Source organism: Thermobia domestica, chromosome 3 (assembly GCF_964235325.1).
Source record: "Thermobia domestica chromosome 3, izTheDome1.hap1.1, whole genome shotgun sequence".
NCBI lineage: Eukaryota > Metazoa > Arthropoda > Insecta > Zygentoma > Lepismatidae > Thermobia > Thermobia domestica.
In genome coordinates this window covers 71,468,833-71,732,504 of record NC_137456.1, presented here as the reverse complement: position 1 = coordinate 71,732,504, position 263,672 = coordinate 71,468,833, and the positions used below count along the sequence as shown (strand labels likewise).

Below are 263,672 nucleotides of genomic sequence, written 5' to 3'. Positions count from 1 at the left end.
TACACTTAAAAGAAATAAAAATTTCCACATTACTGTAATTTCCAATGTACTAACATTACTAGATTTTAACTTATTAAGCTTTTTTGTTGCGGGAAAAAGTCTGTTCGAAAAGTTACGTTATCTCATTTTAACACAAATATCTTCTATTGAGTACACTAGGCATATGAGTAAATGTATTATAAATGACTCTGTAACCTTTGTTACGGGCAGGTTTATATTTTCCTACACACAAATGTTTATGTCCAAGGACAAACTTTTGTGATCTTTAGTTCTGTAGCATCTTCGCATTACAAAACTGTTATACTCACTTTACACGGCAAAGCAGTAGAACAGAAGTATTATTTTTTCTGCATTTCGTTCTGAAGAATTCTTACTTGTGCGAGTAACGTTTCCAACTTTGATATATCAATGAAAAGTGAAGGCAGAATGTGACAATTTTTCAGTTTTAAACTTTAAACTATCCCTTATTATCATCCAGTCCTAAAAGTTATCCTGTTTCAAATAATTGTAAAAATACATTTAAAAGCTTCAAAATTGTATGCGTCGATGTAACATTTGTTAGGATGGAATGGCATATTCAAACTTATAATATTCTACGTTGAATATTCGGGAAGTATTTTTTAGAAAATTCAAGTGAATCGCTACGTTGCTTACTTTCAACCAATAATTACATGCTTGTGATTATTTCTATCTATGTTTCTTACTGTAATTAAATAATTATTGTTTTAGTAATGGAAGATGTAAATACGTAACAATAACAAAAGAGAACAAGCCTTTCTGTTTTAGTTAAAGACTTCCTACAAGTAAGAACTGAAAACAAAATAATACTGTTACTGATATTTAATCAACAACCCTGAGATTTTTTTTTTCATTTTCTTGTTCATTAAATGCATTTTATTATCACAGTAATTGTTTTCTTAGAACATGAAAATAAATTAAACAATGAATACAATACGATCTTGAAGTATCAGCACATAGTAGTATACCTAAAGATTTAGATGAACACATTGATGAAACTGAATTATACCTCACTATATATTTATGCATTGTATATGTCTTGGTAGGTTTATTCAATATCATTACGTCTCTGTAGTTGATTGGTTGATTATAGTAAAATGTCCTTTTCGCCAGTGATGCCATATGAGACGTAGCCCTACAGCTTAACGTGAGACCCGAACTACATGAGCTACTACTGGGTCTGTAATTGGTCTTAGTTCAGTGAACTAAAACACACTACTGCGCAATCAATACATTAAGCAATTAATTTCAATTATTATGATAATTTAACTGAAGTGACGGGTCAATATCTAAGGATATTTTGTCCCTTAAAGCCGCTCCTGCAAGATTATACCTCTGATTAGTTACGTTTTTTCTTGTAAGATTAGTTACGTTTTCTCTTTCTTCGGTTCACGACTGAGGGGGCAGGAAGAATCTAAAGCATCTATCGCCACTATCGGTTGCAATCAATCTTTTAAAATAATATTCTAATATTAATTTATAAATGGTTGTATCAAAACAAGCTACTTGAGAGCAGAAGGCTTTCAAAACAGAAATGAGAGCTCAATATCATTCTATATCAATAATTTATATAACATGCATTAAATATGAACAATACAAGACGGAATATATGATATTAATACTGCACGAATACGACAAATTAGTTGTCAGGAAAAAAAATAAAAATAAACATAGTCACAGAAAAAGGCATTCTCCTAATAAACGTTGTATAAAACGAAATTTCTCTATCCAATATATATGCGCGTTACAGTCCTAGCCGTTCTTCGAGTTTTATAGTTACAAATACCATGCCTTTGGGTTTTCGCTGAATGCTTCTGCGTTTATCATAATTTTTATCTTAAACATTGAATTTGAACTTCAATTCGACAAATTAAAAAAAAAAAAAAAAAAAATCTTTTTTCATTCGCTTTTCATAGAACTCTTAATACATTGTTCTCAACGAATTTGCAATTCTTACGGAGATTTGCACACAGAATGTTTATTTTTCTAGATAAATATATTAATTTTTTTTTCCTTTCACACAGTGGTACACAAAAAAATTCACTCAAGAAATAGTAAATGACAGGTTAGTAAATTTCATTCAAAATATTTAAAATTTGGAATTTAAAGTAATTAAAATGTCCTTAATCGCAGATCAATTAAGCTTCAAATAATATTACTTTTTTATACTTCCACATTAAAATTTCGTTGTTCTGTTTCATTTTATTAATAAACACTTACAATACTACCAATAACTACTATATAAAATTGTTGCGCTTTTTTGAAACAGCTCCTTAAATGTTTATTACTAATACGTTGAATATTTGGACATTTTTCACGGTACGCTTTTATAATAAACTAATGCATTCTGGTAATATTTCCTATCTCTACAAATATATATACTTTCTTTTCAAGCTCATACTAGCACCCACGTATATTCTTAACCACAATTTTAGACTATATACGAAGAATTTTATGACACACACATATACACCTATAGATATAGATATATAATATATATATAACATACATATATAGGTTTATATATATAAAATATTTGGCAAGTATAATACTTTCAAATGTAGATTCATTGGTACATTATATGAACACACAACTCCCGACAGTACCACAATTATGGATGGAGTAGTTTTGAGTATTCTATTGGAGGGAATTTTATAACAGCAGTCTTTCAACATTTCCAAACGCATATCGCCGTAGTACCGGCAAAAAACATGTATAATAGATTTTTGCATTCGTAAGAAATTTCAAACCCGAAGCCCTCGCCAACCACAACGTGCCATGCAGGTCCAAATTTCTTGTCCATCGTTTCTTTGATCATTCGCGCTGCATTCTGTACAGAAAACATTTTTAAATTATCAAAAAAGAACATAGTTCAAAATTACGAACAAAGAAGAAGAAATGCTAAATTCATATAAAATAATACAACTTAGACGTAAAATAATACACATTTAGTGTTAGAGGATACTTTCGAGCACAGCATATGAAGAAAGATCTCACTGAAGAGTTTCTGATTGGTCAGCTTTTACATTATATGCATTATTTTGGATCAGAAAGAAAATTACGTATGTGCTTTTTTTCTTTCTTTAATATCGGACACATTCTATACATTTGAGGTGCAACGGACACTATTATTATTATTATTGGTTGAAATTATATTTCATTTGCTTCTACATCATTAATAAGTTCGTACAGAAAAGTTAAGCTTAAACTACGAACTCATTTTCTTAACAGCACTTAATAAATAAATAAATAAAAAAGGTTGCATGTTTTACGCTGGTAGTACAATTTTCATATGCACAGTGATTAACAATTGCATTAAAGTAACAATTTACGTAATTTATAATGTGAAGTGGTTAAAGTGAGATAGTATGTGTCTGTATGCATATCGGCTCAGGCTTCGTAAGCGTGAAAGCATACTAAAATGAAATAAGATACATGTGTGTAAGAGTGAGGATAAAGGGAATATTCTGCTTCTAGTATGATACACAAAATCACAGAAAATATGTCGTTTCTGTTTAATTTGGTCAATATAACATCGCAAAAAGCTAATTAACTGGATGTAAGACGATGTTTCTTTCTTTAAAAATCCTAGGAAAACGCCTCCTTTTCATCTTATATATACAGATTGTAGTCGAAATAATGGAAACACCTCAAGAAAATACAACTTACCTCATTAATATAGTCTTTATAAAAGAATTACGGGATTTTAAACGCTTGTCATTTGTCTTGTGAGTTTAAGCAATGCATTTTTGTTTTTGCAGGCCGTGAAGAAACTCATAAAATTTGATCTCTGGACGTGAGATTTTTGCGCCATCAAGTTTCATCCCTACTTTGTTTAACTAAAACTTTTGGTGTCACGGGGTCGGCCGGGCATTGCGATGGCCAATCCAGTCGAGAAAGCACAATGCATTATTTGATTAGTAGAAACTAAATCAGTGATCACAATACAACGTAACTTTCGTCCCATGTATGAAAGATCTCCATCAACAGATTGAGCGAATACGTGGACCACTATTGGAACATGACGGATCACCGTCCCATTTCATTTGCCAGGTTTTGTGCAGATACGGACAAACAGCTTTTCGGCAGATGGATCGGCAGAGAAGAACTGATTGCTGGGCCTCCTCGTAGCCTTGATCTGACCCTTTTTTACTTTTTCCTACACATAAAAGATCTGGTATATGCTACAAAAGTTCAAGATTTCAATCACCACAAAAAATCGAATAATTAACAGAATCGCAGCAATCCTACCAGACATGCTGGCACCAACAAGACAGTGAATAGAATATCGGTTGGGTATATGAATGGGCACTAAATGTGCCACATATCGAAATCTACTAGATAATAATAAAAAATCAGGCATATCTTTCATCGCATTAGCTCCATAATCGAGCATTTCTCATGTGTGATGCATGCATCAAACTTCGGATATTTATGTGTAGACTATATAGCGTGGACATACCGCTAGCCCACAGACCAGACCAGCTGTGAAGCATGTGTCGTTGAACGGAGGCATATAAGTCACGGATAATTCCAGAGGAATATTGTACATTCCTCATGCAGTGCAGACCTTCAGTTTCGTCAGCATAGAGGATATCTGCTCCGAAGTATGAATTCCAGAACTGATCAGAGGTGTTCAATATTGTTGAACAATGGGAATTGGGCGGTCTAGGAAAAGTGTTATAGTTTATCCCGATGTTCACGAACTACGTCTCAACAGCTCCAGCAGTGGCAACTAACACATTGTAATCACAGAAAATTGTTTCACAGGACAGAAATATCTGGACCATATGATGCATGTGGTCTTCGAAAGTATCCAAATAATTATTGGTAGTAATGAGTCCTGTAAGCGTAATTACAGGATCACCGGAATACCAGGAAATTGCGGCCTACAACATCACAAAACCGCCACTGTGTTTTATGGCAGAGATGTGACAGAACAGAGCATAAACTTCTTCAAGGTGTCTACTGAGTTTCATTTTCAAAATTTCAGTATATTCAGTATAACTATCAGCAAAATTCCTGTACCTAATATAACGTTTTGTTTTTTATTGTTGTTGTTAAGTTCTTTATGAATAATCACTCTTGATGATTTCAGGCTTGTAATTGTTTACCATCAAAAGAATATTTTACTTTTAATAAATTTATTTGAACTTGATTTTTTTGAAATACAATGATTTTTTAACATTTTTAAAGGGCCCCCTAACTCCCCTCACAGCCCTCCACTCCTTCTATTGCTTTAAATACAACTCTTGCTTTGGAAACATTTACAATCTCAATGGATACAAAATTGTTTCTAAGACTATTAAAACAATTACAAAAAAGTATTGTTGACAAATTACCAGTTTCATGATTTTTGCAGTATGTGGATCAAAATTCCAATATATATCCAGTACTTTCAGCATCAAAATTAAATTTCAGTATAATTCAAGTATTTCCGGTATCAGTAGACACCCTGTTCTTTAGCCAACTGCCATACATAAAAGGTGCAAGATGATTCATAGAATCATATTATATGTTTTCCTTTTGCTGCCATATTATTTACGCTACAGATTATCAGGGGTCGGGAAATTGGAGCCAGACAGTGGACGTTCAGATTAAATAACTCACGTCGGACTGTGATCGCAGCGATGGGATGTTTCAGGTGCTGACTGAATTCGCAGTCATTATATCGCACTCGCTCTATGGCTCTTGATGGCAAATGTCCTCAATTCATGTCACTGAGACTTCTTTTCTGTCCACTTTTATTCTTTGTCGCTGTTGTTTAGATCAGTTCTGTAGACTGTTATAATTTTAGGTACTGTTTCTCGGGAAATTAAAGATGCAAAAAAATCTGATTTTTTTTCGCACAAAGCTTGTTAAAAAAATCGGAAATTTTCGCTTTATTTTGTTTTTGTTATTTCCTTGTTTGAGTGTCACTTTTGAAGAGCGTTCACCTCTGGTAGGTGGGGTCTCTGGTACGATCCCAGCTCATGTCAAGTGAGCTATATGGTGGACAAATATCGTGTGCGTGGGTTTTCTCGGAGTCCTTTCGTTTCCTCACATTTCATTCATTCCACTATCAGCGTCTCCCTTAGCTGCAGTGCATAACTGCAGGACGATAATCTACTTTTGTTTATCTGCAGTGCATTTTACAATTAAGAAAGAGCGTTTACAACATTTAAATACTTGAGAGTCCTATGTTCAGGTAAGGGTTGGCTATCTTGCTTGGTTCTCAAACTGGCATTATATTGTTGCTAGCAAGTGCGTGTTATACAACTCAACATATCACAAGTGTCGTGTTAGTTGCCTAAAATTGTTATCCAGTGTCTGGAAGTTATACAACTTGTCACATGTGTTGTACTGGTTGCCTAAATTCAAACTTGCAGGCAAGAAAAAGTACAATAAGCCAAGAAACAGATACAAAATCATGTTTGTTTCGGTATAAAATTTCATTTACACCTCATCTCATTCTTCGTTCGGGAAACACTTTATTCTGAGCTTCATACATTCTTTAAGAACCTAATTTGAGTTCAGATGACAAAATTAAAGCCGTAGACGGCTGTATTGGGTATGATGTTAGTTTAACACAGAAGTAAAACTTTATCATTCACAGAATTCCTTCTTCCTTTACTGCTATATCTTGTCAAAGTGTTTGAAATTAGAAATTTGTGGGTAGCGCCTTGAACTTTTTCTTACCTTCAAATTTTAACGCCCTCAATAAATATTAATTTTTAAGTTTATTTACGAATAATAATGAAGTTTAGTTCAGTTCATCTATAAATTTTAAATAATTTTGTTTCACGAAATTTATTACCTTTTCAGAACAGTTATTTCTAACACATTATTATACGGTTTAACATCCCACGTTTATGCACTGAGATTACAGAATTCTTTCATGACTTTTCTTCAGAAAAATACAGCAATTAAATATCTTTCTCGCGTCATAATGGAAAAAGAAAGATGGGGCGTACTGTTTTCTTCATTAAAACTGAAATATTAAAAAGGGCCAAAATTTTCATGCAGAAAAGCTGCGGAAAATACCTTTTTAGAAAAAAAAAAAAAAAAAAAAACTCTTTCCTTTTCGAGGCATTGCATCTCTTTTAGTGATACACCTACACACTTACACTTTAGATACACCTGCACCAACTCTCAGCACATACATAATTTGACCTCTTTGGAACTCAGAACGGTCTTCCATTTTGCATCATAATCGTCTGCCAACTTCAATACATTTCTCCGTTCTCCTCGCCTTATATAGTATACATCCTCAGTGACATCACCTCACATACGAGGTGTGATCAAAAAATACGGTGAATAATTTTATTAGAAACAAAGTAATAAGCTTACATATAATTTGATTTAACCTCCTTCAAAGTACTGTCCTTAGCTAGCAATGCACTTATCCCAACGTTGAATCCATGACTGGAAACATTTCTGAAAGGCTTCTTTTAGAAAAGCTGCTCTGATCTGTCGTGGCCCTCTCAACGTCAGAAATAGTGTCAAAACGCTTTCTTTTAGCACACTTTTAATTTTGGAAAGAGCCAGAAGTAGCATGGTGCTATATCTGGAAAGCACAGTGAATGTGGACAGACAGGAATATATATTTTTTTCGGTCAAAAACTACCGGATCAAAAGCAAGGTTTGGCACAGCGCGCTTTCGTGATGAAGAAAGAAGCCATTTACCCATTTAATTGGCGGCTAAAATACTTTTCAAGAACCCATACGACATGTTTAGTTTTTCGAAAAGCTTCGTTTTCAACCGACTCCTTGCAGCTTTTGAATCGTTCATAACACTTGTTAACAGTCTTCAATGCCACCGCTTCATCGCCAAATATTGATTTTGACAATTCGTGAGCTTCTTTGGCTTTATTTTATTTTATTTTATTCTTTTTTTTTATTTTTAGCTTAGAACAAAACTTAATGTTGGGGCGCGACAGACACACTTAACACGTCCTCACTCTTCTGCCTCTAGAAGTGAACTAACATGTCACAACTCGTTCAAACTCGACACTGACTGTACCAAAGGTTTAGGCTAGAGGGTTTACTAGTTGAAATGAATACAACATCGATAAATGGCACTATGCAACTACATTCACCGCACTTCTTGATCACACTTGTATCTTACAGTTTCAAATTATTGGTGTTCCCATTATTTTCATAATTATCTATGTACATATATAATGGATACTCATTCCTGCAATAGTAATCAGTTTCTATCCTATCTTTCAAGTGAAAGTCAGCACGTGTATCATAATGTCGTCTTATGCCCAAGCCAACACAATATTAAACAGACATTATGTCTTCGTCTGACACTTTTTTCTTTTCTTTCTTTTTTTTTTTTTTTTTTTTTAACTGGTCTAAACTTAGCAACTATACTATTCTACAAACCTCGTTATTCGCGGTGTGCTTTTCACAAGCCGTTACACACAGCTCCATACATTCTGTTTTCATGTCATCACTCATGTCACTGTGCTAAATTAAAAAGAAAAGTTAAAATTTAAGTTAATGTCAAATATTAAGGCATAACCACTACAATCAACTACTAATCAACTGATATTTGTAGCGAATCATTCTTACAAAATTACATTGACATTTCTATTGATATTTGTAGCGAATCATTCTTACAAAATTACATTGACATTTCTATAAAGTCATTAAAACCTCAAAAGAAAAGGTTCATCCTCGTCCTCCTTTGATTTGAAGAAATAACACTGTTATGTTTTTTTTTTATTATTTTTATTTATTTATTTATTTTTACAGTACGACAGGGTCTACGGAGTTTTCCGTTTTCGTCTCCAGGGTTGTTTAACAATAGTACCGCTGAAGCTCCTCTTAAATCTTGATTGGCTCAAAACACCAAGGTATTTTTTTCTTAAATACAAGTGTTTCTGCCGCATGTAGTGACTTATTTTTCAGATGATCCAATAAGTATGTTGTTGTGACATAATAATACATTTATTCTTTTATTTGTCTTATCAATCAATTGATTAAAATTAACATAAGCGTGGTTTTCAGTAGCATTTTTTTTTTTTTTTTTATGTGTGTTTAACTTTGTAAAATGGAATATGAAAATTGTCGTATCCCTAACAACGAAATGAAAAGTGTGGAAAGTACAAAAATGCGAACACTAAAATTGTGAAAGAAAGTAGAAAAGTAATTGAAAACCATGACACAAATATACATCTTTCACAGGTATGACAGCATCGAGTCTTTTGTTTGAATAATTACTTACAATCAAAACACACGTTTTTTGATGTGCATTATTTAGACACAGATATTTTGCTTTCACAACACTTATTTATTATTTGTTTTGTTCTGGATGCATTCTCCTTTTACCTGATACCGCTTATGCCTCTCATATCTTCTATCTTCTCCTGACAAAATAATAATTACATTAGCGTGTGCATTTGCAGCCCTGATCTCAACCTACTTTTCGGTAATTTCTTCACAGAGTTCTAACACAATATCCCGATGTGTAATATAGCTAATTATCGCAAGTTAATAGATTTATGCAAAACCAAAGAAACCATGTTGACAGAATCGAGTACATTACAGAACGTATTTGCAGGCCAACATCTGGAGGATGCATTCACGGTGTAGCCAAAGGGAGACTGACCCACCTCAAGCTCCCCGCTCTAAGTGCAATGATATTGAAAATGGGTTCTACTTACATGACATTCCACCCTTTGTTCACGAAAGGATCAATAAGCTTTCTTTACGATGATCAGCAAGGCATATATTTCTATATATAATTCGTCTTTCTTGGAGTATAAAAATGGATTTATGATATATTTGATGACTTTATCTACTGACATCCAATATTTTTGTCCATACATGTCAATGAAGTTTATTTATTTCATTAACTGTCAGACGAATAGCAATGAAATGTGCTGTCATTCGCAAGAGCTAGAAATGCTTAATTATGCATTCTTGGAAATTTCTCTACATACTCTAGTTTTCGAGATTTGTGGAAAATGTTTCACAACTATTTTCTCATAAACCCAATCGAGATGAGTTATTCTCTTACAATATATTCCACAAAGAAAGGTTAAAGTACAAGGAACATATTTATCCTGGCATGCTACAATTAAGTAAAAAGGAAATGAAATCTTTCAGTCTAACGTCCCACGATTATGCCCGTTAGGCTAAGAGAGACGGACGATTAAGGTAAGTAAATGATGATGGAAGAATTGGTGGAATGATAATGTGGGAGGAAATGGGGGTACCCCGAGAAAACCTACGGACACGACGTTTCTTATTACAGACTTACTTGGCCGGGGAACGAATCAGGGACTCCACGTACCAGAAGGAAGTTTTCTACAACTGAGTCATCGTGCCCCCCTACAATTAAGTCAAAAAGTAAAAATAACATAAATAATGTATGCCTCATTATCGCGTAATTTTAAACACGACAAATTTATTCTTACCTATAAGTTACAGCAACCACACCACGTCTTCACAGCCAATTATTTCGGTTTTGCTTACTGCCGCTCTCTTGGCTTCAACAGCATTTTCTGCTAGTCTAGTGGCTAGCGCTTGTGCCTTTCGAGCACGTGGTTCCGGGTTCGATTCCCAGCACATTTAATTTCACAATAATTCACTTTCGCTAATCATTTGTTTCCTTTAGCCTAACGGACAAAGCCGTCGGAGGTGAAACTAAAATTTTATTTCATTTTCATTTCATCTTCAATAGTTGGTCACGCAAGCTATTCTTTAGTGTAAGCATATCTAGTAGAAATGCCATTTTGCTAATAAAGGAATTAGGATTGAATTTTCTATTTCTAGTCATAATATTTGTGCAGATTGAATGTATACAATCATATTGTAAATTTACACACATAATGCACATAAAATCAACCGTTATGAAACTACTGAAAGAACTGACAGCGATTTACAATGTGGAGACAGTTACTTATAAAATATACAGAAGAAATATATAATATTACTTTGATACACCAGTGTGTGAGTAATATAGTAAGCATGCGAGGTGAGTAGTTATGGAGAAGGAGAGGATATAAAATGGAAGGTTTCAGTCATGGAATCATCTATAAGGAAACTATTACGTACGATGTGTCAAAGTGAAGGCAATGTGTTAACTCATGACGTGCAACCATTGAAGTGCACGAGAGGTAAGTGTGCGTGAATTATTGAAGATTGTATTGTATAAATGGTAAAAGTATGAGTAATAGCGAAATTAACAGACTAGTGTACACTGTGGTACTATTTTATTTTTTTAACAACCGGCTCTCTCTCTCTCGCTATATATATATATATATATATATATATATATATATATATATATATATATATATATATATTATATATATATACAGGATGTTTCAAAACAACACAGACAACGTTTGGGAGGCGATACCTGACACCAAGATAAGACAAAAAGTATAGACCAAGCTGGGTGCACAAATGTCTCCTTTCGAGTTATAGGCTGCCGAAAACATGAAAAAATGAATTTAAAAGCCCATAGCTTCAAAACTATGGGACCTACCATAGTCAGGTCAAGACTTCACTTACGAACTAGTAAGATTATGTGCCCTATCTAAACATCTAAGTTTCAGAATCCAGCGGTACTTCCGCTACAATTTTTATAGAGTTGATGGTGAGTACTTCACTCTATTTGCCGGTAGCCAAACTCCCTCTATTAAAATAGTTCCCTGAAATTTAGGACAGAATGATAGGAGGACAAAATGGCAGGGGACATAATGGCAAGAAATAAAGACAGGAGGACGAAATGGCAGGAAGTTAATTTGGCATAAATTATAACTCCTAGGGCTCGTATTTTTAGGGTTCACCTATTGTGTTTGTTAGTAGGTAACGGTTCTCGATTTAATCATTTCTGTCGCGAATGTCCAAAGCACATAAATACAGCTAAATTGAACCAAGAGCGTAAAAGAGGGTAAATATCATTTATCCAAACTTAAAATCTTAACTTTTTTCTTAAAATTTATTTCTTTGTAACCATCTTCCAATTGATATCTTGGTCTTATAACAATTCTAACTACAAGAAAATACAGATTGAAAGCAAACAAGTTAAGTACAAAACTGAAAGAATGGTTACTATTTATTCTTCAATACTAATACATATCATAGTACAGATCTACAAAATTCCTTTACAGTTACAGGAATTACAAAGTTTTTTTTTTTTTTTTCTAATTTCCTATAACCTATCCTTTAAATTATAAAAACAGCTTGTAGTCGTAAGAATGACTAATTACAAACATTTTTCTTAATTCTTAATAATAACGAATATCGTAGAACAGACTATAAGGAACACTGCAGTCGTCAGAATGACCAATTACTTACATCGTCATTAATTTCCATATAACAAAACTAGCCTTTGGCTAGCTAGGGGCCCCGCCTCCAGCCCCCCAGGTCTGCTCGGCCTACGGCCTCGCATTTCTTATCTATTGACCTTTGCATCAACAATGAATTTCGTGAACTTGCTCTTGGTATTTCCTGAATCTGCCTATCCGGGGGCTTCGCTCCCACACACTATCTGCACCGACTGCAGGAGCGAGAGAGTGTTTGGCTGTTCTGGGAAGCGGAGTGGGTGGCGTAGTGGCTAACGCATCGGCACGGTATGCCGGAGATCCCGGGTTCGAATCTCAGCCCAGTCAACCACTTTTTCACTCTTTGTAAGTAATATATGAGTATGTTCCATAGACTAAAGAAAGAATAATAAGCGCGAAAATATTATGGTAAAATAATATTGTTAGTTTAAAGTAGTTCGGTAAGTTGCACTGGTGAATTCTCACTGTCAGAATGCTCATAGACATGATTATCATCTTAAGTTTGTACATCCTTGTGTTGAATTCAGGAAAGAATTTAGGTTATTTTTACTTGGGAGAATGTTTTATTATGTGTTAATTTCCTCGGGCTTCCCCTTGAACGCATAACTATCAAATCCACTACGAACTTGCATATAAGAAATTAGCATTCTCCTACCAAATCACTGTTGTTTAATATTGTTGATTTTTTTCTTAAGAATCGCTTCATAAGTTCGGTCGGTGATCCAAACATGACAACATTAATTAGTTTATTACTTTGTCCTAAGCTATTCAGGTATATTATAATAATTGTTAATAAACAAAGACCAATAGCTTTCTTTTTAAAGAAGTCTTATATTATGTTGCTTCTCTTATTTTTGTTATTAGCAACGTCGTACATATTTAAAAGACATGCATTGTATTTTTCGCTAAGCCATTTCCCTAGTGAGCGGCGCAGACATTTTTTTCCTGTACCGACATATGACGTAAAAAACACGGTGGTCATTGTTTTAAGTGCACGAGCAGCAGACCGGAATTCAATTAAAAATTTCGACTAGTTAGAATCATCGCATGAGCAAAAGCAAGTGTTCTCCGTAATCAACTAGCTCTGAAGTTTTTTTCAGAGGAATAAAAAAAAAATCAGTGGAAATGTCCATGCCGTTGATTTTATGCTATATATATATATTTTTTTTATCGTCTGTACGGATACCATCACCTCCTCTTAAGGACGCACCTATACGCGGGCCCCTGATAAGCTTCTGCTCTGACTCGGTTAGATAGCATTCGTGGTATTTAGTAGACGCTTAGAACAGATTGGTTAGTGTTCTTTGCACAACAGATTTAATGATATTCGTCCAGATGCGTACTTATACTCGTAGGCAGTTATATTAGTTTGAACTCATATTATCAATCTGTACGCAATTACTTGAGCAAATGGGAGTGCAGAATATCATAGGGAATCCTTTAAAGCACAAAACGTAAAATATTCTGTTTGATTATGTATTGTAAATTTACACAACAATTATATTTCAATTTGAACATCACTATTTAGGTGCTAGGAAAACAAAAATTCAGAATGACTTAAAAATCCTTGAAAGCAAGAAATGTGAAAAAAATTACAATTTGACAAACTATTGTAGACCTGCCCGAACTAAAATTATACTTCGGGTTACGAGCTGTATTGCCGGACCACTTTTAGGAAATTTACTGGGTCAACTGGAGAAACCATTTAAGTTTGTGAGAAAGCATGAGTGAAAGTCAAGTAAGAGGAATACTAAAAGTTAAAAAAAGTGGTGGTTTTTCATGTTATAAGCGGTAATGCATGTGGAAGCGAATGGACTATTTCGCGGAGAGGTAAACTCTTTATGGATATATTGGCGCGAAAGACTGTGTAGAAGTGGCGCTTCTATGTCAAGGGTGTGACATATTATGTGTGCTACATAGGACTACTGAAAAATAACGAGCGAGAGTTAAGAAACTAAAACTGTCTTACGCGGTTTTCTCGTTGAAATTAAAAACATTTACAAGCCTCATTTGAAGGTAAGTGACTTGTAACTCAACGGCAATGTAGACTTATCTCTGCACAGTGTACAGAACCTGTATTTTATGGAACCATGACAAGTGCTATTGAAATTTCTATGTTTGTGAAAACCCACTTGTTTTCATACCCTCGCTTACAAGTAAACCCACCGTCGATGACGCGCCTGCTTGCTTCGGACGTACCCCACGCTTCCGCACGGGCTCACCAGCTTTGCCCTTCTGTGACACGTTTAAATAGCATTGGTGCTTTTTAGTAGCCACCTAGCGGCAAGGTTCTAGAACACAGGTCCCCCCTTCCTATTTAGCTGTGATAAAGACAGAAAATAAAGTGCTCTGCGGGGCTCTAACCCGCCTTCACTCGCTAAGGCTCGGTCGGCAATACTATATGAATTAAATATTAATGTCTGGTACAGAAAGGAACCAACCTAGCTACTAATCTATATAGGGGGACCTGTGTTCTAGAACCTTCCCCCACCGAGCAAGGTTTGTTTTTTGTACAGCACTTTTTATGACCCTAATGTAACGTAATCTAACGTAATTTAATCTAATCCAACAAAATATAACCGAATGCAGTACATTTTGGTACTTTATTCAATTTTCAAATTGGTCCGGCGATATAGCACTAATGCCTATATTTCAATAGGCCTTAAATTATATCAATGACAGAATGCGATTAGTAAAATACTGTCTGCTTACCCTAATAAGAGGTTGATTTAAATTTAAACCTTCTTCAGCCATCTTCCTAAATTTTTTCTAAATTCTTTCTACTTAATCTTGTGTCCTTCAAAGTTGTTATTTACATAGTTGTCAATTGTTCATAATAGAAGCTTCGAAAGACTGCATAAGATGTCGCAACTGTATTAATCTAGTAACAAAAGAACAACGATATCGCGCCAGTTGAAAACAAGACCGAGTAGTAATTATGTTTTAATAATTCGGGAAAAAATTGCCAATGTAGGAAAGATAAACTTATTTTGTATCATAAAAGATCATTTAGTTAAAATTTATATTATTTAATGAAGATAAGACTTTATAGATGTGATTTTTTTGTTCTTCAGCCTGATAACTTTAAAATTATTTTTATTATATAAGCAATAACAGTGATAGTGTCCAAAATGGATTTCGTTGGGGAAATGTTTGCACTTGGAATTGATGCTATTGTATTTGGTATATGTTTCAACATGTATATAAAAAACAAGAGAGCGGTGGAAGCTGTGCAGGTAAGGATTAATTAAGTTTGTTTCGTACAGGTGTGCTTTTGGTGCACCAGTCGAAGTAATTGTTGAAAAAATACAATTCACTATCTTACTTGGCATAGTAATTGTTGAAAAGTTACAATTCTATTATAATTTACGAATAAATACGGCTTCTGAATGTATGCCATAAAAACTATACTATGCAAAAGTCACAAACCCGTGCTAGGTGGCCATTAAAAAGTACCAATGCTATGCACCGGAATCGGCAGGGCGAAGCTGGCGGGCCCACGCGTCACGTGGGTTGCGTCCGAAGGGAACAGGCGCTTTATCAACGATGGGTATACGTGTGGGAGGTAGTGAAAACATGTATATTTTGTGAATCATACAAATTTCAATAGCACTTGTCATAGTTTCATACTAGTAATGCTTCACTTGTGATCATAAAATATAGCTTTTGTACAGTGTGCAGAAATACGTTGCCGTTGAGTTAGAAGTCACCTTCAGAAGTGAGGTTTGTAAACTTTGCAATTTCAGAAACAAAATCGTGTACAACAGTTTCTTAACTGTCGCTCGTTATTTTTGAAACTCACACATGATATGTCACACCCTTGACATACACGCGCCATTTCACACTGCGTTTCGCACCACTCTATCATAACAATTGTACCTTTCCGCGAAATAGTCCATCCGCCTCCACATAATGTGCCACTTACAAATCGAAAACAATCACTTTCTTAACTTTTACTACTCCTTTGATCTGACTTTCACTTATTCTTCCTTACAAATTTAATTTAATTCCCAGTAATGCTACACTTGTAAACACAAGATACAGATTTATGTTCATTGTGCAGAAATACAGTGCTGGTAAAAATATCACCTAATAGAGTCATCTTTCATAATGCACTCACTTATTTTATCGGTCGTAAAGCACTTCTAATGATTTTAGACTACTAAACCTACACTTGTAAATCTAAAAGACAGTTGTATTATTTTGTATTTAATTCTGTCGCCTGCAGAAGTTTGTACCTTATAATCATGTGTTTTCATGCAAAAATATTCAATTTTACTTGTAAGTCTTTCAAAATATGGTACGCCAAAACTACACCAGTACCATTTGTTTGTTAGGTAAAGCCTAATTTTTAATATGGTAAAGTTCCGTACTTGGTATCCAGGCATGCAGTATTCGAATAGGAGTAGGCAGTAAGAACACGATCAAAAGGGTTAAAAAAAATTAAAGAGGAAGTGAATCTGGCGCCATCCTAATGTAGGGAACCATGGATTTGTAACATTTACGTTAGTAATTCGGGATGGCATTTAGTATCTTCCCCAACTCTTTCATGGTTCCAGAACCGAGTACCTTGTTTTTTGTCTAAATTGTGATAAAGGTAGGAGTACAAGGGCCCTGGGGGCTTCTAACTCCCTTCGCTAGCAGTCCCTAGCTCAGCTATATTTGGTAAAGTTAGTAACACAGTGTAAATCTTATATGTGCAAGATTGGGGGAGATACTAAATATCAGCCGTAATTTTTAATGTTACTTTAATGGAGGAATGTAAAGTAGTCAAAATAACCTCATAGAAGTTATCACAAGATTCACTAGTGGGGTATCTTGCTTTTGATACTAGCAAGATATATCATATCAAGATATGCCATACGATATTAGAAACGTAATGCAAAGAACTAAATTCTTATGTCAATGTAGTGTGTTAAGTCATGATCCGTTATGATAAAGTACTCCGACACGTAGGTTATTTAACAGCAAGAGGAACACAGTATGCTTCCATATTCTTCACACACATCCCCACCACCTGCTTCGTACGCTCGCGTTTCCGCGTTTTCGAATGGTTCCACCAGCTTCGCCCTATTTTCAAGCAGTTGGGGTTATATACGGTTTAAGTGCCGGAGAGTAGGTGCAGAAATACGTAAAATTAGATGAAAGAAATGATGAATCCGTCATTATACGTGAAAATCATACAAACTAAACAAGTTGTATTATTTTGGAATATTAAAAATTGCTCCTTGTTGGCACTGTTTTTTTTTAGTGGAGACATCAGACAGTGGGATGTAATGGGGTAATTAGTTTCCTTTGATGAAAGATGGCAGTTGCATGTGACAGATGTGACTTTCGGATTTTTAATTTAATGGCAATGTATGTTGGTAAGGCAGAAAGATGTAAAGCAAGTTAAACGAGTTACGATGTGATACAGATAGAGCAAGAGAAGAATTTTACAAAAGAAAACGCGAAGACCTAGAAGAATTGGAAAATATGAGGAAATGTACACGGAGATGAAATTTATAGAACTTCGGAGGAAACAAGGGGGTATCACGATGACAGTAGCAAATAAAAATGGGAAAATGGGAAGGTAGTCAGCAAGAGAATTGAAGTCGTAGGTAGATGGAAAGAATATATTGAGGACTTATATGGGAGAAAGGATAGACTGTGTGGCTTAGATATTGGAGTATAAAATGAAAAAATGAAATAAAGTATTTCAGTTGTACGTTCCACGCTTATGCCGGCAAGGCTAAAGGAGACGGTGATGATGAGAAATGAATGAAATGGTGGAATATAGAAAGTGAGAGGAGACGGGAGCACCCCGATAAAAGCCACGCACACGGTGTTTGTTCACCACAAAGTTCATTTGTCTTGAGTGGGAATCGAACCAGGGACCACCACCAGAGGTGAACGCTCTGTCACTCAGCCACCGTGGCCCCTTTAGAAAATGAAGTAGGTGAGGATGACAGTTTAAAATTTTTGGGATACATTTGAGAAAGCTATATACGAGATTAGGAATGGAAAGGCAACCGGGATGAATAATATACCAATTGAATTCATTAAAAACATGGAAGACAAGGGCAAGAGAGAATTGTCCAATTCTGCTATGAAATATGTGAAACAGGAGAGTGAACGAAAGACTCCCTGAAGAGGATCATGATGCCGATGGCTAAGAAATCGAACCCAAAGAGATGTGAAGATTATAAAACTATAAGTCGCATATCTCGCACAGCAAAAATTTTGCTTCGAATTTTGAACAGAAGGTTCTATGGAAGAACAAATGAAAACAAAAAGAGGAGGAACACTTTGGATTCAGGAGAGGTAATGGCATAAGAGATGCAATTTGGTTACTAAGGGTGATCGGTGAAAGGTTGGTAGAAAAAGGGAAAGAAGTGTATGTTAGTATTTATTGATCTAGATAAGGCTTTTGACCACGTGAATTGGAAATTACTGTTGGAAGTTCTAAGAAGGTTGGGTTGGAGTAGAAATGTCTAAGACTCGTAAGGAACTTAGGTGTGGAGTTGACAGAGGAGAGCACCGTTGGAAGGGGAGTTCGAGAGAGATGCTGTCTTTCGCCAAAAACATTTAATATCTATCTAAAAGAGATAGTGAAAGAGAGCCTACATAATGGAGACGACATTTCATTAGGAGGTAGAATGATTAGGTGTATACGGTTTGCAGATTATATGGCGTTTGTTGCAGAATCTGAAAAGAAAATCAACAAGATGTTAGAAAACTTGAGGAAGGGCTGTGAAGAATATGGGATGAAAATAAATGTGAGAAAGACAAAAGCCATGGTGATTGGAACGAAGGGGTCAATGTCAAATATAGAAGTAGGAGGGGAGAAAATAAAACAAGGGTCTGGTTTTCGTTATCTGGGTGCGATTATTAGTGATGATATGAAGTGTGCAGGTGGAATAAAAGCAAGAATATGCGTGGCGAAAGAAGCCTGTAGGAGGAAGAAAATATGTTGTGGGATCTTGAATAAAGAGTTGAGGAAATTCATAAAATGCTTCGTGGGAGGTATTGTACTGCATGGGTCAGAACATGCGCATTACGCAAAAATGATTAGAAGCTTTCGATATGCGGGTATAGAAAAGAATGAAGAGTTAAGTTGGGCCGAGTGGAAAACAAATGAAAGGATTGTTAGAAATAGTGGGGGAGAAGAGAACAGTTTTAATTATTATGAAGGAGACGAAGAAAAACTGGTTGAGAGATTGGCTAAATGGAACTGTACCATGAGGGACATACTAGAGGGTATGGTGGCAGAAAACAGGGAGGGGACGAAGGAGACTACAATTAATGGACGATGTCAAAACAGAAAAATCGTACGTGAAGACGTAGAGTTTGTGGAAGAACATGGGGCATGGAAGCTTTACAGCTGCTTCAAGTGACCTGCCAATAATGGCAGAATACCTAGATGATAATGATGTATTGGTGAGGAAGGGGAATTGTTACGTTTTCTGTAGAGAGACGGATTATTGAAATTGAGCAGAAAGTGTGGCAAATGTACAACACTAAAAATAAGGAAATCGAGAAAGTTACACCTTTAAATGTAGTGATTGTAATTGGTGAACATGTTATGAACGTATTTTCAGAATCATGTGATGTGATTTTAGTTGATCCCGTTCGCACATATTCTTCAACTCACTGTTCGCTGCTGCACGGAAAACACCATCTTTTAGCGCGACTTATTTCCCAGAACTGAACAGGGTAAATAACGGCATATCTGGCGGCACACCAGCGTCAGCCACAATTACTCAGAGAACACACAATTATTTGCTCATCTCTGGTATTTCTCGGTCGGGCTACATTTATATGGACCACCTTTGTGAAATATTTAACAATACCGAAACGATAGAGAATTTGTACTTATAGATAAAAGTTAGTGTGATATAAAATCAATTATGTCATCCATTTATCATGTAACACATGTTTCACATACTTACAGAATGTTCCTCAGATGGAGATCAACTCAAAACTTAAGGATATGCTCAAGTCACAACCCGATCAACGCTTACCTTACGTTGCTGTGAGAGGATCCGTGCATGCGTTAGGTCCTCCGATCAAAAGTCAGAACTCTCCGGACGTGACAGGAGTTATTCAAAGACTGAGTCTCAAGGAACACACAATCGCCCGAAGTTCAGCTGGTTTCTGGTAAGAATAAGATTTTCTTGTCTCCGTACTTTTTAATAAGATGATTTATAGAAAAAATTGATTAATTAGTTCCTTTTCAGTACTGAGGTTATGTGAGACAGGGCTTACTACCCAAAATGGTGTCCGAACTACTATTCAGATTCGTGTTTAAGGTAATCATCCACTGTGGGAATTGAACCTGGGCTTCACTCACACAAAATCTACTTGCTGTAGGGAATGGACTCAGGGATGGTATTGGCTAAGGAAGTTTGGAGTGCTTTTTGTTCCTCATGATATCTTAAGCATGAGGCAATTTTGTTTACTAATAATGTAGGTATTCCCGCTTGAAAAGTGTTAACAAAGGGGTGACAAAATTCTTGAACTTCTCTTTCGAAAATCAACGATATTCTTGTAGCTTTGTAATTTCCCATCTGTCTGTCCTGAAGGATACAAGCCATCCCAACAGTATATTTGAGTGCACATTCCGCGTAGTATCCTCCAACTCTTTCTCTTAGACTCTTTCAATTCTTTTAAAACGACTAGAGATGGGAAGACAATTTAACATCTTATTGGCTAAACGATGTTTTGTTTCACGTTTCTACGTGAAAAAAAGAAATATACTGTGGCAAAATACGTCATAACACACTTTATTCCGAACACGAGGAACCGTGGAGCTGGCAGTCTCTAACACTTCCGACTTCTTACCAAAGTATTATTTCGTGTCCACTACTATCAAGACTTCCTTTCTGCCTACTTTGGACCTACCTTAAAATCCGAGCATATTTGAGAATTCTGTTGAGAGCACGTCTGGGAATTAAGCCGTCTACTAGTCCCTTACTCACACATTGTACATTACTAAAATATACATTCTCGGATCACAGATGTGAGACTTTATTTATGCAGACATAAACCGCCATTCCACGGTTTCTCGAATTCAAAATACCGTGTGTTGAAATGTATAAGCAATTTCGCAACGAATTTCGACGGCCCTAGCTTTGAAACTATGCACTCTTTCCCACAGATCCATATGATTTTAATATTTTGATATGGGAAATCACCTGTTTTAGTTTTCGGTATGGTTCATTAACATACTGTATATATTCGACTAGTAATTCGACCTAATCCTTGAAAGGGGTTATATAAAGGTAACCAAGAAAGTTCTGTCGCTTTTTTACCCACTATCTTAGAACATCGGTATGTCACTTAAGATGTACCTGGAATATCAAAAATAGTACCCATTATTATCGGCGACCTTCTGCCAACATTCTGGAAGGCCATGGTTTCCTTCGCGGTAGAACTTGCTGGTCCCTGAAGCGAAGAAGGTATCAAGTGCATGTTGCACCTATACTAGGGATTTGAACTGGCGTCCTCTAAGGTGATTGTCCAAGAAATGAAATAGGTGGTAATCGACGGTATAGTCTGGGGAGTATGGTGGATGCAATCAATTTCGCATCCAAGGCGTAGAATAATGTCTCGGGTCATCCTAGCTACGTGGAGCCACGTAGCGTTGTCCTCTAGCAGAAGGGCCTCTTTGCGATTCAGAAATGCTGGCTCAGCAGTTCCCGATGCACGATGCCACAAGCAGTCCACCAAACACACAGGAGGAACTTCTTCTGGTGCAGTGCTGGTTTCGGCTGTTCTGGAACCGGTTTATGGGTACTATCCAATGATGACGGCACCGATGAGCTTCGTACAGGATCCACTTCTCATCACATGTCCAACCTGTCCAGAAATGGCTTCTTTCTCAGACGAGACAGCAAAGAAACACAGGTGTGTGTTCGTGTTGTCTTCTGGTCCGGAGTCAAATCATGTGGGACCCATCGACCCAACTTGTAGTGCTTCTCAAATTGATGGAGATGCTGCCGAATGGTTTCTCCACACTAACTTGTAGTCCCAGTTCCTCACATGTCTGACCACTGTTCGCCTCAATTGCTGCCTGAAGATCTTCATTTTGCACATGTGTTGGTCTTCCGAAATGTAGTGAGTCTTCGAGTGTTTCGTAACCGTTCTTAAACTTGTTAAACCAACGCTGCACTCTCCACGTAGTTACGACACCCTCTCCAAACTCCTGGCATATCTTCTGCCCTACTGCAGCAGCGTTTGACCCCAGTTTGAACTCGTACAACATATACGCCCTTATGACGCTCTTTGGAGGTCCCATGGTCACTCTGTCCTTACGCTCGTTCACGATGTAACTGAAATGCCAGAACCAGGTAGTATGTTGGATATACCCACACCGACAACTGACCTTCGCCTTATCTCCATTCGCGTTCAACTTTCGGTGTGAGGGTCAATTGAACACAGACCTCCACAAAAAGCAAACTTCGTGGTTACCTTTATTCTACAACTAAATTGGAACAAATTTATCCCTATGAACCGGGGGTGGGAAATAAGTGGGTTCGGTGTAATTTGCAAGTTGTCATTTTTTTTTTTTTTTTTTTTAACTTGCCGACTTCAAACTGCATAATTTATACCGTTTACCAAACATTGTTAGGGTCATCAAATTTAGGAGGCTCAGGCGGGCAGGTCATGTAGCCAGAATGGAAGAAAGTATGAATGCTTTCAAAATTTTAACTGGAATCCAATCGGAAAACGCTCATTATGAAGACCTAGGCACAGATGAGAGGACTATATAAAGATGGATCTCGCAGAAATTGGAATACAAAGTAGAAACTGGATCCAGTTGGCTTAGGACAGAGGTCAATGGATAGTTTTTATGTCAATGGAGGAGAGCATTGAAGTTCCGGGTCCCATAGAGTTAGTTAGTTAGTAATTTGCCGACTTACAAGGAAAAAAAGTTCAAATTTGCAAATTACCCTGAAACCACTGATTTTTGAACCCCATTTTATAGAGACAAATATGTTCAATTTAGTTGTAGTATAACCTCTGTCAAGGAATAGTTCGAAAAGCTGCAGGAAAATAACACCACCAAACTCCAGGAGGTAACTCCTTGTATTAATATATGGAAAATCACTTTTTAAAGTTTGTAGCTTGAAAACCATGGGGCCTATGCAAGCGGATCAAGGAATTATAGAGGAGCTAGTATGCACTATATTTAAATATTCATGTTTCAGAATCCTTTGGTATTGGCGCAACGAATTGTATAGTGGAAGTTAGAGTACAGGGATACAATTGGGCATTCGTTTTGCCCGTACCAGGGGAACATTTACATTTTAAAAAGGTGATTTTTCGCATTTACGGCGATATATAACTGAAAAGAAGCATTTTTCGAAACTGTTTGTTATATATATATATTTTTTTTTTCATTTGATATAAGTAGTCATTTCCCAGAATTTGCTGCTGTTATTTTTCCGCAGAGAGAGAGAGAGACGTTATTGAGTGTGGGTGAGTTGATTAGAAAAAATTAAAAGATATTCTGAAAATAACGAAACATGATTATTTCACCCAGCATCTAACGATTCATCGAATAATGCTAATTTTACGACACTACAGAGGTTTCGAGATAGTGTAAGATTCAATTTGTTCGTGGTGACATTGCTGTCATATCAAGAAAAGAAGACTCTGTAGCTTTTGCACTGATTTGTCGATTAGTTTATGGTGCATTGCCAAACACAAAACTTTGTCTAAAAGTTACTTCTTCATTTTAAAGATGTCTTCGTCAGTTATTTCATTCAGGACATTCAATGCAGACGATAAGATCTGACAGTCTTCTATTGTACTCCTGTTTCGCAGAGAGGCGTGCAAACTGGTTTCTTACGCTCAGCGTTGCCATGTTTCGAAGAACATAACCCAATGCGTGTGGTCATGTTTCGCAGAATGTGAGATTTTATTTTTCACATAGGTTTGTGGAAAATCTGTACTGCATCGGAAGTGCACCACCGATATTTGTATTACATGTTGAGAAATTGATTTCATCAAGATACTGTAATCACGTATACAAATTGCAAGTACACAAACTGTTTCATAAATTATTGAAAAAGACAAGATGGATAGTATACCAGCACAGGTTGCATGGGAAGTATTTGGGACAATTCTTTCCACTTCCATTCTGCTTATTGCAAAGTAAAGGTCAGTTATTGTACACACGTATGCTTCAGCAAATCAAGAAGAAAGCTGAAGATTGTAGCTTCCAATTTCGTGTGCAAGAATTTATGACTGACTTTGAAAAAGTGACAATAAACGCTACAAGAGAAACATTCCAACAAGCGACAGTGCGCTTTTTTGTTTCATTTTACCCAGTTTGATATGAGAAACCTTCGAAATGTGGATGTGGAGAAGAATGGACCGAATTAGCTGAGTCGAGCGGAAAACGAATGCGAGGATGTTAGAAATGGTAGGTGAAAAAAAGAACAATTTTAGATGTTATTGAGAGACGTGCTAGAGAATATGGTGGCAGGAAAGAGAGGGAAGGGGCGAAGGAGACTACAATTAATAGCGATATCAAAACAGAAAAATCGTAGCGGAAGACCGTGGAGCATCGAAGCTTGTCAGTTGCAGAGTAATCTGCCGATAATGGCAGAATACCTGTGATGATGTTGATTACCCAATTTGTATTGAGAAATACAATATCTTGGGTTGGTTTACTTTACAAGGCCGATGGTGACGTGAGGAAATGTATTAGGAAAGCAGCTGCATTTTCCCCTATCACTGCCTTGAATACATGCGTGATACATTTCTATAGTACAAGACGTCTCAAAGGCACAGATTTCTCTAGACCACTTGGTGCACACATATATTGACGAACTGATTGCAATCCCAATGTTGAAATTGTAATCCAATAAGAACAAGGTAATATTAAGAGTTGCACATATATACTATATTTATTAAGTTTCATGACATTATTTTTCAATGCTAATGATTTTTTTATTTACGTGTGTGTATGTCTATGTTCTTTTCGCTGCAATATATTACGATTAGACTTACGCGGCAAAGCTCTATTGCCAGCCGTACCTCTTTCTTAGATTTATGTTGGTTTTTTTTTTCCTTTCGCCAATACTGAGGTGCTACCAAAACTCTTCATGGGATTCTGCGAAACAGATTAATCGAGGTGAATTACTCCCCATATTTAGCCGCTAGAACACTTCTGCGAAACAGGAATATGTAAACTTGGCAATGATGCATACTGATAACGCATTCTGCGAAACAGGAAGTAACCAGTTAGTAAATGTACAAAATCCAGGTTATTGACTATAAAAGTTCCCAATCATATAAATACTTTACTGAAGTACATGTATGCTTCACTCCGATAACATGTATCTGCGTGAAACTTAATTTAAACATGTATGTTTTCACTCAGTGTTGATTGACCCATTTCAACATACGGTATGCGAAATACGTTTTATGGCCGCTTTTAGCAGAAATTTAGGATGCTAGACATTATATTTGTACGATCACGGTGCCAGTTTGAGTGTTTGTGTTCAATTATTATTTTCGAATTAAATAAAACTAGACATTCTGAAGTTAACATATTTAGAAATTTCGAAACGTGAATCTTTGTAACAGCTAAGGCAGTTGTTTTTTCTGTAGAGTATTATTTTCAAGATAATAATCTATGACACAACTTCGGTAATTGCTATAGATGCGGAAGTATGATAGTTTTGTAATTCGTAAATTGTTCTTAGTACGGATATGAAAGGGCACATTTGTTTGCGAAAAAAAGCTAATTTCTTATATATATGTACACAGTGGCGGATCCAGGATATGATCAGGGGAGGGGCTAAACCATAGTTTGCCGTTTTATCCACTTTAAAGCAGGATTGAAGCTCATTTTATCCAGTGTATACATGAGCGTCAAGGGGTGGGGGCTATAACCCCATTGGATCCTCCGATGTATATATATATATATATGATATACTGTATATATCCGCCAAAAATAATTGAAGTGTTGAGTTACTTTAGATCTGTGATGATTTCAGAGTGTTGCATGGGGGCAATTTCTCCCCCGAGACTATATATTCTATGGTGCTCAGTGTGGATTTCCAGTAATTTTGCAATACTACTTTTCATCCCCAGTGTATTAAAATCCCCCTCCCGGTGAAAATTTCTGAAATCATCACTGGTTTGGATGGTAGTATAAGTTTTGGTTTGGAAATTGATTATATGCAGTAGATGCTGACACGATTAGATGTTATCGTTAACGAAATTCATTCTATACTATTTATTTATTATAGCTTTCCCGTGGTTATATGGTCAGCGTAGGTACTTTTGGTGCGGGAGACCCAGGTCCAATTCCTGGCTGGAACTCAGGGGACTCGAATCTCAGGTTAAAATGTAGGCTCACGTCTCATATAGCCTCGATACTAAAAGGAACGCTAAACACTAATCAATAACAATCAACAACCATTTATTCATTGTAAATGCTATATTTTAGTTTTCATACATAAGATTAGCTTTGGCTTCACTGAAAAAATGATTGCCCGAATACTGCTTTACCTTGTTTAGTGACCAGCATAGATTCCATATATAATTTCTTCAATCAACAACTTCGAGATGAATAACGTCTGTGAAGAATATGTTTCGGCAACTTAGGTTGAGCTTGGATTTTCATGAAGTTCCATAAAATTGTACACGAATGTGGATCCATTCTCATATTTTTGAGAAAAGACATTGTATTAGGGACATATCCACTTTTGCTGGTAATTACTCTAAAAGTTTATGTAAAGGATTGTATTAAGAGTTCGATTCTAAAGGAGATATTCTTATCTTCCCGCGAACAAGTTGGAATTTAGTTTGTTTTGACTCTTTATACTTAAATCATTTGTTACTTTCTGTAATTAGCAAATAACCATTGTTAAATATATAATAAAATAAATTAAAAATATCCAGCTACACTTCTAGTACCAAAGTCGTATCATAGATTATTATCATTTCAAATATTGTTTACTGAAGTAGAGATGTGTGTTTGTGTTTTAGGTCTGAACGGGAACGTACTGTCTCTGAAACAGAGAATGCGGTGCCATTTGTTTTAAAAGGATATAATTTTGAAATTGAAGTCCTGGATCCTTTATCAGCCCAGATCCTTGATCTGCCTAACACCGGCGCCCACCTGAATCTCCTTACTCCAAGTAAATTCTCGAGTATTTTGAATTTTTTGAATTTTGTCGTGAAAGAATACGCCTTCTTAGAGACGGAACAGATGCTGAAGCAAGGTTCGTGGGCTACTGCTGTTGGGGAACTTTATTTGACAGAAAGTGGAGGAAAATTGTGTGTACCTGCTAATGGATATCCGTTTTATTTGACGACAATGCATCTACCTATTCTTGCCAAGCATATTCAGAGAAAGAAAGAATTTTTTAAGATCGTGACAGGAATGTGTTTCGCCATGGGATTATTTTTGATTGGCGTGACACTTGATCGATGGTGGCAAGACAAAAGGAATGCCGATGTAATCTACTAGTGATGATGAGTATTCATGTTTTAGAGGAAACAGCACTATGCTGTTACAATGATCATATTTCACAGTTATACATTCTTAATTGTATTATCTTTTTATTTATTTGAAAACGTAAATTATGTAAATAGTATTTATTTCATGTACTTTTTTATACTTACTAAATTATTTTCAATATTAATTACCATCTGTTATCGTAAGAAATAATTGTTCTGCGTAATTTTTTTCTTCTGATTTCGTAACTCTGCTTTGATGTACAAATCATTTCCTTTGATAATATTTTTCAGTGATATTTTTAATATTTTGAGGTGCACGTGTAAATGCTTATTATACAGATTATTAAATGCGTATAACAGATTATTTTTTTTTTCTAAAAATACAGAAAATTTATTTAAATTTTGAGGAGTAATTTCTTGTAAATAGTTAATACATCTTTTTTTTTTTTTTTTTTCATTTTATTGAGTTAGTACAGTCCATGTTGAGTTTTGAATATTTTAGTTGTCTCCCAGTCAAAGAAGGAAATAGAAAATTAATTTAGCTGCAATTCGAAGAATCTTTCCCGTATCTCTCCCGTAAAATGTGAGAAATCTGGAAATAAGATCCTCTTTAAAAATAGGCGGCTTCAGGAATTGAATCTGAGGTCTCTCGTCCAGCATTATTTTCCCTCCTTGGTTTGCAGCTGTAGTTTTGTATTCAAATTGTTATTCTCATTAATCTAGAATTAGTTCGTTGGACTGGAGTTTAACACATCTTTAAGCACCAAGAATATATGTATGGAAAGTGAGCTTATAGCTTAACAAGGGATTCAAAGCACGTGAGCTCCAGTCAGGAATCGATCATGTGTCTCTTATACTAACCGTATACTCACAAAGGAGCTCATCTAATATATATATATATATATATATATATATATATATGGTGTTACAAAAATTTCTCACAATATTTTGGAAATAGATTCCTCACATCGAAACATGAAAAAAGTTCATATGAACTTGTGCTCGTAAGTGCATAGTTTCGTAGTTATAAGGTGTAAAAAAAAAAAAAAAAAAAAAAAAAAAAAAAAAAAAAAAAAAAAAAACTTTAAAGGTTCATAGTTCCACGACTATAGAACCGATCGTAGTCGGGTCAAGACATCACTGAGGAACTGTCTATCCAAATATTCATCTTTCAGAAGCTCCGGTACTTCTACATTCATTTTTAGAGAGGCTGTTTGGGAGTACTTGATCATTCTTAAACATGAATGTTTGGATAAGTCACATACCATTTGCTTAGTAGTGTCTTGACCCGACTACGATACGTCCCATAGTAGTGGAGTAATGAACTTTTAAAGTTCACTTGTTTCTCGTTTTCGGCACCATGTAACTATGTAACTCCGAAACTATCCACTTGAGCACAGGTCCGTGTGAACCATTTTTTTTCCCTTATTTTGATATGAAGAACCTGTTCTCAAAATATTGTGACACATTTTAGTAATACTCTGTATATATATATATATATATATATATATATATATATATATATATATATTTAGAGAGAGAGAGAGAGAGAGAGAGATGGACCATTTATCTTGATACCACTTGTGACTTTTAAAGAAATAGGTAAAGAACACTGAGATTTCGTATCATGGACATTTTGACAGGGGTAATCGTTTGACATACCCTGCAATACCACCAGATTAGCAGTATTGCCAACGCAACATAAACTTACATTTTTAAAATGGTACTACGTTGGGTCATTATATATTTCAAATCTACGTGTTAAAGGGAAATTCAATACCACACTTATTGAATGTTTCAAACTAAGAACACTATAGCATCACAATCATAGGAAAAAAAAAAAAAAAAAAAAAAAAACTACAAAGGCTTCTAAAGAAACCGTTATTTTGAAACTTCCTTTTGTGAATAACAATATACATTCAATAGATTTTGTATTGTTTATTGGCTTGACATTAGTATCCACAAACTAATATTTCATTCTTCTCACGTTCGCGTACAGTTAATCATACAGGGAGGGGGGGGGAAGAAAAGAACCTTAAATCCGTCTCCTTATTATCGTTCTGAGTCGGAGGAACATCTTCTAATACTATGTGAGTATATTTAAATTAAAAAAAAAAAAAAACATTGAAAGGAATAGGTATAGGGGAATTGGGTGCTTACATTTAAAATAATTATCATTAGTTGGAACTGATACATGCCGTACTATGATGATTTGTTGTGAAGGTAATCCTGGAAAATCCTGGAAATATAATGGAAAATTGTTGTTTCGTGCATGAACTCTGTTTCTCTTCGTTTTTCCCTTTTCATAGCTTGTATGTTATACACTGTATGGTCAAAAATATCCGGACACCACTCGTTCGATGTTACGGACAGTAACGTCATCTGCCGCGTTGAACACGCTGGTAGCGTTCGTTCTCAGTCGTAATGAGACAGAGCAGAATTTGCTGTTCTGTAGACCTCACGGACTTATACTTCACGGTGCCACACATGTAACGAGTTGGTGAGGACGAGATTTCAATCTTCATAAAGAAAGCTAGATCTGGTTTCTGAATTGGATAGGACGTCCACAACCCAAAAGTGACGTAACAGACGTTACATTTTGACCTCCAGTGACAGTCGAGCATTGAAGAGGTTTATTCTGAGAAACCGGCAATTATTCATTGTAACAGTCACCGAGGAAATTACAGTGTAACTTATCTGCTCTTGCAAGGTGTGGAAACTCGATTTCCATAAACAAGCAGCTGTCCAAAAGACACACACTGTACAACAGCTAGGTACCTCGTTACGTGGTGAATGGAGCAAGTTCATGGGTGCTGGACCACGGAGCAGTAGAAGGATGGTGTTTGAGGTGATGAATCATGATACAGCATGTGATTTTACTATGGAAGATTGTGGGTTGGGAGAATGTCTGGAACATTGTAACGTGGTCCTGTTTCTCGCGGTGAGGCTTGAGTTTCTTATTGCTGTACATGGCAGTGTCATACCAGAAGGTTAGAAGGACTTCTAACTGCTTATTTGCTGCCTACTATCGAATACCAATTCAAGAATGAGCATTGCGTGTATGAACATGACGGGGCACTTGCTCATACAGCATTGCCTGTAATTGAGTGGTTTGATGACAACGTTACCGCTGATGGACTGGTCTGCTCAAAGTTCTAATTTAGACCCGATCTAATATTTATGGGAAGTTTAGGAACGCGACTTTGTGGTAGACCACATAGACTCAAATTCATATTTTCGTCGCATCTCTTCGCGAAGAATGGGCCGCCAATTCTTACGAAGGTGGTGCCTCAATGGTAGAGCGCTCACTTCTGGTAAGTGAGGTCTCTGGCTTAATGACAGCATGCACAAAGTGAACCTTGTGGTAGACAAACATCGTATGCGTAGGTTTTCCCGTGTCCTTCCACTTCAGTCTCGGTGCATAATTGTGGAACGTTAAAACTAAAATAAAAAATAGTTCTGTTGGATATTTTAAAAATATGACATATTTAGTTCAGAAATTTATATTTACCTGAGCTTTTGATGTATACTTATATCCAAAATTATTGTCGCATGTCTATAAGTATGTTGTAGAAATGTAATTTGATAACGAATTCTCCCGGTATTTCTTATAATATTAGTATGTGTGTAATCGGCAAAGACATGTATGTGGCACATTTCATGTCAAAATAGCAGTAAATAAGAATAAGAGCAGTAATAAAACAAAAATAAAAAAAAACATTCTTGTCCATTTAGCAACATTTTGTTTTATTCACTCTATTTTTCGTATTTATAATTCTTTTCCTATGAATTTTACTACTAATATACATTTCCCGATTATACACATAGTATCAGTATTAAAAGTACCCTGCAAAATCATTATCAAATTATATTCTTACAAGAAGACAGTTATAGATATGCGACAATCATTTTGTACTTGAGTGTACATATATTTCAGTGGAATATAGCAAATCAGTATTTCGGCTCGCGAAGTACCATTTTAAGCCAGCACAATTTCGTTACGAAATACACCCTCATGCAATTCATTGTGGTGATATGGCAAGCGTTTATAACAAGGCTATATAGACACTATTTGATGAATCTCCGGCTATGCTAACGCCGGGCATATGGTCGCTATTTGATAGATACAGCAGCCACATGTGCTGCCTGGGAAGTTAGCTTTAGAGCATTTACTTAGTTCAGATCTCTTTTGCACTCAGAGGAACAAAACACTGCTTCGTTGAGTGAATCCTCTTCTTAGTATTTCAAATCCATCCAATCATTCGGTTAGTGAAAGTTCTCAATAATTGAGCAGTCAGAGAATCTTTCGGACTTAAGACACTTTTTATTTATTTATTTATTTATTTATTTATTTTTAAGAAGAGAAAAGCTGATGGTGGTTGTTTATTAAAGTTTAGCATCCCTTTTCAGTACTGAAACGTGGACATACAGTTTAGGTTGGGATTCGAGTGACCGTAATGCTTTCACATTTCGTTTCCTACGGGAGATCGAGCACGAGACGACTTACACCACAGGTCGAGCGCTAGCCACTAAATCAGCTGGAAGGGCTAGTGATCTGATAAGTGTGTATTACTGAGTTTTTAGTGCCTTATATAATGCTTTTTTGGTACTTTTAACGAGTTTTTTTTTTTTTCTTGTAACTGGGTTTCTCTGAAACATCCAGTTCGTCTTCAAATTGCCTGCACGTTAACAGCATCTCTTGGCGTCAGGTAGCTGCCAAAGCAGCTAACAACATCTATTAGCCTGGCTGTGAACTATTAGAAATTGGCGTGACTTACAGATTGAATCATCTTTTGTTTATATTAAAGATTAAGAATATGTAAATATTTTCACCTAAATGTTTTGGCAGCCAGTAACTCGTAAATGTTTTGAGGTTTGCATATTAGCGTGACTGACATCTTGCTTTTATAATAAGGATATGATTCTAATCTTTATTATTAATTTCCTACCTTTCAGTCGTGATGTTCGGGTTATTAACCTGTATCGAGACGGTGATAAATAACTGATTTTGACTCTCCCACGAAACTCTTATCCACTGATCATCCTGATGTACCACTCCGTACATTACAAATTAAAATTAAAATTGTTCCCACAATGCAACGAAAGTGATATCAGCGTCTCTGCCGGCTATAGTCGTAACTAATCTCACTGTCTGCTACTAGTAGTAACTAATTATATCATTGGCTAATTATATCAAACCCACGCGCTCCGAATGATTTGATTTGTTCTTGGTTTCAGTAGTTTATGCTACTCAAACTGCTTTGAGTGGTAGCGCCACAGTTTCCACTCACATTCGATTACATTTCAGCAGGAATAGTAGCTGAAACCTTTTATACTAAATCCTTACTCTATGCTCTTATCTGTGTGTCGGTGTGACATCAATTTACAATTACTGTGTGTAGTTATTATTAACAATAATTAATCTTAACAGAGGCAGGTACATTTTCTTTAATTTGCATTTATTAATTAAAAAAAAATGTTGATTAGTCCGAGAGTCGAAACTGGCCTCATTTTCTAAGTGGATACTCTGCTAATGAGCTACCAGTAACATGGTTAGTATTCTGTATTTATTGCTTATTTATCTATCCTCGACTAATAACTGCCAAAATCTATAGTACCACTGTAACCGAAACATGGGTTTCTGAGTTTAAATTTTGAAACATAATTGTGACACCCCTGATTGCTCATGAAAGTTTATTTCTCTCATAACTTAAATGCATTTCAAAGTAAATGCAATACAAAATTGACTTATAGATCTCTGGGACCTCGTGTTTCTTATAATGTTTCTGAAACTCGTGTTTCGCTTAAAGTGTTATTTTAGTAGAGACAGTTCACTAAAGAATTCAATAGATATTTTAAATTAGTATTTTCCTGCTTTAAACATAAACTACGCAAAAATAATTTAAATTATTTCGTTTACACATAACGTTATGTTTGGAGTCATTTTTGAAGAAACGTTAAAACGTATTGATAATATAAGATTTTTATTTTATTTTTTAATTTTGTTTCAATATTACTTCACCATGTTATGAAGAGGAAATTGTATTTTAATTTCAAAGAACTCAATAATATGAATGGGTGGACGTGTAATTACAGACGATTTTAACCGAAAAGAAAAAGCACTAGATGTAATTAAAAAAACTAGGAAAGTATATTGTTTTATTGAAGGACTAATTTATTTTTCTTAATTAAATTTAAATGTATTAGAGAACGAGTATTCTGGAGAGTAGTTTATACTAATACAACTGATTGCTTATCTACTAATGATACTTTGAAAGTTATACAAAAGATTTTTGTTTAAACAATAAAACACAATTCACTTCGTTAAACCCATGTGGTATAGGTTTTTTACATATTTTGTTAATTCACCAAATTAATGAGTAGTTTGTATCGTTCAATGCTTTAGTATCGTAAAGAAAGTGTCACCGATAATTTGCAAACTTTTTTTTTCCTATTTAAGTATAACTTAGTTTTATGAGTTCCTTTTGTAGTTTTGTACCTCTTTTATATAAAAAAAATATGTAGAAGTGAATGTACTTATTTTAATTATGAAACTTCCGGTTTACTTAAGTGCCATTTGCATTCTGCTCCAGAAATAATTTGATCTTCGTAGTTTTTATTATAAATAACTCCAGTCTTTAGTTTACAGTTCATAAAAGTGTACTTTTCTACGGAAGCAATAAAAGCTTCTTTCGTTCCGAGAACATAGAATTTTCTACGGAATTGCATTTTTCAAGTATGATACACACTCTGTACTATTTTTAGTTAGGGTCGATTTAAAATTTGTCACACACGTAAAAGAGTGTAGGCTTTATTCAATAAATAACCGAATTTCCATTCTACATGCATTTTTTTTTTTATTTTATTGAAGCACTACTGAGGTTGCCTTCTGGAAAATACTTTCCATTACTTACCAATATAAAATTTTCAGAACTTGTGTAATCATGTTTTGTTTTGGAATGCTGTGAAGTTCTTTAGTTCAGAGCCAGTCGAAAGGCTCACAGCAAGTTTGTCATATTTGAAAATCTGTGATCTTTGCAGGCTCGATTTAAATGTTGAACATAAATAACAGATTTAGTGAAAAAACACTTATACCAGTGGAAAACGCTTTTTTTTTTTTTTTTTTTTTTTCTGGATAAATACCGTATCACTAAATTTTCACATGATATTCTTGTTTTCTCCCACTAAAGTGCTTTCAAAACTAGAAACAAATTGACAGCTCAAAAACACATGCAGATTTGTTTTGAAGAAGGGAATCTACGTCACATAGTTATTGCGATCACTCAGCGAGGGTCGAATCATAAACGCTATCTTAACAAGAGTGGGTGGAGGGTTTCCTTGGCAACAGACCTCAACATTCCTATGTTGCCGCTAAATAGTAAATACGTGTTTTCTGATTGAAAGAAGCGTCTTTCGTTTCTTTGTACGCGGAAATGATTTTAAGAAAGAAAGAAAAAAAAAAAAAGCATTCCCTCCTTCCTAACATGCGCAAACTGGGACGACAAACATATGCTTTCATCCATTCCAAACAAACCAATATTTAGAAATTTTATTTTTCGTTAAGACTCAAAGGACAGTTCCAGACAGGACTCATGATGCGTACGAAGTGGCAACAGCGTACCACGTGCTTCTCCAAACTTCAATTTGTTTCTAGTTTTGAAAACACTTTAGTATATTTTCAGTGAAGCTCATGAGCCTTGAGAGAGATCCGTGACGATTTCTGTTGGTTGATTTTGAGTTTAAAGTCCACTTCAGCACTTAGGCTACGTGAGACATGAAGTACAGCTGAATTTGAGATCCGAGCCACGCGAATTCCCGCAGGCAATCGAACCCGGATCTTCTACGCCGAAGGCGAGTGCTGTATCCATATAGCCACGTGGGAGCTCTCCTTAACAGTTCTGTTTAAAGCTATTAATTGATAGTATTATGAAGAATATATATTAACCTACTTGCTATTTTAGCTGTCATAGTTGGTGGCGTATACTTTCCGAAACGCATTGCCATTTAAGATATTTCCAAAAGGTGGATCGTTTGCAACGGCAAATTTAATTTACTATGTTTCATTATCGTGTTTATTTAATTCAAATAATTGATGTAAGTAGTATGTTCATTTTCATCCGTGGCTGTATGAAACAGGCTGTTGAAATTCAAGGCACTGTTTGAGTTTGTTTCCAAGGCGGATACTTCCACCGTTAACCCCTTGACCACAAAGGAGCCCGTTATGAGCTTTACACAACAATTCTATTCGTGTTTTGACGCGAGGCAAACAATTAGGATATTTATGGTAAAATTACCATAATTTAACTCAATGCAATTTACGACTTTATACAAATAAATATACATACAATTTGCACCCTATACAGGATCTGACCAAAAAATATCGGGACTACATTCACGAAAATGTATATTTCAGACATATTCGCGTGTACAAGAAGTTAAAACTCTTGAAAATAAGATCATTTTGCATCAGTACACGATTGTTGGTGTTTCTTCCACGCTTGGTATAATTCCCCGGAAGTCTGCAACCGGAATCATCTTCAGGTACTATTTTGAAGGTACTTGGATTGTATCCCGCCCTCCGATAATGGTGTCCTTTCAGACTGCGTTTCTTCCGAGGCAAGTGAATAAAAATCGGTCGGAATCAGGTAAGAACTGTACGGAGGCTGAAACAGCGTTGCCACTTTGTACTTCACTGGAATTCCCGTACGCGTGTGACTCGGTGCAGTGTCGAAGTGGAGAATCCAGGTATCGACGATCTCCCTTCTAGCGCGATGGACCCTTAACTTTCACATAAAATTCGATCTCGTACTGTCATTCAATCGTCCACTGCATCTTACTTCTTGGCGACTTCACAAAATAACTGCTCAAGTGCGATCCACATCCAATAAAGTGTCAGAGGCAACTGAGTCGGATAGAATTTCATACCTGATATCCCCACCAACGTTTGTTCGCATGGAGACCATGCACTCCCCTTTTCTTTGGATAGAAACAATCAGTCCCAGACAGAAAATGCAGGTGATTTACAGGCGCCTGCACATGCGCCTGAAAATGGAACTTTTAAACGCATGAGACAGGTACCGATTTTTTTTTCACGGTCATTGCATGTTCATTTCATGGAAACAGGTAGTTTTCATGTTGATAGGGTTGCAACCTTGCAATGTGAAAAATGCGTGTAAACAACATGCAGAGAGTGGAAAGACATGTACGTAACCGGCATATTCCATGTAGTTGACATATACGTTACCCCATGAGGATCTGACGACAGCTACTTTTCATTTGATAAAAATGTAATTGACATGTTAAATACAGCCGCCGCAAAAACTCTTCGGACCTCATATGAAAGCTGTCGTTGTAGGAGACCTTTCACTTTGTATTTTTGTATCTAGTGTTGTTTTGTTTGGAACATAGATTGTATCTGCATGAATGTATCTGACAACAGTGTATTACTGATGATAAGCAGTTTGAATTCATTTTGTATTGTTGGTTAACACATGAAGGTGACTTTCTGCTCTAGTGTGTGTTTAAATTCATTTGTTTTGTATGTGCACTTTGTGTTTGATAATTTAATCCTGTATTTATATTGAGCATCGGTGATATGCCAAGAATGTACTGTAGCAGTGCGAAGAAAGCCAGCATCCTTGCATGGCGAAGTGAAAACGCTCCCATAAAGATGATAGGCAAACGTACAGGTCGTGCAAAATCAACCATAATGAAAGTCCTGGCATCCGCCCAAGGACTGCCTCCGACTGTGGCTCCAAAGAACAAATTCGGTAGTGGGAGGCCAAGAGAAACAACTAAATCTACAGACACGCTCCTAATGAAAGAAATAAAGAAGAACCCTCGACTGACAGCGGCTGAACTTAAAGAAATGCACCCGAGTTTTTTGGAAAATGTTAGGGTTCGTATAATTCAACATCGTTTGCAAAAAACACCTGGATTCGCTATGTCGTACTGCTGCTAAGAAGCCTTAACTCACCGACAGCATAAAGAAACAACGTCTTGTTTTCGCAAAGAAATATGCACATTGGATACCAGTACGGTAGACAAAAGTCATGTTTTCCAATGAAAACACATTCCAACTTTTCCAAATGGGAGCTGTTAAGGTTCGACGTCCTTCATCTTCAGGTCGAAACGACCCAAAGTCTACGGTCCCGACCATTAGGTACTCCCAGTCTGTAATGGTTTGGGAGTGTTTTTCAGGTGAAAAGGGTAGAGGAGGTTTATATTTTTTTACCACAAAAAGTGATGATGAATGCAAATCGGTACATCAACGTCCTTCAGGACGATTTAGTGGATATGCTCCATATCCACGACTGTGATTTTTTCATGCATGATAACGCTCCTTGTTACAAAACTAAAAAGGTAGCGAATTTTCTTGAGGAGCAACATATCAAGATGTTAGAATGGCCTGGGAATAGCCCCGATCTAATTCCAATCGAAAATTGTTTGCATCATATAAAGATATTCTTGGGACAGAAGAAGCTTCAGAACCTACAGACACTCCAGTCAGAATCGAAGAAAATGTGGTGCATTGACATGGACTTAAATTATTTCCGAACTCTTATTGATTCCATGCCCAACCGTATTTAAATGGTTCTCAAAAGTAAAGGCAACATGAATCCGTACTAATGGATGCATCTTTTGTTGTATGTGATTCATTAATAATAGCTTTTCACATAAATTTTATGTATTTAATGTGCTTTTGCTAAGAGGTCCAAAGAATTTTTTTGCGGCAGGTGTACATCTGAAATGCAGGTGTTTGCGAATTAGTGGGCGTGTTAGCGGAATATACATATAAAGTACATCGCATTAAGTACTTCCATGTGTCAGGACCTTGCATATGTGCATGACAAACTGGAGACTTGGTGCCTGAATATTATATGTTTCCTACACCTGTAACATTAATGATTCACTCCAATCAACCTTGTTCATGGCATGCACCAGTTTAACCCATTTATTGGCAATCATGATCATTGCATTTTCCGTTTACCTGCACATTTCCTGTACATTGCATATAGGTGGGTTCACACTTCGCATGTACACGGAGATAGTACAGGCAATGTATTCAGTTGAAATCCCATGCATTATACATGTGTCAGAACCTTGCATAGCGAATGTCGAATTGGAGACTTGTGCCTAAATATTGCATGTCTCCTATGCCTATAACGTGAATGTTTAGCTCCAGTCCACCTTATTCACCACAGGTATCTGTTCAATCCATTTATTGGCAATCATGATCATTGCATGTTTTCGTTCACCTGTACACTGCACACTTCGCTGTACACGAAAATAAATGTAAAATAACATATTCTACATCATGCGTTTCCCATGCTATACGCTAATACATGGTATTTACATGTAATGCGAATGTCACACATGTATATTACATGTTGATAAAAAGGCACTTTTCCTTGTACTTTTCATTCTTACTGTGTTGTGAATGTTATCAACAATCCATTCAAGGTACTTAACATGTACATATTCCCTCCATTTACTTGCATGTGAATGACTACGTGTATATTGCATGTTCTCATTTTAACGTACAGGCTCTGTACAACGCGTGTTCCCGTGCAAAATTTCCAACAGAAGTTTAATACTTTTTCGACATGCATATCACCTGAAGACAATGTGCCTGTAATATTTTCTTTACATATTTTTTGCCGAAACAGGCGCCTGTATAATGCCTGTCAAAATCTGACAGGCTTTTACAGGTAGTTCCATCTACAAAACATTGCATGTTTCCTCAAAAATTTTCATAATAGGTACCAATAGTTTTTGGACAGACCTTGTACGTTTATACAGTCTCCAGCAAAAGCTCATACTCATCCTTGCATCGTTCACTGTGACTGGATAAATGTGAGTAAAGTTTTCTTGACGTAGAAGGAAAGTAATTCTCTGTGCGGTATCGGGGCAACTTAGCCAATTCATTTCAACGTTCTTGGTAACTGGAAATGTAACAAATGAAAGTGGCATAACTTTTTTACTTACCAAGATTGATCGTCCAAACCTGTTAGACACAACTACTAATTTTTTTTTTTTTTTTAATTAACAAATGAAGACTAACGAACTTGAAAGTGTGTACCGTTAGTTGCACGATAAATGTCAAAAGTGTATTGCGCCTCAATCCAAACGTTCTCAAACATCTATGGAGTGACGTTGCTTATTGCAACCACAATTCTTTCACGCAAGACATCCAGATCTTGAACCTGAGTAGAGTAAACCTGGTCCTTAACGAATCCCCATAAGAAAAAGTCACACATAATAAGATTTTGTTATTTTGTGGGTCATATCATGAACTTTGAACCTCTTCCAATCCATTCCATTGAAATGATCATCGAGAAAGTTTCTCATGACATGAGGAAAATGACTTGAAGCTTTGTCTTGTTGGAGAATGACTCTGGGTGAGATATATTACTACAGGACATATTGCTGCAACGTGTGTAGATAGTTGTTCAAATTCACTGTTGCCTCAGCGGAAAAGAAGGAACCGATAATTTTGTTCTTAATGACACTACACCACACATTCAATTTGGGAAAATCGCATTCCCTTTCGCACACTTCGTGAGGATTCTCTAGCCCCCAAATCCTACAGTTATCTGGTAACATGTCTACTCACATGGAAGGGTTCCCCGTACCGAAAACAAACACTGTTCAGAAATACATCGTCTTCAATTTTTTCAAGCATTTCTTCAGTAAATGTACCTCAGCAGCTTGTGAGCTTGTTTTGTACGCTTATGAAATTGAATCTTGTAAGTATGCAGGCGCAATCTTTTGTGCAGTAACGTATGCACAGTTGAGTTTGGGATTTAAAGTTGCCTGCTAGCTTATCGTTTGGAATTGTGGGTGCTTCTGATAATTGCAATGTGAATTATTCTGAAACCTCCCTTTTTTTGCATGTTTACCATTCATCGGTAACAACGATCCCGTTTCTCCTGACTCCTGGTCCCATTTCTTGATGGATATGTAAGTTCGTACTACTACTTTTAAACCGATTCCACAATGATACGAAAAAGTCTCTCGCCAGGGATAACACATAAGCACCTTCTGTTGAGGCGTCCACACAATGACTGGCAGACAAACAATAGTTTAACGGCTTTGTGGCACTCGATGCATTGGTAACAAAACTTACTGAGTTACTTGATACAAACGTACCGTCATTCTGATAATTTGTTTCATTGTAACGATTTTCTCTTTTACTATAGTCCTAGACACGCTGTATAAGGGTTAGAAAAAAAATTTGCTAGTTGTACTTTTGTAACGAGTATAGAAGTGCTGTGTTCTTTCGAGAAGTATTGAAATGCCAAATTCATAAATGTGATTATGTATGAGATCCTATTGCTGCAAACCATATTTCATATCATGTAAATGTAAGATTTTCCTGTAGGCTCACTATGTCGTTTTTTAATATACATATATAAAGAATAACATTTACACGTGAACATTTAATGAAATGGATTGATTGCTGTGCTAAAAGTCTTTATCACAATATTAGGCCAGTTAATAAGGGATGATTTAGGATGGAATAAGAAAAAAAAATGGTATAAAGCTGGAACCAATTTTATTTTCTTCTTAAAAGTGTTCGTAACAACATACTAATTTTGCACTCCTCTACCACCCCGTGTTTGGTCTCCATCTTGGAAAAATGGCGCCAAAAAATAGTTTTTTTTTTTTCGTAAATATCTCGTATGGAAAGCATTTTTTAGACGAAAACATATTATTACAAAAACGTAGAGCAAAATATGTAGATTATTACAAAAAAATAATGTGCATTGAATTCTCTACAAGAAATCTTCTCTTCAATTTTTGTCTATGATGCACCATTTAGATTCTGTAGGCGTCGCTAATTACGCATTTCTCTTTCAGCATCGCTTTATAGCACAACTTTAGCGAAACTTTTCTTGTATTATTTTGTTTTGGTGTTTTTTTTAAAAATAAAATATAAATTAATATGTTTTTCATTTATTGGAGGTGGCTAAGGATAAGTAATCAGGTCTATTGGATCTTCTATGTTCAAGATGTCGTCAGCTGCAAAATGTTCTGTCTGTGAGAGACTTCTCAGTGATGGTGTTACTTGTATAGTAAAAGAAAAGGGGCTGAAAACATTACTAGAGTGCAGTGTTAAAGTGAAAGATGGAAAAGAATGACTATTTAAGATACTGAAAAGATACGGATTAGGATTTAGATTTCTGGTCGTTCGGCATCTGTGGCCATGTTAGCCCGTCACATTTTGAGGGATGATGTCCCTCGGCAAGCACACTATCCGGAGAAAGGAAAGGAAGGAAGCAACCTGGAACGTAAATGTTAGGTGCTACCCTGGCATTTGCCTGGTGTGAATGAAGAAAACCAAGGAAAACCTCATTCAGGGTTGCTGGCCTAAAAAGCTTTTTACACTTTTCCACCGAGTGCCCCCACCAGGAATCGAACCCCAAATCGCTCGCACTGTGAAGTCTTACAGTTCGTGAAAACTGTAGAAAAATGTACACAAAAACAAAAAATAACAAAGCGTTGCTATCACGACGTACTTCATTATCTACACCGATAACCCTTAGGCCAGAAGTACTAAGCTTTAATTTTCATGAAGCCTGCCTGTTTTGTGGACAATGCACATCAGATGAATTCTTAAAGAAACAAAGTAAGAAAAAAAAAAAGTGAGTGAGCGTGAGAGTGTACATCGCGTCGAGACCATTCAAGTTAAAGATTCTATTATTGAAACAGTCGACAGAAGAAATGACGACTGGGGCAAAGAAGTAAGAACTGGCAATTTAGTTGCTGCTGAAGCCAGATACTATTCTACAAATTTTCTTATGGAATGAAACGTTGTCTTCCGAAAGATAATGTGGTTTCAGATGCTGTGGCTCATGCTATCAACTACCTTGAAGCTAACAAGGAAGAGTGCCAATTTTCATTCACTGAAATTTTTCAAGATTTTGATGATAGACTACCAACTGATAAAACAATAAGAACTAATCTGAAAGAAAAGTACTCAGAAGTTATTATATCAACAAACAAAAACAGAAAGCACATGATTTGCTTCTGTGATATAGAACATAAATTCTCACGGATGCATTGTATGATCACTAAATGCGTTAGAATATGAACGAAGAGAAATTGAGAATTGTAATGACAACCAGACAAATAATTGCTGAAGATATCAGATCTCAGGTTTACGAAACGGATGAGTATTCGTCAGCAGATAATTTTTTGAATGACGTTAATTCATTCATTCCTGAAACCTTAAAATGCCTTCTCGGCACTATTATCTTGAAAAACAAGAAAGGGAATACTCTGAAAATGAAACTGTGACCAATTGTAGTGAGTATGTTGACCTTTTGGCTATACTTACTGTTTTGAGTGGGTCAAGAACAAACGTATGTATGTTAAAACAAGGGAAAGGGAACGGTGAGAACAAAGTGTACATACCACATTACATGAAATACAGCTTAAATATCAAGGATAATATACTTTTCCTTCATGCGTTTAGCGGGTCTGATACCACTTCAGCGTTTTTCAAACTAGGTAAATCGAAGTTGTCAAGGTGCTAGAAAAAGTGCAGAACTACAAGAAGCTGCATCTGTTTTTAAAAGATGCTGACGCTAAACGCGACCAAATAGTCGAGACTGGAAGAACATTTGGTCTTCAACTGTACGGTGGCAGTAACAGTGTCTCTTTTCGAGACCTGAACTGTCAGTGTTTTGCGAAATCTTTACCTAAAGATAAAATCACTTTGGCTTCTTTGCCCCCACAGACGCTGTTCTTCAAAATCATTGTTTACGAACGTATCATCAAGTTCAGAAATGGATGGAAAATGACCTACCTCCGACTAAGTGGGATTGGAGAGTCTCAATAAATAAACTAGCTCCTATTGTAACAGATAAAGAACGTGCACCCAAAGAACTTCTTTACATTGCATCATGTATGCCTGAAAGGTAGCACAAAAAGCAATTTTAGTTGTAGGAAAACTGTATTAAAGTGTTCAGTGATCTGTGAACATTGCCAAGGACTATCGTGCTCAAATTCTGAGATTGTTATAGAAGAGGAAGATTATGATGATCCTGTTGATACACAACTAGAAGAAGTATTCTCTATAAGACAAAAGGTAAAACCACCAGAAAATGACTTTGAGTTTCACACGAATACAATAGTCCTGAAGAGGAAATCTCAATGTCTTATTTGTTCATTTGGTTTACGTGAAGTAAATTTCTTTCTTTGGAAAAGATTATTGTTTAATTAATATACGTACTATTTTATTATTACATGAAAATATAATTTTCAACAGCTATACGCCTTTACTAGGTTTAGAAGTTGTATTTTATAACGAAGTAAAAAACTTCAGTTGTTGTAAAGAGAGAAAAAATTATAGTTCCGCTGCTACAAAGCGATGCTGAAAGAGAAATGCGTAATTAGCCACTCCTATAACATCTAAACGGCGCATCCTAGAGAAAAAGTGAAGAGAACAATTCTTGTAGAGAATTGAATGTATATGTACTTTTTTTTTTTTTTGTAATAATATGTTTTGCTGTAAAATTCTTTTCATGCGACTTATTTACCAAAAAAAAAAAAAAAATAATAATAATAATAATAATAATTTTTGATGCCTTATTTCCAAGATGGCGGCCAAACATGGGATGGTAGAGGGGTGCAAAATTAGTATGTTGTTAAGGACACTTTTATAAAGAAAATAAAATTTGTTCCAGCTTTCCACCGTTTTTTTTTCCTTATTCGACATTTCATTGACTGACCTATATATAAATTTGTATATAATTTTATTGAACAGTGCAAAGTAGTCTATGGAACCCTTACTAGTCTTTTTCGTAATATTTTGTTAGTAATTTTCATAATTGGTTGGCTGGTTTGGAGTTTAGGGTCCAGTTCAGCACTGAGGCTATATAAGACGTAAACTACATTGTAACATGGGATCCGAACCACATGACCTCCTACTGGGAATCGAATTTTTCGAAATTGTTGTAGTTTCTTTGTACAACGTGAAGTTGAATGTAGAATTTAGTATAGTTGACCTATAAGAATTATTACTACTACTAACGTAAGAGGTCATGGTAGCTCAGTGGTTGAGCGCTCACTGCGAGTGTGAGGGTCCCGGTTCGATGCTAAGCAAATAAGTTGGTGGTGGACAAATGTTATGTCTATTGGCTTTACCGGAATTCTCCTGTTTCCATCCACATTTTCATTCTACCAATTATTTCTTGATAATTCATTTTCATTAATCATCCGTTTCCTTTAGTCCAAAAGGGCGTAATCGAGAGACAAATTAAAAAAACTATTATTATTATTATTAAAATAAAATCTTTTAACATTCCTCAGATATACTCTGTGAGGCTAAAGGAGATGGATATTTAATAAAAGTAAATTATTGTGAAAAATTGATGGAATGCAAACGCGGAAAGAAACCCATGGACAGGATATATTATATTATTATTATTATTATTATTATACTTGCAAGATCAAGACTATAGTTTAAGGTTGGTGTAAAGGGACAAGCTTTGCCGATAGATGTCACTACAGTCTTCGTATCCCTCTTATGTAGTTTTTACCTTTCACGAAAATTCACGATTTCTCTTACAAGTTTCAGCCTAGAGAATTAACTTCATAACCTATCGAAGGCAACAATCCGTGCCGATTTTTTTATTTAGAATTTTCTTCATTGTTGAAACAGTTATATTGTTAAAGGTTTGAATGTCCATTTCAACAATCAAGTCATTTCAGCAATGAAGAAAATTCTAATTAAAAAATCGGCACGGATTATTGCCTTCGAAAGGTTATGAAGTTCCTTCTCTAAAAATTTGAAGTCTCTATTTTGAAATTTGTAAGAGAAATCGTGAATTTTCGTGAAAGGTAAAAAATGCATGAGAGAGATACGAAGACTGTAGTGACATCTATCTGCAAAACTTATGTCTTTAAATCAACCTTAATGTAGTTATTTGGAATAGTATATGTACAACATTGGCAACAAAATTGAGTCAGTTCATAAATGTTTTATTAGGTTACTATGCCGTAAAATGAATAGAGATTACTACTCACGTATAGTTCATTCAAGGAACGTTCAGTACCTCATGTAAACAAATACACGTGGTGATTGTTTCATTTTATTGGTTAAAGAGCCTTGCCGCATCCATGCGGCAAAAGAAAATAGTCCATTGTCAAGTAAGCTGTTTTTCAACGTTTTCGTTGCTTATAAGACTCATTACCAGAAATACAATTTACTTACAGTAAAATAACAGAAACAACACTCTATCTAAGAACTAAATTTAATTAATGCAATAAAAGAGAATACGCATGCGTAGAAACTGGGTTTGGCCCACCTTATGCGCGAATCACAGTTTACAATATGGCTGCGTGCGGGGAATATGCAAAACGCCGACAGGGTACAAGCACGTGCTTCTCGAAAGAAGCGGTGACTGATAGCCAATCATCCGATGACTGGCGGAGTAATACCATTCTACAATGTTTACATCAGGATCGGAAGGTGCGTTGAATGAACTTTAGTTATGAATACGGGAATCAATTTTGGGGATTACAGGTATTAAGTGACAGGAGAGGACTTACTAAAAGAGATTTTATTCAGAAAGTACTAGACAACAGATATCATAGTGAATACTGCTTACGTAATATAGGTATAAGGGTACCAATGCATAATGTGAGCAATGTATCAACATTAGTTCCCTTGAATCCAAAAATCTGTAATTTTAAGAAGAACGACAAATTCTTTTAATTTAGTTTAATTTATTTTTATCAGTAGAGAAGCATAAATTTTAAAGTTTGGCAACTATTATTTTGTAGTATTTTTGACGATATGTCTGTTTTGAAACTGAAAATATTTGATATTAGCTTGTCAAGAAATTAGTATTTAATCAGGTACTAGTATTGTTTCAGTTGGTAGGTTATATTGTATGCAATATGTGTTTATTTTTATCTGATAAGGTGCTATATTTTTGCCATTAGGCTGTTCATAGCATAGAAATAAACATTATTATTATATCTTTGATTAGGCAATGGTGTCAAAACTTAAGATTCAGTGTGGTGTTAACATTGATTAAATTTTATTTGGAACGATTAAATAAATAAAGTGTTGCGACATAAAATTAAAATTTGGAAATATTTGGGAATTTGAAACATAATATCTTTCACTTATTTGTTACATTGTGTTTATTAATATAATAGAACGGCAAGCGTCCATACAATCCTTAAAAGTGAAAGTGTATCTTCTGAATAATAGCAACATGTACATTTATGTAGACGTGTTTTCTTTCCAGGTCTGAACACCAGCGTATGATCCGAGAAGTTCACAACGTGGTTCCATTCGTAATCCGAGGAAAATCAGGCAAGGTTGAAGTTTTGGACCCATTATCATCAAATTATTTGGACTTGACAACTATCTCAGATAAATTTGAACCCAGTAATCCCGGGTTTTTCTCTCATATTTGGGGTTTCTTTATGGGTATTCGACAACGAGGTCTACAGCAGACTGAGGAAATGTTAAAGGAAGGTGCTATCGTGACTGGAATTGGGGAAATATTGCTTGCGGATGATGGGATGAAACTGCAGCCACCACTAAATGGTGTTCCGTTTTTTATTACAACTTTACCACTCTCGTCACTTATTAGAAAACTACAAGAAAAGAAAAGATTGTATAAGTATTTTACTGTTATATTTGGATCTGTAGGTATATTTATGATCGGTCTAATTGTAAATCGATGGTGGAAAAGCAGAATGCGTCGTTTGGAAGCTGATAAACGACGGGAAATTATAGAAGCCAATCGTAAAGAGAGACGAAGACAAGCACGGGATGTTGGATCAGGTGCACAAAATAGTGGTGAATCACCTGAAGTACCTTTGTGTGTCGTCTGTCAAACAAATCCACGTGAAATTATAGTACTTGGGTGTGGACATGTCTGCGTGTGCGAAGATTGTGCGGAAAATATTGGTGATTTGTGCCCTGTGTGTAGAGGCTCTATAGAGAAGTTACTCCCGGCTTATATACCGTAGGAGTTTTGTAGGTGTACATAACGCGAAGTAAAGTGTAGAATATCGTCTGTGATAAATGCAATTAAAAGAAAATTAATTTTCTACAATTACAGGTAATGGTTTCAGTTTTTGAAGTTTGTTTGTGTTAATATTTAAGAGATTTTATTTGAAATGAGTTGACTGCATAATGTATGTTGCGGTTTGGAATAAAATATTTTTGAAACCTGTTCCTTTCTTTTCCTGTGTTTGATGCTTTACATAGAAGAGTTTAAAACAGCAAATCCAGATTTTAAAATAACAAAACAAATATATATCTTTTTGAAACATCATCTTTTGCTCTTATTTTAAAGAAGTATACGATTTTCTGTTAAGTCAAATATCAAATCATATAAAGTAGATGTAGTGGTATGTTCAGTGTGTTTTTATTTCATATACATTAGTTAATTTTTAGTTTGTGAATAGACAGAATGGTCTGGCTTGGCACACTATTAAGGATAACTATCACAATATTTCACCTAATCGGATTATGGTTACATCAGTTGTGTTCAGCTACTGGAAGTATACTTTGGCTACAAGCCATAAAGAGATTTCATGATTTGCAACTCCCTCTACACATTTTCTTCAGTCTTGTAATGATACCACTTAGAGTAGTTTCAACTGAACACTTTTTGTACTTATATATACAGTAAAACCTGTTAAGTTGGCCACCAGTCTATCTGGCCTCATCCTTAGAACCTGCATTTTCCTACAAGGCACGCATTCCTTATTATTCTGTAAATTGGCCACCTGTTTATCTTGCAACTTGGCTACATTGAAGCAACTTTATGTTCTTCTGCTTCTGCGTATGTTAAATTCTTATTCTGGTAATGTTAAATTTACCTCTGTAGTTTGGAAACATAAACATTCGGCAGTATACGCGATCTTTATTTCTTACGAACACAAGGAAGGAAGGACACTTGTCTATTGAAAGTAATTCCTCCAAAAATACAACAGCCGATACGACCATTTATTACCTTATAGCTGTTATCAGCGAATGTGTGAACAGAAAGGTGTCCGTAACCTTGTACTCTTCCCATCCATATTTTAATTTACACCAGACCTGACAGATTTCTTAAGCTATAGGTATCTTTTATTTTCGTCACGTGTTTGACGCTATTTGGGGACAATGCAATTTAACAAATGATGATCTAATTCATGTTGCAAGTAGGAGGGGGAGACATAACTCTTCCCGCTGCATGCAGGTCAAAATCAAATAGCATGTAAATCTGTTTATGAGTCCAGAACTAAAGGCCGGTAACGATGGGGCGATATGGATGTTCCGGTTTTCCTGAAACTAATGATCTGCATCTTTTGTCACAGGTGGAAGAGAGAAAAGAATAAAGAATGTATCGTAGCGGTTTGTTGTTAATGAGGATATTGAAATCACAACATTCAAATCATAGAATCCAAATGGGAAACTCAGATATTTTTTACATTTAACGTATTTATAGTGCAATGGTAATTTACTATGTACTATTTGGTTGCTTGGTTCGATGCTTTTATTCAGGACCAACCTATATGAAATGTAGGCAGAATTACAGGATTTCCTTCTGCGATCGAGCTCGGATCTGTAGCGCCAAAGCTGTGGACGCTAACCGTATTGCCAAGAGAAAACTCTGGTGTATATTATTATTTGTAAGATAGAAACTAATGCGTAGGTAATAAATAGCTATTCCATTAGAAATGCGTACGGTACTATCTATAATAATTATTGTTTTAAAATACATTTATTTTCTGTAAGCTAGCCACCTATCTAAGTTGGCAAATTTTCAATGAAACCGATGGTGACCAACATAGGTAGATTTCACTGTATATATATTGCTACGAAGGAGGTTCAGAAACTAAGGCTACAGGGCCGATATTTCTGGAGTTTCGTCTGTTATAGAGGAATGAGAAGTATACGGTAATTGTAATACATAGAGTTGGCAACTATGCAGGGTTTCAGTCACCCACCACCTACTTCTCTAGTTGTAGGTAAACACAAATGGCAACTCGTATAGAGAACTGGTCTCGCGAAGAAGTCTGCTTCGAATGTGAAATGACTGTGACTGGTGGCTTGCAGAGGTTCTAAATAACTGAAATCGTCGTGAATTTTATTCTACCACATGGACCGTCTCCTGGACATAGATTTCCACCTGCAAGATAGCAATACCACCATCAATGCTCACTTCTATTTCACGTGTTTTAAAGATTGTGGGTGCCTCATTTCCTATTTGTTCTATAGGAAAGCATCATTCAATATTAAAGGAAGATATTGATGCAATTGAATAGATTTTTAGTTGATCGAATTGCTAATTTCAATCCTAAGCACAGTGCACAGAAGTGATGTGCTTTGGAACTTGCACGTATATTTTGGAAGCTTTAATATCTTTGAAATCTGTGTCTGATACTTATCTTTATGCAGAATTAAAACAAGACTAGATTTTGATTTCATGAGACCAGTATGTAAGTGTGACTAACGGAAACTAGTTTAATGTATTTCAAAATTTTCAGTTGTTTACAAATTCTATTCAACTCAAAAGTGGAAGTTCCCCTTTTCAGAGCATGTAGTAGTGTATGGTACTGATCAGGTGATTACCTGTCACGAATTTAGAATTTTTTGGGATTGACATTTAAAATATGTATAGCCTATTTGATTTAAAAAAAAAAAAAAAAAAATCAGTACACAAAACTTGGACGTATATTTCCAAACGAAGGATATCATTTTAGTCAGTAAATTATAACGTTTCAAATAAAATGAAAAGCAACAAAATATCTTGAAGTGTTCCAGAGATGGTGCATTTTAATATTTTGCCGAACTTCTGCACGTAAGAAGTAGCTCCCGAGGCGATTTTTTTTTTTTTTTTTTTTTTTTTTAAAGATGAAACCAAACAATAGGGTTTCTTACTTCGTCGTGAATTTTAACATGTTAAGTTCTATAATATCTGATACATCGAGGTAAAATTTTTTTTTCTTTGTCTGCCTGAATTGATCTAGATTATGTCATACAATTTAGAACTGCACACGTTTTTTCTCAAGTGATGTTTATTGTATGTTGTGTTTCTTCTGAATTACATCTCAGTGTGATTCTCAATATTCTGAATAACTTTTTCTAAACGGACAGATCCATTTTCTACGATCTTTCTTGGGGTTCAGGCAGGTACACCGTATATATGACTTCGCGGATCTTGTTTTCGAGTTCGTGATGAGTTCGGAGTTCCTTTGTCCACTCCGTAGAAAGTGGTCACAGGAGATGAGGTCAGGGCATTGTGCAGTCTATTGTGTGAGCCCCCGACTGCCTATTATCATCCTGGAATATGCCTATTGAACCAACTCATAACAGATTAGGCGAAATGTGAGGTAGGCGCCGTCTTCCATCAGCTTGTGCACCCTTTCGCATGCAAGAATTCTTGACCGTATAAACGTTTGTAACATTTCCAAGTTCAGCTTTCATAGTATTATACAGGAGACAGAACCCAAGAATACGGGAAGTTATACTGCACTGAACTGTTACTTTTGGCGTATTTATGTGGAGGATATTCATTTGGTAAATAGTAACTGTAATGTTTAATAACGAACCTTTAATTATGAATATATCAGCATCTCTAAAGAATAAGTTATCTACAAGATCAGCATGCTTTTCTTTGATTGGGGGCGGGGTATGCGAGCGAAGAGGGTGAGGTTTGGTATGGTCGAACAGTCTAAAGCGTTAGGCTAACGATCACAAACCTGTTCGTCGCTGGTTCGAATCCTTTTAAGTCATGAATGATAGTCATTTCACCATATGTTTCATTATCGTCATTTATTTCTAATAGGGAGTTATTTCCCGCGCATCCTGTGTATTTCATACTTAGTTTTCCTTTACTTTACATCCTTAATTTTTCCCTAACTTCTGTTGAAAATTGTTTCTCCTAGAAAATTGGCAAGATGAATTTATTTACAATTAAAATATCAGTATATGTATACTGATATTACAAGCTTGAGTATACATTTTAAAAGTTGATTTGTATAGTTAACTAATTATTCCTTTTTAAAAAATGCGCTGTAGTGTGCACACATTCCATTCGGCAAATTGTTACGTAACTTTCGGCACCTAAGAAACATGGTGTTAATCGGATACCTTTCGTCCTTTAATCCACCTGATGAATCTTTAGGCGAAATATTGTTATAGTTATTTTTAATAATCTAAATAGGCTATATTAAAATTTACAATAATCATACGAGATACCTACAAGACTGGTTAATTTTAGAAGCAAAAGTTCTTGTAGCCGATGCATTATTTCAAGCTTCAAGAAAAGCTTGTGGAAATAACTTTGAAAATATAGAGATTCACATATAATATAATTAGGTCACCAACTAATTTTTAGCGGCGCTTTTTAATAAGAAAATAATATTTTGATAGGAGCACTAGAAAGTAACCTTAGACTCACTTGTAGTATTATTTCCTGGTAAATGACTATAAGGTGGTAGCTACATATTGAGTGTATTTTAACTTTCTAGGTCTGAAGATCAACGTTTGATCCGACAAATCCATAATATAGTGCCATTTGTTATAAAAGGAAATGGCATTACTGTCGAAGTAATTGATCCACTGTCTGCCGACGTTTTAGATCTGGTGACTGTGGCTGAGGCATTTGAACCAGCATCGAACGATTTCATTACTGATATATTGGGTTTTTTCTCGGGAATTCGTCAGCGTGGGCTCCAAACCACAGAAGAAATGTTGAAGGAAGGTACCATAGTTACAGGAATCGGAGAAATAATGTTCACAGATAATGTTATAAAACTACAGCCATCATTTGAAGGAACTCCATTTTATATCACAACGCTTCCAATACAGAATCTTGTGTCAAAACTTAAATCTCAGGAAGCTTTTTCTAAGTGTTTCACAGTGATTTTTGGTACATTTGGATTCATATTAACAGTTATGGTTATCGCAAAATGGTGGAGAAAGAGATTAGAAAGTATGGAAATAGAAAGGCGAAGACAAAGATTAGAAGAAAGTCGCAGAGAAAGACGTCGACAATCTAGAAGCATCAGCAGTGACCTAGCTGTTCAGCTTCCTCCTTGTGTTGTTTGTCAAATAAATCCTCGCGAGATGATCATTTTACGCTGTGGACATGTGAGTATATGTGAAGATTGTGCTGAGAATATTCGCGGTTTGTGTCCAGTGTGTAGAAACCCTGTAGAAGAAATAGTTCCAGCATATATAGCTTAAAGAAATCAGACTGTCCTCGATGTGATAAATCCATCATATAATTTTATATACATATTTTATTTTATTTAGAAAAAATACGTCATGTGTAAATAAAAAGAATTATAACTTGTTATTTGTGAATTATAATTGCTCAAATATGCAAGAAAAACTCCACTACAAGTATTGGCATTTCTTCCTCCCGCGACTTTTGACACTTACGAAGAAATATTGGAATAAAACATAATATGAATAAACAAAAGTACTCACCAATGCAAGATCTCCTTAAATTTACAATTAGTTGTCAAATTTTTGAATGCTTTCGGTTTTCTCGATCTTGCCAAAATGAAAGCGAATAAAGATAAAATAAGGGAAACGATAGACTTAAAAGTACAATATTTACAAGAACACTTGCAGGACTGGCTCTGTAATGTAGTTACAAAGTTACGTGCCTTCCAATTATCCAATGGCGTGGGAGACCCGGGTTCGATTCCGGCGGGAGCTCATGTGGTTCGGATTTCACGTTAACAGTAGGTCCCGTCTCATATAGCCTCGCTGCTGAAAGTGACTTTAAACTCAAAATCACTCCTCACTCCAATTAATCCGAAGGAAAATACTTTTAAAAAATATCGACATTTATTCCTGTATACGAACGAGGAAGACCGAACACAAATTTTAGTTATTTTAATATGAAACTTGCAACCTTGGTTGATGTTCATGAGAGATTATGCAACTGTTCACGTGATCTGGCTTGGTTCTTTCTACCTTGCTGTCTCAGAACAGCCCTTTAAATGTTTGGTTTAATGTTCAATGTAATCAAACATTTTTTGTTTTCTATGCCCTTGCGGTGACTGAAAGGTGGGGAAATTGAGTGGAGCCAGCCTGTAAACTCTGTGTTGATTATGTCTTAAATCGAAGGAAAAGAGACTCAAAGGGTGGATTTTTTTCTGCTTTCCGCTGGAGAAAGACTGATTCATTGTTTCAAGGGCCACAGAGCTGCGCAGTAGGTTTTCGATGCGACATTCACACATATAACAAATTATTATTCAGGAAAATGCAAAATACTTTCACTTTCTGAATTTAGTAATACCTGATGTAGAACTATGTGTACTTTATTTTATTTTATTTTTTATTTTTATTTTATTTTATTTCTCTCAAAGTCGAATGAATACTCTTAAACTACATTTTAAGTTGATTCACCTCTCAAATGTTGCTGTGAAGAATGTATGCACAACCACAGACAATATGTAGTTGTTACACTCTGTTGTTTCTCTTGTAATTCAAATAAATAGATATAAAATTCAATTAATCCTTAACCACCGACGTCAGAGTTTTTCACGTAAACCCCGACGTGAGTCTCACGGACTCCGAAATATAATCTATATATTTTTGTACGCAAAAATTACTGTTTTTAGAATTTTATTTCTTTTACTTATTTTGTAATACTTTATGTATATGATAATGTATTATCACATAATTGAGTTGAAAAAAAGCAAAGGGTACACACTATATCAAAAAATCAACTAGGTTAGCAATATGACCATATTACATTGGTCGCATTTTTCATAGCTACAGAGTTTATTTACTGTTTCTAACAAAATGCTGTTTCTTTCTTGTTAAATAAAAGGATATCAAAATACACTGAAACCACAGCATCTTTAACAGATACAATAGTTTATAAACCTGCAGGGCACAAACATCTCCAATGTTTTTGCACTCTACTCCTTGTCTCTTTCGTCTGTAATAAAAATCACTACTAGCACATTTAGCCTTATCAGATGAACTGTCATTGTCATTTTCTGATATCTCCGACTTGCTTTCATGGTCACTTTGACTGACGGCCCTTTCATCATCCACATCCGAGAACAATGCATAATACAAATCCCTACTCACATCGTTCATTATTCCCGTGATTTTCTCTACAAATTTTGGTTCAGAAGCCTTAAATGTGGATGCCAGAGACATTTTCAAAGTGGATTGTAACGAAACAATTCAATTTCGACAGATATCACAATTTAAATTCATCTTATCAGCTGGAAACAGTAAATCAGGTGTGGCACAGAAATGTTACGTAAACCCCGACATGGAGTCCCACGGACTCCGCGCAAACACTCGAGCAGCACAGCAAGCCGGCCGCAGAACAGCGTTCAAACTCAACTGACTAGCAGATACTGAGAAGGGCGTGGAGCTACAAAAAATATAAAAGGACATATATATAGGTATCACATTACTCGCGGAGTTCATCGGGGGTTAAGGGTTAATAGAGAACAGCAACATATCGAAAAATAAAATTTCGCGATCGGTTGACCGTCTCAGAAACACGTTACATCTCCATCATTAACTCTACTAAAACCGGAAGTGGTAAAAATCCACTACAACTTTCGGTTTCAAAATTGATCTACATAGAGCAAAAAAACAACATATAGCGAGAAGTGGCTTTTTGGAATCGATCTAGCTTACTAAGAATAGGTACCATCTTTTCTCTTAACACTATATTCAAACCAGAAGTGGCAGAAATTAAGTACTTCCGGTTTTAACGTTGATCGCCGTAGGATATAAACTATAGTAGATAGCAAGAAGCGATTTTTTGTAATCAATTAAGTGTCCTTAAATATATATCATTCCTACTGTAATCTTTCTACTGAAATTAGAACTGGAAGAAATCAACCACTTCCGGTTTGAACGTTGATCGTAATAGAGTGAAAACGGTAACATATAGCAAGAATCAGTTTCCTCCAATTGATTGAGTGTCCAAAGAATATAATCAATCTCCGCTCTAATATCAACGTTTTAACGTTGATCGCTATAGAGTAGAAACAGTAATATGTAGAGAGAGAGAGACGGGTTTCAGGTATCGATTAAGCGTCTCAAAATACATTTCATTTCTTTCTTAAGTCTCTACCAGAACAGGAAATGATAGAAGTCTAGTATTACTTCCGGTTTCAATATTGACCTGCATAGAGCAAAGGTGCTAAGAGATGGCAAGAAGTAATTTTATAGGATCCATTTAGCGTTCTAAGAATAGGTACCGTTTTCTCTCCTAACTTTCTATTCAAACCGGAAGTAGAAGAAATCTGCGGAAATGGGAGGAAAATGCGTTTTTCACTATCACTGCGATTGTGATTGTATAATACACCTTGACATTGTATAATAGAAAATTTCGTAATACTGTAAGTACCACTTATAAAAAAGAAGAAAAAGCTAGTATTACACTCTGCTGTATTAAAACTCAGGAGGGCTATATTGATGAGCTGATGAGTATTTCTCTTGAACTACAAGTGTTTTCTGTTGGTTGCTCATGGGAAGCTTTGATCAGGGCCGGATTAAGACCATTGGGAGCCCTGAAGTGGCAAGATACATAAAGCCATATTTAAAAAATTAGTTATTGTGAAACAAAACCGAATCTGCTGACTATGGCTTTAAAAAAAAAAGAATATTCTGGATTATGTAGTAATATTTAACAAAAATTAAATATTTTAAATTCACAATTATCCAGTAACTTTTAATATTTACTTTCGAAATTTAAAATAAAAACAGGACATACAAAGTAGTATCTAAAAGGCTATTTTTCAGCACTTTGCTAATGCAGTTCTTTCTTTTTTTGTTGTTGCAAATGTACTTGGCACTATATTACGATTTCATACATAGGTCTACATAATTTTATTTCGGATTTAAATAATTTTGGCGCCAGACTCGTATTTCCAATCGTATTTTTCGAGCCTGAGCAGATGCAATATTGACAGAAATCCACTGTGTATTACATGTGTTGTTACTTTGAAATGTCGACGTCTGTTTTCAATAACCTCATACGAAACAGTGTTTTAAGCATACGAATTTAAGTTTATATATCGTTGCATGAGAACCATAGGAACGTAACTCCAAAAATACTGTTTTCGGTTTCTTCATATTTGGACATAATTTTGAAAGTCCCACTTGGTGTAAATGGAACGCAACGCCATCTGTTCTCCTTGTCGATCATCTGTTGTAATGTAGCTCAAATTACCATCTTATTTAAAACATCTTTCTAATAAAATAATGTTTTTGTCCTCTCGCCTGTAAGCCTACATAAGTGGAGTTACGTTCCTCTGGTTCTCATGCGACAATATATTCTGTCTCTCGTCAGCTCTGAGGTGATTAATGTTTGGTATATTGGAGTACATTTGCAAAATATTGTATCGTAAAATATTGCGTTTTGTGTTTTCCAGGTCTGCAAGGGGATAAAAAATCATAAAAGCAGACGTTTGAAGAGTTCAGACTTTTATTAAGTTTCGTCCATGTACAGAAGGCTGTTTCACCCTTGTTAGCAATTTGCAGTCGCCACCAGAGGCGCTATTTCGCGTCAGCAACATGACACACGCAGTACGGAATAGCCAGACACTTGTGTACAAGCCGTGCAGAGGAGAGACGTGTGTGAGCAGAATGCCGCCGAAAATCGACCCTTTTTGAGAGGGCTACATCATAGCACTTTCTGATATAGGCTACAGCTATAGACAAATAAGAACACAGTGCAAGAAGAAAGGTTTCACAGTGTCTGATAACTGAATTAATGCAGCAATCCATCGCAATGCAAACCCAGAGCAAACCATTGCCATGCGTCGTCAAAAGAGGCAGAAGAAGCAACTGGCTCCACAACGCAATCAAGACGTCATTGCCAAGGTCCGCCGGTTTGTGACCCAGGAGAATCCACCCACCCAATGTGACATAGCGAGGAGTGTTGGACGGTCAGCTGCAACTGTACACCGAATCATACGCTACAATTTGGAGCTCAGAAGTGCACACAAGCGGCGGGTCCATGTTCTGAAGCCAACGCACATTGCAGAACGGCGGGTGGCATGCAAAAGGCTGTATGAAGGTTACCTGGCAGGTGACAAATGGCGTTATGTGATCACCTTAGATGAAGCATGGGTCTATTTGACAGGATCTCAGCAGATGCGTGCAATTTACTACCGCCGCAGTGATGGAACCGATCATGCAAAGTGGGTTCGGTCCTGCAAGGGGAGTTTTCCAAAGGGATTTATGGTAGTGACGGGTTTCTGACACCGGGTGTCATCAAATGTCAAGGTGAATGCAGCGTATTAAAGCGAGCATATACTGGAACCCATCTATCGCCAACATGCCCCGGCTTTGTATGGCAATGACACTGACAGAGTGTTCATCCACCAGGACAAGGCCAGCAGCCATACTGCCAAACGAATGGTGGCCTACATGACATGTATGGAACAGGAGACAGGTGTAAAGGCTATCCCATTTCGAGACATCCCCGTCAAGTCACGAGATGTATCCCCAATGGACTTCTGTGCTTCCGGCCTCCTCAAACGGAACATCAATAAGCGTCGTCCGACCACACTTGGTGGCCTTCGGAAAATGTGCAAGGAGAAGTGGGCGAAATTGGATCAGGCAGTGCTTAATAGAGATCTCCTTCAGTGGAAACTCGATGTCGTGCAATCGTTCACCAACGGGGCTCGCACATCGAACATGATTGCTGGTGGAGACGGGGTTTTACGCCCTAGGGCACGGGTCTGTACTTCACTACCATAAGGCTGAAACAGCCTTCTGTAGGTTGATTTCTCTTATATTGCTTCACTCACTGGAACAGAATATTGTTTATTACTCGTCATGACATATCACAAACATTTGTGGGGGGCACGGTGGCTCAATGGTTGAGCGCTTACCTCTGGTGCGTGGGGTCTCTGGTTTGATCCCCGGCCAAGTAAGTTTGTAGGTTTTCTCAGGGAACTCCCACTTTCTCATTCCACCAACTCTTCCATCATCATTCACTTGCTCTAATCATCGTCTTCCTTATCCTACAGGGCAAAATCATGGGAGGTTAAACTCAAAGATTTCATTTAGTTTTTGTCACAAACATTCATTATCAGAGGACACGGTGGATCAACAGCGGAGCTTTCACCTCTAGTGTAGTTCGAACTCAGGTCATATGAACTTGTGGTGGACAACATCATGTTCGTGGGTTTTCTCGCGATTCTGACTTTTCCTCCCACACTTTCATCCCATCAATTCTTTTATAATCATCCACTCTCATTAATCATTCGTCTCCCTTTGCCTGCTATAGGGCATATTCGTGGAACATAGAAGTAGAAATTTTATTTTATTTTATTCAGCAATAAGCCAATTGTAACTAGTTTATTATCTGTGTTTGTTGTCTGTGTTACTGTACCTGTATCTGTTTATTTGTTGGTTTAAATGTTAAGGGGACAGACTATTAATTATTTTTCAAAAGCTTGCAATTTTTCTTTTGCCAGTTTTTCGTAAGTGAAAAGAGATAATGAAATTTAACTTACCTCAGTAATAGATAAATGTTATTTTACACCAGAAAATACGAATGGGAAGAATTTTCAGTGTTGCCATCCGTAGAAATTACAGTGTGACCAGAATTTGAATTACTCAAAAATCTAGGTTATGACAGCTACTAGGAAAATGAATCAACGATAATTGATGACTTATGATACTGTCTATGTCCCTTGTTAACTACTTTTTAAATAATATTTGTATTTTGTAATAAAGAGTACAAAATAAATAATTTTTAATTATCAGTAGAATTAAAATACAAATATTATTTAAAAAGTAATTAACAAGGAACACAGACAGTATGATAAGTCATCAATTGCCGTTGAGATCATTTTTCTAGTCGCTGCCATAACCTAGATTTTTGAGTAATTCAAATTCTGGTCACACTGTAATTTCTACGAATGGCAACACTGAAAATTCTTCCGATTCGTATTTTCGGGTGTAGAATAACATTATCTATTACTGAGGTAAATTACATTTCATTATCTCTTTTCACTTATGAAAAACTGGCAAAAGATTAAATTGTTAGCTTTTGAAAAATATTTAGTAGTCTGTCCCCTTAACTCATGTGTTCAAAACACTTTAGTCGATCTGTAAATGTTCACATGGACTAATATAAACAATTCACGAGTATGTTCCATGGGCTGAAGAACGACAGTAAAAGCGAATATATTATGGTGAAATAATATCGTTAATCTGTAATAGAACTGGTGAATTCTCAGAAAGCTCGTGGACATGATTATCATCGTAAGTTTGTGCTTTCTTTCGTTGAACTTACAAAAGTAAAGAATTTAGGTCATTTTTACTTGGCCGAAATGTTTTTCATGTATTAATTTCCTTGAGTTTCCCCCTGAACGCATAACTATCGAATCCACGACGAACTTGCATACAAGAAATTAACACTCTACTATTAAATCACTGTTCTTTTATGTTGTTGATTTTTCTTAAGAATGAACAAAATTCACTTCATTAGGTCGGTCGGTGACCCAAACACGAGAACATTAATTAGTTTATTAACCCATTTATTCCCAAATTAATTTTTTGTTCACAAATTTCGTATTTTGTTGTTGATATTTTTCATAATTGGGGACTGTTAGTCCAATGCAATGATTAACTTTCTTGTTAACCCACATTAACCATCTTCCAATAATGGAACAGCGGGCACGACAGGGCAGGTATAAATTTAGGTAAAAACTAATACCAACTCTGAGTTTTTGTTGCTGTATTGATATTTATTATTAAAGTATTTTTAAAACCAACTAATTTCTAGTCTTTATATAGAGCATACAATATAATATTTAATGAGATATGCACAATATATTATTATTACATATAAAATGAATAATCCAAATCATATACTCACACAGAAAATTAAGCCAATGATTTTTGTCACTCTTATCTAGCCAAGATTAGAGTCCCTAAATCTGAAAAGGACAAAGAGTCTCTATAACATGTGACTTTATCACGTATGATATTCTAAGAATCATTGGGAGTGCAATGCAATATTGAACTTATGGTACATTTTTCTGGTCACATTTTGTTTGTTTTTTTGCACTAACATCAAATGATCTTCCATGTTATATCAAACTTCTTCGGTCACTCTTTTTTAACGTTTTTTGCTCTTGTTGGTGCTCTCCCCATACTCTTGCAATATGCGAATTTTCGCAGATAAACCCGGACATCTTTCGTGTGAATCCCAATATAACTTATCTAGTTTATCACCTTTACTATTACAACTCATGCGATACAGTAACTAAGCGTTGACGACAGATACATTTATAGGAACAGCAATCAACTACCAGTACCACATCTTCATTCGTATGTTGATTCTCAAATTTGAGACACACTCATCTAGACGATCAACGGCACCCATGAAGAGATTGTAATTGCTAAGCGTTTACGGAAATTGCTAATGTCCTTTAATTTCCTATTCCGACTTTTAACTTTGGCCATGGGATGTAGCCACTCCTGTTTGAGTTGATGCAGTGGTAACAATACTGTCATTGTATCGAACTAGGGTTATACCACTGTTTGCATCTGTTATCTGATCAACTGTTCCTCTTTCTTGCTTTTTCGGATCAACAAGCGGTACGTTTTCAACTCTATTTGATCTAATCGTTCCTGTTGCGCCATGTCCTTGTTTCTTTTTCTTTCTTCCAAAGGCAAATTGGGGTGAAATAATTGTGAAAGTAAAAATTGTAGCTGAATCCCCCTTCAACGCCGAGATCAAATCAAGAACAACACTTTCTCCTACATCAACGTTCAACTCCGGTCGTGTATTTCCAGTTGTTGTCCCCTGATAAGGTTCTCCTCTGATAAGATATCCCAACTGGGTGCACAAACACAAAACTTTAGTGCCAAATCTAAATGGCTTTCCTTGCATATGTTGTTTTGCACTGTGTCGTCCATAGTAGGGGAAAGTGGGGGAATACCACGCAACGAGGGAATACCACGCACCCTATTTTCTCAGTTCTAATGCTTCGAAACTGATTCAGATTAGTGCTAATATCTAGCTTAGACTATGAAAGACATATTGCATGAGCGAGGCGCCAGTTGCTGCTAGGTGTAGTTTATGGCATGGCGAAATGTTGTTTTGTTGTAATTTCTTCTAATTTACTTCGTTTGCAGATTTAGAGATATGTATTGAAATACTTAGTTGATTTTTATAATGTGTATATAATATTTTAGCGTAGTGTGTTAGTATTAAGTTCATGCTAAATCTGTTTATATGAAACGACGTGAAACTTCTGAAGGTTCAATTTTTCTTTCTCGGCTTGGAATGGGGTAATTGCACGCATGTCGTCCATTGTGCGTGGTATTGCCCCTTCACGAAGCAGTTATCAAAAAAGTTTATGCTGCGTTTCTTTTCCTTTTTTTATGTATATTGCAGATGCCATGACACTATATTAGGCATACAGAGAAGTGCAAATGGACATTAAAACAACTACCAAACGCCATAGGAGCAATAAATGGCGGAAGAAAAATTAGAGAGGTAGTAAATGATTTTGGGATACATGAGGCTACATTAAGAACAAAAGTGAAAGCTGGGACTGTCTGTTCTAAGAAAATGGGAAGAAAAGCTGTATTGAGCTCTACACAAAAAGCGGAACTTTCTGGTCACGCTTTACATTTAGCCAAGTTGTTTTACGGAATGTCTTTAATTCAACTACGCAGAAAAGCTTATGAATACGCAGAAGCTAATAATATCAAACACAATTTGAATAAAAATGGTCGACTTGCTGGGAATGATTGGTTGGAATTGCTTTTAAAGAAAAATTCCACGATAAGGTTAAGGAAATCTGAAGCAATTAGTATTAACAGGGTCGACGAATTCAATGAAGAAGAGGTGAAAGAGTATTTTAAGAACCTGACAGAGTTACCGAAAATATCATTTCTGCGAAGATTAGATCTTTAACGTTGACGAAACAGGTATATTCATAGTATAGACAAACTAGCAGTTGACCTAAACGTACAGTCAACAAACGACCTAAGTTTATGGAAAGATATTCTGATGCTTCACGTTAAGGAATTAGTGCGTGCCAATACCCGATGTAATGCGTGTCATTACCCGATGTGGTGGGGAATACCACGCGTTTCTCGTTTTCCACAACTTTATTTTTACAGAATCTATGAAAATCAAGGAGCACTACCGACGACCGAATATGAAACTAGAATGATTAAGTTACAACATACATTTTCCTCATGTTAATTTGTTTGATTTGTAGCGAGATATTGGAAAATGTACCTTAAGTGCGTGGTATTCCCCCACTTTCCACATTATAATTGCTTCATCTATTCGAAGATCTTTTGTTCAATATATCCCACAACTTTCTTACCTTTGCAAATCTATCGTTACTGTTGATGTTTGTGTTGTCACATGTGTGGATGTTCCTTAAAATTTATTCAAATCTGTTCTGTGATATGGCTTTCGCTATTGCTTTATTATGCGTATAGGGTCTACTTGCTTTATTCCCAATGCATACAGTATGATACATTGGCACTTGAACATATCCGCTTGGAAGAAGTACAGCAAGAAACACGAATTTCCTCAAAAGTAACATTATGTTTTATTTCACAATTTTGAGATGCATACAAATTAGAATACGAAACTATCATAGTCATCACACCATCATCAAAGAAATGCTCAAATAGCTCAATAGGACTGAAGTTCCTTTGAAAAAAACTCTGGTAGTGTCAATTCTCTTTCTTGTTTGATTCTGTAACTTCATTCTATCTCCATGTATTACAGATGTAATAAATAATGTAAAGGAAACTTACGATGATCTTTTCGTTTCCTAGTGTTAATAAGGCTGAAAGAAATTTATTTCGCGATAGGAGTAACACTTCAGCCGTAGACAAAAAACAAATTGTTTTATGTCCGTACTTGTTACTTTTCCCAATGAAATTTACTCCACAATTATTTTGTACGTGTGCAAAATAGGCACGTGTTTACCCTAAAATAACAAAAATACAGTGTGCTCATGTACTTAGATGACAATGTGCGCAACACATATTATAATTATTATAATTTGGTCTATGTTTTACACGTTTATTCAGAAACTGCTAATGAATTACAGCCCCCATTCTTGTCCGCTGTTCCAAAAATGGAAAATTCATTACTATTGTCGCACCTACCCATTCACTTCCGCAGTTTCAATATTGGAACATGCTAGTTTAGAACGCTGCCAGAGGGAAAATAATGAATGTTCTTAAAAACCAATTATATTACACTAAAGTTGCGAGTGTTAGGAAAATATCAGTTAAGGAAGAATTATATATAAAAAAAATCCATGTTAATCAAAAATACAGTACTTACTTTGATTTGGAAGCCATCATGCAACCTTACCTCAATAAGTACACAATACTGCGCACTCTGTTTGGAATAGAGTCATACCAGGCACCACTAGTTAAGAAGTGGTACCAGGCAAGTATTTTAAAATATACCTCATCTACGTATTTAATTTTATATTATAGAAATAAAAATTATAATGTTCCATTTTTGGAACAGCGGGAATAAATGGGTTAACGAAGGCTATGGACGCCTGAAGAAAATTTTCTAGGGGGGCTCAAATGTATGGTTGCTATATTACGTTGGATATATATATTTTGTATTAAGAAAATCTTAAGAAATTCAATACATTTTCGTGAGCCAGGGGAGCTCGGGCCCTACTCTACCCTCTACCCTACCCCCCTTCGGGCGCCCATGACGAAGGCTTCAAACAATATCAATAATGTTGCAAATTAGTACACTGCAACTTTGTCCTTAGATATTAAAGTATATTTAAATAATTGATAATAAATAAATAGACAAATAGTTTACTTTTTAAAGAAGCCTTAAATACTATTTTCTTATTCTTTGTTTCATTACCAACGTCGTCCACATTTGAAAACATGCATTGTATCTTTCGCTAAGCCGTTTCCCTATGGTAGCATGTTGTTCGCCACGACTTGATTTTCGTGTTGTTTGCCACGATTTTGCCACAGTATTAGCATTCCGATCTTATCAGATCTCATTATCGTAAAGATTTATACACACATGGAGTAAAAAAAAAAAAAAAAAAAAAAAAAAAAAAAAAAAAAAAAAAAAAAAGGTTGCCAGGAACCTCTGTTTTTGATCCCGTGGAGTAAGTGGTGAATGTTCTCGCCTTTGGGACGAGAGAGGTTTCATTAGACTCACTGCTGAAAGAGAACATTAAGCTCCAAACAAATAAACACAAAACATCATTAATATCACAATAGTTTAGCAAATTGATATAATTGCATTTTCTCTTTTAACGGACCGTGTGCGTGGGTTTTCTCGGGATTCTCCCGTTTCCTCCCACTTTCTTTATTCCACCATTTCATTCATCTCTCATCTTCACCGTCTCCTTTAGCCTAACCGGCATAACCGTGGGACGTAAAACTCAAAAATTTCATTTCATTTCATTTTTCTCTTTTAACGGACTTCTTATTATCATCTCCTGTTACATAATGTTCAGTTTTCCGTTATGCTACGCGACTAAAGAACTGGATTTTATATACTTAAGAAAAATGAAATTAAATATTTCAGTTTTACGTCCCACGATTATGCCGTGTAAGCTGAAGGATATGGTAATGATAAGATTGACTGAGAAATAGTGTAACGAAGAAAGAAAGTGAAAGGAAACAGAATAACCCCGAGAAACACACGCACACGATGTTTGTCCACCACAAAGCCTATTTCGTGCGAGCTGGAATCTAACCAGATACACAAAGCGCCAGAGGTGAATGCTTCAACACAGCTATCTTTGCCCCTATATTCTTAGGAAATATATATATATATATATATATATATATATATATATATATATATATATATATATATATATATATATATATATATATAGTAGTTCAGGCAGTCACAAGAATAGTAGAAGTTACAAAAGGTCAACTGTAACACAAGTATATGCTAACTTACAAAGTTCAAAGTTTGTATCATATAGTCCTTCTGCTATTTCTAACTCGTTTCTAATATCCCGCAGCAGGGCTTTCGATACAGATAACATACTATAGAGTAGAATTTATGCGCCCAAAAGCACGGAATAAGGTAATGAATATAATACCGGTACCATATCACATTTGGTTCATACTCCTAGGCGGCTCGATTGCCGGCGGAAACTCATGTGCTTCGGATTCCATGGTTAAGCTGTAGAAGCAGTCTTACATAGTCTGTTGCTGAACGGGACGCTTAACTCAAAACAACTTCAATTCGTGTACACTTCATTTGTTTCAGAAAGGCCATGAAGGGATTGCCCACCCGTATATTTTAATAATATTTGTAATAATCTTTGTGGGCTTGAAAATAGCCAAGTAACAATACAAAAATCGTTAAATTTTTGTATTACCAATCGACTGAATTTCCTTCCTCTCACCAAATGTGTTTGAAAGATTGCTAAATCCATATATTTAAATCTAATTTTGTTTAATTTAATCTCTAGGAAAGTTATGAAATATTAATAGGAAAAAATTATCATGTCCCCACCCGAAGGTTCGGGTCCCTATTTATCGAGATTGGGGACCCCCACTCCCCGCTTACCCCCACTTCTGGGGATCTTGATGATATACCTAGATTCAATGTTGGCTACATATTCGAACACACACAAATTGTACGTCATATCAATTTTCAAAATGTATTTGGAGAGTTTATAAGCACACAAATGTTTACCTCGAGTGCTCAAACTCACCTTGAATAGCCTAAATTTAACTGTGGCGTTAACAGCTAATAGCGCAGTGACCCAATAACGTAATGGGACTGTTTGTATTGTACATATTCTGTTTTTAAAAAATAATAGATTTGAGTGTAATATAGTCATCTGGCAACCCTCATCTTTTAAGTCAATTTTGTATAAATCTTCACAATTATACTATAAGATAAATAAGAGAGAACAATACCGTGGCAAACAACAAAAATTGAATCGTGGCAAACAACACGTAATCTTCTCTATTGAGTGGTACAATCAGTTTGCCTTGAACGGACAAATGACGTACAAACATGACGGTCATTGTTTCATGCGCACGAGTACCAGACCGGAATTCAGTCTCAAATTTCTATTAGTTAGAATCATCGTATGAGCGAAAAGAAGTGTTATCCGTAATTAACTAGCTCTGAAGTTTTCTTTCAGTGCAATAAAAATCAGTGGAAATGTCCATTCTATTATAAGAGAGAGCACTTTTTCATAAATTACTTTCTAAATCCGTTTTTCTTCGATTTTCCTGACACATTTAACAAACCTGTGATAAATATTATAATTTCATTTTTTGTTGTTGTTTCCATGACGTCATTTTAGGTGTGAAAAACATCGAATGATCGAAGAGTTTGTACAAATGGTTCCCTTCTACATCAAAGGAGACGACGATGAAGCAGTCGAAGTTATCAATCCTGATATTGAGGAATGGTTAGATTTAATCATCGTAAGTGATATTTTTGAATATGGGATTGTCTTCAGTTGTCACATTTTTAGACCACATTTAAGACGTTGGCCATATGCATTTCAAAGAACAGAACACATGCTTAGGGAGGGTACAATTGTGACTGCGATTGGCGAACTTGTATTAACAGATAAAAACAGGATGATAATTCAAGCACCATTATCTAGTTCAAATTCATATTTTATCATAACTACATGTCGAGTACCAACGGTAATAGGGAAATTGGAATTTAGAGGTGTATATTGTAAATGGTACTTATATGCTGTAGGAATAATTGGTCTATTTTTTATTATTAAGATTTTTAGGAAGTGGAATCGTCCGAGAAGATAAATGAAATAAATTGTAAATAATTATGTAAAACTAAAAATGCTCATTTAAAGTAGTAAAGATTATTATCTGTTACCAACATATTTTTTTCTTTCTTTGAACATATGAAAGAGAACTTTGATTTTAGCTATGTCTTACTTCTGGTAATCAGTGGTGGCTCTTGAGGGAAGTCTCATCAGTAAAAGTTAAACATTTCATTGGTTCAAATTAAGGGAAGAAAACTTCTAATGTATTAATGCTTGTATAGTTTTTCCCTAGTTTCTAGCGATAAAATTTTATTTTTTTACTGATGAGATTTCCCTCAAGAACTACCGTGCTGATAATACATTTTTATTGGGGGTCGCGGTGGCTCAGTGGTAGAGCGTTCACCTCTGGTGCTTGGGGTTCCTAGTTTGATCCCAGCTCGCGCCGTGTGGACTTTGTGGTGGACAAACACCGTGCTCGCGGGTTTTCTCGGCCTTCTCCCACTTTCTTCTTCCCACCATCTTATCATCACCGTCTCCTTTAGCCTAACCGGCATAACCGTGGGACGTAAACCTTAAAGATTTCATTTCACTTTTTCAATACATTTATATTATTATCTTAACCTATAAATATTAATAATTCGAAAGAAGGATGCGTAAATCAGCTTCCTTGAAATTATGACAACATATTGTTTTGAAGTGTGGTGAAAACTCAACACTTTATAACAAATTTGACATAATAAATCGACTCGTAATTGTAAAATTATTTTTTTCAGTACAATGTTCACTTTTAGTTTTCATATTCTTTTTCAATGTGGGAGCCACGGTGACTCACAAAGAACTCCTTGAGTGCGAGATCGCAAGTGCAATCTCTAGTAAGGCTCTTTTGAAGGCGTAGTGTGAACAATGATGACAGGAAAAATATTAGCTGCTAGTGACTCACCATGTACATCAGGAGGGCGACAGAAAATACGTGTCCTGGAGGTGCAGACATTAACTTTCTATGGGATGTATGTATTACATTTCACTAAATGGACATCGTCGACATTCGCGAAATGTTCAAAACAGACCATTAACTTCCACCATGAATACCGAATGACGCGCCACAATGATCACAAACGTTCCAAACACCAAGATCGAAGGCGAACTCCTTGGAAGCTACAAACCATTCAGGACTTTCAGTTAGGTATCCACCCTTCAAGAATGCGTATGGAATCATGTTGGTATAACTGGTGCCATCACATTCCATTAGTTGTCATCTCCCCGTTATCCCATAGTAGATTGATCTCTGCACCTCCCGGACACGTATTTTCTGTCGCCCTCCTCATGCACATGATGAGTCATTAGCCGCTAATATTTTTCTGTTAACATTGTTCACACTACACTTTCAAATGAGCCTTACTAGAGACTGCGCTTGCGACCTCGCACTCAAGGAGTTCCTTGTCAGTAGAGAGTGCTTACCTCTGGTGCATGAGGTTTCTGGTTCGATTCCAGGATAAGTAAGTTTGTGGTGGACAAATTGTGTCCTTGGGTTTTCTCGGGATACTCCCATTTCCTTCCACATTACCATCCCAGCACTTGCCTTCCATCATCATTCACTTGCCTTAATCATTTCCTTGTACTGAAGTTCATAATCGTAGGACGTTAAACAGAAACACATTTAATTTTTCCCCTTTTGCATATATTTTTAATTAAAGTATCTGTTTTAATTTTCGTTTTTTCGATTTAAGATTCGTTATCTTGTATATACATACAATAATTTGAACTACGAGGAAGTATAAAATGAAAACCTTAACCCTTTACGGTTCTTTTATATTTCCCGAGTTTGTCTGAACTGGTCTAAACTAATTTGCCAAATTACATCGCTTTGTATACATTGTATAATGATAGGTTTCCAAAGTGAAAACCTATTACATTAACGCCGCCTATTAAACCAAGGACGAGAATCTCAGTTAAAAATTCCCACTAGATGTGGTGAAAGGGAAATTAAGAAACTGGAACTCGATATTGTATTGGTCAAATCAACTACAAAAAGCATACCGATATCAGACTGGTATAGGGTAAAATAAACGTCAAGTCCCCTTGATAAAGGACCGCATAAAGTTACAATGTGATAAAATTTCGGAAAGTTGCACGATTGATCTGTAATGTAACAGAGGTTTTCGTTGTTGGAAGAATGACCGGAAGTTGGTAGTTCCCTTATGATCGACCCACTAGGAATATGCGCCGCGTTAGAGCAGCGATCTGTGACGCGTTTTTTTTTTTTTTTTTTTTTTTTTTTTTTTTTTGAGCAGTGAAGGTGTTAAACTAATTGAAATTCATTGAAATTCCACTTAAAGCTTTATTCTTAAGAAAATCAGTTAAATTTAAGTTTCTTTTTGTAATGGTGGATAACTTGTGACCTAACATAGATCTCACAATGCAATTTATACTATAGCTCCCTCTAGAGATATAATTCCTGATCTGTCAGACAATAATCAAGAAAATAAACGCTAATTGTTCTAAAACTTCTCTAATATTCAGAGCTGTGAACGCACTTTCTTTCCGTTTACGTGAAAACCTTTGAGGACGCTCTTAATTTCTAAAGGTTCCTTCAACATTTATCCAGAACCTGATCTAATACCTACTCGTAACACCAGGGGCGGATCGGAGCGATCGCCCCCCCAGAAGAAGAAACTTTCTTATTTTATATATATAAATAAAACCCATCCCAAAGTTTGGAGCCCTTAAAAGTAGCAGTATTACAATCCACCGCCCCCCCAGAAGTCGGTCCTGGATCCGCCCCTGCTCTAACAGAGACTGAGCTAGTAAGCAATGATACTATCTAGATAAATTTTAAAAGGATAGTTTTTTTTATTAGGTAGGAAATTTCCTCATGTAGGGAAATATGTTTCTCAATACGGAACAGGTAAACTCAAAGATATAACATAAACAAAACATATAGCCCCCCAAACTCTATTGATTACCTCCCAGATGCGTACATGTCAAAATCCTTCCCAGATGTGTAAAAGTGCCGTGGGCGATGACATGACATATTTTGATATTAATAAGTTTTCCCACTTCCGTACATGTTTAATAACTGACACTGTTTCTGTGTATTTTAAATAACGTTTGAGCAGAGGAGGATATGGAATTGCATGCTCAAGGAAATACGAAAAGATGCATATATGCTTTTCATACTGTTGTAAGGTTTTTTTTTTTTTTTCGACTCAACTCTTCACGTTGAATTCAAATTCGACCAATGTATCTCCGAAATGTGTGATATGAATTCATAAATCACATCAAATGGATTTAGAAGTCTGCTTTTATAAAGAGTCTTTGTCAAACTAATATCTGGATCTTCAATGATCTTGGTCCATGTGCAGTAGGCCGTTTACCTTTGTTACCACCACCTATAAGTAATGCTTATCAATATATATATATATATATATATATATATATATATATATATATATATATATATATATATATATATACGATTTACAGTTTATGACAACTTATGAATATATGAAAGTGCAACCAAATATCATCTAACATCTTTTGAAACATTAAAAGTACCCAAAACATTTATTTTATTTTATTTTTATTTATTTTATTTTATTTATTTATTTATTTATTTTGTCAAGCTGCATATATACTTTCTTCTTTTACCTTGCAAGTTCAGATAATTTCTGTCGTAAGTATAATCACTTGTCCTGGCTTCTAACTTAAGAAAACGGACTAATTCGATGACATGAGGATTTTGCTTATTTAGCAGAGTATTTAATCTGTTATCCCAGTCCTCTGCGGTATTATTTGTTCTATGTAGGGTGGAAAAAATCATGATTTTTTTTTAAAAAAATCATTTTTTCTATTTAAATCGATTTTTTAAATTTTATTTAAATCAAATCTTTCTCCTCGTATAATACAAGTCGCGAATTGAAGAAAATACATTAGGAATTTGTATTAAATGTTAATTATGCCATTTAATTGAAAGTATTGGGGTTGAAGTTTGAATTAATTCCCAATTATTAACCTATTTGAATCCCAAACAATGTTTCTTAAGCATTAAGGAAAACGTACAGCAACGTTTATCAACATGACACTTTTCTTTTCACGAAAGCTACTGATATTTGGCAGGGCATATTTTTAAAAAATTGCAACCAGCTAGCAGCAAAAAATACATATAAAGTACATACATTTCGCCTAAAATTAAGTAACTAATTCTATGGCCTATGAAACCCGGAGGTTCAATGCCGCTTCCACAAAAGCTCTATATTGACTTCTATCCTTAGCCAACTGGATCCAGATTCTACTTTGTATTCCTATCTCTGCGAGATTCATCTTAATATTGTCCTCCCATCTGCGCCTAGGTCTTCCTAATGGTCATTTTCCGATTGGTCTTCCAGTTAAGACTTTGAAAGTATTTCTACTTTCTTCCATTCTAGCTACATGACCTGCCCACCTAAGCCTCCTAGACTTGACGACCCTAACAATGTTGGGTGAACCGTATAAATTATGTAGTTCTTATGAAGTTTCCGCCATTTCCGTTCCTCTTGGGTCCGGATATTCGTCTCAGAATCTTGTTCTCAAATATTTTCAATCTATGCTCTTCCCTCAGAGTACCGGTAAGCGACCATGTTTTGCAACCATACAGAACAACTTGCATGATTATCATGCTATATATTTTAAGCTTCAAATTCCTCGATAGAATTCGCAACGACAAGAGATTTTGAACTGAATAGTAACACGAATTATCTGCTTTTAGTCGACATTTAATTTCTTCGTGAATATCGTTTTCGTCTGTTAATATTGATCCTAGACATTTGAAAGTATCCATTTTATCAAAAGTATTATTCGATATTTTAACGCATCCAAAATTTGCCGCATTACGATCCCAGGGAACTTCTATGTACTTAGTACATAAATTTCGCCTAAAGTCTTAAAATCTACTTTTTGTTTGTTTGTTTGTTTCGGAGAGGGGATCGGACCCCTCTAAATACGCTCATATTATCTGGAAACAAATAATTTTCGTCTTAAATGTCCATGGTGATTTCCCTGTTGGAATAGTTAACGATTAGTTAACCCTGTGTTACGAAGAGAAGAAAGCATGATTCACCCGTTACCCGTTTAAAATGGGATTTTCCCTAATCATCCCTGCATGATACTCGTTTTCATACTGTGCTTGTGCTTACATACATTTCAGTCTCATTGTATTATGATTATCATCTTCCATAATCGAAATAACAGAACAGAAACGGGATTTTATTTATTTTTTCTTTAAATTAATTTATTTCGGAATTTGATTTAAATCAACGATTTTTATTTAAAAAATCACGTGATTAAAATCGTGATTTAAATCAGACTGATTTAAATTAATCCACCCTGGTTCTAATGGCGATTTTCATGACAATTCCACATGCTTATTGGGATTGTAGAATTTTCTAACTACTGGTCAATGAAATATCCATAGAACTGCTCAAGCTTAGGGGATGTCTTCTTGAATAAACAATCAACCACTTTCGACCACTTCTAACGGAAGAAAAGCTAATGACGCCAACATTCGAACGTGAAGTCTTATATGACCATTGTTTTTGTAGTCTGTAACCAAGATCAAATCCTGTATTTTACGCCAAAGACACTGGTTAAAGTGAAAATTGCACCCACTTATGGAAGCTGAAAAGAAAATTGTCCTAAAAGAATTTATTACTGCTTCCTTGAAGCCTATCATTACAACATCAGTATTCCAATTCATGACTTCAACCTTTCATATATAGGCTATACTTTCTCTTGTTCGAGAGAAGGCTAAAAACCACTGGAATTACATTAGTTTCCTCTATTGAACTTCCAATATCTGCATGAATTACAAAAAATTGGGAGAAAAGTTTGTTATAACTCTTAAGCGTGCCTTCAATAAAAAAGAAGGTCATGCTGACCTGCTAGGCAGTCTACAAAATGAAACCTTTAGATTCCATATCCTCCTCTGCTCAAAAACTAACAAAAATTTACAGAAATAGCTATTGAACCTGTACGGAAATGGGAATTCTTATCTCGCTTTTAAATCATGACATTTCATTGCATCTGGCACTTGTACGCAATGGGAAGGATTTTGACATGTATGGAAATGGGAATGTACGCAAGTGAGAGGACACCACTCTATTAGTTAAAAGTAAGACCGATCATATTCTATCCCACAGGCCGTATATATCACATGGCTTCTGGGGGCTCGAACACAACAAACACAGGATTCGACAATCATTATCTTTACAGCTGGCCTCACTATAAACCAGACTCTAATACAGAGCTTAAATACCCTTAGGGATGCGCTCGAGTCGAGACATGTCTCGAATCTCGACTCGACTCGACTCGAATTCGAGTCGAGATTCGAGTCGAGACACACTTTGTAAAATTCGAGACGAGTCGAGACAAACGTATTTCTCGACTCGAATTTTCGAGTCGAGACACGAGTCGAGTCGAGACGGCTCTTAAAAATCTCGACTCGACTCGAATGTCTCGAAAATCTTTCTATAATTTTTAATATTATTTTGAAGAAAGTATTCACTCAGAAACAGCCTTGAAACCAATTCCAGCTTTTATTCCTTCAGAAAGATACAGAACGCATAAAATTAATAGTTAATCTTTAAAGGTCAAGATTTAATTTTCAGCTCAATTCAGTTAATTAGAACTAATAGTTAATGTCGTTGTATTTGGTTGTACTGCAAATATAATGATAATAATAATAATAGTTGATTATCTAGTTTGTATAAAACTATTATCCGTAGTCAAAATCTAGTTTGTATAAAACTATTGTGATAAAGTGAACTTCATAAATTTTCTGAATGAGCAGTTGGTAGTCTATAGTAATTTAGCATAGTTATAATTATTGTGTTTTCGTTCCCATGAACGCAATAGGGTTACGTAACTTCTGGATTATTCGCTTGCCCAACTATTCTGAGGCTTTAATATGTTGCAGCATATCACGAGCTACGGATAATATATAATGTAACATTTGTTGAACATCACATATTATGATACGAGACTATTTTACATAGTATATCTTATCTAATATAAATAAAATAAAGAGTTTGTTTGTATGTTTGTCTGTCTGTCTGTGTGCGACCTGGGGACCAGACGAGTGGACCGAGAGTTCCCAAAATTTGGTCACGGGTACCTTAGTCCAGGCCCCAGATCAAGACGAAGGGTTTTTTTTTAAATTTCGAACCAGGGGGTCTCGGGGGGGACGTTTACTGGGACCGACCTGGGGACCAGACAAGTTGACCGAAAGTTACCAAATTTTGGTCACGGATACCTTGGTCCAGGTCCCAGTCTAAGGCGAAGCGTTTTTGTCAAAATTGGAACCAGGGGGTCTCAGGGGGCGCGTTTAGCGAGACATGTAGTAAAAGTAATCCAAATTGATCGACATTAGTGTCAAATCCATAGTTTTCACGATCGCTGAGATCAATGGTGACACTTCCATCAGCGATGACTTGCAAATTCAGCTACTACTGTATGCGGGCCGGGTGTCAGCGGGTGAGGAATACCGAGACATGTATAAATAGCCCATATTGATTGATACTAGTGTCAAATCCATAGTTTTCGCGGTCACTGAAATGAATGGTGATACTTCCACAGGTGTTGACTTCCAAATACAGCCCCCATGCGAAGAATGGGTATATTAAGCTAGTATTACAATAAATGGACTGCTTGGATTCCAAGAACTAGTACAGATAAGTACCATTCACTTCTATGAATAGGTATTTTTTAAAAGGATTTTTTTAAACACTAAGTTATAAAACAATGAACTACATACAGTAGTTATGGTTTTGGTTCCCAACATAAAAGAAATATGGATTGTTCATGAGATATTGAACTTCATCTTTCATTCCTGGAAAATTTCAATTTTGGAGTTAGGCCACTTGGCATCAAAGCAGTTCACTGTAAGATAAATACATTCCGCACATTAGTAACATAGTTGTTCAGGGGCCTTCGATTTCCATCCTCTCATATGAAAGCTGAACGATTGCTTGATACATGCTGACTATATAGGAGAAATAGTGTATTAAGTTTTCGAGCTTTGGTGCGTATCCGTATTTACACTCTGATATAACTTTAAGTTCACACTCAAATCGAGCTAATTGTTTAATGCATTTCGAAAGCTTTTGTTTTTATGCAGCTCATTAAGGAAAATCTATTTCCTAATCGTAACATTTATGTACTAAGAAACTATGAACGTGAAGTGGACTCGACCTAGCCCCGTGGCCGCTGTGGCTCAGTGGCACAGCTCTCACCCTTGGTGTGTGAGGACTCTGATTGTGTGTGTGTGTGTGTGAACTCCGCGGCTAGCGTATGCGTCTTTGCCGCGGAAGACTCGGGTTCAATTCCCGGCGCGAGCTCATGTAGTTCGAATTCCACGTTAATCAGTAGGTCTACATTTCATATATCCTCGCTGCTGAAAGAGACGGTAAAGTCAAAATCGACTCAACAATATATATGTGTGTGTGCTTATGTGAATTTCCTCGTGGCTGTATGGTTAACACATACGCCTTGATCGCGGGAGAGACTGGTTCGATTTACGGTGGAAGCTCATGAAGTTGTTACCGGTATCCCACTTTAAACTGTAGATCCATGCCTCATATAACCATAGATATAATATATATGCCTTTGATACACTTATTTTCCAACTTGGAAGCCATCGAAAATTTCCGGACACAGAGTCCCGTAGACCGAAAATGAGAAACATGGGTACAGAGTAAAACAGCCATAGAAATTTAAGCTTTTTAGGCTAACTTAATCCTTACATATAATGCAACTAGCTTGGCCAAGTTATAATGGAGGAAATGCTATCATTACAACGCTCTGAGAATAGAAAATGTTCGTCAGGTATTACTATCCCCCCTCTCCTGCAGAATGAAAACCCTGACTAAAACTCAATATATATATAACTATTTTGTGTAATGTAACAAACAGTGGTGGATAGTATTCATGTTTCCTTGCAGAGGTCCTTACGAGGGTTCGCTTCCACCTTCCTCTCCCCAAGAACTAAAATAAATTTAAAAAATTGCTATTACTTGTTAATCTTGTACAAAGGACGCAATTAAAGTCCCAGTGTAACACCCCTTCACATTTAGATTTTTCCCCTGGAAGAAAACCAGTTATTATTGTTTCTTGATTTCTCAGTCTCACCTACATAAACATACGAATAGAATTACAGGATAGGACATGTTTAGAGTGCTTGCACGTGACATCTAACTATATTTCTCATCAAATGTGTCACAGATGAAAATTTCCGTTTGTACTGCCTCTATTTTCTGGTACATATGTTTCATTTATGTTATGTTGCTAAAATTCGTTAGGAAACAAGTACAGACTGCGCCTGTGTGCCTGACAAAACGTAAATGTACTGGATAATTATTTCTTCACTTTCTTACAGAAAAAAAGTAACCCATCTCATGTCGGCTAACAAAAAAAGGTAGCGGACCAGAGATAGCCGTTGTTTACCTAAGGTCGTTACACAGCAGGGGTTTCATTCAGTCAGAGGGAAAAGAGAAAATAATTTAAGGTTTCTACATTTGTTTTGAACTGCAATATACTTCTTCCTTTTATTTTAAGAACAATTTCCTTCTCATTTGTCTGCATCAGAAAAAAATGCAAAAAAATCACTAGAATGTGCCTATTTACCCAAAGTACGTACTAGATCACTAGTTCAATAGTAAAATCACTAAATCTAGTACGAAATCATAAATGTGGCATCCCTGGGTTGGAGCGAAAGTAATGGTTGGAGTAAAAACTAGTCCGTATTTCTACTGCGTTCTGTTGTTGAATTCACAGAAATGTTCAAAAATAAATTCAAGAAGTAAAACACGATCCTACAAAAGAGTGTTTACTTGCTCACTGGTTTTCGTATTGTGAACTGAAACTCAAGTGCGCAGTCATGTTGAATACTTCTGTCCCTTTCTACTTTACAACTTGAGGTGGGATGAGGGTCAGGATAGATCTAGTGATATACCGCTAAAGGAAGTGCTTCAGTACAGAGTCGGAAGCGGTATGTATTGTTTATACTACTTACAACGTTACCCCCCACATAAAATATAAATTCACCCTTTCTCCCTTCCCTTTTTCGAATACAATGAACCGACTCTTTTGCTGAAGAAAGATGCTAAAAGAAAATTGAAACATCTGTGTCTAAACTTTCTTTGAAGCGCAATCTTTTGTATTTGTAAGGTTTTGCGAGTGTTTTCGAGATAGCCAAATCTTTTACCATGGACTCCTGCTGCGAACTGACCGTGAGTAAACACCCGATCTTGCTGTGCTCAATTTCTCTCGCACACGTGAAATGGGTTTGTTGTTTCCAAAACAAATAGGAAGTTACCTTGTGCTTTTGCATTTCTGCACGCACACATGTTCCATTGTTGTTTTAATGATCAGAAGAAATTTCAAAACCATCCGATATATATGATACGAAACAGCTAACAGAGGGAGGCAAAGATAAAAGTAGGCCTATACCAAGTTTTCCGCGTGGTACCATTATGGAGAATAAATATTTGATAAAGTCACGTAGATGCGCTTAAACCTATTCTATCTGTCCTTATAACTTTTCTGGTCTCGTCAATTTCTCAGGAGAATACGTACAACATATGTCCAAATTCCATATATACTCTTTCTAAACTAATGAGTAAACTCATTAAGAACACCAACTGATATCAATAAACAGGAAAGAAAACAATACGTTATACTTCTATCATTTGGTACACATCTCTATGAAGCACAGCTTGTTTCTTTTCGAAATAGCTCCTTCGTGTCACAGCTGTGGTTAGTTTTCTTTTGTGTTAGGATGAAAGAGAGAAATGTAACATTTGCTTCGCTGTGAAGTTATATATATTATTAAGATGAGCGGTGATAAGCGAGGTTTAACAAAGAGTGCCTTTCGGATGCACAATTTAACGGGTAGTTGCAGTCCGTGTTGAGAATCGAACCAAAGCTATGTAAGACATGTTATGACAAATCCAAAAGATGTGTTGTATCGGTGCAGTACCAGTTTTTCACGTTTTTCAAAATGTTCCAAAACCCAAAGAATAATCTTTAATTTCTGATATTTTAGTCGTCACAAATTACAATTTTATAATTAGTCAATGTTTATAATTACTGGGCAGTTGGCCGTTTAAACTAATAACATCATAATAAAGTCAAAACCATAATTTTGAGTTGAATTGATTCTGAGTTTAACGTCCCGTTCAGCAGCGAGGCTATGTGAGACGTGGACCTACTGATTAACGTGGAATCCGAACCACATGAACTCCCACCGGGAATCAAGCCCAGGTTTCCCACGCCAAAGGCAAGTATGCTAACCGTTAGCCACGAAGGAGCTCCACCATAATTTTAGTGGGCGATAAGAAATATCTCGCCAGTGCTTTTACAATAAATAAAATTTTATAAGTATTAAAGAATAGTGGTAAGAGATTTTATAATAGCTCTTTTATTTATGAGATATGAGTATTTTGAAAAAAAAACAACTAAAGAATAGGTTGGCGGAACTACAAAAGACTCGTAAAATAAACTTTCTTATAAATACATACGCACCTTACTCACCTTTTATAATTGCCATGCTTACGTTCTCCATAAAAACAGAAATTCTCTTTTAGTGATACTTTACACAAGATCATGAAGTGGGTTCAAATTTAATTAAAGGCAAAATACAATACAATAATCCACAAATATTGCCTCAAGTGAGTTTGAAGATTTCTAAACACTAGTGCGAAACCGGGCTCTGCCGTTGCGATCGATTTACAGGTCTTGAGACGAAAGTAAGAAGGGACTTACGCACACAGTAAGTAAAAACAATTAATATGCCTGTAACTTTCCCCCAAATGGGTGTATCTTAAAACTAATCTCACCATTATTTTTCTAATTAAATTCTAGCCCGAAATTATGTATCATATTACCCTATTCCCATTTTGAAAATTTGTCCTTAATTCAAAATGGCGGATTTCAAGATGACTGCCATCAAGGTGATATCTACCATACGACTTCCCCCCAGGACTTATATGTATCCACATGGTTTTTCTTCACTTTTCTTCATTAACGCTCCGTTTACAAAGGGTAGTAAGGGACTTCTGTAGTAATCTCTAAAATCCACATCACAACTCTTAAAAGTTATTAAAAAAAAATAGAAAACATGCACCATGGCAAAAATTTGTCTTCACAAGTAATAATGCATACATGCCTTCTATCAGCAAAAAAAGTTTCATTGAAATTGGAGCCGGACATTTGAGTGATGTCCCTTGTGGGATGTGATTGAACGTGACGTCAGAACACATCGCCCCCCTTCCCGAAATTTACGGGAATTAGGTGACCTGAGTGAGCACATGTGGTGCCAGCTCTGTCCAGCGACCTATCAAGGATCATTGCGTGTATGCCAAGACGTGTCGCCGTTTTTATCCATGCCAAAAGTCGACATACTGACAATTAGGTAGGTAGTCATGATGGTCTGGCTGATGTGTGCGTATATTTTAACTCGTACATTTTGTCTCGACTCGAATTTCGAGACGTCTCGACTCGAATTCGAGTCGAGTCGAGACAGAAATATATTTTCGAGTCGAGACAACATTTTCTCGAGACGAGTCGAGACAGGCTTAAATCTCGACTCGACTCGACTCGAATGCATCCCTAAATACCCTCAAAAGCACAAGAAATCCAATATCCATAAAAGGAGGAGGATTTAGTAGAAAATATCAACATTTCCTAGTTAATTCTCTAATTGAAGAAGAAACCTATTAATGGATTGTCCCTACCAAAATCCTATCTTAAAAAGAAGCACAAGCCCCCATTAGAACACTTGAGTTCCACATCATTCTCTGGAAACTATTATGCCACCCTTAAGCATCTGCCAGCAAAAATGTGATAAAATCCTCGACGTGTCCTTAATCGAAGAACTTCTACATCAAATTAATGATAATATGAACGGTCTTTATTCAGATTAAGGTAAAACCAAGGTAAGACTTTCTTTGCCGAAAAGCAAGAACCCTTCTCTATCTCCTTCATGCAAATTGGCTGACTATGAAAAAAAAAGGGGGCACAGTGACTTAGTGGTAGAACGTTCGCCTCTGGTGCACGGGATCCCTGGTTCAATAGAAGCTCGCGCCAAGTGAGCTTTGTGGTGATCAAACACCGTGTTCGTGGGTTTTCCTGTTTCCTCTCATTTTCTTCATTTCACCATTTTCATTCATTTCTCATCATCACCATCTGCTTTAGCCTAGCCGGTATAAGTGTGGGACGTAACCCTTAAAGAATGTGTTTGAAAAATATTTTTGCCTAATATAGCTAGAAGAAAGAAAGAAAGATTGTTTTTATTTAACATGATACATAGAATACACAAAATTATATACACAATAATGATAGTAAGTTAGCATATTAGCAGCAAATTAACACTTCCAATTAAATTTTATCCAGACTTGGAATTTACCTTAATTAAAATTATAGTACCTAGGTAATTAATATATATATTTATATTTAATATTATTTTATTATATTACAAGCAGGTGGCACAAAGTGTCACTTGCACAACGTAGTTGAAAAGAATACCCAACATCCACTTATTTATTGTCTCATTTTAACTGGAGTCCATCCATACTGAGATGAGCTTGAAAAGAGTGCCATTTTTTTTTTTAAAAAAAAACATATGTTCTTGAATTATTTCCTACGTATACACAGCCAGCCACACGTACACACAAATATACATGCTAATTGTTAATATGATGTTACGAAATATGTTTATTATGGTTTACTTATGGAGCCTCCCTTATCTTTTCTCACTTGGGACGCACGTGGTAAAGTCAGAGAGGCATGCCCATACAAACATATAGGTAAAGATGGAAGGTGTACCCAAGAATCTTCATTACAGGAATAACGCTCTACCGAACTTAATGGACGCACCAAATCACTTGAAAAACCACCAATAACTAAGATATTTGAACCTGTAAAGAAAATATACAGTTTTCTTTAGAATAGTGCTATTCTCTAGTAGCACATAATTACAGTAGGCCCAACAGTGGGAAATAGTAGGCTGTCCAACTGCCAACGTTGGTCTACGTCGTGATTGACCACTTTACCAATCATTTGACTTAATTCAATTGTCAAAGTAATCGTTTATTAGAAAAAAGGTACAATTGTGATTGGAAGAGTTAAGAGTCTTCATCCCGGCGAAATTAAAATACCGCTAATTTTACAGTAATTATGTGATATCTTGAAATAGATAAAAGATAATCGAAATGTGGAACAAGAGCGTCCTAGACAATATTATTTTACATGAGAAACCGCTATCACGACTCACTTATCTGCTTTCGATTTCGAGCCATTTTGAAAATCGGAATTTATTTTCGCGTTTCTAAACAGCTGCAAACGGAAAGCACTAGGTGACTTGTGATAACGGTACCTCACGCAAAATAATATTGTCTAGGGCACTCTTGTTTCATATTTCAATTATTTTTTTTTTATCTATTTGAAGATATCACATAATTACTGTAAAATTAGCGGTATTTTAATTTCGCTGGGATCAAGATTCTTAACTCTTCAAAACTGTCCGATAAATGACGATAAATTGTGGTCAACCAACATACACTTTAAACTACGTTGTGCCAGCTAAGTGTTTGCTAAGGTTTAAGTCAAATTGTCAGCGTAACCATATATTTTAAAAAAAGGAAAAAAAATAGTACAACTGTGATTGGAAGAGTGAGTTATTCGAAACTGTCCAATAAATTGTAGTTAGCCAAACACTTTATTCTACGTTGATTCAGCCAAATGTGTGCTAGGGTTATTATCCTAATTTTATTATCAGATAGTCTAAACAGTAGTGAGTTTTTGCGTACGAGATGGCGTTAGTATCCCAAGTCTCAGGGTATATGAATCACAGCAGGTCAGGCATGGTAGCTGACAATTGAAGCTAGTAGATGTACAAAAAGTGCTGGAATTGATTTTTTCTGTTTCGGGGGCACAAATACAAATACAGCATACAAATATTTTTCTGTTTCGGGGCGCACAAATACATTTAATCTTCCATGTTCATTTCTATTTTCGTGTGATGCATTTGCAATTTAGCGATTTCCAGCTACCTGTTTGACCGCGTTACATTTCGATTGTGCAAAACTTGACGTCCCAGGAAGAAACGGGAGTCACTTTCGACTTAGGTGCATCCAGAAGCGTAAAAATTAGTGATGGGCAAAACCGGTTTTTATAAAACCGAAACCCGAAAAACCGACATTTCAGTTTTCTCCAAAACCGCTTCGGTTTTCACCAAAACTGGTTTCGGTGAAAACTTTTCGAAAACACACAAAACTGTTTCTATGGAAATGGATTCGGTTTCCTGAGAACAACGAAACACCATTCTGGTCAGAAATAGAACAAATTTTGGAAAAAAACTGGAATCGGTTTTGAAGAAAACTAGGGATGCGCTCGAGTCGAGACATGTCTCGAATCTCGACTCGACTCGACTCGAATTCGAGTCGAGATTCGAGTCGAGACACACTTTGTAAAATTCGAGACGAGTCGAGACAAACGTATTTCTCGACTCGAATTTTCGAGTCGAGACACGAGTCGAGTCGAGACGGCTCTTAAAAATCTCGACTCGACTCGAATGTCTCGAAAATCTTTCTATAATTTTTAATATTATTTTTAAGAAAGTATTCATTCAGAAACAGCCTTGAAACCAATTCCAGCTTTTATTCCTTCAGAAAGGTACAGAACGCATAAAATTAATAGTTAATCTTTAAAGATCAAGATTTAATTTTCAGGTCAATTCAGTTAATTAGAACTAATAGTTAATGTCGTTGTATTTGGTTGTACTGCAAATATAATGATAATAATAATAATAATTGATTATCCAGTTTGTATAAAACTATTATCCGTAGTCTAAATCTAGTTTGTATAAAACTATTGCGATAAAGTGAACTTCATAAATTCTCTGAATGAGCAGTTGGTAGTCTATAGTAATTTAGCATAGTTATAATTATTGTGTTTTCGTTCCCATGAACGCAATAGGGTTACGTAACTTCTGGATTATTCGCTTTCCCAACTATTCTGAGGCTTTAATATGTTGCAGCATATCACGAGCTACGGATAATATATAATGTAACATTTGTTGAACATCACATATTATGATACGAGACTATTTTACATAGTATATCTTATCTAATATAAATAAAATAAAGAGTTTGTTTGTGTGTTTGTCTGTCTGTCTGTGTGCGACCTGGGGACCAGACGAGTGGACCGAGAGTTCCCAAAATTTGGTCACGGGTACCTTAGTCCAGGCTCCAGATCAAGACGAAGCGGTTTTTTTTTAAATTTCGAAACAGGGGGGTCTCGGGGGGGACGTTTGCTGGGACCGACCTGGGGACTAGACAAGTTGACCGAGAGTTACCAAATTTTGGTCACGGATACCTTGGTCCAGGTCCCAGTCTAAGGCGAAGCGTTTTTGTCAAAATTGGAACCAGGGGGTCTCAGGGGGCGCGTTTAGCGAGACATGTAGTAAAAGTAATCCAAATTGATCGACATTAGTGTCAAATCCATAGTTTTCACGGTCGCTGAGATCAATGGTGACACTTCCATCAGCGATGACTTGCAAATTCAGCTACTACTGTATGCGGGCCGGGTGTCAGCGGGTGAGGAATACCGAGACATGTATAAATAGCCCATATTGATTGATACTAGTGTCAAATCCATAGTTTTCGCGGTCACTGAAATGAATGGTGATACTTCCACAGGCGTTGACTTCTAAATACAGCCCCCATGCGAAGAATGGGTATATTAAGCTAGTATTACAATAAATGGACTGCTTGGATTCCAAGAACTAGTACAGATAAGTACCATTCACTTCTATGAATAGGTATTTTTTAAAAGGATTTTTTTAAACACTAAGTTATAAAACAATGAACTACATACAGTAGTTATGGTTTTGGTTCCAAACATAAAAGAAATATGGATTGTTCATGAGATATTGAACTTCAACTTTCACTCCTGGAAAATTTCAATTTTGGAGTTAGGCCACTTGGCATCAAAGCAGTTCACTGTAAGATAAATACATTCCGCACATTAGTAACATAGTTGTTCAGGGGCCTTCGATTTCCATCCTCTCAAATGAAAGCTGAACGATTGCTTGATACATGCTGACTATATAGGAGAAATAGTGTATTAAGTTTTCGAGCTTTGGTGCGTATCCGTATTTACACTCTGATATAACTAAGTTCACACTCAAATCGAGCTAATTGTTTAATGCATTTCGAAAGCTTTTGTTTTTATGCAGCTCATTAAGGAAAATCTATTTCATAATCGTAATATTTATGTACTAAGAAACTATGAACGTAAAGTGGACTCGACCTAGCCCCGTGGCCGCTGTGGCTCAGTGGAACAGCTCTCACCCTTGGTGTGTGAGGACTCTGATTCTGTGTGTGTGTGTGAACTCCGCGGCTAGTGTACGCGTCTTTGCCGCGGAAGACTCGGGTTCAATTCCCGGCGCGAGCTCATGTAGTTCGGATTCCACGTTAATCAGTAGGTCTACATTTCATATATCCTCGCTGCTGAAAGAGACGGTAAAGTCAAAATCAACTCAACAATATATATGTGTGTGTGCTTATGTGAATTTCCTCGTGGCTCTATGGTTAACACATACGCCTTGATCGCGGGAGACTCTGGTTCGATTTACGGTGGAAGCTCATGAAGTTGTTACCGGTATCCCACTTTAAACTGTAGATCCATGCCTCATATAACCATAGATATAATATATATGCCTTTGATACACTTATTTTCCGACTTGGAAGCCATCGAAAATTTCCGGACACAGAGTCCCATAGCCAGAAAATGAAAAACATGGGTACAGAGTAAAACAGCCATAGAAATTTAAGCTTTTTTAGGCTAACTTAATCCTTACATATAATGCAATAGCTTGGCCAAGTTATAATGGAGGAAATGCTATCATTGCAACACTCTGAGAATAGAAAATGTTCGTCAGGTATTACAATCCCCCCCTCTCCTGCAGAATGAAAACCCTGACTAAAACTCTCTCTCTCTCTCTCTCTCTCTCTATATATATATATATATATATATATATATATATATATATATATATATATATATATATATATATAAACTATTTTGTGTAATGTAACAAACAGTGGCGGATAGTATTCATGTTTCCTTGCAGAGGTCCTTACGAAGGTTCGCTTCCATCTTCCTCTCCCCAAGAACTAAGATAAATTAAAAAATTGCTATTACTTGTTAATCTTGTACAAAGGACGCAATTAAAGTCCCAGTGTAACACCCCTTCAAATTTAGATTTTTCCCCTGGAAGAAAACCAGTTATTATTGTTTCTCGATTTCTCAGTCTCACCTACATAAACATACGAATAGAATTACAGGATAGGACATGTTTAGAGTGCTTGCACGTGACATCTAACTATATTTCTCATCAAATGTGTCACAGATGAAAATTTCCGTTTGTACTGCACTGCCTCTATTTTCTGGTACATATGTTTCATTTATGTTATGTTGCTAAAATTCGTTAGGAAACAAGTACAGACTGCGCCTGTGTGCCTGACAAAACGTAAATGTACTGGATAATTATTTCTTCACTTTCTTCAAAAAAAAAAAAGTAACCCACCTCATGTCGGCTAACCAAAGGAGGTAGCGGACCAAAGATAGCCGTTGTTTACCTAAGGTCGTTATACAGGAGGGGTTTCATTCAGTCAGAGGGAAAAGAAAAAATAATTTAAGGTTTCTACATTTGTTTTGAACTGCAATATATTTCTTCCTTTTATTTTAAGAACCATTTCCTTCTCATTTGTCTGCATCAGAAAAAAAATGCAAAAAAATCACTAGAATGTGCCTATTTACCCAAGTACGTACTAGATCACTAGTTCAATAGTAAAATCACTAAATCTAGTACGAAATCATAAATGTGGCATCCCTGGGTTGGAGCGAAAGTAATGGTTGGAGTAAAAACTAGTCCGTATTTCTACTGCGTTCTGTTGTTGAATTCACAGAAATGTTCAAAAATAAATTCAAGAAGTAAAACACGATCCTACAAAAGACTGTTTACTTGCTTACTGGTTTTAGTATTGTGAACTGAAACTCAAGTGCGCAGTCATGTTGAATACTTCTGTCCCTTTCTACTTTACAACTTGAGGTGGGATGAGTCGGAGTCGGAAGTGGTATGTATTGTTTATACTACTTACAACGTTACCCCCCACATAAAATATATATTCACCCTTTCTCCCTTCCCTTTTTCGAGTACAATGAACCGACTCTTTTGCTGAAGAAAGATGCTAAAAGAAAATTGAAATATCTGTGTCTAAACTTTCTTTGAAGCGCAGTCTTTTGTATTTGTAAGGTTTTGCGAGTGTTTTCGAGATAACCAAATCTTTTACCATGGACTCCTGCTGCGAACTGACCGTGAGTAAACACCCGATCTCGCTGTCCTCAATTTCTCTCGCACACGTGAAATGGGTTTGTTGTTTTCAAAACAAATAGGAAGTTACCTTGTGCTTTTGCATTTCTGCACACACACAGGTACCATTGTTGTTTTAATGATCAGAAGAAATATCAAAACCATTCGATATATATGATACGAAACAGCTAACAGAGGGAGGTAAAGATAAAAGTAGGCCTATACCAAGTTTTCCGCGTGGTACCATTATGGAGAATAAATATTTGATAAAGTCACGTAGATGCGCTTAAACCTATTCCATCTGTCCTTATAATTTTTCTGGTCTCATCAATTTCTCAGGAGAATACGTACAACATATGTCCAAATTCCATATATACTCTTTGTAAACTAATGAGTAAACTCATTAAGAACACGAACTGATATCAATAAACAGGAAAGAAAACAATACTTTATACTTCTATCATTTGGTACACATCTCTATGAAGCACAGCTTGTTTCTTTTCGAAATAGCTCCTTCGTGTCACAGCTGCGGCTAGTTTTGTTTTGTGTTAGGATGAAAGAGAGAAATGCAACATTTGCTTCGCGGTGAAGTTATATATATTATTAAGATGAGCGGTGATAAGCGAGGTTTAACAAAGAGTGCCTTTCGGATGCACAATTTAACGGGTAGTTGCAGTCCGTGTTGAGAATCGAACCAAAGCTATGTAAGACATGTTAATATTGAGCTCTTTTGTGGTAAAAGTGAACTTCAAAAACACACAAAAGACTTGAAACATCAAGCTAATGGAAAGCAATTGAAAAATAGCCTACCTATCGCTGCATCTTTTCTGTGGCTAGGAACATGCAGTGTGTAGCAACAAGAATCGTGTTAAGGACTTTTTTTTTTCGAACATAACATTCCCTTCAACACCATAAAAGACAATTTAATGTTTGTTAAAAGAAAGTGCACATAATATTTTTAAATTTTGTTTGTGATCCTATCATGCATAATTATAAATAATGCCCTTCATGCTACGAGAATGAGTTCAACTATACGTCATGGCCCCTCTAAAGCGGGGCCGCTGGGGCTCAGTGGTAGATCGTTCACCTCTGGTGCTTGGGGACCGTGGTTCGATCCCAGCTCGCACCAAGTGAACTTTGTGGTGGACAAACACCGTGTGCGTGGGTTTCCTCGGGGTTCTACCGTTCCTCCTACTTTCTTCATTCCACGATTTCACTAATTTCTCATCATCACCCCTCTCCTTTAGCCTAACCCGCATAACCGTTGGACGTAAAACTCAAAGATTTCACTTCATTTTTTCCCTCGAAAGCGATATCTTTCAAAATTATTTATTGTTAGATATTGTAAATTTACGGTATCTATTTTAGTGGACGGGAAATTTTGCATCTAATTGGATAATTTCATGGCATCTAACAGGAATTCGCAGTTACGAAATTTGCATCACTGTCTTTTGAAAGGATCCCTCGAAAAAATACTACTAGAAAATAACTGAAAACACAAAATGGATTTGATAGCCAAATTCACGTCATCTTGGTGCGTCATCATTTTTCTTTAAATATTTGTATTTAGTGTTAGATTAGAGTTTAGTGTCCCTTTCAGCATCAAGGCTATATGAGACGTGAACTTACAAATTAACGTGGGTTCAGAACCACAGGAGTTCCCATCGGAAATCGAACCTAGGTCTCCCGCACCAAAGACGCGTACGCTAATCATATGGACAAGGGTGTTCGATATTTAGTAATGTGTACATAAAGTTGTGAAATTGCGCTTGTATAATGGAATGCAATTCCTTCTACTGACATAAACCTTCACAATACTTAGCTGGACAAAGTATCTTTAAAAAGAAAATGTCACTCTTTATGTTTCAGTTCCTGGTTCGACTGAAGGATGGAACAAATTGCAATGAGCGTTTTTGGATCCTAATTTGTGTAGTTGATTCATCATAAACTTGGTATTTGATACGGATATGAACTAAAAACGTACAAATATAAATTTAAGTCATTCAAATATCTTTAAACAAAAATTGAATATATATATGAAAGAGTCATGTTATTTCTTTAATATAAGTACATGAATACAGTTAGCTCCTCTTAATGAAAATAAGTGGTGGTTGGTCTTTAAAACTAGTGTGGAAAGATTAGTAAAGAATCTGGCATAATTCAGAAAAATATATGGTAATTCAGGCCCGTGTTTGACATCATCGATTGTCTCAAGAGTGGCAACCCTGACTTAAAGGTTTCTCTTCGAGAATAATGGATTATCTGGGATATATCAGATATACAACTCGAGTTGGAGCAGTATTCTCTATAACAAACTTTCAAGCAGGCAGCATATCTGTTGAAATAAATTATTTCTGAGTATATTAGTGGAATTCAGAACTATTTTGAGTCAGTTCGACTTGTTTCTAGTTAAGGCAAGGTAAATCAATCCCCGGATAGAGAAATAGATTACTCTTATGTTATTTCTTAGTAGGGAACATCTAACATTTTCACGGGAGACAGTGTCTTTTTATGAATATTGACATTTCCACGTATATTTAAGATTGCTAGCAATACCTGGTTTCCATAGTAACGGAGCAAGTCGTAGGGATTTTAGAGTGAGAGCCTTATTTGAATTGTGAGCAAGAAGGATGCTTGTTTACGAGGTTCAAAGACTGTTTTTAAACCACAGTCTGACTGTATTCAACTGAGTGTGAACTTATAGAATACTGGACTAGTTCTCGATGCGAACCTAACCTCAAACGAAGATTCTGCTGAAGGCGCTTTACTTCTCTGGTGAGAGGAATTTTCTTATATTCAACCAACTCAATCCTATAAGTAACAGAATTAGCCTTTTTGATGGAGAGTCTGTTTATAGACCATTCCATGTTTAGGACTTTAGGCCAGACAGCTTTCTGATTATTGAAATTGTCTTTTAGATGTGAGGGAGTATGATGTAAGAAAACACATGTTCTGCTCTCTCATGATAGAAGCACAGCTTAGCTGCGTTAAAGAAAATCGATTTGAAGTTATAGTTTCATGAAGGCTTAAGTAGGCGACTTCTCCGGACTGAAAAGTTGGTCTTTTATTTCATGGCAGTTAAAGGAAATTCTTCTCAAATCAGAGCACCATTCTTAAGCACCAAAATATCCTGTATGGACTGTGGAAATGCTTTATTTATCAAAGTTTCCTTAAACATGTGGTATGTACTACTCTTGCTTGTTAATTACCCTAGACAAACTTACCGGGCAGTTCAAATTTTTACAGTTAAAGAAAAGATTACAAGACTAATAGTTATTTACTATATGTTATTTTAAATGCGACACTAGTAGCAATAGAAGCCACGAACTCATTTTCTTTTCTTTTCTTTCTTTCTTTTTTTAATCGCACACACAAGAACACATGTACACCAAAACGATAATGTTCGACAATGTTCCTGGGTTCATTGCGTGTTTCTATCTCTTGGTAGATGAATGTTTGTCCAGAATCACTATTGGAAATCGGGTTGCAGACCGCGAAATGCATGTTTAATCCTTTGAGACCTGGTAGTAACATTTGCGTACATCATATTTGCGAGAACAAAATACTACTTAGTAAATAACCAGTGGATAGTCTTTGTTACTACTTAGTTCATCATCTAAACAAATTAGATGGAGCACTATGGCTCAGTGGTAGAGCGCTTACCTCTGGTGCGTGGGGCTGTGGTTCGATTCCCGGCAAAGTAGTTTTGTAGTGGACAACATCGTGCTCGTGGGTTTTCTCGGGGTACTCCCGTTTCCTCCCACAATTTCATTCCAACAATTCTTCCATCATCATTCACTTACTTTAATCATTATCTCCCTTAGCCTAACAGACATAATCCTGGGACGTTAAACTCAAAGATTTCATTTCATTTTTTAAAAAAAACCAATTAAATCATAATTAAATTGAAGGCTTATTCTTTTAGTATGGGAAACATATTGACACCCATGGCCGTAATCAGGCTTGAAGATTAGGTCGGACAGACATCATTTAGGGTCAGGCTCTTAAGTATTCTTTTAATAAACAATGCTGAACAAACTAGACAATCGTGTTTTAGGATTGTAGAAAACGACCGTGAATTATGTTCAAACACAATTATTATTATATTTATTTCTCTGACTATTGGATCTTTATACCCTACATTACAGTGTTAAACAAAAGAGAATAATTGTTTGTATAATAGTATTCAAGAGTTTTCTCATCATGATTAGTTTTGTAAACAATTCAATTACACTTATTTGGTGTTTATTTCTAAATAATAAGTCCTAATACAATTTCATAAAATTGTAATTCTTCTTTAGTTTGTATCACTTTACACAATGATAAATCCAAAAGGTGTGTTGTATCGGTGCAGTACCAGTTTTTCACGTTTTTCAAAATGTTCCAAAACCCAAAGAATAATCTTTAATTTCTGATATTTTAGTCGTCACAAATTACAATTTTATAATTAGTCAATGTTTATAATTACTGGGCAGTTGGCCGTTTAAACTAATGACATCATAATAAAGTCAAAACCATAATTTTGAGTTGAATTGATTCTGAGTTTAACGTCCCGTTCAGCAGCGAGGCTATGTGAGACGTGGACCTACTGATTAACGTGGAATCCGAACCACATGAACTCCCACCGGGAATCAAGCCCAGGTTTCCCACGCAAAAGGTAAGTATGCTAACCGTTAGCCACGAAGGAGCTCCACCATAATTTAAGTGGGCGATAAGAAATATCTCGCCAGTGCTTTTACAATAAATAAAATTTTATAAGTATTAAAGAATAGTGGTAAGAGATTTTATAATAGCTCTTTTATTTATGAGATATGAGTATTTAAAAAAAAACAACTAAAGAATAGGTTGGCGGAACTACAAAAGACTCGTAAAATAAACTTTCTTATAAATACATACGCACTTTACTCACCTTTTATAATTGCTATGCTTACGTTCTCCATAAAAACAGAAATTCTCTTTTAGTGATACTTTACACAAGATCATGAAGTGGGTTCAAATTTAATTAAAGGCAAAATAAAATACAATAATCCACAAATATTGCCTCAAGTGAGTTTAAAGATTTCTAAACACTAGTGCGAAACCGGGATCTGCCGTTGCGATCGATTTACAGTTCTTGAGACGAAAGTAAGAAGGAACTTACGCACACAGTAAGTAAAAACAATTACTATGCCTGTAACTTTCCCCCAAATGGGTGTATCTTAAAACTAACCTCACCATTATTTTTCTAATTAAATTCTAGCCCGAAATTATGTATCATATTACCCTATTCCCATTTTGAAAACTTGACCTTAATTCAAAATGGCGAATTTCAAGATGGCTGCCATCAAGGTCATATCTACCATACGACTTCCCCCCAGGACTTATATGTATCCACATGGTTTTTCTTCACTTTTCTTCATTAACGCTCCGTTTACAAAGGGTAGTAAGGGACTTCTGTAGTAATCTCTAATAACCACATCACAACTCTTAAAAGTTAATTAAAAAAAAAAATAGAAAACATGCACCATGGCAAAAATTTGTCTTCACAAGTAATGATGCATACATGCCTTCTATCAGCAAAAAAAAAAAAGTTTCATTGAAATTGGAGCCGGACATTTGAGTGATGTCCCTTGTGGGATGTGATTGAACGTGACGTCAGAACACATCGCCCAACTTCCCGGAATTTACGGGAATTAGGTGACCTGAGTGAGCACGTGTGGTGCCAGCTCTCTCCAGCGACCTATCAAGGATCATTGCGTGTATGCCAAGACGTGTCGCCGTTTTTATCCATGCCAAAAGTCGACATACTGACAATTAGGTAGGTAGTCATGATGGTCTGGCTGATGTGTGCGTATATTTTATCTCATATATTTTGTCTCGACTCGAATTTCGAGACGTCTCGACTCGAATTCGAGTCGAGTCGAGACAGAGACTGTCGAGTCGATACACGAGTCGAGACAGAAACATATTTTCGAGTCGAGACACGAGTCGAGACAACATTTTCTCGAGACGAGTCGAGACATGCTTAAATCTCGACTCGACTCGACTCGAATGCATCTCTAAAGAAAACCGAAACCGGACCAGGTAAAAAACCGAACCGGTTTTGGAGAAAACCGATAACTGGTTTCGGTGAAAAACCGAACCGGTTTTGAAGAAAACCGAAACCGGTTTGGGTGAAAACCGAAACCGGTTTTTTGAAAATTTTCAAAAACTTGTTTCGGTTTTTCTAAAAACCGAAAAACCGGTTTTTGTGTCCACCACTAGTAAAAATCAGCTAAACTTGTGCAAACAGTTTTTTGGTTTCAGACCTGTGTAATTAAAAAAAAATAATAAAGATAGGAAGACATTTACTATTTTTAGAATAACATATACTGTAATTCGAAATTTCTTCTTCTTCATATTATAATTATTATATTAGCTGAAGTTATCCTTCTTCGCAGAGGGAAAAAGTTATATGGAAAATATTTGATAGTAAAGAAATGAGTGAAATAGATAAATAAGAAGAGTGTTTCCCTTGTCAATATGGATAAACTTTATAAATTACGAACAATAACGTCTTCGATGTTGTCATTAGGAGTGAAATAAATAGATCAATAACAAAGATAAACGCCATCGACGTTGCCTTGTCAATTCTCGGACCAACTAACACGTCCTTTCTTGCCTAAACTTGGGCTTAAACATAATCGAGAATGTCACTAATTAGTTGTGATTCCGAAAACAGAAGATCTGAGACTAATATCGATTGTTTTCGATTATTTTTACATATCTTCCCTCTCAATCTTTACTCACCCTTAAAAACAGAAATTGGGCTAAAATATCATCGAGATTATCACAAATCTATTTCGCGTCCCCGAAAAACTGAAATCGACACTAATATCGATCATTTTCTACATGTTATTCTTCACCCCTCATAACGATAGGGGCTAAAGTAGGACTTGAACAACGTCAAGACTGTCACAATTCATTTTAGAAACTCCGAAAATTAGGGAATTGACACCGTTAAAAAGTTATTTTTGGAGATATCAGGTGTTTTACATCTTTAACAGCTGTATTCCTAAAATCTAGGCGCTGCTGTTTTCGATCGTTTTTAACACAATATACATAATGTTTATATTACACTGCTGGACATTAAAAATACAACGTTAAAGAGAAGAGGTATGAGTCTCAAATATGGCAAGAGATACTGTAGGTTAAGGTGCAAGTATGAAATGATTACACTCATGAATCTGCGCGATGTGTGACCGAAAGAGTCTCACAAATTCCAGAAGTTAGTAACATCTGGATCCACCGTGGGTATCGAGAACGGCTGTGGCACGACGAAGCATGTTATAAAGGATGGTGCCTTGGATATTTCCCTGGGGTACGGCAAGCGATGCATCTGTGACATCATTGTAGCCACTGAAAGTCTCTGGTGTGCGAAGCATTGTGTAATTATGAAACAGATGTATTCAACTTGCGAGAGATCAGGTGAACGTGCTGATCAAGAAAGAGCTGAGACAATGCGTTCATCTAAGACATTATGGTAAGTTCCACATGCAGCCGCACAGTATCGTGTTGGAAAAGTAGCTGTATGCAGAACTTGCAGTAAAGGGACCATAACCGGCTCCAACACTTCATCAAGCCGCGATTGACAGCTCAAAGACTCGTCAACACATATTAGATGTGATCGGATACAGTATGCAATGAGACCCCATACCATCGCCAATGCCACTGTAGCAATGCAGAACGCAGACGTGGATCAACTAAGTTACTCCTTTTTGTAGCACTTTGAATGCTCATCGCTATAATTGAACTCTGAAAACAAGTACATCAACTTCCTTTTTCCCCTGATTTCATTCACGAGTTGTGTTAAAAAATATAAGCCGTAGATTATTGAAGTATATAGTATGGAAAGAAAAAACTCAAGAAGTTTGAGCTACAAGTGCTACAAGGTCTCAATATACCCTAATTTGGGCACGTGGCACACGTCCACACGTAAGGCCAACTCTATCTCCACACATCGCATATCCTAGTTAACTCTAACCAAAACCGCTCGAAATCGATTCTTCAGATCATTAAACTTAACTGGAAAAGGTGGTGCATGAACTCTATCTCTAATGAAACTCCAAAGAAGAAAGTTTCAAGGGAAAGATCAGGTGACCGAGCGGGCCTCCTAATCAGACACTGATCTTTACCCGAGTTTAGAATAATCAAACTTTGTGTTCTCTCTCTTTTTATTATTTTTTTTTTGGTGATTAAGGTAATCATGTACTTTAAAATGGAAATATGGTGGAGCACCGTCATGTTGGAATTAAAATGCAGGTTTATGGTCTAGTAACTGCAAGAATTAACCATATTAAGCTATGCCAGTAACTTCCGCAAAGATGATAGGCTCGTAAACTTCATCGTGTGAAACAGCACAAAACACACTGAGCTCGAGTGAATTCCGCTCGTATTCTACAAACTCATGAGACCTTTTCATTCCCCAAACTCGTGTGTTATTTCTGTTCATCTTTCCTCTCAATAAAAGTCAGCCTCGTCACTGAAATCAATTTACTGCACTTATTTCCGTCTTCCCAAATTTCCTGGATTTTAGGGGAAAACGCATGGCATAGGTAGTTGTCTCCTTGAGACGGAGTTTGATGCATTTGTAAATGGCACGGTTTCATGTGCACATGTTCCGTAGCACTTTCCACACTGTATGCTGTCTGCCCATCTTTATAGACGATTTTGTTATGCTTCGCACACAATCTTCTCTTATGAGTTCAACGGTTTCGACGGAAGCAGATGAACATCTCATACACTTCTTAAGACATATAATTGTTGTAAATTTGGAATACGGATCACATATTGTCTTTCACTTGGTGTTTCCATATGCAATTGTGTACGAAATATCTTGGACAATAACTAATGTTCTTGTACGGAACTGAAAGGTGTAATATGCAAGTTCTCTCCTGTCCCGTCATTTCTCAGTAGTATGCACCTAGTCATGTGCGCACCCAGTATTTTTGGGGGTACAGAAGTTGAGAGGGAGCCGGATCGAGTGTACCTCCTGTGAGTGCGCACCTGATGCAGGCAAAAGACGAGAATATTATTTAAAAAGAGTAAGGGACTTCAGAGATGTCCAAACCCTTCTCGTCCCCGTGGATGTGCCCCTACACCTAATTTTCAAACCGGTGTGCCAAGGTCTCTCACGACTTATGAAACGAATCTTGGTGAATTTTTCTTTTCGTGCTAGAGCTCATTCGTGGCTAAGCGGTTAGCTTACGTGCCATTGGCGTGGGGGATCCGGTTTCAATTCCCGGTGGGAGCTCATGTGGTTCGGATTCCACATTATTCAGTAGGTCCACGTCTCATATAGCCTCGCTGCTGAACGGGACGTTAAACTCAAAATCAACTCAACTCATCTCTTTTCGTGCTATATAATTCAATACTTTCCACTTACGCTTTTAACACAGTATGCAAACTAAATCATGGAGATCATTTATGCTAACACCGTATGACGTTTAGCCCTCTCTTCGTTATAATAGCTAACTTTCAAACAACTGAGTTCTTTATAGTGTTAAATTTATCACTAAACGAAGAAATGTATAGTTGGAAATAATATCTACCTAAAGTAGCAACGGAGTGATAATGACGACCAATCTGCATGTTAGTTTTTCTTATCCAGCTTTTTTCTTGACCATCCCAAATGTCTATATCTCGACGACTGCATGGGACACCTATTTCATCATCTGGCTTTCCTTTGCCTCCAATCAAATAGAGAGTATTTTCGTTTACACATAATGTAGCAAAACTTCTGGGGTATCTTAGGTTTTCATTTTCAATCCATCTACAAAAACAACAATCAATTAACGTGCTTATTATAAAAGTTTATACTTAATTTATTTAGCAAACTGTATGTTAACTAACTCCATTTCTGTATATTTTGATCCTATCTTATTAGTATTTTTGTTTAAAGAATGAGATTCTTTCGCTTTTATGAGGAATTTCTACATATAAAATGATTTCATTGATTGCAATGATTTTTAAAAATAAATAAGTATAGTGAGTGTATATATTCAATAACACTGATGATATGCTGTGTTAATATAAAATTAAATACGAAATGCTTCAAAAGCCTGATCATACACCCTTGGATTTGAATTGGCTGTAGGCATTCATATTAAGATTCACATTTCATAACTGTCTTTACGAGATTCTGCGTATAGCAACGCAACGCAAAAAAATGCAAAAAATCATTATAACTGTTAAGTCGATTATCGCTTATAAATCCCAAATTTTACGTTGATCATCAATGATAGGCCTACTTAGCGATCCTCTACGCTAGAAATTCAGTTGACTGTTCTAGAAAAAAAAATGTCACCTTATTATCTTCTTATATTAAGATCAGTGATGTGCCGTAAACTATAATTTTACGTCTACGCCATTGTCTACTGTAATCTATACGTAATCTACATTACACCTTTTCTCGTGTAGACTATGTAGACAACCACGATCAAATGTAAGGAAGAATTTCATTGCTCGTTTGTTCATATTTCCTCATTCAGTTGTTTTGCTTCGGTGCAGCGAAAGATTAGGGAAACGACTAACATATTAAAAGTAGAGGGAATTATCTAATCTGAAAGTGATACGGATGACAACGCTGAAGTTGCGCTGTCGATGCTGCTGTAGTGTTTAAGAAAGGTAGAAGAATGAATCCTATATCCTTTGTCTGTACATACCACTTCCTTAGATTTTCCACTTCGAACACTGCTTTTATAATGAAACGTACAAAACTAATTCGCACCTGTGGGCTTTCAGTCTTGAAGCTGCTGTATTTGCCAATTTTTTCTTGCATATTTTACAAAATGCATAATATTTATTTTCCTTCATCAAGACGAAACTAAGTATTCGAAAGTTACTATTCGCTGGTCCAGGTATTTTATTTTGTACGCAATTTCGCAAGGTAACGACAAAAGAAAGCTCCTTTATTGTCCACGACGCCATATTAAATTACGTGTTGTTGACATATTCTACATAGTCTACGTTGTTTACATTGTCTACGCATTGTTGACACGTAAACGTAAATTATCGTTTTTTACGCGTAGACGCACATCTCTGATTAAGATGCATTGTTGATTTCAGAAGGGTTTCTCAAAGGGGAGGCTTTCTATAGTGTGGGTGAAAGTAGTACTGCAGTACCCACGTTGAGCACAATCGAAGATATGCTCCGTTAGGAATTTCTTTTTTCCGAGGGAATTTCCTTCCAGGCAATCCATTGAAATCACCATTGTTAAGACATTGCGTTATTCCAGTCACATATTTTATTAACTATTTCATATATGTTATGTAGAATTATCCAAGTATTATTGGATTTGGCAGACTTCAGTGTGAACTTTGTTTATCAAAGAACTAGGGCATACTTGAAGGAATAACTACAATCTAGAAATACTTGTATGTATATCTATTTATTTTCCCTTACTTAATGCTACTTCTGTCGGAGCCTGAGTGTTCCGTAAAATAGTGTAAATGGCATATTAATTTGAACGGTCACTCTGAATCTTTCTCATCCATATTGAAATTTCGAGAGTTTCATCAACTTAAGTTGTTTTTTAAATAAACCAAGTTAGCGTAAATTTGTATGCCTAATTATCATAATCATAATTTTATCGACATTGGCATCAAAACCACTGACTGCAAATTCAGCAAATATCAAATCAGTTGACGCCAAATAATAAGAAACGAGCGCAGGAAATGTATCGCATATAAGTGACAGCTCAACAATAGAACTTGTCGTAGCTCAATATATGCTGGGATCAAGTTATATCATGTTGAAATACATTGGCCTATAAGGTCATCATTCAATATTTCTATACTTTTTCCTTGACTATCCTGAAAACGAAATAATTCAAATATACTAGCTACCGACTTACCTGTTCTTGGCTGGATTATAACATTCCACCTTCCAACTATAATTATTTCTCTCTTGGGCTGATTCTCCTCCTGCCACCCAAATCAAATTTTTGTACTTCGCAATAGCAACTCCCACTCGAGGGTGTCTCATTGGCGTCATTTCTGTCCAGATGTTTCTTTGTGTATTGTATCTTTCAACGCTTGACAAAACTCTACAATTTAAAAAAAAAAAATAGAGTGGGTTTAAATAGAGACATTATAGTTTGATGTTGTCTACACATCTTAAGCAAGAGTGTGAAATAACTAACATTCACTTATAATTTGCTCTGGGAATCGTAATAAATGGTTGTTGTGTTCCTAGTATGAATTCGGTATTGTTTCTTTTTTCCATTGGAGATCCGGGTTGAAACCCCAGCGCGAGCTTATGTGATTCGAATTCCACGTTAATCAGTAGGTCCCATCTCATATAGTCTCGCTGCTGAAACGGACGTTAAACTTGTAGTAATCTGAAGATTGCAACAATTAGTTAAAAAAAATTGTCCTGACTTTTGGATCCCTGTTGTGCATTGGACTTCAAGAAAGAAAAATATATATTACTTTGATAATTCTGTTAAAAATCTGGTGAAATAGTTTTATTGTTTTTGTGTCAGTTAATTAACGCTTTAGTTCTTTTTCGAAAAAGAAAATGAAAAAGAAGAGCTGTTTGTACTAACCAATTTCAAAGTTATGACGTAGGTCTTGGTTGTAGCGCGTGACATGTAAACTTTCGTTGTGGCTGCTGTTCGCTCGATTCCTCAGTCGCAAAGATATTGACTAGAATTGATTGGAATAGAACGGAATTAATTGGAAACAATACCAAATGGACTAGATATAGCTTCTATTACGTTGAAGGTCAGTGATTGCTTCTTTCGATACGAGACGTTGAATTGAGAGTGATTTGGAACACCTGTTTTGCCTCTATATTGGAGTTAGTTTCGTCATCGCCTTTTTCTGTTCATGATTTAATTCGTATCGCCGTTTTTGAGGATAACTTCTGCAGTTTACTTTTCTGATTTCTATATTAACCTGGTTGAAAGGGAGAAATAGTTGGAATTAATTTTGAGGTGGAAGGAAGGCAGAATCCATGTACGAATGTGGGCAGCATTAAGATTAGTGAGTAAAATGGTAATTTCTACATTTAATTAGGGCCTTCTCCCTTTAAGTTCTCTGATAAATGTAATACGATTAATATTCTTGCCTGTTAACAAAAATTGTAGAAAGTATTAAATTTATTCTCTTAGTGGTACTTTTGATGCTACTGGGAAGTAAGCGAAGGAGCTCAGGTAGTTTTCTGCATGCCGTTTTGCTGTTGCTAATTAATATTGATACCTCCCAACATGGAGTTATCATGTTGAAAATTTTCGAACGCCCTGTATAATAGCGTAGAATAAAATATAATATAGGATATGTAAGGATGTAATGTTGTCATTTAATTTTCTTGTAATATTAGAAGGTAGGATTAAGTTAGGACGTGCATTAAAATAGGTTTAGGATTTTATTTCGTATTTAACGTCTATGTTTTGTTCATTTCTATCTTAATTTCCTATATTTCTTTAATAATATTCTGCTTATTTCTTTTATTTTCATCTGTAGAACGCTTTTCCTATCTCCAAACATTCTGAAAATTCTCCCAAAATTTTCTTTAAAAATTTTATTCTAAAATTATTCTTCATAAAATTCTTTAGAGTTTCAGCCATCTTGATAGAAAATCGTCAAGATTCACTCGGTTTTGGTGCATCATCTTCAATCTTGTCTTGTGTGACATCAGTAGCACAGATTTACAGAATTATTTATAATTGGTCGCTTTCCTTTGAACTCTCTGATAATTAGCTCATCTTCAATCTTCAGACTGTTACGTCACATTGTTGTTGTACTGTAATGGCGTCAGCCTAAGAGGGCAATCCTCAGTTACTGCCCGTCAGATATTATCGGCATAAAGTGGTAAAGGAAGCCGCTCCAGAACGGTTTTTTTCTACTAAAAGATCTAAAAAGGTTCGATTGCAAAATTTGCGATATTTTTGTGTTATTTGTTTGAACGGAACGGAGCGAGTAGCGAGGGGAATTAGTGAAGCGAAGCAGCCCAATGTTGTAAGTTGTTTGTATGAACTATGGACGGAATCTGATTTCTACATAATTGGATCCTGATTTTTTGGAAGAACCGTGATAGTTAATAGACATTAACTGGTTCAGGTTGGACTGTATATTATAAAGAATGTGAGTGATAGTTGTTTTCTTCTGGAACCATGAAATTCATCACAAAAATTAATAAGAATGGTTAACAGGAACTGGTACTCGTAAGGACAACCATTGGATTCTTCTTGCATATAAACTCATCCGAAATGTAAGTAATGTTTACTCTATTTCTAAAGTGGTTTCAATCGAAGAAACTTGGTAGCCTGGATTTATGAATATTTTCTTTTTAACCTCGAAATTCACCAAGTTATACAGTTGGAATATGGTGTTCAGTGAAGCATAATAATATAACTATGTCTTCGTAAATTCCTTTCCCGTAGGATCTATACAATTACTGAGACAATATGTGACGGCTTAGGCTTATCTATAAAGGGGGGGAAATAAAAGGTAGAACAAAATACTGACGGAATATACACATGCGAGTGTAAAAATTTTCATTTAGAGTGACCATCTAAATTCCTGTTATTCAAAGAAAGCCTAAATCTTGTGTAAGGCTATATGCAGTATTCTTTATTATTGTTGTGATTTTTTTTTTATTTGGCTATGCATCATTTGGCTGTCCATTAGAACCAAACTAGACAAATAGGATAGGAATGACGTTCTCCGGTATAGAACATATATTCAATATATTTTATTTTTTTTAAAGTTTTTTTTTAACCTTAACGTATCCGTAAAGTATGAGAAAATAAACCGAAGCTGTACTTTGATAAAAGAAGCACGATGGGTCGTTTTGTCACAAGTTTCCGATAGGGGCAATTGGTTTTTCTACACCGTGCGAACATTCATATAAATTTTTTTTAAGTAACAAATTCCCATTAAAAGAAATGTGGCCTGGACTGCCAACCAAAGCGTTTTTACGTTATAAAACAAATTTGTTGGTGTGAGTGTGTAGTGTGAATGTGTCTTAGGTTAGTGTAGGTTAAGGATTTAGTGATTTCATGTGTATTTTTGTAACAGAATGTGTAGGCAAGAAATGAATAAATATGGAAAAAGGGTGCCTAGTAATAGTAGCTGCTGTGAACAGCTAAAACATAAGATTTATGATCATTTTTTTTTAAAATGAAAGATATGAATGCCAATGAGAGGCACTTTCCTTGATATAGTCGAGAATAAGTGACTATTAATAAAAGTATTAAATATTGGGAATATGTAAAATAAATTGAAAGCTATGAGAGTATGTGTGCATGTAATATTTTAAAATGGCTGGTCACGAATTGTGACATGCACGGTAAAATAGTTCTTTAAAGTGTAATGCGATGTATTGTTGTGCCCCTAAACTAAATGTAAACAGTTTGTATAGAGCTTCGGTGAAACAAGTAAAGCTTCTGGTTGACAATTATGTTTTATTCCATATAACAGAGATATAGTAGAGTAGAAATTTTATAGTAAAACATGATTTAGTCGAGATCAAAATAGTGCGTCTTCCTATCAATCTGATAAATGAATCATCGAAGGGAAAATGATATAAGTGAAACGTTACGGGGAACCCATCAGTGAATGTCACGAATCCTGAGATTTTTTTTTATTTACTTTTCCAAATTTTTCGAGTTTATTTATTTTTTTCCGTTGCGCAAACTTCATTTAGATAATACACTTGTAGGGCAGGTCTTCTGAGTTCGATTCTTTCTCCCATGACTATGGAGCGAGTGAGTGCATCCCCGGTTGCGAGCTATTCTTCTGTGATGGCCACATAGACTTGTAGCTGGTTAAACTGGTGATATACTCAAACGCACCTTGGTCCCGAGAAAGCGAACATCTGAGAACGACAGTAGACACGAATCCACACATAAACAAACAATAGAAAAATTATTTTCTAACAATATTAATATGTTTAATTCGTCCGAAGCTTCGTCCGAGGTGGTATTATCACAACCTCAGTAAAATTCCGCTCAATTTTTTGGGAATATGTCTATTGGTATTAGCTGTTGAGTAATAAGAAAGAAAATTGTTTGAAGATATTTCATATTACTTTTCGATTCTATTTATAATATTATTAAAATAAAAGTTAAGCTTTAAATACTTGCGTTTTCAATTTTGGAGATAAAATTGCATTTGTGTTACCTTGGTTAAATGAATCTGTATTTACTTGTGTTATAAAATTTGAATTTCTAATATATAGCTTTTGACTAGATATATAGCTATTTGGAGTTTGGCCAATTTATAACTTGTTTGACTTAATCCTTCCGGAATTAAGTTCCAAGCTGTATTGTTGGTTTAGCGACTCTTGATGCTTTATTGTAATGAACGTTTATTTGCTCAAGAAGGATGTCGAACTACTGCAGGCTCTAGGAACGTTACAAATATCGTTGCGGTAACTCCAACCCCTTTCTTCTCTTGTGTATTTATGTACTTGATATTGACCTATAAACAGAAGACTAGGGTTTGTATACATTTAAAAAGTGAAATAAGGTCAATCATTTGCATAATTTGCTTTGAAAAAAAATCTAACGAGCAGATAAACTTCATGCGGCTTACTGAGATTGAATAAAGGCCCTGGGATTATTTATATAGTATCTTGTAGCATTGTTCTATTTTGTAGTTGTTTAGCAGTGGTAGTCTATGAATAGTTTATATTTAAATTTATATATTGTTGTATTTTGCATAGTTTTTGGAATTTCTGCTATAAATATGACTGATAATGAATTATGTTAGTATTGATATAGCAGTAGGTGATTCAGGTTTTCACATGAACACGATAGATCAAACAGGATTTGTTGTCAGTGACTTCGGTGAATTTGCAATGAGCTTGACTACTCCTAATAGAGAATCTTTATCATATGTTCATTCAAGAGATAATAGAGAATTTAATGGAAATAGTCCTAGTCATAATAGGTCAGAAGGAGACCGATGTCAAAATTATTTGTTTAATTATTCTAATGGTTCGAGTCTAGAGGACCCTATTAGAAATAACTTAGCTCAACCTCCTTCAGCATCTAATAGGTCATAAGAAAGAATTAGGCTTGATTCTAGAAGATTTTTAGGGGTGATTTCAAGACATTAGTTTACCATCTTCAAGTGAGAATTTGGTTAGCCATCTACATTTACGATGTGATAGTGATTTAAATCCTTTAAGTAAGAACTGTTCTAATATTGGTGTTTTACCTAATCGTCAGGTAGAATTTATTTTCCTTCTGAAGGTTCTCAACCTGTAGGTCAGAGTAGGGGTCTCGTTAAGTATCAGCGGCATGATCAATATTATAGGAAGGTTTCAGCAGTAAAAATTCTACGTCTTTTAATTTATTCAGCAGGGGAAATTATATTCAGATTAATAATCTGAATCAAGAATCTCGTGAGGGTTGTTCAAAAAGGAAGAAGCACACAGGTGAATTTAACTCAAAGGTGGTTCCACATCTGTTTTCTGGAAATGATTGTGACTAATTTATATTTCAAAAGATGTCTGAACTGCTAGACGACAAATTTAAGAATTTCAAAAGAATGGATGGAAATAATAGTTCCATTATTTTTGATTTGTTGGTAAATTTAGAGCAAATTACAGAAAATACTAGTTTCCCTTACTCTAGTCTCTAGAAAATTACTGTCTATTAGTCTCTAGAAACACTAGAATTCTGTCAATAATTAATTGTTGTCAAAAAGTGAAGGGGAATTTTTATAAGAAATTTAGCGCGGAATTTATTTGAATACCCTTTGGCTTTATTTAAAAACCAGATTTTTGAGAAATTCGTCACTAACGCGCCAAACATATTTTAATTTCTGAAAGTTTTTCGAAAGCAAAAGTTAAATGAAACAGTAGACCATTATATTAATGATATTTATTATACATCTTTAATTTTTGGATTGTAATGATAATGAAGTTCAACTAATATGTATTATAGTTGATGGGATAAACCCTGCAGTACTAACTAAAATATTTGATCTAATTGTTCCGCGAAACTTAGAAGAACTTCGGAGAATTTCTTCTGAATTCTCGAAAATTTTTGGAGACCAAGCAAATATAATAATGGGTTGGGGATTAAAGAAAATTCATTCAATAGCTCAATTGTTTTGGTAAATAAACAAGGTAAGAATGCTCTCTTGTTAGGTATTGATTATTTTAAAAATGTTGTACTTAAACCATCAGCTTTTGATAGAAATCAATGTAATGTGCGTGAAGCATCAATGAAGTTCAATGCGCATGAGAGAAATAAGGCTCGATATTTTGTTATTCCTTAGGAATTAAACGACACAGTAGCAACATTTGTGAATGTTTTGATAACTAATCATTTAATTCGCGCTAATTAAATTATTTTGTCGTTAATAGAAATTTGTGGGTTGGTGCATCATCTCGAGGAAACAAATTAGATTTCTATCCGTGCACCATTTGTAAAGAAATAGAATTTAATATTAATCTTTCAGGGTGATTTGAAAAACAAAGTATTCTTGTAATTAATAATTTACTTGCGATTGTTTTCTCGACACTCCTTTTTGAAGAGAGCACCTTTTCAGCCGTGGACTAGGCTTGAGGAAGACTACATTTGCGTAACAACTGTAATTCTATGATTTTATATTTCAGTGGAGATACTTCATATTTAAATCTATCTAAGCGGAAGTCTCTACCTGGATTTAGATCAGTTGATCGTACAGGCCATAATATCAGAAAATTGTATCAGAGTGATGGTGAACATCATAAATCTACAGAGTTGTTTTTCCGAGATACTTCATTATGGAGTAATGGATTTAAATAAGGGGACTGGAGGCAAGTTGAGTGATTACGGGATTTTGGAAATAGTACAACCACTGAAACAGAACAACGGTTTATCTGATATTGGAATTAAATGTGAAATTCAACTATCCGTGATTGAACTACAATTATTGGAAGTACCGACGTCGGATCAAATTAATGATATTCAAAATATCTTTTAAATAAATCAGCATAATCAGCGGATGGAATTAAATAAGGAGTTAGTGAAATCAAAACACTAGCCGCGTGCTATTTCGACTTGGCCACGGAGGCGATTGAAAGCAAAGCAATTCATTTCCGTAAAATGGTTCAGAATTTAGAGACCTTGCAAAACTTGTGTTTAAATCGAGTTCCTTTAAAGAAAAATCAAGAGATATCTTCGGAAGAATTTTCCTCCGAAATGAATGATGGTTATAAGGGTATGAAGAAAAAATTCTATTCCTGTTCTTCGGGAAGAAACATAAAGGTGTTGCAGATTTCAACAATTTAAAAGGGAGTTCTGTCGAAAATCAATTACAGAGAAAAGGAGGAAGAAGAAAAATAATAAAAGGAAGCATCATGTTGTAAGACATTATGAATATTTGAATTCTGCATGGAGGAGTAAGTCTGAAGAACTATGTGTTGAAGAACAAAAGCTTGGCGACTGTGTTGCAGCGATCCAGCATTTTACCGATAGTGATTCGGCAGCATCAGAGATGGATCAAATGAAGCAATCAGTGATCGATAATGAGTTCCTAAAAATTCCTGATTTATCGAAAAATTTTACATGCCGATGGACGAGGGAAGGCCTATGGAGACTTTATCTCGCAAATGGACGAGAATAATCGTGTATTTGTCTCATTTCTCAGTAAAAAAATAATAACCAAATAGACAGGAGTATTTGTAAAATGAAGTTCGTATGCCTCGTAAAAACTATTTATCGGTTCAGACATTATCTCGTGAATGATTTCGTGTTTTTTACGGAAATAATATCTTGACTTGAATTTTAGGAAATTCTGAACGATAGTTAAAATATGGACCTTTGGTAGATACATTATGCCAGTTTTCCTTTACTATTAAGCACATTAGGTCCTATGATAACGTAGCAGCAGAGCTTTTGACAAGAATGCCTCATCGTTTTGAATTTGTACAAGTTGATGGACCAGCGGGCATCGCTAATATGAACAAAAACCTGAAGATAGCGAATTCTTGGAATTTGCCTATAATTAAAGAACCTTTGCAGAAATTACAACGAGAAGATCCTATATTGAATATTATGGAAAGGCTGGAATACGGAGAAAATATTCGTAATTATATTACTATCAATGGTATTCTTAGGAAAAAGAGTAAAGCCTTGAAATTTCCTTATAAGATTGTAATTCCGGATAATTTACTAAAGTTGATTGTTGAATTATTTCATGATCATCAACTAACGGAAGGCCATACTGGGACTTTTCGCACGTTAAAAAAGATAATACGAAGATATACATGGGATGCTGTAGTAAATAATGTAAAAGGATATTTTAGGTGTCAAACTTGTCAACTGGTAAAAGAAAATAATAAAACGATAAATCCATTAATTTCTACCTTCGCAACCAGAGTAGAACAACATCTAATGCTGGACTTATTGGTCCGTTGCCAGTCTCTAATTCCTATAAGTTTATTTTAATTGGTATGATCTTAGATTCATTTTCCTTAAAAAGAAATTAAACTCACCAATTATTTGTAACTGTCTTTTTGATGTTTTCAATCGGCTCGGAGTTCCAGAATCCGTGTCTACTGATAACGCATCGGTATTTGTTTGATCCTATTTTCTAACATCTTTATTCTGATTAGGAATTGAACATATTAATATTAGTTTTTACAATGCTCAAGCCAATATTTCTGAAAGACTTATTAAAACTTTAAAATACTCTTTAAGAGCATATTGCGCTGAAAAGCTTCAAGTATGGTGAAATTTTGTGCCAGATTTGCAGTCTACTTGAAATATATGTGAGTATTCTGGTCTCAAATATATCCCTTTCGAATTATGTTATAGACGTCCAATAAATACCACGTTAGAGCATCGATAGAAGATTTGCGAACAAGAATGATCGAAATATAAAAATACTGATATGTGGCGTAATGCTAAGTTGAATATGGAAACGGTTTGGTTAAGGAGGAAAACCCTTTTGTCAAAAACTATAGGTCCAGTGAAGATATCAGTCAATGATTAAATTTTAATAAAATCCCACATCAAATCTTCAATGTCAGAAAACTTGCGAAATAATTAAGATTTAAATGGGAAGGACCATTTGTTATAAGATTTTAACTCCTAATACTGTTTTGATCTCTGATTTCGACGATACTCAGGATTCTTATAGAGTAGTTCATGTGTCTGATGTTAAGATTTTTTCCTACTCGAGACACATAGGTATTCTGATTGAACTGTAATGTCGTGAGTTAAAGTTTACTTCTTGCTTGTTAGTAGAATTATGATCTTTAGAAGACATTTAGAGTAAAATATGGTGTTTTTCGTAATTTTTGTATATTCTTAATTGGTTTTGGAAAAAATTAACTGATTTTAGTTACAACATTAAATCTTAATTTGTTCGAAAAGTACTAATTTCCATTGCAAATCATGATCTATAGAAATTTTATTTCATCATTTGATTTGAAAGAACCTTGTAAATCATTAGAATTTGATATCTTAATGCATCCTTAGGGTTGTCAAACTCTTCACCATCACATTTCTTCAGTCTCTGAAACGGTTCCATGTTATACTTACCATTATATTTAATTTCGTGCTAATGTAGGAACTCCCCTGCAGATTATGCAATCCTAACCATTATTAGCATTTTGTTCGGTCATTACCCGAATTCCCTTTAAAAGTTTTCAATAGGTGTGGTAAATCAGGCTCTAAGGAAATTACCGGAACAAGGTGTGTATTGTCGTGTTCGTTTTAAAACATGACAAGAGCTCCAAGTCGACCGCAATAGCTAAATCATGGAATAGTAAATTCATACCCTGAGAGTCCTAATATCAATTTTTAACTGACTTCTAGCCCCATTGACAATACGCTGGGGAGCCGAGAGCGGGCCGCCAGCGACTAAGCAGTGGGCCTCGAGCTAGTATCTACAGCGACTTTACACTTTTTCCGCCGGCTGCCCACTTAGCAGTAACGTGTCTACTGCCGCCAAAATGTCGCACGTGGGTTGGTCGGCGATTTGCGGTTTTTACGACCACAAATTGATACGCAGGCTACCGGATGAATAAATACCTGGGTCTCAAGGACCAGGTTTCGAAGGAACCAAATTAAAGTAACGCTAAATATTACTGTTTTACTGTAATCAAACTGAAAAAATAATCGAAAAATTGTTTTGTAGGAACAGTAGTGTGCATGATACAGTTATGGCGATCCGGCTAACTGCTTTTGTTAATGCGAATTCCACGAATTTTGCTTAACGAAAGCAGTTAGCCGACTCGTGATAACTATCTCCTGCACCCTACTGTCCCTATAAAGCAATTTTTAGATTAGTTTTTCACTTTGATTACAGAAAAATGATAAAGTTAGCGGTACTTTAATTTGGTTTATGAGGCTCCTTAACTCACAGCAACATATGTGTTACGCTAACTATAGTCATTGGGAAGAAACCAGTAAAAGGGCACAATATAACATTTACTTTATTCGTTGTCTTCCCCACCAGGAGCCACATACACATCATGTTCTTGTCATTTTCGCTTAAGCAGCAACTTGGTGCAGTTGCCAGACTATTGTTCACTTGGAAAAGCACTACGGTAAAATGTATGCATATTTTTATCATTCACAAAACGTCTTCTCCCACTTGTACGTGTAAACTCTATTTGTAAATGTTTGAAGCAGTCCCACATTGCATCACCATGTAATACATTTAGAACGCGAACCACTCATGCAGGTAGTGTGACCAGACGACAATTTCTCCAATCAGGCTCTTTAGAGGCCAAGCTGAATCGTCGCTGGCGGGCCGCCACGCGAAATAGCTGCAAAACTGTATCGTGAGCACTTTAACGGAACAGCTGCTATCGTCGCTGGCGGGCCGCCAGCGGGAAAGATCTACAAAATGGCATAAGCGGGCAACATCTACATCCTGCCTTGACACCGCCTGTGTTGGCGGCCTAGCCGTTGAAATAGGAGGCGGTCTGCCATCGATGTATAATGTAAATAGCAATGTATGTATGCATAATGTAAATAGTAATTAGGATATATTTTTACATACAATGACTCAAATTACTATCCACTAGTCGTAATAAATCATTTTCCTGTTCAAATAAGGTTCAGTTCATGCATTTCTTCAGACTCGTGAAAACGTTCATAAGAAAGTTATCGTGCATCTCACCTCTTTCGTGCCCCACTCAGCGTTCATAATCATGTAAGAAATTCTAAAATATGATAGACTAGCAGCGTTCACCCCGCTTCGCTGCGGTCACCCCGGAACGCAATAAACTTTGTTACTTAGATAATTTTTACTTTTTCGCTTTCAAGTGATATGATAAAAACCATAGAAGATTGCAGTAAATGTTAACATTATATCGCCTGTCATTTATGTTAACCCGCCGAGTGACACGGTCATGCGGGTTGCATATAAATACGTTTATTTTTACCTATGATGAACTAACAAAGGATTTGTACGTTATGGACACTTGAATGGTCAATTATCTCAAGACACTGGTAATTGAAAATTAAAGTGATATGATAAAAACCATCTAGGGTCCAAATCCTAATAACCCCCCAAAAATGAAAGAAATTGGTTCAGCCGTATTAGCGTGATGAGGGAACAAAAGATTTGTGCGTTCTCTTTTATATATAAGATTGCTGGGATATCAAAAATATTTATTCTTACGTATTCAATAGTAGTTCTTTTGAGTCCATTGAAATATTATATTCAATTTATTTATTTATTTATATGAAAGTACACAGGCATACACCCAGAACATACCTACTTGACATACATAATTGAAGGTAACATGAACCTTGCAAAGAAAAAAAACAGTATTATATGAAAAAGGAAAAGAAAAACTTATAAGAAAGAAAAAGGAAGGAATGTACAATCCAGCCATAGGAAAAATAATATACTCATATATCGGTAGGTTTTCAAACAATGATAAATCATACATGTATTATTATTCAGTATTTCATACAGAAATTTAACAAATTTAACTTTCCTAATTGAAAACAGGTCTATCCTATCAATTAATTTGTTAGATTCTCAGCATTCGTATAATAGGTGAGTGTGCATGAGTTAAAATTTTAGACATAGGTATATAAAAGATATTTTGATTTCTGGAGCGATATCGTCTTACATAGAAAGGGATTTGTTGCAACAGTGTTGAACTATTAATTCTATTTGTCAATATATTTCTTAAAATAATAGGAGAATGTACAGTTCTTCTATCCTTTAAACTACTTAGGTTGAATAGCGAGCGTAAAAGCGACACTGACAGATAGGTTGTTAAGCCAGATTTAAATGTTTTATAATATAATTACCTCAAAAATTTATTTTGAATTATCTCAATTGATTTTATGTCTCTTAAAGTGGGGACCAAATTATCTATGCATACTTTAGTTTGTTCCTAACGAGTTTTTCATATAACTTAATAATTACTGATGGTTGCGAAAAAAGTTTTGTGTTTCTGATAACAAAACCTAAGGCTCTATTTGCTGAGTTTATAACACTAATTAAATGATTTCCAAATATTAATTTACAATCAAAAATTACACCAAGATCTCTAATCGATGTAACAGTCTCTATTTGAACATTAATTTGTTTGTCCGGTTAAAGGTTACACTTTTACACTTATTTATATTTAGTTGTAGTTTATTTGAATCACACCAATCCATGATTTTATTCAAGTCTTGTTGTAAATATTTACTGTCTTCTTCAACTGTAATTGATTTATAAATCTTTAAGTCGTCGACAAAGAGCAAACAATTAGAATTTTCTACCACTTCAGGCAAATCATGGATTAAAATTACAAACAATAGAGGACCAAGGTTGGAACCTTGCGGAACACCAGATGAAACTACAAACTGATAAGATATTTCTTGCTGAAAATCTACATATTGATTTCTATTGCGTAGATAAGATAGAAATAACATAATTAAATTTTTAGACAATCCAAATTTTATAAGTTTCTTAATTAATATTTCATGATCTATTTTGTCAAAAGCTTTAGCAAAGTCCAAATATATTGCATCTATTTGTTTCTTTCTGTCAAAATAATTGTAAATCGCCCGTGAAAATTCCAACAAGTTAATTACAGTCGATCTGTTAGGAAAAAAACATGTTGATTTGACGAAATGCAAATTTTTACATGATTAAACTTTTCATATAGTATAGAAAGTATATATATTCATACATTTTACACATTGAATTAATAATTTAGATAGATCTATAATTTGCAATAACATTTGAATTACCTGATTTCAATATAGGAGTTATTTTTGTTTCTTTCCATTTTTGGTGAAAGATGTTAGTTTTCAAGGACATATTAATAATAAATTTAATTTGTTCAGATAAGACCTCTTCACATGCTTTAATAATATAAGAAGGAATTCCATCTGGGCCACAACATTATTTGGGTTTGAGATGCTGAATAGTACTGCTAACCTCTTCTGAGGTAACATAGTTAAAATGTAAAATATCAAGTTTATGATGTATATTTGGAAAATCTGCAAGAACAACATTGATTTTATAACTGAAATTCGTTTGACTATAAACCGAAGAAAAATATTTTGCAAAACCATTTGAAATATTGCTCTGGGAAAAGTTCTAATTATTCAAAGTACACCTGATTTCTTATGTTGTGTTGCTGTTTGGTATTTACAAATGACCAAAAACCTTTAATATTATTATTAACATTCATTTGAAGTTGTTCTACGTATTCATCATAAGCTCTATGTATGAGCTATTTTAATTCCGACCTTAAGTTCCTGAACATTTCATTGTAGTATCTAGAGAATTTACGCTTTTTGGCACATTTTTTTTTAAATTTAATAGTTTGAATTATTTCTCTGGTAAACCATACCGGATACGTAGACTTCCTACCTTTCGTACATATTGATATACAATTATCAAAACATTTGTATAATGAATCATATAGAAAGTTCAAAGCTAAATCCACACTTTCAAAATCATATACGTCTTTCCAGTCGTAATCACGCAGTGTACAGTATAATTTGTAAAAATCAGCTTTCCTATAATTATATTTTCTGTTATCTTGCTTAACGGCATTTTTGACTGATGGTACTGAAATCGATAAACTAGGATGATTAACATATTCAGGCACTAAGGGAGACTCATGTTGCTCTAGTTCTAGTATAATATTCTCTAGAACCAAATCTAAGGTTCTTAGGTTGTATGCTATTATATGAAGTCATGTTAAAATATGAAATAAATTGTTGGAGTCTTTGACATGTTCTCCATCCTATTAGGAGATCATGGTTTGAATTACAAATTTCTTTGATATTAAAGTCTCCAGCTATAAAGATGTCGGAAGTAACTAAACTGTTGTTTTGTTCTAAATGATTAAAATAATCTTGATATACACTTATTGGGGAAGATGGCGTTATATAAACAACATTTATAAACAGATTTTGAGTTTCATCACGAATACATATTGTAAGCGATTCACAATTATGTGCACTATATGTTACCTTATGAACAGATTTATATAACTTCGTAACCGCACAAGTACACCACCACCTTCAAATTTACCTGATAATGCAAGGTCCCTATCATTCCTAAAAACATTATACCTGTCATCAAATAATTCAACAGTCTTAACATCAGTATTCAAAAATGTTTCTGTGAAGACTATAACATCATAGTTACTACTTAATATATTTTGCAGAAAGAGGTGAGTTTTAGTCCTGAGACCCCGAACATTTTGATAGTGCAATGTCAGCTTGTTTTTGTACATCTCCTATACTAGTAATTATAAATATAAACCAATTGATATCAATAGGATAATAAAGCCATTATATACATGTAAGAGTACAATTATAATGAAATTAATAAAGATCTAATGACCAAAGTACGAAAGATCTAACCTTGTAGTTTGTCTTAGTTCTCCTCTGAAGAGATTACATAAATGGAACTTTGGTCACCTTTCCTGATTTTAACTTTTCCACTATAATCTACCCACAGATGTTTATAGTTTTTGTCACGTTGCAGCTGCTTTGCTTTAGCAAACAATATTTTCCTGCTTGGGGCCAAGGATTGATTAATATAAATTGGATTGTCGTTATTCATACCTATATCAATTGTAGACAAGTTTGTTTTTACTTTCCTTCTTGAAAGAAATAACTCCTTATGATGCCTTCGGACAAACTTAACTATAATGACAGTAGTAGGTCGATTATTTAATTTCCTTAACCGATGACAAGCATCGATCATGGTTTCATCAATTTGAACATTTAAAGCCTTTCCAATGCTAATTACAATTTCAGGGATATTTTCTTGGGGGAATTCAGGCATTCCATATATTTTTAATGTATTACACCGAGAGTATTGTTCCATGTCAACACACTTGGTTTTTAATTCCAGGATTTGTTTTTTCAATAATTTATTCTCACTTGTCAAACTTTCTATCAACACTTGCTGTTTTTCAATTAATTATTGTTGATTAGTAAGCAAAGTTTGCTTACTGTCCAGCTTTTCGTGACAGGAATCTAGGGATTTACCTAAATCGCGCTCCATTTCACGAGAAGACTTTCTTATATTATTAATTTCTTCTTTCATGTCGAGCAGCAATTTATAAACATCCGCAATAGAGAGGACAGACTCATGTGATATTTCTGACTCCTGCGTACTACTTTGCCTTTTCTTTAAACAATTTGGACAACGCCAATGTTCGTTTTGAGAGTTAATGAACTCAACATCTGTTTCGTTCAATTTCACACAACACCGAGAATGCATCCAATTATGACAGTCCATGCATTGTAATTTATCTGATATGTCCTGCCTCGGTACTGGTTTTGTACATTCCGAACAGACAACAATCGATGTCTCGAATCACTGAACGACTCCGGTAATCAAGGCTTACTGATATGGCTACTCTGTTCAGCAAGGTAAACAAAGAATCAAAGTGACTTGTAATTATGTTATATACTGTCGTACCATATACTTACTGATATATTAACCAACAACACCACTGTATATTCATAGTCACTTGTAATCACTACACATCACTGCAATTAACACTTTACATACAATTTAAGCCAAAATTCCGGAGCATAGAAAGGTATGTCATCCAGCACCCATGCCAATTTACGAAAAGCTATCACTCAAGTAAAAGGACGAGAGACAATGTAGCCTAGGTGTGGTTGTTCGACGTTCATCTTGTCACTGCTCGGACAAAGGTAGGTGCTCTGTTCTCCGTAAGATGAAGAGAGCCCTTGGTCAGTTGCTGAATCACAGCCAAACAGAAGAAGCTAATATGAACTCCTTTCTTTACCCATTAGACAAAAACGAATTCCCTTTATGTTACCATCTAACTCGTCAGTATAATGCAAATAATTACTGTATTTCCCATAATATTCATAGAAGGACGTCCTTTGTCTTTCGAAATAACATTATAGTCTTTTACCCTTTGATAGATCAATGTTGTTTCGAACAGAAAGGGGTAGTTGCAAAATCACTAACACTAAAAAAAAAAAAAAGAGTTGAGTTCATTTTGAGTTTGTAACGTTCCTAGAGCCTGCTGTAGTTCAACATCCTTCTTGAGCAAATAAACGTTCATTACAATAAAGCACCAAGAGTCGCTAAACCAACAATACAGCTTGGAACTTAATTCCGGAACGATTAAGTCAAACAAGTTATAAATTGGCCAAACTCCAAATAGCTATATATCTAGTCAAAAGCTATATATTAGAAATTCAAATTTTATAACACAAGTAAATACAGATTCATTTAACCAAGGTAACACAAATGCAATTTTATTTCCAAAATTGAAAACGCAAGTATTCAAAGCTAAACTTTTATTTTAATAATATTATAAATAGAATCGAAAAGTAATATGAAATATCTTCAAACAGTTTTTATTTTCTATTACTCAACAACTAATACCAGTAGATATATTCACAAAAAAATTGAGTTTATAGTTCATATGTTAAGTTTTTAATGCACATTTGAGTGCATACTTTTTATTTTTCGTGCATATTTTCATGCATACCTCGGGGTTGGTTTGTGCATGAAAAATCCGGGCTCTAGTAATCAGATATAACTGTACTTTAAAGGGATTGTAACCTAGGTGATAAATAGTCTTACTGCCTTCTCTTGAGAAGTAAATAAAGAAAGCAAAGAAATAATATGTTCTACATTTCCATTGAAAAGTTTGCATTTTTCTTTAAAATATACAGTTATAAAACTAAACAGTTATACAATATAAAATGTGAACTAAATATACAGAAAAATATGCTTACGTTTCATTCTTGTCAATTCCTCCGAATACGTATATGTTATTCTTGTCAACAGCGATGCCGAATTTTCCCCTTGCTTTGATCATAGGTGCTAATATATTCCAGCTCCCGACTACAGAATCATATCTCCACATGTTGCCTACAGTTATAGCATTTTGTTTTTTGTCCTTTGATCGGGGATCAAATCCACCTGAATCAGATTCAGAATATTGTAATATATTACATAAAATGGATATTTTAGATATATATATTTTGAATACTGCATCATCATAAGAAAAATACTACCTTTAAACTAGGGATGTCCAAAATTTTCCGGAATCCGGATTCCGGAAATTTCACTTTCCGGATTTCGTAAAAATTCCGGAATTCCGAAAAATTCCAGAATTTTTCCGACATCAAAAATTTTCCGAATTCCAGATTTTTTCGAAATCCGGAATTTTTCCAAATTCAGGAATTTTTCAGATTTTACTTTCCGGATTCCGGAAAGTAAAAATAACGGAATTGGCCATCCATACTTTAGACCTTAGCAGCACAGACAGTAGGCCCAACAATGTGAAATCGGTATTGTAGCCAACTGCCAAAATGTTCCAACCTTGTAATTGGCCACTTTACCGAACATTTTCCATCCAACTCATCTCCCTCTTCCTGGCCTTACCCAGTAACGTACAGTGCAAAAAAAATGTGTCCATTTCCACATAAAACTAACAAAGAAAGAAAAAAAATGCGTTCTTCATAATTAGATATCTGCAAGTCAATCTTCTCATCATCACCGTCTCCTTTGGCCTAGCCGACATAACTGTGAGACGTAAAACTGATATATCTCATTACATTTCATTTCAAATTTAAAATTGTTTGGGGCTAGAAAAACACTATTCAGTCCGTCCATTTATTCAATATAAAGATTAAAAAATCAAAATACTAAGAATTTTTTGCAAAAAAATTTCTGTTCGTTTCCACATGAAACAAAAAGTGTACGCTAAATACCGGTAATTCCAAACAAATCACACCTAAAGCTGGGTAGGGTCAGGAAAACGCTATATACAGCCCGCTCACATGGCCAGCTTACAGATAAATAACTCAAATCTACTGAGATTTTAGTGTAAAAAAAATGTGCGTTTATTTTCACACAAATAAAAAAAATACAACAATATTTTTCGGAGATATCGAACATCAGATAATCGCCCTTTGTAGGGCAGCCCGCCCAGTCAACACATAGGAATAAAACATATATAAAAATTTAGTTCAAAAAATGAGGGTCCATTTTCACATAAAAAAACAAGAATTTTAGGAATGATAAAAAAAATGGATCAATAGATTGCGATCTTGACCAAGAATTTTAGGAATGACAGGAGGATCTTGGCCAATAATTAGCTTTTGGATCAGGGGCCACAAAATTTTTGAACGACCCCTAAATCGAGTTTTCGTATTTTCTACAGAATAAACACATCATACTGAGTTAAGTCATAGTTTGAGTTTTGCTACAGTTATGAGGCCATCAAGAATTTTTTTTTTTATTGAAATATATTGGATCTTTTGATCCAAAAAATTCTGTGTTGCAGGCCCGTAGCCAAAGCCAAAACGTAGGGAGGTCCGGTAGAAGTTGGGGGGGGGGCGATCCAACCATATTGTTGTTCATTAGCGTATTATAGTTCATTTGCAAGCCTTCCATTAAAATTTTAGGGAGTCAGTAAAAATTTAGGGGGCGGCCCCCTTAGGCCCCGTGGATACGGTCCTGTTGTGTTGACTGGGTAAACTGCCGGCAGGCAAGCTGCCTACAAAGAACGAATCTTTGAAGGTACGATATCTTTGAAAGTGTTGAGGCATTTTTTTTTATTCTACGTGAAAATGAACGCACATTTTTTGCACTAAATTATCAGTTTAGACAGGTCCAGAAATGAAAGTTTTTGGCTATTACGATCTAATTTGCACCGTTTTGCTTTTCTGGCGCATTTTAATCAGTATAATCCAAAAATCAATGTTACCACTCGAAAAATAGGAGGAGAGTGTCCGCCATCTTGAATTCAAAATGGCGAACGTTAAAAAAATGAAAAATTTCTAAATGCTCAAAGGTAGTCGATATGAGTATGAAATTAAAGGGTTTTTATTGGAAAACATAAATATGTGCATTAGAGTTCTCCAAAACCTCCTATGCGGCCGCCATTTTGAATCAAAGATGGCGAACTTTTAAAATTCAACAAAACGCAGAAAGTATTATGAAAATGGACAATATCATTGTCAAATTAAAGGAGGTTTCACAGATAAACACATATCTGTTTATTAATGCACTCTAAACCATTCAAGTATCCGCCATTTTGAATTTAAAATGACGAAAACTTAAGAATTGAGTGTAATTACAGAAATAAATGGCTTTATGAACTATTTTTACACACCTTATTATCCGACTTGATTCATTTATATGACTTAGATTTTTAATAACTTTGTAATGCTCCGGGGAAATTCGTGTATTTTGTTTTTTCGCAAACTTCTTCTGAGTACAGAATGATTACAGCAATTTCTTCAAAAATATTTTGAGACTATTTAATAGCGATATGAGTAGATGAGGACAACACGCGAACATTAATTATACTTTTTCCTGTAAATGTTATTTTTGTTATGGAGGAATGACAAGCAAACATGTTACCAAAACATCTTTGGAATACCATCCAGTTACTAAGCATAAACCTTACTATTCAGTTTGTAAATGGTATATTGATTATATTAAACGTTTGGCAAAACATCTCCACATTGATCATATTTTTGTACACAGCGACCAGGTAGTATTCTCTAAAATTTGCCAGATTATGTGGAAAGAAGGATTGAAAAAGTATCTGGAAGTAATCAATTTGCTTGGAGAGTTGCATACTTTGTTTGAAAATCAAAGGGTACTTTACAAGCGATTTTGAGCACTTGATATGAGAGAATGGTGAACCCAGTCAAGAGTTGTAGCTGAAGGATCTGTAGACCGGGCTCTGGAAGGTCCTGATTATGCTCGTTGTACTACCATGAGCAAAATAAATGACGCGTCTCTTTATTTTGAAATTTTTTGAAAATATCTCTGTTTTCTTTATATGTTCGAAATTTCGGAAGATTTCCCCAGCAGGACAGGTTAATAACAAACCCGTTTTTAATATTTGTGTTAGATATTAGCTTAAAATAAATAAATTAGAAGCAAAAAACATTAAATCGACAGAAATCTCGAGAATTACCAACTCTGCTAAAGTGGGAAATTTTCAAGAACGCGAGGGAATTCTGCAGTTCAACACGAAGCAGCGACATCTATGTCATTGAGAGAGACGTGGATTAGATCTACAAATGAAACTTTTAACGAAACATTTCTAATGTGTCTTATTACAAGCATTATCAGCGAACTCCAAATATATGAATCTATGCTAAGTATTAACGTATAGATAGAGCAAATAGTGGAAATTACCTATGGAAAAAGACGAATTCTTAGCACAATCGTAATGAAAAATCGTCTTTACCGTAGAACAGGTTCAGTTCACGTAAGAAAACAAGTAGCTCAGTTAGTTAAAGCAACTAGTCTGTATGCCGAAGGTATTGGGTTCGACCCCCATGGAAGTACCGTTGTAATTTTTATTACTGTGGTTATTTTATTTATTTTTTACGTGGGAAAAAATCAAATTATAACATATGTGTAAAACTCATGACGATACCAAAAAAGAAAAAATGCCGTTCTCGCACTTGCATTAGTGTATCTAATTTTTGTTTGCAAACAGTTTCGTAATAATTTCCCCTGTGCTCACTACTTACTACATGCTCACTGGTGCATAACGAATGTTTTCCAGTAAATGTTAATTCTAATTTGGAGAATTTTATAAAGTTTCACAATGTTTCTCGCTTGATAGTCTTCTATCTACTTTTTTGGACACTTTGATAACAGATTTCTCTATTAAATGTTTAATTTCCCATATATATATTTAATTACGGAAAAGTTTTACATGTATTTGTCTTAAATTGAAATTGTTTTGAATTCAACACATGAGGTAAGTAGCCCGAAGGAGGAGAACTGAAGTAACTGATATTCTACGTAAATGCAACCTATTGTAGAATTATTATGCTTCTTAACTTCAGCACATAATCTTTACGTTGGTCAGACAGAGAAAAACCCGGTTTTTTCCTCTCCTATGACCACTCATCTTAAAGCTCTACATGTAATGATTCGTGTCACATAATTTCGGCTCTCCAAAGACATTTATTATTATTATTATTATTATTATTATTATTATTATTATTATTATTATTCCTGAATATGCCACCCTTACATAATGTAACTTTAGATATCTTGGTTTAAAGTGCTTTCTTTAGTAATAATTTGAGCAACCATGTAACAAAATTTAAAATGTATGAGGGGGCACGAAGTTTTATTTCCCCCCTCTCTTTTCAGCACCGTCCCAACAGAAAGTATATAATTTCTGACGAGTAGACAAAATAAATAAGAAATATATTTAAAGTAACCTTTCCTCCTTCGTGAATGGAATATCACGTAACATTTTTTATTCTACTGAAGACGACCCTAGGCCGTTATGGTTAGGTAACAAAAGTTGCTGTGACCAACTGAGTTTCGATTTCTTACGCGAAAGAAGTCTGTTATATTATGAGGCATTCTTTTCATTAGCAAAACTGTTCGAAGTAATACGAACATGGCTCAAGAACAGAGACGGAACTGAATTACCACTCGATTGACCTTGAGGCCAAATCACCAAAGAGTAGCTATAAACGTAAGTTCAGCATGCATTTCTGTGGAGTTCTGTTCAGTATTCCTATCTGCGAATCACGCTTGTTTGTAAGAGTAATATTTTACAAACCTAACCTTTCGATAGAGCACAATAGCAAAAGAATAAAAGGGAAGGAATTCTTCCCTTTGTAAACGTTGGATACCACCATGTGCAATAAAATTGTCGCGTCTCCTTGAAGTGATATTTTATCGAAAATAACTCTTTTCCCTTTATATATCCGAAGTTTTTGAGGGTTTCAAAATGAGGAAACGTTACTGACAAACAAGGACGCATTTAGGGGTGGGTACAGGGGGTCCGGACCCCCTCTGAAATCCCAACTTTTCTGTAAATTCAGCCTAATTTTTGGGATTATCTTTTAAAATTTTATTATGATTTATCCTAATATTGAAGTCGGGCCCCTTCCGAAATAAATTACTGTATACGTGCCTGCTGACAATTTTCAATATATTCGTTAAATAATAAAGTAAAATAATTAAATTAGGAGCAAAAAGCTTCAACACGGGTTAACTTTTGTCCACTGCCAATATTGTTAGAAGGGAATCGGGATATTAATAGCAAAAACTGCTAGTCAATGCTGAACATCGAAACTTCACCCCGAACAGCAAGTCTATTATTGAGAACTACATATGAAACATTTTATCAAAACTTATCTAGCTTTTATCTGGCATGAAATTATTATATACACTAAAATGCACTATCCTAAAATGTGTATCTAAACATTGCTCTACGTATCTACGAAGCAATGAAATTTTTTTATCGAAATATTTGGGCAGGAAACTCTAACAGCCAGCCATTTTATTTAAATCGTAATAAACCCTGTAACCGTGCGTTAACGTGAAGACAAAGCTTGGTCCATTGGTAATGTGTTGGAAGAATGAAAACTCAATGTTCGTAGGTTCGAATTTATCCACTCACCAGAACATTTTATTCTTATGTGTAACGATGAAATAAGAAAGAAAAAATGTATAACCGTTAAGACAAAACTTCAACCAAGTCTGAAGAGAACAATACTAAAATAGTAACACAATGACGTCAACCAAGAATTATTTCATGTAGCGTTTGGACGAAATTACAACTGTCAACAATTGCAGAAGTAAAAACAGGCTGATAGGCGTAATGTAGTCTAGACTTCTAAATGCATTTACTTCCTCAAAACTTCCGTCTCGTCATTGGTGTGCCGTTAGTCATGGTAAAACCTTTCAATTGGAAGTGAAATGACAAACTAAAACAGTTTTAAATCAATAAATGTCTATGTGTAAAAGTAGGTGTCTCTTATCTGTAGTTCTGAGTTCCTTGTACTTTGAAGTGACACATGAGAGAAGAAAGTATGGTGATCGAAAAAAAATCAAATTTGAGATTTCAACGAATTTACACGTATTATAGCCCCTAATACCGAAAAAGTTATTTTTTGATACATGTCCATCTGTTCATCCGTCCGTTCGCTACACTTTTCTGTGCACTCGCCTAGAAGCCAACCGTTCAACTTATCTGCACCAAATTTTAGTTTAAGATTTTCATAGTATTTCCTATAGTTTCTTTTATTTCCCTCATACTCCCAAAACAAGGGTAGTTTCCTGTACGATGAAAATAGAAAAAATATATTTTCTAATAACAGGCTCTAACGATCTTGTTTTCTTTCTTTTTTTATAAATCAATATTTAATTAGCAACCCAATTTTGTGGTATAAGGCATTTATCTGAGAAAAATCTACAAGGAGTAGTTTATACTTAGGGGTGAGTTTTTTCTCAGTGATTTTCTCAAAATGGACTCAAGTGTTTTCGTTCATATTTCATAAATAAATATTTCATTAATAACTTAACAATATGGCATAAATAACTCGTTTGTCCTAAAAAAAATGCGAGGGGTAGTTTATTCTTGGTGGAGTGTGTTGTCTGGGTGATTTTCTCAAAAATGACTCAAAAGAGTTTATTCGTATTTCAAAAATACATATTTCGTTAATAACCGAACAATATGGCAAAACTCGTTTGTTCTGAAAAAAATATACGAGGGGTAGTTTACTCTTGGGGGTGTTTTTCCTCCACGGTTTTCTCTAAAATGAATCAAGCAATTCTGTTCGTACTCAGAAATAAATATTTCATTAAAAACCTAATAATATGGAATAACTCGCTTACCCTGAAAGAATCCTCAAGAGGTAGTTTATTCGGGGAGTTATTTTTCCCTCACGATTTTCTCAAAACTTACGTGGACAATTTTATTGATAATTCATAAATAAATATTTCATTAATAACCCTATATTTTAGTATAAGTCATTTCTATGAAAAACAATTACGACGGATAGATTATTTTGGGGGTCAAGGTTTTTCCCAACAATTTTCTCGAACGACAGGCGATTTTGTTCCAATTTCGCAAATAAATATTTCATTAATAAGCAAAAGTATATCTTAACTCATTATTCGAAACAATTCACAAGAGGTAGGTTACTTCTGACGTGTTCTTTTTGAACGACTTTCTCGAAAATGACTCATTTGATTTTTTCATATTTCATAAACAATTATTGCATTAATTGCTCTATTATATGTCTAATGAAAATGTGCTCAAAGTGTGAGTTAGTTTTGTAGTGTGGATTTTCTTCAATCGAAGTTTTTTATTCGATAATCTGACATTCGATATATTTGAATAATACGATATTTTTTTCGTATTATCCAAATACACACTTCAGTAACAACTGCGGCCTAACACAGTTAAGAAATTGAATTGAAAAAGTTTAGTGCGGTGGCCCTGTAATTGAATATTTTTTGGTAAACACCCCAGCCTTTTGTGGTAAACTCAGGCTTTTCTTTTTCGAGCGACAAAAGAGAGAAGAAAATATGGTGATTGTGAAAATAGTATATCAAAATCAGATTTCAACGGATTTACATACTTCATGGCGTCTACATACCGGAAATGTGATTTTTCGATACCCGTCCTTCCGGTCCGTTCGTTCGGTACACTTTTCTGTGCACTCGCCTAGAGGCCATACCGTTCAACGTATCTACACCAAATTTTAAACTTAGGGTTTACATAGTATTCCTACAGGAGATTTTCCCATTTTTTTCTACCGCCTAAAATAAGTGTGGTTTACTGACAGCCGAAAATCGAAAAAAGCTGTTTTCTCCAAAATGGTTTTAACAATTTTGTTTATTTTTCATTAATCAATATTTAATTAACAACCCTATATTGCAGTATCAGATATTTCTCTTAGAAAAATTTACGAGGGGTAGTTTATTCTTGGAGGTGACTTTTTCTCGACGATTTTCTCAGAAAGGACACTGGCAAATTTTGTACACACTTCACAAACAAATATTTAACCTTGCTGTATAGTATAAGTCAATTGACCTGTAGTAGCTTATTCTTGGAGTTGAATTTATTTCGAGTGAGTTTCTCAAACACGACCAGTTGGCAACCCTGTATCTCGACAACGAAGCTGAACTCGAAAACTGCTACTTGTCTCCTTTTGATGTCACGAATCATCTCCCGAAGTTTGTGGACATCTTTCAGGTTCACCCTTAATGAAGCTTCTTTTCGAAAAGTTAACTATTAACTTTAGACATTGTTTATTTTTTTTAAAAAAAATCACAAGTGCCGTTATTAATTTTAAGGCAGAGAGCTACTTTTGAGAGAATAGATCTTTAAAAATAATTTTAAAACTTATACTTTTGTTTTCGAGACATTCCAGACAAGACGAGACATTTTAAAAGCTATCTCGTGTCCAAAACATTTGTTACGTCTTCTTTTGGATGTCACAAAGCGTGTCTCGTCTCTTTCTCGAGACATGTCTTATCTCGTGCGCATTCGTTAACACTTGGGAAGGATTATCTTTCTACTCAAAGCATTGTTTTTATAATGGTTGCATATTTATGATAATTGCCGTCAACATAAATTACAGTTCTTTCAGTTGAATTAATTGTTTATTATTATTATTGAAAATAAAATTAAATGGAATATCTAGTTTAACGTTGCACGATTATGCACCTACGCTAAGGGAGAATGATGATGAATAAAATGATGAAATGAAGAAAGTGGGAGGAAAATGGAAAATTCCAAGAAAACCCATACCCATGCACACGGTATTTGTCTAGCTCAAATTTCACTTGGCGCGAAGTGGAGTCGAGCCACGGACCCCATGAATGCTCTATTATTATTATTATTATTATTATTATTATTATTATTATTATTATTATTATTATTATTATTATTAATAATAATAATAATAATAATAATAATATAATAATAATAATAATAATAATAATAATAATAATAATAATAATAATAATAATAATAATAATAATAATAATAATAGTAATTGAAGTGAGCTTAACGAGTTTCAACCGTCCTACTCAACCAATGTTTGGGTGCCTGTTCGTTCGTCTACTCCATGACAACTTTTCATAAAAGACATTTCCTTTTAATGAAACTTGAAACTAGTAAGTGCTTTTTAGCTTTGAGAAGTAACTATGCTTGGAATTTGAAATCTGCAAAATATAAGAGGTAAAATTAACCAAATGGTGCAAGTTTACACTAATGTATACAAAACAATTTTGCAATATCAATTACGTGAATCTTGTCCCATAAAGAAGCCGAGACCCCTACACCAAAGAGCCCTCCGAGATTTGATAATTGTCCACAAGGACTGAAATTGTCATTTGAAGCCAAGACTTTAATATGAAGCCAATAATTTCTTTAAAATAGACGAAAAATTCGAAAGTTATAAGCATTTTCATATTTTTGCATTTTCCCATAATGGAGCCGTAGCACACTATACTGATGAGCCCCCCCGACTCCAGGATTTGATCATTCTCCATCGGACTGAAATTGCCATTTGGAACCAACACTTTAATACGAAGCCCAACAATTCTTTAAAATAGACGAAAAATTCGAACGTTGGAAACATTTAAATATTTTTGCCTTTTCTCATAAGGGGCCCGTATTAGCCTACACTGAAGAGCCCCACGAGATTTGATCCTTGACCACTGGGACTGAAATTTTCATTTGAAACCAAAACTTTAATATGAAGCCAAAAATTAAACTTTTACATCAATTTAAACTGACTGGGTTCCAGTTCATCCCAATATTATGTTTAGTTTAGTTAAGTGGTAATTTGTGACAGCTTCACATCATCAAAAGAATCTTTCACTACCCCCCTCCCAGAAGTTTGTGCTGGATCCGCCACTGGATTCAATAGACATTTTTCCTATTCTTTTTATCACCTTGTTGGGGCTCCCTCGTACAAATAAAGAAGCGGTAATATTACAATCAAGGGGCGCTATATATTAGGTATTTATTTAGTTACCTACCCCTAACCGCACAGAGCCATCTTTGGTAGAATAAAAAAATGCTACGTGATATTCCAATCATGAAAGGGGAGAGGATGCTGTAAATATATTTCTTATTCATTTTGTCTACCCTGCTTATGAGAAATTACTTTCTGTTGGAAGGGTACTGAAATGAGAGGGGCAAAATAAAACGCCGTACCCCCTCCTACATGGTTGTTCAAATAATTACTAAAGAAAGCACTTTAGACTAAGATATCTAAGATTTAAACTAAGAAACTAAGATATCCTTACATTATGTAAGGATGGCATATTCAGGATTATTATTATTATTATTATTATTATTATTATTATTATTATTATTATTATTATTATTATTATTATTATTATTATTATTATTATTATTATTATTATATGAATGTTTTTGGAGCACCGAAATTTTGTGAGACGAATAATGGAATGTAGAGGTTTAAGATGGGTGGTCATAGGGAGGAAAAACCAGAATTTTTTTCTGTCTGACTCTCTAACGTGAAGATTATGTGCTGATGGCAAGAAGTATCATCATTCTACAATAGGTAGCTTTTACTTAGAATATCAATTACTTGAGTTTTCCTCCTTCGAGCTACTTATCTCCTGTGGTAAATTCAAAACAATTTCAATTTAATACAAATACATTGTAAAACTTTTCCGTAATTAAACATCTAGGGAAAATTAAACATTTAATAGGGAAATCTGTTATCAAAATATCCAAACAAGTAGATAGAAGACTATCTAGTGAGAAATATTGTGAAACTTTATAAAATTCTCCAAATTAGGATTAACATTTACTGGGAAACAACGCGCCAGCGAGCATTACGTATAGTGAGCAGTGAGCACAGGGGAAATAATTACTAAACTTTTTGCAAACAAAATTAGGGCTGCTAATGCAAGTGCGACAACGACATTTTTTCTTTTTTTTTGGTATCGTCATGAATTTTACACATATGTTACAATTTGTTTCTTTCCCACATAAAAAAATAAATAAAATGACCATAATAATAAAAATGACAACGTCACTTCCATCTGGATTCAAACCCGCTACCTTCGGCATACAGACTAGTTGCTTTAACTAACTGAACTATTTGTTTCCTTACGTGAACTGACCCTGTTCTACGGTAAAGACGATTTTTCATTACTGTCGCGCTACCAATTCGTCCTTTCCCATAGACAATTTCCACTTTTTGCTCTATCTTTACGTTAATACTTGTCATATATTCATATATTTGGAGTTTGCAGATAATGCACGAAATAAGACATATTAGATATATTTCGTTAAAAGTTTCGTTTGTAGATTTTATTCACATTTCTCTGTGACATAGATGTCGCTGCTTCGTGTTGAACTGCAGAATTCCCTCGCGTTCTTGAAAATTTCCCACTTTAGCAGAGTTGGTAATTCTCGAGATTTCTGTCGATTTAATGTTTTTTGCTTCTAATTTATTTATTTTAAGCTAATATCTAACACAAATATTAAAAACGGGTTTGTTATTAACCTGTCCTGCTGGGGAAACCTTCCGAAATTTCGAACATATAAAGAAAACAGAGATATTTTCAAAAAATTTAAAAATAAAGACACGCGTCATTTATTTTGCTCATGGTAGTACAAGGCTTCATAAACAAAGTTTTGAAGCCCTTGTACGTTTGAAATTGGAAGGAAAAATGCCATCATACAATAACGAGCTGTACCAAAAATTAAATGAAAATTCAAAGTTGACCAAGCCCCAGAAAACCTCCAGAACATTCTTTATGACTCGAAATTCGAAAAACTCTGATCTGCTTTACTGAAAAGGATGAAAGTAGTAAATCTGGTCAATGGGTTACAGACTACATATTGTGTGAGAGTAAGTTCCTGGCTATTTTACGAGCAGATCGCGAGCATGATATTGAAATTCATCTACAGGCTCAACTACATCTTCTTTATCGTGTATTTTCTATGATATATGCAATTATGCGAAAGATTTGACAATTTCTTATATCAGCATGGATATCCTAAAACAAGAAAACCATAAAGCATGTCAAGATATAGTGCTAGATGGCTTTTCTGCCAATCTTACAGGAGACCCACTTTCAGCTATACATGGTAATCAGCTATAGAGGTTACAATATATAGAGAAGTAAGAGTTGGACTTCACAGAGACGGTTATAGTGCAGCTGTTGAAGCTGCCAACAATTTTGTAATAAATGCACACTCATTAGCAAAATTAAGAAAATCTCTGGAAGAAAGAACTATAATGTGCACTAAAGCTGTCCATTCAGAAGAGACCTTAGCTTTGCTAAGCTAAATGAAAAAACATAGACCTATGTCCAATCTACTCCGTGAGCTAAGAAAATATAAGAATGTTTATAAAAGTCCAGTCACGAATATATGTACAGGATATGAAGTGCTACCAAAATTAGTACAAGATTTTTTGCGATCTCATAGTGAAGGAAATATACAGCTGAAAACCTTCATAAATGAAAGATTCAAGTCCAATTAAGTAGATGTTTTTGCACCCGTCAAGCGCAACAATCCTATGACTCGACTTGAAGAAGGGGCCGCGGTGGCTCAGTGGTAGAGCGTTCACCTCTGGTGCTAGGGATCCTGGGTTCGATCCCAGCCCCCGCCATGTGAACTTTGTGGTGGACAAACACCGTGTGCGTGGGTTTCCTCGGGGTTCTCCCGTTTCCTCCCACTTTCTTCATTCCACCATTTCATTCATTATTCATCATCACCGTCTCCTTTAGCCTAACCGGCATAATCGTGGGACGTAAAACTCAAAGACTTCAGACTTCGACTTGAAGAAGACAATAAAAACTGTAGAAGTAATCAAGGAAGACAAAGAAGCCTTTGGATTACTTTATTCTCAGTATCCAGACAAAGAGGAAGCATTTTCACATTGCGTGACCAGCTTATCACTATCAATTGCTGATCCAGATGGCAGTATGCGAACTGATGATAAAGCTAAACTTCGAAATTTTGTGACACAAGAAGGAAAAGCTGAGGAAAATCGTGCTCCAGAGAATGCCACATGGCTGATTGATGGTATGGTAACCAATAACACTGTCCAGTCGAAAAAGACTTGGAGTGAATATGGCCCGGTAGTACTTACATCATGTTTTCCAGCAGACTCACTCTCGGCTGTTGCTGTTCATAATGTTTTTGATGTATACCACAAGGAAAGGATAAAAAAATGCGTAAGAAGAAGAGCAGAAGCAGGAACACGAGTTCATATAGGGTCAGCTGAAACATCCATGCCTCAAGGGAGAAACTGAAGAGATTTTCTTCGAAGTATCGAAAACAAACCTAAACTTACAAAATTCTTGGTAAAATTTTGGAAAAAGAATTCAATTCGGGAAAAACTGCCATATCCAGTAGTTGTTACAGATGGTGACTCTTGGACTTTAAAGTACTTATGGAGTTACGAAAAAAATTATAAATGCAATCACGAGGAGGCAGATACTTGACTGATTTTGCATGCTTCAACACTTTCCAAAGTGACACCTGCTGTGATTTCCTCTAAAGATACTGACATGTTAGTCATTAGTATAAATGCATATAACAGACTCAAAGAAAAAGACCATGTTTATCCATTCTTTCAAATTTGATCATAACAGGTATGCTAATGTCATGAAGATCTGCTTCTTTTTAGGGCCTCATTTGTCTGAATCTATATTATCTGTCTGAATCTATATTACGGACTCTGATGTGACATAATTTCTACTTAAAGTTTCGAAAATTCTAGTAATCAAAAAGTTACTTCACAAAACAGAATTGGCCAAGGTTTAGTTAAATTTGGAGAAGAGCCTCATCTTACACCCGAAATGCAGGCAATTGGAAAGAAATCCATCCATCAAGTTTCTTACGGCGGGAAAGAGGATGAGGACTACGTTAAAACTCGAATCCGACTGTACGAAAACCAAAAGCGAAACAGAACAACACAGACTCTCCCCCCAGACCCAACGAGTGTCAAAGAGCATCTAAAGAGAGTCAACTTAATTGTGTACATCTGGAAAAGATCAATGGAACCAATAATACCGGAATTAAATCCTGAGGAAAATGGATGGAAAGAAGGGGTGGATCATGGAAACCTGTTTGGAATAATGGACCTCAGCTCCTTCGAACGTATCACACCTTCTCACCCTCGCTCCTCTCACCACCTTAGCCGATGGGGATTAAAAGACATATTAAAAGACTTCAAAGACATATGGAGTTTCACTATTCATCTCAGCGACCCCGAAAACTATTGGTTCGAGACCAAATATCAATCGTTTTCGCTTCGCTTATTTTTACTTGAAACCCCCCTTTTCCTACAACCCGTAGGGGTGCTAGTAGTGTCTTACAGTATACGTTTTCATACTATAAGACATTTGTGTATCAAGTATGGTTGTAATTGTTCAGGTTAACTCCAGCGTTAAGCTGGAACATACAAACTCTTCCTGCCGTTTTAGTACAATCAAAATAGCATTGTTTTCTCCTTCCACCCACCTCTCTGAAGGAAAGGGGTTAGGTAGTGATGACTAACCCCGATAGTATTCATTGTCTGGTAGTAAGGAATTCTCATGCAAATTTTAATCTAAATTGGTCCTGTGGTTTCAGAGGAGATGTAGAGCGTACACATTTATATTAACACTAATTTCATGTTTGCTACCCATTTATCTGAATATTTTAACTATAGTTTAGAAGGTTTCAGAATGAAATTCCAGCTTGGTAAACAAAATATTTGAATTCAGCATGGTCTAATTATGTTAAAAATCATATTTACCTGCTTTTCACCAAAAATGCCTCCTGATCGATTAATATGCATCTTTTTGAAAATTGGCACCAGTCTAAACTCAATACTAAAATTGTTGTTTTTTTTTTTTTCTACAACTTCCAGTTGCATTGGAAGAATAAAGTCGGAGATTTTTCGAAAGCTTAATCGAGGAGCTTCGAAAGCTTAAAATTGATTCTCGCTATCTCTTAACATGTTCTTTTTTTCATTCTATGGAAATTCGTAGTGAAACCGGAAGTAGTAGTAAACTTACGTCACTTCCGCTTTTAGTAGAAAGACGCAGGTGAAGTTGGTACCTTCCTTGAGATGCTGAGTTGATTGAAAAAAACACACACTTGTCTCTATCTATTACTGTTTTTGTTGTATGTCAACGTTGAATTAGGAAAATCTTAATTTTTACTACAATATTTCCGGTTTGAATAGATTACGTATGAGATGAAATCTATTCTTTAAGGTGCTGAATAGATTTCAAAAATCGGCTTCTCGCCATATCTAATCGTTTCTGCTCTATGGAGAGTAATATTGAAACCGGAAATTGTAGTAAATATATTCCTTTTCGTTTATTATAGTAGAGAGGTGCGGGAGAAGATATTGCATTTTTTTTAAGACGCTGAATCAATTGAAAAGAACCACTTATCGTTAGATAATGACGTATTTATTATATGACGATCAATGTTTGATACCTGAAATTAAGTCCGATTTGAATAAAGAGTATATGCAGGAAATGAAATTGATTTATAAAACCGCTTCCCGCTTTTACTGTTTTTTCTCTATTGTAATCAACACTAAAACCGAAAATAATAGTAACTTTTTAACAGTTTCGATTTTAGGAGACAAATGCAGGTGAAAACAGTGTATTTTCTTGAAATGCTGAAGCAATTCTAAAAATAACGCTATCTGTTACCATTTTTGTACTATGGCGATCAACGTTGAAACCGGAATTTATTAATTTTTTTTTTTTTTTTTACCACTTCAGTTTAGAATAGGGGATTGGCGCATGAGACGGCTATTCTTGGGTTGCTAAATCGATTCCAGAAACTACTTCTCGATATTTCTTACCGTTTTTGCTTCGATACTTTTGATAGACAAACGGACGGCCGTTCTATAATATTTCCGATAGGGTCTACTTATGCACAGCATAGTTCGAAAGTCAATAAACGAATAACAATACAAACATGTTATGTAAGCATTCTTTGAATTTGTTCTAGTTACAGCTATTAGATACTTTAAGATAGTGTTATAAAATAGGCAACAGTGTCTTACCAACGATGTAAATATCTCCATTTAAATAAACGGCTCCATGATAATGTCTCGGCTCAGGCATTTCACCGACATTGCTCCATTGGCCAAGCTCTGGATTATATCTATATATAGTACTTCCCTTGTTATGTCCGAAACCCAATATTGCTTGGGATTCCAAACCACCGAGAACAAGCACAGATTCAGTATCAGGCAGCAACAGAGATTCAAGCGATTTATATTCTATGTTTCTCTTCAAACGTCTAGTGCTTTTTCTTTCTGCCCTGTAATAAGTGAGGAAATTAATTATGACATATAAAATGCGTAGCAAGTTACGGGTAATTGGCAAGTACGCGCTATGCCATTCATTTACTTTTTAAGGAATTAATATTTGCGTGTATTCGAAGCAGCCACGTAGGCAGCCCAATTTCCTAGTTATTGGACTATAATAGTCTTTAAGGAACACTACAAAACTGTTTATTTATTTATTGTATGCGGAATCTGTAACTGAGCTGTACATACTTTTTACCTTACATTCTGGATTGGTTATTTTTTGAACATATATTTATCTAAAAACAAATAACAGAAAGTTTCAGAAGATTATCGTAGGGGGTACTAAGCCCCCTAGCCACTTGCTAAGCTAGCACTGATGGATGGATCAGGAACTTTGTGATCCGTGACCCAGAGGTATCAGACCCATGACTGAAGTGACCCAGATAGACCCATGAGTCGGAGTTACCAGGTGAGCCATGCAAACCCATGACCCAGATTGACCCGGATAGATCCATGATTTGAAGTGACCCGGTCTAATCTAGACAGACCCATGACCCGGACGGACTCGATGAGATCCAGAGACAAAACGTCATCACACATGGGGATTATATCTGAACTACAAATTCAATTCTAACAAACATGATTATGTTCTCTCTCATTACCTTTTCACCATATAGGATATTTTAAGGATCCTCACCCTTCAGTGCGATAACATATTATCCATGTAACACGTGCTATGGTTCACAAACATCAGTACAACAGACGATAAACATAAAACCAGGAAGACACGAAGCCAGCACGACGGGAGCCGAGGAGAAACGAGCCACCCAGAAATCACCTATAAAAATGGAACCGAAGAGGAAAGAAGTGTCAGTTGACCATTGATCGCTTAACCTATACCTACTCGTGAGATCGCCCAGGACGAAGGAGTACTATCTTGCCTAAATCCCTGGGGGCTGCCATGGGTTAAGGGGATCCGTAACTACAACCTGAACCTCTCGACGCTGCCATAAGCTAAGGAGGTTACCGAAAGTTTCGTACTCTGAAGTCGATACAAGACGTTCTGGAGGCTACTATGAGCTAAGGAGATACCGAAAGTTCCGTATCCTGAAGTCGCTACAAGACGCCTTGAAGGCTGCTATGAGCTAAGGAGGTTTACGAAAGTTCCGTATCCTCAAGTCGCTACGAGACGCCCTAAAGGCTACTATGAGCTAAAGTGATCCTGTATAGAATATTTCCTTCTTTCAACTCACTTGTTATAAGGAAGATTCTGATATATTCATAAGATACAAACACTGTTTTGTAATATTTTATAAAATAAATTAGGTGAAGGGCTAAAATCCCGGACTGTTATTGTCTCTAGCTAATAGACATTACAATATAATTTTCTTTCTCGCTTGTTGTTTGTGTCAGTATGTGTCAAATATTACACTGAAAGATAAGTACAAGGTTTATCAAAGTACAAACGTGTCAGTATCTCAAAAAAGTAAGCTACATGTTTCTCTTGTGAAGGATCGTCAAAGTTTAGTCAACTTGTAAAACTTGTTGCTTAGAATATAAAAGATACCACTGAGCCAGAACAATGTTTTGTTCTTCTATTTATTTATTTGTATAGGTTACGTTCAGAAACGACGTTTCAAGAGACGAATAAACATGAAATAATATTTGAAACATTCAAAACATGACATATTAATTAAGAAATGTTACACTGAAAATCAAACAACTGAATGTTCGAGTTCAAGCAGTGAACATGATTAATCAACTATAAAATTCTGCAGAAATTCTTCAGAGCTGATATTTCTAATACTTTTGGGTCACCGGTTCTGTTCGGTTCACCGGATCGGTTTGGGTCTCCGGGTTGTTGGGAGTCTGGTGGTGCAGTTCGTTTTTAGGTGATACCAAGGAAGATGTTGGGAGTGAAAAGTGCTAAAGGTTAGTATATAGATAGTGTAAACAAAAGAAGAACGTAATTAGGTTTAGAAAATAAAAAGGGTTACTAGGTGATTGTTTATATGTGTATTCAGTTGATGACTGAAATGTGCCAGATGTGGCTGAAGTTGTTAGTACGTTCAGAAGTGGTAATTAAGTTTGTTATAAACCATAAGTGGTAGAGATTATGAGTAGATTTGATATGAGCCAAAAGTGGCTGAGTTGATTGTATAGTTTTCGATGTTAGTTGCTCAAGTCTATTTCTGAACCTTAGTGGGTGGATTTCTATACGTTAATGTATCCAGTGATACACAGATACAGTAAATGGTTGGAGTAGTTTGAAAGTTGTTTTGACACCATTGGTGATTATTAGTAAGAGTATATAAAGTTAATACCTTTGTCTATTGAATAATTAACAACGTAACAAATGGCGCAGTCGAACGGCAAAGAATCTACGACTAAAGATATGTTACAGCAAATGAAAAGTCGAAGTCAAAAAGAGCTTTATGTATGGCTGCTGAACGAGTTCAGGAAACGGGACCTAATAATTTGTCAATTACAGTCAGAAATTAAGGAATTGAAAGCTAATCAAAATCAACTTAGCTACACATTGAGGGGCCTAGGTAAGCCAAGAGGGTTGAATCAACGAACTAAAGATTCGTCGTCATTTCGCTCTTCGAGTCAGACAAACGAAGGTCCAATTAGGTGCAAGAGATGTCGGAAATCACATATAACAGGACAGTGTCCAGCTCATGGAAAGCGTTGTTTCAGCTGCACAGGGTTACACCATTTTGCAAGAGCTTGCATATTAAGCTCTGCACGGACAGAAAGGAAATATTTGAAAGTGAAAGACTTCCTACGAAGTAACAGCAAGTCTAGAAGGGAAAATACTAAAAAAACTTATATTAGTACAGAGGTTCTAGAATCGAAAAGAGTGGATGACGCTAATCAGGTTTTAAATATAGGGACAATGTTTTTACAATCGGCTGAAGATGTTCAAGAACATAAGCAAACAATAAAAAATGGTTCACCAAACTCAAACATAGCAGCAGACTATACCGAAGGGAGGTTTATTAGGGCTGAAAATGGAGGAGTCACTAGCAGAAACTTAAATAAGGCTGACAGATCTAGAATATATAGACAAAGGGAAGGAGGACAAAAAGCTCAAAATACCAGACAGTGTAAACTAAACGAGAAGAAAGAGGTCGAAAGCTTGAACCCAAAGCTGGAAGTGTTACAGTGTATGTTTATGGAGTTTATGTCTAGGGATCAGGAAATGCAGGCGATGACTAACAAGATTTTGGAAATGGAACAACGGTTGAGAAAATTGGAGAGAAAAAGAAGAAAGAAATAGGGATAGCAACACAATGAGGGATAGTAACACAAAATCTTGATTGTGAACTTGGTTATCATCTTTTGTTATGATTAAATAAGACTTGATATTTTTCGGTAATGCACGGAAGGATGTTAGGTTAGGCTTTTACAGTCGGTGCAATTCATTTTTATGTGTACCCGGGAGGATGTTAGGAGTCTGGTGGTGCAGTTCGTTTTTAGGTGATAACAAGGAAGATGTTGGGAGTGAAAAGTGCTAAAGGTTAGTATATAGATAGTGTAAACAAAAGAAGAACGTAATCAGGTTTAGAAAATAAAAAGGGTTACTAGGTGATTATTTATATGTGTATTCAGTTGATGACTGAAATGTGCCAGATGTGGCTGAAGTTGTTTGTACGTTCAGGAGGTATTATAGCCTAGTGTGGCTATTGTTATATTTCAAGTGTATTGTATAGCCAGGTGTGGCTTACATTACTGGAATGGTTTTCAGAATACAGGAAGGTTCCTGTTTAGTGGATGTAGTGGTATAACTGAAGTAAAGATAGACCTAAAGAGAATCTGATATAGTCATTCATTTGTAAAGCGTATTAGTTTAAGAAGTTAATGAATGTAAATACCTTTGAACTAACTAATATTTTAACAACGTAACACGGGTCACCGAGTCAGACCGGGCCTGAGAAGCGAGACTCAGAACCGGATGATCCAAATGACCCGATGACTCATGATCCATTCCACCACTACTAGCTAAGAGCCATCTTTGCAATTTATATACGTTCGCAGTTAACGTTGTGTGTTTTGATGCAACTATCCCTTGGAAGTGCATCTGATTCCACGCCTTTGATGCTTGTCATTGTATAATAAATAGAGTAGTTGAGCTTAAAATTCTTACAATGGGAAAGTCCCATGGGAGATATTTGGTGCCTCTAGCAAGGAATGTATCATTTTACGAAGAAATGAGTAAAATACGCTAAAATGAAATGGTCATAACTAGTTTTGCTTCAATTTTAAAATTCTCTACAACATTCTGTTTAGAGGAGATGTAATTTAGAGTGGGCAACGCTCGTTCTATCTCTTCCTTAACTACGAATCTGATTTTAACACCCCATAATATACTGTGGAAATAATTGGAAAATACAGAACTAGCTTGGTGAAATTGAAAGGTAATGAGAATGTGTGGTAAAATAATAATAATAATAATAATAATAATAATAATAATAATAATAATAATAATAATAATAATAATAATAATAATTGTGGAGGAAGAAGAGCAATAGTGGAGATCATATAAAAACAGACACTGGCGCAAATCCCGGGGGGATGAGGGGGATATGTTCCCTCCAATCTTGGAACTGGGGGCTGTCCCCCTCAATAATCCGATTTGAAATGTGTTCTTTGGGGAGAAATGTGATGATTTATGTCCGACTGCAAACGAAAGAAAGTGAGATAAAATTGATGTCCCTTGCTGTATTATATACAACAGATTCACTTCAGAAATCAGATTCATCTACCGTAATATGAGTCTCAACCCCCCCCCACACACACACACAATAAGCCTCAAATGTGCCCGCCTCCCAATGATAAAGACAACTCTACTCCCCTGACCCTCTACAGCATTGTTTTTTAACTTCATAAATACAGTGTTTTGAACATCGCTTAAAAAATGGGAACGGTCTTACCTATCCCCCTCAATGTTGAAGACAGATTTGCGCCTATGGAAACAGAAACTGTTTGTTGTTTAATGGCACTGAGCACCTATGGCAACTTTATTTTTAACTCATTGCTTTATACATATATGGAATTATTTGTCTATTTTCTGTAAAACAATTTGGAATTTTAATGTTCTGATTTTACTGATTCATCCTTCAAATCTCGTTAAATGTTTCGTGCTTTTTTCATAATGAATTCTCATTATATACAAATACAAATCTTCGGCTACCTGGGGACTTTGCTCCAAGATCCCGGAATTGGCTCGTCCTACGACCTCACACTTCTTATATCTCAGGGAGCCATTATTCGAGATGCGTATCCTAATGGAAGAATGGGTTCAAGTACTTTTCATAAGCTTGTTTTTCTCCCGTGCGAAGAACCAGCATTTCAGCAAATGTGATGCATAACACAAAGAAACCAAGAGGAAGAAGAAGTTTGTTGTAATGGAGAGGTAATATTAAAAAAATGAAACATTTGAGAAAAAGAGATTATAACGGATGGCCATAATGTACGTTTATTGCAAGAGACTTGCCAATGATTATGATGTTTATCCTTAGACAGGACAACCATTTCAATTTGAATGCGAACCTTTACGGGATACTTTATTTAAAAGTGAACCGTGGGTAACACGATCTTGTTAAGGAAGGTAATTGCCGGTATTGGAACTATGAGATCTTGTTGAGGTCAAAACTATGAAATATTACTGGAACCTGCAAAATAGTATTTTCGTAGTTTGAAGTTAACAAGTTGTGCAAACGTAGTTTTACATTTCTCGTTAAATTGGGTTGTTAGTCGCTAAAGAAATACCGCTTGTGTTAATGATAGAAGTGCCCACGTTTGGATATATTTCTAATGCACTTTCTATATTAAGAGGATGCTGAATCCAATGATTAAAAAAAAAACAAAAAAAAAAAAAACACATATCTATCCATGAAGTCACGAAAAGAATTACCTCAAAGTTAAGATATAAATACAGTAAATATTCCAGCTTTGAGGTAACTTTTCTCATGTCTCTATGGGCGATATGTTGGAAGGCGGGGGGGGGGGGAGCGAATTGCGCCCGAGTATTTCGAGAGTTGTATAGTATCTGTGTATTACCGTAGTACCTATTTTTTTGAAATGTAGTTGCAGCAGTCTTGTATGAGTAGCCTCGTATATTTTGTTGAAGTACTGTACTAGATATTAGTACCAATGTATTTTTTTTTAATTAGAAAATTATAAGTATTATGAAATATAAATAGTAGGAAGGGGAAAAACCTTGAATACACAGATTCTTGGGTAATCTGGTGGGTCACCGCACGTCACCCCACTACTTGCAATGCATAATTATACGAGAGTGCTTTTTTCATGGAGAACAGGCGAGTCGGTTTTGCATAGGCTGTACTTAACAAAGGCAGAGAGATACAGTGGGTCATCTCTGTGCGGGAAGTTTCGATTTGGTCCCAGAAAAGAGTTTATGGTGACCAACATAGGGTCTTTGGGATCGCCCATATACTCTTACTCTTCATTTCTACGATTATTCATTATCTTCCAGTTCTTTTTAGCCCATAAGACATTTCCAATGGTGTTCAATTTAAAAATAGAAAACAAGTTTTCTTTTTAATTACTTACAATGATTTCTTTTCCTCGTAGATCCTTAACCAAGAAGACATAGTTTCTGATCTCTTGTACAGGTATTCATCATCACTTGCTTCTGGATTTCCCTGTACACTAGTCATGGAACTTAATTCTGTCGGTAGATCAGTTTCCGCATCAATTCCGGATTTTATTTTTTCTTCTGGTTCGGGTTCTTTAGTTTTATCGTCAGATTGAAAATTCTCGAGACACACCATTGATTCTTCTGGACTTACATATACTTTTCCTTTTAGCATGGAAGATATTTCAGATGTGGCTTCATTTTGTGTTTCTATACTCGCTGTAGATGTGGCTTCATTTTGTGTTTCTATGCTCGCTGTAGATGTGGCTTCATTTTGTGTTTCTATACTCGCTGTAGATGTGTCTCTAGAAAGCATTTCAGGTGTAGTTTCATTTTGCCAATCTGTTTCCGTTTGTGCGTCTAATCTGGAATCAACTTGATGCCTAGTTACATTTTGAGCATCAACACTAGTTTCAGATGGTTGTTGGAATTTTACTGTACGCCAGGCTTCACTGTGGGGTCCAGCACAAATTTCTGATCCTTGTTTGAAAGATTCTTGAGATTTAGATTGCTTTCGGTGATAGAAGCTCATATCGGTTTCGCTAGTATCTATGTCGTCAAAATTAACGTCCGTTAGAGAGGGGAAAGACATTAGAAAATGACGAAGTTCGTCTGTTTCTTGAGCATCATCCAAATCGATTTCTTCATGAGCTAATTCGTGAATAATCTTAGTGTCTTTGCTGTATTCTGGGCGTGTTGGAGACTCTGAAATCACGGACTCATCTGAGTCAACAACATCGAATGGTTTTTGTCCTTTCTTTGGAATATTCCCTTTAAGAGAATCCTGCAATTCTGAACTTGATAGTTTCTTTTCATCATTAGGTGCTAAAGAACTTGCTGTAAATTCAGAGTTTAAAAGGTTTCTATTTTTGTGAAACCTTTTTGATTTGGCTGTTTCTACAGATTGTTTAGAGGTTTTGTTCTGATCGATTTCTTCTTCGTCTCCAAAATTTACTGATGGGGTTTGCGTTGAGATTTTTGTGCGAATAATACCTTCCTGTTGGTCTGCTTTTGAGGTTCTTATGTAAACCTTATCTTGTGGTTCTTTTGATTTAACAGATGCTTGAACATTGTGCCGTTTTTCTGGTTCTACTAAGAACTCCAACACAGACTCATCTGAGTCAACAGCATTGAATGGTTCTTTTGATCTAACCTCTTCAGACGCTGTAGAATTTTGTCTACGACGCTGATATTTTTTGTGCTTGGGTAATTCCTCAATAGTTTCACGCGAAGCTGGAATTTCCATACAACTCGTTCGGTTATGCATAGGAGATAATCTTTCGTCATATTTGCGTATCACTTTAATAAGTGAGAGGTGGTCATGCTCATTATCTCGGGCGCAATTTGTTCCTCTGTCATGTTGACATCGTACGATTTTCCATTCATTTGTATGTGAGGGTCCCTTTGAAAGATGTTCGTCCTGAAAACGATCAATAAAAAGAAAAATAACTTAAGTATCACTTTTGTAACCGCCCACTTATAAACTTTTATTTCTATTGTACTTTAATTTCAAATGTAATGTTGTCCTAAAAGATAAACTAACAAGAAAGAGATTTCTACACATAATTTCAGGTTTTAAAAAATATTATAAAATGTTAAGAATTATTATCTAATTTTGTCTGCGAATTTGCTTTATGTGCTGATGACAGCTTAACTTACATAATGAACTACCTCATTCTGTAAATCTTGCATTGACAGATTTCGTCGTCTGAACCAAATTCCGCTTTGTACAAGAACCCGGGTTTCTGGGTCAGTCCTTCGATTACGTGGTTCTTTGTCATAACCACAGACACTTTGCACAAGAACCTCAGCAAAAGTAATAGTATAAAGCCTCAAAATACTCCTGGTGTGAAGTAACTATGTATTGGATATAAAGAAACATGAACTTTTGAAAATTTATGAAAGAAAACTTTGACTAGAAGTGTACATTCTCAGACACCTGTTGTAAATGCATATTTGTTAAATAAACTCGACTAGCTTCCTTCTTTCCTTTCCGCATACCTTCAAGCACAGCCTGATACTTCCCGATTAGGTCATCATTCTTGAATTGATCAAAACCACGAGGAACAGAACAACAAGGGGTATTCGACACACGATTAGGATAGGTGCAGGATCGACGAGAGAAGCGGATCCCACCGTTGGAGGACCACCGACTCCACAAGTCAAAGAGTACCATTCTGTTGGTTTATCACCGCAGACTCATCAAGCTCCAGTCTAGTAGAATGAAGTGTAGGAGGACATCATCGTAAAGACGTATTATCGACGCCCCTTGCAGATCAACAGAATAGTGATCCAGAAATCGTTGACTGTTTCCAGCTTGTCCAGGCTCTTCCAGGGGAAAACCATTCATCGTTCCAGATGACTAGGACGACGGATTTGTCAGGCTAGTGCTCATCCTTTAATCATAACCTTTTCCTCTCTCTCACCTATTCCCTACTAGTCATTTTTCAAACTAGAAGCATTTGAATTTCATTAAATTCAACCACAATTTTACAGTTAAGTACCGTGTTGTGCATCAGTTCCATCCCCATTTGGTTGCATTTATTTATTTCGTATTCTAAGCTATAATTGATGACACAGCACAGGCACATGATGGAGATGCTGTGGGGCTTACGCCTTTGTTACGATCCTAAAATTTCGATAAATTACGATTCTAAATATTCGGTAGATGCTTTAAGATCCCAAATTTTGAGTAATTTGTACTGTGTAATTTATAGTTTGTCGAGAGAAATTGAGTAAAGTTATTTTTAACCCACCCGCCCACCCTCGCTACGTTTATTTATTTGCTCTGTTAGAGTAATTTTTATTTTATTGTTTCTTAGTTGAATGATTAACTGGGTGAGAAGAGAAAATTTTGCCAAGTTATCATATTTTGTCTTTCTTTTTGTTAGTCTATAAGAAGTGTTATTTACATTTTGGTGTTGGATATATATGCATAGTAGTGTAAGATATTTATTATAAGTGTGATTTTGAAAATAGATATAATGGAGAATACTAGTGCTATATCTTCTGCCTTAGATCGTTTAGTAGAACCCCCCAAATTTTCCGGCAAATTGAACGAGTCAGTTCAGTCACTTTAGTCATTTTGAGGATTTTTCTGTTCTTCATAACCTACGTACAGAAACGTCATTTGTTGCCGTATTGTTTACAAAATGGGGCTCGTGCTTATCTGTTAGCTTTACAATCGACCGCAGAATATGATAATCTCATGTATGTACAGATTAAGAAGAAATTAATAGAGGCTTATGAAGATAATATAGTTGCGCAAGTTTTAGAGCAAGACATGAGAAATAGGGAACAGTCAGATTCTGAACCTGTACTAGATTACATTTTTCATAAGTGGAAATTAATACTCGAATACGATCCGAAGATGCCAGTGACCGAACAAATTAACTTGATATTCGATGGGTTATTGCCTTCGTTTTATTCTGTAGTTGTAAGAAAATCATATAAGACTGTTATTGAGTTAGCAAAGTCCTTAGGTTTAGAGGAAAGAATTAACTTTCTTGTCAGCATGCGTAGTCAGCAATTGAAGTCCTTGGCAATAACAAACGAATACAATATACATCCTGTTAGTAAGAATGCTATACAGCAAAAAGAAAATACTATTTAATTAATATTAATATTTTCGTTAATATTCAGAACGAAAATGAAATTGTAAGTCAGCCTGAAGGAAAAAATACATTGATAGCTCAGTTAGACGGTATCAAAGTCCAATTAGAAAGCCTTGTGCAACGAACTGCGCTCGCAAAAGTTTCTCACGCACACAAAGGAAAATCTGTGTATACAATCTTATGAGCGTTCGCGTTTCGAGCGAAGAAATCCATCCAACGCATCCTTCTCTCATTCACAACGTCTTGCTTCTGTCAATGCAGTCAATGTAAATGAGAATGTTAAATCGAATAATAGGAATAAAGTAGACAATAATATGTGTAATAATGTTAGGAATAGTAAGCGATATTATGTGCCTATTCAATATGAAGCTGATTTGCCTCATGTTAAAGCATATATAGATAATAAGCCGCATTTATTTCTATTGGATTCAGGCAACACTGTTAGCATAATTTCTGGTAATAGTTTAAGCAATAAGCATAAAATACTTAAAGGAACCACTTTTATTCGTGGCGTCACTGGAAATTCTCAAGGAAGTGATCAAATCGCTTTAGTGAAATTTAAATTAGGAGGACAGTATTTTACGCATCCTTTTCGAGTGTATAATAATTTTCCATATAATAGTATAATTGGCCAAGATTTTTTGAAAAATCATCTTGCAATGGTTGATCACAATAAGAATTCTTTTAGTTTTGTTAAATTTGGTATTCCTCCAAGAGTTGAATTACCGCCATATGTATCGTTTGATGAAATTTCCAACCATATATGGTATGTAACCAAATTTTATATCGTTCTGTTTCGATGTCACTGTAAAACTGAAATTACATCCTTAACTTCAAACTCCGAACATCTGTCAAACGGCAGACCTCTCTGTGGAGTTCTACTACATCCAGTACTTTGTGCTGAGATTGTGCTTTAAGATGCCTAATCACTGCGAAATTAAAATGCCGCTAATTTTACATTAATTATGTGATATTTTCAAATAGATAAAAAGATAATCGAAATGTGGAACAAGACCGCATCGACAATGCTGTTTTGCATGAGGTACCGTTATCACGAGTCACCTAGTAGCTTTCCGCTTCTAGCCATTTAGAAACGCAAAAATAAATGGATCGCTCTTGTTTCACGTTTCGATTATCTTTTATCAATTTAAAGATATCACATAATTACTGTAAAATTAGCGGTATTTTAATTTCGCCGTCATGGGGCCTCTTAAAGTGACCAAGTTGTGAGACAATCATTTCAAACGGAAATAAGCAGGTATGTGCTTAAATGCAATCTGACTACTTGCACTATGCATGTCACACCACATAACAATCAGAATCATTAAACTAATTACACAATAAGTCTTGTATCTTTTATTCACGCCTAGCATCAGCAAGTTTAATTAGTCACAAAACTATTATCAGGAGTATAAAATAAAGCTGGTTATGTTTAGGTTGGAAAATCTCTGGTAATGCACCCTAATTAAAATTTCATGTATAAATCTTAAACATAACCACACTTGTATTCTACCTATAGGTACAAACATTACAACGTACCTTTATTCTGAAAGTATCAACTTATATTCCTTGCATGCAAATATTAACAACTACAAAAATATTATTCATTTAAACAGTTAAAATAATCTATATATATCTAAAATTGAAAATCACTATGTTTGTGACTCTAAATCTCCTGAACCGCCCAACCGATCTCGATCAAATTTGTGACATGGATGAAGTTCGAGGCTGGGCTAGTTTTAGGCTATTCACTTTGATGGTAGAACTGAGGGATGGGGGATGGAGAGGGGGTGTAAGAAATAAATAAAACTTAATAACTCCTGAACCACTCGACCGATCTTGCTCAAATTTTCAACATAAATGAGGTTCAGGCCTGGGATTGTTTTTATGATTTAAATTTGACGGAGCAACGTAGGGGAGGAGAAGGAGGGTAGGTATATAAAGATCAATTTATATAAGACTGAAAGTTAATATTTTTGTAACTTAATAACTCTTGAACTATACGACCGATCTCAATCAAATTTTTAAAACACATGAGGTTCAGATCTGGAAACATTTTTGTAATTTCACTTTAATGGTAGATACTAGGGAAGGGGGAGGGGAGGAGGATGTAGAAATAAAAACTAATAAAACTTAACTTTTGAACCACTCAACCAATCTCGATCAAATTTTCAACATATATGAGGGTCAGGTCTTGGGTGTTTTTTTTATCGTTTCACTTTGACGAGCCAACGTAGGGGAGGGAGAGGGGGAGATATATGTAAAAAAAATTAAAATAAAATTGACTGCCTTTGTGACTTCATCACTCTTGAACCACCCGACCGATCTCAATAAAATTTTCAACATACGCAAGTTTAGGAGCAGGGATTACTTTAGGCTATTTACTTTGACGATGCATCGTAGGAGAGGGTGAGGGGAAAGAAATTTAAAAATGATCAAAAATTACCTAAGTTAATGTTGAATCCATAGTTTTCGGGGTCGATGAGAGAAACAATGACACTTCTGATGCCGTGTGTCGCAGCACTGAGGAGGGGAGCTATATATACCGTAGGGGAAGGGGAGGGAAATTTAAAAATGATCAAAAAGACCGACATTAGTGCTGAATCCATAGTTTTCGGGGTCGATGAGAGGAACAGTGGCACTTCTGATGCTATTTTAATTCAAATTAAGTCCTGATAGTTGGGAAGGGGGATAAACATTTACAATTTATCGAAAACTGACCAATATTAGTGTCGAATCCATAGTTTTAGGAGTAGCTGAGATTAATAATGACAATTCTGATGCTGTGTGCCGCAGCACGGAGGAGGGGCAGGAAGAGCTATATATAGTATAATAATAATCGAAAATGACCAATATTAGTGTCTCATCCATTCTTTTCAGGATCATTCAGATGAACAGTGACATTTCCGATCCGGTTTAAATCCAATATCAGCCCCGCCACTCGGGGGAAAGGGAGAAAGAGATATATAAACATGATCGAAAATTGCCACTATCAGTGTCGAATTTGTAGTTTCTGGGTCGCTTAGATGAACAGTGATACTTTCGATCACGTTTAAATTCAATTTCAAACCCACAACTTGGGAGAGGGGAGGAAGAGATATTTAAAAATGATCGAAAATGACGATATTAGTGCTGAATCCACATTTACTGGGGTCGCTGAGATGAACGGTGACACTTTCGATGCCATGGCCCGTAACATGGGATATATACAGGGTGCGGCACGTAAAACCGGCCCGTCGTAATATTCTGGTATATTGTGTTTTTGGCAACACTTAAATAATCTACCTTCCTACCAAGAGATGGCGTGTCGAGGTCGGGTCGATTTACGTGACCTGCAGCAGTCACGTGCAGCCGCAGCCAGTGAAACTTGTCGAAATCAGTTGAGAAAAAGGCCTCGTTGTGTTAAGCCGGGTGAGTGTCAGTGTGTGATAATGCCGTATTCGATACCCGAGCGTGTTGCCATTGTTGAAGGGTTCATTCTCACTGGATCTTTTGTGAAAACAAAGAATTTGTTTCGGGAGAAATTTCCAGGACGTTCTGTGCCAGCAAAAAGCACCATTCAGGAATTGATTGAAAAATGGCGGCGTACAGGATCGGTTCAAAATGCTCCCAGGAACAGACGACCATCTGTCTGCACACCTGAATTAAAGATGCAGGTGGAGGAAATAATGACAAGAAGTCCTCGAGTTTTATACACACTTGACCGAAGAGGAGCGTCAGTTATGTTACTTTCAGCAGGACGGTGCAACATGCCACACATCAGCTGCATCGTTGTTCCTTGTGCATGAGATGTTTACACCAGAGGACAATCAGCAAAGGCTTGTGGCCTCCTCGGTCACCAGACTTGTCCACGTGTGACTTTTACTTATGGGGACTGTTAAAGGGAAGAGTATACGAAACAAATCCACACACAATTGAAGAACTCAAGACCAGGATCCAGGATGTCACCAATAGCATTACAACACAAGAACTGACAAGGGTATATATGAATATCCTCAATCGTGCTCACATGTGTGTTGAAGTGGGCGGAGGACACTTTCAGCACCTGCTGTGAAGGCTGCTGTGAAGGTGAGTAGTCATATTCAATACATTACATTTCATTTATGTGTTGTAGTTAATCATATTCAATACATTACATTTCATTTTATGTGTTCACTTTACGGGCCGGTTTTACGTGCCGCACTCTGTATATATATATATATGTTCGAAAATGACCAATATTTGTGTCGAATCCATGGTTTTCGGGGTCGCCGAGATGATCAATGATCTTTCCGATGCTGTTTAAATCGATGCCATTACAATCGAAAACAGCATATTTCACGGGTATTAAACACATGAGATACGTAGTTGTGCATTTAAATTTTCATTTCAACCCAGCGAAGCGGGTAATAAAATATGTGCTAACTATTATATAATTGTACACTTCCCCCGTATTACTTAGCTTATTAGTAGATTGTCTTAAATGAAATAATAACCTAGAAAATAATATTCGTAGAGCTTTTTGTAATTGGTTGCTTTTGAGTCCAATGATTTCGATAGATTGTGTGAACTTGAGTTATTAATGATCATTTTAAACTCAATGCCTTGGATAAGTTTTTGGTGGCATTATCAAAAAACTCTTAGAATTTATTTTTTAATTTTTAAAAGTTATTTTTTCCTAGTAATATTTGAAAAATTCAAACATTAATTTTGTTAAACTATTAAAATAATGACTTGTAATTAAATGAAAGATATTTCTTATGCCATTCATATCGCAATATTTATACCAGGCCTGTCTAAAAAGTATCCGATATTCGGCCGGGAAAAAATATATTACTTACTTGAGGGGACTGGAACCCTATTTCCCTTCAAAGTATGCTCCTTGAGCTTCCACAAACTTAGCCCACCGATCCTTCCACTGCCGAAAACACTTCTGGAAGGATTTTTTGGAATGGTTTTCATCTTCTACTTCGTATTCTGCATTATCTCTTCTCTACTCTCAAAACGGGATTTCTTCAATGTCATCTTCAATTTCGGAATCAACCAGAAGTCACAAGGGGTCATGTCCGAAAAGTACAGTGGTTGGTGAACGACTTATATTCCATGTTTCGCCTAGAAAGTCTGGATCACGTGAGATGAATGTGCTGGATCATTGTCTTGATTCAACAGCCAGTTTTTCGCCGTCCAGAAATCTGGTCTTTTGCTCCGAACTGCATCACGGAGTCGGTGGAAAACTTGTTGATAGTATTCTCTTGTCACTGTTTGTCCTTCCGGTGCATACTCGTGATGCACAATTCCACGGATATCAATGGACACAGTTAACATCACTTTGATTTTACTTCGCAGCTGTCGCGCTTTCTTCGGCCTTGAAACCCGGAATACTTCCATTGCGACGATTTTGTTTTTATTTCCAGGTCATACCCATACACCCATGACTCATCTCCAACTCTCGCGGTGTTCAGAAACTCAATATCAGTGCTGGTAATATCCTGCAGGTCCTGTACAACCTCAAGACGGAGTTCTTTCTTTCCGGCTACAGCAGCTTGAGAAGAAATTTCTCAGTCCCTCTGCACATGTTCAGATCAGCATGTAAAATCTAATGTCCAGAATATTTACTGATCCCAACCTCTTCGTTAATCTCTCGTATGATGAAAGGACGATCTTCCTTTATCAGATTTTCCACCTTCACAACAACAACTGCATTCCAAGCGGTTTGTGGCCTTCCAGAACGCTGCTCACTCTCCACTGATATGCAGCCATTTTGAATCGGTTGATCTACTTCTTAATTTGTGTTATTCTTATAGCATAGTCTCCAAACACCTACTGGATCTTACGGATTGTTACGCTTTGAGCTTTTAACAAAATTTGATGCAGTATCTTTGCTCAATTTGTAGTTTCCGTAACAGAAATAAAAATTTCGACGAACACGTACAACAGAACTTCACTCAGCGTCGAGTAGGCAGTGATTGGAGCACTCGAAGGCGGAGAAAAAATTCAAGCATGTACACACTAAGCTCGGATAACTTTTAACAAGCCTAATATGTTTCATTATTTAAAATCATCCAATTTAATATATACAGAGGGAACTATAATCATTTGACCAAAATGGATTTGAAATTGAATTATTTATCAATTTCGAAAATATGAAATTATTATAAGTTGTATCTTAACTAGAACTAGGATTTTGGTGGGAAGAAGTACTGAAAGTAGTGGATGGGAAGGCGAAAAGGAACTTTTTTTCGTTAATAATTATACTACTCGTCCTCTAAAGGTTGAAAAACATCAGACTGTCTCGGTTTGCCAGGAGTACAGTACTATTTCATTGTATTCAACAAGCGAGAAGTAGCGTTTAACTTCTGAAGACACAAAATAAACCTACTTTCTTTACGGCAATCTCCAGGATCGTCACACTAGTTGGATCTCCAACTTCTAAGAGATCGTGGTTTTTCACCAAGCTATTTCCAAGTTTGAATTTTGCTGATCCCTGCAGATTAGCCTTTGAGCTTGAAGTATGTTCTGTTGTTCCTTGCTAAAAAATGTGCACTGCCTCCAACTTCGTTATATAGTCGACAAGCATTTTGTAATCATGAACTTCACGCAGTTCCTTAAAAATATTTGTTTTCAGCAGTAAGCCTTTTGTTTTATCAAAATTCCAACAATAGAACACTACGGCATGTATTCAACTGACCCGCCTATTGGCAACTGAGTTTGGAAGAAGCGGTAATCCCGTTGTCTCCTCATACTCTTGAATACGGTAAGGACACTTAGACTGTGGCTAGTCGAGAAAGCGTTTTCAATGCGTTACCCCCCACAGCGAACGCGACCTAGGTGGCTGTTCGATAATTTTACTTTCACCAGAGTTGTAAATCATACTATGAGCCAGTCAGTGTTTCCAAGTCTTTTCTTTTCATTTCCCGCGCCAGAAGTATAGAATGAGAATGATCTGCTTCAGTTGGTTTCTTGTGAGAAGACATGAAGGTTATCGAAGAAGTATTGTTCTTAGCTGCAGTTTCTTCTTATATAAAGAAGAAAAGACGCAGAGGCAAACGCCCAATCGAAGTGCACCCAATTAATAATTACAAAATCGCATTTTATATCGAGGTCTGGAGGGGCCACGAAAAGTTTAGGGGGGCCCTAGCCCCCCTCTGGTTGCGGGCCTGAGTGCCTAGCAACATTTAGCTGTTTCGTCAGGTATGTGCTAATCTTCACTGTAATAGGAGCTGATATATCTGCAATAAAATTATTGTGACAAACTACACCAAAATCGAGTTGTGGCAAACAACACGCCATCGTTTCAGAGTAGCTTTCGAAAATAGACTTTAATGAAAGGAAGCGTGTGTGTGTTTTCTTGGATGTTGAATTGCCACTTTTTTTCCTAGCCCATTGATTTATATGAAGAAGTATTTTTCTTTTAAATGGACAGGATTTTGATTGTATGATTTTACTAATTTCTCCTTCTGGCCTACTTAAGTGTCACTTGCTTTAAAAATGTTCTTATATAATTATAATTCTTATATTATTACTCTAACATTAATGTAATATTGCTTTAGTTTTTATTTATAAATATAAAAATTACATAATACAGTAGTTAAATTTCGCATAGAATACATTTAAAGATCTCAAAAGAATAAATCAGTACCATAAAATAAAGTTGTTAAAATTCTCCTTTATTTCAAAGAATAAATAGAATGTTTCCTCACATAAATTAAAGGGCTGAGAAACCATGATGGTGTCGATATTCAACACTCTTAAGTGCTACTGTTTTTGGGATTTATCAAACCTACAATTAAAATAATACATATTTCGCTCGACTTTCCTATGAACGCACAGTTTCATTAGTTGTTAGTATATAAATTTCCTACCTCGGAAGAACAAGAAGTTTCCTTACTCTATGATCTAAATCTTAAAAAAAGAAAAAAAAACCATGGCATTACTGAAACAAGAAAAATAAATGTCAGCCTCAAACACCACTCAAAAAGAATGAATATATATATATATATATATATATATATATATATATATATATATATATATATATATATATTCCAAAGATGTTTGAACAATGAAATCACAGCATCAAATATATCAGATATTCGTCAAGTGAATAAATATACCATTACAAATATTACAGAATGCACTTCATCTTTGTTTTGCAAAGCGGTTTGAGCTACGTTGATCCAATTTAGCACGATCATAGTGATCATTGTGCGTGTGGTTTCGAAATTAACTGGATACCAGGCCCATTGTGTATGTCAATTTGACACCGAACAATTTGCACCAAATTTACTTAAAGCGGACAATTTGCCACCTCCATTCTGGGCAATTTGCCGAACTTAGGTAATTTTGTCACGGTAATTTCGTCACTGGTAATTTTGTCACGAAAATATTAGCATGTAGGGAATTTCGTTACCGGAAATTTTTACACAGTAATTTCGTCGTTGGTAAATTTTTCACCATAGTATTAACATATAGGAAACTTTGTCATAGTTATTTTTTCCCCTTTGTTGAACTAAGTACAGACAAAGTAAACGACCGAAACAGCTTACTTTATCTTAATCAAACTTGGAAAACAATTCAGTTGGTGTTAGATTGTTGCTTTTTCAATTTATTCCTACATCCACATTAATCTGTGTATCTGTATAAAAGGGATGTGTATGTATGTTAGGAATGGTATAGAGACGAGATGAAACTCGATACACTCTCGGTCTCGTCTCGAGTCGAAAAACATCGTATCAGACTCGGTCTCGTTTCGATCAGTATATGGAGCTCCTTCGTGATTAAGCGGTAAGCGTACGTGGCGTTGGCGTGGTAGACCTGGATTCAATTCTACGCAGGAGGTTATGTGGTTCGGATTCTACGTTGAGCTGTAGTTCATGTCTGATGTAGCCTTGCTAATATAGTCGAAAGAGACGGAGCAAGAGGCATTTTGTTTAAGATATCCTCTGTATCGAAAACAAATATTAGACCTCAATCAATAAATTCCAACACTTACATTACTTTAAACTATACTAGTTATGCACGTGCCTTTGGAGCATGGGATTCTGGATTTGAATCCTGGTGGGAGATCATTGAAAAGTTTCAACGCATAAAGGTAGTTTAGATTCCACCTTAAACTGTAGGTTCACATCTTGTATAGCTTCGGTGTTGAAAGGGCCGCTAAATTCCAAGCCACCAACTACAAAATTTACATCTTGATATTTTAAACCAATTCTCTGCTTTAATCTGATAGTTTTCCTCTTCCCATGATCTTGCCTTATTCTGAAATTCCTACTCTCTTCCAATTTTAGCATCTTATTCTCAGTTTCAGAACAAAGTTGATACAACACGAGAAGTTGCAGTTAAAAAATAAATAACAGGAATATTTCTAAGTTGCATGGAAAGAAATATCTGGAAACTGAAACATTATGTGTTTGTTTTACAAAACTAAGTTTCGAAATAATTTGGCAACGTAGTCTTTCGGTCATTTCAAAGGCTGGAAAGAGAATAAGACATATTCAATCCCAATTCAAAATTATGGTCTTTGCTGTTTAAAATATTTTCGATATTCCTAAGTACCAAACTATCAGAGGTGGCATTTTCCTCCTTCCTCCTGTGCATACATCTATGACTTAGACCATCTAAGGGCAATTGTTCCACCATCTAACATATCCACCCCCATAAAATGTTGCATAGCCGGCCCTAGCCCTTACGGGCTGTTGCGCCGTAAGGTTTGGTATATATTAGGTATATTGAAAGTTGGCACAACTTTAAGAAAGTATTATTATTACTATATTATTATTATTATTATTATTATTATTATTATTATTATTATTATTATTATTATTATTATTATTACTATTATTATTATTATTATTCATAGTGAACATACAATTTGGCTCGATGTAGCTCTACTTAACAGTATTAAATGATATCATAAAATAAGAATATTCTTACTTTCTTCATTCTGAGAATTCCGTTTCATTCGCTCCCAGTCTGGAACAAATATCTCAGCCACTTCTCTCAACATTTTTATTTTTAAATCACGATTCATGTAGTTCGAATCTCTTAAATCATATAGGTATGGCCTATTTTGTATTTCGATTATAAACGCCTCTGTGTTAAACACACTAACTATGATTGGAGATATACACAGGACACGTTTTTTCAAACACAACTGAAAATTTCTCTTTGTGATTACACTTGTGGTTATCTGCTTCGGGTGGAGTTCGAGCTTGAGAGATAGGAGCTCAAATTCAAGTTATTTCTTTGTTTCATCTTTTGCCTAAAGCCAAATATTTTTCTTATAGATTACCATGGCACGTGTCAATCAAGTGTATCATGAGAAATAACTCTATTGTGTTACATAGATTTTTCTGTGATTAGCTAATTTTTCGGAATTTCCTTGTATTTTTGTGAATTTTCTTTTGTTATACACACATACTTCATGATAGCAGAGTTCCAAACTCTGCAGAAAGCGTCTTCCAAGCAGCTGTTTCTTGCTACAATCTCCTTGCCTGACAACAAGTCTTTCCTTTTTGTCCTTCCTTTTGAAATTTTTTAAACAGCAGGCGGTCTATTGTTCCGAAATGCACCAAATACGCTCGAGCTGACATTTTCTCCGCGTTTTTAGTGCTTTCGCGTTTGTGATTAGCCATCTACATTTAAATACATGGTCAGCGTATTCCAAGCGTACGCATGAGCAATAAATAATCTTTGCAATCGCCTGAAGTAGCCGGGTACTTAAGTAGAACTTTTTTTTTTCATTTTAGCAATAAAAGGATTATCTTTACAATATTTCGATCGCACAAATTTACATACACGGTGTGTGCTATACGTGTAACATGCCACTTTTTTGCTGTCGAAACATTTCAGTAATCTGAATGCAGACAACATACTGTATATGCTGCCTGGTTGGTCAGGATTGTTATACGAGTACAAGTACTTATCACCTGGGCATAAAAACGTGCAAGTATCATTGAACACATACTTTACACTCGTAGCATTAATTTCATCTAAGCAAAATATCTTCAAAACATTGGATTCACCGGATCACCAGTCAAGGGAGCAGCCAAAATACTTAGTACTACCTTTTCATAATCTGTAGTTTCGTTCAAAATAAAATATAGTGGATAATCCCCAAGAACTGACTCAACGTGTTCAATAATTACGTTGTAGACAGGACGTACATTTCTTTTAAAGTGTCTTTTTACCCTGGATTAACGGCTTAGCATACTTTCCAAGGAAAGATTTCACAGCAGGTTGATTCGCTTCATTTAATGGTGTACCAGTTTGCAGAAAGATGTAAGCTACATTTCTGGCAAATTCATGTTTTCATCTTGAATACTTTCAGGAGTGAAAGATTCTGATATGTAGACCTGTTTTCTACCTGTAGTATCACAATGTTGTTAGTAATCCTCTAAGATTGGTGGTTCTTGTCCACAGTAACACTGCGTTTCTATTCTATTCTATTAATCTCCCTTGCGGGGGATTTTATAAAAAAGTTACAGGACTATGGTCCAGTTGACTGCTTCACTATAATTGTTTTAAAACTTTTTGTTGATATTATAATAGAAGATGGCCCGTTCCAAAATGGACGAATTGGCCTGTTTCAAGTAATTTTGTTTCCACTACACTAAATTGTGTCTAAAATTGAAATTGTGTTTTAAATTTAAATTGAAATAATTAAAGAGCGTGACGCTCTATTGTGTAAAACATTTTACGCCATCTTGCCAACCCACTGCATTTCATGGTTAATATCGCATTATCACATCATCTGTAACGATTATTTCATTTTCATCTTCTTTAATAATTATAATCAATCTTAGCTTGGCAGCCGATAATTTAGTAGACATTTTAGAAAAGACAAAAACACCAACAAAACGAAAAACAACATGGTAATAATAATAGTAAATAAATACTTCGTTTAGTACTGCAGCAGAGTTGCCAGTTACAAACAAGCAAATTTCCCAATCAATAACTGAACACTCCATCCCTAAAAGTGAATTTGTATTCTGCAATAAGGGTAAATAATTTTGGTCACAACACGATGTACTCAAAGTTTCACTTGCGTGTATAAGACGTGCTTTATGAATATACACTCGGGACAGAAATGAACTTTAACAGTTCTTGCAAGGAATGTAATCTACGTTTTCTGGATCTTTCGTATCGTTTTCTATGTAATACACGATTATTTTATTATATGGGAACCCCAACTGCAAATGGAAAATGTAAGAAACAAAATAAGGGTACGTGTGTTGATAACTTTCAGATAAGAAAAAAAAGTACTAAATAAAATTTGAGTTGATAGCTTCCACCAGTTTTTCAAAAGTTGTCTGCTCCCCATGCCTACATTTGCTATAGATGACACTTCTTTCTAACATTGACTCTTTATTTATTTATTTACGAAAGATAATTTGTGATTATACTTGCTTTAGTAGGGAGTAGCAAAATTTCATAGTTTCAACGAGTTTTTATTTTGTATTTACATTTTTCGAAATCTAAGAGGGGAGCGGGTGACCCCATTTAGCAAATGGCACCAAAGAGTTGCTTGGACACTTCTAATATGACGTCCTTGATCATCCACCATGTAGACCCGACCTCACACCCAGCAACTTCCATCTGTTCCTGTAACACTTTAATGACAACAACGAGGTCAGGGAAGAAGTCACAACCTGATTCCAAGATGCAGGTGTCGGATTTTTGCTGTTCTGAGATATAAAAACTTATTCCGCGTTTGAACTAATGTTTTGGAAAATGATGGAACTTAAGTACAGAAATAGTCTCCATACCAGTGCATTCAGTATATTTTTTCTTTACCTCCATTATACAGGGTGTTCAAGAGCGACTCAAACACTACCTTTTTCTCGAGAACGGTACATGCTATCAAGTTGAAATAAAAAATTGCATCAGAAATGTGGGTCCAAAGAAGCTGTAGAAATTATTTACAGAATCCCGAAAGCCCTCTTCGTGGTGTAATGGGTGCACATGCCCCGTTCTTGCGATTTTAAAATGGGAAGGATATGTTTCGAATGCACATTCGAAAAGGTGGGGAGAAAACAAGATTGCCCTACGAAACATTTGTCCGTACTACCTACCGTTTTCCGTGTACCAATTGTTTTTTTTTTCAAAAAAAAATGAAGGGGCGCGAAATAGAGTATACGGAGTTTACTAATTAAGATAATGTAAGCATCGTCACATCAGAAGTGCAAGACACACGCTTTCCAATGATATGCCACATGGCGACTCAGGGTCTTTAAAAAGAAGAAACTGCGTGACCCAAAAACGGGGGGTCCAAAGTAAGGTCAGAACTCGAAAATTTCAAATGGAAAGGGGGAGGTCGAGTAATACCTCGTTGCAAAGGTCTTTGCAAATGTTAAAAGATTTCGAACACGATTTTGGAATCCACTAACCACTTTCAACATGGTGATCATAACAATATCGAAACCCTGAATTTCTGGTTCGTCATGAAGAAATAAAACGTACTAGTAAAGTTGCCCACTTGACCCCCCCCCCCCAAAAAAAAAGGGCGGGCACGTAATAGTACCACAAAGAAGCAAGTTCCATTTGAATCCCCGTAAGCTTTTCACACTGACCGGTTCAACGCAAGTTTTGTCGCACAGGTGAAGGTGTGCTTAGCTCTTCTGTCAGTTCTAGTGTGTGCTTCCGCTGATAATATGAATACGCCACTCCAATCTTGGTCTCATTTACCGTTGTTTGTTGTTAGACGTTGCGTCGTCGAAGGGATTGTATCTAAAATCTGGATTTGTTAACGTACATTGCTAGTGGTCGTGTGCATTTCTGTCAATTACTTCGCATTGGCAAATCTTAGCATGTAAGTTGAAATGCCTTCACAAATGAAGATGCATTTGATATGTTTATGGTGTTGGCTGAGTGCCAACGAAATAGTTCCGCTGCTGCTCGTGTGTATGCTGCTAGCTATCCCGATCGGGAACATCGTTCAAGACATGTGTTTCGCAAACTTGCCGAACGTCTACGCAGAAGAGGAAATGTTCAGCCTTCTAGCAGTCACAGGAATGAACGCATAGCTCGGCCTGTTTGAGGTAATAGGTCTGCTGATGTACTTGCAACCTTCCATATTAATCCTCACATGAGTATCTGGCAAGTTGCTCGCGATTCTGGTGTCAGCGCAACTACAGTGTCAAGGATTTTGAAGGCTAGCACATTTCATCCATACCATATGTCCTTGCATCAAGAGCTACATGGCACTGATTTTCAAAGCAGGCTCGACTTTTGCATGTGGTCTAAAGCTCAAGCGCATGCAAATGCTCGATTCTTTGACGAAATAGTGTTGTGGTCTGATGAGGCTACATTAAAAGTGACGGTCAGGTAAATCGTCACAGCATGCATTATTGGGCCGCTGTAAACCCACAATGGATGCAAGAGGTTGGTCAGCAACGTAGATGGTCTGTGAATGTGTGGTGTCGAATCATCAGCGGAAAAATAATTGGACCTCTTTTTTTTGGAGCGAGTCTTACGAGTGCTGTTTACCGTACATTTCTGCAAGAACAATTGCTTATTCTTCTCGAAGACATCTCCTTACACATCAGGACACACATTTGGCTACAACAAGATGGTTGCCCAGCACATTTTCAACTGACAGCGAGGAATCAGGTGAATGCAATGTTTCGTGGTCGCTGGGTAGGTAGGGGTGAACCTGTGCCATGGCCTCCTAGGTCACCAGACTTAACATGTTTAGATCATTAATTATGGGGACAACTTAAGGAAATCGCCCCACAGCAAGGGACATGATGGAGCGCATAGTTGCTGCATGCAGGCAGATTAGTGAGGAGGGAATTATTGCGGCACAGAATAATCTCAGTTACCGTGTGCAAAAATACATTGAGGCACAGGGCAGGCATTTCGAACATCTACTGTAAATTGGTAAATGTGCATCGAAGTCAGTGCTTTATCTATTCTTTTCGTTTTCGTTCATCATTCGTTTCTCATTGTGTTTCGTTTTTCTTTTTATTTCACTAAAGACTAATGTACTATCTTTTGTCAAGCAACGTTGTGGCAATCATTTTCTGTACAATGAAGGACCTTTTCAGTTGACGAAGCAGCCGTTAAACACGCCAACGAATTCCTTATTGTGAGTGGAAATCGTTGCTAGTCCTAAGCCTGGAAAAAATGTGAAGGGCGGTACAAGTTACATTATTTCTTCATGACGAACCAGAAATTCCGGGTTTCGATATTATGGTCACCATGTTGAAAGTGGTTATTGGATTCGAGTTCGAATTCTTTTAACATATGCAGAAAACTTTGCAACGAGGTATTACTCGACCCCCCCTTTCCATTTGAAATTTTCGAATTCTAACCTTACTTTGGACCCCCTTTTTGGGTCACCCAGTTTCTTCTTTTTTTAAGACCCTGAGTCACCATGTGGCATATTATTGGAAAGCGTGTGTCTTGCACTTCCCGAAACAATGACGGTGCTTACATTATCTTAATTAGTAAACTCCGTATACTCTATTTCGTGCCCCTTCATTAAAAAAAAAAAAAAATGGTACACGGAAAACGGTAGGTAGTACGGACAAATGTTTCGTAGGGCAATCTTATTTTCTCCCCACCTTTTTGAATGTGCATTCGAAACATATCGTTCCCATTTCAAAATCGCAAGAACAGGGCATGTGCCCCCCATTACACCACGAAGGGGGGCTTTCGAGATTTTGTAAATAATTTCTACGGATTCTTTGGGCCCACGTTTGTCATGCATTTTTTTTTTTTTTAATTTCAACTTGATAGCATGTACTGTTCTCGAGAAAAAGCTAGTGTCTGGGTCCCTCTGGAACACCCTGTATTTCTTATATAATCTTGTTTTTCGATTGTATTTTTACTTTTCTAACAAACCTCGTAATTCTCATCCTAAATGATCAGTTATAGCTCCTATTGATCTATACGTTTAGCGAATTTATGTAATAAAGTGATATTTTCGACTTTTAACTAAATTTTACTCATCGCTATTTCGAAGTATGAAAAACTAGTAATTTTACTGGATCTTTTTGCAATCTTAAAAGAAGGGATTCAAACTAAAAGTACGGTTGTATGTGAGGACTATACTTTGAAAGGAAGAAAGCGAACGAGAGAGAGATGTCCGAAGAAATTGTGAATAAGGAAATTAGGCAAAAAAGAGAAGGATTTTTATTTAATTTTTAGTAAACCTGAATTCATACCATAAATCAACATAAGTTAAAGGAAAGTTCCTTACCTCTGGACCTGGTTCAACTATTGCTGAAACGAGATACTTAATATGTCCCCATACTCTATGTAAACGTTCTGCACACTGAAAAACAAAAATACAATTTAAGATATATCTAGGTGAGAGTTACTGCTGCATATATGCGTTCATTAGTATATATTACGTCATGTATTGCTAGATGTCGCATAATATCAAATTGTATTTTATAAGAATCTGTGGATTTCGTATTGTAGTGTCTTGTAGTAGTATTTCAGAAAACAAAGACAGGCAATGCAATTCCGTTATAGTGCCCTTTAATGAAGGTTACATGTTGCAGTGATAATTAAATTTATGATAATTTCTACTGATTTTTCATTAGTGTTAAAGAATTTAAATGTGGAATTGAATTGTAGGTCTTTTGCTCAATAGAAGGGGGAAATTAATACAGCATTTAAAAAAAAACTTGAAAAGTTAGGAGAGATTAACGATCGATGAACAAACCAGTCAACAGAAATCCATTTTTTTTTATTAATTTAGATCTTTCTCGCTAGTAAACATCCAATTTTTATGCCCAAAAGTCTGTTAAAATTTGTACGCAACTATTTTTTTTAATCAATATTTGCATTTCGCATGCGTTAATAATACAAGGTCTGTCCCATGTGCTCCATTTTCTTCTGCCGCGACTATTCGTCGCACAGCGTTGCAGCTTGCACGGAAGGGTGGGTGGTGGAGTCTTGGGAACACAGCGCGACCAGCGCCAGTCGGCTCCGACCTCCTGGAGAGTGCCTATTTCAGTGAACCCTTGTGTGAGTGCTCCAATGGAGTGCTCGGTCGAAATCAAGATGGAAAAATCTCTCGAGCAGCGATACGCGATGAAGTTTTGTTTCAAACTTCAGAAAACGCCATCGGAGACTTTTGAGTTGCTTCAGAAGACTTTAGGTGCGGAGTGCATGTCATATTCACAGTGCAAAAAGGTGACACAAAATATTCCAGGAGGGTCGTGAGAAGATCGCTGATGAACGATCAGGTCCCCCCTCAATGGAGATGAAAGTTCGGTTGAAAAAGTGCGAAACAGACTAATACCGATTACTCTTTAACTTTTATGATGACCTACGACTTAAGGAAGATGAAAGTTATAGCAAGTTAGTTTCGACAAGTTTCATGATTTTTGTGTCGGTTATGTGGACAACAGTATGCAATAAAATCATATTTTACCTTATCTCTTTATGAAAAATTTGCATTTAATTTTATGAATGTTTGCTCAACCTTAATAACATCTCAAAATCTTTTGTTCACAAGTAAATACAATGTGCATTTTCATAAAAATGTCTGAAGTCTATTATCTACCCGTAGATTATCGTGTGTAATGCAAATATTACAATACTTCTATAATCCCATCCTGTACATAAAAGACGTAAAGATTTGTATGATTGTTTTGAATAAAATGGACCGCTTGGAGTGTAATGGAGTGTAATTCCAAAATCAAAATTTTCTAGAAGTGAACTTAAAACTTCAACATTTCATGTAAATCGCATCAAGACAATGTTATTCGCTACCAGCATTAGGAATTAAACTTCATAATTGTTTTTGGATATAATTGAATTTTTCAAGGGACATTTAACATCAAAGTTCTTCCCTGTAATATTTCCAATTTGAAATTACACCTCTTGGAATCCAAGCGGTCCAAATGATGCGGTAAACTTATTACTAAAAGTAAACAATATTTGTCTGTAATAATCTCTATCTTGATGCCTTGGCATAGGTGAATTGCATTTTAATACATAAGTACAGTAAATGGAAGAAACATTACTACACTGCACGCATATATACGAGGGCTATTTATTAAGTAAGGTCGATTGCCAATACAAAAAAAAAAAAAAACTAGTAAAGATAGTGCCATATATTTTTGAATATTTCCTCTGTACATATTAAGTTATCTTTCTACATAGTTAACATGTTTGTTAAAATATTTATCTATCGTTTCACAAGTTTTTGTATGCTCACATCGTAGAATTCACCTATCTGTCAGCGAAGCCAATCTTCAGCCGTTCTTTTCACTTCTTGATCGGTGTCAAACCGCTGACCCACGAGAAACTGCTTCAAGTAGGGAAAATATGATAATTGCTCAGCGAAAGGCACAGTCTGTATGGTGGGTGGCCCAGTAGCTCTCACCCAAAAGATCTGATTAACTCTTGAGTTTGAGCAGTAGAATGAGCGCATGCTTTATCATGTAGCAAGAGAACATCAGATGACAATAAGCCGTAGCGCTTGTTTTGTATAGCACATCGAAGCTTTTTCAAGTCGTAGAGTAAGCAACTGAGTTGATGGTTGTTTCTCGTGACATGAACTTGACTAACAAGGCACCATGGCGATCCCAGAATACGATAGCCATAATTTTGCGTCTTGTCTGTTTGCAGTGTTTGGCATTCATTTTGACTGCATATGTCGTGTGTCGCCATTCTATTCCTTGCCGCTTCGATCATGGAATCATTCGGGAAACATATTTCATCCCCTGTGTGACAATGTGGTGCAACAGTTGAGCTCCTTCCTCATTGTATCGGGTCAAAAACGTCAAAGGACTAGTCAGCTCGTAAGCAGATTGGGAATCTATCGCGCGTACAGTTTTTGGAACTTCAAGGTTTAAAAAATGATTGTGTACAGTACCGACCGTGAAATGTGTGGAAGTTCCAATGACAACGTGGAAATCTTTAAACGCCGGTTTTCATAGACTTTTCTGTGTCTGTGATTACAGACGGTTGGCCCGATCGAGGTTCATCATGAACATTGTCCACCCTGTTCTTCAACGATCACACCCATTTATGCACCTTGCTGTCACTCCTTGCATTCGGATCGTTCGCCTCACATATCTGGCGATGAATTTCCATTGCTGATAAATCCACTGCGTTCCTGGCTGTTAAAAATCGAATCAAAGACCTTATTTCACTCTTGGCGGGATGCTCAATTTGACGAAACATTCCAACTGTTCAAACTGAACCATACACACTGACGCTATTATTGCATCTGGTGTCGCCTCGGGAGTGTACTCTCGGAGGGGCAAATAGGGGCACGGTCCCCGAACAACTTCCTGATCCCCCCAATTGGAGTTTGACTATTACTAAAGCAAAATGAAGAATGCTTATAATAGAACAAATAGAAGTGCCCGTTCTTCACGTGGGAAGAATAAGGTTTAAATTAATATAATAGCAGAAATTTGATTATTGTAAAAGTTCTCTCTTTTTTCCTAGAAGCGGAATTGCCGAAAACACTACAATACATGTTTACTCATTTTGGTTCTTATATATCGAATTTTACACCTCCAACTTAAACAATACTCACATTAAGCAATTTTTGAATAAAGAATTGGAAATTTTTAATATTAGAAATTGTCCCTTTTAGAAGCCGAAGTTTTGAAAATTCTGAAATACGTTCCCGATTAATTGCAATTAGAAGTTTATGTATCAGACCTCTTAAACGAATACTTATATTTACTAATACGAATACTTAAGTTTTTCTATATAAAGAATCGGAAATTTGAATATTATAGAAATTGTTTCTTTTCCCCATTAGAAACAGAATTGTCGAAATATGTATTCTCGAATTTTTATTTAAGAGCTTATATACCGAATTCCACTCCTCTAGCGTGAGTGAATCCTCATATTTGACAGTTTCATATAGAAAGATTCTAAATTTGAAGATAGAAATTGCTCCCTTTTCATAAATTTAAAAGTGAACTGTTCGACAAATACTGAAATAAGTGTTCAGTTACTTTTAATGGGAGTTCATATACCAAGTTTTATCTTCCTATAATAATATGAGATACTTCATTCTTAAGAAAAAAAAGTTTGAACGTCCTTTTATCTCCTTTAATATATGTATTTTTTTTTTTTAAAAAAAATAATAATTTCTTCTGATTTGTTTTCGTGGCAAGAGAGTTTTCTGTTCAAATTTTATTTCTAGCTATAGTAGTATAACCTATGTTGATGAATGAGTCATTTATATGTAATAGTACAGATCTGAAAGGAAACAATTCTCTCAGCATCAACACATAATTAAAAACTTCCCAGCTGCAATAATTAGTGCAATACAGATCAGTGGCATACCCAGAATTATATCATGCAGAGCACTAATAATTGCTGTAACGAAGAAATGTGCTTGCACACCCATAAACAGACTCCAAGCATTATGTGGAATCAACGGCCATATAGTCGGCTGAACTACTTTGTGGGCTTTTGTGACATAGAGTGTAGTATTTTATTTCAGCACATGGAGGTGAGACAGATAAGAAAGAAGTTAAATTCTTTCCAGTTTTCGTTAGTTACACAGTATTGAAATACTGATGAAATTTATTCAGAACAAATAAATTAAACTTCCTGGCGCTGCAACCATGAAAGACTAGCTAGATAGTCTATGTTTGACTGAGTGATGAGTGGCAGCGCATCGGATCCCAAGCGCCATTATTTCTGGCTTTTTGGATCAAAGATTGCTATCATCTATCTATTAAAATGCTAGGTTTATACGTTTGTGGTCAAGGAAAGTTTATATGTTTGTGACAAATCCTTTCGACAATGAGATCTGGGAAACCACAAGCGCTAGAAATGTGCCGTTCTTTCTTGCTGGTCGATTCCAAAGTTTGTGTAGATTTGCCAGTTCTCATTCCAATTTTTTTTTAAACTTATCTTTATTTTTTTCTATTCCACATTTTAGGGGTCGTTTTGACCCTATTAGTTTAATATTGGCACTAGGACGTTAAGGTTGATACCCTAGTGAAAGGCAACGAGTAGAGAAGCTACGTACAGCGGGTTGATGGATATTTCAGGCACTTTGTTTTAATTCGAATGACAAAACCTATTGCAAGCTGACAACTTCGAAGGGTTATGGACCCACAATGAGGCGTACTCGGATATGTAATTATAAGTAAAAATTATTTGCATTTGGTATCATCTATCACTTATCCAAGTTTGCCACAAACCCACCCCAACATTCTACATATTAAGATACTACATTTACATGTTTGTCTATGGCAATTCCCTCTCTTTGAGAGTCTTCCTGACATTTACTTGTGTCCGTAAAAGGACCTGCACAGATATAGTGAGAAGTGGGAAGGTGATTACGCTCATATTAGAACTGTGCGTTGTGTAAATAGCACAGGTTGAGCTAGTACTTCTTAATTCAGGCAGCTCCTCAATTGCTACATAATGTTAGGTGAATATAAGACAATTTTAGATTTTAATTTAGAGGTGTGTGTAACGTGACATAATTTTACAATATTGTTCACGTTCAACGAAAAAAAGTCAAAAGGTGAGATCATCGATAAATCTCAATGAAGTAAACAAAATTTATATTGGTAAGTATAAATCTCCATGTATAGTTCTCGAAAAAGATCGAGTAAAACTTCTTATTATTACTTTTTTCTTGTAAATATAAAAATTGATGCTGTAGATTGACCGCCTCCTATTCAAATGAAACTGATGCTGAAGTATACTCTCATTTTTTTTTATTATAACACAGCTATACATGTAAATATAGACAAAATATCTTAAAATTATATATAACATAAGTGTGTGTGTGTGTGTGTGTGTGTGTGTGTGTGTGTGTGTGTGTGTGTGTGTAGATACATAAATAGTACAGTGCATTCAAAAATTTGCTGTGCAATTGGTTATGGCAAAGAGATAGCTACATAGAAACTCTATTGTAAATGTTAAAAACGGTAAATGGTAAAAACTGTAAATGTTAAAAATGATTTTTCTTAGCTTGAAGGCACAGGTTAAGTTTTCTACACACATTTTTGTGAACACTCGAAGTAAATATCGATGATCGATAAATTGTATATACTTTATATATGATGGTGTCTTTCGATACTTTAATACGTAGTTTTAGGTCGATTCTGATACTGTTGAGCCACTTTTTAATGAATAGTGTTTCACATCTTCTCTATATTTATGCATGTTCAATCAAAAACACTTATTGGTCCATTGTTAACATTGTAACACACACCTGTACTACTTGATACTCAACAGAACTATTATCAACATTTGAGCACAATAGCTGATTACAATGCAATGTGAACTGTCTTTGTTTATTGTGCAATATACGTCTTTATTGAGTTGAAAGTCTAGTTTTGTTCCTGTCTGTCTGATATTTGCATAGCATAACATAAGCATACCCAAGGAAAAAAGTTAATTTTTCAATTCTTTTCTCACAACTATAAGTACTTACCTACATTGCTGAGCAACTTTCTGATCACACTGTATGTATATGTAATTGTATATAATTGTAATTTGTAATAATTATATAACATATTTTTATGCTTACACAGTTCATATATTTCCTGCTACCTCCTCCATCAGGTCTTATCTTGCCAGAATGTTCTTTAGAATGGCTTGACATAGTTTGGGAAAGCCAGTGGTGGCATCGTAGAAGACTTCTACCATGACATGGTAGTCTTATAATAATTGTTTTCTGTCTAATTATTTACTGTGTATTTTTGTTTCCATGACTGCAAATAATTACATCTATTTTTCATATACAGAAATACGAACAAAATTGAATATTTTCAGTGAACCTTATCATAAAATGAAATTTCATACCTACTTGATAAGAAAGGACCCATGGATACTTTTTTGTACACTGAGTACTCACTGAATTCCGACGAGGCCTCCACAGAAGAAAGTGTGGCCAACAGCCCAGCTGATTACACGACCGCCCCAACGTGTAGTATTGCAGAGAAAGAACACACTCGAGCTACATGTTGGTAGACAGCACACTCTTATAATGGGAGGTGAGCAGGATTTATTCACATTCCAATAGGGCATGATTGTGGGTACTCGAGCAATAGATGCGTCAATAACCGAGACTTATTTGTCGGATGATCCCGTTCCTGTGTAGTGAACGTGCACAAGGAGTGGGAAGAAAATGGGGTAACGATCTCCAAGAGACGGAACTGCAGGGACGCACGGAAGTTTAAAACGTGGAGCGAGCGTTGCGTCAAATAGTTAGTGAAGCCCAAACGAACCTCAGTGTCCAGGAATTATGTGACTAATACAACGGTGGATGCACAACACCCATATCCCATACAAGTACACGGCGTACACTAGCACGCAAGTTCTACAGCAAACTCCCACTCCTTACGACTCGTCACCTCCGACTTTGTCGCGCTTGGGCATGGGAACACTAACTGGACAGTGGACGATTGGAAAAGGGTATGTTAGTCCGATAAATCACGGTTTGTGCTACTTCTCTCGGACGGGCGTGCGTATGTGTGGCGCGAACAGCACGAAGCTATAGATCCCTCGTGCATGGTACGTACTGTACAGACAGATTGTAACTACTGTATAATTCTGGGACCTTTGGTGTGCATGGACCACAGTGTGATATACGTTGTGTATCTGCAGGTGTTAGGGGATCACGTACATCCTACAACGCAAAACTTCTATCCACATGAAGACGGTATTTTTCAGGACGACAATGCACGGTACCACCAAGCCAGGACTGTACTTCCTTGGCTTAAGGAACATTCCACGGAGCTGCAGCATGTGAATTGGCCCCCCTAACTCACCGGATTTTAATCCTATAGAACATTTATGAGATGTTGTGAAACAAGATCTTCGCACCATGACTTCTGCACCGATATTTGTGGTTCATTGCAAAATGCCATTAGGAATATATGGTATCAGATCTCTGTGGAAACATATCAGCAGCTACAAGAATCCATGTCACGCTGTGTTCAGGCTGTCATTTATGCAAAAGATGAACCAACGAAGTATTAACTAGGTGGTCACAATTCAGTGAGCACTCAATGTATTTTGCTTTACAGAAGTGATTATATTTGTGCAAGGCTAAGGAAAAAATATGTTCCTGATAGTTCGATATTTCAGCTTCATAATACAAACGTTACAAGGGGATTACATTAACGGGAACACTGGATCAACTTTTGCCGGAGAGGTCATTTTGTACCTTGGAATAATGTTTAACCTATGGATAATACTAAATGTAATGATGAATCGATTCTTTTCTACGACAAATTTAATTGTTACAAAATGAACGATAAAATAGTATCCAGAAATCATAGCCTGTTTTTTTCTTTCTCGTTGGGATTGTAACTTTTGCTCCATAAAGTAATTTAATAACAAAGGTCACAATATCCTCTAGAGTTCTGGCACTAAGCGGTCCACATTTTTTGCAACTATCGCTTGAATTATGATAACTGGGGACAAAATAGTACAAATTTATCATTTTTAATAAATTTTATTAGTTATCTCGGAGTATTGCACATATGTGTACCTGCGGTTTTAACTAAGAGTTTGCAATACATGGTTTCTCACTTTGTTTGTGTAAATATTTTGTAAAATACACAGGTGTATATGACATCTTTCGGAAACTGCCTTGCATACTTTGTTTTATGTTAATGATACAATAAAAAGATTTCAAAATAATAGATATCTGTTACATTGTACAAAATCATCTTGCTTACTTTATGTGATACTGATGAAGCAGTTATTTCTCAATACATATAGATACATATTACATTTTTCGCAAATCACAGTACTTCGGGATTTACGCCTTTCATATCGACACCTGCTGGCAAATTTGTCATCCAGAAATAAAGGTAAATACCCAATATTGTCGTTACATACTTCTGGTACTGGCTAGCTGATTACTCTCCTTATCTTCGTTGCCCGGTGTGATTCTTCTCTAGCTTCTTCCGGTATTTCAGATAAACTATCGTCGGCATTTCTGCGAGTTTTCTTTGCTTCTCCAGGAAAATGAATGAGAGTATTTGCCAAATCATGCGATAGCGAAGTGTTAATTGGTTCTTCTTCGGAAGACCCTCTTCATTACACCTTCTGCGATACATTAGCCAGTAGTTCACTAGAACTAAATCAGCAAAATGGTTGAAAACGCCCACTGGCCACTTTCTAGTGCGTATTACGCCTCTGCAAAATGCCAATAACCTATTCATTAAATCAATACCACCCATTTTATGTTGTGCATTCCAACATTAGCACGCTGCGAAACATCGACTTTCTTCTTTTCCTCCTTACTCCATTTTCTACAAACGTCCGCTGGCTTACTGTGAACACAAGATGACAGGTGTGAACATCGAATGATTTCATCATCAATGAAACCTGTGTAGAGAACAATATTTAGTATTTAACTTATCTTAAAAAAAAAAAAAAAAAAAAAAAAAAAAAAAAACGTGTAAAGTAAAAACATTGCGGGGACCAATTTAGAAAATATTTCGCAAAGTGCTCCTCTCAGAATTAACGGACTTGAAGTTTATGAGTCAAGGAATTACGAACATTGCCATTGGCTTTGTTTTCTTTTGGAAATCCTACGATTACGGGGAATGCTTCAATTCAAAACTCTAAGAAGAATAAACTGGAACTCTGCCTTTTTTTACACTTAACAATTTGAAGACATTTGTTACGTATGCACATAGAAAAACGACGTTTATTGTCTGGCATTTGTAATAGAAAATCGAGTACCAAATCTAATCTAACCTAAATCCAAACATAACCTAGAGTAGGATATGCGCGCATTGTACTGAACGAAGAATATTAAGCATATAAACAAAATTTAATATATTATAGGTATTCCATTGTATTTTTCTAGTGCAAACATTTCGCTTAAATTATCCCTAATTGACTTCAAATTGACTACTGCGCCATCAAATGCACATAGCAAAAATATCGAATGCAGTTCTGTGGTACACACATGTGTAGGTTAAAGTTTAAAAACAAATACAATGCAGTTTTATCAGATTGTCTGTTGCAAGAATAACATGCAGTAAACGGAATTAGAAATGTTGGTTTCGAAACTGAGTATGTTCATATTATCATTACAGCAAATAGTGTTCATTATATCCGAAGTATTGTCCCTTGGTAGATCATCGGTTAAATGATAAACAACATCCAATTCTACAAAAGAACTGCTTAATACATTAAAACTATCTACACTAGAAACAGTAGATAGACATATTAAATATAATACAGTATTTTATTGTCACCTACGTTTATATGAAGCAAGAAAAATAGTTCTAAGTATCAAAATTTAAAAAAAATACTTGGGTACACGAAAAACATAAATAGCCCTTTCGCTAATCAACTACTTCATGGAATGCAAGTCACTCTTGGACAAATGACTTCACTGGAAAGAAGTGACTAGGTAACTCGGGAGGATTATAGATGCTATGTCCTCTGAAATGAAATGAAATTTTAAGTTTTACGTCTCACGGTTATGCCGGTTAGGCTAAAGGAGACGGTGATAATGAGAGATGAGTGAAATGGTGGAATGAAGAAAGTGCGAGGAAACGGGAGAACCCCGAGAAAAACCACTAGCACGGTATTTGTCCACCACAAAGTCCACACGGCACGAGCTGGGATCGAACCAAGGACCCCAAGCACCAAAGGTGAACACACTACACCGCGCCACCCGCTGTCCTCTGGTATAGGTACATCCTGCTCCTGGGATGAGCGTTTTCTCTTACAATGTACAGTATATGTACGTAAACGATCTTCACAGTTTTCATGGTACAGAAGCTTGACTATGAACTGCTGAACTTGATTATGGTAATATCTACATATACTTCCAAAGTTTGTCGATAACTTGTACAAATTCTTACGTTTAAATTCACAGAAGTTCCGTATCATTTTAAATTAAATTTTATTAGCTGAATGTCACTTGTAGGCCTCCATGCTCAATTCTTTTGCTAACTATTGTAACCAATACTGCAGATATTCCGAAATGCGTAATACTCACTGTCGACCTATCTGTATACATTACTTCAATATTTATGAGAAACGGTTCAATTCCAGATGCACTAGTTCGAGAAGGAGACAATTTATAAGAATAGAGATTCCTGGATGTCCCTCGTTGGGCCCATTATATAAGAAATCGAGGGCTCGATTCTTGATATTGACTAACGGTAAGTGGTCACGACCGGCACAAAAGGATGAGAATTGGTAAATGCTGGGCTTCGTCTAAACTAGACGAACCAAATTGTGAGACGAGCCGCATTGAATTTCGCTAGTTAGCAACATGTTCGGCAACAATGAAATATTGTTGTCCGTCCTTTCTTATAAAAAAAATGTAACAACGAAAGAAAAATAATTGCACTATAGAATTATTTACTTACAATATTCATTATTTTAAGTAGAAAACATTGGTAAGGCGAACGATACATTGTAAAAAATTATTTTTTTTAAAAAAAAGTTTACCTGCACGGTAAGTAAAAACATACAAATCACTAGCACAAAAAATACACAATCTAATTATTGGATTATCATCATTATATTATTATTTTTATTTATGCCCTATGTCGTAAATGAAAATATGTCACGAATAAACGATAAAAGTTACTTCACATATCCTCTGATTTCACAAATTCGGGTCCATTTAGTTGTGGTGCGACATCTTCAAATTCGAATTTTAACTACCTCGGAATTTCTATAATTTTTGTACACTTTTGTCCAATCAAGAAAAATTTTTGTATTATTAAAATTAACAAAAGAGGACCATTTCAAAAGTTGACCATTTCGATCACCTGTATAGTGCGACAATTGAATTTTAAATAGCTCAATATATAGTTGAATTTACAGGGTGTTAATGAACTATACCGACAAACTTTAAGATGTGATTCCTCACATCAAAATAAGAGAAAAAGATCATATGGACCTATGGCGAAAAGTGCATAGTTTTTGAGCTAGGGCTGTACAAAATCGTGAAAAAGCCAAATTTCGAATTCGAGAGACTGTGGATGGTGGTCCCTATCAGCGTAAAGGAAGCCAGGCACATGATATATATATATATATATATATATATATATATATATATATATATATATATATATATATATCATACTCTACACAATACGTAATTCTAATTTGTACGAAAATTCATATGAGTATAAAATTAATGGGCAAGCAAAGCAAATTTAATATCCCAAGCAGAAGAGGAAACGGGATAAATCACAATATCAAGTTACTATTTTATAATTATTAATATATTGTCAACGGTAATTTTAGAAAGTTAACTTCCCAACAAACACACACACACAAATTGAATTGATCCAGAGAAAACATTCCTGGGATACAATAATAATAATAATAATAATAATAATAATAATAATAATAATAATAATAATGACTAAATACATGGGAAAATAATACAAAAATTATCTAGATCCAAAAAGCTTTATTTTTATTACATGATGCTCATACTACCGAATTAAACTTAAAAAAACAAAAAAAGAAGCGAACATATGTGGGTGTGAAGAAGAAATCAGAACGCTGAATTATCTGATCTTTTAATGCAGTATTTTGAATAATAAATAAACGAACTCCTAAAAGAATTCATAAAAACTTGAATACTACTCCGGTTACTGTGAATTTGATCCTAACATAATAAAAAAAGAGAACCTTATATGAAGCTTACTACAATTTACGCAAGAAAATAACTTGACGTTATGAACATGCATACCCCTCCCCCAAAGAAAAGAAAGAAAAAAACAAAAATTCCCACTGTTTATCATACTAGTTAGATCAATGAGCAATAATCGAAAGTAAAGAATATAAACTATGAATAAAAACTAAATAGAGAAAAGAAAACACTGAACCAAGTATATTACAGCAAAGAAGACCCTTTGATCCTAAAGGAAAAAATAAAAATAACAGTCTTTTAGATCAATGAACAAATCGTAATTTAAGGGTAAAGGCATTTAGCATCTACGGTCCATGTCTGAGAAGAATGCTCCTTAGAAGAGGCTGAAGGCTGCAGGATCTGTACAAGGACTGTAAAACTCAACATTTGTTTCCATTTTTATACGTTTAAGCACGTTTTAATTTAAATATAGTAAGACTATCCATGGCTTTGGATTGATTATATTAACAAAAGAAACACTGATCAAAGCTTAAAACACACTTTATTTAAAATTATAATAACGGTTTTGGATATCTAAAATGTCCGAAATCGTTATTATAATTTAAAGTGTGTTTTAAGCTTTGGTCAGTGTTTCTTTTGTTAATTTAAATAATTTGTATTTCATGATGTTTATACTACATTGTGCAGTTTAAAAAATATCCTGCACTAACAATACTTAATTGCGTGCAGTTTTACTATACGGATCAATAGTATAAATAGTAGTAGGAGTAAGAGTAGTAGTAGTAGTAGTAGTAGTAGTAGTAGTAGGAAAGAGTTAGAAGCCCCGCAGGGGTTGGTTGGGTTCTGTTCTCAACATGAAATGGGAAATTAAAGATTTACCCAAATTTTTCTGTACATTTTACAATCTATGATTCCGTATAGTAAAACTGCACTCTTAATTGTAACAATTTACTAGCTTGAACATTTCATCTTAAACCAGACTATTCCGATTCGTGTTCTGGCCATTTTGGTCACAGTATATGCTTTTTTAACTTTTCAAACTATTTTCTATAATATTTCAAGCAACTATTATGTGATGTAATCGACTCAGTGATGTAATCGACTTGACTTAAATTCCTGCAACTCTGACCATTTATAACCCGAAAAGGTTGAAGAAGAAAAGAAGAAGAAATTAATAATATAGAAGTACCAAAACAATAAGGGTTGGGGGTCTTATATATTTTGCAACACCTAGCTATATTACTTTTAAAATAACTACATATTATGATTTAAAAATCCCTCTCACGTTGATATCAATACTTGGTACTGATAGTTATTGAACGGGTGAGATTAAGAAGGGAAAGATTCCACATAACCAAACTTTTGGGAAACTGAAAAAAACTTCATAGTAACCAAACAAATAATCACAGGAAGAAACGTACTATTGGAAAGTTGCTCCTTATAACCGTAAGTAACATATACGAAAAAGTGTTTTACCATTACATTCTTATTACGGTTATTATATCAGTTTAAAAACGGTGGAGTCTTTCCCTTTTTAATCTCAACAGACTTAGATGTCGAAAAAATGCGTATTTATGAGCTTAAAACTGTTTCTTACTTATTGTTAAACCAACAAAAATAATGAAAATTAAACATTTCACATATTATAAAAATAAAATACATGAGATATTGGTTTGTGCCTTTGTACACTGTTTCTATTACTACTCATTGTCCTCAGTCTCATGCTCATGAGTTTATTGCAAAACACTCTGGCTTGTTCCGGCACGTAATGAACCACTTTGGCAACATCCTCGAGTTTCTTTCTTTTTATGGGAATGATTCCATTATATGCCTTTCATCAGGAGGATCTGCTTCACCACCTTTGTACAGTTTAAAAACTTCAGTTTGTAGCCCGAGTGTGAGCTGTAACATATCCCCCTTTTGCTGCTGTGAATGTTAAGTGTTTGTAGGTACCGATTTTAAAAGGCTGTTTGGTTCGAACACTAGCACAAGTCTTTTTGAAAAATGTCGGCCACCATCCTTTGAAGTTCAGAATTTGTTCATTTGAAACGGATTTCACCTGAAACAAAGGCTGCTTGCTTTTTGCAGTGCTAATCATATCGTTATATTGATCAGGGGAATAAATTCTATCGTTTCATGGCTCTCTTAATAACACCAAAGTTCCGGACGCAGGGGAGAAAACTGTCCTCTAATGTGGAAAAATACATGTACTTCATTAAATCGCCTAATAATAGTAAGAAACAGGAACAATCTCACCAAAGTCTGATTGCGGTTTTGCCCGGGACATGAGTCACTGAACATGTATAGAGTTTTTACTTGAGAGTCAACACTGTTGTATACAATAAAGAACACACCTCGTTTGTTCCTTTCTTTGCAACTCCTTCATGATAGGTGTACATAGTAGCTTCTTCATTTCCTAAACTATGAACACAAGACACGTAATGCCATAACTTCCTTAAATAGAACATTTCCTGAACAGATATGCACGGCAAAGGAAGATTTTGCATAAAATCAAAGCATATTCCATGTACGTCATTTCTATTAGAGCATAGTTCTGTTACTTCTTGCATTTTCTTGCAAAACTTACTTGCTCTTCTTTTATGAACCATCAATTCAGTTACAGCGACCCGTTTAGCGTTGTCATTCAATATCGATGATGATATTTTTATATTTAGGTCTTTACACGTTGAACACGTCAACTTGAGGCCTACCGAATCGGTACCCATAATTTTTCATGTAATAAGTTAAAAAGTAGTCATATTTTATTATGTCTTTTAGTTCTGTATGCTTTTTCAGAAGCTTTTTATGCATCTTTGTGCATGTCAGCCCAGCCTCTAAATATGTAACAGGATTTGAAGAATAGTGGGAGTTTTTTTTTTGGGGGGGGGGTAAGACTCGATGTGTTCCTTTAGCACTATTAAAGCATCATTGGGAAATTTCTTTTGGTTATCGTGTTTTCCTCTCATGTCGGTAGGTTGCTCGCCTTTTACTAAGATTTGTGTTAGCCGATAAACCACTTTATTGAAAACATCATGTAACTCATAAAAGCTTTCCGGCAAACTTCTACACGGTTAGAATCTTTCATAGCAAAATATTTAAACGATGAAGGAAATTTCTTAGAATCAGGACCTTTAGGACGATGCCGCTCAACAATATGTCGTTCTACGAGATATATCAGATAAATGTCCTGCTCATTCTTTGGTCTACCACTATAAACACATTGAATTATCTTTTCTTTTTGGTCGTTATTAAAACTAACTGTACACGTTTTCTTGCATTCACAGTCGGGTCCGGTCTTCTTTTTTTCAACTAATTTCTCACTTGTAGTCACAAACTCCTCCCCTTTTCGTTTTGCTGCTGTCATCATTGCTGTGATATTTCCAGATCATGTTCTCTTTTTAACGAGGCTTTCTTCACACTCCGAAGCTTCAGACATTGTTTGAAACACTTATTAAATGATGACACAGAACAATCAGAAATAAAATCTAAAAAAAAAAACAATCGCAATCTCAAAATCAAGCAACTGAAAAGCACGTGTGTTGCATTCTCAAATCACTGAGCGCTCTGTTGGAGGGAAGAAGAACTAAGCGCTGCTGAGAACATGGAGCTAAATAAGAACATACTGGAGGGCCTACCGAGTAGGGTAAATTGAGACTACAACATGTCCGGGCAACGGACCTTAACTCGGCAATATTAACCGATCATATTTTCTATAAAAAGCAATTACAACACTCGTACTAATGGAGTTAGATATAATATGAAGTAGAGGAACTGCATATGTGAAGCCTCTAACAGCGCAACACGGACTTTTCCTAGGAAATAACCGAAAACTGGCCTCAATTTGAACAAATTCCGTTCTATAGCAAAACAATAGGAACTTCACATACCTAGGCACTCCAGTATGCTCTTATTTAGCTCCATGGCTGAGAATAAGAAGGGAAAGATTCCTGGAATGTTTCCTTTCTTAACCTCAGTAAAATTTTTCACGTGCTCCTACGTCATAATGATGAAAGAAATATTTCCGTTTTTCATGCCAAAATATGCGTCTTAAACAAAGGAACAAAATGGCTATTTCAACTCATTTTGACAAAAAAGTGGAATCTTTCCCTTCTTAATTTCACATTTCATCTTAAACCAGACTATTCCGATTCGTGTTCTGGCCATTTTGGTCACAGTATATGCTTTTTTAACTTTTCAAACTATTTTCTATAATATTTCAAGCAACTATTATGTGATGTAATCGACTCAGTGATGTAATCGACTTGACTTAAATTCCTGCAACTCTGACCATTTATAACCCGAAAAGGTTGAAGAAGAAAAGAAGAAGAAATTAATAAAATAGAAGTACCAAAACAATAAGGGTTGGGGGTCTTATATATTTTGCAACACCTATATTACTTTTAAAATAACTACATATTATGATTTAAAAATCCCTCTCACGTTGATATCAATACTTGGTACTGATAGTTATTTTATTTGATTGAATCATAATATAGTTATTTTATAATTTTGTGTTTTAATGATTAATTCATAAGCAACATGCTGTTGGCTTCAATCCACTAGAATGAAAAATAACGCGAAAGCCAACAGCATGTTGCTTATGAATTAATCATTAAAACACAAAATTATAAAATAACTATATTATGATTCAACCAAATAAAATAACTATCAGTACCAAGTATTGATATCAACGTGAGAGGGATTTTTAAATCATAATATGTAGTTATTTTAAAAGTAATATAGGTGTTGCAAAATATATAAGACCCCCAACCCTTATTGTTTTGGTACTTCTATATTATTAATTTCTTCTTCAACCTTTTCGGGTTATAAATGGTCAGAGTTGCAGGAATTTAAGTCGAGTCGATTACATCACTGAGTCGATTACATCACATAATAGTTGCTTGAAATATTATAGAAAATAGTTTGAAAAGTTAAAAAAGCATATACTGTGACCAAAATGGCCAGAACACGAATCGGAATAGTCTGGTTTAAGATGAAATGTTCAAGCTAGTAAATTGTTACAATTAAGAGTGCAGTTTTACTATACGGAATCATAGATTGTAAAATGTACAGAAAAATTTGGGTAAATCTTTAATTTCCCATTTCATGTTGAGAACAGAACCCAACCAACCCCTGCGGGGCTTCTAACTCTTTCCTACTACTACTACTACTACTACTACTACTACTACTCTTACTCCTACTACTATTTATACTATTGATCCGTATAGTAAAACTGCACGCAATTAAGTATTGTTAGTGCAGGATATTTTTTAAACTGCACAATGTAGTATAAACATCATGAAATACAAATTATTTAAATTAACAAAAGAAACACTGACCAAAGCTTAAAACACACTTTAAATTATAATAACGATTTCGGACATTTTAGATATCCAAAACCGTTATTATAATTTTAAATAAAGTGTGTTTTAAGCTTTGATCAGTGTTTCTTTTGTTAATATAATCAATCCAAAGCCATGGATAGTCTTACTATATTTAAATTAAAAAGTGCTTAAACGTATAAAAATGGAAACAAATGTTGAGTTTTACAGTCCTTGTACAGATCCTGCAGCCTTCAGCCTCTTCTAAGGAGCATTCTTCTCAGACATGGACCGTAGATGCTAAATGCCTTTACCCTTAAATTACGATTTGTTCATTGATCTAAAAGACTGTTATTTTACCCAAATTTTTCTGTACATTTTACAATCTATGATTCCGTATAGTAAAACTGCACTCTTAATTGTAACAATTTACTAGCTTGAACATTTCATCTTAAACCAGACTATTCCGATTCGTGTTCTGGCCATTTTGGTCACAGTATATGCTTTTTTAACTTTTCAAACTATTTTCTATAATATTTCAAGCAACTATTATGTGATGTAATCGACTCAGTGATGTAATCGACTTGACTTAAATTCCTGCAACTCTGACCATTTATAACCCGAAAAGGTTGAAGAAGAAAAGAAGAAGAAATTAATAATATAGAAGTACCAAAACAATAAGGGTTGGGGGTCTTATATATTTTGCAACACCTATATTACTTTTAAAATAACTACATATTATGATTTAAAAATCCCTCTCACGTTGATATCAATACTTGGTACTGATAGTTATTTTATTTGCTTGAATCATAATATAGTTATTTTATAATTTTGTGTTTTAATGATTAATTCATAAGCAACATGCTGTTGGCTTCAATCCACTAGAATGAAAAATAACGCGAAAGGCAAGTGAAGTGGTACAAATTATAGAATTTTTAACAGTATTTTGGTTTAACGTTTCATGTCACTTGAAAATCAGATACAATGTTAGTACTTTCATGTATTATAGCAAAGTTGAGGAGATTTTTCCTTTAGGCGAAACGTTTAATGGGTTATACTTAAGGAGCCGCGCTTCCCATTTAGGAAAGGACGAGAAACGCCATACTTTTAGGAATTATTCATTAAGTATCTGGCATGTTAAAAAGTAGGTAACAGAGTGAGTTCTAATTAGTTAATGAGTGATTCGAAATAAAAGAAGATATGTGTGTATTCCGCTCTCGTTGTGTTTTGAAGTTTGTTTTGCCCTTGTACTTAATGTATGAGTATGTGTGGGGGCAATTGAACGCATATCGCATGTTCCGTGCAGGTGGATACTTCTTACTGTTGCACTATAAACTATGAATAAAAACTAAATAGAGAAAAGAAAACACTGAACCAAGTATATTACAGCAAAGAAGACCCTTTGATCCTAAAGGAAAAAATAAAAATAACAGTGTTTTAGATCAATGAACAAATCGTAATTTAAGGATAAAGGCATTTAGCATCTACGGTCCATGTCTGAGAAGAATGCTCCTTAGAAGAGGCTGAAGGCTGCAGGATCTGTACAAGGACTGTAAAACTCAACATTTGTTTCCATTTTTATACGTTTAAGCACTTTTTAATTTAAATATAGTAAGACTATCCATGGCTTTGGATTGATTATATTAACAAAAGAAACACTGATCAAAGCTTAAAACACACTTTATTTAAAATTATAATAACGGTTTTGGATATCTAAAATGTCCGAAATCGTTATTATAATTTAAAGTGTGTTTTAAGCTTTGGTCAGTGTTTCTTTTGTTAATTTAAATAATTTGTATTTCATGATGTTTATACTACATTGTGCAGTTTAAAAAATATCCTGCACTAACAATACTTAATTGCGTGCAGTTTTACTATACGGATCAATAGTATAAATAGTAGTAGGAGTAAGAGTAGTAGTAGTAGTAGTAGTAGTAGTAGTAGTAGTAGTAGGAAAGAGTTAGAAGCCCCGCAGGGGTTGGTTGGGTTCTGTTCTCAACATGAAATGGGAAATTAAAGATTTACCCAAATTTTTCTGTACATTTTACAATCTATGATTCCGTATAGTAAAACTGCACTCTTAATTGTAACAATTTACTAGCTTGAACATTTCATCTTAAACCAGACTATTCCGATTCGTGTTCTGGCCATTTTGGTCACAGTATATGCTTTTTTTAACTTTTCAAACTATTTTCTATAATATTTCAAGCAACTATTATGTGATGTAATCGACTCAGTGATGTAATCGACTTGACTTAAATTCCTGCAACTCTGACCATTTATAACCCGAAAAGGTTGAAGAAGAAAAGAAGAAGAAATTAATAATATAGAAGTACCAAAACAATAAGGGTTGGGGGTCTTATATATTTTGCAAGGCTTGTGTATAGCCCGCTCCCCCCAGTTCTTTGTCACCGGAACTGGAAGGGTCACTACTACTATACTACTACTTATATCGAGAACAGAACCCAACCAACCCCTGCGGGGCTTCTAACCCGTTCCTACTACTACTACTATTGCTACTAATTACCACTACTACTACTGCTACTACTCTACTACTACTACAACTACTACTACTACTGCTACTACTACTACTACTTATACGAAAGCTTCCTTACCACTAGAGTTACATCTTAAATCTTTATAATATGCGATTCCGATTCATTATGAACTTCCATGAATCGTTACAATCACTATGATTCGTTAAAAATCACTGGGGGGAGCGGGCTATACTCAATCCTTTTGCAACACCTATATTACTTTTAAAATAACTACATATTATGATTTAAAAATCCCTCTCACGTTGATATCAATACTTGGTACTGATAGTTATTTTATTTGGTTGAATCATAATATAGTTATTTTATAATTTTGTGTTTTAATGATTAATTCATAAGCAACATGCTGTTGGCTTCAATCCACCAGAATGAAAAATAACGCGAAAGGCAAGTGAAGTGGTACAAATTATAGAATTTTCAACAGTATTTTGGTTTAACGTTTCATGTCACTTGAAAATCAGATACAATGTTAGTACTTTCATGTATTATAGCAAAGTTGAGGAGATTTTTCCTTTAGGCGAAACGTTTAATGGGTTGTACTTAAGGAGCCGCGCTTCCCATTTAGGAAAGGACGAGAAACGCCATACTTTTAGGAATTATTCATTAAGTATCTGGCATGTTAAAAAGTAGGTAACAGAGTGAGTTCTAATTAGTTAATGAGTGATTCGAAATAAAAGAAGATATGTGTGTATTCCGCTCTCGTTGTGTTTTGAAGTTTGTTTTGCCCTTGTACTTAATGTATGAGTATGTGTGGGGGCAATTGAACGCATATCGCATGTTCCGTGCAGGTGGATACTTCTTACTGTTGCACTATAAACTATGAATAAAAACTAAATAGAGAAAAGAAAACACTGAACCAAGTATATTACAGCAAAGAAGACCCTTTGATCCTAAAGGAAAAAATAAAAATAACAGTGTTTTAGATCAATGAACAAATCGTAATTTAAGGATAAAGGCATTTAGCATCTACGGTCCATGTCTGAGAAGAATGCTCCTTAGAAGAGGCTGAAGGCTGCAGGATCTGTACAAGGACTGTAAAACTCAACATTTGTTTCCATTTTTATACGTTTAAGCACTTTTTAATTTAAATATAGTAAGACTATCCATGGCTTTGGATTGATTATATTAACAAAAGAAACACTGATCAAAGCTTAAAACACACTTTATTTAAAATTATAATAACGGTTTTGGATATCTAAAATGTCCGAAATCGTTATTATAATTTAAAGTGTGTTTTAAGCTTTGGTCAGTGTTTCTTTTGTTAATTTAAATAATTTGTATTTCATGATGTTTATACTACATTGTGCAGTTTAAAAAATATCCTGCACTAACAATACTTAATTGCGTGCAGTTTTACTATACGGATCAATAGTATAAATAGTAGTAGGAGTAAGAGTAGTAGTAGTAGTAGTAGTAGTAGTAGTAGTAGTAGGAAAGAGTTAGAAGCCCCGCAGGGGTTGGTTGGGTTCTGTTCTCAACATGAAATGGGAAATTAAAGATTTACCCAAATTTTTCTGTACATTTTACAATCTATGATTCCGTATAGTAAAACTGCACTCTTAATTGTAACAATTTACTAGCTTGAACATTTCATCTTAAACCAGACTATTCCGATTCGTGTTCTGGCCATTTTGGTCACAGTATATGCTTTTTTAACTTTTCAAACTATTTTCTATAATATTTCAAGCAACTATTATGTGATGTAATCGACTCAGTGATGTAATCGACTTGACTTAAATTCCTGCAACTCTGACCATTTATAACCCGAAAAGGTTGAAGAAGAAAAGAAGAAGAAATTAATAATATAGAAGTACCAAAACAATAAGGGTTGGGGGTCTTATATATTTTGCAACACCTATATTACTTTTAAAATAACTACATATTATGATTTAAAAATCCCTCTCACGTTGATATCAATACTTGGTACTGATAGTTATTTTATTTGGTTGAATCATAATATAGTTATTTTATAATTTTGTGTTTTAATGATTAATTCATAAGCAACATGCTGTTGGCTTCAATCCACTAGAATGAAAAATAACGCGAAAGGCAAGTGAAGTGGTACAAATTATAGAATTTTTAACAGTATTTTGGTTTAACGTTTCATGTCACTTGAAAATCAGATACAATGTTAGTACTTTCATGTATTATAGCAAAGTTGAGGAGATTTTTCCTTTAGGCGAAACGTTTAATGGGTTATACTTAAGGAGCCGCGCTTCCCATTTAGGAAAGGACGAGAAACGCCATACTTTTAGGAATTATTCATTAAGTATCTAGCATGTTAAAAAGTAGGTAACAGAGTGAGTTCTAATTAGTTAATGAGTGATTCGAAATAAAAGAAGATATGTGTGTATTCCGCTCTCGTTGTGTTTTGAAGTTTGTTTTGCCCTTGTACTTAATGTATGAGTATGTGTGGGGGCAATTGAACGCATATCGCATGTTCCGTGCAGGTGGATACTTCTTACTGTTGCACTAGCTGCAAAAATGATTCTATTTGATGTACAAGTGGTAATACAGCACATAAGAAACCCAGATCACGCTGTATTCTCACTCCGTATTGGAGTGTGTGTGAATACAACATGATCTGGGTTTCTTATGTGTTGTATTACCACTTGTACATCAAATAGAATCAATTTTGTAGCTAGTGCAACAGTAAGAAGTATCCTCGTGCACCGGAGATGAGAAGTAGCTGTTCTTAAGAATTACCCTTTGTTTTCTAAATATTGATACTATTTTGCTTAATATAGTCTAATTTTCGTTAGGTTAGGATAAGTTAGGTGTTTAGTGGGAAGTTTATACTTGTCTTCACAATTTGTATAGATCGATAACGGCTTCTGTTTTTCTTATTTTTTACCTACTTCTAGTCCTCGCCCGTCAACATTTCGTGTTCCTCCATTACACACACTGCATTTCTATTCTATTCATTTCACAGATTACTCATATATTAATTACCCTTCCGTAATAACAACTCGTTTCTCCTGTAAATATACGTTTTTTTTTACCTAGTTTAGGCCTCGAGTGCAGAATTAATCTAACCTTTCATTTTTTTTGAGCCGTTTAGCCTATATATGAAAAGTAACAAACCCAAACCTAAGTATAGCTTTAATATGGAAGGCTAATATTTCAAATATCATTCTAATATCCATACCATAAAAACTATATTGTAATGAATCTAATTAACCATTATGATAAAAATAAATATATAAACGAAGTTATTGTAACGAGAACAAAACTTCAAATGATTTTTTAAAATTAGATATATAAATAAAAGAATGTATCTTAGTTAAAAATTTGAATTCACCATTAATTATATTTGACCTTTTGTTTTACATATCAACATGAAAGCAGAAATCCAACTGCAAGTCTGTTCATTGATATTACAAAAAAATCATGATTTATTATTTAACTCTTGCTTATCTGATAGGCCTACTATTAGCATGTATCATTTATATACAATGAGGTATTAGAATTATTATACATGGTCAATTTCGCAGGAGATTTTCATTAATCTAGCTTCTGTACATCAGTCAAAGCTCTCAAGCATTTTGTGAAGTCAACAGTAATTTAGTATTACTAGATGGTTCTCTCAACCCTCTCATCAATCTGAATATATCGTTTCTGTGTTTTGATTCAGTTATTTTGTTTTTTGCTATCGTAATTATCTTTGCTACGATCAATTTATCATATTTCTTTAAGTGAGTAATTTTCTCACTCAAGAGTCTTTGACTACTTTTTAGTCTGGATGTAAAATATTAATCCTAAATTTTATACAGACTTGTAAGCTAATTAACAAAGTGGTTGCAATTTCCCCAACCCATATTTTGGAAATTATCTTCGAAAAAAAAAGTGATCGCAAAAGTGTCTCGGTTTTCACATAATCGCAATTGTTGCTGGTAGCAATTGTCATATATTCGAAAGCATAAGGAGGTGAAGTGTTCCTTGGCACATCAGAGTTTCTAACTTAGGCAAATTGAAAGAAAATTACATGAATACAAGAATAAAACAATTAAATATTTATTATTCATATTTATATGTACCTAGGTAGAATCTACGCTAGTTGGACTGTCTCTATCCTAGGGTCTGTAAAACAACACAGAAAGATCTAAAACACTCTGTACACTTCTATTTTATTTCTCTGCATTTCATATCAGTGGCGAACCTAGAAGGAAAAAAAATTGGAGGGGATAGCCAGAACCCAGACTATGATAGGTAAATCATGAGTTAAAAAATTTTCAGTGTCCTGCAGGAGTTTCCAACTTAACTCTCTCCCGATGTATATTATGGCTAGGTTAGACCTTGATATTGTGAACCTCAAATATTGTGTTACACATTGCATAACAGAAAGACTGAAACCGAAACTATATCTCATTTCCAAAAAATTTCCAATCAAAATAAAAGGCAACGCTTCCTATAAACTTTCAAAAATATATAAATAATAGTTCCAATTATTTTTGTCACTCAAAAAACTAGGCCCCCGGTCCCAGGCTAGATCCGCCACTATTTCATATATTCTTTTATATGTATAAATAACTAGCAGAAGTGGTCGTTCTTCGCACGGGAAGAATTATGTTTATGTAACATCTCTGGCTGAACGTAAAAAAATGGGTTAAATATATAACGACTAGTAAATGATATGCAACCTGGACGACCGGAAGAACGGTTGGGTTGCCTATTTTACATGTACTGTGGTTCACTGTACAGAGACCACCCTCGACTCGAAAATAGAAAAAAATCCGCTCTCTATGCAATTTGATCTAGTAGAGATTTATCTATGTATAAAGTTTAGTGGTGCTAGATGACTGCTTTCTGTGCGCACACTATTATTATTATTATTATTATTATTATTATTATTATTATTATATTATTATTATTATTATTATTATTATTATTATTATTATTATTATTATTATTAAAGTGTATTAAGACTAGCCTGCAGCTAGCTTGGGGCTTCGTCTCCCGATCCTCGCATGTGCTTGGCCTACAACCTCACACTTGCATAAATCAGCCTTTGCGCACAACAAGAATACGCTTATGGTACGTATTATTCTTTGCGACACATTTATACACATTTCACCTTAGAATACGCCTTTTGATCAAAGCGAAATGATAAAAACTCATGTCGCCCAAAATGCTAATGAGTTCAAGAATTCATTTTAAATAGTGTACCTGTTTTCCCTTGATTATGAGACCGACAACCTCGAAGTCATTTTTATATACTGAAAAAAAAAAAATAGAAATTGCGGAAACGCTGTGGTATATATATCCACTTGATTTGAATAAGTTTATATTCCAAGTTTCGTATTTCTATTGTGTCTCTAATTAAGAGATATCGAGATATGACCATCTTATTATAACAGTTGCAATCCCACCTTTATTTCTTCCCACTAAACAACAAAAAGGAAACAACAAAAATTGCTGAAATACGTCTTAATTTTTTAAATTATTATTAAAAGGATAAATATAAATTTTCTCAATTCTCACAGTTTTTCGTTCCTTGTTTGGAAAATATCAGAAAAGTTGAAACACGTATTTAATGATTTTACATGAAGAGTCTAAATACCAAATTTTATGTTTCTGACCGTAAAAGATTTCGAGATATGGTCATCTTGTCATCTTATCCTTTTCTTTTTTTCTTCTAGTGGAAATATCAAGGGATGGTGAAACACGTGTCTAATTATTTTAAATGAGAAATATATATACTAAATTTTACGTCTCTGTCCTTCAGAAATTAGGAAACATTTTAATAATTGCCATTCCTAGTTTCTCCCTTCCTCGTTAACTTTTCGAAAGTCTTTCCTTAGTGACACCTTACGTCACAGAACCTATGAACTATCAAAATTTCAAATTTCTAACTTAAGCGGTAGGCCTGGGCGCTGACCAATCAGTCAGTCAGGACTTCTTTTATACGCGTATAGAGAGGGAACAACGACTGGTTTTATTGTGCTTATTTTATATAAAAAATAATAAAGTTCTTGAACACGATAACTCTATACTGTAGTATATTTATCAGTTGTCTATAAAATAGCTACTTATGTTGAGATAGTTTAGTATTATATCTTACTCCAAGTGGAAAGACTATTATATAGAAGTTTTATAGAACAGGGTACAGGCAAAAAAGAAAAAAAAAATGGAATAAAAAATATGGACGCTTCTGTTTCACATTAAACTTCTTACTGAGGAATTTTAACTCTAAAACTGCTTTTTCAAAATTAAAACAGAATTATTTTTGTTTTAGGATGGCAAGAGAAGAATGGCCATTTTTACGGAGAGATTTACACTTTTTTCGCCAAAAAATGAGCCTCTCTATGAAGTCACGCAGTAGAGGCTCTCACAGCACAACAAGCTACAAAGTCTTCGTACCAGTCTGTTGCAGATACAATGGAATTCATAGCGTTCGCTTTAATCAGTGTGGAGACTCCGTAGCTGTTGGGTACGGAACGGGAGCTATTGAGGTATTTTGTTTAAATCAGTTACATTTGCAATATTCAGATAAGTTGTGAATACATTAATTTGAATACTATAAATTCCATACTTTAGTACACTCAAAGTTGGGTCGTAGTATGCAACATTTGGTAAATAATACAGTAGTTAAATCATTGGTTTGAGAAGTAACTCACTATGGGAAATGATTCCTCATATAGCCATGACAAAATTTCAAGACCTGAATTGAAAAAACACCCCAAATCAACAGCAGTATTTTTTTTTCAGATGAAACAAAAAAATATTAGAATATTAAATGTTTATGTTCGGAAGTGCTTTTTTTGTGGTTTGTCTTATTAATTATGTTCCTTGTCCTTCCTTAAGATTTCAACTTCGTGAAACAGATAAGTATATCAACGTGAAAACTATGTAGGCCTACTGTATACATATGTCTGTGCACTGGATATTTTAAAATTCAGGGTGTCAATTTGAAATGTTTTTGTATTGTTAAGTACAGTTACATTTTCAAAGTGAGAATAATTACATAAAGATGGCATCCTGTATTTTTCGGAGGGTCTCCCAAATGATGGCATCACATGCTGCTTGGATGCACTGCTTAAGCTGATCTAAGCTCTTTGATTTTCTCTTCGTGTATCTTCGCTTTCACGTGACCCCAAAGCAAAAGTCCAGTGGGTCAGATCAGGCGAAAGTGGTGGCCACTCGATAAGACTTCGTATCCCGATCCAGTGTCCCGGGAAGTTTGTCAAGCCACCGCCACACATCAATCCCAAAGAGTGGAGGGCCCCCGTCCTGCTAGAACAATGTGGAGACGGTTCCATCAGAGTTGCCCACTAATGGTATTACAGAATGTTTCAGCTTTTGTTGTTTAAGTTTCGGTCAATGAATATTGGTGTGATGGTCCTCATGTTTTAAATTCCACACTATATCGTTATCATTTTACCGCCTGCTGCGTTACTGTCCATAGTCCAATATGGATTAGCCTTACTTTAATATAGCATATTTTGTTTATTAACCTCTGCGTTAACGTAAAACGCAACTTCAATTGACAAGAGAATAGTTCTTGTAAAATCCAGATCTTGAGCCTCCGACATTAGCCTGCGATTAGGATAATCTTCACTCATATGATGGTGCAATTACATCTTGTAGGGACACCATTTATGCACTTTGAGTATTCGCTGAATGCTCCGACGGCTTAAACCTGCGTCTTTTGCGAGTCGATGAGTACTCATCTTCAGGCTTTTCAGCATGGACACATCAATAAATGTCATCGTCTCTTCATCAGTTGCTGTCTTTGAACGCCCAGTTCTCTTCGTGTCTTTCATATTACCAATTTCCTTAAATTTAGCTATCAACTTTAGCAACAGTGTCGTGTATGATGAGATCACGATCCGGGGGTTGTTCATTGAACTTCTGGGCAACCGGTCGAGTCGAACTTTCTCTCAAAAGAAGGATTATTTCAATTTTCTCCTGGATGGCCAATGGATTTCCGGGATGGATTTCAATCTTTCAATCTAAAAAAAAAAGAAAGAAAAAAAGAAAAAACAACGCAAGTCACAAGTGTAAACAACACAGCTATACACAATGCATGAGGGCATCTTTCAAACAACAAAGAAGAAAAAACAACAGAATTATAAGCTAAGAATATAAATGGAAAGCCAACATCAGTTGTATGGTGACTTTTGCGGCACCCTGTACACTTAAAGTAAATAGTATGGTGATTTATCCTATCTTCATCCAACATTTCGTCTTCAAATTACAGCCCTTTATTTTATCATTTGTATTCGTTCCTATACATGTATTCGTTGTATCATTTGTATCCTAAATTCGTTGGATTGCATTGGATATTTGAATTTAGCATCCTGTTTACCAGTGAGGCTACATGTGGGATCCGAACCAAGTTAGACATGGACTATCCAAGAAAATTTAAGATGTAAGAGAAAAAAAATACTAGAAATCACATAACTGCAAAGAAGAAGAAACGACATGTTAGGCTATTTTTTTTATTGTTTTTTGTTTTAGGTTCGTGATTCTTCTACTGGAGAAGTAACTCTTAAATTAAGACGTTCGACTGATAGAATTGAACCAGTCACATGTATTCGTTACGTGAAAGTAGATGGAGAACTATTTTTGGCTGCCACAGCTGGTGGGAAAATTTATTCTTGTTGTGTAGATGAAGAATTATCGCAAGTCTTCTTAAAGGGTAATTATATCTAAGTCTTTCGATATATCGATATCTTGATAGTTATAAGTACACATCATGGATCGAAACTTACAAATCTCACAAAAAAAATTTGTTGTATATTTTGTAATTTGGCGTCCTATACCAAATATTGCCTCTCTCTTAGGTGTAATTCGGGACACTGAAAATTTTCTTAAAATTTGAGACGTTCCGCTTATTCAGAACAGGTAGCAACTCTAGCAGCAACTGAAGAATGTTTTCATCGAGTTGAAGACTTATTTTGAATCATGTATCCCGAAAGATTGTGATCATGTTTAATATTGCAAATAATGAGCTGTATTGAAGTAAAACTGTGGACATATAAACACTGCTTTTATACTCATTTTACGGTGTATTTGTATTAAATGTAAAATTACCAGTTATACGAGGGTCAGTCAAAAAGTTAGCGGCGCTGCTTAAGAAAATAAAACAGGATAGAAATTTTTTACAATAACTTTATTTGTGTCCTAAAGTTCCATTCACAATCTATTTTTCAACGTAATGACCTCCGTTATTTAAGCAATTGTCAAGGCGTGGTACAAGTTTTTCTATGCCTTCTGTAAAGAAATTCCGTCTAATGCCCGATAACCATTCTTGGGCTGCAGCTTTCACCTCGTCATCCGAGTGGTATCGTCGCTTTGAAAGTTCGTCTTTTATGGGACTAAACACATGGAAGTCACACGGTGAAAGGTTTGGGCTATAAGGAAGGTGATCCCACACTTCGCACCTAAACATTATCAGCATCGTCAATATCTGTACCTCCGTTCTCTTGCACCACTTCGCGATAGGTTGACGTGACATTGCATTTTCATCATACACTTCATGCAACTGCCGATAAATTTCAGTGCAGTTACGCCTTTCCGCCCACAAAGAACGAATCACTGCACACGTTTCCTATTTGGACGCCACTTGCAGCTGTCAAGACATGTTTACGATTGATTATCAGAATACCTCTACTTGCCTCGTGAAAGCCGCTATGTCACATGATACAACTACATGTCTGCGGTGTTGCCACACAGTTTCAAAATAGCCTTTGACAGAAAATATTTATGAAGAAGTGCAACTAACTTTCTGACTGACCCATGTATATTAAATATATATGCTTATCGTATTTGCTCTTGGCAGTGGTGTCATTCAAATCATCTAACAACCGGTTCTAACATATGATCAATATAACAAGTTTACTTTTAGCATGAATACTATTACTGTATTATTCTATTATTATATTATTTTATTATTATTTATTCCACTCTGATACTAGTAGTATTGTCTAAAATTAAGTCATATAGCATGCATATATTGATTTTCAAAAGTAGTTCTAGAAAATTATTATTCTTTTTCATAAGTACTGGATCTAGAGGTGAAGAGATACTTTTAGCAGCCGATTCTGGGAACCTGACAAATTTTAACAACCGGTTCGGGCAAACCAGTGCGAACCGGCTGAATGACACCACTGGCTCTTTGTCAGTAGCTTTCGAACAACTGAATCAGCGGTGCTATTCAGCCGGTTCGCCCCGGTTCGGTAGAACTGGTTGTTAAAATAATTCCAGTTCGGGGAACCGTTTGTTATACCCAGAGATAACAGTAAATTTTACCCAGTTATACCCAGGAACAGTAATTTTTAATTTAACTATCTTTGGTTTTAGAAACTCTTACAGCTACATAGTTAAACATATGATGACTCAAAGCAATGTATAAGCGTTTATTTCTTAACCTCAAATGCTCAGATATCAAGAATGAGAACCGGGGTCACATAAGTGTAGTGGTGAGGGTTATCTATATTTGAAACGTACACATACCATTATCAAGAATTGTCAATCCATTGCTGGAGTAAAGTCTTTCCATTACTTTTCGACAACTATCTATCTTGGATAATTCGTTTCCAAAATATTCACAGTGCTACCTAATTTTGTCACACCACTTTGTATTAGTATGCTGTGTAGGTCTCTACTTGTCAATTGTGGTATCCAGTAAAAAAAATTGTTTTTGTTTACCTTGTATGGTTTGTTTCCTAAGAGAATTATATCTATCCGTCTACATTAATAATAATAATAATAATAATAATAGTAATAGTAATTTTAGTGTCAAATTTCACGGTTATGCCTTTTGGACTAAAAGAGGTGGTTAGTATTAATGAAAGTAATTTATTAAGGAAGAATCGGTAGGATGAGAACTGCAAACGGAACGATAGAAATCCGAAAAATCCAAGAACATGTTTTGCCAAGTACTATACATCTATCAGAGCTCCTTCGTGGCTAAGCGGTTAGCATACGCGCCTATGGCGTGGGAGACCCGGGTTCGATTCCCGGTGGGAGCACATGTAGTTCGGATTCCACGTTAATCAGTAGGTCCACGTCTCATATAGCCTCGCTGCTGAACGGAACGTTAAACTCGAAATCAACTCAACTCAACTATACATCTATCACTCTTTAATGTATTACAACTTGGCAGCACTCTACAAGATTTTATTATTTGTGTAACAAATGAAACATTTTTGTGTATATTTAATATCAATTTTAGATATTATTTTTCCATAATATTCTTCCAGACAAAGGTAATGAAATCATGTGTATAGATTTGAACTCTACGGGCGATCTTCTGGTTTCCGTCGGCAGTGATGCGTCTGTTAAAATATATGATATGTACCTGGCAATGGTAAGAATTCCTTATGATTTTTCGTACTCTTACAATTTATATATATATATAAGAAAATATCCTGATTAACGACTAAGCATAACTCCTTAGCATTGACTTGAAATTTGGACACCAGGTTTACATAGGTTTTGTGACGTAGGGTATGACTAAGGAAATATTTTTGGAAGTTCATCGTAGGAACGAGTAAAATGGGGGTTGCAGTTATTTTAATAAGCTATCCATATCTCGGAAACTCTTAAGGTTAGAAACATGAAGTTTGATTTTTAGACTTTTCAATTATAATAATTAAACACATGCTTCAGCATTTTATTTTTTTTACGTATTTGTCCTAGAAGAAAAGAAAAGAGGTGGGAAGAAAATGGGGTGAGAGTTGCAATTATTATAAGATCTAGAAATTTCTTAGGGTTAGAGACATAGAATTGGTATTTAGACCTTACATTTTAAGTAATTACACATGTGTTCCAGCGTTTTCTGATATTTGTCTCAGAAGAGAACAGTTGAAAATAAAAAGGAATTAGGGTTGCAATTATAATAATAATAAGATATTCATATATCGCAATCCCTCAGATTACAAACAGCTGTCACCTCAGACGGAGCGATTGGTTTCAGTTTAAAACAGGCCTATTTACTGCTGATTCTAATTGTGAAGTTTCCTTGTTATGTTAGTTCTGGTGAATAGAAGTTGCCTCCTCAGGTTGATATTGACACTGAGGACCTTCATACTGACTTGAAGACATTGAATTGGTGTATTAGAAGAATCTTCAATAGAGATACCTAGTATATTTGTAGAATATTAAACAACAAATATTGGATTGCAGGAATGTGTACTGAATATAGACAGTGGAATAGATTGGTTATATAGACAGTAGAATGTTAATTGAATATCCAGTTGACATCTAATAGTACGCCTACTCAAGGACGAGAAGTAGTAATAAAATAAATAAACGAGAATATAAATTTTGCATTTCGATTAAATTGCTTGTGTTATATAAGATATTTCCAATGATTTGTTATCTTTGATATGTTTTTTTTTTTAAAGATTGGTGTGCAAATGGTTATTTGTTAATTATTTTAACTGTAGTTTTTATTATTGATTTGGCGAATATAATGGAACAGTGGGTTATTATGAAATGGAAGGAATGTTGATATATAATTATTTCTATTTCTTTTAATGGCTAGAAGCAGTAATAATGATAGAATGACAAAGTCAGAAAAAGACAAAATATTGATTACCTTTCCTGGTGATACCTTTGAGTGTGAGCTACATCCCAGAGCAAATTTACATTTAAAAAAAGTAGTCAATGAATTTGCACTACAATGTAAATAATGAAAAACTATATTCTATAAGACACACACAGAGTATTATCATCAACCGAGGTGGACAGGTCATAAACCTATAGGATTCATACTCCTGGTATGAACAAAAAACATTCGACAAGTTAGGTGGCCTTGCAACGCACAAGGTCAAGAAACACCCAAACGAATGGCTTTGAAAAAGAAAAGTTAAAAAAGCTTAATTCAAAACAACGCCAGTGGAGTGTCACTGAAGTTGATGAATTTGTGAAAGTTCCTCGAGAGAATGTAAGGAAACAAAATATCAATGAAATAATTCATACTTATTTTTCATTGAGAACCGTAGAGGATATTAGAAACAAAAAGTATAGGTTAATAATGCAAGGAAAGTAGCCAAGGGAAGTTATTTCACAGAATAAAACTTATTCAGTACCGGATGAATATGATAATGTATTTAAAGATGACGTAGATGCAGTCGCTTGAGTAGAAAAGAAATATGTGAGACTGGCGTACACACGGATAGGTGGTTTGATCATAGCTATGATTTAACTAAGGCAAAATGAATTAAAGAACTTGAAACCTTGAAAAGGTATTTCCATTGCAGATGATAACATTTCTTTGAATGATCTCCTGGTTAGCTTATTACAGCAATGTCATGATTAATTCCAAAAATGTATTAAGAAAGAAACCTGAAAATGGTGTTAATAAATAAGTCATCTTGAAAGTGATAAAAAAGGATAAAAAAGACATATTGGGAAGTCAAATTGAGTTGTTAAAAATTGAAGTAAAAATATGCAAAGGAAAATTGAATCACTGATTGGAAAAAGGGAATAAGTGCATCAGACCTAAGTTTTCAATAACGCTAAAAAACCTTCTAGAGGCGTTGTTTGTATTTGTTGCAAAAAGTGTATAATTGATTACTTGTAGCAAAACAACTAACAAACACTAAGACAACAAGAAGAATCTTGTATTGCAGTCCTGGAATTGGTTGGAAAAACTTAAAAATGGAAAAAATATTCCCTTTTTCCAATCAATTAAAGTTGGGTGCAATTGTAATTGTGTGTAGGGTATGTAATGTGCAGTTTGATAGAAAGCTATGAAAATGTACATGTTGAATGCAATGTTGTACGTTAATCTTGGATATATGTATTCGAACTATCACGCATATTAGGCTTCTAACACTTTTATTGTCACCGTTCGTTTTTCTGTACAGCACATGTTATTCGTACAGCAAGAAAAGTAATACAATAGACAACTGAACAAAATACGTAGCAAAATACGTTGTCACAGTAGAATGGGTTTACATAGGGTCCTATCCGTCTGCATCTTCTTCTTCTACAGTTTCTTGATCAGTGGTTTTCCATGAACAAATCATCCTATAAAACTGTTTGTATTGGTCAGGTATGTATTTGATGATTTGTGAAGAATCGTTGATCTTTTTCTGATTGATCGAGACTTGCCAATCGTATGCCTTTGACGTTGGCAGTGCAACGTTTGTGACATTACTTTTGAGTAATCGAAAAATATCAGTTCTTAGTCCATTGATAAACTTATGAGCTTGGACATAACCTGGAGATTCTGCTTTGTAAACAGTGTCTCTATTTACTTACTTGGAATTTCACTGTTTTGTCCACAATGCTACCTGAAGATTTCTAAAGCGGTTACCACCAATGTTTAAAATCTAAGATTTCTTCATTGACAACTTCGTAAACCTGAAATGGAGGATCAGTATTTGTTGCATTCATAATCATGTGGTTATACTGTGCTGGTAAATAAATGCGATTTTGTCGTTTGAGTTCTGGTTTGATTACAGCAAAATTTCGGTCACATGGTAACAACTGTGACCTCTGACAGGCAAATATTGGTGTATAGTGGGAACCGTTATGATACGGTCAGGCTGAAAAGCATTCATGTCATTGAATGATTGCAGTTTTGACCACCACTTGTATCACTGAGAACATGTAAATCTGTAACTGATTGGAGCAAAAAGTTCTCCATAGATTGTGCAATGCAAAAAGAAGGCGAAGTATCGTAACGAAAGCAGAGGGCTCTGGTGGTTGTCTACTTACACACAGTCTCACAGTTGTGGTCGTGTCCTGTAGTGACTGTAAGAAGGAAATAAGAAACGTAGTTATTCCCTTTTTCTAATCAGCGAGAGATTTTGTCTTCTACATTGGTCATATAGAGTTGCCCAAACATTCCAATTTTCTACTCAACGATGCAACTATCTTAAAGGAACACATCTGCTATCTCAGGTTAAAATCGCAAAAAATTGTACTTATTCCCTTTTTCCAATCAGTGGTTCAATTATTATTAAGGATGTGATGATTGAGAAAGAGGAAGCATGGATTAATGAAATATGTGGGGTAAATGAGTTTGCTCAAAAGGAGATAGAATGTCAAGGTGAAGAAATTTCTAGAGAAATACAATGAAATAGGAAAATGTACTAAATCGTTGTTGGAATTGAAGATTAAATCTTCTTTTATGATAAAAGGCTAAAAGAATTTTAAAAAATACAATTGATGACCAAAAATAGTTACATATCACAATAGCGTTGCAACGCTGACGGAGGTAAGCTTATCTTTAGATGAAGACATTTTAGAGAATAATAATTTATTAAGGTTTTTGTAATAATAGCCTAATTTAAACACAACAACTAGAACAGATTATAAATGATATGTTACGTGATGATGATAAGGAAAGGCAAGTTGCTGTTAATAAGAAAGTAATAAGATTGGATGATAAATATTTAGTGGTTATTAGGGAGTATTGTGACTCAGTGTATATTAATTTGTAGTAAGTAAATTCAGGAGATAGAATTATTACTAATATCTGAGATCAAACAGTATCTGATTTTGTGGAGAAAATTGAAGAAGTTTTGAAACTCTTAAAGATATATATATAGGAAAGCAATGATGTGATACAAAGAAAATAAAAAGGAAAAAAAAAAGAAATACAGGTAAAACATTACGTACAATACGCAGCATGAGTATGCCAATTTACAGAACATGTCCAGTAAAGAATCCTGGTAAACGGCTAAACTTGTGTTTGACGATAGAAATATATCTGAACAGGAAAATGTTACTTTAGAGTCAGAAGAAGTTCGTAAACTATATCTCATGATTTAGGGGTAAATTAGGCAGGAGCAGATTAACAATGGTTGAACAAGAGTTAACTGATTATGAAAAATACACTAAAACAACCTATTTCTTTCCAAGAAGATAGGAAGCGAATAAAAAGTGTTTCATTTGGGTCATCACGTAGATTAGATAAAATTAGTGAAAAGGATATCGATAATGGGGAGTTATGTACATACTGGTAAAACTGTATAATTTAAAAATAGCCTTAGGATGTGTTCCAATGAGTTGGAGACAGATCAAAACGGTACTCATTCCTAGAACTGGTAAAGTGTAATTGGCATCCATTGACTATCTCTTCATTATTATGTAGAATTCTGACAGGAATTATTGATACAAGATTAAGATCTGTTATCATTATTCATAATGCTCAAAGACAATTTTTACCATGTAATTGGACTCTTGTTAATTACTTCATATTGGATACTACGCTGAAGCTGGGAAAAAATTCTTAACCTTATTTATTGTTAGTTATTAGATATTTCCAAGGCTTTTGATGCTACTGAACATCAGGTAATAATAGATGTCTTCAGAAATAAAGTTATAGCAGCAAATTATGTTAACATTGTCGCTAATTTATAAGAGAGTAATGAAACTGGGTTTAGTAATTTGAAAGTTAATATTAAGATTAAGCGTAGTGTTTGTTATGGTGACCCGCTAAGTCTACTGTTATTCAATTTGGTAATAGACAGTGGCATAAGGGAGTTGGATGTGAAACAAATGGGGTTTAGTTTTCAAAATGTCCGTATTTATCTACTCGCATATGCCGATGACGTATTACTAGCTGCTAATTTGCAGCATGAACTTCAGTAGATGTAACGACTCGTATATGAGTTGTTAGATAAACTTGATATGAGAATTGTTGTGGTAAAATTAATGTTTGTCATTTGGTATTAAGCCATGGTATACAGATCAAATATCATATAGACGAATTAAGTAGAATACTGACAAATTTTCTGTAGACACATCAGAAAATTTATTTGACTCAGGTAAGTTTTTTTTTACGTGTGGATTGCGAGTTTTAGTGAACATTTATTTCTGAACTCTATTGATTAATTAATTAGAAAAATGGTTGCATTTGGTAGACTTAATTGTAGATAGTGTATTCTATTCAAAGAAAATTGACGGTGAACTAGAGTTCCCCAAAATTCACAATATTATATTGCTCATCCAGGTCAAGTTTATTTATACAGTGAGACCTCTGGAAAATGATAACTTTATGATTGAGATTGTAAACGTATTGAAAGATCATGAAGTTAAAGTTAAAAGACAAATCTTTTGCAACATGGAAAAGAAAGCAAAGACGAGGGAAATGTATTCAGTACTTTTACAATGACTTTATCTCTAGTTGTTTCTTTTTTAACAATGGATTTTCCCCGGATAATAAGTTAATGGATGCATTTAAGATGTGTATTAACACTTATGGCGTTAGGGTAACTCTGGCTAGAGCTCAGCCCAATCTAAATGTTGAGTGTAGGATTTGCAAGAAGCCGATTGAGTTTATGGCCCATGTTTTGGGAAAATGCATTGAACATGTTAATCGCCTTTTTTTATTTTTTTTAAAAAGAAACAATCAAGAGGTTAACATCCTGGAGAAGCACTGTGGGATTAAGGGGTTTCGAACTGGCAAAGAGTTAGAATTCTATACCAGTAAGGGAAACTGAAAACAGATCTTGTAGTTCAATACTCACTCATGGATATATCCATAACGTTACTATTCGATTTGAAGAAGGTAGTATGGGGGAAACAGATTTCTTGTAAAAATACTATGTAAAATATTTCATGATAACAAGAAATTCAAAATATTACCGCTAATTATTGGTTCTAGGGGAGAAATTACCAAAAGCGACCAAAATTGAAAGAATTTAAATGTGGCTAATTTCACTGTCAATCGTGCGCATTTAGATTATAGCAATTAGTTTTATTAATTTAAGGATAATGATGATTTAGAAGAGATTTTACTGTAATGTGGAGACATTTTTGTTCACATATAACAGAATTTAAGGATTTTTAATGACTTTTAATGAGTTTTAATAATTTAATAATTTTAATAATTTAATATTATTTTAATAAAATAATAATAAATATTTTAACAATTTTCTTTTGACTATACGTATTTATTAATGTGTTACTTATTGTTGTAACGATGTTGTTGCTGTTTTGGAAAACAATTTGATTCTTAATACATTATTATTATTATTATTATTATTATTATTATTATTATTATTATTATTATTATTATTATTATTATTATGTTTTATCGTGCCTGATTTGGTCTGTGGCGTATTTTATGTTTGCTAGCTATTGATTTGTGTGCAATGACGCAACCAGAATTTTATTTCGGGAGGAATCTATAATACCTAGTACAGTAGTCTGCAAATGACATGCTGCACCATCTGATATTGACAAAATTGAAAGTTTGAATTCTTCCCATCACAAGAAATTTAGTTATCCCTATTATTACCACGCCACTTAAAATAAGAATTCAAATTCACAATTATTAAGACAATATTTCGCACATGATGTCTCATGCCTCAACACAGATTAAGAACACTCGTGTGTGTATGTGAGTGTTATACATGTAAAAATTGGGATATAGTATACAACAGGTCTTCTTCATTTCCCGAGGACTCACGAAGTTCAGTCTTTTACGGATTATTCATTGAGGATCTAGGAACTCGAAAATGGGGTAACAAAGCGACTTTCATTTACTTATCGACTGAAACTTGTACATGACATACCACCATTTCTGTACGCGGTGCAAGAGTTTGAACTATCCTCGAGTACGGTGCACTTTATGTGCGCCTCTGTAGTGCCCTTGTACTTTATATTTCACTATGTGTGTGTGTGAGGGGGGGGGGACTTGAACGCATATTGCATGTCTTGTGCTCGTGGATAGTTCTTACTGTTGCATTACGTACAAACGTGATGGTATTTCAGGTAGAAGTTGTAATAGCACACATAAGAAACGCAGATCACGGTGTACTCATACTGCATATTCCAGTGTGAGTACAACATGATCTGGGTTTCTTATGTGTTCTATTACCACTTGTACATGACATACCACCATTTCTGTACGTGGTGCAAGAGTAAGAACTATTCTCGAGTACGGAACACGATGAGGAGCTGTTGTATACTATTACCAAAATTGTTTATGGTGAGTGCTGCTTTATACACTTTAGCCGTAAAGTTCTCTTATAATGTTAGGCTTACAAGTTAGGACTAACGACATATAAATTTTTCCAATATATAACATTCCACTAAACCAATCATTGCCAAAATGTAAATATGAATGTTCACTTTAATATAAACTATAATTCCAATGAAAAGCTGATCTAAACAAAAACATATTTATAAAATATATAACCATGAACAAACACTCAATGCATCATAGCAAAAACTATATAATTTGAATCTAAACCATCCACATAATACAGTCTCAATTTTATCTTCTTTAAAACATTTTCACTTTGACATGTGTGTACTGATTGCAGCACTTATTTCCCAACAGTGAGTTTCATATTTTTAATGGTACTGGACAAATGACAAGCAATAATGATTTTTTTTGAAATTTCACCAAAATTTGTCTACAACGCTCACTGAGAAAAATCCGTTCTCCGAACAGCGGTATATTGTACAATCCGCAGAAAAAAAAACTGCAACATGAGCATGTAAGTTTATTGTGAAAGTGCGCCTAAACGCGCAGGGAATCAATATAACGTCTAAGTGGCACGAATCACGCCAGAGAAACCTCGGTGTCCTCCCCTGCACACTTATTTTGGTGCAAAAGACTACGTCGTTTCGCAATAAACTTACATGTTCATGTTGCTGGGTTTTTGCTGCGGACTGTACGGAATTCTCTTGCTTACTACAGAAATCAGTACGGAGCATACGTTATCCGTATGCTACATAGGCACTGCCCTTAGATGTTAAATAATGTCGTTGCAGGATGTTTGATATCTAACAGTCTTTATTATATTACATACATACTGTATATGCATGTTACCTTCGTCAACTATATGTTATACACGTGCATGTGTATGTGAGATCCTGACCGCCTATATTGTTTCATATGAAAAGTACATACAGATGGAACACTTGTATAGAAAGTACTATAAAACATGCGTTTTCAGTTATACGTTTGCTGTATGTTAAGTCCAAAAACTACAGGATTTACAAATATAACATACGATTTTACGTACGCCACATGCAATTTTTTCTCTCAGTGCTGCTGGATAAGATAGGCCAGGTTAGTTTCGAGAGGGGCCTGGGCCCCCGAGCTCGTAGGTGGTTGCGCCACTGTCTGTTATTATTAAAACTTCGTATTTTATTTAGGCTTATGCAATTATGAATATTAACGAGTTGTATGATAGAGTTAACAATCAGAAATAACGTAGGAAAAGAGAGAAGGGAAATGAATAAGATTATACACAAACTTATGATTCTATGTAGACCCGTCTTAGAAAGTACGATTATGCTTTGCTATTATTATTGCATAAATTAGCTATTATTAACATTTGTATATATGTAATGCGTGTTAATCTAAATGTTGTATTGCTTTTAATACTTATTAAAGATAAGAAGGGGTCAAGATGATTCCTAAGATGCATAAACTTTCACCACATTGGAATACCCCTTCGGGCCTTTGTGTGTTAGAGGCATGAAATGTGGTATCAGGGGCGTACCCAGGGGGGTGATCGGGGCGATCGACCCCCCAGAAGTGGAAACTTTCTTATTTTATATATAAATAAAACCCATCTCAGAGTTTGGAGCTTTTGAAAGTAGCTCTAAGTAACAGTATTACAACCCACCGCACCCCCAGTAGAGGTCTGCACGGGCTGGGACCAAGCCCGCGGACCGGGTTCGGGCCTACAAAGCATATATCGCTTCCGGCCCGGGCCGGACTTGGGCCGTAAATTTTTAAATATACAATCATATTTCTTGGGCCTTTTCGGGCCTAACTTTGCAAATATACTATACAACGATATATATTGCACCATTCTTTCTGGGGAACTTTTAAAGCACAACTGCAAAATTAAACCTCTAATTGCTGTAAAAAAAAAAAAAAAAAAAAAAAAAAAAAAAAAGTGTTAATTATTAAGTTTCTGTAATTCTGGCTTATTTCGGGCTCATTTGATTATCACATGAGCTTGGGCCGGGCTCGGGCCTAAATGCTAAAACATATTTCGGACTCGGGTCGGGCCCTTGTAAATTCACAGGCCGGGACTAAAAATTCAGGCCCGTGCAGACCTCTACCCTCCAGAAGTCCGTCCTGGATCCACCCCTGTGTAGTATTAGACTTAAATTTAAAATAATTAAACACGTGTTTCAGTATTTTTAGCCGTTTGACCTAGGGTAGAAGGAAAAAGGAGTTTAGGTAGTTTACTAAGATACCATATGAGACATTAGAATTAGAATTTTGTGCGAGGCTTCTAAACGAAAGAAGGTAGAACGCGAAATATTGGCCTCAGTAATTGATAGCACTTTCGCATATACAGATGAAATTTTTTGTTCGAAATAAATTCATTATTATTATTATTATTATTATTTTTTTTTAAGCCGAACATTATCTACGAGTGTCCAGCAGATTCGGAAAGAAGAAAAATCCGTTACCTTGGTCATCGAAGAAGAATATGTGCTGTGAAGTTTCTGAATGAGGAAACCCACGTTGCCGTCACAGGTGGATGGGATTGTACTGTTAAGGTTACTATCTAGTCCTTCATACGCTGTATATTTATTGTGGTAAGAGACATGATAATATTATTTTGAAAAATAAGAGACTGTTTACCGACAGAGAGAAGCAAACGAGATTATTCGATATCTAATTAGACTTCCAAACTATGCTGTATACAGGGTGTTTTAAAACAGCACCGGCAACGTTTGGGAGGTGATTCCTGACACTAAAATAAGACAAAAAGTATAGAACAACCTAGGTGCATAAATGCTTTCTTTCGGAGATATAGGCTGCCGAAAACATGAGAAAATGAACTTTAAAGGTCCATAGCTCCAAAACTATGGGACATACCGTAGCCGGGTCAAGACTTCACTTAGGAACTAGTATGTGCCCTATCCAAATATTCCTGTTTCAGAATCCTGCGGTACTCGCGCAACAATTTTTAAAGAGGTAGTTGCTGAGTACTGTACTTCAACTTATATACCCGTAGCGAAACTCCCTCTATAAAAATTGTTGCGTGAGTACTTTAGGATTCTGAAATATAGATTTTTGGAGAGGGTTTCTAAGTGAAGTCTTGACCCAACTATGATAGGTCCTTTAGTTTTGGAGCTATGGACCTTTAAATTTCATTTTTTTCATGTTTTCGGCAGCCAAGAACTCCGAAAGGAAGCATTTGTGCACCCAGGTTGATCTATACTTTTTGTCTTATTTTAGTGTCAGAAATCACCTCCAAAACGTTGTCGGTGTTGTTTTGAAACACCATGCATAAATATGGGAATTTTATATAATATTACTTACGAGACGAGAACGAGGGCGGGAGAAATTCTATTGTAAATTCGAGACGAGACGACAAATTTGACGAGTCTCGTTGAAGTCGCTAATTCACTTAAGTTTTAAATCTCAAACGCTCATTTAGTATTACATGATTTGTAATATAAAATCTGTAAGTAGATAAAATGACTATAGGAACATAATGAAGAGCATTTATGAACGTTAAAAGATCCTATGCTAGTCATTACACAAAATACTCCAATTATAAATATAGGGCCTACCTTGAACGTTTCCCATATCACACTCTTCGTGGATCTTTCGTGATGCATTGTGATAACTTCTAGATGAAATAAAAAAAAAAAAAAAATCAGGGCATAAATTTTGAACATAAATTTACGAAATGACACGATAAAAAGCTCTTCAAGAGTCGAAATAAGACGAGACTTGTACAAAATTAACGAGACGAGAAAATCATTTGTCAGAATGACAATGTCGCCCCGTTTCTCGACAGGTGTAAGAGGAAAAAAGATAAGAGAAGGCGGAAACTGCTTTTTGATATGGATTCAGCGTCATAAAAACAGGTTTTATCTAAAGTTCTACCCCTGTACACCAGAAATGGTAGAAACCGATGATTTCTACTTTGAACGCTGATCGCCATAGAGTAAAAATGGTAACAGTTAAAGTACGTTTGTTTTATCTTGGCACACTTCCCGCCAGTGCACTTGGTTGGTTTTTAAAGTATTTTCTGCTAGCGCTTACGTGAACCTTTTAATCCAATAGCCACCTTATTGGCTTTGTCTTGTAGGTGACGTTAGTTGTCAGCCAGCTCATCAAATGAAGTCATTGCTATTTGGCGGGTATTTGAAGTGCTTAGTTGCCACACGCGAACAAGTATGCCACAGTGACTTGTGAGTGGTGTGGCGTTTTGATGTGTTTTCTAGCGTATTGTAACTCGTAACTTTACGGCGTGACAAGAACGCGTTGCAGAAAGATTCATCCTTTAGGCGGGAAGAGTGCCAAGATAAAACAAATGTACTCTAGCGACAAGCAATTTTTAAATTTAGATTAAATGTCGCTAGAATAGGTTTCGTTTTTCTCTCTTAGTCGTATATTCAAACCAGAAATGAAGTTTATCAAGTATTTCCGATTTTAACGTTGATCACCATAGAACGAAAACGGTGATAAATACGAGGTGTTAAAAAAAAGCAGCGTCCTTAAGCTTAAAAAATAATTCAGCGTTTTGGAAAAAAAAATTAAAGGTTTTGTATAAAACCATTTGCTACTAAATGAGTTGAAAACCTCGGGGGTGGCTTTGATTGCTTTGTAGAGTGCTGCCATCTACTGGATTACGTGCTTCGTAACGACCTATCGCTTTTTACATTTTTTTGGCAGGTAATTGACATATTAACATGTTCTAAATTTGTTAAATAGAACAGTGTCGAAAGTGGTGTGCAGTGATAATGGAAAATCTGGATTTGTAGTTAAAGTTCTAAGGTTCATATCTATGAGAAGTGTTTAATATTCGTAAATAGAAATTTAAATAGATATATTTTATTTCTATTTATTTATATTCTTTCGGGACTTAACTTTGGGGTACGTAATATTGAACATTCTTATTAGATATGTTCCATAAGTCTTTAATAGTAATATGTTTATTATAATATTGGATTTCAAAATTTAATTTGTTATAATAACCTATTTAAGTAGTGAAAATTGAAATTACAGAAATAAAGTACCATAAGCCAGCATCTGAAAGTGTTAAATGAGGAAACACTACTTAAATTATTGAATCAAGATTTCAATAAGAGTTTTTTAATATTTAATAATAATTATTGTAATAAATTGTTATCCTTTTTGGAATTGATTTCTTTAAATTTGAATTACTAAACCAGGGATGCAAATACTACTCATCCACTCGCCCGGGGCGAGGTGCTTATCGGTGCGGGCGAGTATTTATCATATCGAAGGTAAGTAAATGATTTCTGTTATGGGATGTGGGCTAGTACCTTTTTTTCTTGGACTAGTAAAAGTTTGTTGCTTATTTGCATCCCTGTACAAAACTATCCTTTGTACCAAGTTTGCACACTGAAAACATCTCGGGTGTTGCAGTATACTGTCGTTCGATTGCTGCAGTCCCAAGGAAGAGTTCCATCTCCTTCCTTGTTACTGTACTAAAACCAAAGTGGAAGAAATCTACAACTTCCGGTTTCAATTCTGATTCCCTTAGCACAAGAACGGAAATAGATAGCGAGTTTATGTTCTCTTCATATCGATTTAGCGTCTTCGAGCTTATCTCTCTATTGCAACCGAAAGTGATGGATGTATCATTTCTGATTGCAATGTTGAATTCCCATAGTTTGGAAGTCTACCGTGATTTTACACGCACTTCTTTCTTTACGCGAGTTGGGTGTGCAAAAAACAATTAGGTTAGAACTGCCATTTTGTGTAAATTGAATCCTATTTGGGATTTCAAATCTCTCCCCCCCCCCTGAGTTTGAGATATACAGGGTGTTTCAAAACAACACCGCCAAAGTTTGAGAGGTGATTCCTGACACCAATACAAGACAAAAAGTAAGCTCCTCCGTGGCTAAGTAGTTAGCATACGCGCCGAAGGCTTCGATTCCCGGCGGGAGCTCATTTGGTTCGGATTCCACGTTAATCAGTAGGTCTACGTCTCATATAACCTCGCTGCTGAAAGGGACGTTAAACTCAAAATCAACTCAACAAGACAAAAAGTATAGACCAACCTGGGTGCACAAATGCTTCCTTTCGGAGATATAGGCTGCCGAAAATATGAAAAAATGAACTTTAAAGGTCCATATCTCCAAAGCTATTGGACCTACCGTAGTCGGGTCAAGACTTCATTTAGGAACTAGTATGTGCCTTATCCAAATATACAAGTTTCAGAATCCTGTGGTACTTCCGCAACAATTTTTATAGAGGTAGTTGGTAAGTACTTCAAATTATATACTCTTAGAAAACTTCCTCTATAAAAATTGTTGCGTGAGTACCTTAGGATTCTGAATCATGTATTTTTGGATAGCGTATGTATTAGTTCCTACGTGAAATCTTGATCCGACTACGGTAGGTCCCATAGTTTTGGAGCTATGGATCTTTAAATTCTTTTTTCCATGTTTTCGGCAGCCTATGGGAAGCATTTGTGCACCTAGGTTGGTCTATACTTTTTGCTTTATCTTGGTGTCAGGAATCACCTCCCAAACGTTGTCGGTGTTGTTTTGAAACACCCTGTATGTATTTTTCAAATAAAATTATAATAATATAGTAATGACAAATGTGAAATTCTACTTATATTGGAAAGTCTCGTTCACCTTCCCCAAAGCAAAAAACGAAAAGAAAATACTGGATTGACAATATATTGATAGATATTGTTCCACTTCTCACAAAAATAAATAAATAAATAAATAGTATTAGTATGTTATTTGTACTTCAACCTCTTGTTGATCGACAGCTATTTAAGAGAATTGTTTGTTAATCATTGATATAGTACCATACAGACTGTGATACTCGTACCTCACGTGAATTCTTGAGTGTCGATATTCACTAGAACGCATATATGAAATATGGCTAAAATGAAATGTTGAAATGATTTGTAATTTTATACATTTTATGATTATTTTTTCTTTTCCAGCTATGGGACATAAGAACTAAAGAGGGCGTGACCATGACTATAGAAGGTCCATATATTTGTGGAGAAGGACTCGATGTCAAAGTAAGTTTATTTATTTCGTCTTTTTCTTTTCTTTCTTCAATACTTGTGTAGTTCATAAAGAAAGAGCTCAAATGGGGAAATTCCATATAAAATGACATTTGATATTAATATTTAGTAGTTCTTTTTCTATCATATACACAAGGCGCGTACAATAACGATTTGCACTATTTTCAATTCAGGCGCGCATTTGCTTTCATGCGGCGGGCATCTTACAACTGATAGCTAGTGTACCCATAAAGTAGCAGCATGTGCCAGAAGTGAGGAACAGAGGCGGCAGCGGCAGCTATAGTGTTGCCAAAATGTCTTGAGCCGTGGCAAAAATGCGAACTAAAGCTCACATCCTCGATACACCCACGCGTTGAGCCAATAAGAGTTCAGTTGTTGCGAAGCGAGAGAGCCTTAGCGAAAGGGAGTTTAATTCCTTCAGCCGATAGCAGCGCTTGGAACAGAAGACCAGGTGTCAAGTCAATGTAGTGTATCTTTAGTAATGATTTTAGGGGTTGACCTGGGGAAACTTCTCTCGGAGTTACGAAATCCCCCAGGCATGTCTCCAATCGGATTCAACGTGAGCTACCAGTATTTTCGCAGTACTACTTTCACCCTTTGTGTATTGGGCGTTCTCCCGGGGAAAATCATCTGAAATCATCACTGACGTACGCCAGTGTCAGTCTGAGTATGAACAGAAGAGAGAGCAATGTACAGCTCACAAATGACGAGAAGAATCCTAGCAGAAGTAGTGTGACGTAGGTATGAGCTCGCCCACTTTTCGCACGGGTGTTTCAAATGACACCACGGAATAGCACACAGATAACTACCCGGAGTAGCAGACGACATCTAAGTATAGACTACACCTCAAAAACCGAAAATGGACTTGACCGTGTCGTTGACCTTACCCCGTTTCCCCTGTTTTAGGGTTCTTCTCGTCATCTGTGAGCTGCACCTGGTCAATGGTGAACAAGTAGTTTCTGTGGAAGAAGGGCAATTCGCTGCAGAGACAGGCCATCATATGCTGCCATAAGGCTGGAAAAGCTGTTGCACTCAACTTTAAAAAAAAATCAGGAAGAAAAGTCACCGTCATTTTACCATTTAATATTCAAAGCGGGTCCAGTAGGTGACAATGAAGAACACCAATGTCACATCTTCAGAACTCGACGTGAGAACAGAACTCACCAGGAACACTTTGCAGCACATCGTGCACGAGCATCTACAGCAGAGGTGGACTGGCTATGTAAAAAGGGCGCGGTCACATACTCTGGGAGGGCGCCGTCCATCCGACGTTTTCGCTTGTATGGTATATCCCCTCCTAATAAAAGGAAGTCCCGGGGGACTTCCTTCGGAAAATTAGTACACAAAAAACAACAAAAGATTAAGTAGCTATTGCAGTTAATCACGATAGAATTATACAAATTCAATATTTTCATAAACAAACAAAGAGACTTTGAGTACTAAATATATTAGACCTATATAAATCTGCACACTTTAACTGACACTACAAAAATCACACCAGTTGTTTAAATTCTTCGGCTACATTTGTTAACAGCCTAATTATAACTGAAGATTTGAGTTAAGTTTGGGGCTTATGCTATTTTTCATACTTCTGTCCTTTTAAAGCTATGTTCATCATAACATTAACTTATTTTTCATCTATTTTTAAAACTTTTGCTAAAAAGTATACATGAAACATTTACTACAAATTAACAAAAGTAAATTTAGAATTATATACCTACCTAGTGAAAAAAGAAATTCAAAAACAAAACTGGAAAATAAAAGTAAAGTCACTGCTTTATGCTTGAAGGAGCCTTCGCATCTCCTTGCTTTTCTCACACATTTTGTCAATAATAAGATTGTTGTCTATTTTGGTCAGAATGTCTCTTTCTGAGTTCATCAAGAACAATGATTCCAGATGTTCATCTGTAAGTCTTGAACGGAGTCTTGTTTTTATGTATCTGAGCTTTGAAAATGCTCGCTCACAGGACACTTGTGTTGCCGGTAATGTAAGGAGATATTTATAAACTTTAAATAATTCTGTGTAGAGTGTTGTGTACATATTGTACTGCAGAATCACATCGAAGGCGCACTTAAAGCAAGAATTGCACTTCACTCCATCACATTTTATAGACCTTAAATCCACAATATCGTCAGTTGGCCCCAAATATTCCTCCTCATCCTCCATGAAATATTCAGAAAACTTGTCCTCTTCAATTAAATCTTCAATCGTACGAACCTCAACAGCTTCTCGATTCTTTTCTTGGTTCTCATAAGGGGATTTTGAAAACTCTTCCCACATTGATGAAAACGAAATAAGCTCTTCTTTAAGCTTTCCCTCTTCACAACCAGGAATTAATTCAGTGATTCTTTTCAGTGACAACGAAGCCAGACTTAAACTCTTGAACTTCTTAGAATCAAAACACTCTAAATCTAAGTATAAGCTTTGACTTTCAGCAAATCGTTCCTGCATGCTGATAGAAATTTGGTCTAGAACACAGTTGAAAACTGTTACTTCAAATCCGTATTTACTGTCTTCAATTACTTCATCAAAATCTGATTCCCCCTGCCATTTTCTTTCTTTTTCTACATCTTACCTCAGGCAATTCTGTTTCTATAATAACTTGTTCTAGACTAGGAACATCTGTAAGGAGTCCTTCAATACTGTTTGACATTTCTGTTGCAAAGTGTTCTGCTGCTTTGTAGACTTTATGAAACTGGTCCCTAGCTTCTTTCAACTTATTTTGAGTTGAGGATATCAGGCGCCATGCTTGGACATAGTCTAAGTTTTCTGTTTGCAAGTAGTCTGATAAAGGTGCGGTATGCTGAAAAATAAAAAAAAAACATCATAGCCACAATGATAGTCTCGAAGGAGCACAACTTTTGAATGAGAGACATTGTATCATGTCTGACTTTGGAATTGAATTCTTGCGAGTTGCCAATCACACTTAAAGCTGCCACGAGTTCCACATATACTGGTTTTGATTTTCTTGGTCTGGCATCCTTTGATTCGGGTGCCCAGTAATGAAAGTGTTCAAATATTTTTACAGCAGCGTTGCTTTTACTTCTCCATCGAGTTATCCCAATAGCCTCAAGACGGACGCTTGGGCTTTGTTCCAAGTACACCTCAAGTCGTTTCTGGGATTCTTTCAAAAATATCTGAATTTCCTGGAGAAGCCCAAAGAAAGATATATAAACACCCAAACTCGGCCAAAGGGCAAGGCCGTAGGCCGAGTAAAGACTGGATCTGGGGGCGGAGCAGTGGAGGTGGTAGGGTTGATATATAAAAATCATCCAAAATGATTGATATTAGAGTCAAATCTATAAATTTCAGGGTCCCTAAGATCATTATAATGATTCCCAAAGCCAAAAACAGAAAAAGCGAGGCCGCAGGCCAAGCAAATACCGGGGTCTGGGATGGAGCCCTAGTTGGCCAAAGGCTAGCGAATTTATAAAATAATTATGTAGCGTTTTTTAAAATTGTGTTCAGAGAGGAAACTGTGCGCCTTCACGAGGCTAAGACGGGTCTTAGCCTCTCCCGAGGAGGGCGCAAAGGCACTGGTGTGAGGAGGGCGCAGCGGCCATCGGGCCGGTACTTGATTATGGCCAGTCCACCCCTGATCTACAGTTGGGAAAAGTGTCTGCTAGATGGGTTCCAAAGTTGTTGACAGTTGAACAAGAGAAACAACGCATTGACGTTTACAATGATCTCTTGCATCGCCATGATCCTACAGAGTTCATGGATAGGATTGTCACCTGGGATAAGACTTGGCTGCGTTATCATGATCCACAGACAAAAACATAATCCAAGGAATGGAAACACCATCACAGTCACCTCCAAGAAATTCAAGACAGCGACGACAATCTATGACCACAGTCTTTTGGGACATCGAAGAAATCCTACTCACTGATTGTTTGGAGTTGGGTACAACGATCACCAGCTCTGCGTAGTCTCTAGTTTGAAGAATCTACGACGAGCGATTCGGAAGAAGTGGCCGCAAAAATGGCCAAGATTTTTTGTCGTGCGTGTGCACACGAGCCGAGAAATAGCCATCGCTGTTACCAAGTTGTCTTTCAAAATGTTCCAGGGGCGCTGATTTTTCTGTAACTTTGGGGGGACATTCAGATGTCCCACGGTTATGCCGGTTAGTCTAAAGAAGACGGTGATGATGAGAGATGAGTTAAATGGTGAAATGGAAACGGGAGAACCCCGAGAAAACCCATGAGCACGGTGTGTTTGTCCACCACAAAGTCCATACGGCGCGAGCTGGGATCGAACCAGGGACCCCAAGCACCGGAGGTGAAAGCTCTACCACTGAGCCACCGCGCCCCCGGCATTCAGATGTGTGTTCGGGTTTAAAACAATGGTTTAAGAAGGCATATATGAGGATTTGAAGACAAACTGAATTCAAATGATGCCAAATATTGTATATCCATTACAAAAATACATATAACAATGAAAAATACATATTCATAAAAATACATTGGGGCCCACATGAGCATTGGAGGTCCCGGCCTCTCCAGGATCGGTGCCCATACACGCATCCCATATTCCCTCGAATTAGCTCCAGGCCCGAAACCAGCCCCAGAAGTTTGGGTAAACCATGAATGTGTTACGGGAGGGGGAGAGAGGGGCAAGTCATTAAAAATTCTCTTACAAATATCTAAATTGTGTTTTGTATCATTTGGTATTGAGGTTTGGAGGGACCACGAAAAGTTTAGCGGGGGCCAGGCCCCCTCTGGTTGCGGGCCTGCTTAGCTTCTAGCGATTATCATTTGTTCGTGTCTCCAAAGAACAATCTTCGTGGTCATAATATTCATGACTTTGAATAACTCGTAAAAGCTCTCCACATATTGATGTGACGCAGGCACATTTGGAGGACTTTATTTTGGGGGTCCAATTAATTTCAGTAAAGGGATAAATGATATTAACATTTGTAAAATAAATCTTCCCTAAAATTTCACTCCACAAGATCTATTCCCTGAGGAAAAAATTGATCATGATAGAATCTACTTGCTTCCGTATGTTTTGTTTAACTTTTGATGTCAGATATTATTTTTTTCTGCTACTTGTCATATTTAACAGATAATTTTCTTAAGTATTATTATTATTATTATTATTATTATTATTATTATTATTATTATTATTATTATTATTATTATTATTTTCTAGGACCGTGGAATTATAACAGCATCATTTGTAGCTCAAGATTCAATACAACTTTGGGATTATCGAATGGGCCGACTTCTTCGAACAATTTCACCCGTCACAACGTGTGTCAAAGTATCTGGTCAATTTTACTCTTGTATTCAATTCTTTGATGGTGACAAAGTTGGAGATACAGTTATCGCAGGAGGAACTGGAACGGGAGACGTTCAAGTTTTTAGTATTAAGCGTAACAGGGTATGTTTTTCTTATTTCTGTGTTTTCATATGGGGAAGTTGGCGAAACTTTAACACCGATCTTTTATTATTATTATTATTATTTATTTCTACATACTTCTGGGCGTTACCGGCATCTATGATATTAACCATGTCGGTCCCGGCGTCCCTCACAGGGAACATAAAATATGACGACATTATAATTTCTTTATAACTTTAAAATCAGACTGGCAACATTGAAAACTGTCCATCTATGATCATCCCCTGTAAACAGTTTTCAATGTTGCCAGTCTTATTTTAAAGTTATAAAGAAATTATAATGTCGTCATATTTTATGTCAACACACGTCGGGACCGACATGGTAAAGCCCGTCACGTTACAGGGATCACACGCCCTTAGGCGAGCAACCTGTCCTTAGAATGGGGGAAGGAAGAAAGGGATGAGGAAGGAAAGAAGCAGCCTGTGACTTATATGTTAGGTACCGGCACCATCCTAGCATTTACCTGGTGTGAATGAGGAAAACTCAGGAAAAACCTTACTCAGGAGCCTGGCTTGAAAACGTTTTTACACGTTCTCGACCGAGGATCCCCACTGGGAATCGAACCCGGGAGTAGAGTTGCCAACCGTCTGGTATTTTACTGGACAGTTCGGTTTTTAACCTTGTTCGGTGTCCAGTACGACCTCAAAACCGGACGTTAAATATTCGGTAATTTTTTCCCTTTACTAGTCCTATTCTGTGTTCTATTCAAATTATTTTAGAGTGACGAAAGGAATCGTTTGTCAATGAACATTGTTAATGCAGAACTTATAATTCGCTTTGATATCGACTTGTCGTAGGTGGAATTTGCTGAAGAATTGAAGGCAGGAAAATTTACTGAACTTATCAAAATTGCTAAAGGTCAACAAAAGTACATTTTCAAGAACGCAGTTAGTACTACTGCTACATCTTCCAATTAAATAATGCATACAGATCCAGTAAAAAGTATGTAGGTATTATGAGACATTACCATCTTCAGCGAAGCTGGTAACTTATTTTTTTAAAATATATTTTGTGCATGCCATAATTATGTTGTTAATTATATTTGCTTTTCTGTTTTAAATACCATGTATTATTGATGGTAGACTACAAAAAATTACATGCGCCGACTCAATCAAAACTGGAATAAGTAAGTTTAATAAATACTTCGAAAGTAACTTATTTACTAATCGCTTTATTTTATGTGAAGCAAAAACTTTCAGAATGTTCATATTTTTGACGAACGATGATGTCACAATCTTAAGAGTATACGTACTCCAGCAGGGTTTTCAAAAATTGGCAACCGTACCCGGGAGCGATCATAGTCGAGAGCGTTTTATGATTACGCTACGCGGGGCTACACAATTCGAGACGAGATTGAGATTCGTTGTATCGAGATATGATTTGAGACGAGATGGAGCTTAATCTCGTCATGAGCTGAGTTGATTTTGAGTTCAACGTCCCGTTCAGCAGCGAGGCTATATGAGACGTGGACTTACTGATTAACATGGAAACCGAACCAAATGAGCTCCCGCCGGGGACCCTTGCTAAAAATATTAATTTAAAATACTGAAAGTATCTTTACTCTAAACTAATTTCATTTTATTTACCTGTCACCAATATCTTTTATAAACGTCACGTTTCTTGCCTACTCCTTCTTCTCTTCGTGTTGTTTACTCAGAAGAGGAGCAGAAAACTTTGAGACACTGCGCCGCACACACAAGATTTTTAGTTTGATTAAAACAAAATAGAATAAATATTTGTCACTTCCCATTATCAAAAAAAAATAATAAAAAAATAATGAAATAGAATTTCTAACCTTTGAGACATAATTGTTTGTTTCAAATGATTTTGTGCAAAGTCAACCAAGCAACACATTTAAGTCATAGTCATTTTATAGTTTATGTTCACAAAAAAAATCTTGCGCAGCTCTTTTTACAATACCATTAAAATTATTTGCTCTTATGAAGATGTGTTTTTATTTCAATTTGTATGAGTGGTATTTTCTTTTAATAACGTGTTGATAATATCATTGTGTCTTGCAATCATTGTTCATCATATAAGTTGTTTAAAGTATACACTTAATGTTACGATTACATATGTTGAGAATATTCATTACAGTAACTTATCATTTAACTTACTAGAGATGATTCCATACCGGGACCAAGTACCTGGGGAAAACCTATACATCGTCTGAAAGCTCTTGCCATGAGAGGTACGAGATAGTGCTGTTGAATTTTTGTGACATTTGCGGTTTTCGGTTTTTGAGAAAACCGGTTTTCTGAAAACCGAAAACCGCAAATGCGGTTTTCAAAACCGAAACCGCAAATGCGGTTTTCAAAACCGAAACCGCAAAAGCGGTTTTCAAAACCGAAACCGCACATGCGGTTTTCAAAACCGAAACCGCAAAAGCGGTTTTCAAAACCGAAACCGCAAATGCGGTTTTCAAAACCGAAACCGCACATGCGGTTTTCAAAACCGAAACCGCACATGCGGTTTTCAAAACCGAAACCGCACATGCGGTTTTCAAAACTGAAACCGCAAAAGCTCTTTTCGAAAGCGAAAGCCCCCCGAAACCGTGTTTGCGGTTTTATAAGGGATTGCCCTTTTCAAAGCAGAAACAATGTTTGCTGTTTTTAATTACACCTTTTAACAATTGTGAAAGCATCTATCGATCGAGACAAATGAATTGATTTATATGTGTGTTTTAACTTTTTTTTTTTTTTTTGCTCCAAGGCTATTATGGTAATATGTGCAGCACAGTGCGAAAGGGATAGTTCGATGGTTGTACAAGTCACAGTTAAATTAGGGTTGCCATATTTTAAAATCAGAAAAGTGAGGGTTTTAAACCGTAAGTATTGATGTGAACTTCCGTGTTACAAATACTGACCTGCGATCCTTAGTACTTTTTTTTTTAGTTATTTCTTTGATGACACTTCCAATGTACTTTTCGGCTGCAGGGAAGCAAACTGGATCCCACCTGATTTTTATATATTTGGTAAATTAGACCACAAGAAACACGAATATGAAGGAATTTTGACATTTCAAATGTCGGAACTCAAGATATTCGAACATAAATTTGTAAAATTTGAAAAATGAAAAGAGAAAGATCCCGGTGCTGATCGCTTGTAGCGCCAGGTTTTGTAATAATAAAAAGAAAAAAATGAGATGGCGGGTTTTGGGTTCATATTCCGTCTGTCACTATTTATTCCCTGTGCACCACCGTTAAAGTCTCCGTTCCTCGAACTAAAATGGTTTGTGACTCGATAAGGATTGATCTCACGGTTAGGAAATCCTATCTCCCCGCGGTGTCCCAGGGCTTTAGGGAAATAAGATCCCTCTAAAACCGTGTAAGCAAATGAAACTTGATATTATTCGCATACGTATCCTGAATTCACGTGCTGCAACGCTGAAAGAGAATTTTGCTCTAATGTTTGGTTTGTGTGGACGAACTAGACTGACTTTCACTGACTTTCCAAGTGGACTGAATAATAATGGTAGTAATAAGAATAAAACCAGAAAATAAACGAATATCTAGAATTTAGAATTTAGTTGAAAATTCTGAAAATCAGTCTAATCCCCACTATAGTCGAGAAATGCTAATATTGCCTAATTTGCCTAACAGATCCTTTGGAAACCAATGATATGCTTGAGGTTTGGGATACAACTTGTTTATGAAAGAAAAAGCTTACGAATTTGATTAACAATGTAATAAAAGTTTTAATGAGCAAATGAAAACAATAACAAAAAAAATGTTTTCTAAAAAAAAATTAAGCAAGCTGAAGGTTAATATTGAATTTTGGGTTTTCTGACAACAAATGTTCAGAATAAGGCATAAGGCCTTAACAAAAAAAAATTAATTTAAGTAAATTACATTGAACTATGTAGTGAATGAATTGTTATCATTAACCTGACACAAATAAACAAACTGTGGAATTGATGTTTATAACCAGTGCTAGATGCAATCTTACATTGTTTACATTCTATATAGAGCTTTCCTGATTTACATAGATATCATACCAAACTGGTTAAATTACAATTTTGCATTGAAAAATACCTAATTATTTGACATCATATGCTAAGTATATAGTTTACGTTGATTAGCTGATTTATTTTGACTATAACCTTTTTAATATTTACGAGATTAAGATATTACATAGCTAGACGGAATTTTGAATATAATAACCTATATTTTATTCGGGTGAAAACTAAGTATTGAAATGATTTAAAATGAGTTAAACTAGTTGAAGTAAGTGGAAATGAGTTGAAGTAACTTGAACTAAAATAAAATAAATTGAGAAACAAGTCATGACTTTGATTTGAGATTTGTGGGAAGTATGAAAGAAACATAGAATGATCCAAAGGAGTTAAATAAACCTACTGCCTGACTGCTAACCATTTCTAATTATTTAAATTAATAACTGAGAATGAGAATAAGTGCACTAAATATGCACTTTGACATTTACCTAACAAGCATACACTATCAAATACATAAAATCAATGAGCGTAGCATTACCATTTCGTTATGCATAAAGGCTACATATATATATACTCATATTAACACAAGTAGAAAATTAATAGACACAAACATATATCGATATACATATATATATGTAAAATCATAAGTAAATACATGCATACATACATAAAAAATCAAATAACACATGAATATAAATAATAAATGTCAAGACGTCTCTCGAGATTTCTTTAATCTGAATATATTGAGTTTTTCGTGATTTTCTCTTTATCATTAATAGGATTGGTATACGGCCGGACATTTTCATGTATTCCTCTAGTTTGTTCGTCTAGTTTATGCGCATAAACGTCTGATCGCTCGATTGTTAGAGGATCAGACTGACGTAATAATTGCGGCTTTACTTAGCCTACTTCGTATTTTTCATCTATATTCTACCTGACTGTACTAATGTCGGTTCCGCTTTATTTATGGATTACGTATCTCCAACCAAGAAAATGATTAATTGCGAGACTAGTCGCATATACATCATAGTTACTAATTAATCCTTTAGCTCTCTTACGTAACATATTTTTGATGACTCATTACAATATTATTTATTAGAGTTTTACTAGTATATAGATCGAAATAGACTCATTTAGTACGTTCACTTCTATGCAAAATTACTTTACAAACACTATAATCTTTGGACAATTGAAGCAATGTCTTGAATATATTTTCTAGGAATATCTATTATGTCTTGTTCAAAATTATCTTAAAGTTCTCATATTACATGTACATAGCGCAGATGATGCATTTTTACTTCATACAAATTTCCATATGTTAAAGTAAATACTTCTTTCATCGTTAAAGGTCTACAACCCGTCATTCGATCTACTTTTAAATTAACTTTCTTTATATGTTATCAAAAAAAATCTAAGCGACAAATAGAGAAATGACCTAAACTACTATCTCCTTAATAAAAACAACGACATATTCACTAAAGTCACAGAATATATATATATAGAAGTATCATTTTAAAAAGTATCTCTATTTTTAATAAGCCTTGCTCAAAAAAAAAAAAAAAAAAGAGTTCTAATTGTTTAGCAATTACAGTTCGAGTTGGAAAATCTTTTCTCCACGCGGTGTAAATACATTAACAGTTTTCAAATAGTTCCGACTTTATATCGCGAACGTCTTGCATTTTATTCAATGACGAAAATTTCCCTTTTGGAATCAACAAAAAATAATTTGGATGGGTCCTACCTTTTGTCGTACACACTGCTCTCACCACCAAGCTCACCACACACATACAGATGTCCCTGCGTTTACTGGCTTCCTTCTTTCGTGAGAAGTGTCCTGGATTCGGAGTTCCTCTCTTCGATTCCCGCTGCGTCCTCCTCTCAAACTGGAAGGGGCGTCGCTCTTGGGCGTCTCCTGATCCATCAAGGTGTGGCTTCTGTTGGTCCATTTCTGATAGGATGCACTCTCACTAAAAGCACTTTCAGACGTCTCACTGCACCAACATCACTCTCGGTGTTAAAAGTGTAGTGTTACACGGATAAACAGTGTTTATTGTTTTTAAGCATTGTGTATAATACTTCAAAACTGATTATGTATGATTAAAAACTAGTTCAAGTGCTTTCGGTGTGTATGTAGGTTATTCTAATTGTCTGTAATAGCTCGTGATTATGTTTATAAGTACGAAACTCTGTCACTCAAAAACAATGTTTGTAGGCGTTTCGCGATCTATATATATATATATATATATATATTAGCAGCGTTACGAAGTTTATATATATATGTTTATATATATAAATATATTTTGAAGAAGATCAATGTGTAGGTTACTATGCTAAGGAAAGATTGTAATATCGTACACTCGGCTTCGGTGAGTTTAGCCGCACATTGTTATTGTGAACTTAACTTTTGATTATGAATGTAGTGTGTGTGTAAGTTCCGGGTATGTTTTTGTGTTGCGGTGGTACGCTGTTTCCCGGTGAAGAATTATTTTACGACTGACTTGGAGTTTTGAATTTTTAACCTGCCGAACTTTTTGGATACGCCTCTAACGGTGTCTTCGATTTCGTCTCTGCTCTCTTATTCGTTAAGTTATTTTGGTGTCCTAAATTTTGATTCTCTTGGTCTCCGCCTAGTTACGGTGTTCGGGCGTCGTTTCTCTAACGTACGTGCTTCCTTCAAATTTCACATGTTATATCGAAAATTTTTATGAGAGTTGATTTGGCACCTAGTCGTCTCGTGCGTGGTTTTGGACCATTTCACAGTTCTATGTTAAAATTTTATCTTGGTTCTGAGTGGCGACATATGGTCTATGCTGTGATTTTGACAAATTCGCAGAGATTATATTTCTACTTGGATTCTATTCAACGTGTTAGGACTTTATTATTTTTCTCAATTTCACAAAAAGATGCTAAAAGCTGTTTTGTTCTTCTTTCTTGCTTTCACGCCGGGAACTCTGCTGTGTGTGGTCTACGTATGTGGCTTAGGCAGTGGTATTGAGAGACAATGGAAGGGTCTTTCAACTGTCCTCGCCGCACGGACAGGTATACAGAAAAAAATAAAACATGTTACTTCTCGGATAGTAAGGGAAAATAAAGAGAATGTTCTTTGGCTCTTTAAACAAACAAAAATGAAAATGAAAATTATATGCACTAATGTTCATAATTATACGCAAAATTGGGTTTAAAAGATTTATTTAAAAATTAAATAAAAATGGTAATGATGCAACTGTCACAAATTGACCATGGAAGCAAACTGGACTCTACCTGATTTTTATATATTTTGTAAAGTAGACCACAAGGTACACGTATCTGAAGGAATTTTGACATTCCGAATTTCGGAACTCGAGATATTCGAACATAAAGTGAACACGGAAGCAAACTAGACCCCAATTGATTTTTATATATTTTGTAAACTAAACCACGAGGAACACGAATCTGAACGAATTTTGACATTCTGACTTCCCGAACTCGAGATACTAGAACTTATACAATAGTTTTATGTAATATGTAAAAAAGTAACGAAGAAAGTTTTGTCGCTTTTTGACCTATGACTTAGAGCATCGATATATCACCTAAGACGTACCTGGAAGAACAAAAACAGTACCCATCAGTATCAATGACCTTCTGCCAACGTTCGGGATGGGCATGGATTCCTTCGCGGTAGAACTTGGTTTGCCGTGAAGCGAAGAAGGTATCAAGTGCACTTAGCACCTCTACTACGGAGTTGAACTGGAGTCCTCTAAAGTGAGTGTCCAAGGAAAGGAACAGGTGATAACAGGACGGTACAATGTCCGGACAGTATGGCGCATGCAATAGTGTTTCCCATCCAAAGCGTAGGATGGTGTCCCGGCTCATTCTAGCTATGTGGGGTATAGCGTTGTTCCGTAACGGGGGAACCCCGTAGCGATTGAGAAGTGTTGGCTCCAGGGTTTTGAGTTTTTCTTGAACACGGCTCTACTGCTGACAGTAGACAGTTGCATTGATGTTCTGCTCTGACCACCCGGTAGCAGTTCCCGATGCACGATGTCGTGAGCAGTCCACCAAACACACAGGAGGACTTTCTGCTGCATTGCTGATTTCAGCTGTTTTGGAACCAGTTCATGGGATTTTAACCAATGATGACGACGCCGTGGAGCTTCGTACAGGACCCACTTCTCAACACATGTCAACATCCTGTCCAGAAATGGCTCCTTCCTCAGACGAGACAGCAAAGAATCACAGGTGTCTGCATGCGTAGCCTTCTGGCCCGGAGACAAATCAGTGCTTCCCAAATTGATAGAGGTGCTGGCGAATGGTTTCTCCACTAACATTGAATGTTAGCCCCAGTTCCTCACATGTCTGTCCACAGTTCGGCTCAACTGCTACCTGAAGATCCTCATTTTGTACATGTGTTGGTCTTCCGGCACGTGTGGTGCGTCTTTCGTGAGTGTTTCGTCACCGTTCTTAAACTTGTTAAACCACCCTTGCACTGTCTGCGTAATCACGACACCTTCACGAAAGGCCTGAGGTATCTTCCGCTCTGCTGCAGTGGTGTTCGATCCAAGTTTGAACTCGTATAGCATACACGCCCTTATGACGCTCTGTGGAGGTTCCATATTCACTCAGTCCTTACACAAATTCACGTTGTAACTGAACTGCCACAACTAGGTAGAATATTGGATATACCCACACCAACAACTGACCTTCGCCTTATATCCATTCGCATTCAACTCACGGTATGAAGGTCAATTGAACACAGACCTCCACAAAAAGCGACATAACTTTCTTGGTTACCTTTATATATCTCACAGGACATAATATGTTTTGTATAGAGAATATTGTGTTTTTTCATATAGATAGATAGCGTCTATATTAAACTTTAAGTTTTAATATCTCGAGTTCCGAAACTCGGAATGTCAAATTTCCTTCAGATTCGTGTTCCTTGTGGTCTAATTTACAAACTATATAAAAATCAGGGGAGGTCCAGTTTGCTTCCCTGCATCCTACTTTTCAAACGAAACAGTTTTCCAGAGTGTACATTTTGCTTCAAACTGAGTTCTGCCCTGGCTAAGAAACGTAAATTCGCTTCTATAAGAGTCTTGAAAGTTACACTTGAAATTGTCGTTCGGCATTCTTGTAGCTTATGAAGGCATGATTAATTCAAGTATGTTTGTCACAACATCTACAAACGAATATTCATTCGTATAGAACTTCCAATACATTACATTAAAAACACATGAACTACACAAAGAAAACCATTGTGCATTAGAGCAGATCTCTTATTAGCAAATGATTCTGCACACGCGCACTGCTCAGATAGCCCAGAGCCTGAGCCTGAGCCCGAGCGCGAGTCCAAATTTAACTCAATCGCGATTGAGATTGTCAGAGGTGTAACGGTTTACGTTGAATGTACCATACCAACTAAGTCCTCTTAGATTTTTCTCCAATCCCAAAAAGCGGGTGGTTTTTCGTGATTAAGATATGTTTAAGCGGGGGACGAATATAGAACCTGAAAATCGGGTGGTACCCGCTAAAATGGGGTAATAAGCCAACACTAAGCTCAATAGAAATGAGGTATATCCCTATACACATGCAACTCATGAAATTCAATTTGAAATATCATCCACTTAGACAGACATCTTTTATATTATTATTACTCTTTCCCCTTGTTTTTAAAAATAGTACTGCCACTCTTTCTTTTGTTAACAAAAAGGCACCACCTAGCTTTCTTAATAAAAAAGAAAAAAAGAAAATCTCTATCTCAATACACAATTTTATTGTTGATTTGTTGCCACTATGATAAATGTGAATGTTGTGGTTTTGCATGTGTTGACTGGCTTCTTATCGCAAGTCCCAGACACCTGCAGTAGTTTATACGTGAAGGAAACACCGATCATATTTTATTCTATCTTTTTACTTTCCAATAACGATAGCCGTGCCTCTTTGAGAAATTGCAACTTATTTTTTTATTCTGCCAATTGTAAAAGTATATTCACCAAGAATTTTCCCACACTTTAAGACATTTTAAGAAAAAATATCTTTTTTTCCTTCTGCAAATTTTGATCATTTTTTCCCTACGCCGAGGGAAATTTCCCTCCATCTGGCAACTGTGAGCCGGAGTGGGGACAGATTCTTTGCTGTTTTCTCGTCGTTACTTGATTTAGTGCTGTCGTATTTTTGTGACATTTGCGGTTTTCGGTTTTTCAGAAAACCAATTTTCTGAAAACCGAAAACCGCAAATGCGGTTTTCAAAACCGAAACCGCAAAAGCGGTTTTCAAAACCGACATTTCGGTTTTATGAAATTTCACTCTTTTCAAAAACCGGTTTTCGGTTTTTTCAAAAACCGATTTCGACAGCACTAGTACGAGAGGCAAACCCGCAAACTGACCCTATATGGGGTAGTTTGTTGGTGTTTGTGACTCTATGTATGGTATATTGAACAGAGGTAAAAATGACTATTACGATGCCCCTGAGCCTATTATGTTCTTGTTTGGTTCACTGCTAGAACGTGACTCGGGTAAGGGTTTGATAATATTACTTTGCACCCAAACGTACTCATTTCGTCAGTGTTGCCAACCACTTGTGTATATATAACGTGGCAGATGGTTTCTGTGCCTATATCCATGAAACATGGCATAAACACCATTTGTCACTATAGAAAATATAGATCGTACTTATTCCTCTCTCAAGGACCCCAGTTGGTCAGTGTTGCCAACCAAGTATAAAAATAAGAAATTGTAAAACAGGTTCCGTACGATGATACGTTTATACACCAAGCTTGACAGAAACATCACAAGAACTATAGCAAAAAGATGTTGAGTGTGGCCGTCTCCTAATCATTCTAGGTTGTCAATGTTGCCAACAAGTGTAAATATTACAATGTTGAAAATGGCGCGAGTGCCATTGAACGAATATGTGACAAAAGTGACAGAAGCAGCATTGAACAATGGAAAACATAGTGTGAGGCCCCCGTCTCCCAAGCACCTGAGTGTGGCAGTGTTGCCAACCCATGCGAACATTCAAGATCTTCGCGTGAAGTCTACAGCATTGACGGATATAATTAGAGTGTGACCTATACTAGGTTTGTAGTATATTAGTGAACCCACAAACACCCATGTTGTCAGTTATGTCCTCCAGTGCGGTATACTTCATGCGAAAATCTTGAATATGTCGCATTGGTTGGCAACACTGCCACACTCGGTTGCTTGGGAGACGAGGACACTCACACTACGTTTTCCATTGCCTAATGCTGCTTCTGTCACATTTGTTATATATTCGTTCAATGGCACTCACACCATTTTCAACATTGTGATGTTTACACGTGTTAGCAACACTGACAACGTAGAATGATTGGGAGACGGCCACACTCAACATCTTTCTGCTACAGTTCTTGTGATGTTTCTGCCAGGCTTTGTGTATAAACGTCTCATCGTACGGAACTTGTTTCCCAATTTCTTATTTTTATACTTGGTTGGCAATACTGACAAACAGGTCCTTGAGAGAGGAATATGTACGAAGTATATTTTCTGTAGTGACGAATGGTGTTTATGCCACGTTTCATGGATATACCTCGAGTGGTACAGAAACCATCTGCCACGTTATATTTACAAGTGGTTGGCAACACTGACGAAATGGGTACATTTGGATCAAAGTGATATTATCAAACCCTTACCCGAGTCACGTTCTAGCAGTAACATAATGGGCTCAGGGGATTACATGTGATGCATCGTAACATTCATTTTTACTTCTGTCGAATATACCATACATATGGTGACAAATACCAACAAATTGGCTCGATATAGGGTCAGTTTGCGGATTTGCCCGTAATTTGAAAATGGTTTCGTACTTCTCATGGCAAGAGCTTTCAGACGATATATAGATTATCCCCAGGTACTTGGTCCTGGTATGGTATCATCCCTAGTTAGACCAGGGTTTGAACCAGTTTCCCTTGCGTTTAAATCAGCCATGTTATCGACTGCCTTAGGGCAGTCCCAACTTATTCTTAGAGTACCGGTATATTTTACTTTATTACAGCACAGCCCTTTTTGACATTATTTATAAATGACTAACTAAAAGGAAATCAATCACAAGATATCGAGACTCTCCTGAAAACATATAACACGTCCCGCCATTGATATGCACCCACATAAATTTAGGAAAGTTGGCACCGTTGTCCAGAGGTTTGCCATTTTGTGGACATGAGGAGACATTCGGATCATCACATAATGGAAATTACATAGGGCTTTAAGAAGCCATAGCAGAATTCGACACTTTCTTAACCGATCAAATAGCCCGGTTTGGTAATGCTGGGAGAGGAATTTCTTTCTATTTGAGCTTGACCATATGAGATGAATACATCCAACTTTTGGGAGACAAATTAACTGAAGAAATTGTGAAAGAGTTATTTATTTATTTAACAATCACCAGATATAGGCCATTTTATACTGGATATCTAACAAACAACAACAACAATGGAAAGGATTTGGGAAGGTATCGGCCAGGGCCTATTTAGTAGGTATCATCCCAGCATTTGCCTGATAGGACTGAGGGAAACCCTGAAAAACCCCAGTCAGGATGATCGGCAGCGGGATCGAACCCACGACCTCCAGAATGCGAAGCCAATGCTCTACCATTTGAGCTATTTCGTTGAAAGAAGCCAAGTATTACTCCATAATTGTTGATTCCACATATGTATTTCACATATAGATGAGCTTACTTTTGTGATTTGCTATGTTCTTCAGGAAAATGGTGAAACAGCAGAAAGGTTGATTAAGTTTATTGAGCACCCAGGATACAAATATGAGAAGTTAACACAAGGCGTGCTGACAGAAATTCTAAATCTTGACTTCATACAAAACACTGTAGGGGGACAAAGCCACGATAATGCTAGGAACATGTCAGGAGCTTACCTGAATTACAGGCAAGAATTAAAGATGTTAGTCCTTTGGCAGAATACATACCTTGTTTTGCGCATTCCATAAATCTTGTAGGAACTTGTGCCGCTGAGTCTTTTCGCGCTATTTCGTTTTTCGGTTTACTGCAGAACTGTATAACTTCTTCTCATGTGTCAGACAGAAGGTGGACAATTCTACTGAAACATTTGTAGCCAGGATCAGATGTTCTGAAAAGGTTAACAACAACTTGTTGGTGAGCAAGGGCAGACGCTTGTGTGTAGCTAAGGAGCAAGTTGCAAGTGACAACAATGGAAAACCATCCACAAACCCGTAGTGATGCTAATGATTATTGACGAAAACTACGATAGTTAGAGTCGGAATTGATGTGTATTATCTGGGCGAAGATCATGGAGCGATTCGATGCAATCAATAATAAAAAAAAAAATAATAATAATAAAAAAAGAACTACAAGCAACAGATACTGATGTGAGTGAAGCAACAGACAGAAGTAATTGCAGATTGGAAGCACATTTGCAAATTGTTCGTATGGAGTTCGGTGCATAGGGAGAGCTACATGACAAGGGACGGAAGAAAAGTAGGAAAACTGCTCCCTAGGAAACAGAAGAGGAAGAGAACGATTTCGTACGAGGACATTTGTGGATTCCCTCATCTCTGAATTGTGTAGAAGGAAAATGGCATACAATATGATAAATAATAATAAAAAAAAAAAAATTCCTAGCAAAACTGAATAGTGTTGACTGTGAAACCATTCGAGCACAAGCGAATGCATTGGTTCTCCATTACAAAGATGACTTATTTTAGTTTTTCGAATGAATGTATTCATTTCAAAGCTCACTTGAAAGTTTGTGGTGTAGCCATCAAAACTGATTCTGAAATGTTGAAATACATTCGGACAATCATCTTTCCTAATGTAGATATTTGCCTACGATTGTTTGTATCTGCGCCAATTTCGAACTGTTTAGGGTAAAGCTCTTTTTCTGCGTTAAAACGCGTTAAGAATCATTTGCGGTCCTAAATACACAACAACAAGCTTTCAGCTCTTAGTAAAATGTGTGTTGAAAGCGAATTGTTAAGATAGATAGATTATTGAACCCGTTGTTAGTTTATTTGCAGACGCTAAAGCCAGGAAGAAGAGTTTTACTCTGTAACAAATATCGTACTATTTCCAGTAACTGTTGATGTTGAAAGATAAAAAGATAGTGTTACCGTCCAAATTATGACATGTAAAGGCGTAGCCTATAACCACTGTAAGATTCAAAGCGTCATAAACGTACCTTTTATGTAATGTGATGAACGGAGTTTTTGTATAGTTGTAATATATATATATATATATATATATATATATATATATATATATATATATATATATATATATATGAAACGAGTTGAGCTGATGTTTTATTAGAAGTGCGTAGGTGTATGTTGGAGAGGGGGCGCCTTATGTCAGAGTGCTTAGGGGCACCAGAAACCTTAAACCGCCCCTGATTACATATTTCCTTGAGGCACAGTTAAATATATTATTTCTTCGGTTTATCAATATTAACCGTGACACTAAAATTAAATCTAAACAGCTTATTTTAATATACAGGTAGCAACGTGTAACGTGTGTAGTGTACAGAAGACTAAAATATTTATTATGTCCTTCATGTATTTGTACAGGGTGTCCAATATACAATGCAACCCGAAGTTTGGGATAGTAAAACTTTTGAACCGGAAGCGATAAACAGTGGTTATACCAAAATGAAGCCTTGTTCATGCATATATTTTTAAACTAGGAAGCAACGATTGAAGTACACTAGGAACCACACAGTGTTGCCAGATGTAACCGAAGGTTTAAATATTTTTTTATTTTTTATTTTATTTTATTTTTATTTTATTTTATTTTATTTTATTTTATTTTATTTTATTTTACAAAACACGTAAATTGACCCATAACTCATACTTATGGATGTTCTGTCGTTCATTTTCAGTTTGAATAGTTGGAGTAGCTTGTAAACTATGGAATGGAAAAAAGAATTTTTCATTTCCACCGATAACTAATCGGATGAGTCCTTTGTAAGGGGTTACTAGGGAAAACGTGGTTTTCATAAATTAACATTCTGAATTGGCAACAGTGGTGATGTTTCAGTGCATCAAAAGGTGTGTTAAGGATCTGTCTACATTATGCAATTCCTGAAAACAACGAAAAACAAACTTTGAAATTATCGTGATAAAACTTTTGCTCCAGGGGGGACAATTGCCCCCTGAATTTGACATCTATATACATTTTAATCCAGAATATAATAATACTAATAATAATAATAATAATAATAATAATAATAATAATAATAATAATAATAATAATAATAATAATAATAATAATAATAATAATAATATATCAATGAAAAACATGGAGATCTACTAACATCTAGGGTCTTTCCCCCTCCCCAAAGCAAAATCTGAAATGACGTTGCTGGTAGAGCCGTTCCTCTTTGGTGAATTTACATTGTTAGAGAAGGGGTCGGCTTCATTTGATTATCTCGAAAAGAGTAAAGTTGAACAAGTTACACGAATAGCCGCTAGATGGCGTTGTCAATAATCCAGTTTTCATATAATTTGATTCGTACTGCCATCTACAGCCACTAAGTTTTATCACTTTCTCCAAGATTTGTATATAACTTGTAAGTGCACTCTTATGATTTTCGTTACCTGAATCTTTTTGAACACCAAACAGTTTGAGACAGTAAATATTAATCAGGAGTTTAAGAACATTTAATAATATTATAGTTTTCACACCCGAGTCTTTGGGCCGCTGTGCTTTTAGGTTAAAACCGTGCTTAATTAAATGTTCTAATTGGTTACGTTTAACGTTTTTGTTTGTTTGTTTAAGTTGGTCCACCAGTCATCTCAATTTTCATACCGTACTTTTTACTGCAATTTTTCAAGAACTTTGTTATACGCAACCAGAGCCGTGCCGTGGAAAATCAGCGCCCGGGACGAGAGTATACGAAGGCGCCCCCATACATATATTCAGAGTAATTTTTCCTGTCTTTTTTTCTTTTTTTCTCCCGAATATTTCGCCTCCCCTACTTCGGAATCCAGGGCTGTCGCCCCGCTCGCCCCCTCCCACGGCACGGCCCTGTACACAACACTTATTAGCATGACTTTACTATTATGAATTTGCGTAACTATATGAGACAGTTTTTCTACAATGAACATTACAGATACCTTAAAGCAAGATTGTATATTTATCAAAAATAGCTTAACACACATACTGACAGGTTAGCCTTTTATAATTAGGTTATTTTTAGGATGGAAAGCAGGGTTGTAAAAAATAGTTTTTTTTTACAAAAAAAAGAGAACAAAACATGTGTTTAAAACATGAAAAAGGTGTTTAAAATGTTTTAAACATGTTTTAAAGAAACACGGAAAAAACATGTTTTAAACATTTTGAACAGTTTAAAACATGATTTTAAACATATATTTGATATTATTCTAATCCTTTAACAACTGGTTCTGTATGTACATACATATCGTTATATATATATATATATATATATATATATATATATATATATATATATATATATATATATATCAATGTAGATAAATAGATATAACTCTCTTAGGAAACAAACCGTACAAAGTAGACAAAAGCAAATTTTTTACTGGATACCACAAGTGACAAGAAATGACCTATACAGCATTCTAATACAAGGTGGTGTTACGAAATTAGGTACTACTGCAAATATCTAGGAAACAAATTACCCAACATATATTGTCAAAAAGTATTGGAAAGATCTTAATCCTGCAATGGATCAGCAAGTGTTGATAATATGTATGCGTTTCAAATATACGTAGACCTAAATAACCCTCATCACTATTATGTGTTTCAAATGATAAGCGGCATGACCTTGAGTTGGCTTCACGCGGCGTCCAATTGGCTTTGAGTGGTGTTGACAATTCGCGACAGATAGTTCTGCACGCTGACTTCTCGCGCTACTGCGAATCTTGACAATACCAGAGGCACTTATTAGAAATATTGTACTAGCACATTAACTGCTCACTTTACCAAGTAGAGAAAAGAATTACGAACACATACGTGAAACTACATCTTTTTATGACAACTGGTTGTCACACTTTTAAAGGTTTGCATATAAAACGATTAGTAAAACGAGCGTTGAATCCCACGTCTAATTTCCAGTGGATTTTTCTTCGATTTGGAACTGGAACTCAACTTTTATTACAGGAGAATCAGGGGTGTAATCAGCAGGTTGTTCTAGGGGAACATTACTTTCAGGGGGAGGAAAGCTTTTCACACATTAAAAACAGAACAAATGACCTCTTTCAGAATATGAAAGCATTTTAACTCACCATATATACTATACACATATTATGTTTTCACGATGCTACCTTATCAAAAGACGGATCTTGACAGTACTGAAGTTGAAAACCGGATTGTAAGATAAATGAATAAGCTATTCACAAGGAAACAAATGCTGTTTATAGCAGTCTGTTTATCTGACTTTGTGTTCATGTAGGTTAAAATACTAAAGGGAAAAAACTCGAAAATATATCAACTCAGATATTATTATGCAATAATATAGTAGCGAGTTCACAGTGCCCCAGTTAGGGAAATGAGAATATAAAACATATGATTAATTTGAATTGTTTCAATTAGGTATAGCAACCGAATTGATGATGTTTGCTTTTTTTAATTTTCATATTTCACTATAAATGTCCCTCATTTGCATTAACTGTTAAATAAGTTTATTAAATATACCAGACGAACTTCGTTTTGGAGTTAGAAATAGTTTGGAAATACAGGGCCCCCTTTTTCCCCATGGCTACATACCTTTGCAATCTGATTCATATATATACGCCTAATATCGTAAGAATAAAGCATGGGAAGTTTGTAATTTGTTTTGAAATTTACTTCAAGATAGACTCTTTCTCATTCGACAGAAGAAACGCAGTATGTTTTCTGTTCCTTTTCTTCTTTCACGTTCCACTGCCTTATTATGTGCGATTTTTAACACCGTCTTTTCTCCTCTATAAGGGAACCAAAAGCATCAGGCGTCTGAATGGTGTCATAAATGATCGTAACCCAAAATAAACTCGAGCATATCGAGTTGCTTAGGAATCAGATGGATTGGTTTCGTGGCACCTACACCAAGCCCAAGCGTGTTACTTGTTATGGAAACGGATAAGGAAAGAAAGGAGCTAGTTGTGTAGGGACGTAACTTCTCTTCTAGCATAGTGAGAATTCATCAGTGTCTCGTTTGCTTTCTTTCGTGGTAATTCGTTTGTTCTCCAAAATTATATTTGACAATGTCTTTAAGCAAACCGAATACTGCAGATGTTTTACTTTCTTTCTTCGTTTTTTCTTTCTTTTTCTTTCAAGTGCTACGAAGTTAAGCTCGAAGAATTATTTTTAGTGTTTACAGTTTTTGGAACACATAATAATAAATTTACAAGACTCAGATTCAGACAATGACGAAATATTAACTGACATAGGCGATAGTGAAAGTAATGTTGAAGACGAGTGTTTAGCATATTCAGTGGAAAAGTTAATAGGTAAGTAATTTAGTTACTATATATACTTTTAGGATGCACAGTCAAAATTCTTGAGTTTGCTGGAATAGTACATTTACATTGTGAATAATGTTGCCAATGTATGTGTCATAATCTCAACTGGAGGACGAGCGAGAAGAGAAAGGGGAGTCCGAAATCCGGCAACACCGCGCGGAATATTGTGCATCATTGGGCACTGGCCGTGATGCTTTACATCTGAAACACACAGTACACTCATGTGATCCGAGTTTTCATTCTTGATATCTGAGCATTTGAGATTAAGAAATAAATCGCTTATACATTGTTTCTCGCAATCATATGTTTAACGCTTTAGCTACTTTCTAAAAACAAAGATAGCTAAACTGAAATTTACTGCTTCTGGGTATAACTGGCTAAATTTCACTGTTATGTCTGGTTATAACAAACGGTTCTGCGAGCTCGAAATATTTAACAACCGGTTCTAGCGAACCGGTCGAAACTGGCTGAATAGCACCACTGCTTGTAACCGACCTTTTCATTTATTTATTCCTGTTAAGACTACAATGTATTGGGTACAGAATATTTCAGTATAGATTCACAACTTTTTTCAAATCACGACCCCCTTTTACTAACCCTCTTGCCAGTAACTCTCATAAGTAATTTCTTGGTTGTAATAAGCTTTTTAGGTAGATTTTAAAATCTACCTACTATGGAGATTTCACACAATATATCAATATACATGGTGAAATAAAAGTACTCACCACCCTTGTGTGTTGAGAACGGGTTGAGGGAAAATGATGAAACTTGAAAGTGGTCTGACACATCAAATGGTGCTCTCAAGCATCATGGCTGCCATCTTTGATTGCAATTCGAAATTTCAAATGAAAAGGGAGTCATTTTACATGTTTTAAGGCTAGAATTTTTTACCAGAAATACGCTTGTGCGGTTATTTTAGCCCTAAGACAAGTCATTTCAGAGTTACTGTTTCTAAAAGTTTACTAGTCATGTTCTTAGGGGCTAAACTCACGTTTCGTGGAAACGGGTGAGATTTTAGTTGCAAAATTTGATTACTATTACAGAACACTGACGCTAACAAAATTATTTTAAAATAATAAATTTTCGAAAAGTAATATTTGAAGCACACTTCGCGTTGTGTTAACTTTAATTTTTTTTTCTGCAAGCCTATGTAATTGGTTGCTTTTTTCAAGTCAATAATTTATTGAAGAAAAGTAATGTTTGGGGCGTTCCGAGCACAATGGATCCAAGTCCATTTTCAATAAGGTTCAGTTTTACTCAGGAAATGGATTCTATTTCTAAACGTAATATCTTCGCAGTCAAGAGTGCGGCTAGGAGGGCAGCCGCTCCAACTCCACCCTGAATCTCAGATTTTGGGGACAGTAAGTCAGTTTTAGAAACCTTTTGATAAGCAAAGTCCAACAGAACAAGTTTGAGGTCCTTACACCGAATAAATACGGAGGAAATATAGGACTCAGGTTTTTAAAAATACGTTTTCTTTTTCGAAAACTGCACCCAATCTTTCACTAAGAAAGATCACTAATAACGAACGAACAAACAAATCTCTTTTACTTTTAAAACACAAATGTAGGTAATTTGTATGCATGTTTGCTTTGTTGAAAAGATTCAGTGTAAATTTAAAATTTCTAGTTACGAAATAGTCTGCAACAATAAAGAAGCAATAATGGTCATAACAGTGACAACAAATACTTTTCAACATTACAAATGTACAGAAAAGTAACATGGTATGAAACTTACAATTGTAGATTCATAGTAGAGGTTCATAGTAACGTGAAATACAAATATATATTTTCGCTATGTCTTGCAATTTGATTGATAGAATTAGTAATTTTGTTTCGATTTCCTCGCGGCACACCAGCGGCTCATTCACGGCCCACCAGTGTGTCGCGGCACACCGGCTGCTCTAAAGTATGTATGTACGAAGACTGAGAACCAACATGTACTGTATCAATGAATGCCTGCGATATTTCAGAAGCACAATTTAGCAAAGAACTATTTGCTTTCTGAATACAACACAAAAATTTGTTTCCATGATAATTCTTTTATTTTTTTTTATCAGTTCTATAAAAAGTGCAACCTTGGACTACGAGACTTTCTCAAAAGTTAACTGATAAGCATTTAAACAGTACAATAAACGTTAAAAACAAGGGAGGGGGGACAAAATAAATTGTAGATCACCACACTAACCTGCTGTAGCCACGAGAAATCAAAACATTCACATGGAAAGAAGTCTTTTGAATGAGAAGGACTTTTTGATCATTTTCTTTTTCTGACAGTTTTTTTAATAAAAATAAAATAAAATAAAAATAAACATGTTCAAAACAAGTCTTCAAAATACACGTGTTTAAAACAAAATGTTTAAAATGTATATAAAATTTGTTTAAAACAAGTTTTAATCATTTGTTTTTAAACATTTTGTTTTGAACAAAACAACCCTGATGGAAAGTCCCAGCAAGTATTGCAGTTCAGTAAGCAATAAATATTAAACAAAGATGTTATATACTCACAGGCTTAGAAACGGAAACACTTAAAAAAGAGCACAACTTAATATTTTATTGTGGTGTCGGACCACCTTTGCCCTTAGAAGAGCCCTTAAGTGACATAGAATGGAGTCATAGTGGTCGTAAATGGTAGTAAATGGAATATTACACTACTCCGAGTTAAGTGCAATACTCAATTCCGTCAGAGATGATGGAGGCGAAAACCCGCGCTGGATGCATATCTCCAAAACATATCACAGATATTCAATTACGTACAAGTTTGGTAATTAGGTGAGACAAGTGAGGTATTCAACTTTCCTCAAACCACGCTACAATAGCACCAGATGTGTGAATGTGCGCATTGCCGTCTTGGAATATGACCTTATAGCTCAGAAACAAGATCTGGGCCATAGGGTCCACATGGTTCCCTTAAAATATCAACATAATCACGCGCAGTAAGGCAACTGGTAAGCGTCAGCACAAGACTTATTGAAAACCTGATGATGTAGCCCATAGCATCACACAACCGCCGCCATGTTTCACAGTTGGGTGGATCATGCACTTCTTTTGGTGTCCGTGAAACATAAACACGGTCCGTAGTTTGATATAATTTCAACTATGACTCATCGGACCATATCATACGTTTGCAGTCATCAACGGTCCATGTTACATGTTCGCGACACCATTGGCGTCGAGCTAAAGCATTATGGTCCCTTATCAGCCCCCGTACAACCCGACCAGGTTGTGGGAGATGATGCTTGAGTCCTTCCGTCACTTGCGCGCTAGTCGCACGACAGTTCGGAGTGACAATCCCCTTTTTAATGCTTGGCCGGATCTGTCACTAAGTGTTTTCTCCCGACCATTGTTTCTCTTCGCCAGTGTAGTGTTGCTGTGAGTTTTGTAGGCGGTCACCACCTTGGACACTGTCCCGACATATTCAACGAACTTCCTACTTTTATCAGGCTTGCATCATATAACCAAACCCCCAAAATATTCCCTCTTTGGAAATCAGGGAGGTCCCTCATTTTCAAAATAACCCAATCTGTTCCTTTCATTATACACTCCCTTTCAACTTGTCCTCATGTACTGCGGGGTTTGCTGTAACAACACCACAGGCCGGCGCTGCCATTTGACCATTGCCAACTCAAATATCTGGGGTGTTTGTAACTTCAGGTGTTTCTATTATTTTGATAACCATTGTGTATAGGATCTATGTTACTGTGAGAGTCATAATTATCATGATCACCTTAAATCAACCACGGTTACGAATAATAACTGCACTGGACTGGTAAATGTTTTGGTAATTGGATTTCTGTTACTAGCTTTCATACGTGAATATCAGTAATCACAAAATCTCTGTTGGTGATTACCAGCAATCTTTAAGTCACGCCTTGTCTGTTGGATATGAGAGTATATTAAATTGATGAAATGAAATATCCGATTTCTCGTCTGGTGAGGAATTCACATCAGCAATATAACACAGGGATCTACTAAGGTCGCTTGTCTAAAGTTACAAAGTTTGTTCACATCCATTAAATAGGGTACTCAGAGAGTCAGGACGTAGTGTGCTGTTGAACAGATTATTGAGAACACATAATTGTGAGTATTTTTTTCTTTACGAATTTAAATTGGGACATCTTGTACAGTATGCCGCAAAAGAAAAAAGGGCTGGAACGTCGAATTAGTGCACCATTCGCTGTTGGCTTGTCAAATTTCGTTTCGTGACACAGAATTGCAAAATGAATTGCGTGTGATAAAACTAATAATCACGTTCGTCTTAGCTTCTCAGGAACATTTTGAAAGAAGACTCTCGAGAAAGTGTTCGTGCCAATGTAGATAACTTAGATATACATCATATCACTGTTGTTTGGCTACTCTGTGCAATCGATAAGCGAAAAAGTTGAACTCATGAGTGGCACGTGAGTTGACACCAGCCAACAAGAATAATTATCTGTGATGTGAAATTCTCTGAGTGTAAGGATAACCGGGTAAGTTTCCAGCATAGGATTGTCACTTCGGTTGAAAAATGAATCTACTATTGCATGTCAGGACAACAGTCGGATCGTGATGAACATATCTCTACCCACACAAGATATTGCTGGTATGATGTTCTATAGGGGAGTGATCCATCATGTCTTTCTCAGGCTAGGTGAAACCATCAATGCTGAACTTTATGAAATTCAGCGCAAACTTGTTGGCAAGCATCCAGCAATGGTCAGCAGACATGGTATCCTCATATTGGACAACAATTCTGTCGCATAGTCTCTCCATTAGTTGCACTATGAAATCCGTCCTCACTTATCGTAGTCCTCTGATGTCTCTCCCACTGACTACCATCTCTTTTGGCATTTCCGTGACTTCTTAGAAGAAAAGATTTTTCCTGATGATTGGGAGTAACTTGCGGTTGAGAGCTTCGTATCGTAGGCTATACACGTTTTTCGCCAACAAATGCAATCGTTGGCAGAGCGAGGGAAAAACTATGTAGTTACAGACACGACGACTATATTGATTAACCAGGTGTTCTAGTTTTCATTTTTCTTTCTTTCTCTTTTCTTTTGAAAATGACACACCTGGGGGTGGACATTTCATTCGAACAAAGTTAATATAACATTAAAGTTTCATTTTGTTAATTATTTTCATGATAAAAATGTGTTATTTATTTATTTATTTCAGAAAACAACAGGCGGATGCCTAATTACAGTTTTCCATCATGATAATATAATTTAAAATACACATATGATAACAAAATAATACGATTGCAAAATACTTTAAAATACATATAACATGATCTACACCTTATTTATTTAGAGTAAAATTCTGTCTATAGCTAAAAATGTCTATCTCTGGGTGCTTTTCTAACACCTTATTATACAATAAACACATTTTTCTGACAGGCGATACATCCAATGCATTAGTCCTTTGCGCTGAGAGATGGAATATGCTATTATGGGGTCTGGTTGCTCTATGTGGGACGTGAAGTTTGATTTCTGATAGTAAATATTCTGAATCTACTGTACTATGTATTATTTTATGTAAGAAAGATAAAATGAAGTGAGTCCTCCTGCTTTCAAGTGATTGTAATGAATATTTGCTTCGAAGATCTTCATACTTCTCAAATTTCGGATATATCCCTGTTTCTTTATATGTTAAAAAGCGCACAAATTTATTTTGAATGTTTTCGATTTTACTTGTATATTTCTTACTATCAGAACCTCATATTATCGCTGCATATTCCACCTTAGACCTTACATAGGCAATGTATAATGTTTTGAGGACATCGGTGTTAGAAAAATCACTTCCTAATCTCATCACAAAGCCAAGGTTCCTAAAGGCCTCACCAACTACTCTGTTGACATGAATATCAAATGATAGGTTTGACTGCAGAGTGACTCCAAGATCAGTTATATAATCCACTCTTTCAATTGGTGTTTGATTAATAGTATACACATTGCGGACATAGTTCATTTTCCTGGTGTATGATACTACTTTACATTTTTTAATATTTAACAGCAATTTGTTTGATTCACACCATTGGAAAATAGAATTTATATCGCTTTGCAAAGAAATAGCGTCTAACTCCGTGGAGATACTACGATAGATTTTTAAATCGTCAGCAAACAATAGTTTGTGGGAGGATGTTATTACAGGTGGTAAATCATTAACAAATAATATAAATAATAGAGGTCCTAAGTTCGATCCCTGAGGTTACATGGGTAATACAAATGTTAAACATTAAAAATGCGATTAAATTCCAAACTTTGTATCATTGATTTCTACATAGACAAAGTTGTTGTTGAAAGAATGGCCAGAATGTGGCAGCATCATGGAGAATCACTAGACTAGAAGCATCTTCAGTTCCAAGATAGACGCCCCACTAGCGTCATGCACTGCTTTAGAGCAGAGATTTGTGATGGGTTTTTTTGAGTAATAAAGATTTTAAACCAATTAAAATCCATACGGTAATTCGTATGTGTCCGTGCATCAAGGCTACTAGTGGTATAAAATAATGAAAGAGGCATAACTTCTTTGGAGAGCGGCTCACAACCTGGCAAGGCATGCCGAGTGATGACGACCGCAAATATCACCTCAGTGGAAGAGATTGTGAAGGGAAATAGGTTTGATAGTGCAGGAAGTAATTGCCGTTTTGGATATTAGTATTGGTTAATCATACATTATTGTTCATCAGGTACTGCAGTTCAATGAGGTGTCTGCGAGATTGGTGCTATGTCAGTCAATTGACTGTTGAATTGAACGATCGTCGTGATAAATACATGACATATGGCCTCTGATCAACTTTTGCGCTCTTTTCAGGTCGAAGGAGGTAGAATTCTGAGCAGAATTGTTATAAGTGATGAAACCTGAATCCTCTATCACCAATCTATAAAACAAAAAGACCGCGAGCAGGGAATATGCCATAAGCCGTTGAAAAAAAAAAAAAAGTGATGCTTACATGTAAATGGTTAATTTTGGAACATTACATGGAAAAGGAAGCAACATTGACCAGAGTTTCATATGCAGATCTGCTTGAATATCACATTTACCTTACAATCAGATATAAACGACGAGAATTTCTGACTTCATGTATTTTGCTACTTTTTAATAACACCTGGAAATTTATCAATCATCGCACCTTCAGTGATTTACCTAAAAAGAAAAAGAGTTGTAACAAGTCCAGAACTTGCGTGGTTAACATACAAGGATCTAACTATAAAGCGTATGTCCAAGGGGGTTTGTCACATTCTAGGTGATTGCACAAACTTTTGGTTATCCCCTGGTTACCCCCTATAACAAAATCTGTAGATCGGAAATCCAAAGAATGCTAGTTTTCAAAATAAGATAAATCCAAATATATTCAAGTGTATTTAAACAATCACTGATAAATCTTTGTGTCATGATACGTACTATACAGGTTTATCCACAAGCAGTATCACCAACGTCACAGTGTTGTCAACTCGGAAAAGCTTCTTTTTTTGTGACATAAGGGTGACCAAATATGTACGTCTTATTCGCGTATAATGTTCTTGTTTCAATGGTTTCAGTAAATAAAAACAAATAATACTGAAATGGAGGAGATGGTAATCCTGGAGTCATGCATAAAATTCCAGTTTGCTGACCATTTAACATGCGAACAAACTTAACGTTATGAACGCCCTGGGTTTCGCTTGGCATGTCTCCTTATGGTCTCATTCTTTGATGATTACTTTTTCCAATTGACTGGAATATTCCTTACGTGAATAATTTAAGTATTACAATATGATTAAAGTGAGGTATCGATGTTAAATTATCAGTATTAGAAGAAATGCACAAATCTGAAAATAGGGTAACTGAGGGGAAGTTCACCACCAAAATCCGATTTATTTTTTGTCTTCTAAACAAAATATGGGAGAAGAACCAAATTTATACTATATATAAAGTAGTCATTGTAGATTATGAGGAAAACAAAATAACCACTGTGTTACCCATACTTATGCCGTACTATTAAAAGTACGGAAACGAGGAATAGTGGCGAACTTCTCATCACATGCTGGGAAAATCGCCATATAACCTATGTATTGTTATTGTCAGTTTGAGTGTACGTAGGCCTATGTACAAAAGTTGTAGCCATAGAAAACAAAGCGTAAAAGAGCCAGAATTACCATAGAAGATACAAACTACTGAAAAATCAATACAATCATGTATAATTACCATGTTTCAAAGGGTACAATTGAAACATATTACAAAGGTAAGCGTAGATCTACAAATGTATACGACCTTAACAAACGCTCTTATAATCAGATTCTGAATCGGAAGCAAGTGCGTCACCACTATTTCACATTGTGCACAAACCACACTGTTTTCTTGAAACTTTGTTGCAGTATGCATGATACTAAATTAAGCATTAGTGCTAATTCACTTTTTTAACCTTTTGGATTGAAGTAATCATCTCCACAGTCACCACAAAATGTTGACTTGATCCGTTTAGCTTTCTCCACTACTTCTATATTCCACTACATTCGGTTTCTAAGAAGCCACAACACTTTGATTTCTGACTTGATATTGTTCACTCCTTGAAGTTGTAGTCTACTGTTATCATCGAGTCCAGTTTCCATACAGTAGTAATCGCGTGACTTGAGGCCATTTTACCGCCCCCTAGAGCGTGACGCCCGCCGCCGCCAAAAATTTGCGCCCCGGGCGCCCGGCGCCCATTTTTGGGTTACGTGGCCCGGGGTCAATGGCCTAGGGGTACATAGGACCACCCCTTTTAGATTTTGGTAGGGGTACCATGGCCCACCCCCCTAAATTTTGGCAGGGGTACCTAGGACCATCCCCCTTAAATTTTGGAAATTGCCAAATCTAAAAATTTGGTGTGGTAGCCAGGGGATAAATTGGGCCAAAACCCAAACACGTGGTACAACGTATTGCTTACGTTTATATTTTGGCAATTTTGTACCCCTAAAAGGGATCGAGGTAGACCACCCAAATTTATCATGATACATGTTGAAGTCATGCACTATGATACCAAATGCTTAAATTGGGTGATTTCCAATATTTAAGGGGTGGGCCAAGGTACTCCTCCCAAATTTTTTAAAGGGGTGCACAAATATACCCATTTCTTATGAAAGGTAATTGACCCTGTATATGCACATATATCCATACAGGGTAATAAGACCTCATCAAAGGGGATAAATTAGGTCAATAACCTCCGAAATTTAAATTTTTGGCAATTTTTTTACCCATGAAAGGAAACGAGATGGACCCCCAATACTAGTAGAAGTACATACTATGATCCTAGGCTACCATACCAAATTTTTTATATTTGGCAATTTCCAAAATTTAAGGGATATGGTCCTATGTACCCCTGCACCCCTTCGGTAGGTCTACCCATAAAGCCTAACACCACGTGACCCCATAACGTAATGCTAAGGTGTGCGCATGGGCGTATCAAAGAGAACAAAAATAAGGTAAGCTATATATACATCCTATAAGGTAAAAAAGGAAATAACATTCTTCAAATTTATAACCATAAAAGGAAACAAATAAACTCATACGTGAAACTACCCCATAAAGGCGGATCGTAAACTATGTAAACTAAAGGGGCCGGGGCGCAAAATTTCAGTGGCGTCACACTCCAGGGGCGCAAAAGTTAAAATCAAGTAACACAAAATAAGCTATACATACACCTGTACTCCATCATAAGGTAACAATCTCCAAAATTTTATACCGTAAAGGGAACAAAATCAACAACCTACCCCATAAAGGCGAACGGGGTGTGGTCTAGGGGCGCAAAAATTGAAATTATATACCGCAAAGTAAACTATATATACACCTATATTCCATTAAAAAGTAACGATCTCCAAAATTTTATGCCGTAAAAGAAAACAAAATCAACCCACCTCGGTAAAACTACCCCATAAAGGTGTGGCCTAACACCACGTAACCCATAAAGGCGTGGCCTAACATCACGTAACCCAAAAAAGGCATGGCCTAACATCACGTGACCCTATGACGTCATAACATGTAACCCCAAAAATGGGCGCCGGGCGCCCGGGGCGCAAAATTTTGGCGGCGGCGGCGGGCGCCACGCTCTAGGGGGCGGTAAAAATGGCCTCAAGTCACGCGATTACTACTCATACGCCTTGCTTGTTATTAGATTTTGTCGCCGTATACTACATTTTCTTCCCAGTTAAAAGAACAGCAGACGAATTTCTGGACTTCCACATTCGCCATAAATTCCAGATTCCCAACATTGTACGTTGCTCTAGCGAACTTACCTGCAAGTGCATAGTCGAAAGAAAACAACGTTTGTTTACTTGTACATGCACATTTTTCAAAGCAAATCTTTTCACAACATTATTACAGTTTACGATTACGATATCAATAATTACCAGGACTGAATATAATTCTTACAAAGAAATTTCCAACGTACTACTGTTATTCTGCGCCTTTCTTTGTCGTTCGTTTCGACGTAACTGTGCATTAGAAACTGCACTGCTTGCTTCCTAGTTTGCTCACGATATTGCAGATGTCAGTGGAAACTAGGTACATGTTACTTGACTTTTAGCGGCGAGTGTTTCCAACCCATAATTTTTATTTACGATTACAAAAACCACAACTACGGAGAATTTCTAAGCATGGCGAACATAATTTCATTTACCCTATTAATTGAAAGATGTTAAAAAACTAAAGTTTAAGAATTAGTGTTAATTTTAGGTTCTTATCTCTCATTAACCAAGGAAAGTTAATGAAAAGTAATAACCTAATTCTCTAGTGACCTCTTCCCAATGCCATAATGAAAGACTTGATAGCGTATGTTTTAGTACCAGTTTCACTTGAATAAATGCCACTTATTAAGCGTGAATATTTTTTTTGATTGGGTTGCAACCCTTCCCGCGAACAATGTTATGAACTCAAAATAGGGAACGTTAAATGCCGAGCCCTGTATTATAACTAGAAATAATGTCACTTGAAACCAAATAAAGAGCTGCTGAGTTGGTAATATTACATTACGTATAACACTGCGGAAAAGTTTGTGAAAAGCCTCTGTAATACAGAATGTACTATGTCACCGGAATATCTCATTAATTTTTTGTACGGATTTTGAGAATATTTGTATTTATCTTAAACAAAGAGAGATAAAGCTGAATTAACGATCCAAAATTTCGTTGCACAATAACATCATTAATATTTGCGACTATTGACAGTTATCACATAGCAAAAGGTCATAACTACAAGAGACCTGTTAAATATAGTTTTCAGGTGTTCTAAACCCGTTTTACAGTTCACAAGCATCCCTTGTTAGCAAACAAATCGCAAATTCAGATCAACGTAAAAGTAGAAATAATTTTTTGAATTTATATATTTTTCAATTCTAGGTTATACAACTGTATCCGGTGCATTCAAGGGTTAAACATTTGGATTCTAAAGGAGCACAAATTGCTTTGGCTGGAACGGAACCATACTTCAGAATCAGCGAATTTTCATTGTCAGATGCAATTAAGAATGGATAAACCTTGATAGTACTTTTAGAGTTGTCTGCACATTATATCTGCGGAATTATGAGTTAAGAGCTAGTGCGATTATCCCGAAGTTGTGTTTGTAATAGGTTGATCTTTTTGAATACCGTATCTACTTTTGTAGGAGCAGTATGTTTGTGTGTAATTATTTTGTACATTTTATATGTTCTCGCAAATGATATTAAACATTTTACAAGATATACTGTATATGTAAATATATTTTTAAATATTTAGAGTAGAAGACACACAATTACTAGGTATTAACCTTAGGTGGTATTTTGAATTTTAATTTCTTGTCCTGAAAGACTGGACAATATGTTACAAATATCAAAAGAAGAGTCTATAAAGAAATATTTCGACCGTAGTTTGTAGTAAATAAAAAAAAATGATATTCCTCATTCCATCTAACCTGATAGGATATTTAAAAATAAATAAATAAATAAAAATTCTCCTTCAACACTGTCGTGTCGACTTCATAAATATTGATGCTTTTATTACCATCATTAGGTCTATAATCAACCGCCTGCAAGGAGGTGAAGAATGCATCTAAACATGCACAAAGAATTATCTACAAAATTATGTGTTATGAATAGGGTTCGGAAGTTGAAAACCTAAAAATTGCCTACAAAAGACCTATAAAAAGTCCTAAAAATATCTTTTTTTAAAAAAGGACCTAAAATCTGAAAAAATTACGTAAAAACAAGACCCAATTTAATTAGAATTACATATTTAATGAATATAATGCTCAAGAAATACAAGCTTCTGGTAGGTTAACGGTCTGTCCTTCTTCCATAAACTGAAGCCCAAACTAAAATAAGAAAACTTCCTCCCCTCACACCCCCTTGCTGGAGGACATTGTTACGCCTCCTTATCTGACTTGTGATTGTTGCAGATCTGGTCTTATCAATCCAGTCGTTGAAGAATGTCTTAAAAGATGTTTAAGAGGTGGTGGTGATTCGAATTAGTAACCAGTAAATTTATTGTCGAAAGAAGACGTGGGTGTGCATGAAGTACAAAATAAGACGTTAAGACCACCTATGAAAAGCTTACAAAAGACCAATAAACAAACAGACAAACAAACAAACAAACGAAAACGCTGAAAAAGGCAAAAAAGGACAAATAAAATCCACCATTTTCTGGCCTACAATGACCCAAAATGAACATAATGTTAAGCCTTGTCTTCGGGCACTCGTTAAAAAGATTTTTCCTCAACTTCCGGGCCCTAGTTATGAAATATTTTAATACATTTTAGGTATCTTTGAAGCATTTGAATCATATTCTTGATTTAAGTAATATTTCTCACAAGGTACATTCGCAAATTGTCTCTTCAGGATTCGTGTAAAATTGATTCAAATGCAAAGTTCTCCGCTGCCCAATATGTATTGTATTAATTTTAGCGACCTATACCAGTAATTTACATATTTATGGGCCTTCATGTATCCGGAATTCAATCATACACTACTATAACGCTCGGACACTAAATTTCTGTTTTTTTTTTTTTTTTTTTTTTTTTTTTTTTTTTTTTTTTTTAAGATGTAACTGGACATGAATGTGGGCATATCCAAAACAAATTGGATCAAGGGATTTAGGATTTTGATTTCTGGGCTTTCGGCATCTATTGGCCATTTTAGGCCGTCACGTTTAAAGGATGACGTCCCTCGGTGAGTACACTATCCGGGGAAAGGGAAGCGACCTGGGACCACCCCGGTATTTGCCTGGTGTGAATGAGGAAAACCTCGGGGTGGTTGGCCTTTAAAAAAGCGTTTTACGCTGTTTCGACCGAGTGTCCCCACCGGGAATCAAACCCAGGACTGTTCGCACCGAAGGCGAGAGTGTTAGCGACTACGCTACGCGGGGCCACAAAGTTGGATCAAGTAGGATCAAGTACTACTTCTCTGACATATGTTACCCACCCCGGCCGCCATCTTGTACCTTGTCAGTAGAGCTTTTCTATTTCAAATGTGCCCTCGGAAAATACATGAATCATTCTTCGGCCCAATCCCCGCCGTAGATTTTAAGTTACTAATTGGGGAAAATTAGTCGAGGTGATAATTTGAGCTTATTTACTCGATCCGAACAGTTCTTTCTTTGTAGCTAGATAAACCCGATTGGTCATCCTTCAGGGTTTAGGCCCTCTAGCCACGACAAAGTCCGGGTAATGGAGGGAAGAAGGCTTCGGCTGGATGTTGTTTGCCAGAGCTTTGGCTGTAGTTTTTGGCTATATGTGAGAGTCATGTAATTCACACGTCACGGTCCTGGCAAGATGGGGCTGCAAGGACTTGGAGTTTTAAAGGTGTGAGAGCCACGTAACTCACATTGTATCACGATCACTTTACGGCGTGATAGTGAGGTTCATTAATGTAGGATATTTGTAGTGAAATAATCATTTTTGGGATTTATTATCTTGATATAGGACATAATTGGGCAGTGCATATTATATTCTTAACCTACTAGTCATGTGGAGTACTTAGGTATAGGATATATAGGTCAAGTTGTTCTATATATTTCCAACCCTGAAGGAGTGGAGTCACTTCCGGGCAAGGAATTGAAAGATGTTTTGGAACTTCCTTGACAAACCCTTTCAGGAAATATATAGGTTATCCCCAGATTCATGATTCAACGTTGGAGTTGTCCCTAGTTAGAATGATTAACAAGACAGTGCATAGCGAAGCCCGTGAAATAATTCAATGTGACAACCCTGTCCGTACCAAACTATTGAAGAATTTCGGCCGCAGCGACTTGTCCCTCATCTTTCGAGGGAAGACACATCAACAGCAGCGCTACAAGGGACACACCTGAAATAGAAAGTCTCTAATAGAATTCTAAATGTAACTGCTTGTTCAGTTGAGAATCAAGGATTGTTAAATAACAATAGAATGGCTAAGCGTGTTAACTACTTAAGTGGCGATTGAAACCAATGAATTTTACGTAACTTACTACATTCAGACGATAATTTCATCTTCTATATAATCCAAAAGATAACATAATATATCTATAAGAACACAGTATTGATACACATTACAGTAATTATTAAAGATGGAACTTCAAATGACTAGTCATTGTGATCTTTACATCTATTGCAACTGGATCAGATATTTATCCAAGGTTTTTTTTCTAAAATAATAAAGGCTTTTGAAAAAAGTCAAATTTTCAAACCCTTGTTCAAACTTTGTTCATATTCATTTCAAATCCGCCATATATTGATCATAGAATTAGACACTAAAGTACTTTGAATATGCATTACCCCGACTTCTATAGAGGTCATCAAAATTTGGATTTTTGTGATACTGTAGCGTTTTCATGATATTTTCGCGATATTTCGCGAAACAAGCTGAAATCTCATCTCACACGCAATGCTAGCGAAAATCATGAAGGTCGAGATCGTAAACGCGTCCAAATTGATGGAGCTTTCACCTCTGATTCCAAGGGTTATTCGTTCGATTCCAGGCCATGCCATGTAAATTTATGGTGGATAACCTCTCATCCTTGATGATTTCATTCCTCTTTCTAATTACACAATTTCTTTCATTATTCATTCATTTTATTCACTCATCGTTCGTTTCTTTTAGCATTCAGTCCTATTTGTGGATTCCTAAGCTAAAGATACCAGTTAATCACTGCGATAAACCACTAATGTAGTCTTCCAGCATACTCCCAGGGGATAAAACCTTCATGAAGACGGAATGTAAGTTAAATTGCGATTAGTGCTTAAGGAACTGTATTTATGCCCATATCCAGACTATTTCGAATGACAGTTTGTAAATAACATTAACCACTACTGCGACTAAACTTCAATAGCTCAGCTCGTGTTCCTGAAGAATGTACTTTTCCGCTTATATGAATTTTATGTATGTATGGTGTACCACGGCAGAGGGGTAAAGTAAAGTTTGTTTTTCCTTGTTTTTTTTTTTTTAATCAGGTATTTTCGGTAATACACTGTATGTGTACTTGTTGCTTATATTAGGGAAGAGAAGGGTGCAAAGTTGGTTAATTTTTTGAGTCTCATTTTGTTTTGACGTAAATTACATTTATTTTCAGGATGGTTCCATATAAGACATCTTTTCACTAAATTGGTCTAGAAACAATTCTTGTTGCTGTACATGATGTGTGCAGCAAAAATGATGTGCATATAACGTGATACTATGGGGGGGTGGGAGAGAATGTCAAAGTCAATTAATTTTTCTTCACGCGTAACATTTCTTTTGTATTATAGCAATGATTACTGTTTTTTTTTAATATTATTGTCACAAGTATGTTGTTTACACATTACCATCATTTTGTCAGCGTAGAATGACTGCGAGGGTTTCCAGAGCTCCCCAAATTCTACTTTTTCAAATTTTCTGGACTTTTTTTTTCTTTCTTCTGTGAATATGGCGAGAATTGCACAAATATTGTCTCGTTGGAATCCGTGTTCCATAACGTTTCCAACAATGTATTAATCATGACCCTGTGATAATTAGAGGGGTCACCAGGGCCACCAACGCGAAGGTCTACAACAGCCCTTTGAAAAATTATGTACAGGGTGTTTTTATAAGAATTTCTTTCTGAATTTTTATCTGGCTTTGTATTGCAGCAATGGCTGCCATTTTTATATTATTGTTACAGGTGTTTTGCCTACACAATAGCATCATTTTGTCTGCGTAGGATAACTGCAAGGGTTACTAGGGCACCAAATTATATTTTCATATTTTTTGAACTCTTTTGTTTCTTCTTCTTCTTCTACGACTAGAGCAGGAATTGCACAAATGTTACTTCGTTGGAATCTGTTCCATAATCATTCCAATGATATATTAATCATGACTCTGTGATGATTAGGGGGTTCTCCAGAGTCCCCAACGTGATAGTCTACGATTTCAAATCCCTGCCGGGCGTAGAAAGGTTAAAGATGAATCTTGCAGATCTAAGTAAACGATTCTTTTCCCCTCCTCTCCTCTCAAATAATAATTCTATAGTTTGAATCCCACAGATGACTATCTTAATTTCGGTTTTTCTCGGTCTTAAGAGGTAAATGTGAAATCTGTCTTAAATTGGTAACGCGTACACACTCCATTAGTATGTTTTCAGTATGAAATCGGCTTCCTGAAATCCTTATTGTTGTAGAATAGAAACATAAAGTTAATTTTCAAATAATTATTGAAGAGGAACTAAAATAAAGTCAATTCACATATGAGGAGAAAAAATACAATATATGATTAAAATACATTTATAGTAAAATATGACTATAAATGGTGGTTGAATGAGAACCTTGGAAGATACGACTAGTGGTACATAATCCTGGCAATTTGGATGGTCTATCTCATTCCATTGTATGGGGGGGGGCACGGTGGCTCAGTGGTAGAGCGTTCACTTCTGGTGTTTGGGGTCCCGGGCTCGATCCCAGGCCCCGCCAAGTGAACCTTGTGGTGGACAAACACCGTGTGCGTGGGTTTTCTCGGGGCTCTCCCGTTTCCTCCCACTTTCTTCATTCCACCATTTCATTCATTACTCATCATCACGATCTCCTTTAGCCTAACCGGCATAACCGTGGGACGTAAAACTCAAAGATTTCATTTAATTTTTTCCATTGTATGTGTCAAAAAATTGCTGAAACGTATTTTGAAAGGGGTATGTTAAATTCATGTTTTAATTACATTTATCGTAACTTACCCATTCCAAAATGTAATTTTTGGCGATTTGTTACCATAGAATGGAATGAGATGGACTACCCAAATTACCAGAATTATGTATTTCTGATCCTATCATCGAAAGAATTTTTCTTCTACTTGAAATAACAATACAGTTCCAAATTAAGAGTAAATTGTAATGTAACCCTTGCAATGACAAATTTTTAGCCATCAAAGGGGACAAGATGGACCACTGAAATTTACAGAGGCACTTTAGTCCCATTAAACACTTATCTTTTTTTTAATTTTTGCCCAATAAGTTAAAGTGTGGGCCAATAACCTCCTGCCGAAATTTGACAGGAGTGTACCATGGTACCTCTATCCTATGAAAGAGAATGAACCATGTACTCATCCATAGGAGAACTATATGATGCAATCAAGTCTCATTATACAGGATACATTATAGGACAAGACTCCTAGATTTGATTTTTGACATTGTTTTTACCCATCAAGGGAGCAGAAATGAAATCTTAACAGTTCAACGTCCTACAACTATCTTTTAGGCTAAGGGAGACGGATGAATAAGGCGCGTAAACGATGATGGAAAAATCGGTACAATGATAGTGTGGAAGGAAATGGGAGTACCTCTAGAAAACTCAGGGACAATGTTGTCCACCACAAACTTGCTTGGTCAAGAATCGAAAGAAGGACCCGACGCACCGGAGGTAAGGGTCTACCACTGTGCCACCGTGCCTCCTATCAAGGAAACAAAATGGAGCACCCAAATTTTTTGAGGTACATACAAGTACATTGTTCCTGTACAACTCTCCCAAGTTTTTAGTTTTGGATACTTTTCTCGGTGGACAACAAAATATCTGTGCTTATCTAGGGGGTTTATCATTTCCTTCTACATTCTCATTTCACTTATTATTTCACTTTCATTAATCACTGTCTCTTTTAGCCTACAGGGTATTACGTGGGACGTAAAACTAAATTTTGGGGGTAGAAAGAAAACGGAAGAAACACTCCTGGAGAATCATTTTAAAAAAATAAAATTTGGTCCGCGTACTTTAACGGTATGATCCCCATGCATGTGTACGTCTATCGGGACGAATGGGTAGGCTGAATCCAGAGGTCATAAAACGTGTGAATTCGTTGAAATTCCTATTTTAAAAAAAATCAAAATTTTGTTCTCTAGTATTGTTGTTGGAAAGTAAAAAAAAAAAAAAAAAAAAAAAAGTTCGATGCGCTCATGGACCATAACTAATGTTTATAAATTATTTTCATTTGTTATACCTTTAGTAATACGTAGTATTCAATATGCTATGCTTTTTCGTATTTCTCCCTGTTCCAAAGAGTGGAAATTTAAGCGGAAAACGTAACACATAGTTATAACGATTAACGTACGTGTGAATCAATCTTGCGTTCCATTTCAAGTGATTAATGTTGACAGCTTATCTGATGGTTTGACATAGGTATTTCATTTCTTAAAGGTCATTTAATATAGAACTACAGATGCGATAAGACAAGTTGCTCTATTTCTCAAAACAAGTCACCTCAGAAATTACTTCATTTTTAATTTGTTTAGAAGTTCTGAGTAATCAACATTAATTGCACATACACGGTATAATTTGTGTGTGTTGTATATGTTACAAATATTTAGCAGTTTTTTAACTTTGCAAGCTATTAGCAAGTACCTTGTTATTTCAAATATTACCCATGAAATTGTCATTAATTCTTTTTACACGGTCATTGTCTTCGAATTACGCAAAGATGTCCTTGTTTGCCCCTCCCCTTCTCCCAAAGAACTATTTAAAATTGTCCATATGAAGTTGATTCAAAAATATTTATGTGAGACAATTTTCAAGGTTTCTTGTGAAATCTGCTGCAGGAACAAAGCAAGGCGTTACTTATAATGCCATACATTCGCTCAAGATGTTAAAACAATAGAAAGTTGGTATCATAAGATATTTTTTTCTTTTACCATTCAAGGATGTTTTCATTTATTTTATTATTTCTAGAGCTCCACTATAGTGCGTAATTTGGTGTAATAACTGGAGAATTCTTTCTTCTTGAAGAAATGTGAGAAAAATCTGCCTAATATAACCCTAGAACATGTGCATAAAACTCTCTCACAAAAATACACATAAATATATTCACTTTAAGTACACTTCTTCACGAGTTGATGATTAACAGAGATTCTGTCCGCCAAGCCGTTATTATTCATTGACCAAATCGAGTGTAGTATATAATTTAGGTGTGTTTACTGGGCAGAATAAACTTTTATGATCTTGCCTCTAACTTAAATATATCTTTTGACAAAGTAACTGAAGAAACCAGAATTTTGAACGTTTGAAAGTCTTTGCGCTCATATTTTAGTGATTACGTCAACGAATTTGTCTCAAATATTACAAGTTCATCTGAAAGTTGAATTTAGTTACTAAGTTTAATCTGTCACAATTTGGTATCTCTCTTGTGAAGAGATAGCTTAGCATAAGGTTTAACATCTTCGAACGATAGTTTACAATCTCATTCACATATAATTTAAACAAATACTACTTTACAATTATTAATATGCACTTGAAATTACTTATCACTAACTACAGCGTTAAATTATTGAAAACTTAGCCTAAAAGATATTTGTATTTGTTTGAAGACATATCCCAAGTAGCATTTTGGATTGGCAAATGGTTGGGCCAACCGACATTGTTGGTTGGCCAACGGTAATTTTGTCGGTACTGCAAATCTTTATGCCAACAATTATTTGCAACGTTGAACCAACAGAAGATTGTGTACAGTTGGCCAACCAACCAATGAACGACAGTGTGCCAACCATGGAGGAGTTGAGCCAACGAAATTGCAACATAATGCCAACAAGAAAATCACAGTTGGCCAACGATCGTTATCCTACAATCTACCAACTATGGTATGGTTGGGCCAATGGAATGCCAACAAAACATCAACGTGAAAAAACAACAGTTGGCCAACGATCGTTATCCTACGGAACGCTAACATTGTGACTACAAAATAGAACATCGTCTTTCAATGAGTTGCCGAAACAACGATGCACATACATTGAACTACTGTTTTGTTTTCGCTTGTTTCCATCGATGGTTGATGGATTGTCGAATTTGCCGTTGGCTCTTTGATAGTGGCTTTGCCAACGATGCCTACAAATAGACAACGGTTGGCACACCGTTTGACAAGGAAACTGTTACTTCGGATAGTGTACCGATAATTTATATGGTTCAAGAAAAATAATATTTCCCAAAGAAGTTTTTTTTTTTTTATTTCTTTGAAGATACATTAGAACCAATCAAAAATTTAGTTCAAATAAATATAAATAGTTTAAAAGTAAACTTTCAAGAACTTATCTAAGTATTTCATTAAATTCTTCTTTTTTTTACTCGTACACCTGTAGTGGCCCCGCGTAGCGTAGTCGCTAATGCTCTCGTTTTTGGTGCGAGCGGTCCCGGTTTCGATTCCTGGTGGGGACACTTGGTCGTGAAGGTGTAAAGCTTTTGCAGGACACTCGGTCTTAAAGCTTTTGCAGGACAGTCATTCTAAGTGATTTTTTCTTGGGTTTTCTCATTCACACTAAGCAAACACCGGGATGGTACCTAACATAATAGTTCCAGGTCACTTTCCCAATCCTTTCTTCCTTTCATTTCCTCAGATAATGTGATCGCTGAGGGACGTCATCTTTCATATGTGTGACGGGCTAACATGGCCATAGATGTCGAAAGCCCAGAAATCTAATTCCTAATCCTAATCTTACATCTGTAGCCATTGAACCAATTCTCACGAACCGTTAGGTATCCTTTAGTTCTACCATGAACAAACAATCTATTGATATACAATATATGCATGCCTATACTATAACATATGAAAGGTTGAAAATGGAGTCTGACGCTGTCTTCATGAAAAGCTACATGACATGTGATGTTTTAATTATATCTGAGCTCTCGTCGTACTAATTTCATTCGCCATTTAAGTCGGAATTTAATTGTTCCAGATAATTTTCGAAAGCATTGCCACAAATACTGTCAAAGAGTAAATAGAATAAACTATGCCCAAGTAAAAGGCCTTTCTTCCTTTAAAAATGAAGTTATTATGTAGTAAGAACTGCATTTTTGTAGTAATTTTGTATATTTCAAAAAGCTCTGTTCACTTTAATTATAAGTTACAGTTTAGTTTTAATGTCTAAGCTTTTTAAAAGTATATTTTAATTTCTCTATCCATTGGCATCGATGATTATATAGAATTTTATACGCCTCCTCTTTGAACAACATGCCGGTGGCACTACTTATAGTAAACACTCATATTTGAAGCTAGAATTTCAAGTTTGCTATCTGATCTGCAACTAAAATTTTAACTACGCACAAAATAGTCAGAAGCAAAAATGGTATATAATGACGTACATGGATAATGGCTTATATATTTGTATATTACAAGCTGTATTCTAAAACAAAAGTTTATGATCAGAATGTATCCGTTTTAGATGATAATAGATTACGCAGCATTGACTACAAGGAAAAGCATTACACTTCCGGATAGAAATTCTGGAGATTGATGAAGATCTAAATTAGTATTGCTTGTAAATTATATTGAGACTGACAACCTAAGTTGAAATTTGATATTTTAAGAACAGTGTTCAGAACTCGAATCTTTCAACTAATATTTTCTGAAGGATTGACAAGTTTGCTATCTAACATATCTTTGTGTTAAAAAATTAAAACAGTTCTGTATTATTTAGAGTGTAGGTAAGAAAGAAATTGAGTGCATATTGATGTTTGTATTCGATACATATTTCATATTACTGAGGAGTACTAAATTTTAGGAGAAATGCAGAGTTTAAAAGTAAGAAATATACTAAGTGAATTGTATCATGGAGTTTTGTCATTTTGTGTATCCAACATAATAACATTGAACTCTTTGTAATGGCAATAGTTGATAGCTGAAAGGAAATTTTTATCAACTACATTCAGTTCTTTTTTCTTAAAGGAATTGCTATAAAATAACAAGAACATTTTCTTTCTTTGAGGCTATTGGCAGATTAATCGATATTGGTAACTAAAAATAAAAATGAAAATAGTAATAGCGTTGCATTTATGTAATACAAAGCTGAAAGTAAATTTTGTAAATATTCTATATGATCCTTTACACTTCTTCAAATCTGAAAAATGTAAGCATATTTTTACAATGCTTTTATTATATTACATTTCTGTTTTTTGATTTGTGTGTGTTAAAGTAAGAGCATTCAACTCAAATTTCACGTACTTTCATAAAAGTAAAAGAGTTGATTGCAGAATATTGCATAAAGAGTAAAAATGTAAATAATAACACTAAAAAGAGAAAACTTTGAAACAATGCTGTTATAAAATGCAATAGACAGGAGGAAGTCATTATTTTGATCGGAAAAAATGAAGGAATGAGTCTAGAAATAAAAACATTAGGCGCAATTGCATATTTACATAAACTGCTTCAATTATTATTAGGTCATATTCATTAATTACTAAATCTGCTTCTTGTGTCAAAGGGATTGGATTGGATTGGATTTAGCATCCTGTTCATCGGCGAGGCGATATGAGATGTATACTTATAGCTTAATGAATCCGAAACATATGAAATCCCGCGAGGAATCGAACTCGGGTCTCCTACGCCAAAGTCACCTACGCTATCCGCATAGCCACGAGGGAACTCTCGTGTTAAAGGGAGACACTTTAAGTGATATTCCTATTATCAACTATCACAGGTCTCTAATTAAGGACATGTGATAAGCACTTTGTATTAACCATCGGACTCACTGATTATACCGAAGCACTTAATTAATATCCATAACAACTTTAGCACTAAACCTTAGGAAAAGTATCCTGTGCTTTTAGTCTTAATCCTATTTCTTGCCTCCTCTTCTTCCTCTTTAGTGCTTTTTATTGTGCGTGTATGTGTGTGTGTGTATATATGATTAAACGTTATCGAAAATAGTGCCGGAAACTCAGTACAGGAATAGCGTTGTTTCATTGAGGCTGTTGATCTCATTAGTGACACTTTAATTATATGTAAAAAGAAATGACTTGCACGTAAAGACTTTCTAACCAATGAAGCATCAATGAATTGACAAGTCATGATATGTTTTGGCTCGAGGAGGATGCCTATTTATTATATAACTTTCTTCCCAACAGAAAGCAACAAATTATAGTATTGCATTCTTTGTGAAGACAGTTTGTCGCTCTTCAAGCTATTTACTCTCAGTACGTATATATCTACACGAAGGCAAGCCTCCAGATCCCTGGATGGCTGTGCTACATTGACAATGGTGGACTGATAGAAGTGGCGAGTTAGAAATTGTTGATTCAAAGTTTGTGAGAAGAGAGGAAAGGTGTTTATTTACATACTTAAGATAAAGCTTTGATATTTTTTAAAACTTTTTTTTTTTTTTTCGCAAAATAGGGGAATAAGCTTTGCACTAAATGCTATGTAGGCTATGTAATTTAACATATATTGAAGAAAGATGTTGACATTTTGTTGAACTATTGGATAATGAGGGAATAATTTGTTAACTTTAAAATGTCTTGATGTGCTTGTGTGATTTGCTGAAACACTAAGCCAATCCATACCTAATGACCTAATTTGAACTAATCAGAGAATTTACTGGAAGACAGTTCTTGAAAATCCCAAAGATTCTGACAAGATTCGAAACGCGTACATGAAATGGACTAAGATTTATTTTCATACGGCTTTAAAAGAATGAGTTGTTGGCTTGTGGGCCGAGAAATGCAAGGTCATGTTGTTTGAATGCGATTATGTTAGCACTATTGTTCGTCACCTGGAAGGCAGAATATTCGATCTAAAATCCAGTATCCAATCGTCAAATACGGTGGCGGGTCGTGTCTCCTTTCTGGATATCACTTTCAGCGAAATAAACCCTTCCTATCATATCACTAGCTAGAATTATAAATTGACAGAAACACTTAGACATTCTTATGAATATTATACTACCTTCTTATGAAGAGAATTTAAACTCTGAAATACCATTAACAACCGTGTAGTGGCATAACACATATAGGGTGGAAGTGGTAACTTTTGGTTGGAGTTTAGCGTCTAGTTTCAGCACCGAGGCTATATGAAAAATTTATCTACAATTTAAATACGAACCACCTTAAAATGTTCAATGCTCTCTCACCAGGAATCGGACCCAGAACCCCGTGCTCCAAAGGCGTGTTCACTAGCTACTACACCAGCGTGGAGGGCTAAGTGGTGATTTGTTTCGGCATGCAGAAATAAAATGTTTTGAATATAAAGCAGCGTGTGGGTGGGAATAGAATCTTGGAACTGAAGTTGCCTTTTGTCTCCTTTAGCTTCAAGTCATGTATAAAGAATTCAGCTCATTAGGGGAGTGGCTGGTAGAACCATTCTATGCAGTCAGCGAGCAGCATACAGTATAATAGTGAATGTCCTTGCCATACTTCCCACGTACAAAAGATATATATACACATCTCTATCTACTTCTTTCTATCTGTTAGCGACCCCCCTTATTAACCTTCACATAGATTCTCACGTACGAACTTACTGCATATGAGGCTGATTTTTATCACCAAATGCCTTACAGCACCCTAAACGCAAAGTTCCTAATGCAATGACCGAAAAATGTGAGTTAGTGGTTAATAACTGGCATCGAAGTCGTAATAGGGTTATCGATTACGTCACATTTTTTTCACAAATAGTTATAGAGTGGCAGTAGCGCCGTAATTGATGTGGTGTGCTGGGCTTGATGATGATTGTTCTTCAATCGCGGTATGTGGTTGTTAAAAATCTTAATGGCTGCTTCTAGCATTGCCAGCGAGACGAGACGAGAAAATACTTCTCCAAATTCGAGACGAGATGAGAAAGATGACAATTCTTGTCTCGTTTTATGAGACGAGAGGAGAAAATTCTCGAGTCTTGTGTGCAACACTAGTTTACACAAGTCTTAGATCTATAACATTATAAATTGGTGAAGTGATTTAGCGAAGTAATAAAGAGCGTTTATCAATGTTTAAAGATACGAAAATCATAACACAAACTACTTCATTAAAAAAAAACATAGTTTAAAAGTTGTTACATCGTACTGTTTCTGAACTTCTCGTGATGCAGAAGTATATTAATTTACGAAAAGAGACGAGACGAGAAAAGCTTTCCGAGAATCGATACGAGACGAGGTAGAGCTCTTCGAGATTCGAGACGAGGCGAGAGTTATACAAAACGAGAGTTCTTACAATACAAGGGTTCCTATGATACTATTAATGTTGATCGAAATAGGATATATTAGTTATGTAAATACTTGGAGATCCATGCATGGCGTTCGGATATAATTAAAAGCCTCCTATTAAGAGATGCTCATTTCTCCTTTCGTCCGTGACGTATTCCGTTTTTAATGCACCTGATGTTGACACACACTCCATATGTAATACTTACTTTTAAACTTATTCAATGGATCTGACTTTAAACTCCAACAACTCTAGATATGACCTGGATTAAAACGTCTTCTTGCCTATCTGATTTGCCATAAGGATCAGACTGTGTCACGTGATCGGCTCAAAAGTCACGTTGCGTGCTAAACTGAGTCTGGATATTCCAAATCCAGATGTGAGATATTTCAAGCACGTAACTTCTGCGTGGGGCGCCCTGGGTAATTTGCAGAAGATGCATATACTTTATTATCAATATGATTTTACTCAAATTTCTTGATTTTTGACGATATCCTATCCATATTTACCTTACGTGCTATAAGCTCTTCATTATGTCTTTGAAATAAGCTTTCAATTAGCCATCTCCTTATTATAGTTTTTGTGATATGTGGACGAATTCATTTTTTTCATTGACTTTAATGTTCATGTTTTGTGCTTTTTGACCATGACCATCCATTTTAGGATAATTTGCTTTTGAAATATAGAATCTACGTAGTTCCTTCTACATTTGAGCTGAATTTCAACCATTTCCCTCAAAGTCTGTTCACGTCATTGCAACCGTATAGCGGCCATTCAAAAATATTGTGGCCCTTGATCCAAAAACTAATTATTGACAAGATCGCAATCTTTTCATACATTTTTCATCATTCCTAAAATTCTTGGCCAAGATCGCAATCTTTTGATCCATTTTTGATCATTCCTAAAATTCTTGGTCAAGATCTCAATCTTTTGATCCATTTTTGATCATTCCTAAAATTCTTTTTCAAGATCTCAATCTTTTGATCCATTTTTTGATCACTCTTAAAATTCTTGGCAAGTTCTCAATCTTTTGATCCATTTTTTGATCACTCCTAAAATTCTTGGCCAAAATATCAATCTTTTGATCCATTTTTGATCATTCCTAAAATTCTTGGCCAAGATCTCAATCTTTTGATCCATTTTTGATCATTCCTAAAATTCTTGTTTATCGATTTTCTCGAAAACTGCGCCTGAGAATTTACCTTCAATGGTGTTATTTTATTCAGGTGATGTCATCTATTGATTTATATATGTCTAATCTTTGAAAAATATTACGCTTAAACAAATATTTAAGAGTGAATCATAATTTTCAGCTATATCTCATGGTATACTGTATATTATTACCTGACTAGTGTCATTAAAAAAGCTTGATTATTGTACAGTTCTGTTTCCTCTTAATAAATGTTGTACAGTGAAACCTGTCTATACCGGAATCGAGCGGGACTCGTAAAAATTTCCGTTAAAGTCAGGTTTCCGCTTAATAGAGGTAGACCTATCCTGAGAAAAAAAATCAATTCAATTTCATGTCTTTCGATTATGGAAGGTAGCTTAGCAACCGGTTCATCAAATGTTTCACTATTTCTATCACACGATTCATCACAAAATTCGTTAAAAAAAAAAAAAAAAAAAAAACTATCTGATGTCTTTTGCGCAAACTTTCTAATCATCCATTGGGTGCTTTGAATTCAGTTTTAGCCAGTTTTTCAGGTACCGTTTAGCGCATTCCTGTAAAATAGAGTCCGATATGCGGTGATTTTACGGTTTGACACTAACAAACAACTCCCACACTATTTTATCAATGTCTTGGTTTTCAGTTTCCGTAAGTTCTCTCTTTATTTTTTCGTTACTGCACCGGTTCAAAATTTCCATTTTTTTCTTTCTTTAGAATCTCGTACACCTGAGTTTTACCGACGTTGAACATCTTCATGATTTGCTTTACGTTCAGTTATCTCGTTCTCTAGCATGAATACTTTTATCCTGGTATTAAGATCAGACACAGCCATTGTTTTACAAGCTATAATGACTGCTACCAAACTTATGAAAAAGTGTAAGTTTAGAGGTATATTGGCAAAAGTTGGATTGGAAGGTGATTCACCAGGCGTAAAACCGAGAGTTGAGAAGGTCAAGGACAATAATAAACAGGAAATTACTTTATATTTCTAAGTATTGGCAGATCAAGGAATATTCTGTTTCCTTAAATCTGTTATGTCTATGGTTATGAGATTCCAGAGCCATAGCTGCTGAGAGCAAGGGAGAGAGGATATCAGAAAGCGCAAATGAGAAACAATGACATAATTATCTCAATGTTCCGCACATGAATTTTTGCATCAGACCAACAAGCATTTCTTTCAAAACGTTGCGCGGTATACTTCAGGACAGAAAAGTTTTCTCTGGAATTCTGAAAGTCCTCTGACAACTTCACTGCTTATCTTCACGACACGTGATAGAGATTATGACTCATCTTTGTTACCTCAATTCCTTTTTTTGAGAACCTTGTTTATTGTCGGCTGTCGATAGTCGCTATACAATCGGAACAGACTGACAGCTGACATGCTCCGTAGGAATCGCCGAAAATTGTCAGGGGTGAATGTGAATAATGATTGGGGAAAGTCAACACTGTCCAGAGCAGTAAGGGCCTGACCTGATCGCGTTTTGGACTTTGACCCCGACCTTTGTGACGTCATAGGTCAAAGGTCAATGACCTAGAGGTACATAGGACCACCCCTCTAAAATTTGGCAGGGGTACATAGGAGCAACCCCTTAAATTTTGGAAATTGCCAAATCTAAAAATTGGGTGTGGTAGCCTAGGACCATAGTATGTACCTCTATCAGTATTGGGGGTCTATGTCGTTCCCTTTCATGGGTAAAAAATTGCCAAAAATTCAAATTTCGTTTTTTTTTACCAAATTTATCCACTTTGATGAGGTGTTATTATTCTATATAGTTATGTGGGCGTATACAGGGGTCCATTCCCTTTCATAAGATATAGGTATATTTGTGCACCCCTTTAAAAATTTGGGAGGGGTACCTTGGCCCACCCCTTAAATTTTGGAAATTGCCCAATTTAAACATTTGGTATTATAGTGCTGGACCCTAACATGTATTATGATAAATTTGGGTGGTTCACCTCGTTCCCTTTTAGGGGTACAAAATTGCCAAAATATAAACGTAAGCAATACGTTGTACCACATGTTTGTTGTTTTGGCCCGATTTATCCTCTTGGATGAGGTCCTATTACCTTATATGGTTATATGGTTATGTACAGGGGTCTATTCCCTATCATAAGACATAGGTACATTTGTGCACCCCTTTAAAAATTTGGGAGGGGTACCTTGGCCCACCCCTTAAATTTTAGAAATTGCCCATTTTACACATTTGGTATAATATTATATGACCCTAATATAGATTACTATAAATTTGGGTGGTTCACTTCGTTCCCTTTCATGGGTACGAAATTGCCAAATTTTAGTACAACCACGTGTTTCGTTTTTGACCTAATTTATTCCCTTGGATGAGGTCCTATTACCTTATATGGTTATATGGTTATGTATAGGGGTCCATTTCCTATCATAAGACATAGGTACATTTGTGCACACCTTTAAATTTTTGGGAGGGGTAACTTGGCCCATCCCTTTAATTTTGGAAATTGCCCATTTTATATATTTAGTTTTATAGTATAGGACCCTAATATAGATTACTATAAATTTGGGTGGTTCACCTCGTTCCCTTTCATGGGTACGAATTTGCCAAATTTTAGTACAACCACGTGTTTGGTTTTGGCTCAATTTATCCCCTTGGATGAGGTCCTATTACCTTATATGGTTACATGGTCATGTATATTGGTCCATTTCCTATTATAAGTCATGAGTATATTGACGCACACCTTTAAATTTTTGGGAGGGGTAACCCTAATATAGATCACTATAAATTTAGGTGGTTCACCTCGTTTCCTTTCATGGGTATAAAATTGCCAAATTTTAGTACAACCACGTGTTTGGTTTTGGCCCAATTTATCCCCTTGGATGAGGTCCTATTAACTTATATGGTTATATGATCATGTATAGGGTTCCATTCCATATCATAAACCATAGGTACATTGATGCACCCCTTTAAATTTTTGGGAGGGGTACCATGGCCAATCCCTTAAATTTTAGAAATTTTCCAATTTAAGCATTCGCTATCATAGTACATGACCTCGACATGCATCATGATAAGTTTGGGTGGTCCACCTTGTTCCCTTTCATGGGCAAAAAATTGCTAAAATATAAATATAAACAATATGTTGTACCACGAGTTTGGTTTTTGGCCCAATTTATTCCCTTTGACGCGGTCTTATTACCGTATATGGTTATATGGTCATGTATATAGGTTCATTTCCTATCATAAGACGTGGGTACATTGATGCACACTTTAAAAATTGGGAGGAGGTATCTTGGCTCATCCACTCAGTTTTAGAAATTGTTTAATATAAGCATTTGGTATCATAGTACAGGTCTTCAATATGTACCACTATAAATTTGGATGGTCCACATCGTTCCCTTTCATGGGTAAAGAACTACCAAAAATCAAATTTCGGAGGTTATTGACCCCTTTGATAAGGATTTAGCACGTTATATGGGTATGTACAGAGGTTTATTACCTTTATATGTTTATGTTTCCTTTTAAATTTGGGAATTATCAAATAACAAAATTCGGTGAACGTTTTCTAGGACCCATTGTAGATGTTGGTGTTCCTCTTATGGCCAAATATTCAAAATTTAAAGGTTATTGACCTATTTTTTGATACGGCTTTATTATTGAATAACTACAGGATTTATTACTTTTTCATAAGACACAGGTGCATTTGTGTACCAATCTTAAATTTTGGGAGGGGTACATTTCTTATTGTCATATCAATAATTGGTAATTGTTCTTAAAATTGGATAGTATCTCATTCATTGGGTAAATCATTGTCAAATATTAGTATGATCACGTGATCAGTTATTGACCTATGATGGGATTAGGAGTCCAGGACATTGGTACATTTAAACTTTGTAGGATCATTTGAGAATTGTCAAATGAAATTGCGTCATTGGTTTTGATTATTCCAGCCTATGGACCAAATATAAACGTAAGCAATACGACGTACCTCGTGATTGACCTTGGCGAGGTAGTGTACAGGGATTCATTTCCTTTGTTGTGGTACTTCTTAAGTTTGAGTACACACTTGTAGAAAACAGTTGGTTCTACTCAGGTAAACAATTGACGGACATTATTGACCTTATTAAACATATAATGATATGATTAATACTAATACTTAGGTATATCAAGAGAAGTATTCTTTAAATTTGGGAATTGTGATAAATAGAACTTTAACATAAGGTGCGAAATTTAAAACAATACATTGAACTTTAGTCACAGCTCATAGTCTAAGATCATTTGTGGTGATTGATTTGACCTTGAGCTTTAGAAATCTGATAGCTAACCTTATTGAATGTTATGACTCATAGTCTTAAGGGAATACATGTTATAACACTGAAACTTAGTCACAAGGTGAGGTAATCTGACACTGGCAAAGTTATTGTTGATGCAATTTGAATGGTTGATCACTATCTTTCGTGCAATCTGATTGGTTGATAATTTTCAACTCTTTGCTGCATTCAGTTTTTTGTTTAACATTTAAAAAGTTTTTGAAATTTTTGTTTGAAACTTTGGTTTGACATTTTTTCGTTTGATATTTTTAGTTTGAAATTTTTGTTTCGAAATTTTTGTTTGAAATTTTTTGAAATTTTTTTTCAAAATTTTTTGTTTCAAACTTTGGTTTGAAATTTTTTTGTTTGAAAATTTGTTTCGAAATTTGTTTTTGAAAAATTTTTGTTTCAAAAATTTTTGTTTGAAAAACGTTTATTTGAAACTTTTTGTTTGTAATATTTTTTGTTTTGAAATTTTGTTTCAAAATTTTGTTTCAAATTTTTTCGTTTGAAAGTGAAATTTTTTTCGTTTCGAAACTGAAAAATTTTTTTGTTTGAAATTTGGTTTTAAAAAAAATTATTTGAACATTTTTGTTTCGAAATTTTTGTTTGGAAAATTTTGGTTTCAAATTTTTATTTGACATTTTAAAAGTTTGTGCACTCATTAGTAAAGAACCGGAACTGTTTAGAAAAAAAAAAACCTCTGGCAACATTGTTTATGATGGTGCAATAGTACACGTCAGGAATGCTATAGTTTGGAACTCATAATTTTCCGTTAAAGGATTATTTTGCTTTCCGTTGTCCGCATAACTCAGTTTCCGCTTAATGAAGGAACTTTTACATGTTTTTTTTACTCCAAAATTCATGGGACCGTGAAATATTTCCGTTTAATAGAGGGTCCGTTGAAGGCAGGTTTTACTATATATACATATTTTTTTTAGAGTTACAAGCAAATTAATTTTTTTCTTGATTTTCTTGAAAACCAGTGATGGTGTGGGTCATAAAAAACTTGACCCATGATCCACTGACCCACCACTCACTTGACCCACATCCCATCCTGACCCATGACCCTTTATGATCCATCATCCACCGTGATCCACTCTGTCCTATGATTAGATCCCTCCTCTCCACTGACTAAAGAGCTTACACTGGTAATAAAACAAGGCTGTGAAATTATCACTAATCGGAGTTTGCATTTATACTGTCAAACGCTCAAACACCGCTCTGTTACAATACCGGTAGATCCGATCTTTATGATATAAAATGGTAAAGTATTTGTCATGCGCCATATTACGATCAAATTCAATTTAATTATCTATATAATTATTTCCTTGTTGAATTACCGATACTTTTCAGTGGAAAATAGGATGAAATTTGAAAGTCTCAAATCAAGGTAAAGTAGACCAACATAACTGTCTCGTAAGCCAAGTAGTAAGTCCTATTGCTATTATTTCAATTACAAATATCAATATCCAAAAGTACGTGAAGTTCTTTTTTCACTTAGATATACTCATCTCAGGAAGTAAACAGAAACAAATGAAAAAGAAAGAAAAATGGAGGCCTTGAAAGTAAATCGTAGACGAATTCATTAGTGTTTAGAAGATGCTGTCTACGATACACTGAGTAGAGTGGGTCGGTGGGTCAGAGTGGGTCAGAACAGGTCACGGTGGATCGTAGTGGGTCTTGTTGATTCCCGATCTACTGACCAACTCACAAATCTTGAGCCACTTGACCCACGACCCACTGACTCACTCCATCTCTGTTAAAAATCTACGCATGAGGATTCATATTCACCCAATGTCATTTATCGATTGGTTTATCTTTCATTTTTGGACTTTTTTTTGTTAAACGCTAGTAATATTGTAGAATTTATATTAATCTCTATTATTCTATTTATTCAGAGAAAGCGACGCTTTTACAAATTCCACGGACGACACGCCCGTGGTGACATTCAAGTAGCGCTAAAAGAGTAGTTTTGATCATAACACGAATCTTATGAGTTTGATGAATGTACTGTCAGCTTTTGATTCCATTATTAAGGATATAAATTATTGTAATTACATAATAAATGTTAAAAAATACATTCATAGTTAATGGTCTTTCATTATTTTCTAAGGAGTTTGGATTACCGAAATTCCTTTTTATACATTTACACTGTCTGTCCGTTGGAGAGACTAAAAACGTCTATCCGCCTGTCCGTCCGGAAGCCAAAGCAATGGGCGTCCATGTGTCCGGGAGGAAAAAAAAATCCGAAGAACTGCTTGATGAATCACCGAGTTTGGCCAGGTTATAATGGGTCAAAAGTTAGTAATCGTGATTGTTAATGGAGGGGATCAATGCACCGGAAGTGGTAGAAATAAACTATTTCCGATTTTGACGTTGATCACTATAAAGCAAAAACATTAATAGGCAGAAGAAGCGATTTTCTGCACATCTATTAAGCGTATTAAGAATATTCAGTTCAAAATGTCTCGTCATCGCTCTTGTCATCGCAAATTCTGTCGAGGAATTTGAAGCTTAGCATATATACAACGATAATCATGCCTGTTGTTCTGTATGGTTGAGAAACATGGTCGCTTACTCGGAAGGAAGAACATAGATTGAAAGTATTTGAGAACCAGATCCTGAGACGAATATTCGGAACCAGAAGAAACGGGAATGGGGAATGGCGGAATCTTCATAACGAGAAACTACATAATTTATACGGTTTACTAAACATTCTTAGGGACATCAAGTCTAGGAGGCTAAGGTGGGCAGGTCAGGTAGCCAGAATGGAAGAAAGTAGGAACGCTTTCAAAATTTTAACAGGAAATCCAATCGGAAAACGTCCATTAGGAAGACCTCTGCGCAGATGGGAGGACAATATTAAGATGGATCTCGCAGAAATAGGAATACAAAAGTAGAAACTGGATCCAGTTGGTTAAGGTTAGAAGTCAGTGGAGAACTTTTGTGAACGCGGCACTAAACCTCCGGATTCCATAGATCATAGATTTAGTTAGTCAGTACTAGGAATACATCCCATTTCCTCTCTAATCTCTCTGTACTAAAACATAAAGTGGTATATATCTAGTACTACATTCGATTTCAATATTGAGAAAATATAAACGCCATACAAAGGAATCCCTTCACATAGTGTGCGGGTGGCGCTACTGTTCTTAGCATAAATCAGATCATTGTCGATTTAAGGAATTCTTTTATTTGGTTACAGTAACATTGCTCTTAATCTCTCTTTGCTGTTTCGTCGAATACTCATTTTGATGTAATCAGTAACATCATAATTTACGATAAAATGCTAAAAGAAAAAGGTTTCCTGCAAGAATGTACTTAAACTTTGATATCAGATAAGAGAAATTAATAGATTGCTAATAATCGAGATCATTGTAAGAGATTTTTGAAAAGTTTTACTCTATTATTATATTTTTTATAAACAATATCTCCTCTCTGTGTGTTATTAATTATGAAACAATACACAATTCATGCCTCTTCGATAACATAAATGATGAGCAAGTGTCAAGCCAAGAGCAATTTAAAAGAAAGGAAAAACAAAACAAAGGAAGAAAACAATACTACAAGTCACAAAAATTCAGTTTTAATACTTAAAATTAATTTTCATGTGCATTAATTGCATTATTATTCTTTTAAAAGTAATAATTATAAACTAATTTCAATTAACCCATTAGTGCATAACGTGCAATATATTGGGAGCTCAGAAATGAGAGGTTAATTCAGAGGAAAATAATATTAGACGTGAACATGCACTTCAATACAAGCCAGGGAAATTACGCACTAATGGGTTAAGTTTCTAAAAATTCTATGAATGTTACATTTTTAAAACCGTAATTATATTGTGAAATAATGGTTATGATACAGCTTGCCGGTTTCACTGACATCATAAAATATCTATAACGATTCTTTGACTTACAGTTCTACAAAATAAAATAAAATAAAATAAAATAAATAAATAAATAAATAAATATAAAGATAAGTAAAGTTTTGAGTTAAGAGTCTGACACTAAAAATAATACAAACTTTACTATTTTTCTTTTGCTTGTTTTT

General features: G+C 35.6%; 4 protein-coding genes across 6 annotated transcripts; 2 read left to right on the top strand and 2 right to left on the bottom strand.

Moving 5' to 3' along the window:
- Positions 1-1,385: 1,385 nt before the first annotated feature.
- Positions 1,386-15,175, bottom strand: LOC145680499 (dynein axonemal light chain 4). Its single transcript, XM_081751082.1, has 3 exons — positions 15,018-15,175; positions 8,389-8,472; positions 1,386-2,848 (listed from the first exon to the last, which is right to left on the bottom strand). The coding sequence occupies exons 1-3, from the start codon at positions 15,057-15,059 to the stop codon at positions 2,687-2,689; spliced, it is 288 nt and encodes a 95-aa protein (XP_081607208.1). The 5' UTR covers positions 15,060-15,175; the 3' UTR covers positions 1,386-2,686.
- Positions 15,176-15,202: 27 nt separating this feature from the next.
- Mul1 (Mitochondrial E3 ubiquitin protein ligase 1) lies at positions 15,203-53,113 on the top strand. Of its 2 annotated transcripts, none has more exons than XM_081751081.1 (3): positions 15,203-15,541; positions 20,239-20,444; positions 52,269-53,113. In XM_081751081.1, exons 1-3 carry the CDS (start codon positions 15,437-15,439, stop codon positions 52,984-52,986), a joined length of 1,029 nt encoding a protein of 342 aa, XP_081607207.1. In that variant the 5' UTR covers positions 15,203-15,436; the 3' UTR covers positions 52,987-53,113. The 2 variants fall into 2 exon arrangements, with proteins under 2 accessions (XP_081607207.1, XP_081607206.1); XM_081751080.1 differs by lacking the exon at positions 52,269-53,113 and adding an exon at positions 47,039-47,977 and having other exon boundaries at positions 15,220-15,541.
- Positions 53,114-80,989: 27,876 nt separating this feature from the next.
- On the bottom strand, positions 80,990-165,324 carry LOC145680496 (uncharacterized). The gene is made up of 8 exons (XM_081751079.1): positions 165,163-165,324; positions 158,881-158,955; positions 138,999-140,503; positions 132,171-132,430; positions 116,097-116,283; positions 98,787-98,978; positions 96,483-96,703; positions 80,990-81,454 (listed from the first exon to the last, which is right to left on the bottom strand). Exons 1-8 carry the CDS (start codon positions 165,235-165,237, stop codon positions 81,255-81,257), a joined length of 2,715 nt encoding a protein of 904 aa, XP_081607205.1. The 5' UTR covers positions 165,238-165,324; the 3' UTR covers positions 80,990-81,254.
- A 15,564-nt stretch (positions 165,325-180,888) lies between these two features.
- Positions 180,889-240,517, top strand: LOC145681453 (uncharacterized). Of its 2 annotated transcripts, none has more exons than XM_081753096.1 (8): positions 180,889-181,027; positions 185,340-185,556; positions 187,565-187,745; positions 190,312-190,418; positions 200,408-200,551; positions 204,943-205,023; positions 210,182-210,412; positions 240,177-240,517. In XM_081753096.1, the coding sequence occupies exons 2-8, from the start codon at positions 185,341-185,343 to the stop codon at positions 240,309-240,311; spliced, it is 1,095 nt and encodes a 364-aa protein (XP_081609222.1). In that variant the 5' UTR covers positions 180,889-181,027; position 185,340; the 3' UTR covers positions 240,312-240,517. The 2 variants fall into 2 exon arrangements, with proteins under 2 accessions (XP_081609222.1, XP_081609221.1); XM_081753095.1 differs by having other exon boundaries at positions 180,902-181,153.
- The last annotated feature ends 23,155 nt before the right edge of the window (positions 240,518-263,672 follow it).

Bases quoted from the DNA above. Each gene is read 5' to 3' on its own strand.
- LOC145680496 (XM_081751079.1), bottom strand. From the start codon at position 165,237: ATGTCAAGCCATTCTAAAGAACATTCTGGCAAGATAAGACCTGATGGA. The intron at 158,956-165,162 runs GTAAGCATAAAA...TTTGTTTTTCAG, and splicing joins GCAGGAAATATATGAACTGT to TGTGCAGAACGTTTACATAG. The intron at 132,431-138,998 runs GTAAGTAATTAA...CACTTATTACAG, and splicing joins TACGAGGAAAAGAAATCATT to GGCAGAAAGAAAAAGCACTA.
- Mul1 (XM_081751080.1), top strand. From the start codon at position 15,437: ATGGATTTCGTTGGGGAAATGTTTGCACTTGGAATTGATGCTATTGTA. The intron at 15,542-20,238 runs GTAAGGATTAAT...ACATACTTACAG, and splicing joins GAGCGGTGGAAGCTGTGCAG to AATGTTCCTCAGATGGAGAT. The intron at 20,445-47,038 runs GTAAGAATAAGA...TTTTCTTTCCAG, and splicing joins CGAAGTTCAGCTGGTTTCTG to GTCTGAACACCAGCGTATGA.
- LOC145680499 (XM_081751082.1), bottom strand. From the start codon at position 15,059: ATGGCTGAAGAAGGTTTAAATTTAAATCAACCTCTTATTAGG. The intron at 8,473-15,017 runs GTAAGCAGACAG...TTTTTAATTTAG, and splicing joins TAAATCAACCTCTTATTAGG to CACAGTGACATGAGTGATGA. The intron at 2,849-8,388 runs GTTTGTAGAATA...TTTTCTGTACAG, and splicing joins AGCACACCGCGAATAACGAG to AATGCAGCGCGAATGATCAA.
- LOC145681453 (XM_081753096.1), top strand. From the start codon at position 185,341: ATGGCAAGAGAAGAATGGCCATTTTTACGGAGAGATTTACACTTTTTT. The intron at 187,746-190,311 runs GTAATTATATCT...ATATTCTTCCAG, and splicing joins ATCGCAAGTCTTCTTAAAGG to ACAAAGGTAATGAAATCATG. The intron at 200,552-204,942 runs GTTACTATCTAG...TTTCTTTTCCAG, and splicing joins GATGGGATTGTACTGTTAAG to CTATGGGACATAAGAACTAA.